The following is a 288358-nucleotide window of genomic DNA, read 5'->3' as shown; positions in this document are numbered from 1 at the left end:
CCCTATGTACCAATACAGTGTTTTTTACTTTCTGCTATAATACATATCCAAAAAAAAAAATATATATATATATTGACTGGTTTGCGCAAAAGTTATCGCGTCTACAAACTACGGGATAGATTTAGGGACATTTTGATTTTTATTGTTTTACCAGTAATGGCGCCGATCTGCGATTTTTAGCGGGACTGCGACATTGCGGCGGACACATCTGACCCCAAATGACACTTTTTTTGGGGACCGGTGACACCAATACAGTGATCAGTGCTATAAAAATGCACTGATCAAAGTAAAAATGACACTGGCAGGGAAGGGGTTAACACTAGGGCACGTCGGTTCGCACAGGAGAGCCAACCTGCCGCAGTATATCTGCGCGAGCTGGTCGGCACGTGGTTAATGTACTTCTTTTGCAAGAATAAAACAGCTTTCCATTAATTCCACGCACGCTTACCTCACTCTCTTCGTGGCTGTTTAAAAACACGTATCCACTACTTCTGCCTTACTTCCTGGACAGACTTTAGGGCATGACACAGGAAGGAGCTGACCAGCTGACCTCATTAGCACACACCCTCTACCCTCAGCTGGTCAACCCCTTCCTGTGTCGTGACCTATATTCTGACCAGGAAGTAAGGCAGAAGTAATGAAGAAGTGTTTTGAACAGCCATGAAGAGTGTGTAGAATAAATGGAAATCTGTTTTATTTTTGCCAAAAGAAGTACATTAATGCTATATAGGTATATAGTGGAGCTGGAATTTAGAAAAATAAAGCAAAAATTTAAAGCAAACTTCTCCATCCATTCATGTCACTTGAATCGGACACAAAGATGCAAAGGATCCTTTTTGAATGCGGACCGCGGCTGCGCCCCCCCCCAAAGCTGTGTGAACCGGCTCCATTGAGAGGCGGTCGTCCGCGCCTGTCATGTGAATTGGATGTGGGGGAAACCCACATTCACTTCGCACATGTGCGAAACCCAGCCTGAGTGTTTGCTGCCGCCGTTGCAACTCCCCACATGCAGGGGAAGCCAGGATTTTGTTGAAATCTCGGGACGGTCCCGCAGAATCCGGGACAGGTGGGATGTAGTACATGACCACCTTGTGATATATAAGTACTACTGCAGCCTATATTTATGTTTCATCATTTCGCGTGGTCCATTCTTCTGTCAGGTTACATCGATAGTTCCGCACCCACAGAATTATACCTCACATCAAATACAGACAATAAAAAATAAATAAAGCGAAAAACAACAAATTGATAGAGTTTTAATATTTATAAATGTGAAACTAAAGAATGAAAAAAATAACATTGAAATACAAACATATGAGGCTCAATTCACAAAGCTTCAACACATGTAGAAGAATTGTCATTTTAGCCATGCACGGGATATTTTGGAGAAGTGATATGGATGTGAGGCTGGAATTACGGGGGAAATGTTTTCATCGACCGCCTTTGTAATAGACATGTGCACTGACAAAAAATTTGTTTGTTATCGTTTCATTCATTTTTTAATTTTTTTTTCGTTTTTCGGGTCGTTCGTTACGATTGAAATTTGTTATTTTGAATAAATTTGAAAAATTTGAAAATCTGTAAATAAGCAAGAAAATTAAAAAATCTGAACAGAAAGAATATCCGAAATTGAGAACGAAAATCCAAAAATAAGAAAGAAAATCCAAAAATTCGAAAAATCCGAATAACTAACTAATAATAACTATTAAATTACAAGTATTGAAATTTCCTTTCAGATTTGGCTGTTAGTGAACGTAACGAATACGAATTTATCCGAAGTTACAAATTATTCGAAGTTACGAATTATCTGACATAACGAATGCCGTTTCTAAACAGATGGAAAGTAACAAATTAATAATAAAATGTTTTTTTTATTTATTTTTATTAATTTGTTACGTTCCATTTGTTTAGATGCACCATCCGTTATTTCGGATAATCCGTAACTTCGGATAAATTCGTATTCATTCCGTTCACTATCCAAAGTTACGAATTATCCGAAATAACGAATGCTGCATCTAAACAAATGGAATGTAACAAAATAATAATACTAAATAATAATAATATTAGCAAAAAAGTTTTATTATCATTATTTATTTTTCTTTATTCGTTACATTCCATTCGTTTAGATGCGGCATTAGTGATTTCGGATAATTCGTAACTTCGGATAGTTACGTATTATCCAAAGTAATGAATGCCGCATCTAAACGAATGGAACGTAAGGAATTAATAATAATAAATAATAAAAAGTTTACATTAATATTATTATTTGGTATTATTATTTTGTTACATTCCATTTGTTTAGATGCAGCATTCAATATTTCGGATAATAATTCGGATAATAATAATAATAATATCAGAAAAATTTGCAAAAAAAGTTTTATTATTATTATTTATTTTTCTTAATTCGTTACATTCCATTCGTATAGATGCGGAATTGGTGATTTCGGATAATCCGTAACTTTGGATAAATTCGTATTCATTACATTCACTGTCCAAAGTTATGAATTATCCGAAATAACGAATGCCGCATCTAAACAAATGGAATGTAATAAAATAATAATACTAAATAATAATAATATTAGCAAAAAAGTTTTATTATCATTATTTATTTTTCTTTATTCGTTACATTCCATTCGTTTAGATGCGGCATTCGTGATTTCGGATATTTCGTAACTTCAGATAGTTACGTATTATCCGAAGTAACGAATGCCGCATCTAAACGAATGGGACGTAAGGAATTAATAATAATAAAAAGTTTACATTAATATTATTATTTGGTATTATTATTTTGTTACATTCCATTTGCAAAAAAAGTTTTATTATTATTATTTCTTTTTCTTTATTCGTTACATTCCATTCGTATAGATGCGGAATTCGTGATTTCGGATAATCCGTAACTTCAGATAAATTCGTATTCATTCCGTTCACTGTCCAAAGTTACGAATTATCCGAAATAACGAATGCTGCATCTAAACAAATTGAATGTAACAAAATAATAACACTAAATAATAATATTAGCAAAAAAAGTTTTATTATTATTATTTATTTTTCTTAATTCGTTACATTCCATTCGTATAGATACAGAATTCATGATTTTCGGATAATTCGTAACTTTGGATAAATTTGTATTATCCGAAGTAACGAATGCCGCATCTAATCGAATGAAATGGAAGGAATTAATAATAATAATAAAAAGTTTACATTAATATTATTATTTGGTATCATTATTTTGTTACATTCCATTTGTTTAGATGCAGCATTCAATATTTCGGATAATTCGTAACTTTGGATAGTGAACGTAATGAATACGAATTTATCCGAAGTTACGAATTATCTGAAATCATGAATGCTGCATCTAAACGAATGGAATGTAACGAATTAAGAATAATAAGTAATAATAATAAAAAGTTTTTGTTAATATCGTTATTATTATTTAGTATAATTATTTTGTTACATTCCATTTGTTTACATGCAGCATTCGTTAATTTGGATAATTCATAACTTCAGGTAGTGAGTGTAAAAAATACAAATTTATCCGAAGTTACGAATTATCCGAAATACAGAATGGCGCATCTAAACAAATGGAACGTAACAAATTAATAATAATAAATAAAACATTTTTATTATTATTTTTAATTTGTTACGTTCCATTCGTTTAGAAACGGCATTCGTTATATTGGATAGTTCATAACTTCGGATAATTTGTAACTTCGGATAACTTCGTATTCGTTACGTTCACTAACAACCAAATTCAAAAGGAAATTCCAATACCTATAATTTAATAGTTAGTAATAGTTATTATTAGTTGGTTATTATTTCAGATTTAAGAGTTTTCAAATTTTTGGCTTTTTTTTTTCTTATTTTCGGATTTTCGTTCTTTTGAATTCTCCGATTTTAGAATTTCCGAATCTTGGAATTTCCGATTTTTTTTTTCAAATTTTTTTTTTTTCGGAATTCCAATATTTTTTTTTAGAATATATATCTGAATGAACAAATTTGTCAGATTTTGGTCGAAAAACAAATTCGGGATGAAACAAATTGCACATGTCTACTTTGTAATAAGCCCTTCACTTACCAAGGATGGAAGGGTGGAAATCCTGATTGGATGTTAGGGTTCGGGACATTTGAGCAGTGGTCCACATTCTGCATTCAGTAGGCAAGGTGCAGTTTCTGCAGATTTGGAATACCAGGCAGACCGCGTTCCCGTCATTGTTCCTGCATTTCATTGCCGATGTATTGCCGCCATTGCTAATGCAATCCCCTTTGTTGCCCATGTATTGCCAGTGTGTCTTTGCGAATGTGGGAGCAGATCAGTCCTGTTTTCTATAAGAACTTTATTACTATAATTACATACTTGCCAAAAGTCCCGGATTTGCTGGGATAGTCCTGATTTTTAGTCGCCTGTTCCTTGAAGGTTTCATCCCGGATTTGCTGGGATAGTCCTGATTTTTGGTCGCCTGTTCCTTGAAGGCTTCATCCCGGATTTGCTGGGATAGTCCTGATTTTTGGTCACCTGTTTCTTGAAGGCTTCGTCCCGGATTTGCTGGGATAGTCCTGATTTTTGGTCGCCTGTTTCTTGAAGGCTTCATCCCAGATTTGCTGGGATAGTCCTGATTTTTGGTCGCCTGCTTCTTCAAGGCTTCATCCCGGATTTGCTGGGATAGTCCTGATTTTTGGTCGCCTGCTCCTTGAAGGCTTCATCCCGGATTTACTGGGATAGTCCTGATTTTTGGTCGCCTGTTTCTTGAAGGCTTCATCCCGGATTTGCTGGGATAGCCCTGATTTTTGGTCACCTGTTTCTTGAAGGCTTCATCCCGGATTTGCTGGGATAGTCCTGATTTTTGGTCACCTGTTTCTTGAAGGCTTCATCCCGGATTTGCTGGGATAGTCCTGATTTTTGGTCGCCTGCTCCTTGAAGGCTTCATCCCGGATTTGTTGGGATGGTCCTGATTTTTAGTCGCCTGCTCCTTGAAGGCTTCATCCCGGATTTGCTGGGATAGTCCTGATTTTTGGTCGCCTGCTCCTTGAAGGCTTCATCCCAGATTTGTTGGGATAGTCCTGATTTTTAGTTGCCCGTCTCTTGAAGGCTTCATCACGGATTCTGTCCCGAGATGCCAGTATGAAGCCCAAGACTGTCACTACCTTTACTACTATACTTACCACTTATAAGTATATAAACTACACCCCCAGACACACGACTGTCTTCAGTTAGCTTGCGGTGATGTGATTGTACCACTTGGGCCATTCCCCCAAAAAATCGGAGGCTTGTGGGGTTAAAATTATTCCCTGGAGGCCCTATATCATAGAGTTCTTGGGTCTGCATGAGTAGGGCGACCACTCGGCATGCTGCATTTTTATTTTAAAGCATGCAGAATGGAAAAACAAGAGTGGGAATATGGTAAATGTGGTAGAGGGGGATGGGAGGAACCTATAGGAGGAACATCTCACCGTTTGGAGTCTCCAAGAAATAGAAGAAGCCAACAGAAGACTCAGCCTAATAAGCTCCACCCATAAATGAAACATGACTTTTGCCAGGATGTTCCCCATTACATAATCATTTTTTTACCCCCCAGCTCTTCTATGGACTGAACCGTTCCACCAGATAAAAGCCATCGTACATTTGACGAAACGCGTCAAGGGATTTCTTCTCTCAGATTAAATTTATGAGATCTGTACAACATCTATCACAGTCTGAAAATTGTTCGGATGCTCTGAGCTGTGTCTTGTCATGTGTGTAAGAAGTGTGTGCTTCTTAGTGAAACATTTCCCGCACTCTGTACATAAATAGGGACGGTCACCTGAGTGAACCTTCTGGTGAGAAACCAGGTTTTCTTTGGTAGTGAAACTTTTCCCGCACGCTGAACATGAAAAAGGACGCTCGTCTGAGTGAATTTGTTGGTGTCTAACAAGACCTCCTTTCATGGTGAAACATTTCCCGCACGTCGAACATGAATAAGGACGCTCACCTGAGTGAATTCTCTGATGGATAACAAAGTTTCCTTTCCGAGTGAAAGATTTGCCGCACTCTGAGCATGAATACGGACACTCACTTGCGTGATTCCTCTGGTGTATACTAAGCTGTTCTTTTGCGGAAAAACATTTTCCACACTCCGAACATGAATAGGGACGCTCACCTCTGTGATGTCTTTCGTGTTTACGAAGGTTTCCTTGTTCAGAAAAACATTTTCCACACTCTAAGCAGGAAAAGGGACGCTCACCCGTGTGAACTCTCTGGTGTTTATGAAGGTTTCCCTGGTCAGAAAAAGATTTTCCACACTCTGAACAGGAAAAGGGACGTTCACCTGTATGACTCCTCTGATGGTTACGAAGGGATGCTTTTTTAATAAAACATTTCCCGCACTCTGTACAGAAAAAGGGACGCTCTCCCGTGTGAATTTTCTGATGTTTTTGAAGGCTTCCTTGGTCAGTAAAACATTTTCCGCACTCTGAACAGGAAAAGGGACGCTCACCGGTGTGAATTCTCAGGTGTACAACAAGGTTTTCTTTATTAGAAAAACTTTTTCCACACTCTTGACATGAAGGACGCACAATCTTGTGAGATCTCTGGTGTTTAAGAAGTGATTTTTTCTTAGTGAAAGATTTCCCGCACACCAAACAGGACAACAAGATCCCTCCTGTGTGAGCTCCCTCATGGCTTGAAGAGGATTTCTGGGGATCGGATGGATCTGTTGCTCTGTCAGCATTGTGAGAATTTAGATGGACATCTGAAGCCATAGTATGGGATTGAGGAGAAGGTTCCTCAGGATTAGAAGGATTCATTGATCTTAGATGGTCATCTGAGGTCATAGTATGGGATTTCTCAGAAGGTTCCTCAGGATTAGAAGGATCCATTGATCTTAAGTGGACATCTGAAGTCATAGGATGGGATTTATCAGAAGGTTCCTCAGGATTAGAAGGATCCATTGATCTTAGATGGACATCTGAAGTCATAGGATGGGATTTCTCAGAAGGTTCCTCAGGATTAGAAGGATCCATTGATCTTAGATGGACATCTGAAGTCATAGGATGGGATTTCTCAGAAGGTTCCTCAGGATTAGAAGGACACATTGATCTTAGATGGTCATCTGAAGTCATAGTATGGGATTTCTCAGAAGGTTCCTCAGGATTAGAAGGATCCATTGATCTTAAGTGGACATCTGAAGTCATAGGATGGGATTTATCAGAAGGTTCCTCAGGATTAGAAGGATCCATTGATCTTAGGTGGACATCTGAAGTCATAGGATGGGATTTCTCAGAAGGTTCCTCAGGATTAGAAGGATCCATTGATCTTAAGTGGACATCTGAAGTCATAGTATGGGATTTATCAGAAGGTTCCTCAGGATTAGAAGGATCCATTGATCTTAGATGGACATCTGAAGTCATAGTATGGGATTTCTCAGAAGGTTCCTCAGGATTAGAAGGATCCATTGATCTTAGATGGACATCTGAAGTCATAGTATGGGATTTCTCAGAAGGTTCCTCAGGATTAGAAGGATCCATTGATCTTAGATGGACATCTGAAGTCATAGTATGGGATTTCTCAGAAGGTTCCTCAGGATTAGAAGGATCCATTGATCTTAGATGGACATCTGAAGTCATAGTATGAGATTTCTCAGAAGGTTCCTCAGGATTAGAAGGATCCATTGATCTTAGATGGTCATCTGAAGTCATAGTATGGGATTTATCAGAAGGTTCCTCGGGATTAGAAGGATCTATTGATACTGTGCAATGTCACTATCTTCTACAGTACAATCTGAAGATATAATAGGACGTCTCTCCAATGTGTTTGTCCATCTGCTGAAAAACACATTTTTAATATATGTTATGTTATTTTTTATACACCTTGTATTCAGAAGTCATGTCTATTATTCAACACTTTCCCAGAGCTCTGCCATTAACCTTTTACTATAACAGAACACAATGTACATGTATATAAACCAGATTAGATGATACACCCGAACCATACTTGGTCACAGTATTAATGAGATTGTTATAATGAAGAATAGTGATGGACCTTCCTTCACCTCATTTCCTGAAAACATGAGAGCCTACTGAAGAACGAGGATATACAGTTCTTACGATGTACAGTATTAGAGAAAGGGGAGAGAAGGGCAATTTCCACTTCTGACATCACCAAAGAGATGGATATAATATTTAGTATATAACATGTTCCACAAAACTGTCAGTGGACGTACTACAATGGATGGTCAGAGACAGAGGACATGCTATAGAAGATTGTCAGAGAGAGAAAACGCTACAAGAGTGAAAAGAAAATGCACAATGTTGTATTGAGGAATGGAGATGGACCTTTCATATGGTGTACAGTATCTCCTCCTCATTTGTTGGGAACATGACATTATATTGAGGAATGGAGATGGACCTTTCATATGGTGTACAGTATCTCCTCCTCATTTGTTGGGAACATGACGTTATGTTGAGGAATGGAGATGGACCTTTCATATGGTGTACAGTATCTCCTCCTCATTTGTTGGGAACATGACGTTATATTGAGGAATGGAGATGGACCTTTCATATGGTGTACAGTATCTCCTCCTCATTTGTTGGGAACGTGACGTTATATTGAGGAATGGAGATGGACCTTTCATATGGTGTACAGTATCTCCTCCTCATTTGTTGGGAACATGACGTTATATTGAGGAATGGAGATGGACCTTTCATATGGTGTACAGTATCTCCTCCTCATTTGTTGGGAACATGACGTTATATTGAGGAATGGAGATGGACCTTTCATATGATGTACAGTATCTCCTCCTCATTTGTTGGGAACATGACGTTATATTGAGGAATGGAGATGGACCTTTCATATGGTGTACAGTATCTCCTCCTCATTTGTTGGGAACATGACGTTATATTGAGGAATGGAGATGGACCTTTCATATGGTGTACAGTATCTCCTCCTCATTTGTTGGGAACATGACATTATATTGAGGAATGGAGATGGACCTTTCATATGGTGTACAGTATCTCCTCCTCATTTGTTGGGAACATGACGTTATGTTGAGGAATGGAGATGGACCTTTCATATGGTGTACAGTATCTCCTCCTCATTTGTTGGGAACATGACGTTATATTGAGGAATGGAGATGGACCTTTCATATGGTGTACAGTATCTCCTCCTCATTTGTTGGGAACATGACGTTATATTGAGGAATGGAGATGGACCTTTCATATGGTGTACAGTATCTCCTCCTCATTTGTTGGGAACATGACGTTATATTGAGGAATGGAGATGGACCTTTCATATGGTGTACAGTATCTCCTCCTCATTTGTTGGGAACATGACGTTATATTGAGGAATGGAGAAGGACCTTTCATATGGTGTACAGTATCTGCTCCTCATTTGTTGGGAACACGACGTTATATTGAGGAATGGAGATGGACCTTTCATATGGTGTACAGTATCTCCTCCTCATTTGTTGGGAATATGACGTTATATTGAGGAATGGAGATGGACCTTTCATATGGTGTACAGTATCTCCTCCTCATTTGTTGGGAACATGACGTTATATTGAGGAATAGGGATGAGCCGATCACCCCCCGGTTCGGTTCGCACCAGAACTTTCGAACGGACCCCAAATTTGTACGAACTTTAGAACCCCATTGACGTCTATGGGACTCGAACGTTCGAAATTAAAAGTGCTAATTTTAACGGCTAATATGCAAGATAGTGTCCTAAAAAGGGTTTGGGGACCTGGCGCCTGCCCCAGGGGACATGGGTCAATGCCTAAAATGTTTTGAAAAATGTCCGTTTTGGCGGGAGCACTGATTTCAATGATGATTAAAGTGAGAAAAAAAGTGAAATATTCCTTTCAATATGGTGCCTGGGGGGTGTCTGTAGTATGCCTGTGAAGTGCCACGTGTTTCCCGTGTTTAGAACAGTCCCTGCACAAAATGACATTAAACAGAAATAACATCATTGAAAGCTGCTTGCGGTTTTAATGTTATATCTGGTTCCTGCAATATGGTTGGTGTACAGTATCTCCTCCTCATTTGTTGGGAAAATGACGTTATATTGAGGAATGGAGATGGACCTTTCATATGGTGTACAGTATCTCCTCCTTATTTGTTGGGAACATGACGTTATATTGAAGAATGGAGATGGACCTTTCATATGATGTACAGTATCTCCTCCTCATTTGTTGGGAACATGACGTTATATTGAGGAGTGGAGATGGACCTTTCATATGGTGTACAGTATCTCCTCCTCATTTGTTGGGAACATGACGTTATATTGAGGAATGGAGATGGACCTTTCATATGGTGTACAGTATCTCCTCCTCATTTGTTGGGAACATGACGTTATATTGAGGAATGGAGATGGACCTTTCATATGGTGTACAGTATCTCCTCCTCATTTGTTGGGAACATGACGTTATATTGAGGAATGGAGATGGACCTTTCATATGGTGTACAGTATCTCCTCCTCATTTGTTGGGAACATGACGTTATATTGAGGAATGGAGATGGACCTTTCATATGGTGTACAGTATCTCCTCCTCATTTGTTGGGAACATGACGTTATATTGAGGAATGGAGATGGACCTTTCATATGGTGTACAGTATCTCCTCCTCATTTGTTGGGAACATGACGATATATTGAGGAATGGAGATGAACCTTTCTTTTACAAAAGTTTTATTAACAAATAAAACATAACAAGAATATCCAAATGGTTGCTGGTTACAATAGATATCCATAAAAGAGAGGAGAAAAAAAAATAAAATTCCCAACAGCGGAATATTACATGTTTAGCATGGTGTACAGCAACATGAGTACTAGAAAACGATGCAAAACAAACGCACCCAGAATGAACAATCACATATAAGTAAATCAAAAGGACGTTAATGAAAATATAGTGCAATCTGTCGGGTTTGACTATTACCGACCATCATAACCAGCAAGACAAATGTGGGTCCTTCCCAACCTAAGTCGAAGGAAGGAAAGCACATATAGACAAGAGAAAAGAAGAAGTAGGTTAGAAGCAAAAGTCAGAAGGAGGGTAGAGAAGATGGATAGGAAAGACCAAAAGAAAAAGAGGGGAGAGAGTCCGTTCCACTAAGGGAGGGGGGGGGGGGCGCGCACAGAGCCCTTAGATTGACATCAAGCGACTATCAAACCTGGAGGTCGGGTTACAAGATATCCAGGGACTCCAGGTTCTAAGAAATTTATTGTGTGTGTCAGAGGTTAAAGACGTTAGTTTCTCGTTAACCATGATGTCATTCATGCGATTCTTAACTGCTTCAAAACTGAGTACAGGAGTTTTCCAAGAGCGGGCAATGGTCAATTTTGTTGCATTAAAAAGATGTTGGGCTAATTGGCGCTCTGAGCAAAGAAGCTCTTGGATAGGTTTACAAAGCAGGGCTTCATATGGATCTCTTTTCAGGTTGGTATGAAACATATTTCGTAGCAGCGCGTAGACCTTAACCCAGAGTCTACAAACTTTTGGGCATGTCCACCAAATATGTGCCATAGACCCAGTTATCGGGCAGCCCCTAAAACAATGAGGAGAATAAGAGGGGATAAATCTCGCTAGTCTGTCGGGCGTATAATACCACCTATAAAAAACTTTATATGCATTTTCAAGAATAAGGACATTCCTTGAACTTTTCATGAGAGTTAATGTCATAGTCTGCCAGTCCTCCGGGTCCAGCCGCCTCGCTAGGTCCTTCTCCCATTGGAGATGATATTTTCTTACGGGGGGTTTGCTGATAGAAATGATAGAAGAGTATAGTAGGGATATAGTCCCCGGGGAGTGAGGAGTAGCCCTGCATATCTTTTCAAAGGAGGTCAGAGTGTACGGAGTAGGCTGGGCCCGAAGGAGTTGCTGGAAAAAGTGCTTAATTTGTAGGTAACTATAATGTTCCCGCAAGGGAATGTCATGGGAGGAACGAAGCGTTTCAAAGGAGATCATTTTCACGGGGGTAAGCAGTGAATAAACATCTGTAAAGCCCCTATCCGCCCACCAAGAAAACTGACCCGGATTGTCGCAACTAGGGGGGAACATTGGGCAGTGCGCAAGACGTAGTAAAGGCAAATGGGGGATATAAGATTCGCTGAATATTTTATCGAGTCCCAGAGGCGTAGCGAATGGACCATACACGGTCCAAGCCCCTTTGGGCGCTTCGCGGGAGGAAGCCATGGTATGGACGAGATGGGTGTAGGGTGTGAGTCAACCAGGTCAATAGTGGCCCACAGTGGCATTTGGTAGTTATCGTGGAGGCGAGTGATTGGGGCTATATTCGCCGCCAGATAATACGCCCGAAGATTAGGGACCGACAGGCCCCCCTCAATCCATCTGGCGTATAATGTCTGTTTTTTAATTCGAGGACGAGAGGACCCCCATATAAATTTCAGAAGCTTACGCTGATAGATTCGCAGTATGTGGGGGGCAATTGGGATGGGCAGAACCCTAAAAAAATATAATAACTTAGGGAGATAGGTCATACGGACCGCTGTAATTCTGCCAAACCAGGAGATCGGGCAGTGGGACCAGCAGGACAGCAATGCATCTAGTTTGCGGAAAAGAGAAGGAAAATTGGCCTGGTACAAACCGTCATACTTAGGGGTGATATGAATTCCCAGATAGGGTAATGAAGGAAGCCATTGAAAAGGGAAATTTGCTTTTATAGAGGATAATTCTAGAGATGAGAGATTTACCGACATAGCTTTGGACTTAGTAGGGTTAACTCTTAGACCCGAAAGGGACGCAAAAGTCTCCAAGAGAGAAAACAAGTTAGGTAGGGAAAGTCTGGGTGAAGTCAAAGTCAACAGAATATCATCCGCAAATAGCGAAATTTTATGTGGAAAACCCGCCACTTCGATGCCCTTGATGTCAGGATGTGAACGGATCGACTCCGCTAGAGGTTCCATGGCCAAAACAAATAATAGGGGCGAAAGTGGGCAGCCCTGACGAGTGCCCCTTCGAATAGGGAATTTGGGTGATTCAAACCCATAGTATTTAATTTTGGCTTGGGGGGCGTCGTAGAGTGCTGCCAACCAACGCAGAAATGAAGCTCCAAAGCCAAAATGGCGGAGCACGGTCATAAGATACGGCCAGGATAGCGTGTCAAAAGCTTTGTTCACATCTAGCGACAAAAGCATAGAATGTAATGATCGGCTATGGGCAATATGCTGCAGTTGAATAATTCTCCGGATCGCATCCCCAGCCTGTCGCATCGGAACAAAGCCTACTTGGTGCTTTTTAATTAGGCGGGGAAGGAAAGAATTAAGACGATTAGCTAATATTTTTGTAAGAATTTTCATGTCTATATTAATTAGGGAAATAGGACGGAAGTTCGCCCAGGAGGTATGGTCACGATCAGGCTTCGGTAACATCACTATATTAGCTGTGAGCAATTCCGGGGAAAGGTTCTGCCCATTCTTAACGGAGTTGTACATTGCCGTCAATGGGGCTGCCACCACATCAACTAGCTTCCTATAGTAAAGGGCCGTAAAGCCATCCGGGCCAGGGCGCTTCCCAATTTTTAGATCTTTAATACATTGCCTAACCTCGGATTCACGAATATCACGGTCCATAAGGTCTTTCTGGGCACTTGTTAAGGAGGGGAGTGTAATTCGCTGGAGAAATTCTGTCCTATCTTGCTCCGATCCAGAGTCCTGGGCGGAGTACAGAACAGAAAGTATATGGCGGAACTCATCCAGTATACGCACCGGGTTACTCGTGAGTTGGTTATGTCTAGTGCGCAAAGCTATAGGAGCTGGTTTAGAATCAAATGTCCGTAATCTCCTAGCCAGCATCGCAGTGGGTTTATTTGCTCTGACGTACCAGCGTTGATGAGACCAGCGCAAGGTGCGTTCAGCTTGATCAGTCAGACAAAGGTCTAATTCCATGCGAGCCTGGTCCAGGAGCTTACGGTTAGCACGGGAAGGGGTAGTTTTAAAAATAACAGAAGCAGAGTCCAGGCGGGACTCCAATTGCTTCTGCAACTTTTGTCTTTCTTTCTTGCGTTTCGACGCTAACTGGATAATACGGCCCCTTAGGACAGCTTTGTAGGCTTCCCATAGGGTCACTGGGGAAGAAACCGAGGCAGAGATAAGGCGAAAGTACTCAATTGACGCTTCCGTTAAGCTGTCCTGAATATCTCTTAAGGATAATAACGAGTCATTCATGACCCAGGGGGAAGGTTGCGGATTATGCATTAAAGACCGACAAACTACTAACAGGGGATCATGGTCTGTCCAGGGAGCTGCTAAGATAGATACCGACTCCACTAAAGGAAGATGTTTTCTATACATGATGACATGATCAATTCTGGAGTGTGAATGGTGCGGATGGGAATAGTAGGTATAATCCCTGCTTGATGGATGGCATTCTCGCCAGAGGTCTACTAAATCATGGGAGCGTAAAGAACGGGAAAACGCTTTAGCTGCCGAGGAGGGGGCCAGCTTGTCCGAAGGACATTTATCTAAGGTTGGATTTAGGGCGACATTGGAATCTCCCGCTAGCAATAGGGTCCCTCTCTGGTGCAATGTCAACAGAGCACAGATATGGGAGAGGAAAGGGCCTGGGTTAGAGTTGGGGGCATAATAAGTCAAAATAGTAACCTCGGTGTCCTGAATATTCCCTAAAAGCAGGAGGTATCTACCAGCGGGGGTCGGCTATCTGTCTATCACAGCGAAACGGGACTGTCTTACGAAAAGCAATCAAAACTCCCCGTTGCTTGGTCTGACCATTGGCCTGAAATACTTGGGGATATTGGGAATCAAAATATTTAGGACAGGAGGTAGAGGAAAAGTGAGTTTCCTGCAAACATGCTATGTCAATACGTTGTTTTCTAAGGTATTTAAATATTTTAACCCGTTTCTGTGGCGAGTTCATACCTTGCACATTCAGAGACAGCCAATGTAATGTCATTTTGCGTATGGAAAAGGAGGCTTATTATATGCTCTGTGCGCAACCCCCCTGGACTCTGGGGGAAGAGGAAAAAGAACAGGAATAGGAAAGCCCAGGAGGGCCAGGAAGGAACGATAGAAGAAGAGAGAAAACAGAGACAGGATAGAGCCGAGAGGAGCTCGGAAAAGAGATATAAAGTGAAGCAATAATGCCATTAAGCGTGGACCGGTGGGTCCACCTAAAGATCGGCGGTTGGGCGGGACCATGATCCCACGCAAGTACCGACGCAGGGGGGGGCGCAGTGGTCCACCAGGCCCACCCGGCATATCTAAAAAAAAGTTATGAATAAAACAAACATGAGCACCAAAAAAAATATCACAAGACGTGTTATTTTGTCAGACACAAACAGTTGAGACTAAAACCAAGCCTAGCAAACAAAAATAAAACAGTGCAATAATCATGAACTCCGGTAGTAGTTACATGAACCCCGTGACAATGAACCCGTCAGGAGAACCAATAGGAACCCGGGGAGGTGACCGCCATCCGAAGACGGAGGTGACCTCAACCCCTAGTTTGCATCCATCAGTCGTATTACATTGATAAACTGTAAAGTGGTCCCTTGCACCTAAATGATGACAACCAGTGGGCCCCGGAGGAACCCGGGGAAAGCCCACACCGCACAACAAAAACAAAACAAAAAAATAAAAATAAAAAAAATTTAAATAGAAGGGGTCTACCCCTCGTCCAAGGGTACAGTACAAATAACATGCCCTCACAGAATCGCTCCTGGAGCATAGGGCAAGATAGGTAATAACCGCATCTCCAAATTGAATTGGAAGTAAAATGTAGAGAAAAATAATAGTAAACTAAATTACGATGCAACAAAAACACAAAAAAAAATCTGTTCACAGTGCCGAGCAGAGGGATGACCTGGTCATAGGCAGAACAAACGTCATCCTGTAGGGACATCCTGGTAGCGTTGGGCCTGAAGCGATCCCAGGGCCTTGGATCCCTGCAGAGAAGCCTGTGAGGAAGTGCGGGGGGGGGGGGGGGGGTGCGGGAGGACGATACAGGTGGGTTACTCTGAGATGGAGGGAGATCCAACTGTAAGTCTTGGAAGTGGCGTTTCAGGTCGGACACAGAGGAAGCGTGAACTTGGTGTCCTCGATAAGGACAACTTAAAGGGGAATCCCCATCTATACTTTATGCCTTGGTTTTGCAGAATCAGTAGGTAAGGTTTTAAAGCCCTTCTTTTGGCAATCGTAACTGGAGACAGATCCATAAACAGCTGAAGGGAAAGATTCTGGAAGCTAAGGTCTTGACGTTCTCTCGCTGCCTGCAGGAGCCTTTCTTTTGTGCGATAGTAATGCAACTTAATAATGACATCCCTGGGGGGGCCTTCTGTAGGTTTTGGGGCCAAGACCGATGAATGCGGTCAAACTCCAGCCGGTCGACAGGAATCTCCGGGGCCAACTCTTGGAAAAAGGCCGTGGCCGTACCTTGCAGATCTGTAATGGCCTCAGGAATCCCACGGATTCTCAAATTATCCCTGCGGGCTCTATTTTCAGAGTCCTCCAGCTTATCCCGCAGTCCCTCCAGCTCACCAGTCAGTCTATCAATTTCCTCCTCATGGCCCTCTAGCACTGTTGTGGTTAAGTCCATTCTCTGCTCAAGCTGGTTGGTATCTCTTTAAGACCTCGCATGAGGTCAGAGGAAAGTTTCCGTGAGGCTACTTTTCATCTCTCACTATGGACCTGAACCTGGTTAGCATGTCCTCTAAAGTCTGTTGATCAGGGCTTACCAGATCCGAGGGATACTGTAGCAGACTGTCAGTGGGCGACGCAGGTGCTGCTGCGGAGAGCCTCGTGGTGTCATCTGGCTCGGGAGGCTCAGGCGCCATCTTGCCCTTCCCTGCAGCTGGTAGCATCTTATGCTGTTTAGGGGTTTTCTGCCTGCCCTTCTGCGAGCGGTGCATTCCCGCGGGAGCCCGCCGGTGTCCGGTGCCTGAGACGCTGATCGTCGGGTGCCTGACACGTAGTGGTGCTGTGCTAGCCGGGTGTAGAACGGCCGGTGGCACGGAGCGCTGAGATCAAGCGGCCATCTCGGCGATCGCGCGCATGCGCCCCCGGAGATGAACCTTTCATATGGTGTACAGTATCTCCTCCTCATTAGTCGGGAACATGACGTTATATTGAGGAATGGAGATGGACCTTTCATATGGTGTACAGTATCTTCTCCTCATTTTGTTGGGGACATGACGTTATATTGAGGAATGGAGATGGACCTTTCATATGGTGTACAGTATCCCCTCCTCATTTGTTGGGAACATGACGTTATATTGAGGAATGGAGATGGACCTTTCATATGGTGTACAGTATCTCCTCCTCATTTGTTGGGAACCTTATGTTAAATTATGTCTATTTCATCTGTAGGGTCCAGTGGTCCATAGGTCTCCCCCAAATGCAGCTATCCTGTCTATAAACCAGAGGCTCTGGATGGACAGTTGGATAAATGGCTCTATATTTAGGATGTATCCGGTCTATAAACCAGAGGCTCTGGATGGACAGTTGGATAAATGGTTCTATATTTAGGATGTATCCGGTCTATAAACCAGAGCCTCTGGATGGACAGTTGGATAAATGGTTCTATATTTAGGCTGTATCCGGTCTATAAACCAGAGGCTCTGGAAGGACAGTTGGATAAATGGCTCTATATTTAGGCTGTATCCTGTCTATAAACCAGAGGCTCTGGATGGACAGTTGGATAAATGGCTCTATATTTAGGATGTATCCGGTCTATAAACCAGAGGCTCTGGATGGACAGTTGGATAAATGGTTCTATATTTAGTATGTATCCGGTCTATAAACCAGAGGCTCTGGATGGACAGTTGGATAAATGGTTCTATATTTAGGATGTATCTGCACACATATTATAAAATAACTCCAATATACAGGATGTGATATGTCTGTAGTAGTAGAAGATGGAGATAAAAGACGTCACAGTGACTATGGAGGAAGAGGACGGAACATGACGGGGGGGGTTACTGGGTGTAAATATAAAATAAGATCTTATTACCTCCTCTGCTGCCAGTTCCAGCAATTTCTCCTCTCTAGCTCATTCTTCTCTCTCTCCAACAACTTCCCGTCTTTCCCTTATATAACGCCTTGTCTTACATCACTTCCTGTCCTAACATCACTTCCCGTTTAAGCATTCCCCATGCAGTAAGTGATATCGCCATCTCGTGGTGATTTTAATAACTGCAGCCAATGTTAAAAACGTTAGTACACACACACACAACATATTTCCAGATTAGGCTGTATCGAGTTTATTGGTATCACATATGTCAGGCCAAAAAATCGTGTGTGCTTGTAAAATTACGAAAATTTATGATACACAAAAATTTTAATGCAACACTTTAAATGCCTTTCCAGGTCATCAGTTTAGAACCATCAAACATTATGTATTCTTCATCTTCAACAGGAACATTATTACATTGTGCGGTCCTTGTAGCATGTCTCAGTGAGGGGATGCTGTACAGTCTGTGCCTTATGAAAAGAGATCCACTTTCTAATATCTCTCTGTCCATTTGCTCTCCTAAAAGGATTATCCAAGAATGCCTTGTAATGTGCAGGTCACACTTGATGACCTCATCACAAAGTGCAGAGGTCATAGCTGCCATAATTGATAAGGGCATAACAAACACACCACATCAAAGGTCAGCAGATATAGTAAGTGAGTAAACAGGTAGGCTGGTTATCACATCACTATATTATAAAGAAAAAAAAAAATTTGCTCTTTTTGAAGGCCTTGATCTTTAACCCCATGGACCTTTTGTAAGAAAAACAATATCTCTATCTGATTTGTTGGGAACATGACGTTATATTGAGGAATGGAGATGGACCTTTCATATGGTGTACAGTATCTCCTCCTCATTTGTTGGGAACATGACGTTATATTGAGGAATGGAGATGGACCTTTCATATGGTGTACAGTATCTCCTCCTCATTTGTTGGGAACATGACGTTATATTGAGGAATGGAGATAGACCTTTCATATGGTGTACAGTATCTCCTCCTCATTTGTTGGGAATATGACGTTATATTGAGGAATGGAGATGGACCTTTCATATGGTGTACAGTATCTCCTCCTCATTTGTTGGGAACATGACGTTATATTGAGGAATGGAGATGGACCTTTCATATGGTGTACAGTATCTCCTCCTCATTTGTTGGGAACATGACGTTATATTGAGGAATAGACATGTGCGATTCGTTTCGTAAGAATCTCAAATTCGTACAAATTTCCCAAAATTCGTACGTTCGGAAGGATCCGAAATACGAATTGCCATGCGTCCGAATTCTGTACGCAATACGAACTTTTGTTTACGAATTTCGGATCAGTTGTCGTTGCATGGACGACTCAGTCATTATGCTTATTATGAGGGGCTCCCACCATCCCTGTGCTATGCTGACTTCCTCCTGGGGCTGCTTATTATGAGGGGCTCCCACCATCCCTGTGCTGTGCTGACTTCCTCCTGGGGCTGTACCTCTGCTGTGCATATTATGAGGGGCTCCCACCATCCCTGTGCTGTGCTGACTTCCTCCTGGGGCTGTACCTCTGCTCATTATGAGGGGTTTTCACCATTCCTGTGCTGTACTGACATACTGAGCACAGCAGGGGTACATCCCCAGGAGGAAGTCAGCACAGCACAGGGATGGTGGGAGCCCCTCATAATATGCACAGCAGAGGTACAGCTCCAGGAGGAAGTCAGCACAGCACAGGGATGGTGGAAGCCCCTCATAATAAGAAGCCCCAGGAGGAAGTCAGCATAGCACAGGGATGGTGGGAGCCCCTCATAGTTAGCAGCCCCAGGAGGAAGTCAGCATAGCACAGGGATGGTGGGAGCCCCTCATAGTAAGCAGCCCCAGGAGAAAGTCAGCATAGCACAGGGATGGTGGGAGCCCCTCATAGTAAGCAGCCCCAGGAGGAAGTCAGCATAGCACAGGGATGGTGGGAGCCCCTCATAGTAAGCAGCCCCAGGAGGAAGTCAGCATAGCACAGGGATGGTGGGAGCCCCTCATAGTAAGCAGCCCCAGGAGGAAGTCAGCATAGCACAGGGATGGTGGGAGCCCCTCATAGTAAGCAGCCCCAGGAGGAAGTCAGCAAAGCACAGGGATGGTGGGAGCCCCTCATAATAAGCAGCCCCAGGAGGAGCAGGCGAAAACTGGACCAGCGGTGCATGGCAGACAATCCGCTTCTCTCTTTCTCATCTAATGAAAATTCGTATTTCGGATAGGAAATTCTTCAACGGAATTTCGTATTTCGGATAAAAACCAAACTTCCATCAGCATCGACTGTCATATTGAGGTATATTTTTGCCTTTAAATTCATCGTAACGAACGTTCATACAAATTAATGAACCTAACGACAATTCGTATTTCGTACGAAACGAAACGAAATTTCGGACACGAAATACGAATTAATTTTAATACGAACCGTAATGGAACAGAACGAAACAAATTTATTGACGGCGCCCATGTCTGGAATGGAGATGGACCTTTCATATGGTGTACAGTATCTCCTCCTCATTTGTTGGCAACATGACGTTATATTGAGGAATGGAGATGGACCTTTCATATGGTGTACAGTATCTCCTCCTCATTTGTTGGGAACATGACGTTATATTGAGGAATGGAGATGGACCTTTCATATGGTGTACAGTATCTCCTCCTCATTTGTTGGGAACATGATGGTATATTGAGGAATGGAGATGGACCTTTCATATGGTGTACAGTATCTCCTCCTCATTTGTTGGGAACATGACGTTATATTGAGGAATGGAGATGGACCTTTCATATGGTGTACAGTATCTCCTCCTCATTTGTTGGGAACATGACGTTATATTGAGGAATGGAGATGGACCTTTCATATGGTGTACAGTATCTCCTCCTCATTTGTTGGGAACATGACGTTATATTGAGGAATGGAGATGGACCTTTCATATGGTGTACAGTATCTCCACCTCATTTGTTGGGAACATGACGTTATATTGAGGAATGGAGATGGACCTTTCATATGGTGTACAGTATCTCCTCCTCATTTGTTGGGAACATGACGTTATATTGAGGAATGGAGATGGACCTTTCATATGGTGTACAGTATCTCCTCCTCATTTGTTGGGAACATGACGTTATATTGAGGAATGGAGATGGACCTTTGATATGGTGTACAGTATCTCCACCTCATTTGTTGGGAACATGACGTTATATTGAGGAATGGACCTCATTCCTTCCAACTTTTGAAGTTGAGAATGAGGGACACTTCAGATCATCTGCCGTAGTGTCCCATAGCAAAAAGTGGGGGTGGTCAAATACTAGTTGGTGTTGGTAAATTATGATGACTGGGAGGGGACAATAATCAGGCTTCCCCTGGGTTACCCAACTGCTACAAACAAACCAAAGAAAATTACAAGCTCAGCTTACTGACCGGTCTAAAACCAAATTATCCTGTCTAACAATTTGCACGAAAACAGGGGTTTCGTTTGCACATATTTGTAAATGCATGCGTAAGCCGCAGAGCCATTTCACGGCACCCCAGTATTATCTGCCACCCTAACTCTAAATTTTGAGAGCCTCTACAGTGGAAGCACATGCATTATAATGGAGAGGCAAAGGGCGGGTGAGCTTGGAGGGAGCCCACCCCTCCTTAAATGGTACACTGGCCACCCACCATATAGCACAATGGCAGTGAAGGTGTCCAGTGCGTCCCCTCACCAGTATTCCAACAGTACAAAGAAATGCCCACTGACCCCAAATATAACTGGCCTTTACAGCAAGGAGCACATGGAAGGGCGAAGCATACTGGTTGACTAGTTAATTTGGTTGGTTGCAGGTTGGTCGGTAAGTTGAACTGGGAGTTTTCTTTTGGTTTTGTTTGACATGTGTCACCCTTCCATGTGCTTCTGCTGCAAGGCCAGTTATAGGTGGGGGGGGGGGGGCAGTGGCCATTTGTTTGTCCTCAACCGCTACCCCTTTAGCTGAAGAGGCAGCACCAGGGGGTGTAGACATGCCGTGGCCATGATGCTTTTCTTCTCAGCTGCGGCATGAATTATACCCTCTGCTGAACACAACCTGCTACCCGTGAATAGTGCTGCTCTGCCAGCGCCCCACAACTGCGTGCAATGCATGTGGTTGCTGCATGCTAGTTTCGGGGTTGAAGAGGTTAAAGCGGGCAGTGAGGAGGCAATGCAACAACTCCTTATTACCTGATAAATGTTCTCTAAAGAGCAATCCAAATGCTGATCGCCCTTCAGAGACCAAAGTGGGAGCAAACCCTTCTTTATTTCTTTTTTTAAATCATTTTTTCTTACAGTTTTTAGAATTTTATTTACTTTATTTTTTTATTTTTAACAGAGCTTTGGTGAAATATCAAGGCTCTAAACAGGCGCCCGATATCTCACTTTTGAGATATTCCCAAGTCCCTTTTCTCTGCAGCCTTAGCTGCGCAGGACAGTGAATGAATAGGAAGTGCTCTGAGAGGCTTCCGATTCATTTACAAACCGAAGCATAGGACACACCCTTTACTATGCTTCAGTTATGAATAAACACAGCAGCGATCAGCACCCATCGCTCGCTGTGTTCATTCCGGCAAGCAAGGGGCCAGTAAATATAACATATTTTCCAGCCTCCCACTCTCCATCCTCAACCCTCGGTGCCCTTGCAGCACCTGACAGCCAGCGGGAGAGAGTTCTTTGCCATGAGGTGCCATGTTGAAACTTCTAGTGACCAGTATGAGAGAGTGAGAGCGATAACAACAAATTTAACACACCTGCTCCCCATTCACACCGGAGACCTAGTAAACACTAACGAGTCACATGACACCGGAGAGGGAAAATGGCTAATTGGAGCCCCTAGTTGGACATTTTCACTTTGTGGTGTACTCACTTTTGTTGCCAGCGGTTTAGACATTAATGGCTGTGTGTTGCGTGATTTTGAGGGGACAGCAAATTTACACTGTTATAGAGAGGGGGCGAAAGTCATCAGTCCTGCAGGGGCCAACACACAGGAGAACTAGGAGAGTGCCAGGCACACAGGAGGTGTCAGAAATTAGGGTGGAGGGGGGTCGAGGAAGGTGCTGGGTGCATTCCCAACTGTCCCAGCACAGCCGGCTTCTCCTCCCCTCCCACCAACTGTGCTGTCCCATGGAATCCGGGACCGTTGGGAGACACATTAGCACCACCTTGCGATATATAAAATACTGCAGCCTACATTTTGTTTCACCTTTTTACCAGCTTCTTTGTGGTTCATTCTTCTCCTGGGTTACATCGTTGATTCCACACACAGATTATACTTCACATCAAATCCAAACACACACACACACACACACATAAAAAACATAAAAATAAAAACATTTTGTTGAAATCCCGGGACAGTCCCGCAGAATCCGGCACAGTTGGGATGTCGGACGTGACCACCTTGTGATATATAAATACTGCAGGCTTTATTATGTTTCATCGTTTCACGTGGTCCATTCTTCTATCAGGTTACATCGATGATTACTCACACAGATTATAGCTCACATCAAATCCAGACAATAAAAAAAAAAAACGAAAAACAACAAATTGATAGAATTGTAATATTTATAAATGTAAAACTAAAGAATGAAAAAAAAAAAAACTGAACATTAAAATACAACATATGATGCCGCGTAAACACGATTGGAATTCCGGCACAGAAAAAGTCAGAGGAGAGCTTTTCATCGGAAAATGCGACCGTGTGTATGCTCCATCGAAATTTAGCTGTCCGAATTTCCACCAGCCAAAAATTGAGAGCATGTTCTCAATTTTCCCGACGGAAAAACTATCTATCGGTAATTCCGATCGTGTGTATGCAATTCCGACACGCCAAAAATCACGCATGCTCAGATTCAACTACGAGACGGAAGCTATTGGCTACTAGCTATTGAACTTCCTTTTTCTAGTCCCGTCGTACACGTTGTACGTCACCGCGTTATAAACGATCGTAATTTGATGTGACCGTGTGTAGGCAAGACAGCTTGAGCCGAATTCCGTGGGGAAAACCATCAGAGATTTTTCCAACGAGAATTCCGATCGTGTATACACGGCCTGAGGCTTAATTCACAAAGCTTTATTACATGTAGAAGGGTCGGCTTTGTAGCCATGTGACTGTACTCATCTCATTGGAGTTTTTTTATGGATATATTTATTACATTACTACCAAAGCAACAATAAAATCAGAACTAAACCCATCGATTGGAATCGCGGGGGGGTTGTGCCCACGATTTCAAAATTGAGTGGCAATCGCTACAAAAATACAAAATGCAAAATACGCTCAATGGCATGAAAATCGCCCATACGAAATTGTAAGCGGTAACCCGAGTTCCCACTACTGGAAGTATGAATGGGGTCTAATGGTATATATAAAAAAAATAATTGCCTTCCTGGCATGCCAGGAACGCAAAGGCACCATTCACACTTGGCGATTTGGAATCGCAGGGGTGGGGGGAGGTAAGCGCCGCAATTTTTTGCCCACGATTCCAGATCGCGTGGCAATTGCTCCAAAACACGAGGTGCGCGCTCGGGTGCCATTCATTCTAAAGGGCACCCAAAGCACGATGTGATTTTGATATGACTGTCTCGCGGCAACGCGCCCGCTTTTAAGAACCGCGCCAAGCTTGTGGCCCAAAAACGAGCAGGAGTTTCTATATACATAGGGCAGCCTATTAGTTTCAATGCATGACATTCAGAAGGGTGAGGAAATTCGCCCGCACAAAATTCCAAGCGGGAAGGCGAGTTCCCGCTACGCGGCGCGTGAACGGGGTCTATTGGTTTAAAAAAAACAGTTACGGTACATTCCCGGCATGCCAAGGCCCCATTCACATTTGGCAATTTGGAGTCACGGGGGGGTTGGAATCGCCGCAATTTTTTTTGCCCACGATTCCAGAACCCCGTTGCGATCGCTGCATAACACACGTTATGAGTACGTTTGAGTGTCATTTTTTCTAAATTCTAACGCTTGGTGTGCGCCAAAATGCGCCTTTAAAAATCACGTGAAGCTCGTCGCCCCCCAAAAAAAAAAAAAAACGAGCGGGAGCTTCTTTTGGGTGAGAAACACGCATAGGGTAGCCCATTCACTTCCACGCATGACGCGAAAATTCGCCCCAAACAAAATTGCGAGGGGGAATGCGAGTTCCCCGCTACGTGAAGTGTGCCTAACTGTCAGATTTTGCTTGTGCTCTCATCCAAACTGTCAAACCATCCAAACGGCGGTTGCAGACCAAACAGAGACCAAGATGGCGGCTTCTTTGGATGAAAACGATAGGAGCGTTTAGTTCCGCTTTAAATACCCGATGAGCATGCTCACTTCCGATAGAGAACAGAGCTTACTGGGGCATGCCTGGTTTTTCACATTAATCTGCCACCACCCTCCGTTTTTTTTTGTAGTCCTCTACATTTACCGCCATCATTGTGATGGAAAAGTCAAGTGTTCGTACATTTTGTTCAGGTGTTCTTTTTTTTTTTATTGAACTTTGAAGGTTCATTTTCTAACTTATAAAACTTTAATTACGTGGAACTCCATTAATGTTTTTTACTTACAATGCTGTGAAAAAAAAAAAAACAATTGCCCCCCCTAAACCTAATAACTAGTTGCGCCACCCTTGGCGGCAACAACTGCAATCAAGCGTTTTTTTGCAATAACTGCCAATGAGTCCTTCACATCGCTGTGGAGCAATTTTTAGCCCACTCTTCCTTGCAGAATTGTTTTCATTCAGCCACATTGGAGGGGTTTTCCCCCAGCATGAACGGCCTGTGTAAGGTCACGATGCAGCATCTCAATTGGATTTAAGTCCGGGCTTTGACTAGGACAGTGACAGCAGGACGATGACCCGAAACACAACAGCAAGTCCACCTCCAAATGGTTCCAAACAAAGCAAAATTTAGGTTTTGGATTGTCCTAGTCCAGTGATGGCGAACCTTGGCACTCCAGAAGTTTTGGAACTACATTTCCCATGATGCTCATGCACTCTGTAGTGTAGCTGAGCATCATGGGTAATGTAGTTCCAAAACATCTGGGGTGCCAAGGTTCGCCATCACTGGACTAGGAAAATCCAAAACCTAAATTTTGCTTTGTTTGGAACCATTTGGAGGTGGACTTGCTGTTGTGTTTTCGGGTCATCGTCCTGCTGCATAACCCAAGTGCACTTGAGCTTGAGGTCACGAACTGATGGGCCGGACATTTTCCCTTAGGATTTTCTGGTAGAGCTCAGAATCCGTGGTTCCATCAATTATGGTAAGTGGTCCAGGTCCTGAAGCTGCAAAGCAGCCTCCAGACCATCACGCTACCACCACCATGCCTGACTCTTGGTATGATGTTCTTCTTATGAAATGCTGTATTCGTTTTATGCCAGATGTAACGGGACGCACACCTTCCAAAATGTTTCGTCCACAGAATATGTGCCTAAAAGTCTTGGGGATAATCAAGATGTTTTTTTTTGGTAAATGTGAGATGAGCCTTTGTGTTCTTTTTTTGGATCAGCGGTGGCTTTGGCCTTGGAACTCTCCCAATGGACGCCATTTTTGCCCAGTCTCTATCTTATTGTTGGATCATGAACGACAGACCTTACCCTGAGGCAAGCGAGGCCTGCAGTTCTTTAGATGTTGTTTTGGGTTCTTTTATGACCCTCCCGGAGGAGTCGTCGTCACGCTGTTGGAGCCTTTTTTCGTTGGCCGGCCACTCCTGGGAAGGTTCACCACTGGTTCCACGTTATCTCCGTTTGTGGATAATGGCTCTCCCCCGTGGTTCACTGGAGTCCGAAAGCCTTATGCCCCGTACACACGAGCGGATTTTCGACATCAAAGGTCCGACGGAACAATTCCGGCAGATCATTCGATCGTGTGTGGGCTGCAGCGGACTTTAGATTTGTAAAAAATCCGACAGACTTTAGAAATGGAACATGTTTCACATTTTCCCGCCGGAACTCCGCCGGACCCAGTTCCTACCGAGAAATCCGCTCGTGTGTATGCTAGTCCGACGGACAAAAAACGACGCGAGGGCAGCTATTGGCTACTGGCTATGAACTTCCTTATTCTAGTCCGGTCGTACGTCATCACGTTCGAATCCGTCGGACTTTGCTGTGATTGTGTGTGGCCAAGTCCGTTCATTCGGGAAAGTCCATCAGAATTCTGTCAGAACTCCGTCGAAAGTCTGTCGGACCTAGTCCCTCGAAAAGTCCGTGGCATAAGAAATGGCTTTGTAATCCTTTCCAGACTGATACATGCCAATGGCATGTATTCATCTGTTCTTGAATTTCTATAGGTCACGGCATGATCTGTTGCTTTTTGAGATCTTTTAGCGTGCTTCACTTTGCCAGACAGCTTCTATTTAAGTGATTTTTTTTTTTTTTGATTCAACAGGTCTGGCAGTAATCAGCCCTGGGTGTGGCAAGTGATATTTAAATCAGCTTTCCAGAAAAATTATGGTTAATCACAGTTCGTTCACGATTCAGCATGGGAGGGGGCAATTACTTTTTCACATAGGGCCAGGTGGGTTTAAACAGCTTTTTTTCCCTTAATATATGAAATAATAATTAAAAAACGACATTTTGAAATTTACTCTGGTTATCTTTGTGTAATATTAAAATTTGTTTGGTGATCTGAATCATTTAAGTGTGAGAAATATGCAAAAAAATTAAAATAAACCAGGAAGGGGGCAAATACTTTTTCACAGCACCCCATCCCCCCACACACACAGACACCAATCTACCCATCAATTTGCTTTTGACAAATGTGAAGCTTATAGGGCTACAAGTGTTCCCTGGTTGGCTTATGTCCTTGAAATCCTGGCTCTGTGTACCGGTGTAGCCTACTATGAGGAGCTACCACACTGCATGCTGAATTTTTATTTTATAGTTGCAATAAAAAAAAAAATTATTTGGAGATCCCACAAAGTGGTTGGGAGCCGGGAAATCTTGGATGGATCCATCTCTGGATGGATAGTTGGATAAATGGCTCTATATTTAGGATGCATCTGGTCTATAAACCAGAGGCTCTGGATGGACAGTTGGATAAATGGCTCTAGATTTGGGATGTATCCGGTCTATAAACCAGAGGCTCTGGATGGTCAGTTGGATAAATGGTTCTATATTTAGGATGTATCCGGTCTATAAACCAGAGGCTCTGGATGGTCAGTTGGATAAATGGTTCTATATTTAGGAGGTATCCGGTCTATAAACCAGAGGCTCTGGATGGACAGTTGGATAAATGGTTCTATATTTAGGAGGTATCCGGTCTATAAACCAGAGGCTCTGGATGGACAGTTGGATAAATGGTTCTATATTTAGGAGGTATCCGGTCTATAAACCAGAGGCTCTGGATGGTCAGTTGGATAAATGGTTCTATATTTAGGAGGTATCCGGTCTATAAACCAGAGGCTCTGGATGGTCAGTTGGATAAATGGTTCTATATTTAGGATGTATCCGGTCTATAAACCAGAGGCTCTGGATGGTCAGTTGGATAAATGGTTCTATATTTAGGATGTATCCGGTCTATAAACCAGAGGCTCTGGATGGTCAGTTGGATAAATGGTTCTATATTTAGGATGTATCCGGTCTATAAACCAGAGGCTCTGGATGGTCAGTTGGATAAATAGTTCTATATTTAGGATGTATCCGGTCTATAAACCAGAGGCTCTGGATGGACAGTTGGATAAATGGCTCTATATTTAGGATGTATCCGGTCTATAAACCAGAGGCTCTGGATGGACAGTTGGATAAATGGCTCTATATTTAGGATGTATCCGGTCTATAAACCAGAGGCTCTGGATGGTCAGTTGGATAAATGGTTCTATATTTAGGATGTATCCGGTCTATAAACCAGAGGCTCTGGATGGTCAGTTGGATAAATGGTTCTATATTTAGGATGTATCCGGTCTATAAACCAGAGGCTCTGGATGGACAGTTGGATAAATGGTTCTATATTTAGGATGTATCCGGTCTATAAACCAGAGGCTCTGGATGGTCAGTTGGATAAATGGCTCTATAAACATGGAGATCCTGCAAAGTGGTTGGGAGCCGGGAAATCTTGAAGGCACGAAGAACCTCCAAGAAGCAGGAGCAGCAGATGCTTAATAAGCTCCACCTATAAAGACAGCATAAGTTTTTTCCAGGATGTACTCGATTATGTGATCTGTAAAACATTTATCACAGTCTGAAAGTTACACAGTTATATAGCTGAGGTCGAATAAAGACACAAGTCCATCAAGTCCAACCCATGTGAGTTGCTCAGATTCTCTGATTTTGGAAAACAATGGAAAAACAAGGAGTGGGAATACCGTAACGTGGCGGCGGAACCCAAATCAGGCTCATCCCACCGTTTGGAGTCTCCAAGAAACAGAAGAAGCCAGCAGAAGACTCATCCTGATAAACTCCACCTACATATAAAACATGGACTTTTCCCAGGATGTACCCCGTTAAAAACACCTTCATTATCCTCCAGGCGTTCTATGAACTGAACATTTCCACCCGATAAAAGCCATCGTACATTTGACGAAACGCGCCAACAGGCGTCTTCTCTCCGATTAGACTTAAGTGATCTGTACAACATTTACCACAGTCTGAAAGTTGTTGGGATTCTCTGATTTTGTTTTATTTTAAAGCATGCAAAATGGAAAAAAACAAAACAAAACAAGAGTGGAAATGTCAAAAAGTGGTGGAGGAACCTTTAGGAGGCTCATCTCACCACTTGGAGTATCCAAGAAACAGAAGAAGCCTACAGAAGACTCAGGCTGATAAGCTTCACCTCTAAATGAAACATGACTTTTGCCAGGATTTCCCCCATTATATAATAATTTTTTATCCTCCAGGTGTTCTATGGACTGAACAGTTCCACCCGATAAAAGCCACCGTACATTTGACGAAACGCGTCAAGGGATTTCTTCTCTCTGATTAGACTTATGAGATCTGTACAACATTTATCACAGTCTGAAAGTTGTTTGGATGCTCTGAGCTGTGTCTTGTCATGTGCGCGAGAAGGGATTGCTTCACAGTGAAACATTTCCCGCACTCTGAGCATAAATAAGGACGCTCGCCCGAGTGAGTTTTCCGGTGAGTAGCAAGTTTTCCTTTCGTAGCGAAACATTTCCCGCACTCTGAACATGAATAAGGACGCTCGCCTGAGTGACTCTTCTGGTGTTTCGCAAGGTCTCCTCTCCGAGCGAAACATTTTCCGCACTCTAAACATAAAAAAGGACGCTCGCCCGAGTGAATTTTTTGGTGAGCAACAAGAGTTTCCTTTGCGGTGAAGCATTTCCCGCACTCTGAACATGAAAAGGGACGCTCGCCCGTATGAATTCTCTGGTGTCTGAAAAGGCCTCCTTTTCTGTTGAAACCTTTCCCGCAGTCTGAACAGGAATAAGGGCGCTCGCCTGAGTGGTTTCTCTGATGAGTAACAAGTTGTGGTTTATAATAGAAAGATTTCCCGCACTCTGAACATGAAAAAGGACGCTCGCCTGAGTGAGTTCTCTGGTGTATACAAAGAAGTTCTTTCCTGGAAAAACTTTTTCCACACTCCGAACATGAATAGGGACTCTCACCGGTGTGATTTCTTTCATGTCTACGAAGGTTTCCTTGATCAGAAAAACATTTTCCGCACTCGAAGCAGGAAAAGGGGCGCTCACCCGTATGAGTTCTCTGGTGTCTAACAAGGTATCCTTGGTCAGAAAAACATTTTCCGCATTCCAAACAGGAAAAGGGACGCTCGCCTGTATGAGTTCTCTGGTGGTTACGCAGGCATCCTTTACTGGAAAAACATTTCCCGCATTCTGTACATAAAAAGGGACGCACACCCGTATGAATTTTCAGATGTTTCTGAAGGCTTCCTTTTTCAGAAAAACGTTTTCCACACTCCGAACAGGAAAAGGGACGCTCACCCGTGTGAATTCTCTGGTGTACAACAAGGTTTTCTTTATTAGAAAAACTTTTTCCACACTCTGGACACGAAGGACGCTCAATCTTGTGAGATTTCTGGTGTTTAAGAAGTCCATTTTTCTTAGTGAATGTTTTCCCGCACACCAAACATGACAATGAGCTCCCTCCTGTGTGAGCTCCCTCGTGGTGTGAAGAGGGTTTCTGGGGATCGGATGGACCTGTTGATCTGTCAGCACTGTGAGAACTTAGATGGACATCTGAGATCATAGTATGGGATTTCTCAGAAGATTCCTCAGAATTACAAGGATCCATTGATCTAAGATGGACATCTGAAATCATAGTATGGGATTTATCAGAAGGTTCCTCGGAAATAGAAGGATCCATTGATCTTAGATGGACATCTGAAGTCATAGTATGGGATTTCTCAGAAGGTTCCTCGGAAATAGAAGGATCCATTGATCTTAGATGGACCTCTGAGGTCATAGTATGGGATAGATGGAGATCTGAGGTCATAGTATGGGATTTATCAGAAGGTTCCTTAGGATTAGAAGGACACATTGATCTTAGATGGTCATCTGGGGTCATAGTATGGGATTTATAAGAAGATTCTTCAGGATTTGAAGGATCCATTGATCTTAGATGGACACCTGAAATCATAGTATGGGATTTATCAGAAGATTCCTCGGAAATAGAAGGATCCATTGAACTTAGATGGACATCTGAAGTCATAGTATGGGTTTTATCAGAAGATTCCTCAGGATTAGAAGGACACATTGATCTTAGATGGTCATCTGAAGTCATAGTATGGGATTTATCAGAAGATTCCTCAGGATTAGAAGGATCTATTGAACTTAGATGGACATCTGAGGTCAAAATATGGGATTTATCAGAAGATTCCTCAGGATTTGAAGGACACATTGATCGTAGATGGACATCTGAAATCATAGTATGGGATTTATCAGAAGATTCCTCAGGATTAGAAGGATCCATTGATCTCAGATGGACATCTGAAGTCATAGTATGGGGTTTATCAGAAGATTCCTCAGGATTAGAAGGATCCATTGATCGTAGATGGTCATCTGAGGTCATAGTATGGGATTTATCAGAAGGTTCCTCAGGATTAGAAGGACACATTGACCTCAGATGGTCATCTGAGGTCAAAGTATGGGATTTATAAGAAGATTCTTCAGGATTAGAAGGATCCATTGAACTTAGATGGTCATCTGAGGTCAAAATATGGGATTTCTCAGAAGGTTCCTCAGGATTAGAAGGATCCATTGATCTTAGATGGACATCTGAGGTCAAAATATGGGATTTCTCAGAAGGTTCCTCAGGATTTGAAGGACACATTGATCGTAGATGGACATCTGAAGTCATAGTATGGGATTTATCAGAAGATTCCTCGGAATTAGAAAGATCCACTGATCTTAGATGGTCCTTGTATGAAATGTATCAGAGTCAGGATTAGACGGATGCATTCTTCTTGCCAACCAGTAAAATGTTCCTTTTGGAGAATATTATACAATGTCACTATCTTCTGCAGTACAGTCTGGAGATATAATAAGACTTCTCTCCGTGCATGTCCATCTGCTGAAAAACAATTTCAATATATGTTACGTTCCTTTTTATACACCTTGTAATCAGAAGTCACGTCTATCATTCAACACTTTCCCAGAGCTCTGCCATTGAATTGGGTACAATCATAACAGCAAACAACGACTATAAACCAGATCAGATGATGCACCCAACCCATACTAGGTGACACTAGATGTACATTGAGGACATTGTTATAATGAAGAATAGTGATGATGGACCTTCCTTCACCTCATTTCCTGAAAACACGACAACATACTGAAGAAAGAAAATATACAGTTCATATGATGTACACTATTAGAGGAAGAATCACCAAAGATATGCACATAATATTTAGCATGCTCCAGAAAACTGTCAATGGATGGTCAGAGACAGTGAACGTGCTCTAGGACAGTATATCTCAACTTTTTTTGCAGTTACAGCGCCCATTAAAATTCTGCACCCCATTCTAAAATGTAAAAAAACAAACAGTTTTACAAAATGCAGCAACATCCACACCCAACATTAGACGTGATTTATTCTTTCAAAGCACAGTTGGATAAATGGTTCTATATTTAGGATGTATCCGGTCTATAAACCAGAGGCTCTGGATGGACAGTTGGATAAATGGTTCTATATTTAGGATGTATCCGGTCTATAAACCAGAGGATCTGGGTGGACAGTTGGATAAATGGTTCTATATTTAGGATGTATCTGGACACATATTATAATATAACTCCAATATATAGGATGTGATATGTCTGTAGTAGTGGATGTTGGAGATAAAAGACATCACAGTGACTATGGAGGAAGAGGACGGACATGACAGGGGGGGGTTACTGGGTGTAAATATAAAATAAGATCTTAATACCTCCTCTGTGTAATCCGGCGATGTCTCCTCTCCACCTCGTTCGTCTCTCCCTCTCTCTCTCAGAACTTCCTCTTTACCTTTATATATCGTCTTGCCTTTGTCTTACATCACTTCCTCTTCCTACATTACATCACTTCCTATCTGTGTGTTCCATGTGCAGTAAGTGATATCGCCATCTTGTGGTGGTTTTGATAACTGCATCCTGCGTTATGTTTGAGTATTTTTCCCTCTGCCCTGTAGCTCATTCTTCGGTTATATTTCATACATTATGACACACGGACATTATACTTCACTTAAAACTTAATCAATAATAAAGCATTTCTATTTTACGTCCTCTGCTGGCCCCTGAAGTGTTTTTTTTCTGTAGAGCACTTTTTTCTCTTTTCCTACATACATTAAAATCTCTGTTTTTGGCTATAATATACCCCTTCAGTATAAAATGACGATACCCTGAATTATCAGTAGGCGATGTTATAAATGCCTTTGTGGGTCCATCAGTTTAGAGTTATCCAGAAATGACATATCTAAAATTATTCCTCTAATGCCGCGATCGGAAATTCCTCTACACGTGATCGGAGATTCTGCCAGCAAAAGACCGATGTGAGCTTTTGGTCGGAAAATGAGACCGTGTGTACTCTCCATCAGACTTTTGCTGGCCAAAATTCCCGCCAGCAAAAGATTGAGAGCAGGTTCTCTATTTTTCGGTCGGAAAAAGTTTTGATCGGAAATTCCAATCGTCTGTACCAATTCCGGCGCGCAAAATTCCTACGCATGCTCGGCAACAATTCGACGTATGCTCGGAAGCATTGAACTTAATTTTCTCGCCTCGTCGTAGTTTTTGTTGTAGGTCACCGCGTTCTTGATGGTTGAAAGTTCAGAGAACGTTTTGTGTGACTCGTGTGTATGCAAGCCAAGCTTGAGCGGAATTCCGTCGGAAAAACCATCCAAGATTTTTCCGCCGGAAAATCCGCTTGTGTGTACGGGGCATTACTGTGATGTCTGCAATGATACCCAATATGTGTAGTGCAGTTGTTGACTACATACACATGCGCTCTTGATGTTCATGTTTAACCACTTCAGCCCCGGAAGATTTGGCTTCTCGAAGACCAGGCCATTTTTTTGCGATTTGGAACTGCGTCGCTTTAACTGACAATTGCAGACTCCTGTGTAGACATGAGCGTTCCATCAGACCCCCGTGGAGACATCAGGAGTTTATCAGGCCCGTCGCTTTAACTGACAATTACGCAGTCGTGCCACGCTGTACCCAAACAAAATTGATGACCGCCAGCCACAAGCATCGACACCCCCACAATGCAGTGGGCGCGTGTGCGCCTGCTATCCCCCTTGAAGGAGCCGGTGTACAGCTACGACGGTTCGCAGGACTGTGCCAACCTGCCGCAGTATGATTGCAGCTGGTCGGCAAGTGGTTAATTATGTGGGTGGGGCTATGGAGGTGAACACATTTTTTCTTTTACTTTTTTTTTTTAACTTTATTGCTATCACATTATCTCTAATAAGGCTTCATGTGATAGCACTGGGCCTATGACAGGTTCTCTTTATGGAGACATCAGACTCCTATGCAGACAGCAGGGGTCCATCAGACTCCTGTGAAGACATCAGGGTTCCATTAGACTCCTATGGAGACATCAGGGGCCCATCAGTCTCCTGTGGAGACTTCAGGGGTCCATCAGATTACTGTGGAGACTTCAGGGGTCCATCAGATTACTGTGGACACTTCAGGGGTCCATCAGATTCCTGTGGAGACTTCAGGGGTCCATCAGATTCCTGTGGAGACTTCAGGGGTCCATCAGACTCCTGTGGAGACATGAGGGTTCCATCAAACCCCTGTGCAGACATCAAGGGTCCACCAGACTCCTGTGGAGACACCAGGGGCCCATCAGACTCATGTGGAGACATCAGAAGTTCATCAGATTCCTGTGGAGACATCAGGAGTCCATCAGACCCCCATGGAGACATCAGAGGTTCATCAGACACCTGTGGAGATATCAGGGTTAAATCAGATTTATTTATATAATATTCATTTAATTTAATATATATATATATTTTTTTTTTACTTTATTGCTCACGTGATCTCTAATAAGCCCCTATGTGATAGCACTGGGCAGGTGACAGGTTCTCTTTATGGAGACATAAGGGTTCCATTAGACTCCTATGGAGACATCAGGGCTCCATCAGACTCCTGTGGAGACATCAGGGGTCCAGCAGACTCCTGTGGAGACATCTGGGTTCCATCAGACTCCTATGGAGACATCAGGGGTCCAACAGACCCATGTGGAGACATCAGGAGTCCATCAGAACCCCATGGAGACATCAGAGGTCCATCAGACTGCTGTAGAGATGTCAGGGTTCAATCCAATTTTTTTTATTTAATATTCACTTAATTGAATATTTTTACTTTATTGCTGTCACATTATCTCTAATAAGCCCCCATGTGATAGCACTGGGCAGGGGACAGGTTCTCTTTATGGAGACATTGGGGTTCCATTAGACTCCTATGGAGACATCATGGATACATCAGACTCCTGTGGAGACATCAGGGTTCCATCAGACTCCTGTGGAGACATCAGGGTTCCATCAGACTCCTGTGGAGACATCAGGGTTCCATCAGACTCCTGTGCAGACATCAGGGTTCCATCAGACTCCTGTGCAGACATCAGGGTTCCATCAGACTCCTGTAGAGACATCAGGGTTCCATCAGACTCCTGTGCAGACATCAGGGGTCCATCAGACTCCTGTGAAGACATCAGGGTTCTATTAGACTCCTCTGGAGACATCGGGGACCCATCAGTCTCCTGTGGAGACTTCAGGGGTACATCAAACTCCTGTGGAGACATGAGGGTTCCATCAGACTCCTGTGCAGACATCAAGGGTCCACCAGACTCCTGTGGAGACATCTGGGTTCCATCAGACTCCTATGGAGACATCTGGGTTCTATCAGACTCCTGTGGAGACATCAGGAGTTCATAAGACTCCTATGGAAACATCATGGGTCCAATAGACTCCTGTGGAGATATCAGGGTTCATTCAGATTTTTAAATTGAATATTCAGTTAATATTTTTTTTTTACTTTATTGCTATCACATTATCTCTAATAAGCTCCCATGTGATAGCACTGGGCAGGTGACAGGTTCTCTTTAGGGAGACATCAGGGTTCCATTAGACCCCTATGGAGACATCATGGATCCATCAGACGCCTGTGGAGACATCAGGGTTCCATCAGACTCCTGTGCAGACATCAGGGTTCCATCAGACTCTTGTGCAGACATCAGGGGTCCATCAGACTCCTGTGAAGACATCAGGGTTCTATTAGACTCCTATGGAGACATCGGGGACCCATCAGTCTCCTGTGGAGACTTCAGGGGTCCATAAGACTCCTGTGGAGACTTCAGGAGTCCATCAGACTCCTGTGGAGACATGAGGGTTCCATCAGACTCCCGTGCAGACATCAAGGGTCCACCAGACTCCTGTGGAGACACCAAGGGTCCATCAGACTCCTGTGGAGACATCTGGGTGCCATCAGACTCCTATGGAGACATCAGGGGTCTAACAGACACTTGTGGAGACATCAGGGTTCTATCAGACTCCTGTGGAGACATCAGGAGTTCATCAGACTCCTATGGAAACATCAGGGGTCCAACAGACTCCTGTGGATATATCAGGGTTCATTCAGATTTTTTAATTTAATATTCATTTAATTTAATATATATTTTTTTACTTTATTGCTATCACATTATCTCTAATAAGCTCCCATGTGATAGCACTGAGCAGGTGACAGGTTCTCTTTAGGGAGACATCAGGGTTCCATTAGACCCCTATGGAGACATCATGGATCCATCAGACGCCTGTGCAGACATCAGGGTTCCATCAGACGCTTGTGCAGACATCAGGGGTCCATCAGACTCCTGTGAAGACATCAGGGTTCTATTAGACTCCTATGGAGACATCGGGGACCCATCAGTCTCCTGTGGAGACTTCAGGGGTCCATCAGACTCCTGTGCAGACATCAGGGTTCCATCAGACTCCTGTGCAGACATCAAGGGTCCACAAGACTCCTGTGGAGACACCAGGGGTCCATCAGACTCCTGTGGAGACATCTGGGTTCCATCAGACTCCTATGGAGACATCAGGGGTCTAACAGACCCCTGTGGAGACATCAGGGTTCTATCAGACTCCTGTGGAGACATCAGGAGTTCATCAGACTCCTGTGAAGATATCAGGGGTCCATCAGACTCCTCTGGAGACATCAGGAGTCCAGCAGACTCCTGTGTAGACATGAGGGTTCCATCAGACTCCTGTGCAGACATCAGGGGTCCATCAGGCCCCCGTGGAGACATCAGGAGTTTATCAGACCCCGTGGAGACATCAGAGGTCCATCAGACAACCGTGGAGACATCAGAGGTCCATCAGACTTCCGTGGAGACAGCAGGAGTTTATCAGAACTCCGTGGAGACATCAGAGGTCCATCAGACCGCTGTGGAGACATGAGGGTTCCATCAGACCCCTGAGCAGACATCAGAGGTCCATCAGACCCTTGTGGAGACATCAGGGTGCCATCAGACTTTTTTTATTTAATATTCATTTAATTCAATATTTATTTAATATTTAGTTTTTCTTTATTGCTATCACATTGTCTCTAATAAGCCCCCATGTGATAGCACTGGGCAGGTGACAGGTTCTCTTTATGGAGACATCAGGGTTACATTAGAATCCTGTTGTCTTCCCTGCCTTTGGTCCCAGCCAACCCAACCCAAGAATGTGCTCATTTACCTGTGCCTCTGGCTTTCGAGCCAGGATTATGACTGCTCTGATTTGGAAGTTCACACTTCTGCGGAGGACATCGGCAGATGGTTGCTCAATGATCTCCCCCCTCTCGCTCGCCTTCTTAAAGTTGGCTGTTGTGGTCCAACAAGCACAATGCTCCCCCGCTCTAGGTCAGACCACCTACCGGCCAGCCCCAAATCCATGCAATAGGGGGCTGGTCCGGCCGCACACTGATGCACAGAAACTCAACAAAAACTTTATTGAAGACATCATAAAATGACCACATCGCAGCAACTCAGGGATCTGCGTCCAAGCCAGTGCCCCTACAAGATACCCTTTTCTGGCACTGAGCTTTTGGGACTGCAGGTTTTTGTTGAAGTTCTGGGACAGTCCTGCTGAATTCGGGACAGTTGGGAGGTATGACATCACCACCTTGTGATATAGAGTATAATGGTAGATAGAATATTGCCCCAAAATGGAACCAGTGTGTGGTCAGCACCCATGCTTCCAAGTGGATTCTTCGGGAAGGTTGATATTCATTGATCGCGACCTCGAGGGGTCCAATTCTTCTATTAGGTTACATCGATGATTACACACAAAGATCATACCTCGCTTTAACAATTCAAAAATAAGCAAAGAAACGAAAATCCGATAGACTTTTAATGTTTATAAAAATGTGAAACTGACGAATGAAAAAAGAACTGAACATTGAAACAGAACATATGAGGCAGAATTCACAAAGCTTCAACACACGTGGAAGAGTCGGGATTTTTGCCATGTGACTGTACTCATTTCATTGGACGGTTTATGGATATTTTTTTTTTTAATTATTACTAAAGTAACAATTAAACACCTGGAAAAGTATGCACACTGCTGATAGAGAAGAGCGCCTACTGGGCATGCGCAGTAATCCGCCACCATCGTCCTTTCTTTGTAGTCCTCTACATTTTCCGCCGTCATTGTGATGGAAAAAAATAAAGACACGCACGTCCGTACATTTTGTTCAGATCTTTCTTATTGAACTTTGCAGGTGAATTTTCTACTTATAGGATGTCAAATACAGGTAACTCCACCCACTGACAGCGTTCGTACACGTAGAGGAGGATTTCGGAGATGTAATATGGATGTGAGGCTGGAACTACGGGGAGGGGGGAACGTGAGCTCCATTGTCCTTCCTGTAGTTCTCTTTAACCACTTGCCTACTGGACACTCCCACCCCCTTTTTGCCCAGGCCAATGTTTGGCTTTCATTGCTGTCGCACTTTGAAATGCAATTGCGCAGTCGTGCAACGCTGTATCTATATGACATTTTTTCACACAATAGAGCTTTCTTTTGGCGGTATTTAATCACCACCGGGGTTATTTTATTTTACCAAAAATGTGAAAAATAAAACGTTTTTTTTTTTAGTCTCTGTTACAAAATTTTGCAAATTGGTCATTTTTGTCCTTCACTGATGTGCAGTTGATGAGGCGGCACTGATGGACAATAACAGGCAGCACCGATGAGGCGGCACCGATGGGCAATAACAGACAGCTCCGATGAGGCGGCACTGATGGGCAATAACAGGCAGCACCGATGAAGTGGCACTGATGGGCAATAACAAGCAGCACAGATGAGGCGGCACTGATGGGCAATAATAGGCAGCACCGATGAGGCGGCACTGATGGGCAAAAGTAGGCAGCACCGATGAGGCGGCACTGATGGGCAATAATAGGCAGCACCGATGAGGTTGAACTGTGGGCAATAACAGGTAGCACCGATGAGGCGGCACTGATGGGCAATAATAGGCAGCAACGATGAGGCGGCACTGATGGGCAATAATAGGCAGCACCCATGAGGTGGCACTGATGGACAATAATAGGCAGCACCGATGAGGCAGCACTGATGGACAATAATAGGCAGCACTGATGAGGTTGCACTGATGGACAATAATAGGCAGCACCGATGAGGCGGCACTGATGGACAATAACAGGCAGCACCGATGAGGTGGCACTGATGGGCAATAACAGGCAGCACCGATGAGGTGGCACTGATGGACAATAATAAGCAGCAGTGATGATGCGGCACTGATGGGCAATAATAGGCGGCACTGATGGGCAATAATAGGCAGCACCTATGAGGCGGCACTGATGGGCAATAAACAGGCAGCACCGATGAGGCGGCACTGATGGGCAATAAACAGGCAGCACCAATGAGGCGGCACTGATGGACAATAACAGGCAGCACCGATGAGGTGGCACTGATGGACAATAATAGGCAGCACCGATGAGGCGGCACTGATGGGCAATAATAGGCAGCACCGATGAGGCGGCACTGATGGGCAATAATAGGCAGCACCGATGAGGCGGCACTGAGGCAGCAACACTGATGGTCACTAATAAGGCAGCACTGACGGAACTGGACAAAAGTGAAGAGAAGGGAAACCAAACTGATAAGAGGCATGGAGGAGCTCAGCTATGAGGAAAGATTAGAGGGACTGAATGTATTCCCCCTTTTCAAGTGGAGAGTAAAGGGGGGATATGATCTCCATGTACACATACATAAGGGGTCCACATAGTGAACTTGGTGTTGAGTTCTTCACTTTACGGTCATCACAGAGGACAAGGGGGCACTCTTTACGTCTGGAGGAAAAGAGATTTCATCTCCAAATACGGAAAGGTTTCTTCACAGTAAGAGCTGTGAAAATGTGGAATAGACTCCCTGCAGATCTGGATCTGCCCAGCTCAGTAGATTGCTGTAAGAAGGGCCTGGATTCTTTCCTAAGTGTACAGAATATAATTGAGTACTGACATTTATAGGTAAAGTTGATCCGGGGAAAATCTGATTGCCTCTCGGGGGATCAGGAAGGAATTTTTTCCCACGCTGTAGCGAATTGGATCATGGCTCTGCTGGGGTTTTTCGCCTTCCTCTGGATCAACTGTAGTATAGGATTGTGTATACGGGATTGCATATATTTTTTTTCTTGGTTGAACTAGATGGACTTGTTTTTTTTCAACCTGACTAACTATATAACTGATGGGCACTGATGAGGCAGCACTGATGGGTACTGATAAGATAGTACTGATGGGCACTAATAGGCAGCACTGATAAGCTGCACTGATGAGGCGGCACTAATAGGCAGCACTGATAGGCTGCACTGACGAGGCAGCACTGCGGGGCACTAATAGGCAGCACTGATGAGGTGGCACTGATGGGTTACTGATGAAGCTGCACTGATAGGTGGCACCGATGGGCACTGTTGAGGCCCTATACATACATTTGACGAAACGCGTCAGAGGTCTCTTCTCTCCGATTAGACTTATGTGATCTGTACAACATCTATCACAGTCTGAAAGTTGTTCGGATGCTCTGAGCTGTGTCTTGTCATGTGTGCAAGAAGGGAGGGTTTAGCAGTGAAACATTTCCCGCACTCCGTACATAAATAGGGACGCTCACCTGAGTGACTTTTCTGGTGTCTAACAAGGTGTCCTTTTACGGTGAAACATTTCCTGCACGTTGAACATGATTAAGGACACGCCCCTGAGTGAATTCTCTGGTGTTGATCAAGGCCTTCTTTGGCGGCGAAAAATTTCCCGCACTCTGAGCATGCATAAGGGCTCTCTCCTGAGTAAATTCTCTGGTGTTTAACAAGGGTTACCTTGGCAGTGAAACATTTCCCGCACTCTGAACATGAATAAGGACGTTCGCCTGAGTGAATTCCCTGGTGTACAAGAAGGGGTTCTTTACTGAAAAAAACTTTTTCCACACTCCGAACATGAATAGGGACGCTCACCAGTGTGTTTTCTTTCGCGCTTACGAAGGTTTCCTTGGTCTGAAAAACATCTCTGGTGTGCAGTAAGTTTTTGTTTCTGAAGAAAACATTTTCCACACTCTGAACATGAATGGGGACGTTCACCGGTGTGAATTCTTTGGTGTTTCCAAAGGCTGCCTTTTTCAGAAAACATTTTCCGCACTCTGAACAGCAAAAGGGACCCTCACCAGTGTGAATCCTCTGGTGTACAATGACTTATAATAATTTTCAGAATAACATTTCCCGCACTCGGAACATGAATAAGAACGCTTAATCTTGTGAGATTTCTGGTGTTTTTTTCTTAGCGAATGTTTTCCCGCACACCAAACATGACAATGGGCTCCCTCCTGTGTGAGCTCCCTTGTGGCTTGGGGAGGATTTCTGGGGATTGGATGGATCTGTTAGCATTGTAAGAACTTAGATGGACATCTGAAGTCATAGTATGGGATTTAGCAGAAGGTTCCTCAGGATTAGAAGGATCCATTGCCCCCCTCCTTTCACGTCCAAGTGTGAAAGGAGGGGGGGCAGTGTGATAAGAGGAGGGGGGCCGTGTGACAAGAGGGGGTAGTATGACAAAGTGGGCAATATGACAGGAGGGCAGCTGTGTGATAAAGAGGAAGGCAAGTATGACGGGGGCAGTGTGAAAGGGTGGCAGTATGACAAGAGAAGGGTACCTGAGAAGTGTGACAGGAGGGGGCAGTGTGACAGTGTGAAAGGAGGGGGGGCAATGTGACAAGAGGGGGACAGTGTGACAGCAGGAGGGGGAAGTATAATGTGGGAGATTAGAGGGGGGGAAGTGTAGGAGTATGACAGGGGAGAGGGTAGTGTGACAAGGGCAGTATGACAGGAGGAGAAGTGTAACTGGCAAGTGTGAAAGTAGGGGGGCAATGTGACAAGAGGTGGCAGTATGACAAAGGGGACAAAATGACAGGAGGGGAGCTGTGTGATAGAACACATTGGGGTCCATAAGACTTCTATGGAGGCATTAGGACTCCTATGGAGACATTAGGGGTCCATGTAGTGAGGACAGTATGTACTGGGGGCATAATGTACTGGGGGCGGAATGTGGTGGAGGCGGAATGTGGTGGGGGCGGAATGTGCTGGGGGAAGAATGGAAAAAAAATAAAATAAACTGAATATTGAAATAGAACATATGAGGCCTAATTCACAAAGCTTTAGTACAAGTAGAAAGGTCGGGATTTACCCATGCAACTTTGTTGAAATATGGGGACAGTCCCGTGGAATTCGGGACGGTTGGGAGGTAGAACATCACCACCTTGTTATATATAAATAAATGATTGTTTCATCATTTTACAAGCTTCTTAGAAGTCCATTCTTCTCATATGTTACATCCATGATTAAACACACAGATCCAGACAATAAAAAAATATAACAAAATAACAAAAATTTGATAGAGTTTTTTATATTTATGAAAGTGAAACTAAAGAATGAAAAAAATAAAATAAACTGAATATTGAAATAGAACATATGAGGTCTAATTCACAAAGCTTTAGTACAAGTCAAAGGGTCGGGATTTACCCATGCAACTTTGTTGAAATATGGGGACAGTCCCGTGGAATTCGGGACGGTTGGGAGGTAGAACATCACCACCTTGCGATATATATATAAATGATTGTTTCATTACGAGCTTCTTAGAAGTCCATTCTTCTCATATGTTACATCCATGATTAAACACACAGATCCAGACAATAAAAAAATATAACAAAATAACAACAATTTGATAGAGTTTTTTATATTTATGAAAGTGAAACTAAAGAATGAAAAAAATAAAATAAACTGAATATTGAAATAGAACATATGAGGTCTAATTCACAAAGCTTTAGTACAAGTCAAAGGGTTGGGATTTACCCATGCAACTTTGTTGAAATATGGGGACAGTCCCGTGGAATTCGGGACGGTTGGGAGGTAGAACATCACCACCTTGTGATATATAAATAAATGATTGTTTCATCATTTTACAAGCTTCTTAGTGGTCCAGACTCCATTCAAAGCTTTCATATAAGTAGAAGGGTCGGGATTTTAGCCATGCGACTGTACTCATTTCATTGGATTGTTTATAAAGTAAAAAAAAAAAATATATATCTATAAAGTAACAATTAATCACCTGAGAAGCACAATCACTACTGATACAGAAGAGCGCCTACCGGGCATGCTCAGTAATCTGCCACCATCTTTCTTCCTCTACATTTACCGCCGTCGTTGCGATGAAAAAATCAAGTCCCACACACGTCTGTACGTTTTTTGTTCAGATCTTTCATATTGAACTTTGCAAGCTCATTTTCAGCATATAGAATGTTAAATACAGGTAACTCCGCCCACTTAGAGCGTTCGTACATGTAGAGGATTATTTTTGGAGATGTAATATGGATGTGAGGCTGGAATTTCCTGTGTTTCTCTTTTATTAGATTTATAAGACTGATATTTTCTTTATTATACAAGGGACTCATTTCTTCATTACAGATTATGTCGCAGTTATAGGAGGCTAATCCCACCCGCAGTCTCCGAGAAACAGAAGAAGCCTAATAATCTCCGCCTATAAATGAAACATGACTTTTGCCAGAATGTCCCCCATTATATAATCACTTTTTCTCCTTCAGGTGTTCTTTGGACTGAACAGTTCCACCTGATAAATTCCAATGTACATTTGACGAAACGCGTCAGCAGGAGTATTCTCTCTTCGTTTAGACTTATGTGATCTGTACAACATCTACCACAGTCTGAAAGTTGTTCGGATTCTCTGAGCTGTGCCTTGTCATGTGTGCAAGAAGGGAGTGTCTCTGAGCGTAACATTTCCCACACTCCATACATAAATAAGGACGCTCGCCTGAGTGAGTTCTCTGGTGAGCAACAAGGTTTCCTTTTACTGTGAAACATTTCCTGCAGGCTGAACAAGAATAAGGACGCTCACCCGTATGAACTCTCTGGTGTTTAACAAGGTCTCCTTTTATGGCGAAACATTTCCCGCACTCTGAACATGAATAAGGACGCACACCTGAGTGAATTCTCTGGTGTTTGACAAGGGTTTCCCTGGCAGTGAAACATTTCCAGCACTCTGAACATGAATAAGGACGTTCGCCTGAGTGAATTCTCTGGTGTACAAGAAGGGGTTCTTTATGGTTAAAACTTTTTCCACACTCCGAGCATGAATAGGGAAACTCACCAGTGTGTTTTCTTTCGTGTTTACGAAGGTTTCCTTGTTCAGAAAAACATTTTCCGCACACTGAACATGAAAAGGGACGTTCACCTGTATGAATTCTCTGGTGTTTATGAAGGTTTCCTTGGTCAGAAAAACGTTTTCCGCACTCTGAACAGCAAAAGGGACACTCACCAGTGTGAGTTCTCTGGTGTGCAAGAAGTTTTTGTTTCTTAGGAAAACGTTTTCCACACTCTGAACAGGAATGGGGACGTTCACCGGTGTGAATTCTTTGGTGTTTCCGAAGGCTGCCTTTTTCAGAAAAACATTTTCCGCACTCTGAACAGCAAAAGGGACGCTCACCAGTGTGAATCCTCTGGTGTACAACAAGGCTTCCTTTCCTAGAATAACATTTCCCGCACTCGGAACATGAATAAGAATGCTTAATCTTGTGAGATTTCTGGTGTTTAAGAAGCACTTTTTTCTTAGCAAATGTTTTCCCGCACACCAAACATGACAATGAGCTCCCTCTTGTGTGAGCTCCCTCGTGGCTTGAAGAGGATTTCTGGGGACTGGATGGATCTGTGGATCTGTTAGCATTGTAAGAACTTAGATGGTTATCTGAAGTCATAGTATGGGATTTATCAGAAGGTTCTTCAGGATTAGAAGGATCCATTGATCTTAGATGGACATCTGAAGTCATAGTATGGGATTTATCAGAAGATTCCTCAGGATTAGAAGAATCCATTGATCCTAGATGGACATCTGAAGTTATAGCATGGGATTTATGAGAAGGTTCCTCAGGATTAGAGGGATCCATTGATCTTAGATGGACATCTGAAGTCATTGTATGGGATTTATGAGAAGGTTCCTCAGGATTAGAGGGATCCGTTGATCTTAGATGGACATATGAAGTCATAGTATGGGATTTATGAGAAGGTTCCTCAGGATTAGAAGGATCCATTGATCTTAGATGATCATCTGAAGTCATAGTATGGGATTTATCAGAAGATTCCTCAGGATTAGAAGGATCCATTGATCTTAGATGGACATCTGAAGTCATAGTATGGGATTTATCAGAAGGTTCCTCAGGATTAGAAGGATCTATTGATCCTAGATGGACATCTGAAGTCATAGCATGGGATTTATGGGAAGGTTCCTCAGAATTAGAAGAATCTATTGATCCTAGATGGACATCTGAAGTCATAGTATGGGATTTATGAGAAGGTTCCTCAGAATTAGAAGAATCTATTGATTCGAGATGGACATCTGAAGTCATAGTATGGGATTTATGAGAAGGTTCCTCAGAATTAGAAGGATCTATTGATCCTAGATGGACATCTGAAGTCATAGTATGGAAAATATGAGAAGGTTCCTCAGGATTAGAAGGATCCATTGATCCTAGATGGACATCTGAAGTCATAGTATGGGATTTATGAGAAGGTTCCTCAGAATTAGAAGGATCCATTGATCCTAGATGGACATCTGAAGTCATAGTATGGGATTTATGAGAAGGTTCCTCAGGTTTAGGAGGATCCATTGATCTTAGATGATCATCTGAAGTCATAGTATGGAATTTATTAGATTCCTCAGGATTAGAAGGATCCATTGATCTTAGATTATAATCTGAAGTCATAGTATGGGATTTATCAGGAGAATCCTCGGGATTAGAAGATCTATTGATGTTGCCAACCAGTAGAATGTTACTTTTAGAGAACGTTGTGCAATATCTTCCGCAGTACAGCCTAGACATATAATAAGACGTCTCGCCAATGTATTTAAAATCTAAAAATACAGTCCATCTGCAAAAAAAAAATATATATATGTTACGTTATTGATTTTATACGCCATGTATTCAGCAGTCATGTCTATCATTCAATACTCTCCCAGAGCTCTGCCATTAAATTGGGGACAATCATAACAGCAAACAACGACTATAAACCAGATCAGATGATACACCTAAGCCATTCTAGGTGACAGTGGATGTGCATTGAGGACATTGTTATAATGAAGAATAGCGATGGACTTTCCTTCACCTTTTTTCGTGATACATGACAACTTACTAAAGAACGAGGATATACAGCTCATGTGATGTACAGCATTGGGGGAAGGGGGGAGTCTCGAATTTGACTTCTGACATCACCAAAGAGCCGCACAGAATATTTCGTGTATAACGTGTTCCATAAAACGGTCAGCGGACGCACTACGATGGATGGTCTAAATCAGTGAACATGCTCTAGGACAGCATCTCTCAACCTTTTCTGCAATCATAACGTCCTTTACAATTCTGCACAATTTCGAAGCATCCCATTCTAAAAAATAAAACTAACAGTTTTACAAAACGCAGAAATGTCCGCACACGTAGGACACCAAACATTAGACGTGATTTATTCTTTCAAAGCACAGTTGGATAAATGGCTCTATATTTAGGATGTATCCGGTCTATAAAACAGAGGCTCTGGATGGACAGTTGGATAAATGGCTCTATATTTAGGATGTATCCGGTCTATAAACCAGAGGCTCTGGATGGACAGTTGGATAAATGGTTCTATATTTAGGATGTATCTTGCCTATAAACCAGAGGCTCTGGATGGACAGTTGGATAAATGGTTCTATATTTAGGATGTATCCGGTCTATAAACCAGAGGCTCTGGATGGACAGTTGGATAAATGGTCCTATATTTAGGATGTGTCTGGTCTATAAACCAGAGGCTCTGGATGGACAGTTGGATAAATGGTTCTATATTTAGGATGTATCTGGTCTATAAACCAGAGGCTCTGGATGGACAGTTGGATAAATGGCTCTATATTTAGGATGTATCCGGTCTATAAACCAGAGGCTCTGGATGGACAGTTGGATAAATGGTTCTATATTTAGGATGTATCCGGTCTATAAACCAGAGGCTCTGGATGGACAGTTGGATAAATGGTTCTATATTTAGGATGTGTCTGGTCTATAAACCAGAGGCTCTGGATGGACAGTTGGATAAATGGTTCTATATTTAGGGTGTATCTGGACACATAATATAATATAACTCCAATATACAGGATGTGATATGTCTGTAATAGTGAATGTTGGAGATAAAAGAGGTCACTGTGACTATGGAGGAAGAGGACGGACATGACGGGGGGGGTTACTGGGTATATATATATAAAATAAGATCTTATTACCTCCTCTGTGTAATCCGGTGATGTCTCCTCTCCACCTCGTTCTTCTCTTTCCTGAAACTTTCTTTACCTGATAAAATGCTGTCTTTGATCATTTCCTGTTCCTACCTTACATCACTTCCTGTCTTTTTTTACATCACTTCCTGTCTTTTTTTACATCACTTCCTGTCTGTGCATTCCACGTGCAGTAAGTGATATCTCCATCTTGTGGTGATTTTAATAACTGCATCCTACATTATATGTTGGTATTTTGCCCTCTGCCCTGTAGCTCATTCTTCGGTTATATTTCATACATTATAATACACACACATTATACTTCACCTAAAACTGAAACAGTAATAAAGAATTTGTGTCACTATTTTTATGCCCTCTGCAGGCTTCTGGTCAGAGGCATAAGTAGAACATTCAGGGCCCCGGTGCAAGAAACCATGGGGGATCCCCCAACCGTGGCAGAGGCCCTTCAATCAAATCCCGGGGACCTTTCGACTGATCCTGGGGTCCTTTACTCTAATCAGGGGGCCCACAGCAGATCCCTGTTCTATAACGGACTCCCTTCCTGCCGCCTTGAGGCCCCCCCCCAAGGTGGCTGAACGCAAGGGTCCATCTCCATCCTGAAAGCAACCCCCGCAGTAGCTGTCAGGAGAGGAGAAGGAGGGGGCAGTGTGATAGGAAGGGGACAGTGTGACAGGAGGGGGGCAGAATGACAAAGGGGACAATATGACAGGAGGGGATATTCGTGATAAAGAGGAAGGTAAATATAACGGGGGCAGTGTGAAAGCAGGGTGGCAGTATGAGAAGAGAAGTGTACCTGAGAAGTGTGACAGAAGAGGGTCAGTGTGACAGTGTGAAAGTAGGGGGGCAGTGTGATAAGAGGGGGGCAGTTTGATAAGAGTGGGTAGTGTGACAGGAGGGGGCAGCATGACAGGAGGAAGGCAGTGTGACAGAAGCGGGTCAGTGTGACAGTGTGAAAGGAGGGGGACAGTTTGATAAGAGGGGGTAGTGTGACAGGAGGCGGCAGCATGACAGGAGGAGGGCAGTGTGACAGAAGCGGGTCAGTGTGACAGTGTGAAAGGAGGGGGACAGTTTGATAAGAGGGGTTAGTGTGACAGGAGGGGGGGGGCAGTGTGACAAGAGAAGGGTACCTGGGAAGTGTGAAAGGTGCGGGGCAGTGTGACAGAAGAGGGTCAGCGTGATATGAGGGGGGCTGTTTGATAAGAGGGGGCAGTGTGACAGGAGGGGGGGCAGTGTGACAAGAGAAGGGTACCTGCAAAGTGTGAAAGGAGCGGGGCAGTGTGACAGAAGAGGGTCAGCGTGATATGAGGGGGGCTGTTTGATAAGAGGGGGCAGTGTGACAGGAGGGGCACAGTGTTATAAGAGTGGGGGCAGTATGACAGGGGCACAGTAACAGGAGGGGGAGGGGGAAGTATGATGTGGGGAAGCAGTGTGTTTAGAGGGGGGCAGTGTGACAAGAGGGTAGGAGTATGACAGGGGGAGGTATGACAGGAGGGAAATGTGATGGGGGGCAGTATGACAGGAGGGTATTACAGTAGGACACACAGTATACTCATTCAGGTGCCAGGCACTGATGTGGCAGAGAATATACTTTCTAAGCTACCACCCAGCACCAGGGTGAATAGGAGGGGCTGCGGGGGTGGCATATAGTGGAACCTGCAGCCTCTGAATGCCCGCTTCTCCTCCTCTCCCTCCCACAGGCATTCAACGGCTGCAGGAGCAAAGTGCAGGGCATCGGTTCTCCTATACAGTATGCTGCCCCCACTGCCCCTCTCATCAAGGTGTAGACAAATCTGACAGGGGAGCCTCACGGGCCCCCTGAAGCATCGGACCAGGTTGCAATTGAGACCCCTGCAATCCTTATAGTTGGAGCAATGAGGGTGCACCGTTTTTTGTTTGTTTTTTTAGTTTTGTATTTTACTTAACTTTGCTATCACATCATCTCTAACAAGCCCCCATGTGATAACAAAGGGCAGATGACAGGTTCTCTTTATGGAAACATCAGGGGTATATATGACTCCTATGGAGACACTGGGGTCCATAAGACTTCTATGGAGAGATTCAGGAGTCCATTGGACTCCTATGGAGACATCAGGAGTCTATCGGACTCCTATGGAGACATTAGGGGTCCACCAGACTCCTATGGAGACATTAGGGGTCCATCAGATTCCTATGGAGACATTAGGGGTCCATCAGATTCCTATGGAGACATTAGGGGTCCATCAGATTCCTATGGAGATATTAGGGGTCCATCAGATTCCTATGGAGATATTAGGGGTCCATCAGACTCCCTCTGGAGACATCAGGTGTCCGTTAGACTTCTTTGGAGACATCTGGAGTCCAGTGGACTCCTATGGAGACATCGGGGGTCCATCAGACTCCTGTGGAGACATCAGGGGTCCATTTAACTCCTATTGAGACTTCAGGAGACTATTACACTCCTATTGTCTACCCTGCCCTTTGCTCCAGTTGTCACAACCCAAGAGTGGGGTCAATTACCTGTGCTTCTGGCTTTCCAGACAGGATTTTGACAACTCTGAACCTTTAATACTCAGAGCGCTATGCCTCTGGCTTGCACTTCTGCAGAGAACGGGGGATGGATGTTCTATGATCTTCTCCTATTCATCATCCTAAAGTTACTCTTATCAGTGCCTTGGAACCACAAAGTGGAAGTGCTAGAGAATAGATCTAGCAGTGAGAGTCACGTAAAAGTGATCGGGTGGCCCTACAGCTTCATAGATAACTTTTACAGTAAAGTCCACAGCCCACTTGTTCTCGTCCTTGACTGCAGGTCCGAAATGTTGTTGAAATCTGGGGACAGTCCCGTGGAAATTGGGACGGTTGGGAGGTAGAACATCACCACCTTGTGATATATGAATAAATGATTGTTTCATCATTTTACGAGCTTCTTAGAGGTCCATTCTTCTCATATGTAACATATATATATATATATATATATATATATATATATATATATATATATATAAAAAATATGATTAAACACACAGATCCAGACAATAAAACAAATAACAACAATTTGATAGAGTTTAAATATTTATAAAAGTGAACCAAAGAATGAGAAAAAATAAAATAAACTGAATATTGAAATAGAACATATGAGGCCTAATTCACAACGCTTTAATACAAGTAGAAGGGTCGGGATTTTAGCCATGCGACTGTACTCATTTCATTGGATTGTTTATAAAGTAAAAAAATATCTCTATGAAGTAGCAATTAAACACCTGAAAAGCACACTCACTTCTGGTACAGACGAGCGCCTACTGGGCATGCTCAGTAATCTGCCACCACCTTTCTTTCTTTGTAGTCCTCTACATTTACCGCCGTCATAGTGATGGAAAAATCAATCACACACGTCCTTACATTTTTTGTCCAAATGTTTTTTATTGAACTTTACATGTTAATTTTCAGCATATAGCATGTTATGTAGCACCCTCTACTTAGGTAGGTGCTAGAATGGGATTTTTGTTTGAAGAGTGGGTAAATTTAGGCAGGCCTGGCTATTTTTGTTTGTGTGGGCCGGGAGTGGCTCAGAGCGGCAGTTGGTGACTCACAGGCAGAGTCACTAAGAACTCCCTCTTTCTTTTAAAGGACTCTAGGAGGAGAGGAGAGGTGGAGGTGCCTGGGGTGTTCTAAGGAGCCCTGACCAATCCCCAATTTGGATTGGCGGGAGGGGCAGGCCTCCTTAAATACCCAGGGTCAGCCCAGATGGCGAGGAGTTGTCAGGTAGAAGAACTGGAGACAGAGTACTAGGCTGTCGGGGCCTTGGAGGGAGCTCCCCAGTCTGGGGGGGGGGGGGTGACCTTGGGACTGGGCTTGGGTGCAGGACAGGGCTTTTTAAGAAAATGTGAAGGTTCTGGACTGCAGACACAGGAGGAGCAAAGAGGGCAGCAGGAGCTAGTACTGTACTGCCGGGCAAGTCTTCAGGAGGGAGGGCTGGTAAGTGACATGAACAGTCGGGAGGAGTGGGGAGGCACGCCTGTGAGAACTGGGAGCATGCAGTCTGGGATGGGTGCAGAGCCAGTGGAGAGAACTGTGGTGTCATGGGCACTGGAGTCAGGCAGCTGCAGCCAGAATCATCCCTTTATTCCAGGACACACATTAATAACACGGGTTCTGGGGCTGATTAAGGTGGTAATTGAACTCACTTGGTGCCTTATCTCCATTAAGTCAGCCTCAGAACCTGTGTAATTCATATGTGTCCTGGATTAAAGGGATGAGGTGGCAACCCTAGCCAGAAGGGCTGGCAGGGCATGAAGAGGGCTGACTGAGAGCAGTAGTCCGTCTGTAGGGCAGCTAGCACTATAGACTTTCTAATTTCTTGCTACACTATAGGGACATGCAGTCCCTGCCTGCAAAGGGCAGTTGCTGAGGCCTGGCATGCTCAGTAATCCGCCACCATCTTCCTTTCTTTGATGTCCTCTACATTTACCGCCATCATTGTGATGTCCGTACATTTTGTTCAGATGTTTCTTATTGAACTTTGCATGTAAATTTTTTAAGGGCAGTGCTTCAAATACACATAACTCCGCCCACTTACAGCGTTCATTCATGTGGATGGTGATTTCGGAGATGTAATATGGATGTGAGGGTAGAACTACGGGAGGTAAACGTGAGCTCCATTGTGCTTCCTGTGTTTCTCTTCTATTATCTCTGATATTATCTGTAGCGGCGGCTCCTGAAGAGCACATGCTATGCGTTTTTTCTAAAATTAAAGTTGCCTAAACTGCAGTTTGGTTTGGGTGTAGTTATCTAAATTGGGCCTCAGCATCAGTCTGACTGGACTGTGAGATGTTCAGCCTGGCCACCGGGGGCACTGTCTCTTCTGGCAGGCATGGAACTGTGGTCTGGTCAGGCGTTTAAGTTACTCTCTCTCGGAGCCCGCCCAGTGGGAGTTGCGCTCTCGCTGTGCTTCTGGGAGAGGGTACATAAGATGCGGATGTCACGTGGTTCGGGGGTTCCGGTCCAAGTATAATGTGCTGATTACATGGTCCTGGTCCTCCTGACCAGCCCCCAGGAAGGCAATGGCCTGGGGGTGCGGATCCACCCGACTTTAATGTCTTGGAGCTGGCTAGCCCATGGCAGGGAAACTAAGGAGGATTCTAAGGTGGTTGGGTGCCGTCTCCGGTTCAGGAGAGACCCAGTGTACTTCGAGCATTCCAGGGGAGGACTCTTTAGAAGAATACCACGTACGGGTTGGAAGGGCAGAAGTAACCGAGAGAATCCGGTCTTGTGGATATCGCCAGGCAGGCTGAAAGATCCAGATATCCTACAAGTGCTTCAAGTTTAGTTTCCCTACATGTTCTGCAACAACGTCAGTGGCAAAGACTTTGTTCCTGAGTAAGTATCAAGTTGGCTGCTAGGCCTTGTGAGAGAGGGACCAACTTGAGTGATCATCCAGCTGCGAATGGCTATTCTCGGGGAGGAAGTCAAAATAAGCAAGTTCTTCAACGTTTTTGGACTTTGACACTAAGAGTACCTGAACTTCCCTTTTCCAACCCTCTGATCCCAAGTTGAAAGACTGTTCAATTGTCTGAGTTTTGCAAATAAAATCTATTCAAGTGGATCTATTGTCAGTCTCAAGTTACTGGGCCATCTACCATGGGACGTCCCCTAGACGTGCAACCAGGAGAACGGAGGGTTAGTCCTACATATCTTTATTATACAACAAACTAATTTCTTCATTACAGATTGTGTCGCAGTTATAGGAGGCTCATCCCACCATTTGGAGTCTCCAAGAAACAGAAGAGGCCTACAGAAGACTCGGCCTAATAAGCTCCGCCTATAAATGAAACATGCCTTTTGCCATGATGTCCCCCATTATATAATAATTTTTTGTCCTCCAGGTGTTCTATTGACTGAACATTTCCCCCTATAAAAGCCAGCGTGCATCTCCAGATGTTCTATGGACTGAACATTTCCCCCTATAAAAGCCATCATGCATTTGACGAAACGCGTCATCAGGCGTCTTCTCTCCGATTAGACTTATGTGATATGTACAACATTTATCACAGTTTGAAAGTTGTTCGGATGGTCCGAGCTGTATCTTGTCACGTGCGCCAGATAGGAGTGATAAATAGGGACGCTCTCCCATGTGAGTTCGCAGATGAGAAGCAAGGGCTCCTTTGGTAGCGAAACATTTCCCAGACGCTGAACATGAATAAGGGCGCTCACCTGAGTGAATTTTCTGGTGAGAAATTATATAATCATTTTTTGTCCTCCAGGTGTTCTATGGACTGAACAGTTCCACCCTATAAAAGCCGACGTACATTTGACGAAACGCGCCAGAGATAAATGGTTCTATATTTAGGATGTATACGGTCTATAAACCAGAGGCTCTGGATGGACAGTTGGATAAATGGTTCTATATTTAGGATGTATCCGGTCTATAAACCAGAGGCTCTGGATGGACAGTTGGATAAATGGTTCTATATTTAGGATGTATCCTGTCTATAAACCAGAGGCTCTGGATGCATAGTTGTCAACAGTCCCGATTTTCAAAATTTCACCAGTCTGGATGTCACAAGGGCACCAGATGTAAGGAGGGGCTCCACTGATGGAGACACAGATGTGAGGAAGGTACCTCTGATGGGGCACCTGATGTAAGGGGGGACTCTGTTTGGGACACCTGATGGCATCTGGTGGCAGGCAACATGGCTAGTGACGCGCTCAGAGCTCCCACTGATTCTGCATTAGGGTGAGTTGAATGATTTAATTTTATATTACAATGTAATAATATAAATAATGCACTTCAATCATCCTGAAACCATAACAATCATGGCGCTTGGATGATTGAAGCACTAACACCAGGTATTTGGATTATCTTTATCTGCTGATTGTCAAAATTGACAATACATAAAAAAATTCTCAATAGATAATGTTTTAAATGTCTTGATTGTCTGCAAATGAGGGACCTAGACTTATTCCTCTCTTTCTGATGTCTGTGATGATACCTAATATGTGTAGACAAATTGCTGTTGCATCCTGCGCTCATGTTTATGCACACTTGGGTGCCCTAATTTTTTTATTTTATTTTACATTAAGTTACTTTGCTATCACATTATTTCTAACAAGCCCCCATTTGCAGGGGCAAGTGACAGGTTCTCTTTATGGAGACATCAGAAGTATATAAGACTCCTGTGGAGACATCAGGGTCCATTAAACTTCTATGGAGACATCAGGGGGTTCATCAGACTCCTGTGGAGACATCAGGGGGTCCATCAAACTCCCGTGGAGGCATCAGGGGTCCATCAGACTCCTGTGAAGACATTGGGGGTCCATCAGACGCCTGTGGAGATATCAGGGGTCCATTAGACACATGTGGATACATCAGGGGTCCAGCAGACTCATGTTGATACATCAGGGGGCCATCAGACTCCTGTGGAGACATCAGGGGTCCATCAGACTCCTATGGAGACATCAGATGGCCATCAGACCCCTATGTAGACATCAGGAGTCCACCAGACTCCTGTGAAGACATCGGGGGTCCATCAGACTCCTGTGGAGATATCAGGGGTCCATCAGACTCATGTGGATACATCAGAGGTCCATCAGACTCCTTTGGAGATATCAGGGGTCCATCAGACTCTTCGTCTTCCCTGCCCTCTACCCCAGCCGACCCCGAATCCAGGATTTTGACAGCTCTGAACTTGAAATACTCTATATATTTATAGTACTCATAAGAACTATGCTTATGGCTTGCACTTCTGCGGAGGTGATCGGGTGATGGATGCTCCATGATCTCCTCCCGCTACCTATTCCTAAAGTTACTCCCATTAGAGCCCAGGAACTACAAAGGAGAAGCGCTGGAGTATGGGACAGCAGTGAGACTCACGTGAAAATAATCAAGTGGCCCTACAGCTACATAGTAGACATGTGTGCCGTAAATACATTTGTTTTGTTTCGTTCAGTTCCATTTCGTATTAGCCGTTAATTTCGGATTTTCGTAATTCGTGTCCGAAATTCAATTTGGATTCGTAACGAAATACGAATTTTCATTAGGTTTCGTTAACTTTTCGTAAAACAATTACGAACGTTCATTATGATGACTTTATCCTGACGATTGGCTCCCACCATCCCTGTGCTGACTTCCTGGGTTTTTAACTTCATCGTAACGAGTAATCGTAATTAATGAACATTCTTATTTTGTCCGATTCTGAATCTTCCATTGACTACCAGTACCAGTCTCTCCCACTCCCATATTAAAAAAAAGGTTATTTTCACAAGGCAAGTTCTGACCAGTGGTCTATTCTCATGACCCAGTAACCCAGTGGATCGTCGAATGGAAAGCTCTCCATGTCTGTCCTGGTCCCTATTTCATCTTTACCACCATATGATGCCGACACTGCCAAAGGAATGTGGAAGCTGACAGCCCTGGGTGCCGATGTCTAAAAAAAAAAATTTGAAATGCATCACTTAGCCGGTCCCCCTTTTCCATCGCTCCTCCTTTGACCCACAGAAGCCTCCAAACTACCTTTTCCACAAGACTGTAACCTACCAGAGTCTGGAAAGGTCTTACATAAACTCCTCTTTAAGGTTTCCTCAAGATATTTCATCCCGGGCTCCCTCTACAAGGGCAGGATGAGTTCTGAGACTTTGCCCTTGTTCCGGTGGTCAAGGAGGTTTGCCAACCAATAGTGAGCCTTCTCTTTGATGCCACAAATCCTTTCGCAGGCTTTGAAGAACGAGTGAGCCCATGCACCGCAAGTTTGTGGAGGCATGAAAAGCAGAGTCCTCGGAGGTCACTGAGGATTAGAGTACCTAGAACTGCCTCCTCCCAGCCACGTACTACTCCCAAGGTTTCTGGGGACTGAAAACCATGTCTTAAAAGGTTTGATGTATGTCTTCCTCTGCTTCTATGCCCCAAAAGTATCAGAATCCTCCTCCTTTCATGTGTTTTGTGGCGACACAAGAATGGAAGAAGCAGGTCTTGAGAGGAAGGCAAGTCCTCCTTTTCCTCCCGCTGCTCTGCCTTGAGTGCCCTGTCCATAATGCCATGCAGAGTATGCTCCAGCAGGCTCACAACAGGGCTTGTGTCACTGATGCATGCATTGTCACGGGTCACCAGCCTTGTCGCCTCTTCAAATGGCGACAGTACAGTGCATGCATCCTTCACCAGCAGCCATTGGCATGGGGAAAAAAGCTGAGTTTCTTGCGCCATACTCACACAGCTACTCGTTGATGGCCCTCTGTTGCACGTGCAGCTGCTGAATAGTGTAGTTCCACCTGGAGGACATGTCACAAATCAGGCGGTTTAAGGGGAGGTGGAATTCCCACTGAATTTCAGCCAGCCGAACACTGGCTGTGTATGACTGCCTGAAATGGCTACAGACTCTTCTGGCCTACCGATTCTGGGTACCTGTTTAACCACTTCCAGACCACCACACCCCGATATACAACCTAACTTTGAAGAGGAATATTGTTGTTATGGCAGCATCTAGCTGCCATAACCCAGATATCCTCTTAATCAACCGGTGGGCTGGTTTCCGATAATAGTGGTTTCTGCAGCGGATTCGCCATGAGACCACTTTTAACGGTGGCGGGAGAGGGCCACCCCTCCCACCGAGCTCCGGTGCCCTCCGCCGCTTACCGGAGCCATCTCCTCTGCGGTATGGAGATGAGTAAGGGGAAGATGACCATCCATCTCCATACCATTACAGGGCGGAAGCGACGTCAAAACATCACTTCAGCCTTTAGCTCTAAAAGGGCCATTTAAAAAAATTTTTTATTAAATGACAAAATTTTTTTATATATATATTTTTATAATTGCATTTTAGTGTAAATATGAGGTGTGAGGTCTTTTTGACCCCCAAGATCTCATATTTAAGAGGACCTGTCATGCTTTTTTTCTATTACAAGGGATATTTACATTTCTTGTAATAGGAATAAAAGTGACACCATTTTTTTTTCTTAAAAGAACAGTGTAAAAATCTAAAATAAAAGGTAAAATAAATAAGATTTTTTTTTTTTCTAAATGCGCCCCTTCCCGCCGAACTCGCGTGCAGAAGCGAACGCATACGTGAGTAGCGCCCGCATAGGAAAACGTTGTTCAAGCCCCACATGTGAGGTATTGCCGCGATCGGTAGAGCGAGAGCAATAATTATAGCCCTAGGTCTCCTCTGTAACTCAAAACATGCAACCTGTAGATTTTTTTTTTAAAACTTCGCCCATGGAGTTTTTCAAGGGTAAAAGTTTGTCGCCATTCTACGAGCACAATTTTGAAGCGTGACATGTTGGGTATCAATTTACTCGGCGTAACATTATCTTTCACAATATAAAAAAAAAATTGGGCTAACTTTACTGTTTTCTTATGATTTAATTTTAAAAAAGTGTATTTTTTTCCAAAAAAAGAGCGCTTGCAAGACCGCTGCGCAAATGCGGTGTGACAGAAAGTATTGCAATGACCACCATTTTATTCTCTAGAGTGTTAGAAAAAAAATGTATGTTTGGGGGTTTTAAGTAATTTTCTAGCAAAAAAAAAACAAAACAGTTTTTAACTAACAAATTTCAAAAAGTCTCAGTCCAAGCCTTTGTTAAAATCCCGGGACAGTCCCGTGGTCTCCGGGACGGTTGGGAGGTATGACATCACCAACTTGTGATTTATAAATAACTTGCTGTTTCAACATTTTACCGGCTTCGTCGTGGCCCATTCTTCTCATATGTGACATCCATGATTACACACACAGATAGAAGCAATAAAAGTTTTAATATTTATAAAAAAAAAAAAATGTTTGGGGGTTTTAAAGTGCAAGTAAACCCATCGATTTTAACAGTTAAAAATAAAGGTATGCCGGGAATGCTAACTGCACATTGGCTGTGCTCTCAGCCAAACTATCAAACCATCCAATGGCTAGGGTCATAACAAATCACATGTGCAGCACCATAGCAGTTGAAGATTAAACAGAGGCAAAGATGGCCGTTTCCTTGGCTGAAAATGAAAGGGGAGTTTACTTCCACTTGAAGTAATTTTCTAGCGAAAAAAAAAAAAATTTAAATTGTAAATAACAAATTTCAAAAAGAGGCTGGGTCTGAACCTTTGTTGAAATCCGGAGACAGTCCCGTGGTCTCCGGGACGGTTGGGAGGTATGACAGCACCACCTTGTGATATATATATAACTTACCATTTCAACATTTTACCAGCTTCGTCGTGGCCCATTCTTCTCATATGTGACATCCATGATTACACATACAGATCCAAACAATAAAAGTTTTAATATTTATAAATGTGAAAGCAAAAAGTAATTAAAAAAACGAAAATATAACATATTAGGCCTAATTCACAAAGCTTTAATACAGGTAGAAGTATTGGGATTCTAGCCATGGCTCAGGGCTGGGCTCAGCCCTTCCTTTTCTGAGCTGGCCGCTCATCTGTCGGCTAATTGCCAGCTCCCATCTCTCCAAAGTTACTCAGCTGTTGATGATATCCTGCTCGTCAGTCCAGCCTACTTAAGCAGTCCAGCTCAGAGGATCTCTGCCTTCACCTTATGCCAGCCATACACAGTTCGAATTTCGAAGGAATTTTCTTTCAAAAAATCGTATCTAATGCCACGTACACACGACCTGACTTTCTGGCAGACTAGGTCCGACGGCCTTCCCGACGGACTTTCGCCGGACTTTCTGAACGAACGGACTTGGCCACACACGAACGGACTAAGTCCGTTCGAAAGTCTGTTCGGTTCGAATGTGATGACGTAAGACGGGACTAAACAAGAAAGTTCAATAGCCAGTAGCCAATAGCTTCCCTTGCATCATATTTAGTCCGTTGGACCAGCACACAGACGAACGGTTTTCCCGATCTAAGCCCGTCAGAATGGAGTCCGTCGGATAGATTTGCAACATGTCCTATTTCTAGGTCCATCTGATTTTTTATTTTTTTCCCAAAAAACTACCGGACTAGCCCACACACACGATCGGATTGTCCGACGGACTAATCCCTTCGGACCTAATCTGCCCAGTCCAGTCGTGTGTTCGAGGCATAAGAATTTTCGTACTTATTTTGCACCGTTAGTGGGCTGCAGCAATGCCCGATTTTCGTGCGGCAATCAAATTTGAGGAATCGGACAAATTTTTGGAAAAACTAACGATTTTCGAATCAATCATGGGAGAATCGTGCGAGAAATGTAATAATAAAAAAAAAAAAATGTGCAAATTACGTAGAGAAACGAAGATCCCCAGCCACAGAAATTATTTGCTACGTGAGGTGAGATTGAAGGCTTGGTCGGTCGAATTTTTCGAAAATCAATGGTGGCGCCATCGGATCACAAGAAAAATACGAACTTTCTGATTTTGAAAATAAAATTAGTTCGAAATTCGGGCCATGTATGGCTTGCTTTAGTCAACATCACAGAGTCGCTCTCCTGCATGCCTGTTAAAAGGCTTGCTTGGTTGACATCCGTTCTGGCTCCAGATCCTGCTTGCTGTTTTTCTACGCTCATCTCCGGCTACCTGAATACTGGCTTGGCTGACTATCCATTCCGGGTTCCTGAACTCTGGCTATGTTTTGACTACGTTTGTTCTATTTATCTTCCTTTCTTTGTTGTCCTCTACATTTACCACCGCCATAGTAATGGAAAAAAAATCAAGTCACACATGTCCATTGGCGCCAACGTTTCTTATTGATAGGTTTATTTTCTAGGTATAGAACGTCAAACACACGCAACTCCGCCCACTTACAGCGTTCATACATGTAGAGGATTATTTCGATGATGTAATATGGATGTGAGGCTGGAACTAGATTTATAAGACTGATATCATCTTTATTATACAACGGACCCATTCCTTTATTATCGCATGCAGATTATATCTCAGTTATAGGAGGGACATCCCACCATTTGGAGTCACCAAGAAGCAGAAGAAGACAAAAGAAGACTCATCCTGATAAGCTCCGCCTATAAATAAAACATGACTTTTGGCAGGATGTCCCCCATTAGATAATAATTTTTTATCCTCCAGGTGTTTCATGGACTGAACAGTTCCACCCGATAAAGACCATCGTACATTTGACGAAACGCGTCAGCAGGCGTCTTCTCTCCGATTAGACTTATGTGATCTGTACGACATCTATCACTGTCTGAAAGTTGTTTGGATGCTCTGAGCTGTGTACTTTCATGTGTGCGAGAAGGGAGTGTTTCTGAGCGTAACATTTCCCGCACTCCGTACATAAATAGGGACGCTCACCTGAGTGAATTCTCTGGTGAGAAAGAAGTCTTTCTTTGATAGGGAAACATTTCCCGCACTCTGAACATGAATAAGGGCGCTCATCAGTGTGCAGTTTCTGGTGTCTAACAAAAGATCCTTTTTTGGTGAAACGTTTCCCGCACGCTGAACATGAATAAGGACGATCCCCTGAGTGAATTCTCTGGTGATTAACATGGGCTTCTTTGGTGGCAAAACATTTCCCGCACTCTGAACATGAATAAGGACGCTCACCGGTGTGAATTCTCTGGTGTCTAACAAGGCCTCCTTTTTGGCTGAAAGATTTCCCGCACTCTGCACATGAATAAGGGCGCTCACCTGAGTGAATTTTCTGGTGAGAAACAAGGACTTCTTTGACAGTGAAACATTTCCCGCACTCTGAACATGAATAAGGGCGCTCACCTGAGTGGATTTTCTGGTGTTTAACCATGAGTTCATTGGTGATGAAACGTTTCCCGCACACTGAACATGAATAAGCACTCTCACCTGAGTGAATTCTCTGGTGAGCAACAAGTTCTCCTTTATGAACGAAAGATTTCCCACACTGTGAACATGCAGAGTGAATTCTCTGGTGTACAAGAAGGTATTCTTTCCTGGAAAACCTTTTTCCGCACTCTGAACATGAATGGGGACGCTCCCCAGTGTGTTGTCTTTCATGTTTACGAAGGTTTCCTTGTTCGGAAAAGCATTTTCCGCATTGTGAACACGCAAAGGGGCGCTCACCCGTATGCACTCTCTGGTGTTTAGAAAGGTTTCCTTGGTCAGAAAAACATTTTCCACACTCTGAACAGCAAAAGGGACGCTCACCTGTGTGAATTCTCTGGTGTATATCAAGTTTCTGTTTGTTAGAAAAGCATTTTCCGCACTCCAAACATGAATAAGGACGAAAGCCAGTGTGGCTTTTTTGGTGTTCCAGAAGTTTTCCTTTTTCGGAAAAACATTTTCCACACTCTGAACAGAAAAAGGGACGGACACCCGTATGAATTCTCTGGTGTCTAACAAGGTTATGTTTGTAAGGAAAACATTTTCCACACTCTGAGCAGGAAAAGGGGTGCTCACCCGTGTGCATTCTCTGGTGCACAACAAGTCTAGATTTCTTAGGGAAATATTTTCCACACTCCAAGCATGGATAAGGACGTTCAACCTTGTGAGATTTCCGGTGTGCTAGAAGTGCACTTTTCTTAGTGAATGATTTCCCGCACACCAGGCATGACAATGAGCTCCCTCCTGTGTGAGCTACTTCATGGTTTGGAGACTGTTTCTGGGGATCGGATGGACCTGTTGATCTGTTAGCACTGTGAGAACTTAGATGGACATCTGAAGTCATAGTATGGGATTTATGAGAAGATTCCTCAGGATTTGAAGGATCCATTGATCTTAGATGGACATCTGAAGTCATAGTATGGGATTTATCAGAAGGTTCCTCAGGATTAGAAGGATCCAATGATCTTAGATGGTCATCTGAAGTCATAGTATGGGATGTATCAGAAGGTTCCTCAGGATTAGAAGGATCCATTGATCTTAGATGGACATCTGATGTCATAGTATGGGTTTTATCAGAAGATTCCTCAGGATTAGAAGGATCCATTGATCTTAGATGGACATCTGAAGCCATAGTATGGGATTTATCAGAAGGTTCCTCAGGATTAGAAGGATCCATTGATCTTAGATGGCCATCTGATGTCATAGTATGGGTTTTATTAGAAGATTCCTCAGGATTAGAAGGATCCATTGATCTTAGATGGACATCTGATGTCATAGTATGGGATTTATCAGAAGGTTCCTCAGGATTAGAAGGATCCATTGATCTTAGATGGACATCTGAAGTCATAGTATGGGATTTATCAGAAGGTTCCTCAGGATTAGAAGGATCCATTGATCTTAGATGGACATTTGAAGTCATAGTATGAGATTTATCAGAAGATTCCTCAGGATTAGAAGGATCCATTGATCTTAGATGGTCATCTGAAGTCATAGTATGGGATTTATCAGAAGGTTCCTCAGGATTAGAAGGATCCATTGATCTTAGATGGACATCTGAAGTCATAGTATGGACTTTATCAGAAGATTCCTCAGGATTAGAAGGATCCAATGATCTTAGATGGTCATCTGAGGTCATAGTATGGGATTTATCAGACGATTCCTCAGGATTAGAAGGATCCATTGATCTTGGATGGACATCTGAAGTCATAGTATGGGATTTATCAGACGATTCCTCAGGATTAGAAGGATCCATTGATCTTAGATGGTCATCTGAAGTCATAGTATGGGATTTATCAGAAGGTTCCTCAGGATTAGAGGGATCCATTGATCTTAGATGGACATCTGAAGTCATAGTATGGGATTTATCAGACGATTCCTCAGGATTAGAAGGATCCATTGATCTTAGATGGTCATCTGAAGTCATAGTATGGGATTTATCAGAAGGTTCCTCAGGATTAGAAGGATCCATTGATCTTAGATGGACATCTGAAGTCATAGTATGGACTTTATCAGAAGATTCCTCAGGATTAGAAGGATCCAATGATCTTAGATGGTCATCTGAGGTCATAGTATGGGATTTATCAGACGATTCCTCAGGATTAGAAGGATCCATTGATCTTGGATGGACATCTGAAGTCATAGTATGGGATTTATCAGACGATTCCTCAGGATTAGAAGGATCCATTGATCTTAGATGGTCATCTGAAGTCATAGTATGGGATTTATCAGAAGGTTCCTCAGGATTAGAAGGATCCATTGATCTTAGATGGACATCTGAAGTCATAGTATGGGATTTATCAGAAGATTCCTCATGATTAGAAGGATCCATTGATCTTGGATGGACATCTGAAGTCATAGTATGGGCTTTATCAGAAGGTTCCTCAGGATTAGAAGGATCCATTGATCTTAGATGGACATCTGAAGTCATAGTATGGGATTTATCAGATGATTCCTCAGGATTAGAAGGATCCATTGATCTTAGATGGTCATCTGAAGTCATAGTATGGGATTTATCAGAAGGTTCCTCAGGATTAGAAGGATCCATTGATCTTAGATGGACATCTGAAGTCATAGTATGGGATTTATCAGAAGATTCCTCATGATTAGAAGGATCCATTGATCTTGGATGGACATCTGAAGTCATAGTATGGGCTTTATCAGAAGGTTCCTCAGGATTAGAAGGATCCATTGATCTTAGATGGTCATCTGAAGTCATAGTATGGGATTTATCAGAAGATTGCTCATGATTAGAAGGATCCATTGATCTTGGATGGACATCTGAAGTCATAGTATGGGATTTATCAGACGATTCCTCAGGATTAGAAAGATCCATTGATCTTAGATGGACATCTGAAGTCATAGTATGGACTTTATCAGAAGATTCCTCATGATTAGGAGGATCCATTAATCTTGGATGGACATCTGAAGTCATAGTATGGACTTTATCAGAAGATTCCTCAGGATTAGAAGGATCCAATGATCTTAGATGGTCATCTGAGGTCATAGTATGGGATTTATCAGACGATTCCTCAGGATTAGAAGGATCCATTGATCTTGGATGGACATCTGAAGTCATAGTATGGGATTTATGAGAAGATGACTCAGGATTAGAAGGATCCATTGATGTTGCCAACTAGTAAAATGCTCGTTTTGGAGAAGATTGTATAATCTTCCGTAGTATAATCTGGAGATAAAATAAGTCGTCTCTCTGATGCATTTACATTCCATACGTACTGTCCATCTGCTGAAAAAACAATTTTTAATATATGTTATGTTCATTTTAACACACCTTGTATTCAGAAGTCACGTCTATCATTCAACTGCTGTGCAGAGGAAGAAAGGAACCAAGTGTGTGCAGGTGGGAGGCTAGAGAAGTGGGAGCTGTATATAGGAAGCTGTATACAAGAGTCTGTAAACAGGAAGTGGTTGTTCAACTCAAGTGGGCATACCATAATCTCCTATCCCCATCCAAGTTGTTAACCCCCTAATGAACAACAAAAACAAAGCTCCGATCTGCTCTCTGACTCGGTGTGCCTGGCTATGCAGGAATGGGGGATCCCTAACTTCCACAACTCCCACGGGCATAGTGCTACATGCATTAAGGGCATTGTTATAAAGGAGAATGGATTGATGGACCTTCCTTCACCGCATTTCATGAAAACATGACAACCCGCTGAAGAACGAAGATATACAGTTCATAAGATGTAAAGCAGTGGGGGGAGTCTCAAGTTCAACCTCCACCATCACCATAGAAATGCAAAGAACACTATTATTATATTCTCTATAATTAGGATGTATCCAGTCTTAAAACAAGAGGATCTGGATGGACAGTTGGATAAATGGTTCTATATTTAGGATGTATCCAATCTATAAACCAGAGGCTCTGGATGGACAGTTGGATAAATGGTTCTATATTTAGTATGTATCCAGTCTATAAACCAGAGGCTCTGGATGGACAGCTGGATAAACGGTTCTATATTTAGGATGTATCCGGTCTATAAACCAGAGGCTCTGGATGGACAGTTGGATAAATGGCTCTATATTTAGGATGTATCCAGTCTATAAACCAGAGGCTCTGGATGGACAGTTGGATAAATGGTCCTATATTTAGGATGTATCCGGTCTATAAACCAGAGGCTCTGGATGGACAGCTGGATAAATGGTTCTATATTTAGGATGTATCCGGTCTATAAACCAGAGGCTCTGGATGGACAGTCGGATAAACGGTTCTATATTTAGGATGTATCCAGTCTATAAACCAGAGGCTCTGGATAGACAGCTGGATAAACGGTTCTATATTTAGGATGTATCCGGTCTATAAACCAGAGGCTCTGGATGGACAGTTGGATAAACGGCTCTATATTTAGGATGTATCCGGTCTATAAACCAGAGGCTCTGGATGGAAAGTTGGATAAATGGTTCTATATTTAGGATGTATCTGGTCTATAAACCAGAGGCTCTGGATGGACAGTTGGATAAATGGTTCTATATTTAGGATGTATCCGGTCTATAAACCAGAGGCTCTGGATGGAAAGTTGGATAAATGGCTCTATATTTAGGATGTATCTGGACACATATTATAAAATATCTCCAATATACAGGATGTGATATGTCTGTAGTAGTGGATTTGGAGATAAATGACATCACAGTGACTATGGAGGAAGAGGACGGACATGACGGGGGGGTTACTGGGTGTAAATATAAAATAAGATCTTATTACCTTCTCTGTGTGATCCAGCAATGTCTCCTCTCCACCTCGTACTTCTCTCTCCCAGAACTTCCTGTCTTTACCTTATATACCGTCTTATCTTTGACTTTCGTCATTTCCTGTTCCTACTTTACATCACTTCCTGTCTATGCGCTCTACGTGCAGTAAGTGGTATCGCCATCTTGTGGTGATTTTATTAACTGCATTCTCTTTTATGTTTTTATATTTTGCCCTATGTAGCTCATTCTTCAGTTGTATTTCATACATTACGACACAAACACACATTATACGTCACCTAAAACTGAAACAATAATAAATAATTGGTGTCTCTATTTTTAGTCCCTCTGCAGACACATGATGTGTTTTGGCCCTACAGATATTTTTTTTTCCACGTTATCTTGGAAGAGGCCTTGTAGAATAAGAAGATGGCGGTTGAAAATTGTTATTTTGCACATTATTTGCTTAACTGTTTATTAGATCGATATTTTCAGTAAGGAATACACCAAACAAGATTTTAGAGCACACAATCACAAACATAATTCCTGATTTGTCTGTAAAAAATAATAATTATAAAACAAGTCAAATAAGTCAAACAAGTCAGCACTAAAAACCGTGTGCGTCTGTTAACTGGCAAAAATTCACAATACGTAAAATGTTGTCTACAAATGAGGGACCTAGAATTATTCCTCTCACTCTGATGTCTGTGATGATACCTCATATGTGTAGCCCAATTACTGTTAACTACACATGCACACCATGTGCTGGTGTTTGTGCACACGTGTGCGGTTGGGGCGATGAGGGAGCGCAAATTTTTAGTTTTACTTGGCTATCACATTATCACCAACAAGCCTCCATGTGCAGGGGCAGGTGACAGGTTCTCTTTATGGAGACATCAGAGGTATATAAGACTTCTGTGGAGACATCGGGGTGCATTACATTTCTATGGAGAAATCAGGGGTCTATTAGACTCCAACAGAGACATCAGGGGTCCATCAGACTCCCCTGGAGACATCAGCGGGTCCATCAGACTCCTGTGGAGACATCAGGGGTCCACCAGACTTTTGTGGAGACATCAGGGGTCCATCGGACTCTTGTGGAGACATCAGGGGTCCATCTGACTCTTGTGGAGACATCAGGAGTCCATCAGACTCTTGTGGAGACATCAGGGGTCCATCAGACTCTTGTGGAGACATCAGGGCTCCATGGGACTCTTGTGGAGATATCAGGGGTCCATCAGAGTCTTATGTAGATATCAGGGGTCCATCAGACACCTATGAAGACAGCAGGGGTCCAGCAGACTCCTGTAGAGGCATCAAGGGTCCATCAGACTCCGGTAGAGACATCAGAGTTCCATTAGACACCTATGCAGACACCAGGGGTCCATCAGACTCCCCTGGAGACATCATTGGGTCTATCAGACTCCCATAGAGACATTAGGGGTCCATCATATTCCCATGGAGACAGCAGCGGTCTACCAGACTACTGTGGAGGCATCAGGGGTCCATCAGACTCCCATGGAGACATTAGGGGTCCATCATATTCCCATGGAGACAGCAGGGGTCCATCAGACTCCTGTGGAGACATCAGGAGTCCATCAGTCTCCTGTGGAGACCGCAGGGGTCTACCAGACTCCTGTGGAGACAGCAGGGGTCTACCAGACTCCTGTGGAGGCATCAGGGGTCCATCAGACTCTTGTGGAGGCATCAGGGGTCCATCAGACTCCTGTGGAGACATCAGGGTTCCATTAGACTCCTATGCAGACACCAGGGGTCCATCAGACTCCCCTAGAGACATCAGCCTGTCCATCAGACTCAAATGGAGACATTAGGAGTCCATCAGACTCTTGTAGAGGCATCAGGGGTCCATCAGACTCCTATGCAGACATCAGCAGGTCCATCAGACTCCCCTAGAGACATCAACGGGTCCATCAGACTCTCCTAGAGACATCAGCGGGTCCATCAGACTCAAATGGAGACATTAGGGGTCCATCAGACTCGAATGGAGACATCAGGGGTCCATCAGACTCTTGTGGAGGCATCAGGGGTCCATCAGACTCCTATGCAGACATCAGCAGGTCCATCAGACTCTCCTAGAGACATCAGCGGGTCCATCAGACTCAAATGGAGACATTAGGGGTCCATCAGACTCGAATGGAGACATCAGGGGTCCATCAGACTCTTGTGGAGGCATCAGGGGTCCATCAGACTTCTATGCAGACATCAGCAGGTCCATCAGACTCCCATGGAGACATCAGCAGGTCCATCAGACTCCCATGGAGACATTAGGGGTTAGGGCCGGTTCACACAGCGAGGCGCGGCGAGGCGTCTCCGACTTACCTCGCCGCGACCTGCGGGGACCTCAGCGGCGACTTGCAGAGGACTTCTGTATAGAAGTCAATGCAAGTCGCCCCCCCGAAGTCGCCCAGAAGTAGTACAGGAACCTTTTTTCTGAGTCGGAGCGACTCGAGTCGCTCCTCTCAGAACGGTTCCATTGTACAGAACGGGGGCGACTTGCCGGAGCGAGGCGAGGCGAGCCGTGTCGCCTCGCATCGCCTCGCTGTGTGAACCGGCCCTTAAGGGAAATGTGAGCGTCATTGTGATTCCTGTGTTTCTCTTTTATAGGATATATAAGACTGATGTCTTCTTCAATATACAATGGACTTGTTTATTTATTATTATTTTTATTTTTTTCCACTAACCTCACAATTATTGTAATTTGACAAATTAGGTGTTGTTTTGTTTTTCTTTTCGGTTTATGTTTTTTGCTTTGTAGATCGAATACATCTATATATGACCTTGCCGATAGATGCTGTTCACGTGTGTACCTCTGTAACTAATATGCTGTTTGTACTGGTTAACAGCTATGAAAGTTTTTTTTAACCACTAAAAGGACCAGGCCTGTGCAATCAATTAAGGTTTTACAAAGAAAACAACCCCATGGAATCTGATTGGTTTCTGTGCCGAGATGCACCAGATTTTGCACTCTCCAGTTTTAGTAAATGAACCCCCCAATGTGTGAAATATAACCGAAAAGTGAGCAAGAGGGCAGAGGGCAAAATCTTACAACATAAAGTAGAATGCAGCTATTGAGGTCACCACAAGATGGCGGTATCAATTACTGTGAGTGGAACGCTCAGACAGGAAGTGATGTAAAGTAGGAACAGGAAGTGATTTAAAATAGGAACAGGAAGTGATGTAAAACAGGAACAGGAAATGATGTAAGGTGAAAACGAACACATTATCTAAGGGAAAAGACAGGAAGTCCCGGGTGACAGAAGAACGAGGTGGAGAGGAGACATCACCGGATTACACAGAGGAGGTAATAAGATCTTATTTTATATATATACCCAGTAACCCCCCCGTCATGTCCGTCCTCTTCCTCCATAGTCACTGTGATGTAATTTATCTCTAACATTCACTATTACAGACATATCACATCCTGTATATTGGAGTTATTTTATATGTGTCCAGATACATCCTAAATATAGAACCATTTATCCAACTGTCCATCCAGAGCCTCTGGTTTATAGACCGGATACATCCTAAATATAGAACCATTTATCCAACTGTCCATCCAGAGCCTCTGGTTTATAGACCAGATACATCCTAAATATAGAGCCATTTATCCAACTGTCCATCCAGAGCCTCTGGTTTATAGACCGGATACATCCTAAATATAGAGCCATTCATCCAACTGTCCATCCAGAGCCTCTGGTTTATAGACCAGATACATCCTAAATATAGAAACATTTATCCAAATCACATGACAGACAAAGACCACCATCAAGTGAATGTAAAGATATTACGGAAATTGTAACTGAATGCTCTGCACACTAATATACACTTTTTTTTCTATATTTTATGAATTTTGAAATTCTTGCAATATACGTTCAAGCTGACAACTGTATCAAAATAATTCCTCTCTGGATTGTTTAATTGTGTACAGGATAAAGGAAGTAGTGAAGAGGAAATCTACCTTTAGAAGGACACAAGGGTCTCAACAAGGACGTCATGATGGACAATCAGCCGCCCCTCACATCACCGGGTAAGAGGAGACTTTATTGTAAAGGAGAGAGCAGTACGGAGGCTCCACCTAGATCCCCCATCATCTGATAAACACATAGAAACAATGTATTCAGTCAGTGTGTGTGTTTCCTACAGATGGATCCAGTAATGGGAACCCACCAGAGAGATGTCCCCGTCCTCTGTATTCCCGGGATTCCACACAGGAAGGTCACACCATCCCCCACCATCATCAGGTAGGTGAGGAACAATTATTGGTAGTTATGATTTATACACAATCCTATTTGTTACAATGATTTTTTTTTTATATATTCAGAGTGGAAACATCGGGGATAATATTGATGTTAAAGAAGAGTATAAAGAGGAGGATGAGGAGTATGGAGTGATGAAGGAGCGTTCAGGAGGACACAAGGATGTCATAATTGAGTCTCCTAGTAGCAGGAACCCACCAGAGAGATGTCACCGTCCTCTGCATTCCCAGAATTCCACACAGGAAGGTCACACCATCCCCCACCATCATCAGGTAGGTGGAATTGAAGTATCTACAGCCTCAAAATGAGTCCAAACTGTATGAGATCATCATCTCCGAGGTCTTTGGATTTTACTGCTTTTTGTTTTGAGGGTGTTCATTTTTTACCAATTTCATGATTTTAGGATAAGGAATATATAAATATGAAAGCTGAGATGAAGAAGGAAGAAGAAGAGACGTATGTGACGGGTGATCAGCGATGTACAGAGGAGGACGAGGTTATGGATACCATTAAAAAGGAGGAATCTTCTCTGTATATCAGCTCAGGTGAGGAATGAGCAGAAACTGATCACATTTTACTTCTACAAGTTTCAGGCCACAAATGTCGGTATAATCCAAAGCCATCCTTCTTGAGAACCAGTTGGCAATCCAAAGTGTTGACTTGGCAAGATCCACATTCAGTTTAACTCTCCAAGAAGTCTCAGACTCAAAGTCCAATATAGTTCATTATAGTCTGGCACAACACAAGGGATGTTTTTCTCGGCCTTTCCACTTGTAAAGACAATGACATTCTAAGACTGACTCTCGAGAAGTAGAATAAAATTAGAGGACTGTACTATTTATAGTAGTGACACAATGATGGGGTGGATTCTGAGGGTAGGTTTGCCACCTGTCCGGGATTCACCCTGGACAGTCCGGGTTTTGAATCATGTGCCACGTTTTTCAGCCTGGGCTGTGGCTCCCCAGAATTTCCACGTGTTCTTTCCACTCTGGTAGCATTTGCGCTCTCATAGTATAGCATATTCACTATCTCTGACCATATTCTGTAGCAGATCCACAATCTCTGAAAGTTTTCTTTAGTAATAATTGATCCAAACATGCATCCCTTTAGTGATATCAGAAGACGCCCCCCCCCCCCCCCCACTGCTGTCCATCATATGAACGGTATATCTTCGTTCTTCAGTATATTGCCATTGTTTCATGAAATTAGGTAAGGGAAGGTCCATCACTATTCTGAACCATAACAATGTCATCAACACACAACTACCGTTGCCTCAATACAAGGAGTTAAAAAAAAAAAACATAATGTATTTTAAAAATGTCATTCCAACAGATGGACAGTATTTTTCAAAGGCCAATCCATTGGAGGAACATCCTATTACATCTCCAGGTTGCACTGCAGAAGATGGTGACATTGCACAACACCCTCCAAAAGTTCTTTACTGGGTGGTAAAACCAATGGATCCTTCTAATCCTGAGGCATCTTCTGGCAAATCCCGTACTATGACTTCAGATGTCCATCTAAGATCAGTGGATCCTTCTAAACTGGATGAATATTCTGATAAATTCCATACTGTGACTTCAGATGTCCATCTAAGATCAATGGATCCTCCTAATCCTGAGGAACCTTCTGATCAATCCTATACTATGACTTCAGATGTCCATCTACGATCAATGGGTCCTTCTAAATCTGAGGAACCTTCTGATCAATCCTATACTATGACTTCAGATGTCCATCTACGATCAATGGATCCTTCTAAATCTGAGGAACCTTCTGATCAATCCTATACTATGACTTCAAACGGATCAACAGATTCATCTAATCTCCAGAAATCTTCAAGTCATGAGGGAGCTGACACAGGAGGGAGTTCATTGTCATGTTTGGTGTGCGGAAAACTGTTCACTAAGCCAAGAGCACTTCAAGCACACCAGAAAGCTCACAAGGCTAGGCCTCCAAACTTATGTTTAGACTGTGGAAAGTTGTTTGCTAACAAACAGAGACTTGTTGTACACCAGAGAATGCACACGGGTGAGCGTCCCTTTCCCTGCACAGAGTGCGGGAGAAGTTTTTCTGAGAAACAAAACCTTCTTATACACCAGAGAATTCACACTGGCGAGCGCCCCTTTTGCTGTTCAGAGTGCGGAAAAACTTTTTCTGAGAAAGGAAGCCTTCACAAACACCAAAGAATTCACACTGGCGAGCGACCCTATACATGTTCCGACTGCGGGAAATGTTTTTCGGTTAAAAAATGTCTGCTTACACACCAGAGAATTCATACAGGCGAGCGCCCCTTTTCTTGTCCGGAGTGCGGAAAAAGTTTTTCTGACTATGGAAACCTTCGTAAACACCAGAGAATTCATACCGGCGAGCGTCCCTTTTCATGCTTGCAGTGCGGAAAGTGTTTTGCTGAACAAGGGAACCTTCGACAACACGAAAAGAAATCACACTCGTGAGCGTTCATTTTCATGTTCGGAGTGTAGGAAATGTTTTTTTTTTCCAAGAAAGAACCTCTTTTTATACACCAGAGAATTCCCCCAGGTGATCGTCCTTATTTATGTTCCATAAAAAACTTCGGTACCAAATGTACGGACACGTGACTTGATTTTTTTAATCACAATGATGGCGGTAAAATATAGAGGACTACAAGGAAAAGAAGATGGTGGCAGACTAATGTGGGCACTACGCATGCCCGGGTGGGGGCTCTTTTCTATCGGCAGTGAGCATGCTTGTCAGGTTTTTATTGCTACTTTAGAAATAATGTAAAAAAATAAATCCATGAAAAACTCCAATGAAAAGAGTTCTGCCAATTGGCTAAAATACCGACCCTTCTACTTGTAATAAAGATTTGTGATTGAGTCTAATATTCTGTATTTCAATGTTATTTATTTATATTCTTACATTTACCATTTATAAATAATAAAACAATATCAAATTATTGTTTTTCTTTAAAAAAAAATTATTGTGTGAATTTGATGTGAGGTAATCATCGATATAACCCTTATAGAAGAATAGACCACAAAGCAGCCGGCAAAATGATGAAACATAATGTAGATTGCAGCATTTACTGTATATATCACAAGGTGGTGATGTTATCCCTCCCAACCGTCCCGGATTCTGCTGATCTGTCCATGGATAGCAACAAAATTCCACATCCCCTAAGTCTCGGAAGCCCAGAGCCGCAACAGGCTCAGGAACTTGGCTACAATAATGTATCACTCAGGGGTGCCCTGCCTGCTTTGACCTGCTTCCTGTGATTGACCTTTTGCTGTGCCTGGCTTTATGATCCAGTATTCACCTGAAGGACCAGCTGCCCTCATCTTCTGGTTTCTATCCGCAGAAGTCCCACTTCTACAGCTCTACTTATCTCCAGAACAGCTGACAATACCTGCTTCTTTGGACTCAGCATTCCCTGTTTACCATCCTCAGGGGGGGTGGAGCACTTAGCCACAAGAAGAGCCCTCTTGTCATTTTGACCTCAAGACCAGGTATGTGGCAACATTTTGTGTCCCCAAAAAATGAGGAGGAGATACTGTACACCATATGAAAGGTCCATCTCCATTCCTCAATATAACGTCATATTCCCAACAAATGAGGAGGAGATACTGTACACCATATGAAAGGTCCATCTCCATTCCTCAATATAACGTCATGTTCCCAACAAATGAGGAGGAGATACTGTACACCATATGAAAGGTCCATCTCCATTCCTCAATATAACGTCATATTCCCAACAAATGAGGAGGAGATACTGTACACCATATGAAAGGTCCATCTCCATTCCTCAATATAACGTCATATTCCCAACAAATGAGGAGGAGATACTGTACACCATATGAAAGGTCCATCTCCATTCCTCAATATAACGTCATGTTCCCAACAAATGAGGAGGAGATACTGTACACCATATGAAAGGTCCATCTCCATTCCTCAATATAACATCATGTTCCCAACAAATGAGGAGGAGATACTGTACATCATATGAAAGGTCCATCTCCATTCCTCAATATAATGTCATGTTCCCAACAAATGAGGAGGAGATACTGTACACCATATGAAAGGTCCATCTCCATTCTTCAATATAATGTCATGTTCCCAACAAATGAGGAGGAGATACTGTACACCATATGAAAGGTCCATCTCCATTCCTCAATATAATGTCATGTTCCCAACAAATGAGGAGGAGATACTGTACATCATATGAAAGGTCCATCTCCATTCCTCAATATAATGTCATGTTCCCAACAAATGAGGAGGAGATACTGTACACCATATGAAAGGTCCATCTCCATTCCTCAATATAACATCATGTTCCCAACAAATGAGGAGGAGATACTGTACATCATATGAAAGGTCCATCTCCATTCCTCAATATAACGTCATATTCCCAACAAATGAGGAGGAGATACTGTACACCATATGAAAGGTCCATCTCCATTCCTCAATATAACGTCATGTTCCCAACAAATGAGGAGGAGATACTGTACACCATATGAAAGGTCCATCTCCATTCCTCAATATAACGTCATGTTCCCAACAAATGAGGAGGAGATACTGTACACCATATGAAAGGTTCATCTCCATTCCTCAATATAACGTCATGTTCCCAACAAATGAGGAGGAGATACTGTACACCATATGAAAGGTCCATCTCCATTCCTCAATATAACGTCATGTTCCCAACAAATGAGGAGGAGATACTGTACACCATATGAAAGGTCCAGCTCCATTCCTCAATATAACGTCATGTTCCCAACAAATGAGGAGGAGATACTGTACACCATTTGACAGATCTATAGCGATATGCACCTAGGACTTCCAAAAGATCAAATTATAATTTTTAATGTAGTGATTTGATAATCACCCTGTATTTTGTACCTTGAAGTACAAAATATACAAATAACGCACCTAAAAACAATGGATAGGACCCATGGTACATATAGATTTGCTAGTTTTTGGAACACACAAAGACTAACCGTGGAGTCGCATTGGGAAGTGTGATCACCAAAGATCCCAACATGTTTCGGAAAAAAAAGGGGGGGAGGGAGGGCTTCCTCAGGGGTTAAACAGAAGCAAACTGTTCTATGTCTATTAAAAAGAAAGATTTTTTTAAGTATATAAACAATATGAGAAAATATGTAGATATGTATAATACAGTGATTAATGTAACATAACAGAGCGTATCAAATCATTGAAAGAAAACAGTAATCACAATTTCAATGTCCTTTTGAATTGTAGTGCACAACCCTCATTACAGATAGGTGGGACCTCGGGCCTCAAGGGCCGTTGTGTTGCACAATGGTGCTATTAAAGACCAAAGGGATGGGGCTAGACAGGATACTTGTCCAGCCTCTATGTTGGTAAGAAGAGGGAAAGATCCCTGTGTTAGAACATTCACAGTTTGGTATAGGTGAGTAGGCTGGGGTATGTAGTGTCTCTACCGTCAAGCAGTGTAACAAGGATCGCCCACAGAAATAGGGAAACACCAATCTGGTACAGAAAAAAGCTATACACATGTAGGTTTGTGTACACATCTAATGGTAAACATATATGTCTATCAATTGTATCATATAATACACACTAAGGCTCTAAGACGGCTGAAATAGGGGAATGAGGGGTGGACTATATGTGAAAAATAGAGCGTAACGGTATGGAGTAAAAGATATAAAAAGGGAATATAAGTATTATAAATATAGAACCATTTATCCAACTGTCCATCCAGAGCCTCTGGTTTATAGACCGGATACATCCTAAATATAGAACCATTTATCCAACTGTCCATCCAGAGCCTCTGGTTTATAGACCGGATACATCCTAAATATAGAACCATTTATCCAACTGTCCATCCAGAGCCTCTGGTTTATAGACCGGATACATCCTAAATATAGAACCATTTATCCAACTGTCCATCCAGAGCCTCTGGTTTATAGACCGGATACATCCTAAATATAAAACCATTTATCCAACTGTCCATCCAGAGCCTCTGGTTTATAGACCGGATACAGCCTAAATATAGAACCATTTATCCAACTGTCCATCCAGAGCCTCTGGTTTATAGACCGGATACATCCTAAATATAGAACCATTTATCCAACTGTCCATCCAGAGCCTCTGGTTTATAGACCGGATACATCCTAAATATAGAACCATTTATCCAACTGTCCATCCAGAGCCTCTGGTTTATAGACCGGATACATCCTAAATATAAAACCATTTATCCAACTGTCCATCCAGAGCCTCTGGTTTATAGACCGGATACAGCCTAAATATAGAACCATTTATCCAACTGTCCATCCAGAGCCTCTGGTTTATAGACCGGATACAGCCTAAATATAGAACCATTTATCCAACTGTCCATCCAGAGCCTCTGGTTTATAGACCGGATACATCCTAAATATAGAACCATTTATCCAACTGTCCATCCAGAGCCTCTGGTTTATAGACCGGATACATCCTAAATATAGAACCATTTATCCAACTGTCCATCCAGAGCCTCTGGTTTATAGACCGGATATATAGAGACAATTAACCCAGCTGTCCATCCAGAGCCTCTGGTTTATAGACCGGATACATCCTAAATATAGAACCATTTATCCAACTGTCCATCCAGAGCCTCTGGTTTATAGACCGGATACATCCTAAATATAAAACCATTTATCCAACTGTCCATCCAGAGCCTCTGGTTTATAGACCGGATACATCCTAAATATAGAGCCATTTATCCAACTGTCCATCCAGAGCCTCTGGTTTATAGACCGGATCCATCCTAAATATAGAGCCATTTATCCAACTGTCCCTCCAGAGCCTCTGGTTTATAGACCGGATACAGCCTAAATATAGAACCATTTATCCAACTGTCCATCCAGAGCCTCTGGTTTATAGACCGGATACATCCTAAATATAGAACCATTTATCCAACTGTCCATCCAGAGCCTCTGGTTTATAGACCGGATACATCCTAAATATAGAACCATTTATCCAACTGTCCATCCAGAGCCTCTGGTTTATAGACCGGATACATCCTAAATATAGAACCATTTATCCAACTGTCCATCCAGAGCCTCTGGTTTATAGACCGGATACATCCTAAATATAGAACCATTTATCCAACTGTCCATCCAGAGCCTCTGGTTTATAGACCGGATACATCCTAAATATAAAACCATTTATCCAACTGTCCATCCAGAGCCTCTGGTTTATAGACCGGATACATCCTAAATATAGAGCCATTTATCCAACTGTCCATCCAGAGCCTCTGGTTTATAGACCGGATCCATCCTAAATATAGAGCCATTTATCCAACTGTCCCTCCAGAGCCTCTGGTTTATAGACCGGATACAGCCTAAATATAGAACCATTTATCCAACTGTCCATCCAGAGCCTCTGGTTTATAGACCGGATACATCCTAAATATAGAACCATTTATCCAACTGTCCATCCAGAGCCTCTGGTTTATAGACCGGATACATCCTAAATATAGAACCATTTATCCAACTGTCCATCCAGAGCCTCTGGTTTATAGACCGGATACATCCTAAATATAGAACCATTTATCCAACTGTCCATCCAGAGCCTCTGGTTTATAGACCGGATACAGCCTAAATATAGAACCATTTATCCAACTGTCCATCCAGAGCCTCTGGTTTATAGACCGGATACAGCCTAAATATAGAACCATTTATCCAACTGTCCATCCAGAGCCTCTGGTTTATAGACCGGATACAGCCTAAATATAGAACCATTTATCCAACTGTCCATCCAGAGCCTCTGGTTTATAGACCGGATACATCCTAAATATAGAACCATTTATCCAACTGTCCATCCAGAGCCTCTGGTTTATAGACCGGATACATCCTAAATATAGAACCATTTATCCAACTGTCCATCCAGAGCCTCTGGTTTATAGACCGGATATATAGAACCATTTACCCAAACTGTCCATCCAGAACCTCTGGTTTATAGACCGGATACATCCTAAATATAGAACCATTTATCCAACTGTCCATCCAGAGCCTCTGGTTTATAGACCAGATACATCATAAATATAGAACCATTTATCCAACTGTCCATCCAGAGCCCCTGGTTTATAGACCGGATACATCCTAAATATAGAACCATTTATCAAACTGTCCATCCAGAGCCTCTGGTTTATAGACCGGATACATCCTAAATATAGAACCATTTATCCAACTGTCCATCCAGAGCCTCTGGTTTATAGACCGGATACATCCTAAATATAGAACCATTTATCCAACTCTACATCCAGAGCCTCTGGTGGAATAATGTGATAATTGTCGTCTTCTCTACACATAATTATAAATGAAAACGTATTTATCTCAATGCTCATAAACAGCCACCATCTGTCTCCGGAGGGGGGTCTCCGTCACTTACTGGAAGGCAATTGCGTCCTTTCCCGGGGATGCCCAGTGAAGGGAAGATGGCCGCCTGCTCAGCTCCATAGCATTTACTGGCAGAAGCGACGTCAAACGTCACTTCTGCCCAATGTTCTTAAAGGAGAAAAATTATTATTCTTTTTTTTTTCAAATGATATATATATATTTTTATTGCATTTTAGTGTAAATATGATATCTGGTCATGTATATCTTTTTTCTGTGCCAGATCAGTGTTTCCTTATTTCTCTGGGTGATCCTTGTGAGCTTTGGTACACTGCTTGACGGTGGAGACACTACATACCCCAGCCTACTCACCTATACCAAACTGTGAATGTTCTAACAGGGGGGTATTTCCCTCTTCTTACCAACATAGAGGCTGGACAAATATCCCGTCTAGCCCCATCCCTTTGGTCTTTAATAGCACCATTGTGCAACACAATGGCTCTTAAGGGCCAAGGTCCCACCTCTCTGTAATGAGGGTTGTGCACTACAATTTAAAAGGACATTGAAATTGTGAGTACTCTTTTCGTTCAGTGATTTGATGTGCTCTGTTATGTTACATTAATCACTGTATTATACATATCTACATATTTTCTTATATTGTTTATATACTTTAAAAAAATCTTTCTTTTTAATCAACATAGAGCAGTTTGCTTCTGTTTAACCCCTGAGGAAGTCCCCGTGTTTTTTCCGAAATGTGTTGGGATCTTTGGTGATCACACTTCCCAATGCGACTCCACGGTTAGAGTCTTTGTGTGTTCCAAAAACTAGCAACTCTATATGTACCACGTGTCCTATCCATTGTTTTTAGGTGCGCTATTTGTATATTGTATATTTTGTACTTCATTAAAACTTGTATCTTTTTTACACTTTGGTATTTTTTTTTAGCTATCCCTATACTCTTTACCCCTACCTGCACAATCCCTAGGGCATTCCTCTCCACATATTTGTACTTATGGGATGTGGTAGGGTGTTTTTTGGGATTAACTCTCAGGTGACTTCTTTTCTATCATATATAATTGATGTTGGAGATAAAAGACATCACGGTGACTATGGAGGAAGAGGACGGACATGATGGGGGGTTACTGGGCGTAAACATAAAATAATATCTTTATTACCTCCTCTGTGTTCTCCAGCGATGTCTCCTCTCCACCTCTGTTCTTCTGAATGAACTTCCTGTTTTTTCCCTTATATATCGCCTTGTCTTTTTCTTATATCACCTCCTGTCTTTTTTTTCTCACATTACTTCCTTTCTTTTTCTTACATCACTCCTGTCTTTTTCTTATATCACTTCCTGTCTTTTTTTTCCTCACATCACTTTCTGTCTTTTTCTTACATCACTTGTCTTTTTCTCTCATTACTTCCTGTCCTTATCTTACATCACTTCCTGTCTTTTTTGTCTCACATCACTTCCTGTCTTTTTCTTATACCACTTCTTGTCTTTTTTTTTCTCACTTCACTTCCTGTCTTTTTCTTATATCACTTCCTGTCTTTTTTTCACACATCACTTCCTGTCTTTTTCTTACATCACTTCCTGTCTTTTTCCTACATGACTTCCTGTCTTTTTCTCACATCACTTCCTGTATTTTTCTTACATCACTTCCTGTCTGAGCATTCCCACGTGCAATAAGTGATATCGCCATCTTGTGGTGTTTTTAATAACGGCATTCTACATTATGTGTTAAGAATTTTGCCCTCTGCCCGGTAGGTCGTCCTTCAGTTATATTTCATACGTTGTAACACACGCACACATTATACTTCAGCTAAAACTAAATCAATCATAAAATATTTTATCTCTTTATTTATGTCCCCTGCAGGCCCCTGATATGTTTTGGTTTGAGAGCATTGTTTTTTTTTATCTTTCATACACTCATTAAAATCTAATTTTCTTTTTTTTTTATCCATAATTTTTTTTTTTTTTTATCGAAAGAGAACATAACAATTAAGATTGTTGCAAATGGTACATTTTCTTTTTTAATCACTTCATCTTTTTATTATTATTTTTTCATACAGACAATAACTAAAACAACAAAGAACATACAACCCCGGCACATAATAAAAACACAATGAAAAAAAAAAATCTTAATTTTTGGTTAGAAATATATTTGCATTTAGATAATGCTCTCTGTCTCACCTCTACTCTTCTATGGAGACATCAGGGCTCTGTTGGACTCCTATTGTCCTTCCTGCCCTTTGCTCCAGCTGACCCAACCCAAGAGTTTACTGCCCTTTGCTCCAGCTGACCCAATCCAAGAGTTTCCTGCCCTTTGCTCCAGCTGACCCAATCCAAGAGTTTCCTAACCTTTGCTCCAGCTGACCCAACCCAAGAGTTTCCTGCCCTTTGCTCCAGCTGACCCAATCCAAGAGTTTCCTGCCCTTTGCTCCAGCTGACCCAATCCAAGAGTTTCCTGCCCTTTGCTCCAGCTGACCCAATCCAAGAGTTTCCTGCCCTTTGCTCCAGCTGACCCAATCCAAGAGTTTCCTGCCCTTTGCTCCAGCTGACCCAATCCAAGAGTTTCCTAACCTTTGCTCCAGCTGACCCAACCCAAGAGTTTCCTGCCCTTTTCTCCAGCTGACCCAACCCAAGAGTTTCCTGCCCTTTGCTCCAGCTGACCCAACCCAAGAGTTTCCTGCCCTTTGCTCCAGCTGACCCAACCCAAGAGTTTCCTGCCCTTTGCTCCAGCTGACCCAATCCAAGAGTTTCCTAACCTTTGCTCCAGCTGACCCAACCCAAGAGTTTCCTGCCCTTTGCTCCAGCTGACCCAACCCAAGAGTTTCCTGCCCTTTGCTCCAGCTGACCCAACCCAAGAGTTTCCTGCCCTTTGCTCCAGCTGACCCAACCCAAAGAGTTTCCTGCCCTTTGCTCCAGCTGACCCAACCCAAGAGTTTCCTGCCCTTTGCTCCAGCTAACACAATCCAAGAGTTTCCTGCCCTTTGCTCCAGCTGACCCAACCCAAGAGCGTTGATAGCTTTGATCCAGAAGTGGTCAGAGCTAAGTTAGAGAAACGCCAAGGTGGAGCTGTTGGTGGGCAGCTTTGCCTCTACCTTTGGTCAAAGCGCTTCCTGGATGACCATATTTCCATACTTCCTGGAGCACCTTGTCTAGTGGTGGATTCATTACAGTAGCATCATCGGCACTTGGAACCCAACGACATGAAGTTCATGTGATGTCACCTGAAGCCCTGAGGGTGCGACTCTTCTGGTTCACACTTCTACTGAGGAGATCGATGGGATGGATGTGCTCCATGATCTTCTCCTGCTCCCCATCTTAAATTTATTTACTGTGGTCCTGGGTCCCCATGGGAGTCCAGGGACCACAAAAGGGAAGTGCCATAGAATGGGACAGCAGCGAGAATCATGTAAAATCAATCAGGTGGCCATACAGCTACAGAGATAAAGCCCGGAGTCTGGAACCCGGGACCACAACAACTAACTTTAAAATGGATAACGGGAGAAGATCATGGAACATCCATCCCTTGAATCTCTATTATGTGCCAGTCCTTTCACTCAGTTGAGTCTTTTGAATAACTGGTGCAGTCCCAAATGGGACAATGTGTTAGTTAGCATAATAATGTACATGGTATTGTATTTGAATGTCCATGTATAGAATAGTAGGAATGAGTAACCTCCAGTAAACCATGAAACTTTATGGGTTCTTCAAACAGGAACATTTTTGCAGTCCTTGTAGCATGTTTTGGTGCGGGGATGCCATATTCACTTTCTGTGAAAAGAGATTGACTTTCTTATATCTCTCTGTCCATGTTCTCTACAAAAGGGTTTACCAAAGAATGCCATGTAATAAGCAGGTCACACTTAATGACCTTATCACGAAGTGCAGAGGGCACAGCAGCCATAATGGAAAAGGGCATAACCCACATACTGCATCACAGGTCAGTTAATACATTTAGTAAGTAAAGACAGGGTGGTTATCAAATCACAGCATTATAATGAAAAATTATAATTTGATCTTTTGGAAGGCCTAGATGCAGATCGCTATAGATCTGTAAAATGGTGTACAGTATCTCCTCCTCATTTGTTGGGAACATGACGTTATACTAAGGAATGGAGATGGACCTTTCATATGGTGTACAGTATCTCCTCATTTGTTGAGAACATGACGTTATATTGAGGAATGGAGGTGGACCTTTCATATGGTGTACAGTATCTCCTCCTCATTTGTTGGGAACATGACGTTATATTGAGGAATGGAGGTGGACCTTTCATATGGTGTACAGTATCTCCTCCTCATTTGTTGGGAACATGACATTATATTGAGGAATGGAGATGGACCTTTCATATGGTGTACAGTATCTCCTCCTCATTTGTTGGGAACATGATGTTATATTGAGGAATGAAGATGGACCTTTCATATGGTGTACAGTATCTCCTCCTCATTTGTTGGGAACAAGACGTTATCTTGAGGAATGGAGATGGACCTTTCATATGATGTACAGTATCTCCTCCTCATTTGTTGGGAACATGACGTTATATTGAGGAATGGAGATGGACCTTTCATATGGTGTACAGTATCTCCTCCTCATTTGTTGGGAACATGACGTTATATTGAGGAATGGAGATGGACCTTTCATATGGTGTACAGTATCTCCTCCTCATTTGTTGGGAACATGACATTATATTGAGGAATGGAGATGGACCTTTCATATGGTGTACAGTATCTCCTCCTCATTTGTTGGGAACATGACGTTATATTGAGGAATGGAGATGGACCTTTCATATGGTGTACAGTATCTCCTCCTCATTTGTTGGGAACATGACGTTATATTGAGGAATGGAGATGGACCTTTCATATGGTGTACAGTATCTCCTCCTCATTTGTTGGGAACATGACATTATATTGAGGAATGGAGGTGGACCTTTCATATGGTGTACAGTATCTCCTCCTCATTTGTTGGGAACATGACATTATATTGAGGAATGGAGATGGACCTTTCATATGGTGTACAGTATCTCCTCCTCATTTGTTGGGAACATGATGTTATATTGAGGAATGAAGATGGACCTTTCATATGGTGTACAGTATCTCCTCCTCATTTGTTGGGAACATGACGTTATATTGAGGAATGGAGATGAACCTTTCATATGGTGTACAGTATCTCCTCCTCATTTGTTGGGAACATGACATTATATTGAGGAATGGAGATGGACCTTTCATATGGTGTACAGTATCTCCTCCTCATTTGTTGGGAACATGACGTTATATTGAGGAATGGAGATGGACCTTTCATATGGTGTACAGTATCTCCTCCTCATTTGTTGGGAACATGACGTTATATTGAGGAATGAAGATGGACCTTTCATATGGTGTACAGTATCTCCTCCTCATTTGTTGGGAACATGACGTTATATTGAGGAATGGAGATGGACCTTTGATATGGTGTACAGTATCTCCACCTCATTTGTTGGGAACATGACGTTATAATGAGGAATGGAGATGGACCTTTCATATGGTGTACAGTATCTCCTCCTCATTTGTTGGGAACATGACGTTATAATGAGGAATGGAGATGGACCTTTCATATGATGTACAGTATCTCCTCCTCATTTGTTAGGAACATGACATTATATTGAGGAATGGAGATGGACCTTTGATATGGTGTACAGTATCTCCACCTCATTTGTTGGGAACATGACGTTATATTGAGGAATGGAGATGGACCTTTCATATGGTGTACAGTATCTCCTCCTCATTTGTTGGGAACATGACGTTATATTGAGGAATGGAGATGGACCTTTCATATGGTGTACAGTATCTCCACCTCATTTGTTGGGAACATGACGTTATATTGAGGAATGGAGATGGACCTTTCATATGGTGTACAGTATCTCCTCCTCATTTGTTGGGGACACAACAGGTTGCCACATACCTGGTCTTGAGGTCAAAATGACAAGAGGGCTCTTCTTGTGGCTAAGGGCTCCACCCCCCTGAGGATGGTAAACAGGGGATGCCGAGTCCAAAGAAGCAGGTATTGTCAACTGTTCTGGAGACAAGTAGTGCTGTAGAAGTGGGACTTCTGCGGATAGAAACCAGAACATGAGGGCAGCTGGTCCTTCAGGTTAATACTGGATCATAAAGCCAGGCACAGCAAATGCTCGATCACAGGAAGCAGGTAAAAGTAGGCAGGGCACCCCTGAGTGATACATTATTGTAGCCAAGTTCCTGAGCCCATTGCGGCTCTGGGCTTCCGAGACTTTGGGAAGCTGGAATTTTGTTGATATCCATGGACAATCCAGCAGAATCCGGGATGGTTGGGAGGTATAACTTCACCACCTTGTGATATATACAGTAAATGCTGCAATCTACATTATGTTTTATCATTTTGCCGGCTGCTTTGTGGTCTATTCTTCTGTAAGGGTTATATCGATGATTACCTCACTCCAACTTCACACAATAAAATGTTTTTTAAGAAAAACAATAATTTGATAGAGTTTTATTATTTATAAATGGTAAATTTAAGAATGTAAAAAAATAAAAAATAACATTGAAATACAACATATTAGACTCAATCACAAATCTTTATTACAAGTAGAAGGGTCGGTATTTTAGCCAATTGGCCGAATTAATTTCATTGGAGTTTTTCACGGATTTATTTTTTTACATTATTTCTAAAGTAACAATTAAAAACCTGACAAGCATGCTCACTGCTGATAGAAAAGAGCCCCCCACCCGGGCATGCGTAGTGCCCACATTAGCCCACCACCATCTTCTTTTCTTTGTAGTCCTCTATATTTTACCGCCATCATTGTGATGAAAAAATCAAGTCACGTGTCCGTACATTTGGTAGCGAAGTTTCTTATGGAACATAAATAAGGACAATCTGAATTCTCTAATACTTTTTTCCACACTCCAAACATGAAAATGAACGCTCACGAGTGTGATTTCTTTTCGTGTTTTCGAAGGTTCCCTTGTTCAGCAAAACATTTTCCGCACTGCAAGCAAGAAAAGGGACGCTCGCCGGTATGAATTCTCTGGTGTTTGCGAAGGTTTCCATAGTCAGAAAAATGTTTTCCGCACTCCGGACAAGAAAAGGGGCGCTCGCCTGTATGAATTCTCTGGTGTGTAAGCAGTAATTTTTTAACAGAAAAACATTTCCCGCAATCGGAACACGTATAGGGTCGCTCGCCGGTGTGACTTCTTTGGTGTTTGTGAAGGCTTCCTTTCTCAGAAAAGGTTTTTCCGCACTCCGAACAGCAAAAGGGGCGCTCGCCAGTGTGAATTCTCTGGTGTATAAGAAGGTTTTGTTTCTCAGAAAAACTTCTCCCGCACTCTGTGCAGGGAAAGGGACGCTCACCCGTGTGCATTCTCTGGTGTACAACAAGTCTCTGCTTCTTAGCAAACAACTTTCCACAGTCTAAACATAAGTATGGAGGCCTAGCCTTGTGAGCTTTCTGGTGTGCTTGAAGTGCTCTTGGCTTGGCGAACAGTTTCCCACACACCAAACATGACAATGAGCTCTCTCCTGTTTGAGCTCCCTCATGGCTTGAAGAAGATTTATGGAGATTGGATGGATCTGTTGATCCGTCAGCACTGTGAGAACTTCGATGGATGTTTGAAGTCATAGTATAGGATTGAGCAGAAGGTTCCTCAGGTTTAGAAGGATCCATTGGTCTTAGATGGACATCTGAAGTCATAGTATGGGATTGATCAGAAGGTTCCTCAGGATTAGAAGGATCCATTGATCTTAGATGGACATCTGAAGTCATAGTATGGGGTTTACCAGAAGATGCCTTAGGATTAGAAGGATCCCTTGGTTTTACCACCCAGTAATGAACTTTTGGAGGGTGTTGTGCAATGTCACCATCTTCTGCAGTGCAACCTGGAGATGTAATAGGATGTTTCTCCAATGGATTGGCCTTTGAAAAATACTGTCCATCTGTTGGAATGAAATTTTTAAAATACGTTATGTTTTTTTTTTTTTTTTTAACTCCTTGTATTGAGGCAACGGTAGTTGTGTGTTGATGACATTGTTATTGTTCAGAATAGTGATGGACCTTCCCTTACCTAATTTCATGAAACAATGGCAATATACTGCAGAACGAAGATATACCGTTCATATGATGGACAGCAGTGTGGGGGGGGGGGGGGGGGGGGCGTCTTCTGATATCACTAAAGGGTTGCATGTTTGGTTCAATTATTACTAAAGAAAACTTTCAGAGATTGTGGATCTGCTACAGCATATGGTCAGAGATAGTGAACATGCTACACTACGAGAGCGCAAATGCTTCAAGAGTGGAAAGAACACGTGGAAATTCTGGGGAGCCACAGCCCAGGCTGAATAACGTGGCACATGATTCAAAACGCGGACTGTCCGGGTGAATCCCGGACAGGTGGCAAACCTACCCTCATAATCCACTCCGTCAGTGTGTCACTACTATAAATAGTACAGTTCTCTAATTTTATTCTACTTCTCGAAAGTCAGTCTTAGAATGTCATTGTCTTTACACTTGGAAAGGGCGAGAAAAACATCCCTTGTGTTGTGCCAGACTATAATGAACTATATTGGACTTTGAGTCTGAGACTTCTTAAAGAGTTATACTGCCTGCAGATCCTTCCAAGTCAATGCTTGGATGCCAACTGGTTCTCAAGAAGGATGGCTTTGGATTATAGCGACATTTGTGGCCTCAAACTTGTAGAAGTAAAATGTGATCAGTTTCTGCTCATTCCTCACCTGAGCTGATATACAGAGAAGATTCCTCCTTTTTAATGGTGTCCATAACCTCGTCCTCCTCTGTACATCGCTGATCACCCGTCACACACGTCTCTTCTTCTTCCGTCTTCATCTCAGCTTTCATATTCATGAATTCCTTATCCTAAAATCATGAGATTGGTAAAAAGGAACACCCTCAAAACAAAAGCACTAAAATCCAAAGACCTCGGAGATGATGATCTCATACAGTTTGGACTCATTTTGAGGCTGTAGATACTTCAATTCCACCTACCTGATGATGGTGGGGGATGGTGTGACCTTCCTGTGTGGAATTCTGGGAATGCAGAGGACGGGGACATCTCTCTGGTGGGTTCCTGGTATTAGGCGACTCCATTGTGACATCCTTGTGTCCTCCTGAACGCTCCTTCATCACTCCATACTCCTCATCCTCCTCTTTATACTCTTCTTTAACATCAATATTATTATCCCCGATGTTTCCACTCTGAATATATAAAAAAAATAAAAAATCATTGTAACAAACATGATAGTGTATAAATCATAACTACCAATAATTGTTCCTCATCTACCTGATGATGGTGGGGGATGGTGAGACCTTCCTGTGTGGGATCCCGGGAATACAGAGTACGGGGACATCTCTCTGGTGGGTTTCTGTAGCTGGATGACTCCACCATGGTGTCCTGGTACAGATCTTTGTGTCCTTTTGGAAACTCCTCCATCACCCCATCCTCATCATCCTCCTCTTTTATCTCTTCTTTAACCTCAACTTTAGAATCTCTCAGGTATTCACTCTGAATATATAATAAAAATGACATCAATGGTAACAATGCAGATAATGTACAGATCCTAATGATACTATCAGTGATTGTTCCTCATCTACCTGATGATGGTGGGGGATGGTGTGACCTTCCTGTGTAGAATCCCGGGAATACAGAGGACGGGGACATCTCTCTGGTGGGTTCCCATTACTGGATCCATCTGTAGGAAACACACACACTGACTGAATACATTGTTTCTATGTGTTTATCAGATGATGGGGGATCTAGGTGGAGCCTCCGTACTGCTCTCTCCTTTACAATAAAGTCTCCTCTTACCCGGTGATGTGAGGGGCGGCTGATTGTCCATCATGATGTCCTTGTAGAGATCCTTGTGTCCTTCTAAAGGTGGATCATGGGGCTGGCAGATATTCTTCAGCTGGGCAGATTTCCTCTTCACTACTTCCTGTATCCTGTACACAATTAAACAATCCAGAGAGGAATTATTTTGATAAAGTTGTCAGCTTGAACATGTATTGCAAGATTTTCAAAATTCCTGAAATATAGAAAAAAAAGTGTATATTGGTGTGCAGAGCATTCAGTTACAATTTCCGTAATATATTTACATTCACTTGACGGTGGTCCTTATCTATGTGGTCATGTGATTTGTATAAATGGTTCTATATTTAGGATGTATCCGGTCTATAAACCAGAGGCTCTGGATGGACAGTTGGATAAATGGTTCTATATTTAGGATGTATCCGGTCTATAAACCAGAGGCTCTGGATGGACATTTGGATAAATGCTTCTATATTTAGGATGTATCTGGACACATATTATAATATAACTCCAATATACAGGATGTGATATGTCTGTAGTAGTGAATGTTGGAGATAAAAGACGTCACAGTGACTATGGAGGAAGAGGACGGACATGACGGGGGGATTACTGGGTGTAAATAGAAAATAAGATCTTATTACCTCCTCTGTGTAATCCAGCGACGTTTTCTCTGCACCTCATTCTTTTCTTTTCAAGAACTTCTTGTCTTTCCCTTGTATAACATCTTGTTTTCACTGTACATCACTTCCTTTTCCTGTTTTACATCACTTCCTGTTTTACATCACTTCCTGTCTGAACAATCCACTTGCAGTAATTGATACCGCCATCTTGTGGTGATTTCAATAACTGCATTCTACGTTATGTTCAAAGATTTTGCCCTCTGCCCTGTAGCTTATTTTTCGGTTATATTTCACACATTGGGGGGTTCATTTACTAAAACTGGAGAGTGCAAAATCTGGTGCAGCTCGGCATAGAAACCAATCAGCTTCCATGGGGTTTTTTTTTTTTTTTGTCAAACCTTAATTGAATAAGCTGAAGTTAGAATCTGACTGGTTACCATGTTTAGCTTGCACCAGATTCGGCAGTCTTCAGTTTTAGTAAATCTCCCCATTATGACACACACACATTAGACTTCATTTACAACTGTATCCAGGGCTGGACTGGGACAGAAATTTGGCCCAGGACTTCATCCAGACCGGCCCACTTACATTTTGAGTGTCCCATCAGCACTCCCTTACATCAGAGTGTCCCATTACCAGCCCCCTTAAAACAGAGTGTCCCATCACCAGCCCCCTTACATCAGAGTGTCCCATCACCAGCCCCCTTAAAACAGAGTGTCCCATCACCAGCCCCCTTAAAACAGAGTGTCCCATCACCAGCCCCCTTACATCAGAGTGTCCCATCACCAGAACCCTTAAAACAGAGTGTCCCATCACCAGCCCCCTTACATCAGAGTGTCCCATCACCAGCCCCCTTACAACAGAGTGTCCCATCAGCACCCCCTTACATCAGAGTGTCCCATCACCAGCCCCCTTACAACAGAGTGTCCCATCAGCACCCCCTTACATCAGAGTGTCCCATTACCAGCCCCCTTACATCAGAGTGTCCCAATACCAGCCCCCTTACATCAGAGTGTCCCATCAGCACCATCTTACGTCACAATGTCCCATGGGCAGCCCCCTTACATCAGAGTGTCCCATCAGCAGCCCCTTTACATCAGAGTGTCCCATCAGCAGCCCCTTTACATCAGAGTGTCCCATCACCAGCCCCCTTACATCAGAGTGGCCCACTGAGCCATCGGCCCACCGGGAAACTCCCGGTAGTCCCAATGGCCAGTACATGCCTGACTGTATCTATAATAAAATATTTTAGCTCTATTTCTACTGAGGTCTGTTGGCTCTACAGCGATTTGTTGGGTTTTTTTTTGGGGGGGGGGGCTTTCTTGTTTTTTTGTTTTTGTTTTTTTTTCACACTTTTAAAATCTGAAATTTGGCCTGGAAATATATGAAATATAATATAAAATAATGATAATATCAAATATGAATTTCCCCAGATTATTGTTTTCTGAAAGCAGTGGTCCTGTAGAATACAATGGTGGTTGTAATTGTTTATGTTGCATGACTGTTTATCTATATTTTCAGCAAAAAATCTCTCCTTTTTTTTTAACTAAAAGATGAGGTTTTGTGAATAAATCTACACTCACCGGCCACTTTATTAGGTCCCGTCCCCGGGTTAGACCCCCTTTTGCCTTCATTCTTCTTGGCATAGATTCAACAAGGTGTTGGAAACGTTCCTCAGAGATTTTGCTCCATAGTGACATGATAACATCACACAGTTGCTGCAGATTTGTCGGCTACCCATCCATGATGCCAATTTCCCATTCCACCACATCACAAAGGTGCTCCATTGGATGAAGATCTGGTGAGTGTGGAAGTCACTGGATCTGGTGAGTGTGGAGGTCACTGGATCTGGTGAGTGTGGAGGTCACTGGATCTGGTGAGTGTGGAGGTCACTGGATCTGGTGAGTGTGGAGGCCACTGGAGGACAGGGACCTCATTGTCCAGTGGTGAGATGATTGGAGCTTTGTGACATGGTGCATTATCCTGTTGGAAGGAGACATCAGAAGATGGAGGACACTGTAGTCATAAAGGGATGGACATGGTCAGCAACAATAGTCAGGTAGGCCGTTGTGATTAAACAATGCTCAATTGGTACTAACGGGCCCAAAGTGTGCCAAGAAAATATCCCCCCACACCATTACACCACCAGCCCGGACCGGTGATACAAGGCAGGATGGATCCGATGCGCCAAATTCTGACCCCACCATCTGAACGTTTGAGCTGAAATCCAGACTCATCAGACCAGGCAACGTTTTTCCAATCTTCTATTGTCCAATTTTGGTGATCCAGTGCCAATTGTAGCCTCATTTTTCTGTTCTTAGCTGACAGAATTGGCACCCCGGTGTGGTCTTCTGGTGCTGTAGCCCATCTGCTTCAAGGTTGGATGTTATGTGCGTTCAGAAATGGTATTCTGCATATCTTGGAGTGGTTATTTGAGTTACTGTCGCCTTTCTATCATCTGGAACCAGTCTGCCCATTCTCTTCTGACCTCAACAAGGCATTTTCCTCCACACAACTGCCGCTTACTGGATATCTTCTCTTTTTCCCACCATTCTCTGTAAACCCCCGAGAGAGATGGTTGTGCCTGAAAACCCCAGAAATATTCAGACCAGCCCGTCTGGCACCACGTACAAAGTCACTTAAATCCCTCTTCTTGCCCATTCTGATGCTCGGTTTGAACTTCAGTAAGTTGACTCCATCACGTGTAGAAGCCTAAATGCATTGAGTTGCTGCCACCATGTGATTGGCTGATTAGCAATTTGTGTTAACGAGCAATTGAACCGGTGTACCTAATAAAGTGACCGGTGAGTGTACTGTATATCACATGTGCTAGGCCTAAAAACTACGTGCCCAAAAAAATGTTAAGAGATGACAGTACCCAAAATTATCATTTAGCAATATCTTAAAGTGGTTCTAAAGCCTTAAGGTTTTTCACCATTCTATGCATTAGGGTAAGAAAAACCTTCTCTGATCCAAGCATAAATATTCTCCTCTGATCCCCCCCTCCCAGTACAAATCCTTTCCCCCTTCGAGCAGAAATTACACCTCACAGATCAAATCCCCCCCCTTCTAAAAGAATACCCCCAATCATCCCCTTCGGATAAAAATCCTCTACATCTTCTCCCAACCAAATCCCCCCTCCCAGCACAAATCCTCTTCCCAACCCCCCCCCCCAGAAGAAATAAGCCCCCCAGCACAGATTGTATCATATTATACCATCCCCCATTCTGCATCACTCCCTACACTGAGTGTGGCTTAATGCCAGGGGGTTGTCCTTCCTCCTGGGCTCATCAGTCCTTCTTGCTGAGCTTCCCTGGGTCACGAGACGTGTCAGAGCCGAGGGGGAGCCTAGAGGAAATTTCTCTCAGCTCTGGCCGTGCATCACTGTGACAGGCAGCTGGGGGGTAGAGATGCCATAAAATGGATGATTGTGGTGTTAGGGGCATGGGGCACCCTTCAGGAGATGCAGGGGCACATAGTCTGGGTGCTGGGGGCTCCAGCCCACCCCTGAGAGTCTCTTGTTGGGCTGCAGGATTTTGTTGAAATCTGGAGACAGTCCCACAGAATATGGGACAGTTGGAAGGTGCGACGTGGCTGGGGAGGTATGGCCGGCAGGGAGAGAAGACAGTTGACATAAAATGGGTCATCATGGCGTTGAGGATCTAGGGCACCTGGGGCACCCTGCAGTTGATGAAGGGCTCATAACCTGGGTGGCGGGTGTCTGCGTGCCCCTTCGAGGTACATTATTGTACGGGCCCTCTGATGCCTACTGTAATAAAGTGTACTGTATTTGTACTGTCTACCCTCAAGTTGGATGATTGTGGTGTTAGAGGCATGGGACACCCTTCAGGAGATGCAGGGGCACATAATCTGGGTGCCGGGGGCTCCAGCCCACCCCTGAGAGGCTGTTGTTGGGCTGCAGGATTTTGTTGAAATCTGGAGACAATCCCACAGAATATGGGACAGTTGGAAGGTGCGACGTGGCTGGGGAGGTATGGCCGGCAGGGAGAGAAGACAGTTGATATAAAATGGGTCACCATGGTGTTGAGGACTTAGGGCACCTGGGGCTCCCTACAGGAGATGAAGGGCCCATAACCTGGGTGCCGGGGTGTCTGCGTGCCCCTGCGAGGTACATTATTGTACGGGCCCTCTGATGCCTACTGTAATAAAGTGTACTGTATTTGTACTGTCTACCCTCAAGTTGGATGATTGTGGTGTTAGGGGCATGGGGCACCCTTCAGGAGATGCAGGGGTACATAATCTGGGTGCCGGGGGCTCCAGTCCAACCTTGAGAGGCTGTTTTTGGGCTGCAGGATTTTGTTGAAATCTGGAGACAGTCCCACAGAATATGGGACAGTTGGAAGGGGAGTTATGGCCAGCAGGGAGAGAAGACAGTTGATATAAAATGGGTCATCATGGCGTTGAGGACCTGGGGCAGCCTGCAGGAGATGAAGGGCACATAACCTGGGTGTTGCATACCCCTCAGAGGCACATTATTGTTTCCTACTGTAATAAAGTGTATTGTATTTGTACTGTCTACCCTCAAGTTGCAAAGCGCTGCATAAACTGTTGGCGCTATATAAATCCTGTATAATAATAATAATATATTGGAGACAAGTCCCTGGTTTTGCCAAAATCTGGAGACAGTCTCGCAGAATAAGGGACAGTTATAATGTATGACATGGCCAGGGAGGTTTGACCGGTGGGGAGAGATGTCGGTTGATATAAAATGGACGATTATGGCGTTGAGGACCTGGGGCACCCTGCAGGAGATGAAGGGCACGTTCCCTGGTGCCGGGGTGTCTGCGTGCCCCTAAGAGGTACATTATTGATGCAAAGTGCCTGAACTTGTTTGTTGGACTTCAGGATTTTGTTGAAATCTGAAGACAGTCCCGCAAAATACAGGACAGTTGGAAGGCATGACATGGCCGGGGAGGTATGGCCAGCTGGGAGAGATGTTGGTTGACACAGAATGGGTGATCGTGGTGTTGAGGACCTTGGGGTACCCTGCAGGAGATAAAAGGCACATAACCTGGGTGCCCGGATGCCTGCGTGCCCCTGCAATGTACATTATTGGAGCCAAGTGCCTGAACTTTACCTGAGACTATAGGACTCTGAGATTTTGTTGAAATTCACATGTAGTCCCCTGCAATCTGGGATGGTTGGGAGGTATGACATCACCACTATCACCTCATCACCACTATGTGATAAATACAGTATCTCACAAAAGTGAGTACACCCCTCGCATTTTTGTAAATATTTTCTTCTATCTTTTCATGTGGCAACACTGAAGAAATGACACTTGTCTACAATGTAAAGTAGTGAGTGTACAGCTTGTAGAACAGCGTAAATTTGCCGTCCCCTCAAAATAACTCAACACACAGCCATTAATGTCTAAACCGCTGGTAACAAAAGTCAGTACACCCCTAAGTGAAAAATGTCCAAATTGGGCGCAAAGTGTCAATATTTTGTGTGGCCGCCATTATTTTCCAGCACTGCCTTAACCCTCTTGGGCATGGAGCTCACCAGAGCTTCACAGGTCACCACTGGAGTCCTCTTCCCCTCCTCCATGATGACATCACAGAGCTGGTGGATGTTGGAGACCTTGCGCTCCTCCACCTTCCGTTTGAGGATGTCCCACAGATGATCAATAGGGTTTATGTCTGGAGACATGCTTGGCCAGTCCATCACCTTTACCCTCAGCTTCTTTAACAAGGCAGTGGTCGTCTTGGAGGTGTGTTTGGGTGGTTATCATGTTGGAATACTGCCCTGCGGCCCAGTCTCCGAATGGAGGGGATCATGCTCTGCTTCAGTACGTCACAGTACATGTTGGTATTCATGTGAGTACACCCCCTAAGTGAAAATTTCCAAATTGGGCCAAATTTGTCATTTTCTCTCCCCCGGTGTCATGTGACTCATTAGTGTTACAAGGTCTCAGGTGTGAATGGGGAGCAGGTGTGTTAAGTTCGGTGTTATCGCTCTCACTCTCTCATACTGGTCGCTGGAAATTCAACATGGCACCCCATGGCAAAGAAGTCTCTGAGGATCTGAAAAACAAAAAAAATAATTTTTCTACATAAAGATGGCCAAGGCCAGTGATGGCGAACCTTGGCACCCTCAGATGTTTTGGAACTACATTTCCCATGATCCTCATGCACTGTGCGGTGTAGTTGAGCATCATGGGAAATGTAGTTCCAAAACATCTGGGGGTGCCAAGGTTCACCATCACTGGCCTAGGCTATAAGAAGATTGCCAAGACCCTGAAACTGAGCTGCAGCATGGTGGCCGAGACCATACAGCGGTTTAACAGGATATATTCCACTCAGAAGGGGAGATGAAGGGCATATAACCTGGGAAATTATTAACATACAATAACAGTTACATTCAACAAACACAACATAAGATCACAAAATTGAATGGAACAAGACATAATAAAAAGATCAATATCAGCAATTCAAACCGAGTAAAACTGCATTAAAATTATACGCTAATAAACCATCCATATTTTTAAACACGATACATTCTTTCACACACTTTTTCAATACTTTATTGAATAAACCCTCCATATTTTTACTATACAACATTATATAAATAACAACGATTAAAAAAAAAAAAATTACAGAAAATCAAACTACCAAAATGAAGATAGCACACCACTTTTTTATAGCATTGCCCCGAAAAAAATAATACCTACATTACCCCAAAAAATAACTAAAATACTATAAAAATTACATAAAAATCCGGATCATCGTGATCCATTTTTCTATTAGGATATATCGACGACTAGTCACACAGCTTATACCTGAAATCACATCTACACAATACAAAAATTAAAAAAAAAATTAAAAATAACAATTTGATAGAATTTTAATATTTATAGAATGAAAAACAATGCGAACATTGAAATACAACATATGAGGCTCAATTCACATAGCTTTAGTACAAGTAGAAGAACCGTTATTTTAAGCCATGTGACCGGAATTTTCAAATCTCATTGGACTTTTTTATTCATTTATTTATACATTATTCCTAGAAAATAAAAAAATGACAGAAAATCAAACTACCAAAATGAAGATAGCACACCACTTTTTTATAGCATTGCCCCCCAAAAAATAATACCTACATTACCCAAAAAGTTACGAAAATACTATAAAAATGACATAAAAATCCGGATCATCGTGGTCCATTTTGCCTATTAGGATATATCGATGACTAGTCACTAGTGATGGCCGAACGGTTCGCCCGGCGGTCGTTTCGTGGCGAATTTTGGCTGTTCGCGGTCCGCCCATTCAGCTGACTATTGGCGCCGTTTGCCCGGCGGACTTCCGTGTTTACTGTGTAAAAGAACTTTGACCTATGATGACACATCCATCATGGGGTACAGGACAGCCAATTGAGACATTACAGCACATGGACACTTGGACATTCCCCCTAACCTATAAATACACCCGATCGGGCAGCCATTTTACATTCTTTCTTCTGTCACTATAGGGAGAGGTTGCTGTGTGGAGCAGGGAGAGATTGCAGTGACCCAAATCGCTGGCTATTTGGTACACAAAAGTTCTTTTCAGAACTGGTATAGGTGTTAGGTGTAGTTCAGGATAGGCAGTGCTGTGCTAGTGATTGTTGCAGCAGCCTGAGTGTCTTTTGTCAGTTTAGAGAAAGGGACAGGACGGTGTGTGCTGCAGGGACAGTCAGTTTAATCATTAGCTGTTACTATCAGGTCCACAAAAGTGCTATTCCAGTTATTGTTCCAGTAGCCTCTGTTTTGTCAGTTTATATAGGGACAGGCAGGAAGCAGTGTGTGAAGCAGTGAGGGTCAGTTTAATCAGTAGCTGTTACTATTAGTTCCACAAAGGTTCTTTTCAGGACTGGTATCAGTGGTATGGTAATAGGCTTGTACACGTATAATATTCTTTCTTCCAAATATAGAAAGAATATTATACTTGACTGCTGCCCTTCTGCTGCAGTTTGCTAATCATTCACACACAACCTAATTGTTCCACAAAGGTCCTTATAAGGACTGGTAATAACCTGGTGTAGGGTGCTATAGTACATAGGGTTGAGTGAGGTACAGTCTGCTATTCTATAAGGACTGGTATAGATCCACAATACATAGGGTTGAGGTTTACTACTGCTGACCGCTGCCCTATACTGCAGCAGTCCTTCATCAGTATAGGGACTGACGTACAGTCTGCTAATCAGTCACACACAACCTACTTGTTCCACAAAGGTCCTTATAAGGACTGGTAATAACCTGGTGTAGGGTGCTATAGTACATAGGGTTGAGTGAGGTACAGTCTGCTATTCTATAAGGACTGGTATAGGTCCACAATACATAGGGTTGAGGTGCACTACTGCTGACCGCTGCCCTATACTGCAGCAGTCCTTCATCGGTATAGGGACTGAGAGTTTTGTCACAGGGTCATTTAAAAAATGACAGGCAGAGGAAGAGGCAGGCCTTTCCGCAGGGCTGGTATACAGGGGTGGGTCATATTTCTACTGGGACTGCTTATTATGAGGGGCTCCCACCATCCCTGTGCTGTGCTGACTTCCTCCTGGGCCTGCTTATTATGAGGGGCTCCCACCATCCCTGTGCTGACTTCCTCCTGGGGCTGTACCTCTGCTGTGCATATTATGAGGGGCTCCCACCATCCCTGTGCTATGCTCATTATGAGGGGCTCCCACCAACCCCGTGCTATGCTCATTATGAGGGGCTCCCACCATCCCTGTGCTATGCTCATTATAAGGGGCTCCCACCATCCCTGTGCTATGCTCATTATTAGGGGCTCCCACCATAACCTAAGGCCGACCTGTACTGAATTCCCAAAAATGGTACCCCAGGACATCAAATTTTAGCATTGGTTCCTATGTGAAAACTGGCCATGTGCTGTGCTGACATCCTCCTGGGGATGCTTATTATGAGGGGCTCCCACCATCCCTGTGCTGTGCTGACTTACTCCTGCGGCTGTACCTCTGCTGTGCATATTATGAGGGGCTCCCACCATCCCTGTGCTATGCTCATTATGAGGGGCTCCCACCATCCCTGTGCTATGCTGACTTCCTCCTGGGGCTGCTTACGGTGCAGGTGTGAGTGCTGTATATCACGGTGCTGATGTCAGTACTCTCTATCACGGTGCTGCTGTCAGTGCTGTATATCACAGTGCTGGTGTTAGTGCTTTATGTCACGCTGCTGATGTCAGTGCTCTCTATCACGGTGCTGCTGTCAGTGCTGTATATCACGGTGCTGGTGTTAGTGCTTTATGTCACGCTGCTGATGTCAGTGCTCTCTATCACGGTGCTGTCGTCAGATGACTCTATCAGGGTGCAGGTGTCATTGCTGTATGTCACGCTGCTGGTGATCATCTCCTGCACCCTCTTCTTTGCCTACCCTGGTCCCTGACCTTCCCTCTCCTCCATTGCCTTCATGCGCTCCACTGTCCTGAATTGTCACAACAATTTCCCATATAAAAAAAGAATGCTTGTAGTTGTCGATCCCAGATTCACCTCATACATGTGTTATGTCATTGGCCATGTGGTGGGACTATGTTTGCACAGCTAATAATTATTTTGTGGCTGCAAATTTGACCTGTAGGTTTGCGAAGTTCGCCTCCCATTGAAGTCAATGGGGCCCGCCGCAAACGTTCCGGTTCGGCTGCGTTCGCGAAATGTCCCATCAGAAGTTCGTCCATCACTACTAGTCACACAAATTATACCTGAAATCACATCTACACAATACAAAAAAAACAAAAAAAAAAAACGAAAAATAACAATTTGATAGAATTTAAATAAAAAATAGAATGAAAAACAAAGCGGACATTAAAATACAACATATGAGGCTCAATTCACAAAGCTTTAGTACAAGTAGAAGAACCGTTATTTTTAGCCATGTGACCGGAATTTTCAAATCTCATTGGACTTTTTTATTCATTTATTTGTACATTATTTCTAGAAAAGAAACAATAAATAATAAAAAAAAAACTAACAAGCACGCTCAATGCTCATAGAGAATTGTGCCTACCGAGCAAGCGCGGCGTCCACATTAATCCGCCGCCATCTTCCTTTCTTTGTAGTCCTCAACATTTAGACTTATGTTATCCGTAAAAAAATATATATATTTTTACCGCAGTCTGAACCTTGTTAAGATGTTCAAGTAGGGAGCGTTTCTTAATAAAAACAATTCCCGCATTCTGTACATAAATAGGGACGCATATCTTTTTTTCATGTCTACGAAGGTTTGTCAGAAAAACACTTCCCGCCCTCAAATGGCGACAAGGCTCTCACCCGTATGATTCCTCTTAATGTGTTTACCAAGGCTTCCATTTGAATGAAAACATTTTCCGCACTCTGGACAGCAAAAGGGACGCGCGCCAGTGTGAATTCTCTGGTGGTTAAGAAAGATTTCGTTTTTATAAAAAGATTTTCCACACTCTGAACAGCAAAAGGGACGCACGCCCGTGTGAATTCTCTGATGCATACGTAAGCAGCCTTGGCCAGAAAAACATTTTCCGCACTCTGAACAGGTAAAAGGACGCTCCCCTGTGTGACTTCTCTGGTGTATAACAAGGCTTCCTTTGCTAGTATAGGATTTTCCACACTCCGAACATGAATAAGGAGGCTCGGTCTTGTGAGATTTCTGGTGTTTAAGAAGTGATTTTTTATTAGTGAATGTTTTCCCGCACACCAAACATAACAATGAGCTCCCTCCTGTGTGAGCTTCCTCATGGTTTGAAGATGATTTCTGGGGATTGGATGGATCAGTTGATCTGTCAGCACTGTGAGAACTTAGATGGACATCTGAAGTCATAGTATGGGATTGATCAGAAGGTTCCTCAGGATAAGAAGGATCCATTGGTCTTAGATGGACATCTGAAGTCATAGAATGATCAGAAGATTCCATTGTTCTTATCAACCAGCAAAGTGTTACTTTTGGAGGTAATTGTGCAAAGTCACTATCTTCCGCATTGCAACCTGGAGATGTAATAGGATGTCTTTCCAATGTATTTGTCTTTGAAAAACACTGTTCATCTGTTGGAATGACATTTTTAAACATGTTATATTTGTTTTTATACACCTTGTATTCTGGCAACAGTATGTGGGCATTGATGACATTGTTATGGTGAAAAATAGTGGTGGACCTTCCTTCACCTTACCTGTTGGGAACATGACGTTATATTGAGGAATAGAGATGGACCTTCCATATGGTGTACAGTATCTCCTCCTCATTTGTTGGGAACATGACGTTATATTGAGGAATGGAGATGGACCTTTCATATGGTGTACAGTATCTCCTCCTCATTTGTTGGGAACATGATGTTATATTGAGGAATGGAGATGGACCTTCCATATGGTGTACAGTATCTCCTCCTCATTTGTTGGGAACATGATGTTATATTGAGGAATGGAGATGGACCTTCCATATGGTGTACAGTATCTCCTCCTCATTTGTTGGGAACATGACATTATATTGAGGAATGGAGATGGACCTTTCATATGGTGTACAGTATCTCCTCCTCATTTGTTGGGAACATGACGTTATATTGAGGAATAGAGATGGACCTTCCATATGGTGTACAGTATCTCCTCCTCATTTGTTGGGAACATGACGTTATATTGAGGAATGGAGATGGACCTTTCATATGGTGTACAGTATCTCCTCCTCATTTGTTGGGAACATGACGTTCTATTGAGGAATGGAGATGGACCTTTCATATGGTGTACAGTATCTCCTCCTCATTTGTTGGGAACATGATGTTATATTGAGGAATGGAGATGGACCTTTCATATGGTGTACAGTATCTCCTCCTTATTTGTTGGGAACATGACGTTATATTGAGGAATGGAGATGGACCTTTCATATGGTGTACAGTATCTCCTCCTCATTTGTTGGGAACATGACGTTATATTGAGGAATGGAGATGGACCTTTCATATGGTGTACAGTATCTCCTCCTCATTTGTTGGGAACATGATGTTATATTGAGGAATGGAGATGGACCTTTCATATGGTGTACAGTATCTCCTCCTTATTTGTTGGGAACATGACGTTATATTGAGGAATGGAGATGGACCTTTCATATGGTGTACAGTATCTCCTCCTCATTTGTTGGGAACATGACGTTATATTGAGGAATGGAGATGGACCTTTCATATGGTGTACAGTATCTCCTCCTCATTTGTTGGGAACATGACGTTATATTGAGGAATGGAGATGGACCTTTCATATGGTGTACAGTATCTCCTCCTCATTTGTTGGGAACATGACGTTCTATTGAGGAATGGAGATGGACCTTTCATATGGTGTACAGTATCTCCTCCTCATTTGTTGGGAACATGACGTTCTATTGAGGAATGGAGATGGACCTTTCATATGGTGTACAGTATCTCCTCCTCATTTGTTGGGAACATGACGTTCTATTGAGGAATGGAGATGGACCTTTCATATGATGTACAGTATCTCCTCCTCATTTGTTGGGAACATGACGTTCTATTGAGGAATGAAGATGGACCTTTCATATGGTGTACAGTATCTCCTCCTCATTTGTTGGGAACATGACATTATATTGAGGAATGGAGATGGACCTTTCATATGGTGTACAGTATCTCCTCCTCATTTGTTGGGAACATGACATTATATTGAGGAATGGAGATGGACCTTTCATATGGTGTACAGTATCTCCTCCTCATTTGTTGGGAACATGACGTTATATTGAGGAATGGAGATGGACCTTTCATATGGTGTACAGTATCTCCTCCTCATTTGTTGGGAACATGACGTTCTATTGAGGAATGGAGATGGACCTTTCATATGGTGTACAGTATCTCCTCCTCATTTGTTGGGAACATGACGTTCTATTGAGGAATGAAGATGGACCTTTCATATGGTGTACAGTATCTCCTCCTCATTTGTTGGGAACATGACGTTATATTGAGGAATGGAGATGGACCTTTCATATGATGTACAGTATCTCCTCCTCATTTGTTGGGAACATGATGTTATATTGAGGAATGGAGATGGACCTTTCATATGGTGTACAGTATCTCCTCCTCATGTGTTAGGAACATGACGTTATGTTGAGGAATGGAGATGGACCTTTCATATGCAGTGCTTCCACCACATTTGTTGGTAGGGGGAGGTGAATATTTCATACGATGTACAACAGGGATGAGATTCAAGCTTGCAATAATGCAGGCTTTGCTCCCAACTCTAGTCATTCATTGGTATACAAAATATGCAAACCAAACTGCCAGAGTTGGTCTGTTCGCCCACCCTCTAGCTCTGGTCATTCAATTGGTGGGCAATATTGCTATTGGTTCCTAGGATGGTGTACAATATTCCCACCTAATTTTTTGAATCATGATGTGAGGAAAGATATGTGCCTGCAAACAGGGGCAGAGTGATCCATCGGACAGTCGGGCACTGCCCGAGGGCCCCGGGGTAGTAGGGGCTCGATCATGGAGAGTCCAGGTCCGGTGGTAGGGAGCGGGCAGCAAAGGCCTCGGAACACAGGCAGGGTGACAGCTCCCAGCTCTGAATACCATCTCCACTCCCGAGTGAGCGGCCTCACAGATGGAGGCCACAGGAAGTGCGAGCAGTAAGGGCGGCCCGGAGGATAGGCTCACAGGGGGCCTGAAAGACGAGGACATGCAAAAGACACTGGGACAGTCCAGCTATCACACTAAATGGATCCACTGGAAGGAGCGCAGCATAGCACCGCCATCCTCACCAGAATGAGAATGGGCCCTGCCTGTTGATGGTCATGAATGTCCTACTGCTAGCAGGTAGGTACTGTGCATTGCACACACCTACCTGCAGACATGGACTGGGACAGGGGGACACAGGAGGGAGGGACTGCAGACACCCCACTCCCTCTCTCACCCCCTCTATCCATCGCCTCCTTTCTCTGTCACCCCCCTTTCACCTCTCTCCCATCCTCTTTCTCACACTTCTCTCTTTCTAACCCCCTCTCTCTCTCACCCCCTCTCCCTCTGTTTCGACTCTCTCTCTCTCATCCCTTTATTCCCCCCATCTTTCTCCCTCTCACCCCTCTCTCTGACCCCATTTTACCCCTCCCTCACCCCTCAGACCTCTCTCTCAACCCCCCTGCCACCCACTCTTTGTCTCTCACCCCCGCCTTCCCTCTCCTCCCCTCTTCCCCTCCCTCTCTCTCATCCCTCTCCTTCTCACCCCCCCGTCACCCCTCTCTCCCTCACCCCTCACCACCCTGTCTCTCCCCTTCCCTCACCCCGCTCTCTCACCCCCTTCTTTCCCCCCTCTCTCTCTCATCCCCCTCTCTCTCTGACCCCCCTTTTACCCCTCTCCCACCCCCTTTGTCTCTCAACCCCCATCCATTCTCACCCCCCCTTTCCCTCCCCTCCCCCTTTTCACTCCCTATATCTCATCCCTCTCCTTCTCACCCCCTCCCCCTCTCTCTATCCTTCCTCTCTCCCCTCCCTCTTTCCACCCTCTCTCTCTCACCCCCCTCCCACCCTGTCTCTCTGTTGTCCCTCTCTCTCACCCCCTCTCTTTCTTTCTAACCCCCTCTTTCTCTCATCCTCTTTCCCATCCCCTTCTCTCTCTCTTGTCCCCCTCTTTTGCTCTCTCCCCCTCTAACCCCCACTCTCTCATTCCCTTTCTCTCCCCCCCACCCTCTCACCCTTCCCCATCCTCTTCTCTATATCTATCTCTCCTGCCCCCTTCTCTTTCTCACCCCTTTCTCTCTCTTGCCCCCCCCCCATCTCTCCCCCACCCCCGTTCTGTGACAAACGCATTTAATGTGGGTAGTGCAATATGTAGGTGGGGTTTAAGTGTGGGCGGAGACACAGGGGGCCCCATGATCTTCTTTTGCCTGGGGGTCCCATGAGTTGTTAGTCTGCCTCTGCCTGCGTATAATTGTAAAACGAATGCAGAAAAACAAAATAATAATAAACAAACATGGAATACTGGGTGATAATGTACGGACATCGATGTCTTGGTTATTGTGAGGAATGGAGGTGGACCTTCCTTCACACTGTTTGTTGGAAATATCACATTATAGAAATGGACCTTTGTCATGTTGGTCCAGCAGTAAGTGTTTTCTTCCACAACAACCTATTATTTGATAGTTTTGTGTATTTGATATGTTCCTCTGGTTCCACCCAGTCTTTGTTTCACTACCAGTTAGTACGGCCCTCTAAAAAATTCTACTTTTCTAGAGTTAGGCTTAGAATGCCATTGTCTTTACACTTGGAAAAGGCCGAGAAAAACATCCCTTGTATTGTGTCAGTCTATAATGGAGTATATTGGAATTTGCTGCTGAGACTTCTTGGATAGTAAAACTGCCCGTGGATCTTGTTAAGTCAGCACTTGGGTGCGAACTGGTTCTAAAGAAGCACGGATTTGGATTTTAGCGGCATTTGGGGCCTAAAAACTTGTAAAAGTGAAACGTTAACAATTTCTGCTCATTACTCACTTGAGCCGATATCTGGAGAAGATTCCTCATCTTTAATGGTATCCATATCCTTGTTCTCCTTCCTACATTGCTGATCACCCATCACACACGTCTCTTCTTCTTCCTTCTTCACCTCAACTTTTATATCAATGAGTTCCTCACCCTAAAACCACCAAACGATAACAAGGAACATCCTCAAAACATGAGCACTAATACCCGGAGACCTCAGAGATGATTACCTCATACAATTTAGAATCATTTTTAAGTCTCGGAAACTGCAACTCCACCTACCTGATGGTGGTGAGGGATGATGTGACCTAAGTACAAATATCCAGAGACCTCAAAGATGATTATCTCATACAATCATGGAATCATTTTTAAGCCGTATATACTCTACCTTCTCCTACCTGATGATGGTGAGGGATGGTGTGATCTTCCTGTGTGGAATACAGAGGACAGGGGCATCTCTCTGGTGGGTTTCCGTAGTTGGATGACTCCACCATGGTGTCCTGGTACTGCTTCTTGGGTCCTTTTCGAAACTCTGTCTCCTTCAGAACCCCATCCTCATCATCCTCCTCTTTTATCTCTTCTTTAATATTGAGCTGTGTGGAATGCCGGGAATACAGAGGACGGGGACATCTCTCTGGTGGGTTTCTGTAGCTGGATGACTCCACCATGGTGTCCTGGTACAGATCTTTGTGTTCTTTATGAAACTCCTCCATCACCCCATCCTCATCATCCTCATCTTTTATCTCTTCTTTAACCTCAACTTTAGAATCTCTCAGGTTTCCACTCTGAATATATAATAAAAATGACATCAATGGTAACAATGCAGATAATGTACAGATCCTAATGATACTATCAGTGATTGTTCCTCATCTACCTGATGATCACAGGCTTGTGTGGCTGATTGAACATCACACTTTAACAGACATGAAGGGGTTAAAAACCACCTCTAGACAATCTACATTCCCTTCAGTTAGGAACCTAAACTCCACCTACCTGATGATGGTGAGGGATGGTGTGATCTACCTGTGTGGAATCCCGGGAATACAGAGGACGGGGACATCTCTCTGGTGGGTTCCCATTACTGGATCCATCTGTAGGAAACACACACACTGACTGAATACATTGTTTCTATGTGTTTATCAGATGATGGGGGATCTAGGTGGAGCCTCCGTACTGCTCTCTCCTTTACAATAAAGTCTCCTCTTACCCGGTGATGTGAGGGGCGGCTGATTGTCCATCATGACGTCCTTGTAGAGATCCTTGTGTCCTTCTGAAGATGGATCATGGGTATGGTAGCTGTTTTTCAACTGATGTTCTCTTCACTACTTCATTTTTCTTGTATAATACAATTAAATTATCACTAAGTACATTCCCAGAATCCTCCTCACCTACTTGGTCAGGTTTAATACCCTCCAGCTGTGTTTGCCTGCCCCATATTGGCACTACTTTATGTCCATTATAGGCTGTAAACAGATATGTATTCGCATTTTGAGCAGATTCAGGGCTGGCCAGAGAGGGACTACTTTGATGCAGATGGCCAATTTGAACACCATTTTTGAACACATTGTAAGAATTACAAAATTCCCAAAATATAGAAAAATGTAAGAGTGTAAAGCAGTGTGCAGAGCATTCATCTAGAATTTTTTGTAATATTCTTTCATTCACTTGACTGTGGTCCTTATTTATGTAATTTGATCTATGTGGTCTATAAATCAGAGGCTCTGGATGGACAGTTGGATAAATGGTTCTATATTTAGGATGTATCCGGTCTATAAATCAGAGGCTCTGGATGGACAGTTGGATAAATGGTTCTATATTTAGGATGTATCCGGTCTATAAACCAGAGGCTCTGGATGGACAGTTGGATAAATGGTTCTATATTTAGGATGTATCCGGTCTATAAACCAGAGGCTCTGGATGGACAGTTGGATAAATGGTTCTATATTTAGGATGTATCTGGTCTATAAACCAGAGGCTCTGGGTGGACAGTTGGATAAATGGTTCTATATTTAGGATGTATCTGGACACATATTATAAATGAACTCCAATATACAGGATGTGATATGTCTGTAGTAGTGAATGTTGGAGATAAAAGACCTCACAGTGACTATGGAGGAAGAGGACGGACATGACGGGGGGGTTACTGGGTGTAAATATAAAATAATATCTTATTACCTCCTCCAGTGATGTCTCCTCTCATCCTCGTTCTTCTCTTTCCCAGATGCTCCTGTCTATCCCTTATATAACGTCTTGTTTTTGTCTTACATCATTTCCCGTTCCCACTTTACATCACTTCCTGTCTGTGCGTTCCACGCGTGTTTATTTATATCGCCATCTTGTGGTGATTTTAACAACTGCATCTTACGTTGCATTGTAAGATTTTGCCCTCTGCCCTGTAGCTCCTTCTTCGGTTATAATTCTTACATTATGACACACGTAGATTATACTTCAGCTAAATCAATAATAAAATATTTTATCTCTATTTGTACATCCTCTACACAGGATACTGACATCAATACAGCAATGTATTATTTTTTATTTTTTTTCATATTTTATCCACACTTTTAAAATCTGAATTTCAGGCTGGAAATATTTAAAATAATAATAATAAGAAGAAATAATAATAACATCAAATATGAGTTCCCCCCAAGGTTATTCTATGTTTTCTGAAAGCAATTGCGCTCTAGAATACAATGGTGGCGGGTGCGAATTTTTATGTTGCACGGCTATTCGTCAATCTATATTTTTGTAGCACTGACCCCCGAAGGAGCTGCTGGTTTTATTGGGCTTACCATTACCTTCTTGACCTTGTGTGCGTCTAGGGGTTTCCCATGGTAAATGGCCCAAAGAATTGTAGAAACTGACGCTGGATCCACTTTCTGGAACATTTATTTGAAAACAATAGACAAACAGTCTCTCAATGAAGGGTAGAGGGTTGGGTACGAAGTTCAGGTACTCTTGAAACTGCAAAAACTAGTAAGACACTCACTATAGAAATCCAGAGAATTACCTTCCACAACTGGATTCTCAAAGCTACCGGATAGACCTCCTCTCACTAGGCCTCTAGTCTCTGCCACAGACTCGGATGTAGAACACATGTGAATAAAGTCTCCGCCATAGACTTGAATGTAGAATACTTAAATGTAACTGAAGGACGTAGATAATTTAGAGAGCTATCATACGGTACCAGTATCTTGCAGCCGGTCCGGCGATACCCTATGAGTGTAGATCCACTTAGTGTCCTTTCAACTGAGCCTCCAGGCTCTTCCCGAGAAACCAGCCTTATGCATGGCCTTCTCCCAAAGAATCCTCCCCTGGGTGCTTCTCCAGGTGCTGGCCCTGTCCACAGATGAGAAAGCACCAGACCACCTTTGAATCCTCCTCTCAGTTAAGTTGCCTCGGGCTAGCCAACCCCGAGACTTGAAGTTGGATGGATCCGCACCCCAGGCCATGAGGGCCATGGGGGCTGGTCAGGAGGACCAGGACCAAGCAGACAGAAGAATCTTCTGGACCGGAACCCAGAAGCACGTGATGTCAGTATCGTAAATACCCTCTCCCAGAATGCACAGCAGGATGACACTCCCACTGGGCTGGTTGTGAGAAAGAATGGCATTCAATATGCATAGCTAAACTGCGTTGTTACACCTGCCAGCGGTGACAGCGACACCTATGGCCAAGGAGAACCCAGCGCAATCCAGCTAAATTGGTACCGAAACCATAATTTGGTATAATTAACCCTAAAACCCGACTGGGGTTTTAGAAACCTTAAATAGAAAAAAACACATATCGCATGCTCTTCAGGAACCGGCGCTACATACTCCCCCCCTCCCATTTAGACGATGTCCTCATCGTCTGGGAAAGAAAGGAAAAAACTTCCAATCCTAGAAAAATCGAAGTACCTGAACTTTAAGGTTGGAATGGGGAAGGGAAGGAAAAAAACAAAGAGCATTGAGCAAGTAAAATGTTTAACAGTAATCACAGGCAGGTTACATGTTATGCTCTTCAGGAGCCGGCGCTACATTTAAAAAAAAAAAAAAAAAATACACTAAAATGAATTTTAGTGCACACACAAAATAGAATGCCTGTTTTTGATGAAATAAAAGATGAGGTTCTGTTAAATAAATATATGCCAAATGTGTCGGGTCTAAAAACGACATGTGCCCATGAAAAGGTGAAAAATTACGGTACCCAAAATGATCATTTGGTGATGCCTTAAATGCCCTTTAAGTTATCAGTTTAGAGTTAACTGCAAATGAGGGACCTTGAACCTGGACGCAGTCAGTTGGGTTCAGGCTCAAACATCTGTCCCAAACTGCAAGCAGCTACATGCGAACCACAGCGGCTTCTGCCAGCCCACCACTTCATTACACCTCTTAGAAAATACCTGGGAGTGTTTGCTTTTCAGAATGGGATCACTTTATGGGGTTTTCTGCTGTCCTGGTGCTCCAGGACCTCCAAAAATGTGATAGGTAGTGGAGAATTTAGATGCGCAATTTATAGTATGCCTGAATATGAAGGTGCTCCTTGGATTTTGGAGCCCTCTGGTATGCCTGAATATGAAGGTACTCCTTGGATTTTGGAGCCCTCTGGTATGCCTGAATATGAAGGTGCTCCTTGGATTTTGGAGCCCTCTGGTATGCCTGAATATGAAGGTGCTCCTTGGATTTTGGAGCCCTATGTGCGGCTAGGCTGTGAAAAAATCTCACACACGTGGTATTAAGATACTCAGGAGTAGCATAATATGTTTTCGGGTGTAATTCTAAAGCCCCGTACACACGAGAGGACTTATGTCCGACAGACTTCCGAAGGAGGACTGCCGGAGTTCTGCCGGAGTTCCGACAGAGTTCTGACAGACTTTTCGACTGAGCGGACTTGGCCACACACAATCACACTAAACTCCGACGGATTCGAACGTGATGACGTACGACTGGACTTGAATAAGGAAGTTCATAGCCAGTAGCCAATAGCTGCCCTAGCGTCGGTTTTAGTCCGTCGGAATAGCATACAGACGAGCGAAATTTTCGGAGGGACCGGGTCCGGCGGAAAAATTTGAAGCATGTTCCATATTCTAAAGTCCGCCAGAATTTTGCGAATCAAAAGTCCGTTGCAGCCCACACACGATTGAATAGTCTGACGGAATCATTCCGTCGGACTTTGGATGTTCAAAAGTCCGCTCGTGTGTACGCGGCATAAGTATGCCTATGATGTATGTGAGAAATATCCAATTAATTGACAACTTTGTGTAAAAAAAATAATAATTTAGATCTTTTCTTCATTTCCTAAACCTTGTGGCAAAAAATGACATTTTCTAAAGACTAACTGTGCCTTTCATAAAATACCTTGGAGTGTTTGCTTTCCAAAATGGGGTCATTTTGTGAGTGTTTCTGCTGTCCTGGTGCTCCAGGGCCACCAAAAATGTGATAGGCAGTCAGGAAATTTGATGCATACTTTATACTCCTTAAGTTCCCAAAGGTGCTCCTTGGATGTTGGGCCCCTCTATGCATCTAGACTGTGAAAAGTCTCACACATTTGGTATCTCCATATTCGGTAGGGGTAGCAGAATGTGTTTTGGGATATAATTATATCTGTGCCTATGATGTGTGTGAGAAGTAACTTTTGTGTAACTCTGTGTGTGCTTTGTTACCAAGCTATTGTCCCACCACCTAGAGCGTGGCTGTGTGTACAGAACCTTGTTTGTTTTCATTTTTTAGAAAAGTAATATAAAAGACATCCATCAGTCTGGGTATTGCATTATTTCTGAGAAACAAGAACTTTGTATGGAACTCTTCTGTGCAATTGGTAAATGTGGGGTCCCCAGAGTCCGATATGTCATGAAATCCTGGTCAAGCCAGGTTGGGCTGCATTTAAGAGCTTCTAGATGGAAAATAGCTAGTGAAGGACCATCTCAGAGAGTGGAACCCTGAAGGCCCCATGGTAAAGGATTCCAGTGAGCCAATGGGCACCATTTACTGCCAAGCTCAGGAGGGTTAAAAATGTATACAAGCCACCCTGCTACTTACATAGTTAGTAAGGTTGAATAAAGACACCAGTCCATCCAGTTCAACCTGAGTGAGTGTCTACAATTGTCCCTATCCCTGTACATTGCACACTCACATCAGTCCCTACCCTCACGAAGCCCACAATCCAAGGTCCCCATTCATATACTAGGGCCAATTTTGGACAGAAGCCAATTAACCTACCTGCATGTCTTTGGATTGTGGGAGGAAACCGGAGTAAACCCACGCAAGCACAGGGAGAATATGCAAACTCCAGGCAGGTAGTGTCATGGTTGGGATACGAACCAGCGACCCTGTTTACTCCTAGGCAAGAGTGCTACTTAACATCACATACCTGACAACTTTAGAACTTGAGACTGAAGGACATCTACACACTGCTTCTCTTTTCTCTGGCAGGGTGGGATCCCCTTTTCCTTGCAGAGATCAGGAGTACAAAAGAGTGCAGGATTCAGGGGTTTGTAACACACAGGGTAGGTGTCAAGAGGAGCGAAATTCCCCCTGCAAGCAAAATTCTCCCCCCGCTCTACCCATTCAGCAAAAAACCCTTCTCTCCCCCCCCCTTCAAAAAAAAATCCAGCACAAATACTTGTCCCCCCCCCCCAAAGCTCCCCACATTCTCCCAGAACAAGTTAAGTCACCCCTTCTAGCACAACCCCCCTACCCAAATCCCTTCTCTAGTACATCTCCTCCTCACCAAACCTCCCCCCTCAAAGCATAAATATTCTCCTCCTATTCCCCCTCCCAGCACAAATCCTTTTCCCCTTCCAGCACAAACCCCTTTACCTAAATTGGCCTTCCAGTACAAATCTTCTATTCCCCCCAATCACTCCTCGCAGATCAAATTCCCCCTTCTAACACTATCCCCCCCCAATTATCCCCTTCGGATAAAAACCCTTTCCCCCCACCCCAAATTCACCCTACCAACATGACCTTTATTATTATTCCATCTCCTCTTCTGCATCACTCCCTATACTAAGTGTGGCTCAACGCCAGGGGGTAGCCCTTCTTCCTGGGCTCAGGAGTCGTTCTTCCTGAACTTCCCTGGGTCATGAGACACATCAGAGCTTAGGAGAAGCCTGAAGGAAACTTCCCTTTGGCTTTGGCCGTGTATCATTGTTACAGATAGCTGGCGGGGAGATATGCCATAGAATAGATAATCATGGGGTCAGGGACCCGGGGGCACCCTTCAGGAGATGCAGGGGCACATAATCTCAGCACACCCCTAAAAGGTACATTATTGATGCCAAGTGCCTGAAATTGTTGTTGGACCGCAGGGTTTTGTTGAAATCTGGAGACAGTCCTGCAGTAAAAGAGGACAGTTGGAAGGTATGACATGGCCGGGAAGGTATGGCCGGCGGGGAGAGACGCCGGTTGATATAGAATGGATGATGATGGTGTTGAGAACCCTCCTGGAGATGAAGGACATATCATATGGGTGACCCTGCGAGGTACATTATTGGAGCCAAATGCCTGAATTTGTTACGGCACCGGGATCTTGGACTGCAGGACTCCGGGATTTTGTTGAAATCCATAGACAGTCCCTTGTGATCCGGGACGGTTGGGAGGTATGACATCACCACCTTGTGATACTGTATATACAGTAAATAATGCAGCCTACATTATGTTTCATCATTTGCACCGTGGTCCATTCTTCTATTAGTATACAATCGATGATTACACACACAGATTATACCTCACATCACATCCACACAATACAAAAAATAAAACGAAAAAAAAAAAAACAATTTCATCGAGTTTTAATATTTACAGAATTTACGTGAACATTGAAACACAACATATGAGGCTTAATTCACAAAGCTTTAATACAAGTAGAAGGGTCGTTATTTTAGCCATGTGACTAGAACTTTCAAAACCCATTGGACTTTTTTTTTTATTCATCTTTTATACATTATTCATAGAAAAGTAACAATAAAATATTTAACAACCACGCTCACTGCTTATAGAGAAATGTGCCCGTGCATGCGCGGTGCCCACAATAATTCACCGCCATCTTCCTTTCTTTGTAGTCCTCTACATTTGGACTTATGTGATCCGTAAAACATTTACTGCGGTCTGAAAGTTTTAAAGTTTTTTTTTTCCACGCACTCTGTACATAAATAGGGACGCTCACCTCAAAAGTATTGGTACGCCGGCCTTTACACACACATGAACTTTAATGGCATCCCAGTCTTAGTCTGTAGGGTTCAGTATTGAGTTGGCCCACCCTTTGCAGCTATAACAGCTTCACCTCTTCTGGGAAGGCCGTCCACAAGGTTTAGGAGTGTGTCTATGGGAATGTTTGACCCTTCTTCCAGAAGTGCATCTGATGTTGGAGGAGAAGCCCTGGCTCGCAGTCTCTGCTCTAATTCATCCCAAATGTGTTCTATCAGGTCAGGACTCTGTACAGGCCAGTCAAGTTCCTCCACCCCAAACTCCCTCATCCACGTCTTTATGGAGGGGCCATCCCCAAACTGTTCCCACAAAGTTGGGAGCTTGAAATTGTTCAAAATGTCTTGGTACACCTTAAGAGTTCCCTTCACTGGAACTAAGGGGCCAACCCCTAAAAAAACAACCCCCACACCATAATCCCCTCTCCACCAAATGACTTCGACCAGTGCACAAAGCAAGGTCCATAAAGACATGGATGAGCGAGTTTGGGGTGGAGGAACTTGACTGGCCTGACCTCAATCCAGTAGAACACCTTTGTGTTAAAGATTGAAGGGGTTGTAAAGGTTCGTTTTTTATTTTCTACATAGGTTCCTCTAAGCTAGTGCATTGTTGGTTCACTTACCTTTTCCTTTGATTTCCCTTCTAAATGTTTTTTTTCTTTGTCTGAATATCTCACTTCCTGTTTCTCCTCAGTAAACTTCTCACCATCATCCGAGTGGTGGTTAGTCAGCCAGAACAGCTTACTGAGGAGGAACAGGAAGTGAGAAATTCAGACAAGAAAACAAAGAAAAAAAACATTTATAAGGGAAATCGAAGGAAAAGGTAAGTGAACCAACAATGCACTAGCTTAAAGGAACCTATTTAGAAAATAAAAAACGAACCTTTACAACCCCTTTGAGTTGGCCCACCCTTTGCAGCTATAACAGCTTCAGCTTTTCTGGGAAGGCCGTCCACAAGGTTTAGGAGTGTCTATGGGAATGTTTGACCATTCTTCCAGAAGCGCATTTGTGAGGTCAGGTACTGATGTTGGACAAGAAGGCCTGGCTCGCAGTCTCCGCTCTCAATCACCACAAAGATCTTCTGGCGGGTTGAGGTCAGGACTCTGTGGAGGCGAGTCAAGTTCCTCCACCCCAAACTCGCTCATCCATGTCTCAATGGACCTTGCTTTGTACACTGGTGCGCAGTCATGTTGGAACAGGAAGGGGCCATCCCCAAACTGTTCCCACAAAGTTGGGAGGATGAAAGTGTCCAAAATGTCTTGGTATGCTGACGCCTTTAGAGTTCCCTTCACTGGAACTAAGGGGCCAAACCCAACCCCTGAAAAACAACCCCCCCACCATAATCCCCCCTCCACCAAATGGTTTGGACCAGTGCACAAAGCAAGGTCCATAAAGACATGGATGAGCGAGTTTGGGTCGGAGGAACAACTTTCTAAGAACAGTTTGGGGACGGTTCCCTTCCTGTTCCAACATGACTGCACACCAGTGCACAAAGCAAGGTCCATAAAGACATGGATGAGCGAGTTTGGGGTGGAGGAACTTGACTGTCCTGACCTCAACCTGAGTGGAGTGGAGACTGCGAGCCAGGCCTTATAATCCAACATCAGTGCCTGACCTCACAAATGCGTTTCTGGAAGAATGGTCAAACATTCCCATAGACCAGTGATTCTCAACCAGGGTTCCTCCAGAGGTTGCTAGGGGTTCCATCATCATTGGGCCATTTCTGCCTCTCAGATAAGTTCCCACCGACACCATTGATCTTTTTAGCTCTCTGTAAGGCGCTAATTCTTCCCCATGACCACAAGTGTAAGGAGCATTCTTCCCACCGATCACTCTAATGTATGATGAGTTTTAGATTTCTAATTTTTAGCAGGGGGTTCCCCAAGACCGGAGAACTATTTCAAGGGTTCCTCTGTGTTGAAAAGGTTGAGAAAGGCTGCCATAGACACATCTCCTAAACCTTGTGGACGGCCTTCCCAGAAGAGTTGAAGATGTTATAGCTGTAAAGGGCGGGGCCAACTCAATATTGAACCCTACGGAACTAAGACTGGGATGCCATTAAAGTTCATGTGCATGTAAAGGCAGGTGTCCCAATACTTTTGGTAATACAGTGTATGCTCACATAAGTGGCTTTTCTGGTGGGTAGCAAGTTCTCCCGTGAAAGATTTCTCGCACTCTGAACATGAATAAGGACGCTCACCTGAGGGAATTCTCTGGTGTCTATACACCAACGGAAGGGAAGGGGGTTCTTCCTCAGAAAAATAATTTTCCACACTCCGAACATACATACGGCCAGATCACGAGTGTAATCTTTTTTCGTGTCGACGAAGGTTGGTCTGATCAGAAAAACATTTTCCGCACTCCGAACAGATAAAGGAGCGTTCACCAATATGATCTTTCTTAATGTGTTTGCTAAGGCTTCCCTTATCATAAAAACATTTCCCGCACTCCGGACAGCCAAAGGGACGCTCGCCCGTGTGAGTTCTCTGGTGTATAACGAGGGTGTCCTTTCTCGTAAAGCGGTTTCCGCACTCCGAGCAGGAAAAGGGGCGCTCGACGGTGTGAACTCTCCTGTGTTTAGGAAGGCTTCTTTGGTCAGACAAACCGATATGATCTCTCCTAACGTGTCTACTAAGCTTTCCTTTGTCATGAAAACATTTTCCGCACTCAGTACAGCTAAAGGGACGCTCGTCAGTGTGAATTCTCTTGTGTACAACGAGGGTTTCTTTTCTAGAAAAACACTTTCCGCACCGCGAACAGGAAAAGGGACGGTCTTCCGCGTCAACTCTCTGGGGTACCTGAACGTGGCTTTGGTCAGGAACATCAATGTGAGTTTTCTTGATGTGTTTACGAAGGCTTCCTTTATCGTGAAAACATTTCCCGCACTCCGGGCAGCCAAAGGGACGCTCACCCGTGTGAATTCTCTGGTGGTTAACAAAGCTTTGTTTCTTAGAAAAACACTTTCCGCACTCCGAACAGGAAAAGGGGCGCTCATCGGTGTCAACTCTCTGGTGTCCTTGAACCTGGCTTTGGTCGGGAACACCGCTATGAGATTTCTTAACGTGTTTACTGAGGCTTCCTTTGTCGTGAAAACATTTTCCGCACTCCGCGCAGCCAAAGGGACGCACGCCCGTGTGAATCCTCTGGTGTACAACGAGGCTTTCTTTTTTCGAAAAACTATTTCCGCACTCCGAACAGGTAAAGGGACGCTCCCCCGTGTGAACTCTCTGGTGGATACGAAGGCGCCTTTGGTCGGTAAAACCTTTTCCGCACTCCGAACAAGGCAGGAGACGCTCGCCAGAGTGAATTCTCTGGTGTTTGACCAGGCCTCCTTTGTCAGAAAAACATTTTCCGCACTCCGAACAGCAGAAGGGACGCTCGCCGGTGTGAACTCTCTGGTGGGCAAGAAGGTGCGGCTTCTCATAAAAGCATTTTTCGCACTCGGAACAGGAAAAGGGACGCACGCCCGTGTGAATTCTCTGGTGTGTAGCAAGGCTTTGACTCTTATGAAAACATTTTCCGCACACCGAGCAGGAAAATGGACGCTCCCCCGTGTGAATCCTCAGGTGTGCAATAAGGCTTTGTTTCCTAGTAAAACCCTTTCCACACTCCGAACATGAATAAGGACGCTCACCAGTGTGACATATCTGGTGTTTCTCAAGTCCTTTTTTGTTAGCTAATGTTTTTCCGCACACCAAACATGACCATGAGCTCCCTCCCGTGTGAGCTCCCTCATGGGGATCGGAGGGATCTGTTGGTCTGTTAGCACAGTGAGAACTTAGGTGGACATCTGAAGTCATAGTATGGGATTGATGAGAAGGTTCCTTAGGATTAGAAGGATACGTTGGTCTTAGATGGACATCTGAAGTCATAGTATGGGATTTATGAGAAGATTCCTCGGGATGAGAAAGATACGTTGGTCTTAGATGGACATCTGAAGTCATAGTATGGGATTTATGAGAAGATTCCTCGGGATGAGAAAGATATGTTGGTCTTAGATGGACATCTGAGGTCATCGTATGGGATTGCTTAGAAGATCCCTCAGGATTAGAAGGATCCATTGGATTTATCAACCAGAGAAGTGTTACATTTGGAGAAGATTGTGAAGTGCCGCCATCTTTTGCAGTGCAACCTGGAGCTATAACAAGACGTCTCTCCAATGTATTGATATTTGAAAAACAACGTCCATCTGTTGGAAGGAAATTTTGAAATAGGTTATGTTAGTTTTTATACACCTTGTAATGATATGGACCTTTTCGTTAAATGACAACCAATTGTAAAACGAATGAAGAAAACCAAAACATTGAATGAATTGGGCAAAATAAGGAAACCAGCCATGGCACACTGGGCGATATCGTATGGACATTGATGTCTTGGCTATTGTGAGGAACGGAGGTGGACCTTCCTTCAAACTCTTTGTTGGAAATATCACATTATACTGAAGAATGGAAAAATGGAACTTTGTCATGTTGGTCCAGCAGTAAAGCCCCGTACACACGAGCGGACTTTTCAACATCCAAAGTCTGACGGAATGATTCCGGCAGACTATTCGATCGTGTGTGGGCTGCAGCGGACTTTTGATTTGCAAAAGTCTGACAGACTTTAGAAATGGAACATGCTTCAAATTTTTCTGCCAGAACTCTGCCGGACCCAGAAATCCGCTCGTGTGTGTGCTAGTCTGATGGACTAAAACCGACGCTAGGGCAGCTATTGGCTACTGGCTATGAACTTCCTTATTCTAGTCCAGTCATACGTCATCACGTTCGAATCCGTCGGACTTTGGTGTGATTGTGCGTGGCCAAGTCCGTTCATTCGGAAAGTCCGTCAGAACTCCGTTAGAACTCCGTTAGAACTCCGTCGAAAGTTTGCCGGACTTAAGTCCTGTCGTGTGTACGCGGCATAACTGTTCGCTTCCACAACCGTCTAAAATTGGATGTTTTGTGTATTTAATATGTTCCTTTGATTCCACCCCATCTTTGTTTTCACTACCAGTTAAGTACAGCCTTCTAATTATTGCTACCTCTGTAGAAGTTTGGCTTATGCCCCGTACACACAGTCGTATTTTCCGACGGAAAATGTTCGATTGGAGCTTGTCGTCGGAAATTTCCGACCGTGCGTAGGCTCCATCGGACATTTTCCGACACACAAAATTTGAGATCTGGCTCTCAAATTTTTCCCGAACAACAAAATCCGTTGTGGTAAATTCCGATCTCGTGTGTACACAATTTCCGACGCACAAAGTTCCACGCATGCTCGGAATCAAGCAGAAGAACCGCACCGGCTATTGAACTTCGTTTTTCTCGGCTCGTCGTACGCGCTGTACGTCGCCGCGTTGTTGCCGATCGGAAATTTTTGACAACATTTGTGTGACCGTGTGTAGGCAAGACAAGTTTGAGCCAACATCCGTCGGAAATAAAATCAGTGGATTTTGTTGTCTGAATGTCCGATCGTGTGTACGCGGCATTAGAATGTCTTTACACTTGGAAAGGCCAAGAGAAACGGCCTTTGTATTGTGCCAGAGTGAAGTATGTTGGAATTTGCTTCTCAGACTTCTTGGAGAGTTAAAGTTCCTGTGGCTCCTATTAAGTCGACAATTGGGTGCTAACTGGTTCTAAAGAATCATGGCCTTGGATTTTGGCAACATTTGTGGCCTTAAACTGGTAAAAGTGAAATTTTAACAGTTTCTGGTCATCACTCACCTGAGTGGAATTCTGGAGAAGATTCCTCCACTTTAATGGTATCCATAACCTCGTCCTCCTTCCTACATTGCTGATCACCCGTCACATACGTCTCTTCTTCTTCCTTCTTCACCTCAACTTTTATATTAAGGGGTTCCTCACCCTAAAACCACAAAACGATAACAAGGAACAACCTCAAAACATGAGCACTAATACCCAGAGACCTCAGAGATGACTACCTCATACAATTTAGAATAATTTTTAAGTCGCGGAAAGTGCAACTCCACCTACCTGATGATGGTAGGGGATGATGTGACCTTCCTTTGTGGAATACCAGGAATACGGAGGGCGGGGACTTATCTCTGGTGGGTTCCCATTACTGGATCCATCTGTAGGAAACACACACACTGACTGAATACATTGTTTCTATGTGTTTATCAGATGATGGGGGATCTAGGTGGAGCCTCCGTACTGCTCTCTCCTTTACAATAAAGTCTCCTCTTACCCGGTGATGTGAGGGGCGGCTGATTCTCCTTCATGATATGGAAAGATTCCTCCTCTTTAATTGGCATCATCATTGGCATCATCATGGAACCCTCTACCATTGAGTGATCGCCGGTCACACATGTTTCTTCTTTTTCTGTTTTAATCTCAACTTTTACAGATCTCAGATTTTCACCCTAAACCAAGGAGATGGTTGGCAAATATAAGGTTTAGTGATGCAAGACCACAGATAAAATATTTTGTAGGGTTCACAAACTGTATTGTATAGTTGAGTCACATTCATGTTCTAGATGTTCCAACCAACCTTATAACGGCGTGCGTAGTTGTGATCTTCATGTGTGGATTTCCGGGAATACAGAGGACGGGGACATCTCCCTGGTGGGTTCCCATTACTGGATCCATCTGTAGGAAACACACACACTGACTGAATACATTGTTTCTATGTGTTTATCAGATGATGGGGGATCTAGGTGGAGCCTCCGTACTGCTCTCTCCTTTACAATAAAGTCTCCTCTTACCCGGTGATGTGAGGGGCGGCTGATTGTCCATCATGACGTCCTTGTAGAGATCCTTGTGTCCTTCTAAAGATGGATCATGGGATGGGCAGATTTTTTTTCAGCTGCCCAGATTTCCTCTTCAATACTTCCTTTATCCTGTGCACAATTAAATAATCCAGAGAGGGATTACTTTAATGCAGCTGGTCAGCTTGAACACGTATTGCAAGAATTAAAAAATCTAGAAATATGTAAGAGTGTATAGAAGTGTGCAGAGCATTCACTTACAATTTCTGTAATATCCTTTCATTCACTTGACAGTGGTCCTTATCTAGAAGGTCATGTAATTTGGATACATAGTTCTATATTTAGGATGTATCCAGTCTATAAACCAGAGGCTCTGGATGGACAGTTGGATAAATGGCTCTATATTTAGGATGTATCCGGTCTATAAACCAGAGGCTCTGGATGGACAGTTGGATAAATGGCTCTATATTTAGGATGTATCCGGTCTATAAACCAGAGGCTCTGGATGGACAGTTGGATAAATGGTTCTATATTTAGGATGTATCCGGTCTATAAACCAGAGGCTCTGGATGGACAGTTGGATAAATGGTTCTATATTTAGGATGTATCGGGACTAAGGATGAGCTCCGGCGTGTTCACAAACTCCATGTGCAGAGCCCGCCAGGAAGTCGGCGCAGTGCTGCGCTAATCACAGGCAGTGAGACCTTGCCCCAATGCGCGGCTGCAGAGATCGGGCAATGTCTCACTGCCTGTGATTAGCGCAGCGCTGCACCGACTTCCTGGCGGGCTCTGCACGTGGAGCATGCGAACACGCCTGAGTTCATTCCTGATCTGGACACATGTTTTAGAATAACTCCAATATATAGGATGTGATATGTCTGTAGTAGTGAATGTTGGAGATAATATCTTATTACCTGCTCTATGTAATCCAGCGATGTCTCCACCTTGTTCTTCTCACCGAGAAATTCCTGTCTTTGCTTTATAGTACGTCTTGTTTTCACCTTACATCATTTCCTGTTCCTATTTTACATCACTTCCTGTTCCTATTTTACATCATTTCCTGTCTGAGCATTCCACACGGTAAGTGATATATCACCATCTTGTGGTGATTTTAATAACTGCATGCTACACTTTATTATTTTGCTTTCTGCCTCAGAGTTTATTCTTCATTTATATTTCATAGCTTATGACACACGCACATTATACTGCTCTAGAGAATTTTTTTAGCAATGGAAATGGACCTTTCATATGATGTTCAGTATCTCCTTGTCATTTGTTGAGACCATGACATTATATTGAGGAATGGAGATGGCCCTTTCATATGGTGTACAGTATCTCCACCTCATTTGTTGGGAACATGACGTTATATTGAGGAATGGAGATGGACCTTTCATATGGTGTACAGTATCTCCACCTCATTTGTTGGGAACATGACGTTATATTGAGGAATGGAGATGGACCTTTCATATGATGTACAGTATCTCCTCCTCATTTGTTGGGGACATGACGTTATATTGAGGAATGGAGATGGACCTTTCATATGATGTACAGTATCTCCTCCTCATTTGTTGGGAACATGACGTCATATTGAGGAATGGAGATGGTCCTTTCATATGGTGTACAGTATCTCCACCTCATTTGTTGGGAACATGACGTTATATTGAGGAATGGAGATGGACCTTTCATATGATGTACAGTATCTCCACCTCATTTGTTGGGAACATGACGTTATATTGAGGAATGGAGATGGACCTTTCATATGGTGTACAGTATCTCCTCCTCATTTGTTGGGGACATGACGTTATATTGAGGAATGGAGATGGACCTTTCATATGGTGTACAGTATCTCCTCCTCATTTGTTGGGAACATGACGTTATATTGAGGAATGGAGATGGATCTTTCATATGGTGTACAGTATCTCCACCTCATTTGTTGGGAACATGACGTTATATTGAGGAATGGAGATGGACCTTTCATATGATGTACAGTATCTCCTCCTCATTTGTTGGGAACATGACGTCATATTGAGGAATGGAGATGGACCTTTCATATGATGTACAGTATCTCCTCCTCATTTGTTGGGAACATGACGTTATATTGAGGAATGGAGATGGACCTTTCATATGGTGTACAGTATCTCCTCCTCATTTGTTGGGAACATGACATTATATTGAGGAATGGAGAAGGACTTTTCATATGGTGTACAGTATCTCCTCCTCATTTGTTGTGAACCTGACGTTATATTGAGGAATGGAGATGGACCTTTCATATGGTGTACAGTATCTCCTCCTCATTTGTTGGGAACATGGCGTTATATTGAGGAATGGAGATGGACCTTTCATATGGTGTACAGTATCTCCTCCTCATTTGTAGGGAACATGACGTTATATTGAGGAATGGAGATGGACCTTTCATATGGTGTACAGTATCTCCTCCTCATTTGTTGGGAACATGACGTTATATTGAGGAATGGAGATGGACCTTTCATATGGTGTACAGTATCTCCTCCTCTTTTGTTGGGAACATGACGTTATATTGAGGAATGGAGATGGTCCTTTCATATGGTGTACAGTATCTCCTCATTTGTTGGAAACATGACATTATATTGAGGAATGGAGATTGATCTTTCATATAGTCATCTCTACATTCAGAAGCTTAGAAAGATGGTCGGATGAGGGTAAGACAAGGCAAGATGTGGGGCATACCTTGCTAGGGGATACCTGGACGTCATCCCAGTAGGACACAGATCTGTATGTAAACAAATTTGTGAAACTCTGTTTGTGTCGTTACCAAGCTAGTGTGCCACCAGCTGGGAAGTGGCCGAACGTACACAACTTTGTTTAAATTATTTAGTAAAGTAATATAAAAGATATGCATCATTCTGGATATTGCATTATTCTTGAGTAATGAGAACTTCCCATGGAACTTTCCTGTGAATATCGTAAATGTGGGTTCCCTAGCAGTGGATGCAGTGCAATATGTAATGGGATCCTGATCAAGCCAGGTTGGGTTGCCTTTAGGGGCTTCTAGATAGGAAAGAGCTAGCCAAGGTCAATCCAAGGAGTAAAACCATCCACTGCTGAGCTTGAGAGGGTTTAAACTGATACAAGTCGCCCTGCTACATAACATCACAACAGGGGCATAGATGGGGGGGCATAAGGGGTGTTAAAATCCCCTAGAGGCAAAAATCACATGCATGGTGTCCCTGCTCTGCAGCCGCACATGGCACCAGCGACAGGCAGTGCAGCCGCAGCATTGTGGTACACCACCAGGCCAGCCTGTTGGGCTGAGGCCAACAGGTCTAACACCAGGCAGCACACTGAGCACTGCGGGAGACGGCAGTGTGTGTAGTCCCAACCACTGCTCTTTGCACCCTCAATTCTAGTTGGCTTGCATTTCCACTTCTCACCTTGGACATGGGGGGCTTTGCCTGGGCTCTGGAGCGCAGAGTGCTTGTTCGAGGTGTGATGGAACTGCATCCAACACTCCGCTTGAGTGCTTCTGTCAGTATACTGCTTCCTCCAGTTTGAACATAGATATCAGATATTATAGCCCTCTATTGCAACCAAGAACTAGGCCAGAGTTGTTTGGCTGCAAAACTGGAACTTTTATTGAAAAAACTCCCACAGAATATATACCCTACAACAAGAGGGCATCCCCCCTCCTGATCGTATTACCCTAACAATACAAACTGTACACAGGAATATAATTACAACAATAAACATATACTATAAACATTACGTTAGGTAAACAACTAACCGCCAGGAGAATCAGAGATCTCATTCCAGGTCAGACTTGCCGGAATCAAGCTCAAAGTACAATAAACATTATTACAAGTATAAACACATCCCTCAGTAATAGTTTGCTAGCTGACAACAGGTGTGTTAATTAGCACAATTAACAATGGGTCAAAGACCCTTCAGACTAGTAGACAACAGGAGACCCAGGGCTTTCCAGATCTTATTAACCAGTATTCCTTTCCCATACATCTGTCCACTGAGTTCCAAGCTTGCAGAGACCATCATGGCCTCCTTAATAATGTCCTTTTGTATTACATAACAGAACATCTTCCTAAATGCTTGTAGCTCCCTAAAATGCCAGGGCCCATAGTCGGTAGGAAAGAGGATAGCATTCAGCCCCTCCAAAAGCCTCTGTCGCGGGTGAGTCTATCACATTTCTCCCCCATCAAAACTTGACTAACAATGTCCCAGACCTCCACCTGGCCTGGACATGAGTTTTTCGGGCAGAGTGAACTCACAATCTGAATGATCTCCATTCTTGGCTGCAAGGAATAGTTGTCATCAGTAGGTGTGGGGCAGAGGTCAATGACTCTCTGTCCAGCTGCCAGCGCTTCACCTGGGTGTCTTTTAACATTCTGGGGCTCAGTCTGCTGCTGGGGAGAGGGACCGATCACCCCAGCTCCCTGAAGCTGTAGAGACACTGTAGGTGCTAGGCAGAGATTAGATGCGTAATTTAAACCATGGCTGAATATGAAGGTGCTCCTTGGATTTTGGAGCCCTCTGTGTGGCTAGGCTGTAAAAAAAGTCTCACACGTGTGGTATAACGATATTCAGGAGGAGTAGCAGAATATTTTGGGTGTAATTCTAAGTATGCCTATGATGTGTGTGACAATTATCTTATTAATTTACAACTTTGTGTAAAAAATTAATTTTGATCTTCTTTTCTACATTTCCAAAACCTTGTGGCAAAACATTACATTTTCTCAAGGCTAGCTATGCCTTTCAAAAAAATACCTTGAAGTTTTTAAATTCCAAAATGTAATTTTTGTGGGTGTTTCTGCTGTCCTGGTGTCAGGTCACCTTGAGGCGAGGTGACAGGTGCACACCGTAGTGATCCGGAGTGCACCGCAAGGTTGTGGACCCTACGGCTGACTGTTGCAGACGGGGGACAGATCCCACTGGGGATAGAGCGTGAGATTCCCTGGGGCGCGGAGTCTAAGAGCCAGCAGGTGTTCACCAGAGCCTCCAGTGGTGAGGATGGACTTGGCTGCAACTGGCTCCAGGTCGCGACCCCCAGGGTCCCCCAGCTCACACCCACAGTAGGCAACAGGAGGATAGGGATGGTGAGGGACAAAGCCAAGGTCGGGGCCAGAAGCAGACAAGGATAGTCGGGTACACGCCAAAAGGTCAGGGTCACAGGCAAGCAGGGATAGTCAAGACACGCCAAAGTCGGTAACGGAAACCAGTAGCAGAGCACACGGCAGGAAACAGGACGCTGATACACAATGGATACACAATGGTTGATCAGCACTGAGGCCTGCAGTGCACAGGTTAATATAGGGCTCCCTGATAGGGCTTGGAGTGGAGCCATGCTTAGAGGAGAGGTTATAAAAAAAACCCAGGTGGAAGTGGCTGGCTTCTTAGTCTGAAGACATGGGGGAAGGTAAGCAAACACAGGAAGATCACTGCATAACCATGACACCTGGTTCTCCAGGGCCTCCAAAAATGTGATAGGTATTCTGGAAATTAGACGCGTACATTATGCACCTTAAATTCCCAAAGGTGCTCCTTGGATGTTGGGCCCCTCTATGCATCTAGGCTGTGAAAAAGCCTCACACATTTGGTATCTCCATACTCAGAAGGGGTAACAGAACGTGTTTTGAGGTGTAATTATTTGTGTGCCTGCGTGTGGGGTCCCCAGAGTTTGGCATGTCATGAAATCCGGGTCAAGCCAGATTAGGCTGCCTATAAGAGCTTCTAGATGAAAAAAAACTTGTAAAGGGCCATCCCAAGGAGTGGAAGGTCCCATGGTAAAGGATTCCAGTGAGCCATGCGGCACCACCCCCTGCCACGCTCAGGAGGGTTAAAAATATATACAAGCCATCCCACTACATAACATCACATACCTACCAACTTTAGAACTTGAGACTGAAGGACATCTCAGGGAGAAAATGACCAAATGTGCGCCACAGAATAAAATTGGTGTGGCAAAATTGAACTAAATATTAGATGTGGCTTAATGGTCCTATTAGAAATGACATATAAACACAACCTGGGAAGAATACAAAATTCACCCACTGTAGACACTGTCCCACCCTCTCTACACCCTGCTACTCTTTTCCCCTGCAGGGTGGGGTCTCCTTTTCCTTGCAGAGATCAGGAGTACAAAAGAGTGCAGGAGTCAGGGGTGTGTAACACACAGTGTAGGTGTTAAGGGGGGTAAAATTCACCCTGCAAGCAATATTCTTCCCACGCTTTACCCCTTCAGCAAAAATACCTTCTCCCCCTTCCAAAAAAATCCAGCACAAATCTTTGTCCATCTCAAATTCCCCCCCAAAATATTATGTCCTCCCTTCTCGCACAACCCCCCACCCCCAATCCCTTCTCTAGTACACATCCTCTTCCTCCCAAAACCTTCCCCCTCAAAGCATATATATTCTCATCCTAGTCCCCCTCCCAGCACAAACCCCTCTACCCAAATTGGCCTTCCAGTACAAATCTTCTTTTTTCCTCCAATCACTCCTCCCAGCACAAATGTCCCCTTTTTAGCACTACCCCCCCCCCCCAATTATCCCATTTGGAGCGCTACATGATTCAGAATTTGCCACAGCCTACGGCCTCCTAACTAATCCCCCCCCACCCCCACTGATCCCATCAACACCCCAGCATTGCCACTGATCACACCCTCCTCCCCCTAGGAATGCCACTGATCCCAGCAGTCCTAGGATCCCTAGGAGTTTTCTGTCTATTGCTGGGTCCCCTCACCTTCCCAGTCCATGGTGTGTAGGCAGTGAGGAGATGATGTGCTGTAACCTTTAGCAACCATTCAGTGAGCAGTAATGACGTGCATTAACCTCTTGCAACCAATTATTGAGCGGTAAGGATATGCAGTAGCCTCTAGCAACCAGTGAGCAGTAATAATTTGCAGTAACCTCTAGTAACTAATCAGTGAGCAGTAATAATGTGCAGTAACCTCTAGTAACTAATCAGTGAGCAGTAATAATGTGCAGTAACCTGTAGTAACTAATCAGTGAGCAGTAATAATGTGCAGTAACCTGTAGTAACTAATCAGTGAGCAGTAATAATGTGCAGTAACCTCTAGTAACTAATCAGTGAGCAGTAATAATGTGCAGTAACCTGTAGTAACTAATCAGTGAGCAGTAATAATGTGCAGTAACCTCTAGCAATCAATAAGCGAGCAGTATTGTTGTACAATAATCTCTAGTAACCAATCAACAAGCAGACGTCATGTGCTGTAACCTCTAGCAAATAACCAGTGAGCCATAATGTGTGCTGTAACCTCTAGCAGCCAGTCAGTGAGCGGTAATGATACACTGTAACCTCTGGCAACGAATCACAATCGCTGCCTGATCTGATTCAGTAAACTGTAATTTTTTGTATGTCTCAGAGCAGGTGGAGAACAAAATTGCATGGGGGGCAAGAAAATGTTTGCCCAGGGTCCAATCAATATTAAAGATGACCCTGCCCTCCCCTGTGAACAAATCTCATACCCCCCCCCCCAACAAAAATCATATTGCTCCATCCCCTCTTCTGCATTACTCCCTACACTGAGTGTGGCTTAATGGCAGGGGGTAGCCCTTCTTCCTGAGGTCAGGAGTCCTTCTTCCTGAACTTCCCTGGGTTGTGAGACACATCAGAGCTGAGGAGAAGCCTGAAGGAAGCTTCCCTCGGCTTTGACCATGTATCATTGTGACAGGCAGCTGGCGGGGAGAGGTGCCGTAGAATGGATGATCATGGGATTAGGGACCCGGGGGCACCCTGTAGGAGATGAAGGGCACATACCTAGGTGTCGGGTTTCTGCGTGCCCCTGCAAAAGTAGATTATTAGAGCCAAGTGCCTGAACTAGTTGTTGTACTGCAGAGTTTTGTTGAAATCTGGAAACAGTCCCACAGAATATTGGACAGTTGGAGGATATGACATGGCCGGGGAGGTATTGACGGCAGGGAGAGATGTTGGTTAATATCAAATGGGTGGTGATGGTGTTGAGGACGTGGGGCACCCTGCAGGAGATGAAGATCATATCATATGGGTGCTGGGTGCCCCTGCGAGGTACATTATTGGAGCCAAATGCCTGAATTTGTTACAGCACCGGGATCTTGGACTGCAGGACTCCGGGATTTTGTTGAAATCCATGGACAGTCCCTTGTAATATGGGACGGTTGGGAGGTATGACATCCTCACCTTGTGATATATACAGTAAATAATGCAGGCTACATTACGTTTCATCCATTCTTCTATTAGGATACATCGATGATTACACCCACACAGATTATACCTCACATCACATCCACACAATACAAAAATAAAAAGGAAAAACTATAATTTGATAGAGCTTTAATATTTACAGAATGAAAAACAACGTGAACATTGAAACACAATATATGATGCTCAATTTACAAAGCTTTAATACAAGTAGAAGGGTCGTTATTTTAGCCATGTGACTGGAATTTTCAAAACCCATTGGACTTTTTTAGTCATCTTTTATATATTATTTCTAGAAAAATAACAACAATAAAATACTTAACAACCACGCTCACTGCTTGAGAAATGTGCTGAGCATGCACGGTGCCCACAATAATCCGCCGCCATCTTCCTTTGTAGTCCTCTACATTTGGACTTATGTGACCCGTAAAACATTTACTGCAGTCTGAAAGTTGTTTGGATGCTCTGAGTTGTGTCTCGTCATGTGTGCAAGAAGGGAGTGTTTCTTATGCCCCGTACACACGACGGGATTTTCCCGATGGAAAAAGTGTGATAGGACCTTGTTGTCGGAAATTCCGACCGTGCGTAGGCTCCATCACACATTTTCCATAGGAATTTCCATCCCGCAAAATTTTGAGATCTGGTTCTCAAATTTTCCGACAACAAAATCCGTTGGCGGAAATTCCGATCACGTGTACACAATTCAAGCAGAATTGTGCCGCACTGGCTATTGAACTTCCATTTTTCTCGGCCCTTCCTACGTGTTGTACGTCACCGCGTTCTTGACGAATTTCCGACCAACTTTGTGTGACCGTGTGTATGGAAGACAAGTTTGGTCAGGGTGACGCCAGCTCTGGCGGGAATTTGCTCTTCTTCGCCATGCCTTGAGGGTATATAAGGCGCCTGCGTGTGAATGCCCCTGATGACGTTAGCTGTGACGAAACGGCCGTAGGGACATTTGCGCATACACGCATTGCGTTTGCGCAAATCGCTTTTTTGGATACTAGCAGAGATTTGTGGAAAGATATCATCTCGGATTTCGTTTGTGGAAACTCCTTTGGTGGACTATTTCATCCATGAACTGTTTTTGTGTTTAGCTGCACTTCTTTTCTATCTAAGTCTGAGCCAACATCCGTCGGAAAAAATCCCATGGATTTCGTTGTCGGACAACAAAATCCGTTGACGGAAATTTCGATCACGTGTACACAATTCAAGCAGAATTGTGCCGCACTGGCTTTTGAACTTCCATTTTTCTCGGCCCTTCCTACGCGTTGTACGTCACCGCGTTCTTGATGAATTTCCGACCAACTTTGTGTGACCGTGTGTATGCAAGACAAGTTTGGTCAGGGTGACGCCAGCTCTGGCGGGAATTGCATTCTGCGCCCTGCCCATTAAGCTCTGAGTATCGCGCACAGTAACCTATGGATGCTCTTCTTCGCCATGCCGTGAGGGTATATAAGGCGCCTGCGTGTGCATGCCCCGGATGACGTTAGCTGTGACGAAACGGCCGTAGGGTTGTTGCGCATACACGCATTGCGTTTGCGCAAATCGCTTTTTTGGATACCAGCAGAGATTTGTGGAAAGATATCATCTCGGATTAGGTTTGTGGAAACTCCTTTGGTGGACTATTTCATCCATGAACTGTTTTTGTGTTTAGCTGCACTTCTTTCCTATCTAAGTTTGAGCCAACATCCGTCGGAAAAAAATCCCATGGATTTTGTTGTCGGAAAGTCCTACCGTGTGTACAGGGCATAAGTCCGTAGGGTTCATATATTGAGTTGGCCCCACCCTTTTGCAGCCATAACAGCTTCAACTCTTCTGGGAAGGCCGTCCACAAGGTTTAGGAGCGTGTCTATGGGGATGTCTATGGTTGGTACCTGTGGGTGGCGTTTTTTGGCCTCATCGATTCCAATGATGGGAATCATAGGGGATGAAAAAGGAAAGCACCAACATCTTTTGAGAGCTAGAGCATACCCCAGGTACCAGGTAACACATAGAGAAAAGAGAAAGTTGTTTTCTGATAAAGACCAAGCCTGGGCATGGTTTCCTTCATGGACAGGATGGGGAATAGAAATAATGAAGAGATTGAATAGCTACTCCAAAATTTGATGAAATTTTGGAAAATAATTCTGTAGACATCAAACTGTTAAGTATTGAACGACTAGATATGCACAAAGTAGCTATCGAAATCCAGTGCTGCACATGGATTTGTAATACCAGTATTGAAGTTCCGGATTATTATGAAATAATTGATAAACACCCGAAAGGAGACGTCAAACCTCCAAGCCGAAGCGAGAGAAATTGCCAAAGATGGGTGGAACCCCTTTAAAAGGGACTAGGAAGTTTGGGTGATTTTTTTTCTTTTTTGGTTGCATTTTCTCTTGGTTCCGACAGGCAGGAATTTTAAAAGTGTTAATGTGCCTGGTTTTTATCCCCCTTATATATTGTTCAAGCTTATTTAATACATCTGTAATTATACAACGCAACGAAATGACCCCACACGGAAAACATTGACTTGATAATTAAATAAAATGTATTAAATTTCAATATGAACTCTTTCTCCTCTTTCAATCCCCTCTTATATCACTTTTGTGATATAAGAGGGGATTGAAAGAGGAGAAAGAGTTAACATGACTAAAACTTTAATATAGCTGACAGAGGAATCTCTCTTATTTTAGGGTCTTGTTTGTCACGATGACCACAGGATAGATATGGTCTGGTAAGAACTGGTTTTGAAATGTTTTCTTCAGACAAAATCAGAACATCAGCATTAACTAGTTTGAATTATGTCTGAGAAGCTATATGTTTGTATAGGAATTATGTGTCATGTGATGAACTCTGTCCTCCCTCCCTCCCTCCTTTCTCTTTAAGTTGTGCAATATTCTTTGTCCACAATTTGCATAAAGATGCGATTCTTACCATTAAAAGCAAGCATTCATTGAACGACTCTCTTGTCTGCATTGGATGCTTCCGGGAGCTCCGAAAGAATTCTACTGATTGTCCAGATCTAAGCTGATTTAACCCCTTCAGTAACAAGTTCTCCTTTCAGAGCGAAAATTTCCCCGCACTCTCAACATGAATAAGGACTCTTACCTGAGGGAATTCTCTGGTTTATAGGAAGGGGGGGGGGGGGTTCCTTCTCGGAAAAATATTTTCCGCACTTCGCACAGAAATATGGCCTGGTCACAAGTGTAATCTTTCTTCATGTCTACGAAGGTCTTTCATAAAAAAAAAAAAATTAAAAATTTTCCGCACTCTTAACAGGAAAAGGAGCGTTTGCCAATATGATGTTTCTTAATGTGTTTGCCAAGGCTTCCCTTATTATTAAAACATTTTCCGCACTCCCGACAGTCAAAGGGTCTCTCGCCCGTGTGAATTCTCTGGTGTATAACGAGGGAGAATTTTCTAGTAAAACAATTTCCGCACTCTGAACAGGAAAAGGGACGCTCGACAGTGTGAGCTCTCTCGTGTTTAGTAAGGCTTCTTTGGTCAGGAAAACCGATATGATCTTTCTTAATGTGTCTACCAAGGTTTCGTTTATCATGAAAACATTTTCCGCACTCCGGACAGCCAAAGGGACGCTCGTCCGTGTGAATTCTCTGGTGTACAACGAGGGAGCCTTTTCTAGAAAAACTAGTTCCGCACTCTGAACAGGAAAAGGGACGCTCGACAGTGTGAGCTCTCTCGTGATTAGTAAGGCTTCTTTGGTCAGCTAAACCGAAATGATCTTTATTAATGTGTCTACCAAGGTTTCGTTTATCATGAAAACGTTTTCCGCACTCCGGACAGCCAAAGAGACGCTCGTCTGTGTGAATTCTCTGGTGTACAACGAGGGAGTCTTTTCTAGAAAAACACTTTCCGCACTCTGAACAGGAAAAGGGACGCTCGACAGTGTGAGCTCTCTCGTGTTTAGTAAGGCTTCTTTGGTCAGCTAAACCGATATGATCTTTATTAATGTGTCTACCAAGGTTTCGGTTATCAATAAAACATTTTCCGCACTCCGGACAGCTAAAGGGACGCTCACCCGTGTGAACTCTCTGGTGTCTAACAAGGGTGCTTTTTCTAGTAAAACATTTTCCGCACTCTGAACAGGAAAGGGAGCGTTCAAGACTATGAATGTTCCTAATGTGTTTACTAAGGCTTACCTCATCGGGAAAACATTTTTCGCACTTCGGACAGCTAAAGGGACACTCACCCGTGTGAATTTTCTGGTGGTTAACAAAGGTTTCTTTCTTAGAAAAACATTTTCCGCACTCCAAACAGGAAAAAGGACGCTCATCGGTGTGAATTCTCTGGTGTACAATGAGGGTTTCTTTTCTAGAAAAACACTTTCCGCACTCCGAACAGGAAAAAGGGCGCTCATCAGTGTGAACTCTCTGGTGTATATGAATGTGGCTTTGGTCAGGAAAACCAATATGAGTTTTCTTAATGTGTTCACCAAGGCTTCCTTTGTCATGAAAACAGGTTCCGCACTCTGGACAGCTAAAGGGACGCTCACCAGTGTGAATTCCCTGGTGTATAACAAGGCTTTCCTTGTCAGAAAAACAATTTCCGCACTCTGAACAGGAAAATGGACGCTCCTCCGTGTGAATCCTCAGGTGTGCAATAAGGCTTTGTTTCCTAGTAAAACACTTTCCACACTCCGAACATGAATAAGGACGCTCACCAGTGTGACATATCTGGCGTTTCTCAAGTCCTTTTTTATTAGCTAATGTTTTTCCACACACCAAAAATGACCATGAGCTCCCTCCTGTGTGAGCTCCCTCATGGGGATCGGATGGATCTGTTGGTCTGTCACAGTGAGAACTTAGATGGACATCTGAGGTCATAGTATGGGATTTATGAGAAGATCCCTCAGAATTAGAAGGATCCATTGATCTTAGATGGAAATCTGAAGTCATAGTATGGGATTTATGAGAAGATCCCTGAGGATTAGAAGGATCCTTTGCTCGTAGATGGACATCTGAAGTCATAGTATGGTATTTATGAGAAGATCCCTGAGGATTAGAAGGATCCTTTGCTCGTAGATGGACATCTGAAGTCATAGTATGGAATTTAAGAGAAGATCCCTCAGGATTAGAAGAATCCATTGACTTTAGATGGACATCTGAAGTGATAGTATGGTATTGCTTGGAAGATTCCCCAGGATTAGAAGGATCCATTGATCTTAGATGGACATCTGAGGTCATCGTATGGGATTTATCAGAAGATCCCTCAGGATTAGAAGGATCCATCGTTCTTATCAACCAGAGAAGTGTTACTTTTGGAGAAGAAGATTGTGAAGTGCCGCCATCTTTTGCAGTACAACCTGGAGGTATAACAAGACTTCTCTCCAATGTATTGATATTTGAAAAACAACGTCCATCTGTTGGAATGAAATTTTGAAATAGGTTATGTTAGTTTTTATACACCTTGTAATGATATGGACCTTTTCATTAAATGACAACCAATTGTAAAACGAATGAAGAAAACCAAAACATTGAATGAATTGGGCAAAATAAGGAAACCAGCCATGGCACACTGGGCGATATCGGACGGACATTGATGTCTTGGCTATTGTGGGGAACGGAGGTGGACCTTCCTCCAAACTCTTTGTTGGAAATATCACATTATACTGAAGAATGGAAAATGGAACTTTGTCATGTTGGTCCAACAGTAAGTGTTCGCTTCCTCAACCGTCTGAAATTGGATGTTTTGTGTATTTGATATGTTCCTTTGATCCCACCCCATCTTTGTTTCATTACCAGTTAGTACAGCCCTCTACTTATTGCTACCTCTGTAGAGTTTGGCTTAGAATAACTTTACACTTGAAAAGGGCCAAGAGAGAAACATCCTTTGTATTGTGCCAGAGTGAAGTACAGTATCTCACAAAAGTAAGTACACCCCTCCCATTTTTCGTAAACCTTTTCTTCTCTCTTTTCATGTGACAACACTGAAGAAATGACACTTGTCTACAATGTAAAGTAGTGAGTGTACAGCTTGTATAACACTTCAACAATTGTACAACAATTCTTTTTTTTTTAAGATCCTCAGCAAGTTCTTTGCCACGAGGTGCCATGTTGTTGAACTTCCAGTGACCAGTATGAGAGAGTGAGAGCGATAACACCAACATTTAACACACCTGCTCCCCATTCACACCTGAGACCTTGTAACTAACTAACGAGACACATGGGAGGGAAAATGGCTAATTGGGCCCGATTTGGACATTTTCACTTAGGGGGTGTATTCACTTTTGTTGCCAGCGGTTTAGACATTAATGGCCGTGTGTTGAGTTATTTTGAGGGGACAGAAAATTGACGCTGTTATACAAGCTGTACACTCACTACTTTACATTGAAGACAAGTGTCATTTCTTCAGTGTTGTCACATGAAAAGAGAGAAGAAAAGATTTACAAAAATGTGAGGGGAATTTGCTTCTGGGACTTCTTGGAGAGTTAAACTGCCTGAAGCTCTTTTTAAGTCAACAATTGGGTGCTAACTGGTTCTAAAGAATCATGGCCTTGGATTTTAGAGACATTTGTGGCCTTAAACTGGTAAAAGTGAAAATTTGAACAGTTTCTGGTCCTCACTCACCTGAGTGGAATTCTGGAGAAGATTCCTCCACTTTAATGGTATCCATAACCTCGTCCTCCTTCCTACATTGCTGACCACCCGTCACATACGTCTCTTCTTCTTCTTCCTTCTTCACCTCAACTTTTATATTAAGGGGTTCCTCACCCTAAAACCACAAAACGATAACAAGGAACAACCTCAAAACATGAGCACTAATACCCGGAGACCTCAGAGATGATTACTTCATACAATTTAGAATAATTTTTAAGTCGTGGAAACTGCAACTCCACCTACCTGATGATGAGGGATGATGTGACCTTCCTTTGTGGAATACCAGGAATACGGAGGACGGGGACTTATCTCTGGTGGGTTTCTGTAGCTGGATGACTCCTCCATGGTGTCCTGGTACAGATCTTTGTGTCCTTCTGGAACCTCCTCCATCACCCCATCCTCATCATCCTCCTCTTTTATCTCTTCTTTAACCTCAACTTTAGGATCTCTCAGGTTTCCACTCTGAATATATAATAAAAATGACATCAATGGTAACAATGCAGATAATGTACAGATCCTAATGATACTATCAGTGATTGTTCCTCATCTACCTGATGATGATGGTGGGGGATGGTGTGACCTTCCTGTGTGGAATCCCAGGAATACAGAGGACGGGGACATCTCTCTGGTGGGTTCCCATTACTGGATCCATCTGTAGGAAACACACACACTGACTGAATACATTGTTTCTATGTGTTTATCAGATGATGGGGGATCTAGGTGGAGCCTCCGTACTGCTCTCTCCTTTACAATAAAGTCTCCTCTTACCCGGTGATGTGAGGGGCGGCTGATTCTCCTTCATGATATGGAAAGATTCCTCCTCTTTAATTGGCATCATCATGGAACCCTCTACCATGGAGTGATCGCCGGTCACACATGTTTCTTCTTCTTCTGTTTTAATCTCAACTTTTACAGATCTCAGATTGTCACCCTAAACCAAGGAAATGGTTGGCAAATATAAGGTTTAGTGATGCAAGACCACAAATAAAATATTGTGTAGGGTTCACAAACTGTATTGTATAGTTGAGTCACATTCATGTTCTAGATGTTCCAACCAACCTTATAACAGCGTGCGTAGTTGTGATCTTCCTGTGTGGAATACAGAGGACGGGGACATCTCTCTGGTGGGTTCCCATTACTGGATCCATCTGTAGGAAACACACACACTGACTGAATACATTGTTTCTATGTGTTTATCAGATGATGGGGGATCTAGGTGGAGCCTCCGTACTGCTCTCTCCTTTACAATAAAGTCTCCTCTTACCCGGTGATGTGAGGGGCGGCTGATTGTCCATCATGACGTCCTTGTAGAGGTCCTTGTGTCCTTCTAAAGATGGATCATGGGATGGGCAGATTTTTTCTTCAATACTTCCTTTATCCTACGTACAATTAAATAATCCAAAGAGGGATTACTTTAATGCAGTTGGTCATCTTGAACATGTATTGCAAGATTTCCAAAATCTAGAAATATGTAAGAGTGTATATAATATAATATAATATCCTTTCATTCACTTGACAGTGGTCCTTATCTAGAAGGTCGTGAGATCTGGATAAATGGCTCTATATTTAGGATGTATCTGGTCTATAAACCAGAGGCTCTGGATGGACAGTTGGATAAATGGCTCTATATTTAGGATGTATCCGGTCTATAAACCAGAGGCTCTGGATGGACAGTTGGATAAATGGTTCTATATTTAGGATGTATCCGTTCTATTAACCAGAGGCTCTGGATGGACAGTTGGATAAATGGTTCTATATTTAGGATGTATCCGGTCTATAAACCAGAGGCTCTGGATGGACAGTTGGATAAATGGCTCTATATTTAGGATATATTTAGGACATATCATATGCTGTATATTGGAGTTATTTTATAATATGTGTCCAATATACAGGATGTGATATGTCTATAGTAGTGGATGTTGGAAATGAAAGACGTCACAGTGACTATGGAGGAAGCAGCAGGGACCCGTGCACTGTGGGCCCCCCATCCATGCGCCTGGACCCTTTCAGGATGCCGGACGCATGGATTCCTATGGTGGAGGGCGGGAGGGGGTGGTACTTTTTGAAGCACCTGATTAGAGCCAGAGGCTATAATAGGCTTCAAAATAGGGTGGGCTTGGGGTGCAGAGAGTGCGCCCTGATCCCACCCAATTGTGTGACAATAGCGAATTCATTTTCACACTAACCTTCCTCCCCGCCAATCAGGAGGCAGGGAGTCAGACCTGTGGGCACAGTGGCTGTATATGATGGGCACAAGTGGCTGCATCTGCATTTGATGGGGCATAAGTGGCTGCATATGACGGGGCACAAGTGGCTGCATATGACGGGGCATAAGTGGCTGCATTTGATAGGGGGAGTTTCAGTATTTTTCAGTTTGTTTCTGCCCCCCCAAAAACTTTGAGCACCAGCCGCCACTGGGAGGAAGAGGACGGACATGACGGGGGGTTACTGGGTGTAAATATAAAATAATATATTTTTACCTCCTCTGTGTAATCTAGCGATGTCTCCTCTCAACCTCGTTCTTCTCTCCCAGAAATTCCTGTCTTACCCTTATATCAGGGCTTGTTTTCACCTTGCATAATTTCCTGTTCCTACTTTACATCACTTCCTGTTCCTACTTTACATCACTTCCTGTTCCTACTTTACACCACTTCCTCTCTGAGAATTCCATGCGCAGTAAGTGATATCGCCATCTTGTGGTGATTTTAATAGCTGCGTGCTATGTTACATTTTATTATTTTGCTTTCTGCCTCGTAGCTTATTCATCGTTTATATTTCATAGCTTATGACACAGACACATTATACTGCTCTAGAGAATTTCTTTAGGAATGGAGATGTTAGGAACATGACGTTATATTGAGGAATGGAGATGGACCTTTCATATGGTGTACAGTATCTCCTCCTCATTTGTTGGGAACATGACGTTATATTGAGGAATGGAGATGGACCTTTCATATGGTGTACAGTATCTCCTCCTCATTTGTTGGGAACATGACGTCATATTGAGGAATGGAGATGGACCTTTCAATATGGTGTACAGTATCTCCTCCTCATTTGTTGAGAACATGACGTTATATTGAGGAATGGAGATGGACCTTTCATATGGTGTACAGTATCTCCTCCTCATTTGTTGAGAACATGACGTTATATTGAGGAATGGAGATGGACCTTTCATATGGTGTACAGTATCTCCTCCTCATTTGTTGGGAACATGACGTTATATTGAGGAATGGAGATGGACCTTTCATATGGTGTACAGTATCTCCTCCTCATTTGTTGGGAACATGACGTTATATTGAGGAATGGAGATGGACCTTTCATATGGTGTACAGTATCTCCTCCTCATTTGTAGGGAACATGACGTTATATTGAGGAATGGAGATGGACCTTTCATATGGTGTACAGTATCTCCTCCTCATTTGTTGGGAACATGACGTTATATTGAGGAATGGAGATGGACCTTTCATATGGTGTACAGTATCTCCTCCTCATTTGTTGAGAACATGACGTTATATTGAGGAATGGAGATGGACCTTTCATATGATGTACAGTATCTCCACCTCATTTGTTGGGAACATGACCTTATATTGAGGAATGGAGATGGACCTTTCATATGGTGTACAGTATCTCCTCCTCATTTGTTGGGAACATGACGTTATATTGATGAATGGAGATGGACCTTTCATATGGTGTACAGTATCTCCTCCTCATTTGTTGGGAACATGACGTTATATTGAGGAATGGAGATGGACCTTTCATATGGTGTACAGTATCTCCTCCTCATTTGTTGGGAACATGACGTTATATTGATGAATGGAGATGGACCTTTCATATGGTGTACAGTATCTGCTCCTCATTTGTTGGGAACATGACGTTATATTGAGGAATGGAGATGGACCTTTCATATGGTGTACAGTATCTGCTCCTCATTTGTTGGGAACATGACGTTATATTGAGGAATGGAGATGGACCTTTCATATGGTGTACAGTATCTGCTCCTCATTTGTTGGGAACATGACGTTATATTGAGGAATGGAGATGGACCTTTCATATGGAGTACAGTATCTCCTCCTCATTTGTTGGGAACATGACGTTATATTGAGGAATGGAGATGGACCTTTCATATGGAGTACAGTATCTCCTCCTCATTTGTTGGGAACATGACGTTATATTGAGGAATGGAGATGAACCTTTCATATGGTGTACAGTATCTCCTCCTCATTTGTTGGGAACATGACGTTATATTGAGGAATGGAGACGGACCTTTCATATGGTGTACAGTATCTCCTCCTCATTTGTTGGGAACATGACGTCATATTGAGGAATGGAGATGGACCTTTCATATGGTGTACAGTATCTCCTCCTCATTTGTTGGGAACATGACGTTATATTGAGGAATGAAGATGGATCTTTCATTTGATAATTTTTCCATTCAGAAGCTGAGAAAGATGGTTGGATGAGGGTAAGACAAGTTAAGAAGGGGGGCATACCTTAAACTAGGGGATATCTGGACTTCATCCTAGTAGTAGAATTTTGAGTAACTCTGTTTGCGCTATTACCAAGCTATTGTGCCACCACCTGGGAAGTGGCCAAATCTACAGAGCTTTGAATTATTCAGTAAAGTAATATAAAAGCTATGTATCATTCCAGACATTGCAATATTCTTGAGTAACAAGAACTCCCCATGGATCCTTCCTGTGCGTTTCTTAAATGTGGGTTCCCTAGCAGGGGATTCAGTCGGATATGTCATGGGATCCTGGTCATGTCCAGGTTGTGCTGGCTTTAGGGGCTCCTAGATAGGAAAGAGCTAGTGAAGGGCAATATAAACCCTAAAGTCCCTATCATAAACGATTCTACTGAACCACTGAGCACCGTCCACTGCCGAGCTGGAGAGGGTTAAAATTGATACAAGTCGCTGTGCTACATAACATCACAAACCTCTCAACTTTAGAATTTGAACAGGATGTACATCTCATGGAGAAGGTTAACCAAAATGCGCCACTGAAAAACGTTGGTGTGATAAATTACACTAAATATTGTGTGTGGCTTATTCATCTAATGACAAAGAAAACATAACCTGGAAGGTATAACAAATTAATTGCACCCATTCTACGCACTGTGCCGCCCTCTCTACGCATTGCTTCTCAATTCTCCTGCAGGGTGGGATCCCCTTTTCCCTGCACAGAGGGGTCAGGAGTACAAAAGAGTGCAGGAGCCAGGGGTGTGTAACACACAGTGTAAGGGTCAAGAGAGTGCAAAATTCCCCCCCCACAAGCAATATTCTACCCACTTTACCCTTGTGACGATAATCCCCTTTCCCACCTTCCAGCACTAATTCCTCCTCCCCCTATTTCCCCCCCCCCCCTCCCAAATAACTCCCTCTGGCACAAATCCCCCCACCCCATCCTTCTGCTAGTACAAATCCCCCTTCCTCACCAAATTTCCCCCTCCAAGCACAAATCTTTTCCTCCAATCCCCCAACCAGCACATATTTTCTTCCCCTTCCAGCACAGACCCCCTCAACCAAAATTGGCCTTCCAACAGAAACCTGTTTCCTGCAATCACCACTCACAGCATATTATCCCCTTCTATCACAATCTCCCTGCATAAATCCTCCTTAAATCCCACCTCCCTGCATAAATCCTCCTTACACTCCCTCCCATCTACCACCATCCTTTTAGAACATATCATGCCCCCCAAATTGCTCCCGAGCACAAATGCTCTTTTCCATCCCTCCGCCCACATCACTCCCTTCACCGAGTATGGCTCAGAGCCAGGGGCGAGTCCTTCTTCCTTGGATCATGAGTACGGGGCTTCCCTGGTGTCACAAACCAAAGAAGAGTCCAGAGCAGAGGTCTCCAAACTATGGCCCTCCAGTTATTCAGGAACTTCAATTCCCATCGTGCCTAGTCGTGTCTGTGAATGTCAGATTTCTACAATCCCTCATGGGACATGTAGTTCTGCAACAGCTGGAGGGCAGTTTGGAGATCCCTCGTCTAGAGGAAGATTCTCTTAGCGCTGACCCTGTAACATTGTAACTACAGCTGGTGGGAAAGATGCTGGTTGCCATACAATGGGTGATCATGGTTTCAGGGACCCAGTGCACCATGCAGGAGATTCAGGGCACATAATCTAGGTGCCAATGCATCCCTGTGAGGTTGCTTTTTGGAGCCAAGGGTTTTTTTTCCAGGCAAAGAGTTCTGGGATGGCAGGACTCTGGGATTTCGTTAAATTTCAAGGACAGTCACGTAGAATCCGAGAAGGTTGGGAAGTATGACAACACAACCTTGTGATCTATAATCAATATGTTTCATCATTTTGCCCCCTGTGTCAAGAGCAGGGATGGCCAGATCGGTGTAGCTATACTTAGGAGATGGAGTAGATAGGAGATGCAGGAAAGAGATATGAAGGAGAAACCAGGACTGGGTTCGGGAACAAGAGGAGCAGATTAGAGGAAGTAGGGCAGAGATACCAGGGTGCCTTGACGAGGCTCTGTGGCTTACGCAAGCATTTGCAAATGTGTGCAGACTAAACCTCTGCTTTTAACGCATACTGTTATGCCCTGTACACATGACCGGTTTTGCCGTCGGAATAAACTCTGAAGGTTTTTCCGACGGAGTTCCGAAGAAATTCCGCTCAAGCTGTCTTGCATAAACACGGTCACACCAAAGTCCAACCGCCAAGAACGTACAACACGTCTGACGGAACTAGAAAACGGAAGTTCAATAGCCAGTTTTTGGTGCGTCAGAACAGCATACAGATGAGCGTTTTTTCCGATAGTATTGTTTTCCGTCTGAAAAATATAGAACATGTTCTCTATCTAAGGCTGTCTGAATTTTCGACGGAAAATGTCCGATAGGGCATACACACGGTCAGAATATACGATAAAGAACTCCCATCGGCCGCTTTCTACTGGAAATTCCGCTCGTGTGTACGCGGCATTAGACAGGTTATTTGGTTGTCTGCGGGCTGGTCGCTAAGTTAAGCTTGCTTTTTTCCTTGGCCTTGTTTACACAGAATGAAACGTCAGGAGTAAGATCAGGGTCAGGATCAGAAGGGATAAATGGCACACAGCCTCCATCAGCAGAGCAAAACACTGGAGTGAGAAGTACTAGTAGGGGGGAACCTAAATACCCTACCAGCAGCCAGTATCAGGTGGAAACGGATTACTGGGATCTGCCGTCTTCTGGAAGACACAGAAACTACAACCTTCCGCTCTGGAAAGCACAGTGCCACCAGCAGGTGATCCAGGTGTCAGGGCTGGGCTTCTGCTTTTGTTAGCAGCTCTCTTATCAGTGCTCAAGGCTGCTAAGCTCTCGATTAATTATCAGCTACTCATTGTCTCCACAGCAAATCACCTGGTTACCATTACCTGCCTCATTATTCCAGTCCCTTTATGCTATTTAGACTGCCATGCTCATTCCCTCCGTGCCCTCGTGTGGTCAATATCTCCAGTGTGGCTCTGCTGTGTTCCTGGTATGACTTGGCCTGGCTGACATCTTTTCTGATTCCTGGTCCAGATTTTTTTGGCTTCTGACAACGCTGACTCCTGGCTTCCTGATCCCGGCTCGTCTGATTACCCACTCTGGCTTCCAAACCCTGGCTTCTGTTTTTGACTATGTTCCTGAACAGTGAGGCCCGGAATAGGAGAGCAGGGACTAATGGAGGGCTGGGCATGACTAATGTGACAGGGAGTGAGAAAGGGTTTGTCAGAATCTAGGGGGAGGCCGAGATGCTGAGAGGGCTCCCCTTGCGGCCGAGTGCAGCACAACCCTGAAGATGTGCCCACAGTAGCACAGGTTGCCTGGTAGCAGCAGCAGATGAAGGAGCTGAGTAAACAAGTCCCCGGAGGCAACTGTGCAAGGAAGTTCAGGAGAGAGATAACAGAAGTCCAATAGCAGGGTCAAGGCCAGGCCGAGGGTCAAACACGGAAGATCAGTCCTGAGGTCGGAGCAACGGGTCCTGAGCTGAAGACCGGAGAGCAGGAGCCAAGCCAAGCCGAGGTTGGGTGCAGGGAGCAGACAAGGGACGTCGGGTACAAGCCAGAGGTAGGAGCCAGGAGAACAACAGAAGCAGGTCAAACAAGCCGGGTCGGTACACAGGAGATCAGACAGCAGGAATCACGGACACAGGTACACAGGAGAAGCTGACGATAATCCAGCGATGCGGCACTGTCAGGTGAACGTTTAAATAAGCAAGGTGCCTAGGTCACGTCGTGTGCGCGCCATAGCGTTCGCACGCCTACGACGTGTAACGTTATGCGTTCGTATCACACCGCGTACTCGCACTCGATCAGACGCAACGTCGGGCGTTTGTCTAGGAACCGCATTGCGCCTCCGTGTGCGCTGACGCGCGTTAACACGAACGTACCTCGCGAGGTTGCGCCTATTTCCCTGACAGTGCCTCCCCCCAAGGGGCAGCCTCCGGATGCCTAAACGAGCCCATTTTTCGGGATGACGGCTGCGAAACCTGTGTATAAGCCTAGGAGCATGTACATAACTTGCAGGTTCCCAAGAATTCTCTTCAGCAGAATACCCCTTCCACTTAATTAGAAACTGAATTGTCCTACCTCTCCGACGACAGTCAAGGATAGACTCAACTTCGAATTCAGTTTCATCACCAACCTGAACCGGAGGCGGGGGCACTTCTTCTCTCCCTGAAAAAGGACTGAAGATGACACGTTTAAGAAGAGAAACATGAAACAAAACACAGGATGGATTCTGAAAGATTTAGGCAAAACAAGTTTGAATGCTACAGGGTTAATTTCACGTTTAATCTCAAAAGCACCCAGGAATTTAGGTCCCAACTTCCGGGATGGACATGACAGTTTAAGATTCGCTGCTGAGAGCCACACTTTGTCCCCTATCTTAAAGGTAGGGTTAACTCTCTTCCTTTTGTCATAATGTCTCTTTTACTCTTCCTGAGCCTTCTTCATGGTATCCTGAAGCATTTGATAATTTGCTTGAATGAGGTTTACTCTATCTTGAACTGCCGGGACGGTGGATTCAGGAATGGTATTAGGTAAAAATGAAGGATGGAATCCGTAATTTGCCCAAAAAGGTGATTGGCTGGTAGAGGCGTGCACTGAGTTGTTATAAGCAAATTCCGCACAAGGTAGCAAGGAGACCCAATCATCCTGGGAAAAAGAACAGAAGCATCGTAAATATTGTTCAAGCGTCTGGTTGGTTCTTTCAGTTTGACCGTTACTCTGTGGATGATAGGCCGAGGATAAACATATTCTAATTGACAGTAACTTACAGAGCTCTTTCCAAAACCTGGAGGTAAACTGTACCCCTCTATCCGATACAATGCTGTCAGGTACTCCATGTAATCGGACAATTTCTTTTATAAAAGTTTTTGCTGTATCCAAGGCAGAGGGGGTCCCTTTCATCGGCAAAAAATGTGCCATCTTGGATAAACGGTCCACCACCACCAAGATGGTCGTATACTCTTCTGAGAGAGGTAACTCCTCAATGAAATCCATGGAGATTTCTTTCCAAGGCTTTTCCGGGACTGGCAGCGGCCTTAACAGGCCCCAGGATCTGGCGTTAGACCCTTTGTTACGCTGGCAGGTTGTACAGGAGTCAACGTACTTTTTACAGTCTGATCTTAGGGTAGGCCACCATAAGGACCGCTGCACAAGGTCAATTGTCTTCTGGACTCCAAAGTGGCCAGCTAGTTGATGGTCATGAAAGGTCTTTAATACGAGTAACCTGGCTTGCTGGGGAACAAAAATCTTACCCTGATGCCATAGAAGCCCTTCTTGGCTTCTCAGGGAAGAAACTTCAGTTTCCATACACTGGCTAGAGGCCTGCACAATTGAAGCTCTTAGATCCGGTTGGATTAGTAGGAAATTTTGGGGAGACAAAATTGTACTGGGTGGGATTCCTTCCGGGGTATCTGGGAACATTCGGGACAAAGCATCTGCTTTGCCATTCTTTGATCCTGGGCGATAGGTTACATGGAAATTGAACCTCGAGAAGAATAAAGCCCATCGGGCCTGTCGGGGTCTTAGACGTTTGGCCGTGCGGAGGTATTCTACGTTTTTATGATCGGTAAAAACCAGAATGGGGTGAGCGGCACCCTCCAGGAGATACCTCCACTCTTCGAGGGCGGTTTTGATTGCCAGAAGTTCCCGATCCCCTACATCGTAGTTTTTCTCCGGGGAGCTCATTTTTCGTGAGAAAAAAGCTACGGGATGCAGTAATGCCTTGGGGCCTTGACGTTGGGATAGAATCGCCCCTGTGGCCACCTCTGAGGCGTCAACTTCCAGCACGTAGGGTAAGGCGGGATCTGGATGCTGCAGAATTGGTGCCGTAGTGAAGAGGGTCTTGAGCTGGTCAAAGGCGGACTGCGCTGCTGAGGACCAATGGAACTTGGTATGTTGACGAGTGGTCTGAGTAATGGGTGCTACAATGGTGGAGAAGTTCCTTATGAATCTTCGGTAGAAGTTTGCAAACCCAATAAATCTCTGAACACCCTTCTTGTCAGAAGGAGCGGGCCAGTCTAGGATAGACTTCACCTTCTGGGGGTCCATGGTAATTCCACCTGTGGTGATGATGAGTCCCAAGAATTGAATGGATTCTTTTTCAAAATCGCACTTCTTGGCCTTGACGAATAATCCATGTGTCCTAAGGATACATAATACTTTCTTAACGTGTATTCTGTGAAGTTCCAGAGTGGTCGAAAAAATAAGAATGTCGTCAAGATAAGCGACAACAAAGTGGTCTAAATGCTCCCGGAAGATGTCGTTAATGAAGTGCTGAAAGGTTGCCGGGGCATTGCACAATCCGAAAGGCATGACTAAATATTCAAAATGCCCAAATCTCGTTCTGAATGCCGTCTTCCACTCGTCCCCCTCCCGGATACGGACAAGGTTGTAAGCTCCACGTAAATCAAGTTTGGTGAAAATACGTGAAGTGTGGAATCTTTGGAAAAGTTCGGGGATGAGCGGAAGTGGGTAGCGGTTCTTAAGGGTGATATTATTTAATTCCCTGTAGTCCACACATGGTCTTAAAGTCTTGTCCTTCTTTTCTACGAAGAAGATGCCTGCACCAGCAGGGGATGAAGAGGGACGAATGAATCCTTTTGCCATGTTCTCGTCTATATATTGTCTCAGGGCCTCAAGTTCAGTTTCAGAAAGAGGAAATATCCGGCCAAAGGGAATGGGAGCTCCCGGTAATAACTCGATGGGGTAATCATAGGGGCGATGTGGAGGTAAGATATCTGCCTTCTTCTTGTCTAACACATCTTTGAATTCCTGGTAAGCTGCTGGTATGTTAGGAACTGGACTGGGTATGGGTTGTACGGTCAAACAACTGGACAAGTCTCTAGATTCGGAATCCAGACAATGTTGCTGGCAGTAGGCGGAAGTAAAGGATATCTCCTTCTTGAGCCAATCAATCCGAGGGTTGTGTGCCTGCAGCCATGGAATTCCTAGGATGACGGGAAACATAGGGGAACACAGGACATCAAACTTAAGAAATTCCCGATGACCCGAATCTGTGGTCGTTAGGATGGGTATTGTCTCCCTGGTGACATGGCCAGAGCTAGGTAAGGAGCCATCGGCCAGACGGACAGTCAATCTTTGTTTCTTGAGAAGAAGTGGAAGAGCAAGACTCTTAGCTAGGGTTAAATCCAGAAAACAGCTACAGGCCCCGGAATCAAGTATTGCCTGTAGATGAACTCCTTTGCCTGCCACCATCAACGTGACAGGAAGGGTGATATGGGCCGAAGCTGGCTTCGTTACTTGGAGGTGAAAAGGAGTACAGAGAATTGGTTTACTTGGTCTTGTGGGGCAGTTGTTTATGAAATGTCCTGATTCCCCACAATAGAAATAAAGGTGTGCCTGTCGGCGACGAAGTCTTTCTTCAGAGGTTAAGGAGGGATGGAACAGGCCATTCGGAACAGAATTTGCCATCGGGCAGACCGAAGGTGGAGCCTGGATAGGATAAAGAGTCCGAGCGCATTCAGACTGGCGTTCCCGTAGACGCCTATCAAGCTGGATAGTAAGTTGGATAAGATCCTCAAGTGTTGGGGGAACCTCTAATCTGGCTAGCTCGTCTTTGAGGACTTCAGACAACCCCACCCGGTATTGATATTTTAGAGCCGATTCATTCCAGCCGGAATCTGTAGACCATGTACGGAACTCCACTGTGTAGTCCTCTGCAGGCCGCTCACCCTGGCGAAGGGAGTACAAAGTTGCTTCAGCTGTTGTTGTCCGTAAGGGGTCATCATATAGGCGTGCCATAGCTTGGAAAAACTGGTCCAAAGTATTAATGAAAGGGCTGCATTGCTCCAGTAGGCCATGGGCCCACGTCTGGGGATCGTCCCTCAATAGGGAAATGGTAAAACCCACTTTGGTCATTTCAGAAGCAAAAGTCTGAGGTTGCAGGGAGAAGTATAAATAACATGAGTTCTTGAAAGATCTAAATTTTTTTCGGTCCCCATGAAAGCACTCTGGGGCTGGAACTCGTGGCTCTGGAGAGGTTGCGATTATGGTAGCAGAACCTTGGCCGGAGGGGATGGGCGACTCAGGAGAGTGCTGCAGATGTTTCTTGAGCCAGAGATACCTTTCTTGGAGTTCCTCAATAGCTGGGGTAAGGGCCATGACGTCCTGTAGAATGGCCTCCATTGGGGAATCACCTCTGTCGGCCTCTGACATGGCTGGATTATACTGTCAGAATCTAGGGGGAGGCCGAGATGCTGAGAGGGCTCCCCTTGCGGCCGAGTGCAGCACAACCCTGAAGATGACACAGGGATGCAGTGCCCACAGTAGCACAGGTTGCCTGGTAGCAGCAGCAGATGAAGGAGCTGAGTAAACAAGTCCCCGGAGGCAACTGTGCAAGGAAGTTCAGGAGAGAGATAACAGAAGTCCAATAGCAGGGTCAAGGCCAGGCTGAGGGTCAAACACGGAAGATCAGTCCTGAGGTCGGAGCAACGGGTCCTGAGCTGAAGACCGGAGAGCAGGAGCCAAGCCAAGCCGAGGTCGGGTGCAGTTAGCAGACAAGGGACGTCGGGTACAAGCCAGAGGTAGGAGCCAGGAGAACAACAGAAGCAGGTCAAACAAGCCGAGTCGGTACACAGGAGATCAGACAGCAGGAATCATGGACACAGGTACACAGGAGAAGCTGACGATAATCCAGCGATGCGGCACTGTCAGGTGAACTTTTAAATAGGCAAGGTGCCTAGGTCATGTCGTGTGCGCGCCATAGCGTTCGTACGCCTACGATGTGTAACGTTATGCGTTCATATCACACCGCGTACTCGCACTCGATCAGACGCAACGTCGGGCGTTCGTCTAGGAACCACATTGCGCCTCCGTGTGCGCTGACGCGCGTTAACACGAACGTACCTCGCGAGGTTGCGCCTATTTCCCTGACAGGGTTAAGTTGGAGCGGAGATAGAGTGGAGGAGAGCAAGCAGGGGCGGTGTTGGGCTAGGAGGAGGAGCTGATATAAATAGGAGGCATGGCTAAGGAACGGGAGCAGAGGGGGCAGAACAGAGAGGAAGAAGTTTAGAGAGGAAGCTGTTAGGACTGCGCACGCTGGTTTTTCCCGGGCCTATACTGCAGCGTTGTATGGCGGCCTTATCTTTTGCAGCAGCGATGGCGGACATCAACAGGCTATTAGTGGACTTGCGCACAGCAGCGGCCACGAAGGGATCCGAGTGGGGGGCGGCGGGGGGGACTGACATCTCCCACGCGCTAGGAGGGAGGGGTTTTCTGAGGGTTTCCGGATTCCCTGCTCGTTGACGGTGATTCCCCCGATGGCGCGGAATTTTAAGTCAGCTTTATTGAACCCGGGGGTGGTCAGAGAAGCTTTGGGGCGCATGGGCGTCCCCTTCTCCGAGAAGCCTCTACCTGAGCTTGTCGTGTCCCCGTTGGGGGTTGTACCCAAAAAGGAGTTTTGGCTGATCCATCACCTTTCGTTTCCGAAAGGTGGGTCGGTGAATGATGCCATTGACCCAGAGGCTTGTTCGGTTTCGTACACTTCATTTGATGCGACAGTAGGATGGGTCAGACACTATGGTCATGGGGCGCTCATGGCAAAGTCGGACATTGAGTCGGCGTTTTGGCTGTTGCCGGTGCACCCGGAGAGTTTTCACTTCTTGGGTTGTTACTGGCGGGAGCAATTTTATGTGGATCAATGTTTGCCCATTGGCTGTTCCATCTCCTGCGCCCTGTTTGAACTGTTTAGCTCGTTCTTGGAATGGGTGGTGAGAGATGTGTCTGGTTTGGACTCGGTAATTCATTATCTGGACAACTTCCTGGTGGTGGGTCCCCCGTCCAGCAACGTGTGTGCGATCCTCTTGGCTACGTTGCAGCACGTTGCAGAGCGGTTTGGGGTCCTGCTGTCGGCAGAGAAGACGGAGGGCCCGACGATTGTGATTAGTTTCTTGGGGATTGAGATTGATACCATTGCGATGGAGTGCAGATTGCCAAGGGACAAGGTGGACGGGCTTAAAGTGGACATCCGGGAATTAATGGGGCTACGGAAGGTGCAATTTCGGAAGTTACAATCGGTCTTGGGCAAGTTGAACTTTGCGTGCCGCATTATCCTGATGGGCAGGATTTTTTGCCGACGGCTGTCGGAGACCACGGCGGGAGTGCAGGTCGTTTTATCTGACTCACAAGGGAACTGAAGGAAGATCTGAGAGTGTGGGCTACGTTCCTGGCTACGTACAACGGACGATCGTTTTGGATGGCGGGGCCGGTGAGTAACGGCGACTTGGAACTGTTCACTGATGCGGCGGGATCGACTGGGTTTGGGGCATTTTTCCGAGGCCACTGGAGTGTGGAAGCCTGGCCGGAATCCTGGGTGGGCGCAGGCTTTACAAAGAATCTGGTCCTCTTGGAATTGTTTCCGGTGGTGGTGGCCATGGAAATCTGGGGATCCGCGTGTCAGAATTTGAAGATCAGATTGAATTGTGACAACATGGGGGTGGTTCAGGCGATTAACCGCATTTCCGCGTCGTCCCGACCGGTGATTCTGTTGTTGCATCATTTGGTTCTGAGATGTTTACAGCTAAACATTTTCTTGTATGCGGTACACATCCCGGGCATTGATAATAATCTGTCTGACTCCTTATCTCGGTTCCAGTGGCAGAGGTTCAGGAGTTGGCACCGGCCGCGGAGATGGACGGGACACCTTGCCCAGCTTGGCTTTGGGAGATTGCGTTGGAGTCGCCGCGGGATGGATCAGGAGGTCGGTGAGCGGATCCATGTGGGCTGCATATACCAAGGTTTGGGGGGAATGGCTGGGTTTTACACGGCTGGCGTGCGCCGAGCTGGGGGCTTCAGAATGGGGTTTGTTGGTGCTGTATTTTGTCACAAGACAGATGGAGAAGAAAGGGTCAGTTTCGGCTATCGAGCGGAAGCTAATGGCCTTGGTCTTCTGGTTTAAATTAAAGGGGGAGCGTGATTTTACTAAGGACTTTTGGGTGCGTCAGGCGATGAAAGGGTATAGGAAATGTTACCGTCAGCAGGACACGCAAAGACCGGTGTCTTTTTCGGTTTTGATCCAGATTTGCGATCAGTTGGGCGCGGTGTGCGTTTCCGCATACGAGGTGTTACTGTTTAGGGTGGCTTTTTCGGTGGCGTTTTTTTTTTTTGGAGCTTTTTTCGAGTGGGCGAACTGGTCAGCCCGGCAAAACGGGTTGCCGGGGGGGGGGGCTGTCAATGCAGGATGTGTCTGTGGGGGAAGATAGGTTGGTACAAAACTGACCAAGCGGGCAGAGGGGTGGATGTACAGCTGTTCACTTTTCCGGGGTCTCTCTGGTTTGTCCTGTATAGGTGGTCCGGGAGTTTAATGGGGTACGCCTAAGGGGGATGGGACCTTGGTTGTTACATCAGGATGGGTCGTTCCTGTCACTATTTCAATTTGTGGCTGTTTTTCGAAAATGCCTCGAGGCCGCGGGACTTAGGAGTTCACAGTTTGCCTCACACTCCTTTCGCATCGGGGCGGCTACTGAAGCCGCTAGGTGTGGGCTGGATGAGGCGGCGGTGAAGAGGATTGGGAGATGGGAGTCACGACGGTTTAGGTCCATATGTGCATCCGCACTTGCTGTAGACTGGTGTTTATAAAAAATTAAAATAAAAAAAAAGAACACAATGGTAAACCATGGGGAGATACGAGGGGATTATATGTTACGGGTGTTGCTTTGGTTATGTCATTACAGATGGAGGTCAAACATGCCTCGTCTGGATTCTTGGGCATTCATACGTCTTTTGGGGAGCCAGGAGAGCGGATTTCAGGCCAGACGGCAGGCAATTGGGGATTCCCCCGGAGGGAGGCGTGTATTCGATGGTTGGGCATTACCGTGATGGGTTGGAGTAGGGTGGTACCGGAGGCTCAGCAATACACTGGTATTGATTGGCCACCAGATGTGTTGGTCATTCATGCCGGAGGGAATGATTTGGGGGCTTTCACGCCGGAGAGAATGATTTGGGGGTTAGAACCACGAGGGATCTTATCGCGGACGTGAAAGGCAAAGACTTTTCCGGGAATAATACTGGTGTGGTCTGATATAGTTGCTCGGACGTCGTGGCGGATGGCTCGTTCAGGTTCTTCGCGTCAACAAAGCACGGATAAAAGTCAACAAAGTTGTGGGGAGATTTTTTTTTAAGCGTAATGGAGGTTTGCTTATTCGACACATGGAGTTGGAGAAGGATGTGGGTCTGTACCTGAGAGGGGGATGGGGTACACCTTTCAGCAGTGGGGATTGACTTATGGGCTTTGGGCCTTCACGACGGGATTCAGAGGGCCCTGAGGGTGTGGAGGGGCCCTTAAGGCTAAGGTGTCAATCTTTGCGGGCTGTGGCGGGGGTCTTTTGGTCTTTGATGGTGGCAAGTGAACTGATGTAAAAGAATGGTGGGGGGGGGGCTCATAGGTGGTATGTGCTCCCCCCCCCCCTTTTTGGTGTATCCCAGCGGAAGGGTAGGCTGGCATAAGGAAATGGTTGCACTGCGGGAAGGGGGTTGTCTCCGGGCTGATAAAACGGCCAGAGGCCGGTTATGGTAAAGTTGGTCCCGCAGTGTACTGGTGGAAATGTGTTTAAGTGGAAAGGTAACAAAATCGGGTGCTGTCAAAGACCAATTGACCGGGAGAAAACTCAGGTTACATCGATGATTTCACACACAAATTATACTTCACATCAAATCCAGACAAAACACAAATAAAATGAAAAACAACGAAAAAAAGAAGAAAAAAACAAAAAAACTGAACAATGAAAAACACGACATACGAGGCTGAATTCACAAAGCTTTAACAAAGCAGATGCGGAAATTTGCTATTTCGGATAATTTGTAACTTTGTATAAATTTGTATTCCTTACGCTCACTAACAGCCAAATTTGAAAGGAAATTCCAATACCTAGAATTTAATAGTTAGTTATAGTCAAGTTATTAATTAATGATTATTTCAGATTTTAGAATTTTCGGGTTTTCAAATTTCCGTTTTTTTTTTTTTTAATTTCCATTTTTTTTTTTTAACCACTTGCTTACTGGGCACCTAACCCTCCCCCGCCCCGCCCCCCCCCTTCCTGCCCAGACCAATTTTCAGCTTTGAGCTCTGTCACTCTTTGAATGACAATTGTGCGGTTATACAACACTGTACCCAAATAAAAATTTTATAATTTTTTTTTCCACAAATAGGGCTTTCTTTTGGTGGTATTTAATCACCTCTGGGTTTTTTATTTTTTGTTTAAAAAACTAAGAAAGACCGAATTATAAAAAAATAAAAAATTAATTTTGCAAACAGGTAATTTTTCTCCTTCATTGATGTACGCTGATTAAGTTGCACTGATAAGGTGACACTGATGGGCACGGATAAGGCGGCACCGATGGGCACTAATGGGCATCACTGATAGGTGGCATTGGTGGGCGGCACTGATGAGCACTGAGAGGTGGCACTGAAGGGAATTAATAGGTGGCAATGAAAAGCACTAATAGCTGGCACTGATGTGGGGAAGTGATGGGCACTAATTGGTGGCAGTGATGGGCACTGGTAGGTGGCAATATTGGGCAGCACTGATAGGTGTCATTGGTGGGCACTGAAGGGCATTGATAGGTGACACTGAAGGGCACTAATGGGTGGCAGTGATGGGCACTGATTGGCACCACTGGTGGGCATTAATTGGTGGCACTGATTTCTAGCACTTATGTACTGGTGGACACTGGTGGGCACTGGCAGGTCTGGACCGATGTCCCTTCAACAGAAGCCGGTGATCGGCTTTTTTTTTTCTCCTTGCACTGTCAGCGTGAGGAGAAAATAAAACTGATTACCGATCTTCTGTTTACATCACGTGATCAGCTGTCATTGGCTGACAGCTGATCACGTGGTAAGGGGCTGGGATCGGATCTGTGATCACCTGAGTCTCATTGCCTCTGGGTGATCACAGCGCGTGCCGCACGTGCCCTGCAGGGGGCCGTGGAGAGCCTGGGTGGCATCTATAGACGTACTCCAGGCAAAGCAGATCCGAGCCGTAGCCGTCATTCAGCTATAGCGCGGATCGGAAAGGGGTTCATTTCCGGGGTTTTTTCCGGACTTTTCTAATTTACGTATTTTTTTTTTTTCTAATTTACGCATATTTGGAAAAGTTCATCAAATAGGTTTTCGTTAATTCGGATATTTCCCAAATTAAAAAAAAAAAATTGTCAAAGTTCGTAAAAAAAAAAAAAAAAAAATTAAAACCTCAAGAGCACACTCACTGCTAATATAGAACCTAGGGCCTACTGCGCACATGCACAGCACCCCAACATCCGTCCACCACCATCTTCCTTTCTTTTATTTTTTTCAAAAAGTTTTTTTTTCGAAAAGTTTTTATTGAGATAAATAAAAAAAAAACGTAAAAAATAATAATAGCGTTTGTAAGAACATATTACAGAGTAACCATCTTCCATTCTTTGTAGTCCTCTATATATATATATATATATATATATATATATATATATATATATATACCTCCATCATTGTGGTGGAAAAAAAATCAAGTCACCCACGTCTGTACATTTTGCGCCAAAAGTTTCTTATTGAACGGTTCAGGTTTATTTTCTTGGTATAAAACCTCAAATACAGGTAACTCCGCCCATTTACAGTGTTCATTCCTGTAGAGGATGATTTCGGAGACGTAATATGGCTGGAACTACGGGAGGGAAATGTGTGCTCCATTGTGCTCTATTGTGCTCCATTGTGCTCCATTGTACTCCATTGTGCTCCATTGTACTCCATTGTGCTCCATTGTGCTCCATTGTACTCCATTGTACTCCATTGTACTCCATTGTGCTCCATTGTGCTCTATTGTGCTCCATTGTGCTCCATTGTGCTCCATTGTGCTCCATTGTACTCCATTGTGCTCCATTGTACTCCATTGTGCTCCATTGTACTCCATTGTGCTCCATTGTACTCCATTGTGCTCCATTGTACTCCATTGTGCTCCATTGTGCTCCATTGTACTCTCTTGTTATTCAATTTATAAGACTGATATTATCTTTATTATACAGCGGACTCGTTTCCTCATTACAGATTATGTCGCAGTTAGAGGAGGCTCATCCCACCGTTTGGAGTCTCCGAGAAAACAACAGAAGAAGCCTACAGAAATCTCCTCCTAAAAGCTCCACCTGTAAATAAAACCAGGAATTTGGCCAGGATTCACCCCATTATAAACTCTTTTTTTATTATATTTTATTATAATATTTTATAATATTTTTATTATATGGTTGGTCATCGGTGTTCCTTATTCTGATGTCTACGAAGGCTTGTCTGGTCGCAATAGCCTTTTCCGCATTCCAAACAGGAAAAGGGTCGCTCTCCCGTATGAACTCCCTGGTGCTTAAGAAGGAACCCTTGGTCTGAAAAACATTTTCCGCACTCGGAACAGGAAAAGGGACGCTCGCCCGTGTGAGTTCTCTGGTGCTTGTGGAGGCATCTTTTACTAGAAAGAGACTTCCCGCACTCTAAACAGTCATAGGGGCGCTCCCCCGTATGAGTCCTCTCGTGTTTCCGAAGGCTTCCCTTTTCAGAAAAAGACTTTCCGCACTCCGAGCAGCTGAAGGGGCGCTCGCCCGTGTGAATCCTCTGGTGTATAACGAGGTTTTCTTTCGTGGAAAAACATTTTCCGCACTCCGAGCAAGAAAAGGGGCGCACGCCCGTATGTATTCTCTGGTGTTTCGCGAGGTTTTGTTTCGTGGGAAAGCCTTTTCCGCACTCGGAACAGGAATAAGGAAGTTCGCTCGCGTGTGTTTTCTGGTGTTTGTGAAGGTTTCGTTTTTCGGAAAAACATTTCCCGCACTCTGGGCAAGGAAAGGGACGCTCACCGGTGTGAGTTCGAAGGTGTATACGGAGGTGTTGTTTCTCATAAAAACATTTTCCGCACTCGGAGCAGGAAAAGGGACGCTCGCCAGTGTGTGTTCGCTGGTGTATACGAAGGTTTTGTTTTTTAGCGAAACTTTTTCCGCACTCTGAACATGAATAAGAACTCTCAGGCTTGTGAGGTTTCTTTTGGTTAACAAGTGCATTTTGCTTAGTGAATGGTTTCCCACACACCAAACATGACAGGGAGCTCCCTCCTGTGTGAGCGCCCTCATGGGTTGAAGAGCATTTCTGGGGATTGGATGGATCTGTTGATCTGTAAATACTGTGAGAACTTAGATGGACATGTGAAGTCATAGTATGGGATTTATCAGAAGGTTCCTCAGGATTAGAAGGATCCATTAAATTTAGGTGGACATCTGAGGTCATAGTATGGGATTTATCAGAAGATTCCTCAGGTTTAGAAGGATCCATTGATCTTGGATAGATACCTGAAGTCATAGTATGGGATTTATCAGAAGGTTCCTCAGAATGAGAAGGATCCATTGATCTTAAATGGACATCTGAAGTCATAGTATGGGACTTATTAGAAGGATCCATGGATCTTAGGTGGACATCTGAAGCCATAGGATGGGATTTATCAGAAGGTTCCTCAGGATTAGAAGGATCCATTGATCTGACCAAATAGTAAAATGTTACTTTTGTAGGAGATTTTGCACCACTACCCGGAGACGTAATATGACTTCTCTCCAATGTATTGATCTCTGAACGATACCGTCCATCTGTTGGAAGGAAATTATAAAAATATATTATGTTTGTTTTTATACACCTTGTAGTCTGGAGACATATATATATATATCAGTTCAACATAAACTTTCTCAGAGCTCTGGAACTGAATGGAGAACAATCCTAACAGCAAACTATAAATACAAACCAGACCAGATGGTACAACCCAAATCATACTAGGCAACATTATTTGTGCACAATTATATCGTTATGATGAAATAAACCTTTCACATGGAGTACAGTATCTCCTCCTCATTTGTTGGGAACATGACGTTATATTGAGGAATGGAGATGGACCTTTCATATGGTGTACAGTATCTCCTCCTCATTTGTTGGGAACATGACGTTATATTGAGGAATGGAGATGGACCTTTCATATGGTGTACAGTATCTCCTCCTCATTTGTTGGGAACATGACGTTATATTGGGGAATGGAGATGGACCTTTCATATGGTGTACAGTATCTCCTCCTCATTTGTTGGGAACATGACGTTATATTGAGGAATGGAGATGGACCTTTCATATGGTGTACAGTATCTCCTCCTCATTTGTTGGGAACATGACGTCATGTTGAGGAATGGAGATGGACCTTTCATATGGTGTACAGTATCTCCTCCTCATTTGTTGGGAACATGACGCTATATTGAGGAATGGAGATGGATCTTTCATATGGTGTACAGTATCTCCTCCTCATTTGTTGGGAACATGACGTCATGTTGAGGAATGGAGATGGACCTTTCATATGGTGTACAGTATCTCCTCCTCATTTGTTGGGAACATGACGTTATATTGAGGAATGGAGATGGACCTTTCATATGGTGTACAGTATCTCCTCCTCATTTGTTGGGAACATGACGTTATATTGAGGAATGGAGATGGACCTTTCATATGGTGTACAGTATCTCCTCCTCATTTGTTGGGAACATGACGTTATATTGAGGAATGGAGATGGACCTTTCATATGGTGTACAGTATCTCCTCCTCATTTGTTGGGAACATGACGTTATATTGAGGAATGGAGATGGACCTTTCATATGGTGTACAGTATCTCCTCCTCATTTGTTGGGAACATGACGTTATATTGAGGAATGGAGATGGACCTTTCATATGGTGTACAGTATCTCCTCCTCATTTGTTGGGAACATGACGTCATGTTGAGGAATGGAGATGGACCTTTCATATGGTGTACAGTATCTCCTCCTCATTTGTTGGGAACATGACGCTATATTGAGGAATGGAGATGGATCTTTCATATGGTGTACAGTATCTCCTCCTCATTTGTTGGGAACATGACGTCATGTTGAGGAATGGAGATGGACCTTTCATATGGTAGACAGTGCTTCCACCGCAGTTGTTGGCAACATGAGGTTGTATGGAAGTATGGAGGAGACCCTTTTATATGGTGTACAATAGGGATGAGGTTCAGGTTTGGGGCAATGCAGGCTTTGCTTCAAACTCTAGTCCTTCATGGTTTACTTTACAAAATAAGCAAACCAAGCAGCCAGATTTGTCACGTTCGCCTGCCCTCTGGCTCTGGTCACTTACTTGGTGGTGATATTGCTATTGCCACTGAATGACAACTTGACACTGGGTAGGGCAATAAGCATCATTGGATCCTAGGACACTGGGATGGTGTGCAATATATCCCCACCTAATTTTTGAATCACAACACTGAGGAATGACATGGACCTTTTCATGAAATAGCAAACAATTGGTAAAACGAAAGCAGAAAATCAAAACAGTTAAAAAAATAAATAAATAAATTATTGACAAAATAAGCAAACCAACCATGGCACACTGGGTGATTTCATATGGACATTGGTGTCTTGGTTATTGAAAGGAATGGAAATAGACCTTCCTTCAAACTCTTTGTTGGAATGATTACATTATACAGAAGAATGAAAATAGACCTTTGTCATGTTGGTCCAGCAGTAAATGTTTGCTTCCAGTTACACTGACTCTGGATCTTGTTCCGTCAGCACATGGGTGCGAACTGGTTCTCAAGAAGCATGGCTTTGAATTATAGCGGCATTTGTGGAAAAATAAAGTAAAATGTGATCAGTTTCTGCTCATTACTCACTTGAGCCGATAATCAGAGAAGATTCCTCCTTTTCCTTCTTCATACTCTGCTGATCACCCATCACAACACACGTCTCCTCTTCTTCCTCCTTCACCTCGGCTTTTATATCAATGAGTTCCTCACCCTAAAACCACAAAATGATAAAAAGGAACATCCTCAGCTGAGCACTAATCCCCGGAGATGATGATCTCATACAATTTGGAGTCATTTTTCAGGTCGTAGATGCTCCAACGCCACCTACCTGATGATGGTGGGGGATGGTGTGATCTTCCTGTGTGGAATTCTGGGAATACAGAGGACGGGGACATCTCTCTGGTGGGTTCCTGATATTAGGCGGCTCCAGCATATCCTTGTGTCCTTTTGAAAACTCCTCCATCACTCCATACTCCTCATCCTCCTCTTTATACTCTTCTTTAACATCAATATTATCATCCCCGAGGTTTCCACTCTGAATATGTATTAAAAAACACACTGTAAAAAACATAATTGTTTAAAAATATTCACAAGGGATTGTTCCTCATCTACCTGATGATGGTGGGGGATGGTGTGATCTTTCTGTATGGAATCCCGGGAATACAGAGGACGGGGACATCTCTCTGGTGGGCTCCAATTACTGGATCCATCTATCTGATGATGGTGGGGGATGGTGTGACCTTCCTGTGTGGAATCCCGGGAATACAGAGGACGGGGACATCTCTCTGGTGGGTTCCCATTACTGGATCCATCTGTAGGAAACACACACACTGACTGAATACATTGTTTCTATGTGTTTATCAGATGATGGGGGATCTAGGTGGAGCCTCCGTACTGCTCTCTCCTTTACAATAAAGTCTCCTCTTACCCGGTGATGTGAGGGGCGGCTGATTCTCCATCATGACGTCCTTGTAGAGATCCTTGTGTCCTTCTAAAGATGGATCATGGGATTGGTAGCTGTTTTTCAAGTGCTCAGATTTCCTCTTCACTACTTCATTTATCCTATGCAAAATTAAATTATCACTAAGTACATTCCCAGAATCCTCCTCACCTACCTGGTCAGGTTTAATACCCTCCAGCTGTGTCTGTCCGCCCCATACTGGTACTATTTCATGTCCATTAAAGTATGCAGTAAACAGATATGTGTTTGTATTTTGAGTAGAGTCGGGACTGGCCAGAGAGGGATTCATTTGATGCAGTTGGTCAGCTTGAACACGTATTACAAGATTAACCACTTGCCGACCGCCGCACGCCGATGTACGTCGGCAGAATGGCACGGGCAGGCATAAGCACATACATGTACGTGATTTGCCTCCCGCGGGTCGGGGGCCCGATCGGGCCCCCGCCCGGTGCCTGCGGCGGTCGGTTTTCGTTCGGGAGCGATCCCGGACGAGGGGACGGCCATTCATTCATGGCCACCCCCTCGCGATCGCTCCCGACGAATGGAAATCCCCGGTGACATCACTTCCTCTCCTGTAATGTAAACACAGGAGAGGAAGTGATGTATTCTCTCCTCCGTGTCGGTATTTTTCGTTCCGACACGGAGGAGAGCGGATCAGTGAGTTGCACCAACACATCCCACACACAGTAGAACATGCCAGGCACACTCACACCCCCCCTTTACCCCCCGATCACCCCCCCAATTACCCCTGCCCCCCAGTCACAGTGACACCAATGTCATTTTATTTTTTTTTTTTTATTTTTTTGCATTGGTGTCATTTGTGACTGTAATAACTGTTAGGGCAGTTAGGGTTAGCCCCCTTTAGTTCTAATGTACCCCCCTAACCCCCCCAATAAAGGTTTAACCCCGTGATCACCCCCCGTCGCCAGTGTCACTAAGGCTGGGTTCACATTGCAGCGGTTTATGAGAACGAATGTGATTCGCACCGCACTGCAGTGCAAATCACATCCGATCTCTGTGCGATTCGAGTTCAGCCATTCGCCGCACCCGCCGCACCCGCCACACCCGCCGCACCCGCCGCAAATTCGCACGGGACCCTTTTTTTGGCCCGCAGCAGAATCGGATCGCATGGGTGTTCACACCATGCGATCCGAGTTTGCAGATCGCACTGCGATATGCGAACTGATCTGGGGGTGTCAGTAACATTTCACTGACACTCCCAGCAGTTCGCATAGGGCAGTGTGAACTGCCGCCGGGAGGCATGCGATGCGGGAACCCGCCGCGGATTCGCGGCGTTTCCGCATCGCTCCAGTGTGAACCCAGCCTAATAAGCGATCATTTTTCTGATCGCCATATTAGTGTCACAGGTGACGCTAGTTAGGCAGGTAGGTATTTAGGTTCGCCGCAGCTTTTTATAGCGCTAGGGACCCCCATATACTACCGCATAAAGCCCCCTGATTGCCCCCTAGTTAACCCTTTCACCAGTGATCACCATATAACTGTTACAGGTGACGCTGGTTGGTTAGTTATTTTTTTATAGTTTCAGGGCACCCGCCATTTATTACCTAATAAAGGTTTAACCCCCTGATCACCCGGCAGGTGTCATTTGTGACTAATAACTGTTAGGGCAGTTAGGGTTAGCCCCCTTTAGTTCTAAGGTACCCCCCTAACCCCCCCAATAAAGGTTTAACCCCGTGATCACCCCCCGTCGCCAGTGTCACTAAGGCTGGGTTCACATTGCAGCGGTTTATGAGAACGGATGTGATTCGCACCGCACTGCAGTGCAAATCACATCCGATCTCTGTGCGATTCGAGTTCAGCTATACAGATAGTATGGCTGAATTCGTGTCGCACCCGCCGCACCCGCCGCAAACTCGCACGGGACCCTTTTTTTGGTCCGCAGCAGAATCGGATCGCATGGGTGTTCACACCATGCGATCCAAGTTTGCAGATCGCACTGCGATATGCGAACTGATCTGGGGGTGTCATTAACATTTCACTGACACTCCCAGCAGTTCGCATAGGGCAGTGTGAACTGCCGCCGGGAGGCATGCGATGCGGGAACCCGCCGCGCATTCGTGGCGTTCCCGCATCGCTCCAGTGTGAACCCAGCCTAATAAGCGATCGTTTTTCTGATCGCTGTATTAGTGTCACAGGTGACGCTAGTTAGGCAGGTAGGTATTTAGGTTCGCCGCAGCTTTTTATAGCGCCAGGGACCCCCATATACTACCGCATAAAGCCCCCTGATTGCCCCCTAGTTAACCCTTTCACCAGTGATCACCATATAACTGTTACAGGTGACGCTGGTTGGTTAGTTATTTTTTTATAGTTTCAGGGCACCCGCCATTTATTACCTAGTCTCACTAGTGTACCCCTAAATTTAGGGGTGTCTACTTTCTAAAATGGGGTCATTTGGGGGGGGGGGTTTGTGCCATCTTGGCATTTTATGGCCTTCAAAACTGTAACGCCCTTAGAAAGCCTGAAGGCGGTGCTTGGTTTTTGGGGCCCCGTACGCGGCTAGGCTCCCAAAAAGTCCCACATATGTGGTATCCCCGTACTCAGGAGAAGCAGCAGAATTTATTTTGGGGTGTCATTTCACATATGCCCATGGCATGCGTGAGCAATATATCATTTAGTGACAACTTTGTGAAAAAAAAAAAAAGTTTGTAATTTTCCCGCAACTTGTGGCAAAATATAAAATATTCCATGGACTCAACATGCCTCTCAGCAAATAGCTTGGGGTGTCTACTTTCTAAAATGGGGTCATTTGTGGGGGTTTTGTGCCATCTTGGCATTTTATGGCCTTCAAAACTGTAATAGGTAGTGAGAAGTGAACTCAAAAAATTACGCCCTTAGAAAGCCTGAAGGCGGTGCTTGGTTTTTGGGGCCCCGTACGCGGCTAGGCTCCCAAAAAGTCCCACATATGTGGTATCCCCGTACTCAGGAGAAGCAGCAGAATTTATTTTGGGGTGTCATTTCACATATGCCCATGGCATGCGTGAGCAATATATCATTTAGTGACAACTTTGTGAAAAAAAAAAAAAAAAAAAAAAAAGTTTGTAATTTTCCCGCAACTTGTGGCAAAATATAAAATATTCCATGGACTCAACATGCCTCTCAGCAAATAGCTTGGGGTGTCTACTTTCTAAAATGGGGTCATTTGTGGGGGTTTTGTGCCATCTTGGCATTTTATGGCCTTCAAAACTGTAATAGGTAGTGAGGCGTGAAATCAAAAATTTACGCCCTTAGAAAGCCTGAAGGCGGTGCTTGGTTTTCGGGGCCCTGTACGCGGCTAGGCTCCCAAAAAGTCCCACATATGTGGTATCCCCGTACTCAGGAGAAGCAGCAGAATTTATTTTGGGGTGTCATTTCACATACGCCCATAGCATGTGTGAGCAATATATCATTTAGTGACAACTTTGTGTAAAAAAAAAAAAAAAATTTTTTTTTTGTCATTATTCAATCGCTTGAGGCAAAAAAATAAAATATTCAATGGGCTCAACATGCCTCTTATCAATTTCCTTAGGGGGTCTACTTTCCAAAATGGGGTCATTTGGGGGGGTTTTGTACTGCCCTGTCATTTTAGCACCTCAAGAAATGAGATAGGCAGTCGTAAACTAAAAGCTGCGTAAATTCCAGAAAACGTACCTTAGTTTGTAGATGTGACAACTTTTGCGCAAACCAATAAATATACAATTATTGACTTTTTTTTTACCAAAGACATGTGGCTGAATACATTTTGGCCTAAATGTATGACTAAAATTGAGTTTATTGGATTTTTCTAATAACAAAAAGTAGAAAATATCATTTTTTTTCAAAATTTGCGGTCTTTTTACGTTTATATCGCAAAAAATAAAAATCGCAGAGGCAATCAAATACCATCAAAAGAAAGCTCTATTTGTAGGAAGAAAAGGACGCAAATTTTGTTTGGGTACAACATTGCATGACCGCGCAATTACCAGTTAAAGCAGCGCAGTGCCAAAGTGTAAAAAGACCTCTGGTCATTTACCAGCAAAATGGTCCGGTCTGAAGGTGGTTAAAAAATTCACAAAATATAGAAATATTTAAACGTGTATAACAGTGTGCAGAGCATTCATCTAGAATTTTCATAATATACTTTCATTCACTTGACATTGGTCGGTATCTATTCTTATCTATGTGGTCATTTGATCTATCCGGTCTATAAACCAGAGGCTCTGGATGGACAGTTGGATAAATAGTTCTATATTTAGGATGTATCCGGTCTATAAACCAGAGGCTCTGGATGGACAGTTGGATAGATGGTTCTATATTTAGGATGTATCCGGTCTGTAAACCAGAGGCTCTGGATGGACAGTTGGATAAATGGCTCTATATTTAGGATGTATCTGGACACATATTATAATATAACTCCAATATACAGGATGTGATATGTCTGTAGTAGTGGATGTTGGAGATAAAAGATGTCACAGTGACTATGGAGGAAGAGGACGGACATGACAGGGGGGGGGGGTTACCGGGTGTAAATAGAAAATAATATCTTATTACCTCCTCTGTGTAATCCAGCGACATCTCCTTCTTCACCTCGTTCGTCTCTCTTAGAACTTCCTGTTTTTCCTTTTATATCGCCTTGTCTTTTTCTTACATCACTTCCTGTTTCTACTTTACATCACTTCCTGTCTGAGTATTCCACGCGTAATAAGTGATATCGCCATCTTGTGGTGGTTTTAATAACTGCATCCTACGTTATGTCTTAATATTTTGTCGTCTGTAGCTCATTCTTCAGTTTTATTGCACACATTACGACACACGCACATCATAGTTTAGTTAAAACTGAATCAATAAAGGGATTTTATCTGTATTTTTACATGCTCTGCAGGCTCCTGATGTGTTTTGGCTCTAGAGCTTTTTTTTTCATTTCTTTTTTTCTTTGCCACTTTTAAAATCTGCATTTTGGACTAGAAATATTAAAAATGTAATATAAAATAATAATAATAATATAATATTAAAAATATAAATTCCTCCAGATTATTATATGTTTTCTGAAAGCAGAGGTCCTCTAAAATACAATGGTGGGTGAATTGTTTTATGTTGCATGGTTGCCGCAGATTAGAGTTAACTGCATTATATTATATACGTTATATTGAGGAATGGAGATGGATCTTTCATATGGTGTACAGTATCTCCTCCTCATTTGTTGGGAACATGACGTTATATTGAGGAATGGAGATGGACCTTTTATATGATGTACAGTATCTCCTCCTCATTTGTTGGGAACATGACATTATATTGAGGAATGGAGATGGACCTTTCATATGGTGTACAGTATCTCCTCCTCATTTGTTGGGAACATGACGTTATATTGAGGAATGGAGATGGACCTTTCATATGGTGTACAGTATCTCCTCCTCATTTGTTGGGAACATGACGTTATATTGAGGAATGGAGATGGACCTTTCATATGATGTACAGTATCTCCTCCTCATTTGTTGGGAACATGACGTTATATTGAGGAATGGAGATGGATCTTTCATATGGTGTACAGTATCTCCTCCTCATTTGTTGGGAACGTGATGTTATATTGAGGAATGGAGATGGACCTTTCATATGGTGTACAGTATCTCCTCCTCATTTGTTGGGAACATGACATTATATTGAGGAATGGAGATGGACCTTTCATATGGTGTACATTATCTCCTCCTCATTTGTTGGGAACATGACGTTATATTGAGGAATGGAGATGGACCTTTCATATGGTGTACAGTATCTCCACCTCATTTGTTGGGAACATGACATTATATTGAGGAATGGAGATGGACCTGTCACGTACCTAGTAGTTGAGCCTGGAATGCAGGGAGCGGCCCCTCGTATCCCCTGGCTAATGAACCCCTGGAGATGGAGACAGGTATTCAAAAGTTCAGGGGGCACAAGTGCCTGGCGGATGGAGACCGGTCCGGATAAGCAGCAGGGCACCGACAGCGAGTAGGTAGAGCTGATGGTACTTGACTGTAGCAGGCAGGCACAAGTGGATAGACTGGCGGGCAGGTGGACGTCAGGAAATACAGGAACCCCAACGGGTAAGCAGGAACAGCAGGGTCAGGTGCAGGCCGGGTCAGCAGGGATCGATCAGCAAGGTACAAGAGGATGAGGCAGAGACGTGGTCAGACAAGCAGAGGTCGTAGGCAGGCAGCAACGGATCAGGGTCAAGGAACAAGCCGGGTATCAGGAACCAAAGTAACGGGTACAGGTACAGAAAGCAAGGTCACGGACACGCTGTAGACTGGACAGCACGGATGGGATGGAGCAAGTGCCTTAAGAAGACCTTAGGGCGCCAAAACGGTCGTACGACGGGTCAGTGTGCCCCCGCGAGTAGACGTGCGCCCGTTCGTGACCCCACGTGTGTGCGTGCGCTCGTTCATGTTGACGCGAGTGCGTTCGCTTTAGCGCGCGTCAAGGGAAAACGACGGGTTCTCCACGACAGGCTTCTACGGGTAAGTCTCCTGTGTACGGCCGAAACACCAGGGTGATCGTGACAGGACCTTTCATATGGTGTACAGTATCTCCCCCTCATTTGTTGGGAACATGACATTATATTGAGGAATGGAGATGGATCTTTCATATGGTGTACAGTATCTCCTCCTCATTTGTTGGGAACATGACGTTATATTGAGGAATGGAGATGGACCTTTCATATGGTGTACAGTATCTCCTCCTCATTTGTTGGGAACATGACGTTATATTGAGGAATGGAGATGGACCTTTCATATGATGTACAGTATCTCCACCTCATTTGTTGGGAACATGACATTATATTGAGGAATGGAGATGGATCTTTCATATGGTGTACAGTATCTCCTCCTCATTTGTTGGGAACATGACGTTATATTGAGGAATGGAGATGGACCTTTCATATGGTGTACAATATCTCCTCCTCATTTGTTGGGAACATGATGTTATATTGAGGAATGGAGATGGATCTTTCATATGGTGTACAGTATCTCCTCCTCATTTGTTGGGAACGTGATGTTATATTGAGGAATGGAGATGGACCTTTCATATGGTGTACAGTATCTCCCCCTCATTTGTTGGGAACATGACATTATATTGAGGAATGGAGATGGACCTTTCATATGATGTACAGTATCTCCACCTCATTTGTTGGGAACATGACATTATATTGAGGAATAGAGATGGACCTTTCCTATGGGGTACAGTATCTCCTCCTCATTTGTTGGGAACATGATGTTATATTGAGGAATGGAGATGGACCTTTCATATGGTGTACAGTATCTCCTCCTCATTTGTTGGGAACGTGATGTTATATTGAGGAATGGAGATGGACCTTTCATATGGTGTACAGTATCTCCTCATCATTTGTTGGGAACGTGACGTTATATTGAGGAATGGAGATGGCCCTTTCGGTGTACAGTATCTCCTCCTCATTTGTTGGGAACATGACGTTATATTGAGGAATGGAGATGGACCTTTCATATGGTGTACAGTATCCCCTCCTCTTCTTTTGGGAAAATGTCAGCTGTTGTAGAATGGTTTATTGTGGTGGGGGTACCCGGGACGGTTGGGAGATATGACATCACCACCTCGTGATATATAAATTCTGCAGCCTAAAATATGCTTCATCATTTTGCCCTCTGACTCGTGGTCCATTCTACTATCAGGTTACATCGATGATTCCACGCACAGATTATACCTCACATCAAAGAAAAAAAATATTTATAGAATGAGAAACAAACTGATCAATGACAACATACAGTCAGGTCCATAAATATTGGGACATCGACACAATTCTAATCTTTTTGGCTCTATACACCGCCACAATGGATTTGAAATGAAACAAACAAGATGTGCTTTAACTGCAGAATTTCAGCTTTAATTTGAGGGTATTTACATCCAAATCAGGTGAACGGTGTAGGAATTACAACAGTTTGTATATGTGCCTCCCACTTTTTAAGGGACCAAAAGTAATGGGACAATTGGCTGCTCAGCTGTTCCATGGCCAGGTGTGTGTTATTCCCTCACTATCCCATTTACAAGGAGCAGATAAAAGGTCCAGAGTTAATTTCAAGTGTGCCATTTGCATTTGGAATCTGTTGCCGTCAACTCTCAATATGAGATCCAAAGAGCTGGTACTATCAGTGAAGCAAGCCATCATTAGGCCGAAAAAACAAAACAAACCCATCAGAGAGATAGCAAAAACATTAGGTGTGGCCAAATCAACTGTTTGGAACATCCTTAAAAAGAAAGAACGCATTGGTGAGCTCAGCAACACCAAAAGACCCGGAAGACCACGAAAAACAACTGTGGTGGATGACCGAAGAATTCTTTCCCTGGTGAAGAAAACACCCTTCACAACAGTTGGCCAGATCCAGAACACTCTCCAGGAGGTAGGTGTATGTGTGTCAAAGTCAACAATAAAGAGAAGACTTCACCAGAGTGAATACAGAGGGTTCACCACAAGATGTAAACCATTGGTGAGCCTCAAAAACAGGAAGGCCAGATTAGAGTTTGCCAAACAACATCTAAAAAAAAGCCTTCACAGTTCTGGAACAACATCCTATGGACAGATGAGACCAACATCAACTTGTACCAGAGAGATGGGAAGAGAAGAGTATGGAGAAGGAAAGGAACTGCTCATGATCCAAAGCATACCACCTCATCAGTGAAGCATGATGGTGGTAGTGTCATGGCGTGGGCATGTATGGCTGCAAATGGAACTGGTTCTCTTGTATTTATTGATGATGTGACTGCTGATAAAAGCAGCAGGATGAATTCTGAAGTGTTTCGGGCAATATTATCTGCTCATACTCAGCAAAATGCTTCAGAACTCATTGGACGGCGCTTCACAGTGCAGATGGACAATGACCCGAAGCATACTGTGAAAGCAACCAAAGAGTTTTTTTTAAGGTAAAGAAGTGGAATGTTATGCAATGGCCAAGTCAATCACCTGACCTGAATCCGATTGAGCATCCATTGTCACTTGCTGAAGACAAAACTGAATTGAAAATGCCCCAAGAACAAGCAGGAACTGAAGACGGTTGCAGTAGAGGCCTGGCAGAGCATCACCAGGGATGAAGCCCAGCGTCTGGTGATGTCTATGAGTTCCAGACTTCAGGCTGGAATTGACTGTAAAGGATTTGCAACCAAATATTAAAAAGTGAAAGTTTGATGGATGATTGTTAATCTGTCCCATTACTTTTGGTTCCTTAAAAAGTGGGAGGCACATATACAAACTGTTGTAATTCCTACACCGTTCACCTGATTTGCATGTAAATACCTTCAAATTAAAGCTGAAAGTCTGTAGTTAAAGCACATCTTGTTCGTTTCATTTCAAATCCATTGTGGCGGTGTATAGAGCCAAAAAGATTAGAATTGTGGCGATGTCCCAATATTTATGGACCTGACTGTATGATGCTGAATTCACAAAGCTTTAATACAAGTGGAAGGATTGTTACTTTAGCCATGTGAATGGAGTTTTCAAATCTCGTTGGAATTTTTTACATTTTTTTTTTACACTATTACTAGCAAAGTAACAATTAAATACCTGACAAGCTGAGAATTGTGCCTACCAAGCATGCGTGGTATCCACATTAATCCGCCACCATCTTCCTTTCTTTGTAGTTCTCTACATTTAGACTTATGTTATGCGTAAAATTGATATCATAGTTTGAAAGTTGTGTGTGCAAGAAGGGAGTGTTTCTGAGTGAAACATTTCCCGCACTCTCTACAAAAATAAGGATCCATATTTAGACCATTTTTCTGGTGAGTAACGAGTTCCCTTTTCTGAGTGAAACATTTGCCACACTGAACATGAATAGGGATGCTGACCTGAGTGAATTTTCTGGCGAGAAACAAGGGTTTCTCTCAGGAAAGATTTCACCTGCTGGTGGCGCTGCCAGACCTTTGGCTTGCAGTACTGGTGTCCACCAGCGGGTGTCTCCTGGCAGTCTGGAACTGTCATGAAAGGTTTCACCTGCTGGTGGCACTTTCTGAACCTTGGGCCACAGTACTGATGTCCACCAGCGGGTGTCTCCTGGCAGTCTGGAACTGTCATGAAAGGTTTCACCTGCTGGTGGCACTTTTTGAACCTTGGGCCACAGTACTGATGTCCACCAGCAGGTGTCTCCTGGCAGTCTGGAACTGTCATAAAAGGTTTCACCTGCTGGTGGCAGTTTTTGAACCTTGGGCCACAGTACTGATGTCCACCAGCAGGTGTCTCCTGGCAGTCTGGAACTGTCCGGAAAGCTTTCACCTGCTGGTGACGCTGTCAGACCTTTGGCTTGCAGTACTGGTGTCCACCAGCGGGTGTCTACAGGCAGGCTGGAACTGTCCTGAAAGATTTTACCTGCTGGTGGCACTTTCTGAACCTTGGGCCACAGTACTGATGTCCACCAGCGGGTGTCTCCTGGCAGTCTGGAACTGCCAGGAAAGCTTTCACCTGCTGGTGACGCTGTCAGACCTTTGGCTTGCAGTACTGGTGTCCACCAGCAGGTGTCTACAGGCAGGCTGGAACTGTCATGAAAGATTTTACCTGCTGGTGGCACTTTCTGATGCTCGGGCCGCAGTACTGATGTCCACCAGCGTGTGTCTCCTGACAGTCTGGAACTGTCAGGAAAGGTTTCACCTGCTGGTGGCACTGCCTGATCCTTAGGCCGCAGTACTGATGTCCACCAGCAGGTGTCTCCTGGCAGCCTGGAACTGTCAGGAAAGGTTTCACCTGCTGGTGGCACTGTCTGATCCGTGGGCTGCAGTACCGATGTCCACCAGCGGGTGTCTCCTGGCAGTGTGGAGCCGACATTATCTCCTGTGATCAGGCATCACCTGAGGCTGATTGCAGGAGATGTGTATTAATACCCAGCAAGCACTCACACACTTACCTTGGTATTGTCCTTGAGCCCTGACCTGCACCTGCGATCCTCTGTACCTGAAACCTGAACCCTGCACCTGTACCTGAACCTGGAACCTGAACCTGTCCCTCCTGTGACCCTGTTACCTTTACCCTTGCCCTGCAGCCTGATCTGTCCACCTTCTCCCTGTCCTGTTTGCTCCTTACCCCCATCTACTGATCTCCCTTTGATGACCCTGGCCTGGCTACGTTTATGATTCTGGTATTCCCCATCTATTGCATATACCTGTTGACTGTTGTTATTTGTGAGTCTCTGTCCGGTAGTTGGTTTGTTGTGCACTGTGTTGTATTGCAGGTGTTTGTATCTATATTCACTTACCTTAAATAAATTACATTATCTCACTTTACATACGTTTGGTTTCCTCTGTTGTTGTCCACACAGTTCTGGTCACACCTGATTCATGACAGTTTCTTTGCTAGTGAAACATTTCCCGCACTATGAACATGAATGAGGATGCTCACCTGTGTGGCTTTTCTGGTTGAGAACAAGTTCTCCTATCCAAGATCAAAGATTTTCCAAACTCTGTACATGAATAAGGACTCCCACCCCTGTGAATTCTCTGGTGTCTAAGAAGGGCTCCTTTTTTTTGTTGAAACATTTCCCGTACACTGAACATGTATAAGGATGCTTACATGAGGGAATTCTCTGATGTTTAAGACCTGCTCTGACGCTGGTCCTCTGTGCTGTATCTGCATCTCTCGCAACCTCCTTCCGAATTACACTTCCATGGAGGCTGGTATCTGTACCACTCCTGGTATCCGGATCTTGGATCCAGATGGAGGTTTGTATGTCCCAGACTGCAGGAAGCATTCCTGTCAGGGACATGGCGGTCACAGTACTGGCAATGCCGCCCTGAACACTCATGGACACCCACGGAGAGTCCTAAGACTTGCACGAGCGCGTTTAGCGCATCAGCAAGCATTGGCGCATGCCAGTGTGCATCGGCGCATACTGGTGGGCATCAGTGCGCATTGGCGCATGTCGGTTCTTATCAATGCGCATCGACGCAGGCGTATGCGCAATACTGCACGCTGCGCGACGGCGCACAACTGGCGTGACTAATGCTGGCGCCAGTGGCCCTATTTAAGACAGCTGGCAACTACAGGACCTTGCTGGATTATCTCCTCAGCTGCCTTGTGTACCTTGACCTTGCTTCCTGATATGAGATTCCCATTCTGACCCGGCTTGCCTTCGACCTTGCTTCCTGATCTCATAGTCTGACCCTTGGCCTGTTCCTGGACTCGGCTTCTGCTTCCTGATCTCCCGGCTTGACCTTTGGCTTGTATCTGGACCCTGCCTGTGTTTGACCTTGGCTCGCCCCTGTGTATTCTTTGGACTGATCTATCTGTGCCTGGCTCCTGGTTTCTCTGTTCATCTGAACACAGCAAGTTCAGCTCCGCCCTGCTCCATCCATCCCGTGAACGGCCGAGCTCATCGAACTATTAGCAAGCACCCGGCCACCCGTGCTTCTTCGGGCACCGCGCTTCCTGTTCCCAACTTCAGGAGCGCGCTGCACCTAGCTGCAAGGGGAGACCTCTTAGCATCTCGATCTCCATACTTGCACCTGACAATTCCACTGCTTGCCACGAATGTAACGGAACGTCCCACCCTCCGCTTGAGTGCTTTTGTCATATACCGCTTCCTCCAGTCTGAATGTAGATATTATATATTATAGCCGCATATTACAATCAAGAACTAGGCATGACTTGTTTGGCGGCAAAGCTGGAACGCTTTATTTGAACAAGAATACAGGCTTTTATACACTTGAGAAGGAGGTTCCCCAATCCTGATCATATTACCCTAACAATACAAACTGTAACCAGAAACATAAATTAACATGAGCTAATTAACTAGTCATTTAACCAGCCTAGGTGAGTCAGAGGTTTGACCTTTCAGGTCAGACTTGCCATCTTCTAGCTCAGAAGACACAATACACATTATCATAAGTATAAACACAGGACACCTTCAGACAATAGCAGACCTACTTACAATAAACACAATATGACAGAGGGCCCCAGACAGGTGGCTTGCTGATGACATCAGAATCTGCTATGAGTCCCAAGTTGGCAGAGACCACCATGGCCATTTTAATAATGTCCTTTTGCATTACATAACAGAACATCTTCCTAAATGTTTGTAGCGCCCTCAAATGCCAGAGCCCATAGTCAGCAGGCAATAGGCTAGCATCCAGTCCCCTCCAAAAGCCCCTGTCCCGGGTGAGTCTATCACAAGGGGTTCTTTCTTGGAAAAATATTTTCGACACTTAAATACGTCATCAGTGTGACTTTTTTTTGTGTCTATGATGGTTTGCCTGGTCAGAAAAGCCTTTTCCGCTCTCACCCGTATGACTTCTCAGGTGTTTACGAAAGCTTTCTTTTTTTTTAGAAAAACATTTTCCACACTCTGAACAGGAAAAGGGACCCTCACGCCTATGTATTTTCTGGTGTTTCAGAAAGTGTCCCTTTAAAAGAAAACATTTCCCGCACTCTGAACAGCAAAAGGGACGCTCACCCGTGTGAATTCTGTGGTGTTTCAGCAAGTTTCCTTTTTCAGAAAAACATTTTCCGCAGTCGGAACAGGAAAAGGGACGCTCGCCGGTGTGTGTTCTCTGGTGTTTCATCAGATTTCCACTTTCAGAAAAACCTTTTCCGCAGTCCGGACAGGAAAAGGGACGCTCACCAGTATGTGTTCTCTGGTGTTTCAGCAAGTTTCCTTTATCGGAAAAACATTTTCCGCACTCTGAACAGCAAAAGGGACGCTCACCGGTGTGACTTCTCTGGTGTATAACAAGGTTTCTTTTGTGAGAATAACATTTTCCACACTCCGAACATGAATAAGGACGCTCAAACTCTTGAATTTTCTGGTGTTTAAGAAGTTCTTTTTTCTCAGTGAATGATTTTATGCACACCAAACATGACAATGAGCTCCCTTTAGTGTGAACTCCCTCATGGTTTGAAGAGGATTTTCGGGGATGTGATGGATCTGTTGATCTGTCAGCCATGTGAGAACTTAGATGGACATGTGAAGTCATAGTATGGGATTTATCAAAAGATTCCTCAAGTTTCAAAGGATCCCTTGATCTTAGATGGACATGTGAAGTCATAGTATGGGATTTATTATCAGAAGATTCCTCAAGTTTCAAAGGATCCGTTGATCTTAGATGGACATGTGAAGTCATAGTATGGGATTTCTCAGAAGATTCCTCAAGTTTCAAAGGATCTGTTGATCTTAGATGGACATCTGAAGTCATAGTATGGGATTTATTATCAGAAGATTCCTCAAGTTTCGAAGGATCCGTTGATCTTAGATGGACATCTGAGGTCATAGTATGGGATTTATCAGATTTCTCAGGATTAGAACGATTCATTGGTCTTACCAACCAGTAAAATGTTACTTTTCTGGGGGATTGTGCAATGTTACCATCTCCTGCAGTGCAACCTGGAGATGTCATAAGACGTTGCTCACATGTATTGGTCTCTGAATGATACCGTCCATCTGTTGGAAGGAAATTTTTTACTATATTATTTTTGTTTTTATACACCTTGCATTCAGGAGGCATATATATCAGTTCAGCATTCTAAACTTTCCCAGAGCTCTGGTACTCAATAGGATGCAATCATAACAGCAAATTGTCAATACAAACCTGACTAGACGGTACACCCAAACCATACTAAGGCAACAGTATGTGTGCATTATGGACGTTGTTATGGTGAAACAAACCTTTCATATGGTGTACAGTATCTCCAGCTCATTTGTTGGGAGCATGACGTTATATTGAGGAATGGAGATGGACCTTTCATATGGTGTACAGTATCTCCTCCTCATTTGTTGGGAACATGATGTTATATTGAGGAATGGAGATGGACCCTTCATATGGTGTACAGTATCTCCTCCTCATTTGTTAGGAACATGACGTTATATTGAGGAATGGAGATGGACCTTTCATATGGTGTACAGTATCTCCTCCTCATTTGTTGGGAACATGACGTTATATTGAGGAATGGAGATGGACCTTTCATATGGTGTACAGTATCTCCTCCTCATTTGTTAGGAACATGACGTTATATTGAGGAATGGAGATGGACCCTTCATATGGTGTACAGTATCTCCTCCTCATTTGTTGGGAACATGACGTTATATTTAGGGATGGAGATGGACCTTTCATATGATGTACAGTATCTCCTCCTCATTTGTTGGGAACATGACGTTATATTGAGGAATGGAGGTGGACCTTTCATATGGTGTACAGTATCTCCTCCTCATTTGTTGGGAACATGACGTTATATTGAGAAATGGAGATGGACCTTTCATATGGTGTACAGTATCTCCTCCTCATTTGTTGGGAACATGACGTTATATTGAGGAATGGAGATGGACCTTTCATATGGTGTACAGTATCTCCTCCTCATTTGTTGGGAACATGACGTTATATTGAGGAATGGAGATGGACCTTTCATATGATGTACAGTATCTCCTCCTCATTTGTTGGGAACATGACATTATATTGAGGAATGGAGATGGACCTTTCATATGGTGTACAGTATCTCCTCCTCATTTGTTGGGAACATGACGTTATATTGAGGAATGGAGATGGACCTTTCATATGGTGTACAGTATCTCCTCCTCATTTGTTGGGAACATGACGTTATATTGAGGAATGGAGATGGACCTTTCATATGGTGTACAGTATCTCCTCCTCATTTGTTGGGAACATGACGTTATATTGAGGAATGGAGATGGACCTTTCATATGGTGTACAGTATCTCCTCCTCATTTGTCCGAAACATGACGTTATATTGAGGAATAAAGATGGACCTCTTATATGGTATGCAGTGCTTTTACCACAGTAGTTGGTAATATGAGGTTGTGTGTAAGAATGGAGAACCTTTCATATGGTGCAAAGCAGAGATGAGGTTCAAGTTTTGGGCAATGCATGCTTTGCTTTAAAATCTAGTCCTTCATGGTTTACAAAATAAGCAAAACAAGCGGCCAGATTTATATGTTCGGCTGCCACTGAATGACAACTTCTCGCTGGTCAGGCCATAAGCGTTATTGGTTTCTAGGACACTAGGATGGTGTACAATATCCCCACCTATTTTTTGGATCATAATGTGAGGAATGACATGGACCATATCATGAAAAAGCAATCAATTGTAAAAATAATGCAGAAAACCAAAATATTTAATAAAATGGACAAAATGAGCAAACCAACCATGGCACACTGTGTGATAGTGTACGGACATTGAAGTCTTCCTTATTAAAAGGAATGGAGGTGGACCTTCCTTCAAGCTCTTTGTTGGAAATATCACATTATACTGAAGAATGGCAATGGGCCTTTGTAATGTTGATCCACAGTAAGTGTATGCTTCCAGTTAAACTGCCTTTGGATCTTGGTAAGTCAGCACGGGGGTGCGAACTGGTTCTCAAGAAGGATGGCTTTGAATTATAGAGACATTTGTGGCCTTAACCTTTAAAAGTAACATGTGAATGGTTTCTGCTCATTACTCACTTGCGCTAATATTCAGAGAAGATTCTTCCCCTTTATTGGGATTCCTATCTTCATCCTTCATACTCTGTTGATCACCCATCACATACATCTCTTCTTCTTCCTCCTTCACCTCAGCTTTAATATCAATGAGTTCCTCACTCTAAATCCACAAAATGATAAAAAATAAATATTCTAAAAACATGAGCACTAATACGCAGAGACCTCAGAGATGAATAGCTCATACATTTTTGAATAATTACAATTTTTAAGTCGTGGATTCTCCAACTCCACCTACCTGATGATGGTGGGGGATGGTGTGACCTTCCTGTGTGGAATACAGAGGACGGGGACATCTCTCTGGTGGGTTCCCATTACTGGATCCATCTGTAGGAAACACACACACTGACTGAATACATTGTTTCTATGTGTTTATCAGATGATGGGGGATCTAGGTGGAGCCTCCGTACTGCTCTCTCCTTTACAATAAAGTCTCCTCTTACCCGGTGATGTGAGGGGCGGCTGATTGTCCATCATGACGTCCTTGTAGAGATCCTTGTGTCCTTCTCAAGATGGTTCATGGGATCAGCATCTGTTCTTCAACTGCTCAGATTTCCTCTTCACTACTTCATTAATCCTGTGCACAATTAAATTATCACTACCGTATATACTCGAGTATAGGCCGACCCGAATATAAGCCGAGGCCCCCAATTTACCCCCAAAAAAACTGGCAAACTTATTGACTCGTGTATAAGCCGAGGGTGAGACATGCCTGTCCATCCCTGTGTGTGTGTCCGTCCATCCCTGTGTGTCCGTCCATCCCTGTGTGTCCGTCCATCCCTGTGTGTCCGTCCATCCCTGTGTGTCCGTCCATCCATCCCTGTGTGTGTGTGTGTCCATCCATCCATCCATCCCTGTGTGTGTGTGTGTCCATCCATCCATCCATCCCTGTGTGTGTGTGTCTCCATCCATCCATCCATCCCTGTGTGTGTGTGTGTCTCCATCCATCCATCCCTGTGTGTGTGTGTCTCCATCCATCCATCCCTGTGTGTGTGTGTATCCATCCATCCCTGTGTGTGTGTGTCCATGTGTGTGTGTCCAGCCTACCTGTGTCCCGAGCCTCCGTCCCGTGCCTTGCCTCCGTCCCGTGCCGTGCCTTGCCTCCTTGCCTCCGTCCCGTGCCGTGCCTTGCCTCCGTCCCGTCCCGTGCCGTGCCTTGCCTTGCCTCCGTCCCGTGCCTTGCCAGGATCGCCGCTCTTCGTCGGCGCCTCTGCGGCCATTCTAAAATTCAAAAGCCGCGCCTCCGCCTTCGCCTGTGATAGGCGGAACACTGAATTTCCCAGCAGCCTGTGTTCCGCCTATCACGGACATCGTCTCATCCTCGTCCGTAGTATGAGGATGAGCGGATGTCCGTGATAGGTGGAACACTGACTGCTGGGAAATTGAGTGTTCCGCCTATCACAGGCGGAGGCGCGGCTTTCGAATTGTAGTATGTCCGCCGTCTGTCTGCTCGATACGCTGATCGAGCAGTCAGACGGCGATGACTCGAGTATAAGCCGAGGGGGGCACTTTCAGCCTCAAAAAAGAGGCTGAAAATCTCGGCTTATACTCGAGTATATACGGTAAGTACATTCCCAGAATCCTCCTCACCTACCTGGTCAGGTTAAATACCCTCCAGCTTTATCTGTCTGCCTCATATTGGCACAATTTTATGTCCATTAAAGTATTCTGCAAGCAGATATGTATTTGCATTTTGTGTAGAGTTGGGACCTGCCAGAGAGGGATTACTTTGATGCAGTTGGCCAGTTTGAACACATATTGCAAGAATTCCAAAATATAGAAATATTTAAGCGTGTATAGCAGTGTGCAGAGCATTCCTCTACAATTTTCATAATAGCCTTACATTCACCTCACAGTGGTCCTTATCTATGTGGTCATGTGATCTATAAACCAGAGGTTGTGGATGGACAGTTGGATAAATGGTTCTATATTTAGGATGTATCTGAACACATATTATAAAATAACTCCAATATACAGGATGTGATATGTCTGTAGTAGTGGATGTTGGAGATAAAAGACGTCACAGTGACTATGGAGGAAGAGGACGGATATGACGAGGGGAGGGGGGGTTACTGGGTGTAAATATAAAATAAGATCTTATTACCTCCTCTGTGTAATCCAGTGATGTCTCCTCTCATCCTTGTTCTTCTATCCCTCAGAACTTCCTGTGTTTACCTTATATAAACGCCTTGTCTTTTTCTTACATCACTTCCTTTTCCTACTCTACATCACTTCCTGTTTGAGCCTTCAACACACAGTAAGTGATATTGCCATCTTGTGGTGGTTTTAATAACTGCATCCTACGTTATGTTTTGAGAGATGGATGAGGGAGGGAGATGGGCCTTTCATATGGTGTACAGTATCTCCTCCTCATTTGTTGGGAACATGACGTTATATTGAGGAATGGAGATGGACCTTTCATATGATGTACAGTATCTCCTCCTCATTTGTTGGGAACATGACGTTATATTGAGGAATGGAGATGGACCTTTCATATGATGTACAGTATCTCCTCCTCATTTGTTGGGAACATGACGTTATATTGAGGAATGGAGATGGACCTTTCATATGGTGTACAGTATCTCCTCCTCATTTGTTGGGAACATGACGTTATATTGAGGAATGGAGATGGACCTTTCATATGGTGTACAGTATCTCCTCCTCATTTGTTGGGAACATGACGTTATATTGAGGAATGGAGATGGACCTTTCATATGGTGTACAGTATCTCCTCCTCATTTGTTGGGACCATGACATTATATCGAGTAATTGAGATGGACCTTTCATATGCTCTCCTCTCCACCCAGAAGCTGAGAAAGATGGTAGTATGAGGGTAAGACAAGGTAAGACGGGGGACACCTGGACTTTATCCCAGTGGGCCAGGCCACAGGTCTGTCTCTCTAAAGACTTTTGTGTATCTCTGTTTATGCAATGTTATCAGGCTATTTTGCTACCAACTGGGGAGTGGCCGAATGTACAGAACCTTATTTGGTTGAATTATTTAGTTAAGTGATTAAAAAAAATATTTCATTAGTCTGGACATTTCATTATTCTTGATTAAAGAGGGTAGAATGGAGCGCTGGCAGGAGCAACTGGTGAAATAAAAAAATAAGTAGTAGTAATAGATAAAACAAGGGTGGTGGAAGTCCAGTTAGTCCATTTTCCTCTCTGAATCCAGACCTATGTTAAAGGTTCTGGTTGAAGGTAGGAGCGGCAGCCGGCTCAGAAGAGCAGAAGTAACTCTATAATAACAAGAGAAGAGGGGAGAAAGAGCAGCGCCGCTCTAAGCATAATAAATACGTTTAAAAAAGAGCTTTAATATGATTAAAAACACACTCACATACTGGCATTTGGGTGAAAAGTTTGTACTCTCAGCTGTGCTGGATGCTCCCTCGGTTTCCTGGCTGGGATAGCAGTGACTATGAAACAGTCCCCGGCCACTGCAGTGGTGTCTGTAGCTCCAAGGCTGATGGTTCATGTGGTCAAGCCAGGTTTGACTGCCTTTAGAGGGTTCTAGATGGGAAAGAACTAGCAGAGGGCCATCCCAAGGGTGGAACCCTGAAGGCCCATGTTAAAGGATTCCCATGAGCCATAGCGCACCATCCACTACTGAGCTTGAGACAGTTAGAAATGTATACCAGCTGCCCTGCTACCTAACATCACAAACCTCCCAACTTTAGAACTTGAGAATAAAAGGACATCTCAGGGATACATGACCTAAGTGTGTCAGGGGAAGAAGTCGGTGTGGTTAAATCATGTTAAATATTAGATGTGGTTTAATTATCGGATTAGAAATGACAACCTGGAAAGTATACCAAATTCACCCACTGTACACAGTGTCCTGCCCTCTATACACAAGGCTTCTCATTTATCCTGCATGGTGGGGTCCCCTTTTCCCTACAGAGAGGGGTCAGGGGTACAAAACAAAAAGAGTGCAAGAGTCAGCTGTGTGTAAAACACAACGTTGGGGTCCAGAGGGGCAAAATTCCCCTTGCAAGCAATATTCTCCCCATTTCACCCTTTTAGCAAAAATCCCCCTCAATCCCTCTTATAGTAGAAAACTTTTCACTCCAACCAGTCGACCCCCCCCCCCAAAAAAAAATCCTCCTTCTAGCACAAATCCCCTCCCCCCAAATACCTCTTCTAGTATGAATCCTCTTCCTTCCCAAACTCCCCCTCTGAACACAAATCTTCTCCATTCCCCTTCTCAACACAAATATTCTTCCCTTTACAGCATAAACCCCCTACCCAAATTGGCCTTCCACTACAAATCTATTTCTCCCCCCATTAACACCCGTTCCAGCACAAATTCCCCCCTCTAACACAATCCCCCCAATTATCCCCTTCTGGTACAAAATGCTCTCCATCTCCTCCCCCAAATCACCTCTCCCAGCACAAAAATCACTGGCGCACGAGACATTAGTCAGGAGGACCTAAATACCCTATCAGCAGCCAGCATCAGATGGAAACTGATTACTGAGATCTGCTGGAAGACACCCGCTGGTAGACACAGGAACTGCAACCTTCCACTCTGGGAAGCACAGCACCACCAGCAGATGATCCAGGTCCTGACACCCTGCCTCATGGTTCATGCTTCTATTAGGGTACATCGATGATTGCACACACAGATTATACCTCACATCAAATCCAAACAATACAAAAAATAAAAAGAAAAACAACAGATTGATAGAGCTTTAATATTTATAAATGTGAAACTATAGGATAGACAACAAACTGAACATTGAAATACAACATGAGGCCCAATTCACAAAGCTTTAATACATAGGGTCATTATTTTAGCCATGTGGCTGGAAGTTTAAAACCTCATTGGACTTTTTTTATTCATTTGTTTTTTTTAATTTTTATTATTACTCGTAAAATAACAAATACCCAACAAGCACGGTCAATGCTGATGGAGAATAGCGCATAGTACTTACAACAGTCCTTACTTTGTAGTCCTCTACGGCAGCGGTCATCAACCCTGTCCTCAGGGCCCAATAGCGGGCCAGGTTTTATCAGACGAAAAACAAGCTCTGGACTGCCGCACTCTTCTGAAGAGTGCGGCAGTCCAGAGCTTTTTTTTTGTCTGTTGTTAGTGGTAATAGCCAGCACCTGTGGCTTCCCAGACGAAGAGACAGTTTACAGCGTACATGTTTCATAGTTTCATAGTTTCATAGTTAGTAAGGTTGAATAAAGACACCAGTCCATCCAGTTCAACCTGAGTGAGTGTCTACAATAGACCCCATCCCTGTACATTGCACACTCACATTGGTCCCTACCCTCAAGGCGCCCACATTCCAAGGTCCCCATTCATATACTAGGGCCAATTTTGGACAGAAGCCAATTAACCTACCTGCATGTCTTTGGATTGTGGGAGGAAACCGGAGTACCCGGAGGAAACCCACGCAGGCACAGGGAGAACATGTAAACTCCAGGCAGGTAGTGTCGTGGTTGAGATTTGAACCAGCGAACCTTCTTACTGCTAGGTGAGAGTGCCAACCACTACACCACTGTGCCGTGTGCTCCTGGAGCGGTGAGATCCCTTCTCCTTCAGGCCAAGTTTTATGTTTTACCTTGGGGGAGATGCAGACTAGAATACTGCAATCTCTGAGCAGCAAATGATATCATCTGTGATGTATTTCAATTATCTTGCAAACCTGGCCTGTTAGTGGGCCCTGAGGACAGGGTTGATGACCACTGCTCTATGGTTACCGCCATCATTGTGATGGAAAAGCCAAGTCCTACATGTCCATACAGCTTTCATACATTTAGAGGATTATTTTGGAGATGTAATATGGATGTGAGGCTGGAACTACGGGGGGACGTGAGCTCCATTGTGCTTCCTGTATTTCTCTTTTATTAGATTTATAAGTTTGATATTATCTTCAATATACAACGGACTCATTTCTTTCTTATCACATGCAGATGCAGCCTTTATATTCGGTGACTCCCACCATTTGGAGTTTTCGAGAAACAGAAAAGAAGCAAACAGAAGACTCATCCTAATAAGCTCCGCCTATAAATAAAAACAGGACTATTGCCATGATGTACCCCATTATGAACTCTTTTTTTTTATCCTCCAGGTGTTCTATGGACTGAGCAGTTCCACCAGATAAAAGCCATCGTACATTTGACGAAACGCGTCAGCAGGCCTCTTCTCTCCGATTAGACTTATGTGATCTGTACAACATTTACCACAGACTGAAAGTTGTTCGGATGCTCTGGGGTGTGTCTTTTCAGGAATTTTCAGAGAAACAGAAGAAGCCAACAGAAGACTCATCCTAAAAAGCTCCACCTATAAATAAAAACAGGACTTTTGCCAGGATGTACCCCATTATAAAAAAAATTTTTTATCCTCCAGGTGTTCTATGGACTGAACAGTTCCACCCGATAAAAGCCATCGTACATTTGACGAAACGTGACACAGGCATCTTCTCTCTGATTAGACTTATGTGACCTGTACAACATTTACCACAGACTGAAAGTTGTTCGGATGCTCTGGGGTGTGTCTTTTCAGGAATTTTCCGAGAAACAGAAGAAGCCAACAGAAGATTCATCCAAAAAAGCTCCATCTATAAATAAAAACAGGACTATTGCCAGGATGTACCCCATTATAAACTCATTTGTTTATCCTCCAGGTGTTCTATGGACTGAACAGTTCCACCCCATAAAAGCCATCATACATTTGACAAAACGTGACACAGGCATCTTCTCTCTGATTAGACTTATGTGACCTGTACAACATTTACCACAGACTGAAAGTTGTTCGGATGCTCTGGGGTGTGTCTTTTCAGGAATTTTCTAGGAAACAGAAGAAGCCAACAGAAGATTCATCCAAAAAAGCTCCATCTATAAATAAAAACAGGACTATTGCCAGGATGTACCCGATTATAAACTCATTTGTTTATCCTCAAGGTGTTCTATGGACTGAACAGTTCCATCTGATAAAAGCCACCGTACATTTGACGAAACGCGACACAGGCGTCTTCTATCTGATTAGACTTACAGTATGTGATCTGTATAACATTTACCACAGTCTGAAAGTTTTTCGGATGCTCTGGGCTGTGTCTTTTCAGGAATTTTCAGAGAAACAGAAGAAGCCAACAGAAGACTCATCCTAAAAAGCTCCATCTATAAATAAAAACAGGACTTTTGCCAGGATGTACCCCATTATAAACTCATTTGTTTATCCTCCAGGTGTTCTATGGACTGAACAGTTCCAACCGATAAAAGCCACCGTACATTTGACGAAACGCGACACAGGCGTCTTCTATCTGATTAGACTTATGTGATCTGTACAACATTTACCACAGTCTGAAAGTTTTTGGGATGCTCTGGGCTGTGTCTTTTCAGGAATTTTCAGAGAAACAGAAGAAGCCGACAGAAGACTCATCCAAAAAAGCTCCATCTATAAATAAAAACAGGACTATTGCCATGATGTACCCCATTATAAACTCTTTTTTTTATCCTCCAGGTGTTCTATGGGCTCAACAGTTCCACCAGATAAAAGCCATCGTACATTTGACGAAACGCATCAGCAGGCCTCTTCTCTCCGATTAGACTTATGTGATCTGTACAACATTTACCACAGACTGAAAGTTGTTCGGATGCTCTGGGGTGTGTCTTTTCAGGAATTTTCAGAGAAACAGAAGAAGCCGACAGAAGATTCATCCAAAAAAGCTCCATCTATAAATAAAAACAGGACTATTGCCAGGATGTAACCCATTATAAACAAATTTTTTTATCCTCCAGGTGTTCTATGGACTGAACAGTTCCATCTGATAAAAGCCACCGTACATTTGACAAAACGCGACACAGGCGTCTTCTATCTGATTAGACTTACAGTATGTGATCTGTACAACATTTACCACAGTCTGAAAGTTTTTGGGATGCTCTGGGCTGTGTCTTTTCAGGAATTTTCAGAGAAACAGAAGAAGCCGACAGAAGACTCATCCAAAAAAGCTCCATCTATAAATAAAAACAGGACTATTGCCATGATGTACCCCATTATAAACTCTTTTTTTTATCCTCCAGGTGTTCTATGGGCTCAACAGTTCCACCAGATAAAAGCCATCGTACATTTGACGAAACGCATCAGCAGGCCTCTTCTCTCCGATTAGACTTATGTGATCTGTACAACATTTACCACAGACTGAAAGTTGTTCGGATGCTCTGGGGTGTGTCTTTTCAGGAATTTTCAGAGAAACAGAAGAAGCCGACAGAAGATTCATCCAAAAAAGCTCCATCTATAAATAAAAACAGGACTATTGCCAGGATGTAACCCATTATAAACAAATTTTTTTATCCTCCAGGTGTTCTATGGACTGAACAGTTCCATCTGATAAAAGCCACCGTACATTTGACAAAACGCGACACAGGCGTCTTCTATCTGATTAGACTTACAGTATGTGATCTGTACAACATTTACCACAGTCTGAAAGTTTTTCGGATGCTCTGGGCTGTGTCTTTTCAGGAATTTTCAGAGAAACAGAAGAAGCCAACAGAAGATTCATCCAAAAAAGCTCCACCTATAAATAAAAACAGGACTTTTGCCAGGATGTACCCCATTATAAACTCATTTTTTATGCTCCAGGTGTTCTATGGCATGCAGGAAACATTTTCCGCACACTGAACATGAACAAGAATGCTTACCTGAAGGAATTCTCTGGCGTATAACAAAGATTTTTTCTTGGAAAAATATTTTCCACACTTTGAACATAAATATGGACGGTTCAGCAGCATCCTTTTTTTTGGTGTCTCCGAAGGTTTGTTTGGTCACAATACTTTTTTCCGCACTTCAAACAGGAAAAGGGACGCTCACCTGTATGAACTCTCTGGTGTTTAAGAAGGTATCCTTGGTCCGAAAAACATTTTCCGCACTCTACACAGGAAAAAGGACGCTCGCCCGTATGAATTCTCTGGTGTGTGCGAAGGTTTCCTTTACTGGAAAGAGATTTACCGCACTCTGAACAGGTAAAGAGACGCTCACCCGTATGAGTTCTCTGGTGTTTGCGAAGGGTTCCTTTTTCAGAAAAACTTTTTCCGCACTCTAAACAGCAAAAGGGGCGCTCACCAGTGTGAATCCTCTGGTGTATAACCAGGTTTTCTTTCTTAGAAAAAACCTTACCGCACTCCGGACAGGAAAAGGGATCCTCGCCATGAATTCTCCGGTGATCGCGAAAGGTTCTTTGGTTAGAAAAACATTTTCCGCACTCTGAACAGGAAAAGCGGCGGTCACCCGAATGAATTCTCTCGTGTTTGCGAAGGCATCCTTTATTCGAAAAAAATTTCCCGCATTCTGAACAGGAAAAGGGACGCTCACCCGTGTGCATTCTCTGATGTGTAAGAAGGAGGTGTTTCTCATTAAAACATTTTCCACACTCTGAACAGGAAAAGGGACGCTCACTTGAGTGACTTCTCTGGTGTTTAAGAAGTCTTTGTTTCTTAGGGAAACATTTTCCGCACTCCGAACAAGAATAAGGACGCTCGGCCTTGTGAGACTTCAGGTGGTTAGCAAGTGCGGTTTTCCTAGTGAATGATTTCCCACACACTAAACATGGCAGTGAGCTCCCACCTATGTGAGCTCCCTTACGGCTTGAAGAGGATTTCTGGGGATCGGCTGGATTTGTTGATCTAGCAGCACTGTGAGAACTTAGATGGACATCTGAAGTCAAAGTTTGGGATTTCTCAGAAGGTTCCTCAGGATTAGAAGGATCCATTGATCTTAGATGGACATTTGAAGTCATAGTATGGAATTTATGAGAAGATTCCTCAGGATTAGAAGGATTCAATGATCTTAGATGGACACCTGAAGTCAAAGTTTGGGATTTATGAGAAGGTTCCTCAGGATTAGAAGGATCCATTGATCTTAGATGGACATCTGAAGTCATAGTATGGGATTTATCAGAAGGTTCCTCAGGAATAGAAGGATCCATTGATCTTAGATGGACATCTGAAGTCATAGTATGGAATTTATGAGAAGGTTCCTCAGGATTAGAAGGATTCAATGATCTTAGATGGACATCTGAGGTCATAGTATGGAATTTATGAGAAGATTCCTCAGGAATGGAAGGAACAATTGATTTTAGCTGAAGATCTGAGGGCATAGTATGGGATTTATCAGAAGATTCCTCAGGATGAGAATGGTTCAATGGTTTTACCAACCAGTAAAATGTTACTTTTGTAGGAGATTCTGTAATGTCGCTGTCTTCTGCAGTGCCACCCGGAGATGTAGTAAGATAACTCTCACATGTATTGCTGTTCGAAAAATAGTGTCCATCTATTGGAAGGAAATTTTTAAATATGTTACGTTTGTTTTTCTACTCCTTGTATTCAAAATTCATATACAGTGCCTTGAAAAAGTATTCACACCCCTTAAAATTTTCCACATTTTGTCATGTTACAACCAAAAAAACGTAAATGTATTTTATTGGGATTTTATGTGATAGACCAACACAAAGTGGCACATAATTGTGAAGTGGAAGGAAAATGATAAATGGTTTTCAACATTTTTTACAAATAAATCTGTGAAAAGGGGGGGGGGCATTTGTATTCAGCCCCTTTTACTCTGATACCCCTAACTAAAATCTAGTGGAACCAATTTCCTTCAGAAGTCATCTAATTACTAAATAGAGTCCACCTGTGAGTAATTTAATCTCAGTATAAATACAGCTGTTCTGTGAAGCCCTCAGAGGTTTAGAACCTTAGTGAACAAGCAACATCATGAAGTCCAAGGAACACACCAGACATGCCAGGGATAAAGTTGTGGAGAAGTTTAAAGCAGGATTATGTTATAAAAATATATCTATACATTATATCCTGTACATATGGTGTACAGTATTTCCTCCTCATTTGTTGGGAACATGACGTTATATTGAGGAATGGAGATGGACCTTTCATATGGTGTACAGTATCTCCTCCTCATTTGTTGGGAACATGACATTATATTGAGGAATGGAGATGGACCTTTCATATGGTGTACAGTATTTCCTCCTCATTTGTTGGGAACATGACGTTATATTGAGGAATGGAGATGGACCTTTCATATGGTGTACAGTATCTCCTCCTCATTTGTTGGGAACATGACGTTATATTGAGGAATGGAGATGGACCTTTCATATGGTGTACAGTATCTCCTCCTCATTTGTTGGGAACATGACGTTATATTGAGGAATGGAGATGGACCTTTCATATGGTGTACAGTATCTCCTCCTCATTTGTTGGGAACATGACATTATATTGAGGAATGGAGATGGACCTTTCATATGGTGTACAGTATCTCCTCCTCATTTGTTGGGAACATGACATTATATTGAGGAATGGAGATGGACCTTTCATATGGTGTACAGTATCTCCTCCTCATTTGTTGGGAACATGACGTTATATTGAGGAATGGAGATGGACCTTTCATATGGTGTACAGTATCTCCTCCTCATTTGTTGGGAACATGACGTTATATTGAGGAATGGAGATGGACCTTTCATATGATGTACAGTATCTCCTCCTCATTTGTTGGGAACATGACGTTATATTGAGGAATGGAGATGGACCTTTCATATGGTGTACAGTATCTCCTCCTCATTTGTTGGGAACATGACATTATATTGAGGAATGGAGATGGACCTTTCATATGGTGTACAGTATCTCCTCCTCATTTGTTGGGAACATGACGTTATATTGAGGAATGGAGATGGACCTTTCATATGTTGTACAGTATCTCCTCTCATTTGTTGGGAACATGACGATATATTGAGGAATGGAGATGGACCTTTCATATGGTGTACAGTATCTCCTCCTCATTTGTTGGGAACCTGACGTTATATTGAGGAATGGAGATGGACCTTTCATATGGTGTACAGTATCTCCTCCTCATTTGTTGGGAACATGACGTTATATTGAGGAATGGAGATGGACCTTTCATATGGTGTACAGTATCTCCTCCTCATTTGTTGGGAACATGACGTTATAATGAGGAATGGAGATGGTCCTTTCATATGGTGTACAGTATCTTCTCCTCATTTGTTGGGAACATGACGTTATATTGAGGAATGGAGATGGACCTTTCATATGGTGTACAGTATCTCCTCTCATTTGTTGGGAACATGACGATATATTGAGGAATGGAGATGGACCTTTCATATGGTGTACAGTATCTCCTCCTCATTTGTTGGGAACATGACGTTATATTGAGGAATGGAGATGGACCTTTCATATGGTGTACAGTATCTCCTCCTCATTTGTTGGGAACATGACGTTATATTGAGGAATGGAGATGGACCTTTCATATGGTGTACAGTATCTCCTCCTCATTTGTTGGGAACATGACGTTATATTGAGGAATGGAGATGGACCTTTCATATGGTGTACAGTATCTCCTCCTCATTTGTTGGGAACATGACGTTATATTGAGGAATGGAGATGGACCTTTCATATGGTGTACAGTATCTCCTCCTCATTTGTTGGGAACATGACGTTATATTGAGGAATGGAGATGGACCTTTCATATGGTGTACAGTGCTTCTACCGCAGCTGTTGGTAACATGAGGTTGTGTGGCAGAATGGAGGAGAACCTTTAATATGGTGTACAGTAGGGATAATGTTCAAGTTTGGGGCAATGCAGGCTTTGTTTCCAACTCTAGTTTTTGATGTTTACAAAATAGGCAAACCAATCAGCCAAATTTGGACTGTTCACCTGCCTTCTGGCTCTGGTCATTCGGTTGGTGGTGATATTGCTATTGCAACTGAATGACTACTTCACGTTGAGCAGGTCATAAGCATCATTGGTTCCTAGAAGACTAGGAAGGTGTACAATATCCCCACCTCATTTTTGGATCATAATGTGTGGAATGAAATGTACGTTAGTTGTTGTGAAACTAATGCAGAAGAACAAAACATTTAATAAAATGGACAAAATAAGCAAACCAGTCATGGCACACTGAAATAGTGTAGGACATTGATGTCTTCGTTATTGTGAGGAATGGAGGTGGAACTTCCTTCAAACTCTTTCTTGGAAATATCACATTATACTGAAGAATGGAAATTAACTTTTGCCATGTTCGTCCAGCAGTAAGTGTTTGCTTTCAGTTAAACTGTCTATAATTATTGCTGAGTCAACACTTGGGTGCTAACAGGTTCTCAAGAAGCATAGCTTTGGATTATAGCAACGTAAGTGGACTTCGACAGAAAAAGTTAAAATGTAATCAAGTTTCTGCTCATTACTCACTTGAGCTGATATACAGAGAAGATTCCTCCTCTTTATTGGGACTCAAAACCTTGTCCTCCTTCATACATTGCTGAGCACCCATCACATACATCTCCTCTTCTTCCTTCTTCACCTCGACTTTTATATCAACCAGTTCTTCACCCTAAAACCACAAAATGATAAAAATGGTCATCCTCAAACCATAAGCACAAAAATCCAGAGACCTCATAGATGATTATCTCATGCAGTCTGGAATTCGCAGTCGCAGATGCTCCAACTCCACCTACCTGATGATGGTGGGGGATGGTGTGACCTTCCTGTGTGGAATACAGAGGACGGGGACATCTCTCTGGTGGGTTCCCATTACTGGACCCATCTGTAGGAAACACACACACTGACTGAATACATTGTTTCTATGTGTTTATCAGATGATGGGGGATCTAGGTGGAGCCTCCGTACTGCTCTCTCCTTTACAATAAAGTCTCCTCTTACCCGGTGATGTGAGGGGCGGCTGATTGTCCATCATGATGTCCTTGTAGAGATCCTTGTGTCCTTCTAAAGATGGATCATGGGATTGGCTGTCTGTTTTTCAACTGCTCAGATTTCCTCTTCACTACTTTGTTTATCCTGTGGACAATTAAATTATCACTAGGTACATTCCCAGAATCCTCCTCACCTCTCCGGTCAGGTCTGTGTTATATTAATAGAGATAAGAGTGATGTCATGTGACCTCCCAGAATCCTCCTCACTTCTCCGGTCAGGTCTGTGTTTTATTAATAGAGATAAGAGTGATGTCATGTGACCTCCCAGAATCCTCCTCACCTCTCCGGTCAGGTCTGTGTTTTATTAATAGAGATAAGAGTGATGTCATGTGACCTCCCAGAATCCTCCTCACTTCTCCGGTCAGGTCTGTGTTATATTAATAGAGATAAGAGTGATGTCATGTGACCTCCCAGAATCCTCCTCACCTCTCCGGTCAGGTCTGTGTTTTATTAATAGAGATAAGAGTGATGTCATGTGACCTCCCAGAATCCTCCTCACCTCTCAGGTCAGGTCTGTGTTATATTAATAGAGATAAGAGTGATGTCATGTGACCTCCCAGAATCCTCCTCACTTCTCCGGTCAGGTTAAATACCCTTCAACTGTGCCACGTCTGCCCCATATGGTCACTATAATTTAGCATGCAGTAAGCAGAAACGTATTTGCATTTTGAGTAGAGTCGGGACTGGCCAGAGAGGGATTACTTTGATGCAGTTGGTCAGTTTGAACACGTATTGCAAGAATTGGAAAAGTGTGCAGAGCATTCATCTAAAATCTCCGTAATATCTTTTCATTCACTTGACAGCAGTCCTTATCTATGTGGTCATGTGATTTGGATAAATGGCTCTACAAACCAGAGGCTCTGGATGAACAGTTGGATAAATGACTCTATATTTAGGATGTATCCGGTCTATAAACCAGAGGCTCTGGATGGACAGTTGGATAAATGGCTCTGTATTTAGGATGTATCCGGTCTATAAACCAGAGGCTCTTGATGGACAGTTGGATAAATGACTCTATATTTAGGATATATCCGGTCTATAAACCAGAGGCTCTGGATGGACAGTTGGATAAATGGTTCTATATTTAGGATGTATCCGGTCTATAAACCAGAGGCTCTGGATGGACAGTTGGATAAATAGTTCTATATTTAGGATGTATCCGGTCTATAAACCAGAGGCTCTGGATGGACAGTTGGATAAATGGTTCTATATTTAGGATGTATCCGGTCTATAAACCAGAGGTTCTGGATGGACAGTTGGATAAATGGTTCTATATTTATGATGTATCCGGTCTATAAACCAGAGACTCTGGATGGACAGTTGGATAAATGGTTCTATATTTATGATGTATCCGGTCTATAAACCAGAGGCTCTGGATGGACAGTTGGATAAATGGTTCTATATTTAGGATGTATCCGGTCTATGAACCAGAGGCTCTGGATGAACAGTTGGATAAATGGTTCTATATTTAAGATGTATCCGGTCTATAAACCAGAGGTTCTGGATGGACAGTTGGATAAATGGTTCTATATTTAGGATGTATCCGGTCTATAAACCAGAGGCTCTGGATGGACAGTTAGATAAATGGTTCTATATTTAGGATGTATCCGGTCTATAAACCAGAGGCTCTGGATGGACAGTTAGATAAATGGTTCTATATTTAGGATGTATCCGGTCTATAAACCAGAGGCTCTGGATGGACAGTTAGATAAATGGTTCTATATTTAGGATGTATCCGGTCTATAAACCAGAGGCTCTGGATGGACAGTTGGATAAATGGTTCTATATTTAGGATGTATCTGGACACATATTATAAAATATATCCAATATACAGGATGTGATATGTCTGTAGTAGTGGATGTTGGAGATAAAAGACATCACAGTGACTATGGAGGAAGAGGACGGACATGACGGGGGGGGGGTTACTGAGTGTAAATATAAAATAATATCTTATCACCTCCTCGGTGTAATCCAGTGATGTCTCCTCTCCACCTTGTTCTTTTCTCTCCTAGAATTTCATTTGTTTACCTTACAGAACTCCTTGTCTTTTTCTGACATCACTTCCTGTTCCTAATCTTCATCACTTCCTGTCTGAGCGTTCTACGCGCAGTAATTGCTACCGCCATCTTGTGGTGATTTTAATAACTGCATCCCACGTTATGTTGTATTATTATGCCCCCACTGCCCTGTAGCTCATTCTTCTGTCATATTTCATACATTATGAGACACGCACATCATTGTTTAGTTAAAACTGAATCCTTAATAAGTATTTTATCTTTATTTTTATGTGCTCTATAGGCTACTGATGTGTATTTTGTCTCTAAAGCATTTTTTTTTATTTTTTTTGCGTGCACATTTTAGTTACAGCAGGAAAAAAACAAAAAAAACTATATAATGTAAATGTAAAATAAAATAAAATCATGTAAAATAATGATATGATATAAGAATTCCCCCTGAGTCTTGCATGTTTTCTGAAAGCACAGGCCCTCTACAATACAACGGCGGTAGTTGTAATTCTTTATGTTGCACGACGTATGTTTAGCAAGCTAATTTTCAGAAAAAAATAAATACATTAAAATGAATTTAAAAGAATTCAAAATTTCTAGTGTTAAGTTCAAATGAGAGACACAGAAATATTAATTGCACTCCAAGATTCGTAATGATATCTACCATGTGTGGTGAAATTGCTGTTTACATGCACATGCGCATTTGATGTTTACTTGTGTGCTTGACAAGGGGCATTTCAATTTCCTTTTTTACATTTATTTAAGTTATCATTTTTTTTTTTTCCTTTTAAGTTTTTATTTTTAATTGTAAATGTATTTTTAACTGCATTGCTAATACAAAGGAGCTAACGGGCTAACAAACCCCGTATGTGATAGGATTGGGTAGGTGACTCCTTTTGGAGACAGCAGTGGCCTGTTGAGCCCCTAACGTGTCCCTTGCCCTCGGCTCCAGCAGACCAAGCATGGGAGTGTGCTCAATCAGCGTTGCTTTGCACCCGACTGTTGTCAGGATTTTGATAGTTCTGGAACATGTTCATGGTTCACATTTCTAGAGAGGAGATCGGGAAACTGACGTTCCTCCATCTCTTCCCACTCACCATTCAAAAGTTGTTTGTAGTAGTTCCTGGGTCTCCAGATCTGGGGAAGATATGAGGGGCAGGTGATTGGGTGGCTCTACATTAAAGCCAGAGTCTGGCAAAAAAAAAAAAAGAAAAAAGGTCACAGCTGCTGCTACTGCAGTCATGAGCTTGTTTCAACCTCTTCACTCTTTGGATGTGCCAGACACGTTCAAAGAGGCAATATAATTTGGTAGCAGTATCTCCTCCTCATTTGTTGGGAACATGACGTTATATTGAGGAATGGAGATGGACCTTTCATATGATGTACAGTATTTCCTCCTCATTTGTTGGGAACATGACGTTATGTTGAGGAATGGAGATGGACCTTTCATATGGTGTACAGTATCTCCTCCTCATTTGTTGGGAACATGACGTTATATTGAGGAATGGAGATGGACCTTTCATATGGTGTACAGTATCTCCTCCTCATTTGTTGGGAACATGACGTTATATTGAGGAATGGAGATGGACCTTTCATATGGTGTACAGTATCTCCTCCTCATTTGTTGGGAACATGACGTTATATTGAGGAATTGAGATGGACCTTTCATATGGTGTACAGTATCTCCTCCTCATTTGTTGGGAACATGACGTTATATTGAAGAATGGAGATGGACCTTTCATATGGTGTACAGTATCTCCTCCTCATTTGTTGGGAACATGACGTTATATTGAGGAATGGAGATGGACCTTTCATATGGTGTACAGTATCTCCTCCTCATTTGTTGGGAACATGACGTTATATTGAGGAATGGAGATGGACCTTTCATATGGTGTACAGTATCTCCTCCTTATTTGTTGGGATCATGACGTTATATTGAGGAATGGAGTTGGGCAAATAGTTCAGGCCAAGCAAAAGATTAGCCCAAACATCGCCTGTTCACCCTGCCGAACGTAATGCAATGCCCAATTCTAAGCCCGGATCGGGCAAAGCTTTGCCCAATCAGAACGCAGTGAATAGCTGGCTGTTAGAGAGTGCGGTCGGCTCATATAAGGGTCTGGTTTGGATTATGAGGGGACCCCACGCCGTTTTTGTTTTAAATTTTGGCATGGGGTCCCCCCCAAAATCCATACCAGATGCTTATATGAGCATGTAGCCTGGCAGGTCTGGAAAGGGTGGGGGGGGGGCGAGGAGATGAACCCTTCATATGATATAAATATCTCCTCCTCATTTGTCAGGAACATGACATTATGGTGTGTGTTCTCTGGCGGCAGAGCAAAATACTGGAGTGAGAGGCACTAGTAGGGGAGGGCCTACAGTAAATACCCTACCAGCAGCCAGCATCAGGTGGAAACTGATTACTGGGATCTGATGGCTGCCGGGAGACACCCGCTGCTAGACAAAGGAACTACAATCTTCCGCCCCAGAAAGCGCAGCGCCCTCCAGTAGGTGATCCAGGTCTTAATACTCTGCCTTGTGGTCCATTCTCCCATTAGATAACATTGATGATTGCACACACAGATTATACCTCACATCAAACCGAGACAATGCAAAAAATCAACGACAGGATGATAGAGTTTTATTATTTATAAATGTGAAACTATAGCATGGAAAACATAACCGAACATTGAAACACAACATACGAGACTGAATTCACAAAGCTTTAATGCACGTAGAAGGATCGTCATTTTAGCCATGTGGCTGGAGTTTTCAAATGTCATTGGACTTTTTACGAGTATTACGTATTTTTTTAATTATTACTAATAAAACAACAAATACCTGACAAACATGCTTACTGCTGATAGCGTTAATCCCCTGGTGTATAACAAGGGCTCCTTTTTTGTCTAAACATTTCCCACACGCTCAACATGAACCAGGATGTTCACTTGAGGGAATTCTCTGTATACAGTATAAGAAGCGGTTCTTTCTTGGAAAAAAAGTATTCGAACTTAAATACGGACGGTCATCAGTGTTCTTTTTTTTGGTGTCTCCGAAGGTTTGTCTGGTCACAATACCCTTTTCCGCACTCCAAACAGGAAAATGGACGCTCACCCGTATGAATCCTCTGGTGTTTAAGAAGGTAGCCTTGGTCAGAAAAACATTTTCCGCACTCCGAACAGGAAAAGGGACGCTCGCCCGTATGAATTCTCTGGTGTGTGCGAAGGGTTCCTTTACTAGAAAGAGATTTCCCGCACTCTGAACAGATGAAGAGGCGCTCACCCGTATGAGTTTTCTGGTGTTTGTGAAGGCTGCCTTTTTCAGAAAAACATTTTCCGCACTCTAAACAGCAAAAGGGACGCTCACCAGTGTGAATCCTCTGGTGTATAACCAGGTTTACTTTGTTAGAAAAAAAACGTCCACACTCCGTACAGGAAAAGGAGTTCCCACCATGAATTTTCCGGTGGTCACGCAAGGATCCTTGGTCAGAAAAACCCTTTCCGCACTTTGAACAGGAAAAACAATGCTCACCCCTATGAAGTTTCTCGTGTTTACGAAGGCATCCTTTATTAGAAAAGCATTTTTCGCATTGTGAACAGGAAAAAGGACGCTCCCCTGTGTGGACTCTCTGGTGTATTAGAAGATGTGGTTTCTCATAAAAACATTTTTCGCACTCCGAACAGGAAAAGGGACGCAGACCTGTATGAGTTCTCTGGTGTATAAGAAGGTGTTGTTTCTCATAAAAACATTTTCCGCACTCCGAACAGGAAAATGGACGCTTACCTGTGTGTATTCTCTGGTGCCTAAGAAGTCCTTGTTTTGTAGAAAAACATTTCCCGCACTCTGAACATGAATAAGGACGCTCAGCCTTGTGAGATTTCTGGTGGTTAAGAAGTGCTATTTCATGAGTGAATGTTTTCTCGCACACCAAACATGGGAATGAGCTCCCTCCTGTGTGAGCTTCCTCGTGGCTTGAAGAGGATTCCTGGGGATTGGATGGATCTGCTGATCTGTCAGCATTGTGAGAACTTAGATGGACATCTGAAGTCATAGTATGGGGTTTCTCAGAAGGTTCCTCAGGATTAGAAGGATCCATTGGTCTTAGATGGCCATCTGAGGTCATAGTATGGGATTTATCAGAAGAAGCTTCAGGGTGAGAACGATTCATTGGTCTTACCAACCAGTAAAGTGTCACTTTTGTAGGAGATTGTGCAACGTCACCATCTTCTGCAGTGCAAACTGGAGATTTAATAAGACGTCTCTCACATGAGTTGATCTTTGAAGAATACTGTCCATCTGTTTGAAGGAATTTTTTAAATACGTTATGTTTGGTTTTATACACCGTGTATTCCGGAGTCATATATATCAGTTCAGCATTTACAACTTTCCCAGAGCTCTGCCATTGAATTGCGTACAATCTTAACAGGAAACTATTAATACAAACCAGACCAGATCTTACACCCAAACCATATTAGGCAACAGTATGTGTGCATTGAGGACATTATTATGGTAAAACAAACCTTTCATATGGTGTACAGTATCTCCTCCTCATTTGTTGGGAACATGACGTTATATTGAGGAATGGAGATGGACCTTTCATATGATGTACAGTATCTCCTCCTCATTTGTTGGGAACATGACGTTATACTGAGGAATGGAGATGGACCTTTCATATGATGTACAGTATCTCCTCCTCATTTGTTGGGAACATGACGTTATATTGAGGAATGGAGATGGACCTTTCATATGATGTACAGTATCTCCTCCTCATTTGTTGGGAACATGACGTTTTACTGAGGAATGGAGATGGACCTTTCATATGATGTACAGTATCTCCTCCTCATTTGTTGGGAACATGACGTTATATTGAGGAATGGAGATGGACCTTTCATATGATGTACAGTATCTCCTCCTCATTTGTTGGGAACATGACATTATATTGAGGAATGGAGATGGACCTTTCATATGATGTACAATATCTCCTCCTCATTTGTTGGGAACATGACGTTATATTGAGGAATGGAGATGGACCTTTCATATGGTGTACAGTATCTCCTCCTCATGTGTTGGGAACATGACGTTATATTGAGGAATGGAGATGGACCTTTCATATGGTGTACAGTATCTCCTCCTCATGTGTTGGGAACATGACGTTATATTGAGGAATGGAGATGGACCTCTCATATGGTGTACAGTATCTCCTCCTCATTTGTTGGGAACATGACGTTATATTGAGGGATGGAGATGGACCTTCCATATGATGTACAGTATCTCCTCCTCATTTGTTGGGGACATGACGTTATATTGAGGAATGGAGATGGACCTTTCATATGGTGTACAGTATCTCCTCCTCATTTGTTGGGAACATGACGTTATATTGAGGAATGGAGATGGACCTTTCATATGGTGTACAGTATCTCCTCCTCATTTGTTGGGAACATGACATTATATTGAGGAATGAAGATGGACCTTTCATATGGTGTACAGTATCTCCTCCTCATTTGTTAGGAACAAGATGTTTTATGCAGAAATGGAGGTGGACCTTTCTTTTTTTTTCAAGTTTTTGTTGGAAATATGACATTATCGAAGCAGGGGTCTCCAAACTTTCTAATCAAATGGCCAGTTTACTGTCCTTCAGGCTTTAGAGGGGCCGAACTGTGCCCATTGGGAATAAACAATGCCCGATCTTTGATATTAGGTGGAAAAATAGTTGGTGTCAGTGAAATGGCTAGTGCATCATTTTTGTTGTTCATGGAAGGAATTATGCCCCATTGTTGGTGTCAGCGGCTGGAAAAATGCCTAAAGGGCCGGATAAAGTAAAGCAAAGGGCTGCAGCCGACCCCAGGGCCACAGTTTGGAGAGCACTGTACTAAAGAATGGAAACAGACCTTTGCAATGTTGGACCAATAGGAAGTGTTTGCTCCTAGTTAAACTGCCTGTGGATCTTGTGAAGTCAGCACTGGGGTGGTAATTGGTTCTAAAGAAGCATGGCTTTTGTTTATAGTGACATTTGTGGCCTACAACTGTAGAAGTAAAGTGTGATCAGTTTCTGATTATTATTTACCTGAGCCGATATACATAGAAGGATCCTCCTCTTTAATGGGATCCATAACCTCGTCCTCCTTCACAGATTGCTGATCACCCATCACATACGTCTCTTCTTCTTCCTTCTTCACCTCAACTTTTATATCAACCAGTTCTTCACCCTAAAACCACAAAATGATAAAAATTACCATCCTCAAAGCATGAGCACTAATACATGGAGACCTCAAACATGATGATCTCATACAGTATGGAATCATTTTTAAGTAGTAGATGCTCCAACTCCACCTACCTGATGATGGTGGGGGATGGTGTGACCTTCCTGTGTGGAATCCCGGGAATACAGAGGACGGGGACATCTCTCTGGTGGGTTCCGATTACTGGATCCATCTGTAGGAAACACACACACTGACTGAATACATTGTTTCTATGTGTTTATCAGATGATGGGGGATCTAGGTGGAGCCTCCGTACTGCTCTCTCCTTTACAATAAAGTCTCCTCTTACCCGGTGATGTGAGGGGCGGCTGATTGTCCATCATGACGTCCTTGTAGAGATCCTTGTGTCCTTCTAAAGATGGATCATGGGGCTGGCAGCTGTTTTTCAATTGCTCAGATGTTCTCTTCACTACTTCATTAATCCTGTGCACAATTAAATTATCACTAAGTACATTCCCAGAATTATCCTCACCTCTGAGGTCACATGACATCACTCTTATCTCTTTTAATAAATCATAGACCTGACTTTCGATATTAGAGATGTATCCAGTCTATAAACCAGAGGCTCTGGATGGACAGTTGGATAAATGGTTCTATATTTAGGAGGTATCCGGTCTATAAACCAGAGGCTCTGGATGGACAGTTGGATAAATGGTTCTATATTTAGGAGGTATCCGGTCTATAAACCAGAGGCTCTGGATGGACAGTTGGATAAATGGTTCTAGATTTAGGATGTATCTGGTCTATAAACCAGAGGCTCTGGATGGACAGTTGGATAAATGGTTCTATATTTAGGAGGTATCCGGTCTATAAACCAGAGGCTCTGGATGGACAGTTGGATAAATGGTTCTATATTTAGGAGGTATCCGGTCTATAAACCAGAGGCTCTGGATGGACAGTTGGATAAATGGTTCTAGATTTAGGATGTATCTGGTCTATAAACCAGAGGCTCTGGATGGACAGTTGGATAAATGACTCTATATTTAGGATGTATCTGGACACATTTTAAAAAACTCTAATATACAGGATGTGATACGTCTGTAGTAGTGAGTGTTGGAGATAAATGACGTCACAGTGACTATGGAGGAAGAGGACGGACATGATGGGGGGGTTACTGGGTGTAAATATAAAATAATATCTTATTACCTCCTCTGTGTAATCCAGTGATGTCTCCTCTACACCTCGTTCTTCTAAAACTTCCTCTAAATTACCCTATAAAACACCATTTATTTGTCCTACATCATTTCCTGTTTCTACTTTATGTCACTTCCTGTCCTTACTTACATCACTTCCTGTGTAAGCGGTCCGCTCGTTTTAAGTGATATCGGCATCTTGTGGTGGTTTTAATAACTGCATCCTATATTATGTTTTAATATTTCGCTCTCTGTAGGGAATTCTTCGGTTATATTTCATATATTATGACACACACACATCATATTTCAGTTCAAACTTAAAGCGGGGTTCCACCCTAAAGTGGAACCTCCACTGATCGGATCCCTCCCCCCTCCGGTGTCACAATTGGCACCTTTCAGGGGGGAGGGGGGTGGAGATACCTGTCAAAGACAGGTATTTACACCCACTTCCGGGCATAGACTCCCGTGGGAGTCTACGCCATTTCCTGTCCTGCCGCGCTGTCTGCTGGGACACACACGGGTCTCAGAGACAGCGCGGAGAATTCCTATTGCGCTGCGCGACTCGCGCATGCGCAGTAGGGAACCGGGAAGTGAAGCCTTCCTGATTCCCTCACCTAGAATGGTGGCGGCAGCAGCCGAGAGCCGAGCAATCGATCGGCCTCGGCTGCCGGCATCGCTGGAACCCGGGACAGGTGAGTGTCCATTTATTAAAAGTCAGCAGCTGCAGTATTTATAGCTGCTGGCTTTTAATATTTTTTTTTTTGGTGGAATCCCTCTTTAATTAAAAATAAACATGTTTTCTCTATCTTTATGCCCTGTGCTGGATACTGATGGTGTTTATGCTCTACAGCAACTTTTAAAAATGTTTTAAAAACATTACCCCCCCCCCCCCAAAGAATTATATTTTCTGAAGAAAGATATGGTAGTTACAATTGTTTTTGGAGTGATGGGTGCTTTTAGTTTTTTTACATTTATTTTGTTACCATTATTTGTGTACTCTTTATTTTTAATGTAACTTTATTACAAGGAGGCTAACAGTATACCATCATTTGGGGCAACGTGAACATTTTGTGGTGTTTTAGGAAATACACTCATATATATATATATATATATATATATATATATATATATATATATATATATATATATACATACAGTACAGTGTACAGTATCTCCTCCTCATTTGTTGGGAACGTGACGTTATATTGGGGAATGGAGATGGACCTTTCATATGGTGTACAGTATCTCCTCCTCATTTGTTGGGAACATGACGTTATATTGAGGAATGGAGATGGACCTTTCATATGGTGTACAGTATCTCCTCCTCATTTGTTGGGAACATGACGTTATATTGGGGAATGGAGATGGACCTTTCATATGGTGTACAGTATCTCCTCCTCATTTGTTGGGAACATGACGTTATATTGGGGAATGGAGATGGACCTTTCATATGGTGTACAGTATCTCCTCCTCATTTGTTGGGAACATGACGTTATATTGGGGAATGGAGATGGACCTTTCATATGGTGTACAGTATCTCCTCCTCATTTGTTGGGAACATGACGTTATATTGGGGAATGGAGATGGACCTTTCATATGGTGTACAGTATCTCCTCCTCATTTGTTGGGAACCTGACATTATATTGAGGAATGGAGATGGATCTTTCATATGGTGTACAGTATCTCCTCCTCATTTGTTGGGAACATGACGTTATATTGAGGAATGGAGATGGACCTTTCATATGGTGTACAGTATCTCCTCCTCATTTGTTGGGAACATGACGTTATATTGAGGAATGGAGATGGACCTTTCATATGGTGTACAGTATCTCCTCCTCATTTGTTGGGAACATGACGTTATATTGGGGAATGGAGATGGACCTTTCATATGGTGTACAGTATCTCCTCCTCATTTGTTGGGAACATGACGTTATATTGAGGAATGGAGATGGACCTTTCATATGGTGTACAGTATCTCCTCCTCATTTGTTGGGAACGTGACGTTATATTGGGGAATGGAGATGGACCTTTCATATGGTGTACAGTATCTCCTCCTCATTTGTTGGGAACATGACGTTATATTGAGGAATGGAGATGGACCTTTCATATGGTGTACAGTATCTCCTCCTCATTTGTTGGGAACATGACGTTATATTGAGGAATGGAGATGGACCTTTCATATGGTGTACAGTATCTCCTCCTCATTGGTTGGGAACATGACGTTATATTGAGGAATGGAGATGGACCTTTCATATGGTGTACAGTATCTCCTCCTCATTTGTTGGGAACGTAGCGTTATATTGGGGAATGGAGATGGACCTTTCATATGGTGTACAGTATCTCCTCCTCATTTGTTGGGAACATGACGTTATATTGAGGAATGGAGATGGACCTTTCATATGGTGTACAGTATCTCCTCCTCATTTGTTGGGAACATGACGTTATATTGAGGAATGGAGATGGACCTTTCATATGGTGTACAGTATCTCCTCCTCATTTGTTGGGAACATGACGTTATGGCATGTGGTCTCTGGCAGCAGAGCAAAATACTGGAGTGAGAGGCACTAGTAGGGGAGGACCTACATTAACCACTTACAGACCGGACCATTTTGCTGGTCAAAGACCAGACCACTTTTTGTGATTCGGCACTGCGTCGCTTTAACTGACAATTGCGCGGTCATGCGACGTGGCTCCCAAACAAAATTTACGTCCTTTTTTTTTACTTTTTGTCATAATAAATATCCCCCAAAAATATATAAAAAAACATTTTTTTCCCTCAGTTTAGGCCGATACGTATTCTTCTACATATTTTTCGTAAAAAAAAATCGCAATAAGCGATTATTGATTGGTTTGCGCAAAAGTTGTAGCGTTTACAAAATAGGGGATAGTTTTATGGCATTTTTATTAATAATTTTTTTTTTTTGTACTAGTAATTGCGGCGATCAGCGATTTTTATTGTGACTGCGACATTGCGGAGGACACATCGGAAATTTTTGACACATTTTTGGGACCATTGTTAGTTATACAGCAATCAGTGCTATATAAATGCAGTGATTCCTGTGTAAATGACACTGGCAGTGAAGGGGGTTAACAAGTGGGTGGCAGTGTAGGGGTTAAGTGTTCCTAGGGGTGTGATACTAACTGTTGGGGGCTGGGCTTTCATTTAGTGAACACTGATCTCTGCTCCAATCACATGGAGCAGAGATCAGCGTCACTAGTTGCTAGGCAGAATGGGGAAATGCTGTTTACAACGGCATTTCCTCCATTCAGCCGTCCCGTGAGACGATCGCGGGTATGCCTGCGGCGATCGAGTCCGCGGGACCCGCGACCGGACTCACGGCGGTCCCGACCGGCTGCGGCGCGCGATGGCAGGGCGGCATTGAAGATTGGACGTACCTGTACGCCAATATGCCTACCCGTGCCATTCTACCGACGTACATCGGCGTGCGCTGGTCGGGAATCGGTTAAATACCCTACCAGCAGCCAGCATCAGATGGAAACAATTTACTGGGATCTAATGGCTGCTGGAAGACACACGCTGGTAGACAAAGGAACGACAATCTTCCACTCTAGAAAGCACAGAGCCACCAGTAGATGATCTAGGTCTTGACACCTTGCCTTGCGGTCCATTCTCCCATTAGATAACATTGATGATTGCACTCACAGATTATACCTCACATCGAATCGAAACAATGCAAAAATCAACGACAGATTGATAGAGTTTTATTATTTATAAATTTGAAACTATAGAATGGAAAACAAACTGATAGGTGGTTCTCATGCATGCCCAGTAGGCACTGAGTTAATCCCCTGGTGCATAACAAGGGCTCCTTTTTCATCGAAAAATTTCCCACACGCTCAACATGAACCAGGATGTTCACCTGAGGGAATTCTCTGTATACAGTATAAGAAGCGGTTCTTTCTTGGAAAAATGTTTTCCACATTTCGAACATAAATATGGACGGTCATCAGTGTTCTTTTTTTTGGTGTCTCCGAAGGTTTGTCTGGTCACAATACCCTTTTCCGCACTCCGGACAGGAAAATGGACGCTCACCCGTATGAATTCTCTGGTGTTTAAGAAGGTAGCCTTGGTCAGAAAAACATTTCCTGCACTCCGAACAGGAAAAGGGACGCTCGCCCGTATGAATTCTCTGGTGTGTGCGAAGGGTTTCTTTACTAGAAAGAGATTTCCCGCACTCTGAACAGATGAAGAGGCGCTCACCCGTATGAGTTCTCTGGTGTTTGTGAAGGCTCCCTTTTTCAGAAAAACATTTTCCGCACTCTAAACAGCAAAAGGGACGCTCACCAGTGTGAATCCTCTGGTGCACAACCAGGTTTACTTTATTAGAAAAAAAACGTCCACACTCCGTACAGGAAAAGGGATTCGCACCATGAATTTTCCGGTGATCACGCAAAGATCCTTGGTCAGAAAAAAACTTTCCGCACTTTGAACAGGAAAAACGATGCTCACCCCTGTGAAGTTTCTCGTGTTTACGAAGGTATCCTTTATTAGAAAAACATTTTTCGCATTGTGAACAGGAAAAAGGACGCTCCCCGGTGTGAACTCTCTGGTGTATTAGAAGATGCGATTTATCATAAAAACATTTTTCGCACTCCGAACAGGAAAAGGGACGCAGACCTGTATGAGTTCTCCGGTGCCTAAGAAGTCCTTGTTTCTCATGAAAACATTTTCCGCACTCCGAACAGGAAAAAGAACGTTCCCCTGTATGAAGTCTCTGGTGTATTAGAAGGTGTGGTTTATCATAAAAACATTTTTCGCACTCCGAACAGGAAAAGGGACGCAGACCTGTATGAGTTCTCCGGTGTCTAAGAAGTCCTTGTTTCTCATAAAAACATTTTCCGCACTCCGAACAGGAAAAAGGACGCTTACCTGTGTGTATTCTCTGGTGCCTAAGAAGTCTATGTTTCGTAGGAAAACATTTCCCGCACTCAGAACATGAATAAGGACGCTCAGCTTTGTGAGATTTCTGGTGGTTAAGAAGTGCTATTGCATGAGTGAATGGATCCTCAGGATTAGAAGGATTCTTTAGTCTTAGATGGACATCTGAAGTCATAGTATGGGATTTATCAGACGATTCCTCAGGATTAGAAGGATCCATTGATCTTAGATGGACCTCTGAGGTCATAGTATGGGATTTATCAGAAGGTTCTTCAGGATTAGAAGGATCCATTGATCTTAGATGGACATCTGAAGACATAGTATGGGATTTATCAGAAGATTCCTCAGGATTAGAAGGATCCCTTGGTTTTACAAACCAGTAAAGAACTTTTGGAGGGTGTTGTGCAACGTCACCATCTTCTGCAGTGCAAACTGGAGATTTAATAAAACGTCTCTCACATGAGTTGATCTTTGAAGAATACTGTCCATCTGTTTGAAGGAATTTTTTAAATACGTTATGTTTGGTTTTATACACCGTGTATTCCGGAGTCATATATATCAGTTCAGCATTCACAACTTTCCCAGAGCTCTGCCATTGAATTGCGTACAATCTTAACAGGAAACTATTAATACAAACCAGACCAGATGTTACACCCAAACCATATTAGTCAACAGTATGTGCATTGAGGAAATTATTATGGTGAAACAAACCTTTCATATGGTGTACAGTATCTCCTCCTCATTTGTTGGGAACATGACGTTATATTGAGGAATGAAGATGGACCTTTCAAATGGTGTACAGCATCTCCTCCTCATTTGTTGAGAACATGACGTTATATTGAGGGATGGAGATGGACCTTTCATATGGTGTACAGTATCTCCTCCTCATTTGTTGGGAACATGACGTTATATTGAGGAATGGAGATGGACCTTTCATATGGTGTACAGTATCTCCTCCTCATTTGTTGGGAACATGACGTTATATTGAGGAATGGAGATGGACCTTTCATATGATGTACAGTATCTCCTCCTCATTTGTTGGGAACATGACGTTATATTGAGGAATGGAGATGGACCTTTCATATGGTGTACAGTATCTCCTCCTCATTTGTTGGGAACATGACGTTATATTGAGGAATGGAGATGGACCTTTCATATGGTGTACAGTATCTCCTCCTCATTTGTTGGGAACATGACGTTATATTGAGGAATGGAGATGGACCTTTCATATGGTGTACAGTATCTCCTCCTCATTTGTTGGGAACATGACATTATATTGAGGAATGGAGATGGACCTTTCATATGGTGTACAGTATCTCCTCCTCTTTTGTTGGGCACATGACCTTATTTTAAGGAACCGAGGTCGACCTTTCATATGGTGTCCAGTATCTCCACCTCATTTGTTGTGCACATGACCTTATTTTGAGGAACCAAGGTCGACCTTTCATATGGTGTCCAGTATCTCCTCCTTATTTGTTGGGAACATGACGTTATATTGGGGAATGGAGATGAACCTTTCATATGGTGTACAGTATCTCCTCCTCATTTGTTGGGAACATGACGTTATATTGAGAAATGGAGATGGACCTTTCATATGGTGTACAGTATCTCCTCCTCATTTGTTGGGAACATGACGTTATATTGAGGAATGGAGATGGACCTTTCATATGGTGTACAGTATCTCCTCCTCATTTGTTGGGAACATGACGTTATATTGAGGAATGGAGATGGACCTTTCATATGGTGTACAGTATCTCCTCCTCATTTGTTGGGAACATGACGTTATATTGAGGAATGGAGATGGACCTTTCATATGGTGTACAGTATCTCCACCTCATTTGTTGGGAACATGACGTTATATTGAGGAATGGAGATGGACCTTTCATATGGTGTACAGTATCTCCTCCTCATTTGTTGGGAACATGACGTTATATTGAGGAATGGAGATGGACCTTTCATATGGTGTACAGTATCTCCTCCTCATTTGTGAGGAACATGACGTTATATTGAGGAATGGAGGTGGACCTTCCTTCAAAGTCTTTGTTGGAAATAGGACATTATTAAAGCAGGGGTCTTCAAACTTTCTAATCAAAGGGCAAGTTTACTGTCCTTCAGGCTTTAGAGGGGCCAAACTGTGCTGGTGTTGGTGTTAGTGACAGGAAAAATGCCTCAAGGGCAGGATAAAGGAAAGCAAAGGGCTGCAGCCGACCCCGGGGCCACAGTTTGTAGAGCACTGTACTAAAGAATGGAAACAGACCTTTGCAATGTTGGACCAATAGGAAGTGTTTGCTTCCAGTTAAACTGCCTGTGGATCTTGTGAAGTCAGCACTGGGGTGGTAATTGGTTCTAAAGAAGCATGGCTTTTGTTTATAGTGACATTTGTGGCCTACAACTGTAGAAGTAAAATGTGATCAGTTTCTGATTATTATTTACCTGAGCCGATATACATAGAAGGATCCTCCTCTTTAATGGGATCCATAACCTCGTCCTCCTTCATACATTGCTGATCACCCATCACATACGTCTCCTCTTCTTCCTTCTTCACCTCAACTTTTATATCAACCAGTTCTTCACCCTAAAACCACAAAATGATAAAAATGACCATCCTCAAAACATGAGCACTAATACATGGAGACCTCAAACATGATGATCTCATACAGTATGGAATCATTTTTAAGTAGTAGACGCTCCAACTCCACCTACCTGATGATGGTGGGGGATGGTGTGATCTTCCTGTGAGGAATCCCGGGAATACAGAGGACGGGGACATCTCTCTGGTGGGTTCCCATTACTGGATCCATCTGTAGGAAACACACACACTGACTGAATACATTGTTTCTATGTGTTTATCAGATGATGGGGGATCTAGGTGGAGCCTCCGTACTGCTCTCTCCTTTACAATAAAGTCTCCTCTTACCCGGTGATGTGAGGGGCGGCTGATTGTCCATCATGACGTCCTTGTAGAGATCCTTGTGTCCTTCTGAAGATGGATCATGGGATTGACAGCCTTTTTTTCAGTTGCTCAGATGTTCTCTTGCTCTGGATGGACAGTTGGATAAATGGCTCTATATTTAGGATGTATCCGGTCTATAAACCAGAGGCTCTGGATGGACAGTTGGATAAATGGCTCTATATTTAGGATGTATCCGGTCTATAAACCAGAGGCTCTGGATGGACAGTTGGATAAATGGTTCTATATTTAGGATGTATCCGGTCTATAAACCAGAGGCTCTGGATGGACAGTTGGATAAATGGCTCTATATTTAGGATGTATCTGCACACATATTATAAAATAACTCCAATATACAGGATGTGATATGCAGGGGTCAAGTCCTGGGAAAAAAGTGTGGGAACTCCCACCCAAGATCCACTCCCCCCCACCAAAAAAAAAAAAAAAATGATACGCTCATATGCACAAACGCTTCAAAAGTGGTATTTTTCATCCAATTTTCGTATTGTGTGTATGAAGCTCTTAACTGTTAGTACATTAAAAAAAACAATTCTCAATAAACATAAATACGGTAATTCTCTGAATAATCAGCATTCATTCAATTGTGCTTCCATGCAAATGTGAACATCGTGTTCTGATCTTTATTGGGGAATTTTATTTTGTATATAGAGTATTTATGTGGTGAGTTTACACTTTTCATTGAACAGAGTTTGAATAACACAGGGTTAAACGGAAAGGTCATAAATTAACTGCACATTATCTGGACAGAATGCTTGGGGAGATAGTAATGTGTTCCTGCTTAGGAGATGTATGTTAGCTTGGGGGGGCTGCAAACTCTGCAGGGCTCCAACACACACTCGCTGTTATTCCAACCTAAGCTATTTCCACATAAACTTCCCTCCTGGCATTAAACTTTGCCAGGTATTGTGCTCAGCTTACCACCCCAAACTGATATTCCTCCCTCAGCTCACCTCTCTCCCTGCATGTCCTGTGAGCAGAATAGCTGTGCTCCTCCTCTGGGTTCTCTCATCATATGGCACTGAAGATAGAGGAGGGGGAGATTCAGCGGGACACACAGAGCAAGTATGCAGGACAAGGGGGGGAGGATGAGGAGACAGAAAATCAGGAGGGGCCGGCGGGGAGGAGCGCATCACAAGAGGTCTGATTAAATACAATCTCTTAGCAGCAGGGACCTGATCTACCCGTCAGCTAGCTGTGATTGACAGGTAGATCGAAGCGGAAGCTGTCATGGGGCCCCCTACTGGCAATGCCTGAATGGTCAGGTGTGCGGCACTTACTATTGTGAGCTGTGTCGGTGGCTGCTGGTGTAGCACCTGCCATACAGCTTGCATACTTCAAAGTCTTGCAGGACACGGCTGCTAATGGGAACTGAGTTCCTGTTGTGGAAAGAGTACAGGAACTCAGTTCCCGTGAGTTCCCGCAGGACTTGAGCCCTGGTGATATGTCTGTAGTAGTGGATGTTGGAGATAAAAGACATCACGGTGACTATGGAGGAAGAGGACGGATATGACGGGGAGTTACTGGGTGTAAATATAAAATAATATCTTATTACCTCCTCTGTGTAATCCAGTGATGTCTCCTCTCCACCTCGTTCTTCTCTCTCCCAAAACTTCCTCTAAATTACCTTCTAAAACGCCATTTTTTTTGTCCTACATCATTTCCTGTTTCTACTTTATGTCACTTCCTGTCCTTACTTACATCACTTCCTGTGTAAGCGGTAAGCTCGTTTTAAGTGATATCGCCATCTTGTGGTGGTTTTAATAACTGCATCCTACATTATATTTTAATATTTCGCCCTCTGTAGCTCATTCTTTGGTTATATTTCCTATATTATGACACACACACACACATTATACTTCTGTTCAAACTTAATTAATGATAAACATGTTTTTCTCTGTCTTTATGCCCTGTGCTGGATACTGATGGTGTTTTTGCTCTACAGCAACTTTGCACATATGTTAAAACCTGAATGTTGGCTCAAAATATATTGATCCTCATAATGAAAGCCCCCCTCCCCCCACCAGGATTATATTTTCCCAACGGCAAAGGCTCTGTAGAAGAAAAAGATGGCAGTTACAATTTTTTTTTGGAGTGACGGGTGCTTTTAGTTTTTAGACATTTATCTTGTTACCGTAATTTGTGTACTCTTTATTTTTAATGTAACTTTATTGCTATTACAAGGAGGCTAACAGTATACCATCATTTGGGGCAAAGTTAACTTTTTGTGGTCTTCTTTTAGGAAATACACTCATATATATATATTTATATATATATATATACAGTGCCTTGCAAATTTATTGGCCTTTTACCTATTTTGTTACATTACAGCCTTTAGTTCAATGTTTTTTTTTAATCTGAATTATATGTGATGGATCAGAACACAATAGTCTAAGCTGGGGAAGTAAAATTAGAAAAATATAAACATAAAACTATTTTTTCAAAAATAAAAAACTGATAATTGGCATGTACGTATGTATTCACCCCCTTTGTTATGGAGCCCATAAAAAGCTCTGGTGGAACCAATTACCTTCAGATCACATAATTAGTGAAATGACGTCCACCTGTGTGCAATCTAAGTGTCACATGATCTGTCATTACATATACACACCTTTCTGAAAGGCCCCAGAGGCTGCAACACCTAAGCAAGAGGTACCACTAACCAAACACTGCCATGAAGACCAAGGAACTCCCCAAACAAGTAAGGGACAATGTTGTTGAGAAGTACAAGTCAGGGTTGGGTTATAAAAAAAAATATCCAAATCTTTGATGATCCCTAGGAGCTCCATCAAATCTATCATAACCAAAAATGGAAAGAACATGGCACAACAGCAAACCTGCCAAGAGACGCCCGCACACCGAAACTCACGGCCCGGGCAAGGAGGGCATTAATCAGAGAGGCGGCACAGAGACCTAAGGTAACCCTGGAGGAGCTGCAGAGTTCCACAGCAGAGACCGGAGTATCTGTACATAGGACGACAATAAGCCGTACGCTCCATAGAGTTGGGTTTTATGGCAGAGTGGCCAGAAGAAAGACATTACTTTCATAAAAAAAACAAAATGGCGCGTTTTTGAGTTTGAGAAAAGCCATGTGGGAGACTCCCAAAATGTATGGAGGAAGGTGATCTGGTCTGATGTATGGAGGAAGGTGCTCTGGTCTGATGAGACTAAAATTTTACTTTTTGTCCATCAAAGAAAACGCTATGTCTGGCACAAACCCAACACATCACATCACCCAAAGAACACCATCATCCCCACTGTGAAACATGGTGGTGGCAGCATCATGCTGTGGGGATGTTTTTCAGCAGTCAGGACTGGGAAACTGGTCAGAGTTGAAGGAAAGATGGATGGATATATATATATGTATATATATATATATATATATATATATATACACACACACACACATATATATATATATATATATATATATATATATATATATATATATATGTGTGTGTGTGTGTGTGTGTGTGTATATATATATATATATATATATATATATATATATATATATATATATTTATGGTTGGAGCCCTCCGCTGTAAGAGATATGAAAGAACACATAAACACGTCACAAGACTAACAACATAAAATAGACCTGAATTGTGCCCTTGGTCTGCTGTAAGGTAAGCCCTGGTGAGCTGGGCGGTGAGCCCTGCTCTGCTGGGCGATATGCCAAGAGAAGGCCGCATACCTTAAGAAAGTAAATGGATGTTTCTGTAGAGAAACGTGTTTTAAGTGAAGTACTCTAAGAAGGGAAATGGGTGGGTGGGTACCTTGCACTGGAACCGACACAGACCGTTGTGGGTGGTCTGATTATATACCCTCCGGGCTCCTCCCATAATTACGGGCCACCATACTGGCCCTCTTATTTATGGTTGGAGCCCTCCGCTGTAAGAGATATGAAAGAACACATAAACACGTCACAAGACTAACAACATAAAATAGACCTGAATTGTGCCCTTGGTCTGCTGTAAGGTAAGCCCTGGTGAGCTGGGCGGTGAGCCCTGCTCTGCTGGGCGATATGCCAAGAGAAGGCCGCAAAAGATTTGGTGTAGGGAGGTAATTATTAATTTATGTACAGCAAGACACTACTGGGCAAAGTTTCTGAAGGCTCAGGACATTTCCACTTGTGGATTGGAGATGTATCGAGTAAAGCAGGTGGATTCCCGCCTGCCCATCTTTGATCGCGTGGACTGGGACCCCGTTTCGTGAGGCTGCTGATGCTGCTCCAATGCGAAAGAATGTCCAAGAAAATGACCAAGGTCCTGGCCTAATGTGCTCAAAAGGAACCTGACGTGACTAATGAACTAGTTGCTGCCTGGGGTACTAATCGAGAACGGTAGTAATGGGCTGTCCTGCGAGGGATCAAACATATGGGCCAAAAATTGATCTAGGATGGACACGGGGCACCAGGCTTTGAGAGTTTGGAAAGGTTTTAGGTCAACCCCTGGACCGGACTATTGTGTTTTGGACACGCTGAGGAGCAAGATGAAGTCTGATGGCGTGTGAGGTGGTGTCTATGTAACACTTTACAACTGGGATGGTGACAGTATTCACTGGGGCGTAAGAAGCTGTAGAAAGCCAGGTAGATGGCTGCTTGAAGGACCAGGCTGCATTTAGCCAAAAGGGGAATGTGACAGGATGAAAGACATGTCTCGGAATATGGCGCTGGTGACGGGTAGCCGTTTGATACTGATTTGGGGTCATTGCCTGTGAATACCACACAACATGGTCTTGACCGTATGGGCGGCGAACAAGACGGTTTGTTAGGATCTCATAAGGGGATAAAATACTGGATGTCAGCTGAGTGGGATCTAAGGTATTGTGTGACAATGCCAACTGTGTGCGGTGGCATAATATGAAGACCGGGATGTGATGGAGAACTCTTGGTATTGCTCTGGGGTTTGAGGCTAGTAACCTGACATAGAACCTCTAGGCTGCCCGGTAGGCCTTCAGGGTGTTGTGAGATAGTGAAAGATTAATAAGGCAGGTAGCGTCGTGAAAGTGTTGTTTGAATCCGAGGTTAGCTACGACCAGTGTGGGATAAGAGACATGGTCGGGTCGGTTCCAGGTTCCTGCAAAAAATAACGAAGCAAAGTTAACGGGTAGTGCGTCGGCGAGATTATTACATTTGTCTGGGATGTGGACGCATAGGACGTTAGATTGGTGCTGTGGGGATAGTGGCACCAGCCTGCACAGGAAGGCCACGATGGCCAGCTACTAGGACCTCCTTTATTGGTTTATTGGCTTGGTTGTCTGTGGCGAACGCCACTGTTTGTCCTGCCCAGTTGTTGCACCAGACTTGAGCTGCTGCGACAATGGGGTAGAGGTCGAACAAAGAGGAGGACTAACTGAACCCAGGAATCAAGAGGATTTCTGACGGCCATGGCCCTATAAACCCAATTTGACCAAAATTGAGGCGAGGACCTGTGGAGGCTGCGGTGACCATGACTACCTGAGATGAAGAGAGAGATGCTGAAGGAATACACATTGGCATGCCATTCCAATTTGTGAGAAATTCGACTCTCATGGGCAGATCTGCTATAGCTGGCACATCTTAATTTAAGGATTTAGTCAGGGTCTTTGCCTGGAAGAGAAACACTAAAAGATGGGAGGTAAAAGATCCCCTTGAGTCTGGCTGCTGCCTTGGCTGAAAATGAGCAGTGATAGTCAAAGGATGGGCACCCTGCGTACTTGTGACCTGCTGCGTGCAGATACAGGTCCAATTCTACCCTCCTGTTGGGGTTGCTCTGCCTAGCATGTCTCTGACTGTCCCCAAGGCCCGCACAAACTCTGTGACAGTGAGCTTGCGATTAAGTAAAGGGTCTCTGGTCTTCAGGATGACGGAGACATCTCCCTGCGAATATGATTTGTTCTAGGCCAAGTTGTGTACTGCTATGAGGAGGGATGCTAAGTTAACGTCGTTGTCATCCAAGATGTCCTCCTAGATGCCCTGCTAGGACAAGGTGTGCAGGGAAGACAATGGTGCATCTGTAAGTGAAGGTACGGGAATGACGGTGGTGACTGGAGCTGGTAGGGGCATGGCTGGGCGTACCTCCAGGGCTGTCACTCTGCTTGGACTTCAGGGACTGCTGCTGACAGTGTGGTTACCCAGGAGTGCAGCTGAGTAGTCGCAAAGAAGATAGACTGAAGTGGTGCCTGGAAGGGCTGCCACTGGTGGTGGAAACAGTAGCCTAAAGGCTTGGTTTCCTGGCTGCAGCAGGGTAGGATTTACTCCCGTGACACCGTTCTGTTATGAGTTTATATTTTTTTTTTATTTTTTTTTTTGTTTTTTTGTTTTTTGTTTTGTTTATTTGTTTTTTATTGGTCCAAGCTCTTGTGAGACTAAACCGCCGCTTGCTGAGCCCGTAAAGGGTGATGGCAGGGCTGAGGCAAAGTCCTCACTGTCTGCCTGCGACATGGCATCAACTAAAAGCAAGGGGGGGTATGTTTGAGGTAAGTTGCAAAGGTAGGAGCGGATAGTTGCGTTGGGTAGATAAGATGAAAGGCGGAAGGAAACAAGAAGAATAGGATAAGGAACGACAGCCATAGTGACAGTTGGTTTGCGCTCGAGCGCTGTTGAGTGTGACTTTAGAAAACTCAAAAGAATGCGTAACAACCGAGGTGAGCCAGGAGGTGACTGGCTAGGTAACCGATAGCTCGGGTGTCAGTCTGTGCTCGGCACAGACTAATGAACCAGAGCGCCCCATGGCGGACTGGGGTGGGTAGCTGAAGTCTGGTATACTAAGTAGGAATGTTGCGATCTGTAGTTAATTGACGTGGGTTCGGTCTACTAATGCTTGCACTGCCAGCAAGTATGGAGATTAGGCGACCTTGTCTGCGTATTGAAGGCTTGTGCTTCGAAAACAGAGTGAAGTGCACAGAAGTATGTGACAGTTGCTAACGCCTCAGGAGCAGGTCAAATTCTGTATGTGAAGTAAAAATATGTAGTGAAAGAGTGTTTAAGAGAAAGGGGGAATCCCATTGAACTACACACCTGACTTTATGCCCTAGTTGTGAAGTCGACTGGTTGGTGGTCGAGAACTGAGTTGACCGGGAGCCTGTAGTAAGGTGACATGAGAATTTCCTTTTGACGATGGGGATTGCAAAGAGCTGTTTGGGGCAAAGCTGGCCCCCTGGTGAAGATGCAAGCCCTCGACAATGGGTTTTTTTTTTTTTTTTTTTTTTTTTTTTGGGAGATACTGTCCAAACCTGGTGCAGGGTGGACTAACTGGTGTTCTAACTGGCCTAAAAGGGGAAAGCGACAGAGAAAACGATGAGCAGCCATGTTGCTACTGGAGACGATGAGTGGCAGTTTGAGCCATTCGCTGAAATGCTTGCAGCGATTGCAAGGAAGCGGCCTTATTTGAATTATAAATTGAATTATGAGGTGAGAATGAATGAATGAATGAATGAGGTGAACAGCTGTGTTGCTACTGGAGACGATGAGTGGCCGTATTAAGCTATTGCAGAGATGCTTGCAGCGATTTGCAAGAAAGCAGCTTTATTTGAATCTATAAATTTAATTATAAGTGTGTAGGAATGAGGAGAGCAGCCGTTTTTCTACTAGAGATGAGATTTGAAAGGTGAAAGCAATGTTTTGCGGATTTATAAGTGTGTAGGTATGAGGTGAACAGCAGTGTTGCTACTGGAGACGATTGGCAGTTTTGAGCCAAATGCAGAAAGACTTGCAGCGATTGCAAGAACGCAGCTTTGTTGAAAGGCGAAAGAAAGGTTATAGAGGAAATGTGATTATGTAGGAATGACCGTGCGCAATACTGAGCAAATTGGTGGAGAGAATTGTGTACGATCATGTATGATAGACTGAGAAGGTCAAATGTAAGTACTGCTGAATTCGTACAGTCGATGTGACTAGTTTGAACTGGGCTATAGCTATGGAATAGTCTGCGAAAGATTCGACTCAAATGAGTCGGTGATGCAACAGGATTCGGCTTGGTTGTTAGAGTTGCGTTTGGCAAGGACTGGAATCGTTGCGCCGACGCTGCGACTAAACTCGAATCCTCCGTAGATGCGACTGAGAGGCTCGTATATGGGATCCGACCGTATCGCTGAGGATATGGCTGGGTTCGGATTGATTGAATTGTGATGGTGGTTGAAGGGGCTGGGGATTGTCAATGATCCGAAACATAGAAGCGAAGTTGCGACTAGATTCGAAACGGCCGTAGATGCGAGGTGACTATAGGGCTCGTATGACAGATCTGCCCGTGTTGCAGATGATATGGCTGGGTTTGAATCGACTAAATGGTGATGGCGGTTGAAGGGGCTTGTGACTGCCAAGGATCCGAAACATAGAAGCGAAGTTGCGACTAGATTTCAAATCGGCCGTAGATATGAGGTGACTACGGGGCTCGTATAACAGATCTGACCGTATTGCCGATGATATGGCTGGGTTCGAATCAACTAAATGGTGATGACGGTTGAAGGGGCTTGTGATTGCCGAGGATCCGAAACATAGAAGCGAAGTTGCGACTAGATTTCAAATCGGCCGTAGATGCGAGGTGAGTAAGGGGCTTGAATGTCGGATTTGACCGCATCGACCGTGAAGTGATCGGCTCGAGTAAACCCGCGTTGGGTAGAAAGGATGAAATACATGAAAGATGACATAGACTTACGGTGGCGTAAGTGCGACTTTGCAAAACGAACATAAGGTAACTATTGGAGTTTAGAAGAGCGGTAACAACAAAGTCCTACCTGCCACAGCGAGTGTGTAGCGGTCCGAGCGTGGGACAATCAATGAAGATATACGACCGATCTCGAAGGTACAACTACGTGGACATGCAGTGAGTTGGCAGAGTCAGCCTCTGCAATGCATTGGACACGAATCAGCTCAAAAATGTATGAGATGAATCTGATATAAATTGGCAGTAAGGAGTATCTGATACGAATTGGTTGTAGAGTGTATGCCCTTCCTTACTGTGAAACCAAACACCTATCAACCACCCATCCCCCCAGGCTAGTCAAGTGCAGGTAAGACATCAGGTGGGTTTAATTACACCTCAATCAGCCACAGAAACCCATACAAACAATACCTGTTTATCTCAAAAAAGGATGAGAACAGTGAATTTTATAACCAGTGAAGCCTATGGCGAGTGATAACGAGGAACAACTGATAGCGACTCGGCTGTGCCGAACAACGTCGGGACATGAGTGTCAACAACTCAGAGGTAGGTTTTGCAAAAGGGGTGCAGGATAGTAAGGATGATAAGCCGCAAGTTTGCACATGATATGAAAAGATTCGGATACTACTTATCTGCGACCATGAGCGGGAACCGCCGACGAAGACCACGAATGAAGAAGCCGAAGTGCACCTACGATTGGACACACAGATAGACGACCGTGAGGGAGCTGAGAAGAGTCAGCCCCTTGATGTGCAGTACCTTGCACTGGAACCGACACAGACCGTTGTGGGTGGTCTGATTATATACCCTCCGGGCTCCTCCCATAATTACGGGCCACCATACTGGCCCTCTTATATATACACACACACACACACACACACACACACATATAGATAGATAGATAGATAGATAGATAGATAGATAGATAGATATTCCTGTATTTTCTATTCAATTTTATTCTATTATTCTTGTCTTCAAATTCAGTTTCTTTTCGAGTCTCATTCAAATTCAATTCGATTCGAATTTGAAAACCAGAATAGAATAAAATTGAATAAAAAAATAAATAAAGGAATTTTATAGAAAAGAATAGAAAATAATTGAATAGAGTAAAACAGAACAGAATATAATAAAATAGAATAGAAAACAAAAAGGAAAAGAAAGGAATAGAATAGAAAATAATAGCAATAATAGAATAGAAAATAGACAAGAATAGAAAAAAAAATAGGATTTAAAATAATAGAATAGAAAAAAAAATTTAATAAAATATCAATAATTATCTTCTGAAATTCGAATTTCAAATAGAATTAATTTGAATATGAGTCGAATGGAATAAAATAGAAAAGAAAATAAAAGGAATAGAACAGAATAAAAAAATAATAGAATAGAATAGAAAAAAAATAGAATATAAACATCTTTTGAAATATATCATTTCAAGCAGAATACATTTTAATTTGAATAAAATAGATTAGAATATAATAGAAAAGAAGTAAAAAGAATAGAATAGAAAGAAAAAATCAATAGAATAAAATAGAAATATAACCATCTTCCGAAATACAGATATCAAATAAAATAAAATAAATTTGAATAGAATAGAATGACTTAGAATTGAAAATAAAAGAAAAGAGTAGAATACAAAAAAATCAATAGAATAGAATAAAATAGAAAGAATACAATCGGCTTCTAAAATTTCAAATAGAATAAATAATAAATAAATAAATGCCAATTCGAAATTCGGAAAAATTTGAATCGAATTTGAAAATGAATAAATGTAACTAAACAGGTCCTGAAAAGGAATTTAACTAAACAAAATTAAATGGTGAATCAAAACCAAAAAAATATTTTCATTCCGCACATGTCTAGCCACTTGAGATCCGCGCTATAGTCAAATGACGGCTACAGCGCGGATCTCCTTTTCCGGGACTACGTCTATTGACGTCGTCCCGTGCACGAGCGGCCTGCGCGCCCCCTGAGGGGCGCGCGCGGCGCGCTCTGTGATCGGCGAGTCTACGAGACTCGCCTGATCACCGATCCGTGCAAGGGGTCGATCCCGACCCCTTATCACGTGATCAGCTGTCAGCCAATCATCAGTCCCGATCATGGCCAGCCCTGCTAGTGCCCACCTGCCCCCTGCCAGTGCCCACCTGCCCCCTGCAAGTGCCACATTAAAAAAAGTAAGTGCCCCCCATCAGTGCCACCCAGCAGTGCCCATAGTGCCACCCAGCAGTGCCCACAGTGCCACCCAGCAGTGCCCACAGTGCCACCCAGCAGTGCCCACAATCTGCCTTAACAAAGGTGCTGCACCCCAGTGCCACATATCCGTGCCCATCAGTGTCATCTACCAGTGCCCAGCAGTGCCGCCCATCAGTGCCCAGCAGTGCCACCTATCAGAGCCACCTATCAGTGCCCATCAGTCCCATCTATCAGTGGTACCTATCAGTGCCCATCCGTGCCACCCATCCGTGCCACCCATCCATGCCACCCATCTGTGCCACCCATCTATGCCATCTTATGTGCCCATCTTTGCCCATCAGTGCCGCCTTATCTGTGCCTATTTGTGCCACCTTAACTATGCCTATCAGTGCCCACCAGTGCAGCCTATCAGTGCCCACCAATGCAGCCTATCAGTGCCCACCAATGCAGCCCATCAGTGCCCACCAGTGCAGCCTATCAGTGCCGCCTCATCAGCGCACTTCAATGAAGGAGAAAAATGACCCGTTTGCAAAATTTTATAACAAACTATTAAACATGATTTTTTTTTTGCATCTTTTTTTGTTTGTTTAGCAAAAAATAAAACTCCGAGCTGTGATTAAATACCACCAAAAGAAAGCTCTATTTGTGGGAAAAAAATGATAAAAATTTCATTTGGGTACAGTGTTGTATGACCGCGCAATTGTCATTCAAAGTGCATCAGCGCTGAAAGCTGAAAATTGCTCTGGGACTGAGGGGGGTTTAAGTGCCCAGTAAGCAAGTGGTTAAAGAACACAGTCCTGTGAATACGGATGGCAGAGGAGAGACTGTAGGGAGGTGGCTGTGAGGTGCTGCACGTGCTTTCACCTGTGACTACTGCGGACCGTCCACCGTATGTGATGGACTGTGTGTGTCACGTGACTCTGGAATGTCCGTCCGTGTGATGTGACTGTCTTGCCATTCCCTGAACAACACCAATAAAGTGCAGCAAATTGATTTATTGTGTGGACAATCCTTCTTCGGGATATACAGTGCCTTGAAAAAATATTCATACCCCTTGAAATTTTCCACACTTTGTCATGTTACAGCCAAAGACGAAATGTATTTTATTGGGATTTTATGTGATAGACCAACACAAATTGGCACATAAGTGTGAAGTGGAAGGAAAATGATAAATGGTTTTCAAAAATAAATACAATGTAACACAGGATGTAGGGACTAACCCTTGTTTTTATTAAAATAAATCAATACATCCCGACTACTGCAAGAGAACCTATTATAATTATGTGAGAAAAAAACAAGTGAACTGCAGACTGTATTTTTACATTATACTTTGCATCTGCTAAGGCACATTGTAAAAAAAAACAAAAAAATAATAAATAGACCGAGTTCACTACAGAGTGAGGAACGGAGATGGAGCTTTCATATGGTGTACAGTATCTCCTCCTCATTTGTTGGGAACATGACATTATATTGAGGAGTGGAGATGGACCTTTCATATGGTGTACAGTATCTCCTCCTCATTTGTTGGGAACATGACGTTATATTGAGGAATGGAGATGGACCTTTCATATGATGTACAGTATCTCCTCCTCATTTGTTGGGAACATGACATTATATTGAGGAGTGGAGATGGACCTTTCATATGGTGTACAGTATCTCCTCCTCATTTGTTGGGAACATGACATTATATTGAGGAGTGGAGATGGACCTTTCATATGGTGTACAGTATCTCCTCCTCATTTGTTGGGAACATGACATTATATTGAGGAATGGAGATGGACCTTTCATATGGTGTACAGTATCTCCTCCTCATTTGTTGGGAACATGACGTTATATTGAGGAATGGAGATGGACCTTTCATATGGTGTACAGTATCTCCTCCTCATTTGTTGGGAACATGACGTTATATTGAGGAATGGAGATGGACCTTTCATATGGTGTACAGTATCTCCTCCTCATTTGTTGGGAACATGACATCATAGTGAGGAATGGAGATGAACCTTTCATATGGTGTACAGTATCTCCTCCTCATTTGTTGGGAATATGACATCATAGTGAGGAATGGAGATGGACCTTTCATATGGTGTACAGTATCTCCTCCTCATTTGTTGGGAACATGACGTTATATTGAGGAATGGAGATGGACCTTTCATGTGGTGTACAGTATCTCCTCCTCATTTGTTGGGAACATGACGTTATATTGAGGGATGGAGATGGACCTTTCATATGATGTACAGTATCTCCTCCTCATTTGTTGGGAACATGACATTATATTGAGGAGTGGAGATGGACCTTTCATATGGTGTACAGTATCTCCTCCTCATTTGTTGGGAACATGACGCTATATTGAGGAATGGAGATGGACCTTTCATATGGTGTACAGTATCTCCTCCTCATTTGTTGGGAACATGACATTATATTGAGGGATGGAGATGGACCTTTCATATGATGTACAGTATCTCCTCCTCATTTGTTGGGAACATGACGTTATATTGAGGAGTGGAGATGGACCTTTCATATGGTGTACAGTATCTCCTCCTCATTTGTTGGGAACATGACATTATATTGAGGAATGGAGATGGACCTTTCATATGGTGTACAGTATCTCCTCCTCATTTGTTGGGAACATGACGTTATATTGAGGAGTGGAGATGGACCTTTCATATGGTGTACAGTATCTCCTCCTCATTTGTTGGGAACATGACGTTATATTGAGGGATGGAGATGGACCTTTCATATGGTGTACAGTATCTCCTCCTCATTTGTTGGGAACATGACGTTATATTGAGGAATGGAGATGGACCTTTCATATGGTGTACAGTATCTCCTCCTCATTTGTTGGGAACATGACGTTATATTGGGGAATGGAGATGGACCTTTCATATGGTGTACAGTATCTCCTCCTCATTTGTTGGGAACATGACGTTATATTGAGGGATGGAGATGGACCTTTCATATGGTGTACAGTATCTCCTCCTCATTTGTTGGGAACATGACGTTATATTGAGGAACGGAGATGGACCTTTCATATGATGTACAGTATCTCCTCCTCATTTGTTGGGAACATGACGTTATATTGAGGGATGGAGATGGACCTTTCATATGGTCTACAGAATCCCCGTCCCCCATTTGTTGTTTGCTTAAGATTGTGATTAACATACAAAGCCTTTTTTCCAGACTTCAAACAAAGGTGGGACTGGTATATATTGGGGTTCTACCATGTTTGACGAGTTGGTTGGTTTCTGCCTCCCAAACCTGCAAAGAGACATGCAAAGCTTTTGATAAGAGATATGACCTCCCCTTCCAAATGAGTTCAGGTATTTCCACTGAAGGGTAATTTATCTTTTGTTGGCGAAAATGCAAGATGAGGAGTGGGAACACCTAGGAGTCCTATGAAATATAAAGAGGTGACTTAAGGTGACATATCTCTTCACGCAACACCTTAAACTGTATCTTTCCGATAAAACTGCTCTAGGAAAATAATAACTTAGCCCACAAAAGGTTGACTAACATTTGCTGCAGCGGTTATGCGTTCTCTGGTGTTTAGTGAGATGTTCTTTCCTTGTGAAACATTTCCCGCACTCTGAGCAGGGAAAGGGCCTCTCACCAGTGTGGATCTTCTGATGAGTTGTCAGGGTTTTTTTGTGTGAAAAACGACTGCTGCACTCGGAGCAGGCAAAGGGCTTTTCACCGGTGTGAACTCTCTGGTGCTCCGCTAGCTGCCACTTGGTACGGAATGACTTGTCGCACTCCAGGCAGGAGAAGACCTGCTCGCCGGTGTGACCGCTTTGGTGTAGGAGGAGTTTGGATTTGGATTTGAAAGACTTCTGGCACTCTGGACAAGAAAAAGAATGTTGGCTTCCGTGCCTTTTCTGATGCGTTATAAGGTGCGCCTTCAGGGTGGAGCTTTTCCCGAAGGTTTTCCCGCACTCTGAGCAGGAAAAAGGACGCTCACCGGTGTGACTTCTCTGGTGGATAAGGAGGTTTCCCTTCCGCGAGAAAGATTTTCCGCACTCTGAACATGGAAAAGGACGTTCACCCGTGTGGCTTCTCTGGTGGACAAGAAGGTGTGCTTTCCGTGAAAAGCATTTGTCACATTCCGAGCAGGGAAAGATCTCCTGACCTGTGTGAACCCTCCGATGTACTCGAAGTTCATATTTTGTTTTAAACGATTTGCCGCACTCCGAGCAGGACAGGGAATTCTGATCCAAGTGAAGTTTCCGATGCTGAGTAAGAGAAGATGTTTGGCTGAAGCATTTGCCACAGTCCGGACAAGAGAAAGGACGTTCCCCGGTGTGAGTCTGCTGGTGACCGATGAGGGCACTCTTCAATGTAAAACCTTCCCCGCACTCCTCACATGAATATGGATTCTCCCCTTTGTGTGTCTTCCTATGGGAATAATGTCCATCTGCTGGAAGCAAATTTTTGTGATTTAATATTATAAGTATGTATATTTGTAATCTAAATTCACAAGTCGTGTATCCTGGTCTTCCATGAAGCTCTGCAATGGAATTGTGAATAGTCATAATACCAATTAAAAAATTTGTTGGGAACATGACATTATATTGAGGAATGGAGATGGACCTTTCATATGGTGTACAGTATCTCCTCCTCATTTGTTGGGAACATGACGTTATATTGAGGAATGGGGATGGACCTTTCATATGATGTACAGTATCTCCTCCTCATTTGTTGGGAACATGACGTTATATTGAGGAATGGGGATGGACCTTTCATATGATGTACAGTATCTCCTCCTCATTTGTTGGGAACATGACGTTATATTGAGGAATGGAGATGGACCTTTCATATGGTGTACAGTATCTCCTCCTCATTTGTTGGGAACATGACGTTATATTGAGGAATGGAGATGGACCTTTCATATGGTGTACAGTATCTCCTCCTCATTTGTTGGGAACATGACGTTATATTGAGGAATGGAGATGGACCTTTCATATGGTGTACAGTATCTCCTCCTCATTTGTTGGGAACATGAGGTTATATTGAGGAATGGAGATGGACCTTTCATATGGTGTACAGTATCTCCTCCTCATTTGTTGGGAACATGACATTATATTGAGGAATGGAGATGGACCTTTCATATGGTGTACAGTATCTCCTCCTCATTTGTTGGGAACATGACGTTATATTGAGGAATGGAGATGGACCTTTCATATGGTGTACAGTATCTCCTCCTCATTTGTTGGGAACATGACGTCATATTGAGGAATGGAGATGGACCTTTCATATGGTGTACAGTATCTCCTCCTCATTTGTTGGGAACATGATGTTATATTGAGGAATGGAGATGGACCTTTCATATGGTGTACAGTATCTCCTCCTCATTTGTTGGGAACATGACGTTATATTGAGGAATGGAGATGGACCTTTCATATGATGTACAGTATCTCCTCCTCATTTGTTGGAAACATGACGTTATATTGAGGAATGGAGATGGACCTTTCATATGGTGTACAGTATCTCCTCCTCATTTGTTGGGAACATGACGTTATATTGAGGAATGGAGATGAACCTTTCATATGGTGTACAGTATCTCCTCCTCATTTGTTGGGAACATGACGTTATATTGAGGAATGGAGATGAACCTTTCATATGGTGTACAGTATCTCCACCTCATTTGTTGGGAACATGACGTTATATTGAGGAACGGAGATGGACCTTTCATATGATGTACAGTATCTCCTCCTCATTTGTTGGGAACATGACGTTATATTGAGGGATGGAGATGGACCTTTCATATGGTCTACAGAATCCCCGTCCCCCATTTGTTGTTTGCTTAAGATTGTGATTAACATACGAAGCCTTTTTTCCAGACTTCAAACAAAGGTGGGACTGGTATATATTGGGGTTCTACCATGTTTGACGAGTTGGTTGGTTTCTGCCTCCCAAACCTGCAAAGAGACATGCAAAGCTTTTGATAAGAGATATGACCTCCCCTTCCAAATGAGTTCAGGTATTTCCACTGAAGGGTAATTTATCTTTTGTTGGCGAAAATGCAAGATGAGGAGTGGGAACACCTAGGAGTCCTATGAAATATAAAGAGGTGACTTAAGGTGACATATCTCTTCACGCAACACCTTAAACTGTATCTTTCCGATAAAACTGCTCTAGGAAAATAATAACTTAGCCCACAAAAGGTTGACTAACATTTGCTTCAGCGGTTATGCGTTCTCTGGTGTTTAGTGAGATGTTCTTTCCTTGTGAAACATTTCCCGCACTCTGAGCAGGGAAAGGGCCTCTCACCAGTGTGGATCTTCTGATGAGTTGTCAGGGTTTTTTTGTGTGAAAAACGACTGCTGCACTCGGAGCAGGCAAAGGGCTTTTCACCGGTGTGAACTCTCTGGTGCTCCGCTAGCTGCCACTTGGTACGGAATGACTTGTCGCACTCCAGGCAGGAGAAGACCTGCTCGCCGGTGTGGCCGCTTTGGTGTAGGAGGAGTTTGGATTTGGATTTGAAAGACTTCTGGCACTCTGGACAAGAAAAAGAATGTTGGCTTCCGTGCCTTTTCTGATGCGTTATAAGGTGCGCCTTCAGGGTGGAGCTTTTCCCGAAGGTTTTCCCGCACTCTGAGCAGGAAAAAGGACGCTCACCGGTGTGACTTCTCTGGTGGATAAGGAGGTTTCCCTTCCGCGAGAAAGATTTTCCGCACTCTGAACATGGAAAAGGACGTTCACCCGTGTGGCTTCTCTGGTGGACAAGAAGGTGTGCTTTCCGTGAAAAGCATTTGTCACATTCCGAGCAGGGAAAGATCTCCTGACCTGTGTGAACCCTCCGATGTACTCGAAGTTCATATTTTGTTTTAAACGATTTGCCGCACTCCGAGCAGGACAGGGAATTCTGATCCAAGTGAAGTTTCCGATGCTGAGTAAGAGAAGATGTTTGGCTGAAGCATTTGCCACAGTCCGGACAAGAGAAAGGACGTTCCCCGGTGTGAGTCTGCTGGTGACCGATGAGGGCACTCTTCAATGTAAAACCTTCCCCGCACTCCTCACATGAATATGGATTCTCCCCTTTGTGTGTCTTCCTATGGGAATAATGTCCATCTGCTGGAAGCAAATTTTTGTGATTTAATATTATAAGTATGTATATTTGTAATCTAAATTCACAAGTCGTGTATCCTGGTCTTCCATGAAGCTCTGCAATGGAATTGTGAATAGTCATAATACCAATTAAAAAATTTGTTGGGAACATGACATTATATTGAGGAATGGAGATGGACCTTTCATATGGTGTACAGTATCTCCTCCTCATTTGTTGGGAACATGACGTTATATTGAGGAATGGGGATGGACCTTTCATATGATGTACAGTATCTCCTCCTCATTTGTTGGGAACATGACGTTATATTGAGGAATGGGGATGGACCTTTCATATGATGTACAGTATCTCCTCCTCATTTGTTGGGAACATGACGTTATATTGAGGAATGGAGATGGACCTTTCATATGGTGTACAGTATCTCCTCCTCATTTGTTGGGAACATGACGTTATATTGAGGAATGGAGATGGACCTTTCATATGGTGTACAGTATCTCCTCCTCATTTGTTGGGAACATGACGTTATATTGAGGAATGGAGATGGACCTTTCATATGGTGTACAGTATCTCCTCCTCATTTGTTGGGAACATGAGGTTATATTGAGGAATGGAGATGGACCTTTCATATGGTGTACAGTATCTCCTCCTCATTTGTTGGGAACATGAGGTTATATTGAGGAATGGAGATGGACCTTTCATATGGTGTACAGTATCTCCTCCTCATTTGTTGGGAACATGACATTATATTGAGGAATGGAGATGGACCTTTCATATGATGTACAGTGTCTCCTCCTCATTTGTTGGGAACATGACATTATATTGAGGAATGGAGATGGACCTTTCATATGGTGTACAGTATCTCCTCCTCATTTGTTGGTAACATGACGTTATATTGAGGAATGGAGATGGACCTTTCATATGGTGTACAGTATCTCCTCCTCATTTGTTGGGAACATGACGTCATATTGAGGAATGGAGATGGACCTTTCATATGGTGTACAGTATCTCCTCCTCATTTGTTGGGAACATGATGTTATATTGAGGAATGGAGATGGACCTTTCATATGGTGTACAGTATCTCCTCCTCATTTGTTGGGAACATGACGTTATATTGAGGAATGGAGATGGACCTTTCATATGGTGTACAGTATCTCCTCCTCATTTGTTGGGAACATGACGTTATATTGAGGAATGGAGATGGACCTTTCATATGATGTACAGTATCTCCTCCTCATTTGTTGGAAACATGACGTTATATTGAGGAATGGAGATGGACCTTTCATATGGTGTACAGTATCTCCTCCTCATTTGTTGGGAACATGACGTCATATTGAGGAATGGAGATGGACCTTTCATATGGTGTACAGTATCTCCTCCTCATTTGTTGGGAACATGACGTTATATTGAGGAATGGAGATGAACCTTTCATATGGTGTACAGTATCTCCTCCTCATTTGTTGGGAACATGACGTTATATTGAGGAATGGAGATGGACCTTTCATATGATGTACAGTATCTCCTCCTCATTTGTTGGAAACATGACGTTATATTGAGGAATGGAGATGGACCTTTCATATGGTGTACAGTATCTCCTCCTCATTTGTTGGGAACATGACGTTATATTGAGGAATGGAGATGAACCTTTCATATGGTGTACAGTATCTCCTCCTCATTTGTTGGGAACATGACGTTATATTGAGGAATGGAGATGGACCTTTCATATGGTGTACAGTATCTCCTCCTCATTTGTTGGGAACATGACATTATATTGAGGAATGGAGATGGACCTTTCATATGATGTACAGTATCTCCTCCTCATTTGTTGGGAACATGACGTTATATTGAGGGATGGAGATGGACCTTTCATATGGTCTACAGAATCCCCGTCCCCCATTTGTTGTTTGCTTAAGATTGTGATTAACATACGAAGCCTTTTTTCCAGACTTCAAACAAAGGTGGGACTGGTATATATTGGGGTTCTACCATGTTTGACGAGTTGGTTGGTTTCTGCCTCCCAAACCTGCAAAGAGACATGCAAAGCTTTTGATAAGAGATATGACCTCCCCTTCCAAATGAGTTCAGGTATTTCCACTGAAGGGTAATTTATCTTTTGTTGGCGAAAATGCAAGATGAGGAGTGGGAACACCTAGGAGTCCTATGAAATATAAAGAGGTGACTTAAGGTGACATATCTCTTCACGCAACACCTTAAACTGTATCTTTCCGATAAAACTGCTCTAGGAAAATAATAACTTAGCCCACAAAAGGTTGACTAACATTTGCTTCAGCGGTTATGCGTTCTCTGGTGTTTAGTGAGATGTTCTTTCCTTGTGAAACATTTCCCGCACTCTGAGCAGGGAAAGGGCCTCTCTCCAGTGTGGATCTTCTGATGAGTTGTCAGGGTTTTTTTGTGTGAAAAACGACTGCTGCACTCGGAGCAGGCAAAGGGCTTTTCACCGGTGTGAACTCTCTGGTGCTCAGCTAGCTGCCACTTGGTACGGAATGACTTGTCGCACTCCAGGCAGGAGAAGACCTGCTCGCCGGTGTGACCGCTTTGGTGTAGGAGGAGTTTGGATTTGGATTTGAAAGACTTCTGGCACTCTGGACAAGAAAAAGAATGTTGGCTTCCATGCCTTTTCTGATGCGTTATAAGGTGCGCCTTCAGGGTGGAGCTTTTCCCGAAGGTTTTCCCGCACTCTGAGCAGGAAAAAGGACGCTCACCGGTGTGACTTCTCTGGTGGATAAGGAGGTTTCCTTTCCGCGAGAAAGATTTTCCGCACTCTGAACATGGAAAAGGACGTTCACCCGTGTGGCTTCTCTGGTGGACAAGAAGGTGTGCTTTCCGTGAAAAGCATTTGTCACATTCCGAGCAGGGAAAGATCTCCTGACCTGTGTGAACCCTCCGATGTACTCGAAGTTCATATTTTGTTTTAAACGATTTGCCGCACTCCGAGCAGGACAAGGAATTCTGATCCAAGTGAAGTTTCCGATGCTGAGTAAGAGAAGATGTTTGACTGAAGCATTTGCCACAGTCCGGACAAGAGAAAGGACGTTCCCCGGTGTGAGTCTGCTGGTGACCGATGAGGGCACTCTTCAATGTAAAACCTTCCCCGCACTCCTCACATGAATATGGATTCTGCCCTTTGTGTGTCTTCCTATGGGAATAATGTCCATCTGCTAGAAGCAAATTTTTGTGATTTAATATTATAAGTATGTATATTTGTAATCTAAATTCACAAGTCGTGTATCCTGGTCTTCCATGAAGCTCTGCAATGGAATTGTGAATAGTCATAATACCAATTAAAAAATTTGTTGGGAACATGACATTATATTGAGGAATGGAGATGGACCTTTCATATGGTGTACAGTATCTCCTCCTCATTTGTTGGGAACATGACGTTATATTGAGGAATGGAGATGGACCTTTCATATGGTGTACAGTATCTCCTCCTCATTTGTTGGGAACATGACGTTATATTGAGGAATGGAGATGGACCTTTCATATGGTGTACAGTATCTCCTCCTCATTTGTTGGGAACATGACGTTATATTGAGGAATGGAGATGGACCTTTCATATGGTGTACAGTATCTCCTCCTCATTTGTTGGGAACATGACGTTATATTGAGGAATGGAGATGGACCTTTCATATGGTGTACAGTATCTCCTCCTCATTTGTTGGGAACATGACGTTATATTGAGGAATGGAGATGGACCTTTCATATGGTGTACAGTATCTCCTCCTCATTTGTTGGGAACATGACATTATATTGAGGAATGGAGATGGACCTTTCATATGGTGTACAGTATCTCCTCCTCATTTGTTGGGAACATGACGTTATATTGAGGAATGGAGATGGACCTTTCATATGGTGTACAGTATCTCCTCCTCATTTGTTGGGAACATGACGTTATATTGAGGAATGGAGATGGGCCTTTCATATGGTGTACAGTATCTCCTCCTCATTTGTTGGGAACATGACATTATATTGAGGAATGGAGATGGACCTTTCATATGGTGTACAGTATCTCCTCCTCATTTGTTGGATACATGACGTTATATTGAGGAATGGAGATGGACCTTTCATATGGTGTACAGTATCTCCTCCTCATTTGTTGGGAACATGACGTTATATTGAGGAATGGAGATGGACCTTTCATATGGTGTACAGTATCTCCTCCTCATTTGTTGGTAACATGACGTTATATTGAGGAATGGAGATGGACCTTTCATATGGTGTACAGTATCTCCTCCTCATTTGTTGGGAACATGACATTATATTGAGGAATGGAGATGGACCTTTCATATGGTGTACAGTATCTCCTCCTCATTTGTTGGGAACATGACGTTATATTGAGGAATGGAGATGGACCTTTCATATGGTGTACAGTATCTCCTCCTCATTTGTTGGGAACATGACGTTATATTGAGGAATGGAGATGGACCTTTCATATGGTGTACAGTATCTCCTCCTCATTTGTTGGGAACATGACGTTATATTGAGGAATGGAGATGGACCTTTCATATGGTGTACAGTATCTCCTCCTCATTTGTTGGATACATGACGTTATATTGAGGAATGGAGATGGACCTTTCATATGGTGTACAGTATCTCCTCCTCATTTGTTGGGAACATGACGTTATATTGAGGAATGGAGATGGACCTTTCATATGGTGTACAGTATCTCCTCCTCATTTGTGGGGAACATGACGTTATATTGAGGAATGGAGATGGACCTTTCATATGGTGTACAGTATCTCCTCCTCATTTGTTGGGAACATGACATTATATTGAGGAATGGAGATGGACCTTTCATATGGTGTACAGTATCTCCTCCTCATTTGTTGGGAACATGATGTTATATTGGGGAATAGAGATGGACCTTTCATATGGTGTACAGTATCTCCTCCTCATTTGTTGGGAACATGACGTTATATTGAGGAATGGAGATGGACCTTTCATATGGTGTACAGTATCTTCTCCTCATTTGTTGGGAACATGACGTTATATTGAGGAATGGAGATGGACCTTTCATATGGTGTACAGTATCTCCTCCTCATTTGTTGGGAACATGATGTTATATTGAGGAATGGAGATGGACCTTTCATATGGTGTACAGTATCTCCTCCTCATTTGTTGGGAACATGACGTTATATTGAGGAATGGAGATGGACCTTTCATATGGTGTACAGTATCTCCTCCTCATTTGTTGGGAACATGACGTTATATTGAGGAATGGAGATGGACCTTACATATGGTTTACAGTATCATTTGTCCTCTGTAATATGCCAGGATATAATAAATTATGTTGAAATCTGCTTCTGAGTTTCTCAGAGGAGTTAAACTGCTTGTTGATCTCAATTTGGTGCTTACTGGGTCTCAGGAAGTATGTCTTTTGATGAAAGCAACATTTGAAAAAGAACAGATGAGTTGAACAAATGAAGACCGCTGAAGTCTATTATGCATAAGGATGATGTTATGTTTAAAAATTTAATTTGGATTTCTGCTTTGCAGGTCTACCATTTTAAATCCCATCTCATTTTACTTGAGGCTCTGAAGATCTCCATTGTTTTCTATTTCCATACTTTCAATTTATAGAAGTAAATGTAAAAGGTTTCCACTCATTATATACCTGAACTGATATCTACATAAGATTCCTCCTCTTTGATTGTCACCATAACCACATCATCCTCTGTACCCTGCTGAGTACCCATCGCATACGTCTCCTCTTCTTCCTTCTTCACCTCAACTTTTATATCCATCAGTTCTTCACTCTAAAACCACATAATAAAATAGCAACATCCTCAAATCACAATCTTGAATATCCGAAGACTACAGAGATGAATATTTCATACAGTTTGGAATCCTTTTAAAGCTGGCAGTGCTCCAGCTTCGCCTACCTGATGATGGTGGGGGATGGTGTGATCTTCCTGTGTGGAATCCCGGGAATACAGAGGACGGGGACATCTCTCTGGTGAGTTTTTGCTGATAGATGGCTCCACCCCAACGACCTTGTAGAAATCCTCATGTCCTTCCGAACACTCCTTAATCACACCATACTCCTCATCCTCTTCTTTATACTCTTCTTTAGCAAGAATATTATATTCTCTGAGGTTGCCATTCTAAATAGTTCAAAGACATTCATTATAACAAACATGCTTGCGTATGAATCCTAACTTCCGGTGATTGTTCCTCACCTACCTGATGATGGTGGGGGATGGTGTGACCTTCCTGTGTGGGATCCCGGGAATTCAGAGGATGAAGACATCTCTCTGGTGGGTTCCCATTACTGGATCCATCTGTAGGAAACACACACACTGACTGAATACATTGTTTCTATGTGTTTATCAGATGATGGGGGATCTAGGTGGAGCCTCCGTACTGCTCTCTCCTTTACAATAAAGTCTCCTCTTACCCGGTGATGTGAGGGGCGGCTGATTGTCCATCATGACGTCCTTGTAGAGATCCTTGTGTCCTTCTAAATACTCCCACTCCTCCATGGAGAAATAGACAGTGACATCCTGACACCTTATAGGAACCTGACACACACAATGACACATTCAACATATTACCGACACGGTGTGCATCATCATCTGCTGGAGATAAAAGACGTCACAGTGACTATAGAGGAAGAGGACGGACATGACGGGGGTTACTGGGTCTATATAGAAAATAAGGTCTTATTACCTCCTCTACTGCCAGGTCCAACAATGTCTCCTCTTTACTTCCTCCGAACTCACCTCTCACCCCGAACTTCCTGTCTGTACCTGACATCACTTCCTTTCTGCACCTGACATCACTTCCTGTTTTTTTTTTGCGTTCCACTGACAATACGCGAGGTCGCCGCCTTGAGTTGAATATATATACCGCAGTCTACATTCCATTTTTTTTTCCATCCTGCCTCGTGGTCCATTCTTTCATTAAGTTACATCGATGATTACACACACGCACACACACACACACACGCAGGTTATCCCTCACATCAAATCCAGAAAACGGAAAATAAAATAAAAACAACAATTCCATAAGAGTTTTCATCTTTTTAAATGCGAAAATCACTATACAGCATACAAGTCTTAATTCATAAAGCTTCATTACAAGTAGAATGATCGATATTTTAGCAATGTGACTGGAATATTCAATTCTTATTGAATATTTTTTTATGCATATCGTTTTGTTTTTTTTATTTTTTTATTTTTTTTGAGGTTATACAAGTATGTGTAGCGCTAACCCCCGAAGGAACTGCTGGTTTTTTTTGGGCTTACCGTTACCTTCCATTCTCCTTTTTGCACGTCTAGGGGATGTCCCGAGGTAGGTGGCCCAGTAGCTTGAGACTGACAATAGATCCACTTGAATGGATTTTATTTGTAAAACTCAAACCATTGAACAGTCTTTCAACTTGGAATCAGAGGGTTGGAAAGGAAGTTCAGGTACTCTCAGTGTCAAAGTCCAAAAAACGTTTAAGAACTTGCTTACTTTGACTGCATCCAGAGAACAGCCAATCGCAGCTGGATGATCACGCAGGTTGGACAGTCCCTCTCTCACAAGGCCTAGCAGCCAACAAGGTGCTTACTCAGGAACAAAGTCCTTGTCACAGACGTTGTTGTAGAACATGTAGGGAAACTAAGCTGTAGAACACTTGTAGGATACCTGGATCTTTCAGCCCGCTTGGCGATATCCACAAGACCGGATTCTCTCGGTTACTTCAGCCCTTCCAGGCTCTTGTTAAGAAAACCAACCAATACGTGGTGTTCTTCTAAAGAGTCCTCCCCTGAAATGTTTGAAGTACACTCCCGAACCGGAGACGGCACCCAACCACCTCAAAATCCTCCTTTAGATTCCTTGCCCTGGGCTAGCAGCCCCGAGGCACCAAAGTCGGGGTGGATCCGCACCCCAGGCCATCGCCTTCCTGGGGGCTGGTCAGGAGGACCAGGATCCTGAAGTCAGTACATCATACTGGACCGGAACCCCGAACCACGTGACGTCCGCATCTTAAATACCCTCTCCCAGAGGGCACAGCGAGAGGACCACACCCACTGACCTGGTTCCGAAAAAGAGTAACTTAAGCACCTGACCAGACTATCGTTCCACGCCTACCACCAGAGACAGCGCCCCCAGTGGAACATCTCACAGTCCAGTCAGACTAATGCAGAGGTCCAATTTAGACAAATAAACCCAAACCAAACTGCAGTTTAGGTAACGTTTAGTTTTGAAAAAACGCATAGTGCGACAGCTCTCCTCCCACCATACACACTACATTCTCTGATAGCTCTCCTCCACCATCCACACTACATTCTCTGACAGATCTCCTCCACCATCCACACTACATTCTCCGACAGATCTCCTCCACCATCCACACTACATTCTCCAACAGATCTCCTCCACCATCCACACTACATTCTCCGACAGCTCTCCTCCACCATCCACACTACATTCTCCGACAGATCTCCTCCACCATCCACACTACATTCTCCGACAGATCTCCTCCACCATCCACACTACATTCTCCGACAGACCTCCTCCACAATCCACACTACATTCCCTGACAGATCTCCTCCACCATCCACACTACATTCTCCGACAGCTCTCCTCCACCATCCACACTACATTCTCCGACAGATCTCCTCCACCATCCACACTACATTCTCCGACAGATCTCCTCCCACCATCCACACTACATTCTCCGACAGCTCTCCTCCACCATCCACACTACATTCTCCGACAGATCTCCTCCCACCATCCACACTACATTCTCCGACAGCTCTCCTCCACCATCCACACTACATTCTCCGACAGATCTCCTCCACCATCCACACTACATTCTCCGACAGCTCTCCTCCACCATCCACACTACATTCTCCGACAGATCTCCTCCACCATCCACACTACATTCTCCGACAGATCTCCTCCACCATCCACACTACATTCTCCGACAGCTCTCCTCCACCATCCACACTACATTCTCCGACAGATCTCCTCCACCATCCACACTACATTCTCCGACAGATCTCCTCCACCATCCACACTACATTCTCCGACAGATCTCCTCCACCATCCACACTACATTCTCCAACAGATCTCCTCCCACCATCCACACTACATTCTCCAACAGTTCTCCTCCACCATCCACACTACATTCTCCGACAGCTCTCCTCCACCATCCACACTACATTCTCCGACAGCTCTCCTCCACCATCCACACTACATTCTCCGACAGATCTCCTCCACCATCCACACTACATTCTCCGACAGATCTCCTCCACCATCCACACTACATTCCCCGACAGATCTCCTCCCACCATCCACACTACATTCTCCGACAGATCTCCTCCACCATCCACACTACATTCTCCGACAGATCTCCTCCACTATCTACACTACATTCTCCGACAGATCTCCTCCACCATCCACACTACATTCCCTGACAGATCTCCTCCCACCATCCACACTACATTCTCCGACAGCTCTCCTCCACCATCCACACTACATTCTCCGACAGCTCTCCTCCACCATCCACACTACATTCTCCGACAGATCTCCTCCACCATCCACACTACATTCTCCGACAGATCTCCTCCACCATCCACACTACATTCTCCGACAGATCTCCTCCACCATCCACACTACATTCTCCGACAGATCTCCTCCACCATCCACACTACATTCTCCGACAGATCTCCTCCACCATCCACACTACATTCTCCGACAGATCTCCTCCACAATCCACACTACATTCCCTGACAGATCTCCTCCACCATCCACACTACATTCTCCGACAGATCTCCTCCACCATCCACACTACATTCTCCGACAGCTCTCCTCCACCATCCACACTACATTCTCCGACAGATCTCCTCCACCATCCACACTACATTCTCCGACAGATCTCCTCCCACCATCCACACTACATTCTCCGACAGTTCTCCTCCACCATCCACACTACATTCTCCGACAGCTCTCCTCCACCATCCACACTACATTCTCCGACAGCTCTCCTCCACCATCCACACTACATTCTCCGACAGATCTCCTCCACCATCCATACTACATTCTCCGACAGATCTCCTCCCACCATCCACACTACATTCTCCAACAGTTCTCCTCCACCATCCACACTACATTCTCCGACAGCTCTCCTCCACCATCCACACTACATTCTCCGACAGATCTCCTCCTCCATCCACACTACATTCTCCGACAGCTCTCCTCCACCATCCACACTACATTCTCCGACAGATTTCCTCCACCATCCACACTACATTCTCCGACAGATCTCCTCCCCCATCCACACTACATTCTCCGACAGATCTCCTCCCACCATCCACACTACATTCTCCGACAGATCTCCTCCACCATCCACACTACATTCTCCGACAGCTCTCCTCCACCATCCACACTACATTCTCCGACAGCTCTCCTCCACCATCCACACTACATTCTCCGACAGACCTCCTCCCACCATCCACACTACATTCTCCGACAGATCTCCTCCCACCATCCACACTACATTCTCCAACAGTTCTCCTCCACCGTCCACACTACATTCTCCGACAGCTCTCCTCCACCATCCACACTACATTCTCCGACAGATCTCCTCCACCATCCACACTACATTCTCCGACAGATCTCCTCCCACCATCCACACTACATTCTCCAACAGTTCTCCTCCACCATCCACACTACATTCTCCGACAGCTCTCCTCCACCATCCACACTACATTCTCCGACAGATCTCCTCCTCCATCCACACTACATTCTCCGACAGCTCTCCTCCACCATCCACACTACATTCTCCGACAGATCTCCTCCACCATCCACACTACATTCTCCGACAGATCTCCTCCACCATCCACACTACATTCTCCGACAGATCTCCTCCCACCATCCACACTACATTCACCTACAGATCTCCTCCCACCATCCACACTACATTCTCCGACAGATCTCCTCCACCATCCACACTACATTCTCCGACAGATCTCCTCCACCATCCACAATACATTCACCTACAGATCTTCTCCCACCATCCACACTACATTCTCCGACAGATCTCCTCCACCATCCACACTACATTCTCCGACAGATCTCCTCCCACCATCCACACTACATTCACCTACAGATCTCCTCCCACCATCCACACTAGATTCTCCGACAGATCTCCTCCACCATCCACACTACATTCTCCGACAGATCTCCTCCACCATCCACACTACATTCTCCAACAGCTCTCCTCCACCATCCACACTACATTCTCCGACAGATCTCCTCCCACCATCCACACTACATTCACCTACAGATCTCCTCCCACCATCCACACTACATTCTCCGACAGATCTCCTCCACCATCCACACTACATTCTCCGACAGATCTCCTCCCACCATCCACACTACATTCTCCGACAGATCTCCTCCCACCATCCACACTACATTCTCCGACAGATCTCCTCCACCATCCACACTACATTCTCCGACAGATCTCCTCCACCATCCACACTACATTCTCCAACAGCTCTCCTCCACCATCCACACTACATTCTCCGACAGCTCTCCTCCACCATCCACACTACATTCTCCGACAGATCTCCTCCACCATCCACACTACATTCTCCGACAGATCTCCTCCCACCATCCACACTACATTCACCTACAGATCTCCTCCCACCATCCACACTACATTCTCCGACAGATCTCCTCCACCATCCACACTACATTCTCCGACAGATCTCCTCCACCATCCACAATACATTCTCCAACAGCTCTCCTCCACCATCCACACTACATTCTCCGACAGCTCTCCTCCACCATCCACACTACATTCTCCGACAGATCTCCTCCCACCATCCACACTACATTCTCCGACAGATCTCCCCTCCACCATCCACACTACATTCTCCGACAGCTCTCCTCCACCATCCACACTACATTCTCCGACAGCTCTCCTCCACCATCCACACTACATTCTCCAGCAGATCTCCTCCACCATCCACACTACATTCTCCGACAGATCTCCTCCACCATCCACACTACATTCTCTGACAGATCTCCTCCACCATCCACACTACATTCTCCAACAGCTCTCCTCCACCATCCACACTACATTCTCCGACAGCTCTCCTCCACCATCCACACTACATTCTCCGACAGATCTCCTCCACCATCCACACTACATTCTCCGACAGATCTCCTCCCACCATCCACACTACATTCACCTACAGATCTCCTCCCACCATCCACACTACATTCTCCGACAGATCTCCTCCACCATCCACACTACATTCTCCGACAGATCTCCTCCACCATCCACAATACATTCTCCAACAGCTCTCCTCCACCATCCACACTACATTCTCCGACAGCTCTCCTCCACCATCCACACTACATTCTCCGACAGATCTCCTCCCACCATCCACACTACATTCTCCGACAGATCTCCCCTCCACCATCCACACTACATTCTCCGACAGCTCTCCTCCACCATCCACACTACATTCTCCAGCAGATCTCCTCCACCATCCACACTACATTCTCCGACAGATCTCCTCCACCATCCACACTACATTCTCTGACAGATCTCCTCCACCATCCACACTACATTCTCCGACAGATCTCCTCCACCATCCACACTACATTCTCCGACAGATCTCCTCCCACCATCCACACTACATTCACCTACAGATCTCCTCCCACCATCCACACTACATTCTCCGACAGATCTCCTCCACCATCCACACTACATTCTCCGACAGATCTCCTCCACCATCCACAATACATTCTCCAACAGCTCTCCTCCACCATCCACACTACATTCTCCGACAGCTCTCCTCCACCATCCACACTACATTCTCCGACAGATCTCCTCCCACCATCCACACTACATTCTCCGACAGATCTCCCCTCCACCATCCACACTACATTCTCCGACAGCTCTCCTCCACCATCCACACTACATTCTCCGACAGCTCTCCTCCACCATCCACACTACATTCTCCAGCAGATCTCCTCCACCATCCACACTACATTCTCCGACAGATCTCCTCCACCATCCACACTACATTCTCTGACAGATCTCCTCCACCATCCACACTACATTCTCCAACAGCTCTCCTCCACCATCCACACTACATTCTCCGACAGCTCTCCTCCACCATCCACACTACATTCTCCGACAGATCTCCTCCACCATCCACACTACATTCTCCGACAGATCTCCTCCCACCATCCACACTACATTCACCTACAGATCTCCTCCCACCATCCACACTACATTCTCCGACAGATCTCCTCCACCATCCACACTACATTCTCCGACAGATCTCCTCCACCATCCACAATACATTCTCCAACAGCTCTCCTCCACCATCCACACTACATTCTCCGACAGCTCTCCTCCACCATCCACACTACATTCTCCGACAGATCTCCTCCCACCATCCACACTACATTCTCCGACAGATCTCCCCTCCACCATCCACACTACATTCTCCGACAGCTCTCCTCCACCATCCACACTACATTCTCCGACAGCTCTCCTCCACCATCCACACTACATTCTCTAGCAGATCTCCTCCATCATCCACACTACATTCTCCGACAGATCTCCTCCACCATCCACACTACATTCTCCGACAGATCTCCTCCACCATCCACACTACATTCTCCGACAGATCTCCTCCACCATCCACACTACATTCTCCGACAGATCTCCTCCCACCATCCACACTACATTCTCCGACAGCTCTCCTCCACCATCCACACTACATTCTCCGACAGCTGAAGTAAACCGGCTTGGACAAAATACAGTGATAGATGGATAAGATTTATTGTCATTGCTATTAAAATTTACAAAGATACTTCAAAAAAGGTAACTCCTCTCAATTTTTTGAAAAAAAGACACATTTCAGAAACATACACAGTTCCATAGCTCCGCTCTGGCCTCTCTTCTACGGGGGATAATTTGGGTGCTGGTCACTATAGTTCGTCTCCGCTCTCCATTGAAAATGTGAAAGAATATCAGCCACACTGCGCTTAGTTCCTCTTACAGTGTTTTTCAATAGTCAATGAAATGACTGCATACAGCATTGTCTCCTCCCCAAGATCCAAGCTTTCTCGACGCGTTTCACCTATCCTAACTTGCTCCCAAGACAGCAAAAAAAAAGATTTATTGTAAAAAAAAAAAAAAAACGTTACAATCAAGCACGTAACCCCCCCCTAAAAAAATGGAATGTCCCCGCCCCCCACATACATGCATGTACAAATGTAAAAACACACGCATTAGGGTGCCTATGCATGAAAATGTTGATTGCGATACACACGTCACATATCGCCACGCACGCTACGAGAGAAATAAATTTAGCACTCGAGTTCCCCCTGAAATGCTAGACGACCTTGTACGTTTTTTTTTTACAGTGTCCCCTATGGAAAGTATAGGGTATTACGTTTATCTCCATTTTACGAGTGCACACAATCGTTGGCTATTTATTTACTCATTTTTACTAATTTTTGTTACAACATACCAAAAAAAAAAAAAAAAATCGTGGTAATTTATTGCATGTGTGTAAGATTTAACTTTAGTGTATTTTTATACAAAAATGTGGTGTTTTCTAGACTTTGGCGCTTATAACGTTAAAAAAAAATAAAAAAAATGGAAGTACCGCTATCTTATTCTCTAGGGTGTCTGTTTCAGAAAATTTATGGATTGGGGGGGGGGGGGGGGGGTGTTTATGCAATCCCCGGGCATATAAAAAAATTTTTTTTAATTTATGAAAAAAAAAAAAGGAAAATGGGCTCCGGCGGCAAAAGGGTTACTGAGCTCATATTAATGTAGTACCACACGGAAATTCAACATTCCCACTAAAAGTCCCTCATTAGGAAGACATTGATTTTATCTTTATTGGAAAATAGATTTATAAATCACTGTGATAAAATTGCTGCTTATCATGTCAATTAAGCCGGCACATTTATGTAGTCCCTTCTATAGAAAAAAAAAAAAATAAATAAATAAATACAATTTAAAAAAAAAAAAAAAAAAAAAAAAATCGCAAAAAATAAATATTATAATAACTTTTTAAAATGTATACATCGGGGCATGTATTAGGGCATATAGGGCATATACATATATATATATATATATATATATATATATATATATATATATATATATATATATATTATATATATATATATATATGTGTGTATATTTTTTTTCTAACACCCTAGAGAATAAAATGGCAGCCGTTGCGATAATTTCTGTCACGCCGTATTTGCGCAGCGGTCTTACAAGCGCACTTTTTTGGGGAAAAAATACGCACAATATTTTTTGAATTAAAAAAAAATAAGACAACAGTAAAGTTAGCCCAATTTTATATATATATATATATATATATATATATATATATATATATATATATATATATATTGTGAAAGATAATGTTACGGCGCGTTAAATCTACCGTTCGTGGCGATACCTCACATGTGTGGTTTGAACACCGTTTTCATATGTGGGCGCTGCTCACGTATGCGTTCGCTTTTCGGCTGGGCGGAAAGGGACGGGGCGCATTTAAAAAAAAATGTATTTATTTTTTTCTTATTTATTTTACCTTTTACATTTTATTTTTACACTGTTCTTTTTTTTATTTATTTTTTTAAAGTGCCACTTTTATTCCTATTACCAGGAATGTAAACATCCCTTCTAATAGAAAAAAAGCATGACAGGTCCTCTTAAATAATATGAGATCTGGGGGGGTCAAAGAGATCTCACATCTCATATTTACACTAAAATACAATAAAAAATAAAAAATGTTGTTTAAAAAAAAATTCAAAAATAAAAAGTCTCTTTAAGAGCTATGGGCGGAAGTGACGCTTTGACTTCACTTCCGCCCTGCAATGGTATGGAGACGGGTGGGTGCCATCTTTCCTCTTTCGCGTCTCCATACCTAATAGGGAGAGGACGCGATCGCCTCTGCTGGCAGCTCCGGTAAGCGGCGGAGGGCACCGGAGCACGGCGGGAAGGAGGGGCCCCTCTCCTGCGACCGATAAAGGTGATCTCGCGCTGAATCCGCCACAGAGACCACTTTTATCTTAAACCGGACCTCCTGCTGAAGAAGAGGATACCGGGGTTATGGTAGCTAGCTGCTGCCAGAACAACGATATCTTTCTTCAAATTATCAAAGTATAACGACTGCGGGTGGTCCGTAAGTTGTTAAAAGTATCCAAAAAATTACCGACGAGTTTCGTCAAGTCCAGGGCTTGCCTGATAAACTGCTGACAAGGTCTGCACTTGTAGTTCGCACTGGGGAAAATACAGTTCACTTCTGGTTTGTTCACATTGTGAGCTTGTTTGTCAGCCAAGCCCTGATAAAAAGAGTGCTCCTGGACCTCCGAAATGCGTCGGCTAATTTTTTAGGTTGTACCCCTCAACTGTATCTGGACCCTTTAACAGTTGCGACAAGGTCTGGGCTTGTCATTTACACTGGGGAAAATACCATTGTAGGTCCAGTTCACTTGTTCACTTAGTTGTCAGTTAAGCCCTCATGCTCCTGGACTGCTGAAATGCGTTGAATACTTTCTGGATTCACTTCTGGTTTGCTCATATTGTTGTCAGTCAAGCACCCTGTTTCATCAGGGATTGACTGACAACAATGTGAACAACCAGAGTGAACTGGACCTACCATGCTATTTTCCCCCAGTGTGAATTACAAGCACAGACCTTGTCAGCCACCCTGATGAAGCGGGTGCTCCTGGACTGTTGAAACAAGTTGGCTACTTTTTGGATTGTACCCCTCGACACTTTATGGAATAGAGTTGTATCTGGAGATATTAGCATTAGTGAAAAGTTATGTGCTTGTAATTCACCATGGGAAAAATGCCATTTTAGGTCCAGTTCACTTATGGTTTGTTCAGCTAGTTGTCAGTTAAGCCCTGATGAAGGGGCATGCTCCTGGACTGCTGAAACCCATTGAATACTTTCTGGATTCTCTTATGGTTTGTTCACATTGTTGTCAGTCAAGCACCCCGTTTCATCAGGGATTGACTAACAACAATGTGAACAAACTAGAAGTGAACTGGACCTACAATGGTATTTTCCCCCAGAGTGAATTACAAGCACAGACCTTGTCGGCCACCCTGATGAAGCGGGTGCTCCTGGACTGTCGAAACACGTTGGCTACTTTTTGGATTGTACCCCTCGACCCTTTATGGAATAAAGTTGTATCTTAAGATATTAGCATTGGTGAAAAGGTCTGTGCTTGTAACTCACAATGGGAAAAATGCCATTGTAGGTCCAGTTCACTTCTGAATTGTTTGCATTAGTTGACAGTCAAGCCCTGATGAAGGGGCATGCTCCTGGACTGCTGAAACACGTTGAATACTTTCTGGATTCACTTCTGGTTTGTTCACATTGTTGTCAGTCAAGCACCCCGTTTCATCAGGGATTGACTGACAACAATGTGAACAAACCAGAAGTGAACTGGACCTACAATGGTATTTTCCCCCAGCGCGAATTACAAGCACGGACCTTGTCAGCCACCCTGATGAAGCGGGTGCTCCTGGACTGTCGAAAAACATTGGCTACTTTTTGGATTGTACCACTGGACACATTATGGAATAAAGTTGTATCTGGAGATATTAGCATTCGGGAAAAGGTCTGTGCTTGTAATTCCCAATGGGAAAAATACCATTGCAAGTCCAGCTCCCTTCTGATTTGTTCACATTTGTTGACAGTCAAGCCCTGATGAAGCGGGTGCTCCTGGACTTTCGAAACACGTCGGCTACTTTTTGGATTGTACCCCTCGACCCTTTATGTAATAAAGTTGTATCTGGAGATATTAGCATTCGGGAAAAGGTCTGTGCTTGTAATTCACACTGGGGAAAAATACCATTGTAGGTCCAGTTCACTTCTGATTTGTTTGCATTTGTTGTCAGTCAAGCGCTGATGAAGGGGCATGCTCCTGGACTGTCGAAACAGGTTGGCTACTTTTTGGATTGTACCCCTCGACCCTTTATGGAATAAAGTTGTATCTGGAGATATTAGCATTGGGGACAAGGTTTGTGCTTGTAATTCACACTGGGGAAAAATACCATTGTAGGTCCAGTCCACTTCTGATTTGTTCACATTGTTGTCAATCAAGCCCTGATGAAGGGGCATGTTCCGGAACTGCCGAAACACGTCGGCTACCTTTTGGATTGTACCCCTCGACCCTTTATGGAATAAAGTTGTATCTGGAGATATTAGCATTCGGGAAAAGGTCTGTGCTTGTAATTCACACTGGGAAAAAATACCATTGTAGGTCCAGTCCACTTCTGATTTGTTCACATTGTTGTCAATCAAGCCCTGATGAAGGGGCATGTTCCGGAACTGCCGAAACACGTTGGCTACTTCTTGGATTGTACCCCTTGACCCTTTATGGAATAAAGTTGTATCTGGACCTATTAGCACTGGGGACAAGGTCTGTGCTTGTAATTCACACTGGGGAAAAATACCATTGTAGGTCCTGTCGACTTCCAATTTGTTCACATTATTGTCAGTCAAGCCCTCATGAAGGGGAGTGCTCCTGGACCTCCGAAAAGGCATCGGATGCTTTTCGGGTTGTATCCTTGACTTCCAATGGAATAAAGTTGTATCTGGACCTCTAAGCAGTGGTGTGGTGCATCAATGTCAATTCTCGTTACATCACTCTACAAGCCAAGGAGACTCTGGAGAACCTTTGGGGTGTAGAAGCCACCAGCCCAGGAATCAGATAATTTACACCAACATCAATATGTAAAGATAACAATACAAGAAAGATAACCTTACGGGTCCAGTGCTTTCTTTCTACTTTCCTCAACTAAGTCAGGTAAGGGCTTTGTCTCTGCCGATGGGAGGAGAAGGCGTGGGTTACGTGTCTCCCTCTCTCTGCTGACGGGAGGAGGGTAATGAGTCGATGTAGGTTACATGTTTCCCTCTCGATTTGCTTCATCTCAGGCCCAAAGTGGGATACTGTTCCTTATAATAATTATCCTTGACTGGTAACAATCCTAAATCAACGTCCTTGGTCCCTGAATTAATTTTTATACCTCTGTTCCGACATCTGTTCAGGTATTTGCATTTGAAGGGTAATATATCTTATAAGCTTAGACTTTATCAGCTTGTCGGTCAAGTCCTGATGAAGGGGGTGCTCCCTGCTGAAACGCGTTGGATACTTTTTGGATTGTACCGACATCTGTTCAGGTATTTGTATTGAAGGGTAATATATCTTATGCTTGTGGAGAAGACAAGGAATGGAAACACCCAAGGAGCCCCCCAGAACTATAAAAAAAATGGCATTTTTCCCACTGTAAATTGCAAGCACAGACCTTGTTGGCAGCTTGTTAGTCAAGTCCTGATGAATGGGAGTGCTCCTGGACCGCCGAAACGCATCTCATACTTTCTGGATTTACTTGGGGTTTGTTCACATTGTGATCAGTTAAGCACTCCCTTCACCAGGGCTTGACTGACAACAATGTGAAGAAACCAGAAGTGAACGGGACCCACAGTGGTATTTTTCCCACAAGTTCAGACTTTGCCAAGTCCTGATGAAGGAGGGTACTCCCTCCTGAAACACGTCGGATATACTTTTTGGTTTGTACTGACATCTGTTCAGGTATTTGCATTGAAGGGTAATTCATGTTATGTTGGGGAGAATGCAAGGCAATGAAGGAGATCACCCAGGGAGTCCCCAAGAAATTTAAAAAGATGACTCAATCCATCACACCACCCCATGGACTGGAATATAAATTTTAAACCTCTGTTCTGACATCTGTTCAGGTATTTGCATTGAAGGGTAATATATCTTAGGTTTGTGGAGAAGACAAGGAATGGAAATACCCAAGGAACCCCCAAGAACTATAAAAAAAAGACTGGCATTTTTCCACTGTAGAGGAAAGCACAGACCTTGTCGGCAGCTTGTCAGTCAAGTCCTGATGAAGGGGAGTGCTCCTGGACCGCCGAAACTCGTCTCATACCTTCCAAATTCACTTCTGGCTTGCTCACATTGTGGTCAGTCAAGCACCCCCTTTCACCAGGGCTTGACTGACAACAATGTGAAGAAACCAGAAGTGAACGGGACCCACAGTGGTATTTTTCCCACAAGTTCAGACTTTGCCATCAGCTTGTCGGTAAAGTCCTGATGAATGGGGTGCTCCCTGTCGAAACACGTCAGATACTTTTTGGATTGTACCGACATCAGATCAGGTATTTGCATTGAAGGGTAATTTATGTTATGAGGGGAGAATGCAAGGCAAGGAATGAGATCACCCAGGGAGTCCCCAAGAAATGTACAAAGATGACTCAATGCATCACAACTCTCCATGGACTGAAATATAAATTTGAAACCTCTACAAAAAAAAAATGACTGGCATTTTTCACACTGTAAATTACAAGCACAGACCTTGTCAGCAGCTTGTTTGTCAGTCAAGTCCTGATGAATGGGAGTGCTCCTGGACCGCCGAAACGCATTTCATACTTTCTGGATTTACTTCTGGTTTGTTGACATTGTGGTCAGTCAAGCACCCCCTTCACCAGGGCTTGACTGACAACAATGTGAAGAAACCAGAAGTGAATGGGACCCACCGTGGTATTTTTCCCCAGTGTGAATCACAAGCTCAGACTTTGTCATCAGCTTGTCAGTCAAGTCCTGATGAAGGGAGTGCTTCCTGCCGAAACGCATCAGTGACTTTTTGGATTGTACCAACATCTATTCGGGTAATTGTATTGAAGGGTAATATAGCTTATGCTGGGGAGAAGACAAGGAATGGAAACACCCAAGGAGCCCCACGAACTACAAAAAAAAAAAGACTGGCATTTACCCACTGTAAATTACAAGCACAAGCCTTGTCCTGATGAAGGGGAGTGCTCCTGGACTGCCGAAACTCGTCTCATACCTTCCGAATTCACTTCTTGTTTGCTCAAATTGTGGTCAGTCAAGCACCCCCTTTCACCAGGGCTTGACTGACAACAATGTGAAGAAACCAGAGGTGAACGGGACCCACAGTGGTATTTTCCCACAAGTTCAGACTTTGCCATCAGCTTGTCGGTCAAGTCCTGATGAAGGGAGTGCTCCCTGTCGAAACACGTCAAATATACTTTTTGGACTGTACCGACATCTGTTCAGGTATTTGCATTGAAGGGTAATTTATGTTATGTTGGAGATAACGCAAGGCAAGGAATGAGATCACCTAGGGAGTCCCCAAGAAATATAAAAAGATGACTCAATCCATCACACCACCCGATGGACTGGAATATAAAATTGAAACATCTGTTCCGACATCTGTTCAGGTATTTGCATTGAAGGGTAATATATCTTAGGTTTGTGGAGAAGACAAGGAATGGAAACACCCAAGGAGCCCCCAATAACTATAAAAAAAATGACTGCCATTTTTCCCACTGTAGATTAAAAGCACAGACCTTGTTGGCAGCTTGTTTGTCAGTCAAGTCCTGATGAAGGGGAGTGCTCCTGGACCGCCGAAATGCACCTCATACCTTCCAAATTCACTTCTGGTTTGCGCACATTGTGGTCAGTCAAACATCCCACTGTAGATTAAAAGCACAGACCTTGTCGGCAGCTTGTTTGTCAGTCAAGTCCTATGAAGGGGAGTGCTCCTGGACCGCCGAAACGCACCTCATACCTTCCAAATTCACTTCTGGTTTGCTCACATTGTGGTCAGTCAAACACCCCCTTTCACCAGGGCTTGACTGACAACAATGTGAAGAAACCAGAAGTGAACGACACCCACAGTATTTTTCCCACAGATTCAGACTTTGCCATGAGCTTGTCGGTCAAGTCCTGATGAAGGAGGTGCTCCCTGCTGAAACATGTCAGAGATACTTTTTGGATTGTACCAACATCTGTTCAGGTATTTGCATTGAACGGTAATTCATGTTATGTTGGGGAGAATGCAAGGCAAGGAATGAGATCACCCAGGGAGTCCCCAAGAACTATAAAAAGATGACTCAATCCATCACACCACCCCATGGACTGGAATATAAATTTGAAACCTCTGTTCCGACATCCGTTCAGGTATTTGCATTGAAGGGTAATATATCTTAGGTTTGTGGAGAAGACAAGTAATGGAAACACCCAAGGAGCCCCCAAGAACTATCAAAAAGAAACCAGAAGTGAACGAGACCCACAGTATTTTTCCCACAAGTTCAGACTTTGCCATAAGCTTGTCGGTCAAGTCCTGATGAAGGAGGTGCTCCCTGCCGAAACACGTCGGATATACTTTTTGGATTGTACTGAAATCTGTTCAGGTATTTGCATTGGGGGGTAATTCATGTTATGTTGGGGAGAATGCAAGGCAAGGAATGAGATCACAGAGGGAGTCCCCAAGAACTATAAAAAGATGACTCAATCCATCACACCACCCAATGGACTGAAATATAAATTTGAAACCTCTGTTCCGACATCCGTTCAGGTATTTGCATTGAAGGGTAATATATCTTAGGTTTGTGGAGAAGACAAGTAATGGAAACACCCAAGGAGCCCCCAAGAACTATAAAAAAAGACACCAGAAGTGAACGAGACCCACTGTATTTTTCCCACAAGTTCAGACTTTGCCATGAGCTTGTCGGTCAAGTCCTGATGAAGGAGGTGCTCCCTGCCGAAACACGTCGGATATACTTTTTGGATTGTACCAAAATCTGTTCAGGTATTTGCATTGAAGGGTAATTCATGTTATGTTGGAGAGAATGCAAGGCAAGGAATGAGATCACCCAGGGAGTCCCCAAGAACTATAAAAAGATGACTCAATCCATCACACCACCCCATGGACTGAAATATAAATTTTAGATGAACTGACCCTCTAAAGTTTATCTTTTGTTGATAGAACCCATCTATGAAAATAAGAGTTCAGTCTACAAAAAAGATTGGCTAAGATTTGTTTTGACGGTTGTGCGTTCTCTGGTGTTTAACTAGATGTTGTTTCCGTATGAAACATTTTCCGCACTCCAAGCAGCCGAACGGCTTCTCTCCCGCGTGGATCTTCTGATGAGACTGCAGGTTTTTCTTTTGCGCAAAAAGCTTCCCGCACTCGGAGCAGGAAAAGGGCCTTTCGCCGGTGTGGACCCGCTGGTGCGCAACAAGTTTCGACTTGCTGCAGAACAACTTCTCGCACTCCGGGCAGGAGAAGACCCGCTTGCCGGCGTGAAATTTCTGGTGTAGGACGAGCTGAGGTTCAGTCTTGAAGGACTTGGGGCACTCCAGGCAATAAAAAAAATGCTCGTCTTCGTGACTTTTCCGGTGCGCGATGAGGCTCGCCTTTAGAGTGAAGCTTTTCCCGCACTCTATGCAGGAGAAAGGGCGCTCGCCGGTGTGGCTCCTCTGGTGTATAAGAACGTATTCCTTCCGCGAGAAAGATTTTCCACACTCTAAGCAAGAAAAAGGCCGCTCCCTGGTGTGACTTCTCTGGTGTCTAAGAAGTTGGGTTTTCCGCAAGAAGGACTTCCCGCACTCTGAACATAGAAAAGGGCGTTCCCCCGTGTGACTTCTCTGATGGATAATAAGATCCGTTTTCCGTGAGAAAGATTTGCCGCAATCCGAACACAGGAAACGGCGTTCGCTCCTGTGGCTTTTCTGGTGTCTAAGAAGTTGAGCTTCCCGTAAGAAGGATTTTCCGCACTCCGAACATGGAAAAGGTTGCTCATTGGTGTGACCTCTCTGGTGTCGAAGGAGATGCGTGTTCCTCGAGAAGGATTTGCCGCAAACCGAACACGGGAAAGGACGTTCTCCCGTGTGGCTTCTCTGGTGTCTAAGAAGGTGTCCTTTCTGTGAGAAGCATTTGTCACAATCCGAACACGAAAAGATCTCCCGACCCGTGTGAACCCGCCAATGGACTTGAAGTTCATATTTTGTCTTAAACTCTTTGCCGCACTCTGAGCAGGACAACAAACCTTTATCTAAGTGAAATTTCCGATGATGCGTAAGGGATGCTTTTTGGTTAAAGCTCTTGCCACAATCTGGACAGGAAAAACGACCATCGTTGTTGTGAATCTGCTTGTGCCTGATGAAGGCACTCTTCCATGTAAAACTTTTCCCGCACTCTACACATGAATATGGATTCTCCCCTTTCTGGGTCTTCCCATGGGCATTTTGTCCATCTGCTGGAAGGAGACATTTGTCATTATAAGCATGTACATTTATAATCTCTAGTCACAATTTATGTATTCTGGTCTTCCATGGGGCTCTGGCAAAGAATTGGCAATGGAGATGGACCTTTCATATGGTGTACAGTATCTCCTCCTCATTTGTTGGGAACATGACATTATATTGAGGAATGGAGATGGACCTTTCATATGATGTACAGTATCTCCTCCTCATTTGTTGGGAACATGACGTTATATTGAGGAATGGAGATGGACCTTTCATACGGTGTACAGTATCTCCTCCTCATTTGTTGGGAACATGACATTATATTGAGGAATGAAGATGGACCTTTCATATGGTGTACAGTATCTCCTCCTCATTTGTTGGGAACATGACGTTATATTGAGGAATGGAGATGGACCTTTCATATGATGTACAGTATCTCCTCCTCATTTGTTGGGAACATGACGTTATATTGAGGAATGGAGATGGACCTTTCATACGGTGTACAGTATCTCCTCCTCATTTGTTGGGAACATGACATTATATTGAGGAATGAAGATGGACCTTTCATATGGTGTACAGTATCTCCTCCTCATTTGTTGGGAACATGACGTTATATTGAGGAATGGAGATGGACCTTTCATATGATGTACAGTATCTCCTCCTCATTTGTTGGGAACATGACGTTATATTGAGGAATGGAGATGGACCTTTCATATGGTGTACAGTATCTCCGCCTCATTTGTTGGGAACATGACATTATATTGAGGAATGGAGATGGACCTTTCATATGGTGTACAGTATCTCCGCCTCATTTGTTGGGAACATGACGTTATATTGAGGAATGGAGATGGACCTTTCATATGATGTACAGTATCTCCTCCTCATTTGTTGGGAACATGACGTTATATTGAGGAATGGAGATGGACCTTTCATATGGTGTACAGTATCTCCTCCTCATTTGTTGGGAACATGGCGTTATATTGAGGAATGGAGATGGACCTTTCATATGGTGTACAGTATCTCCTCCTCATTTGTTGGGAACATGACGTCATATTGAGGAATGGAGATGGACCTTTCATATGATGTACAGTATCTCCTCCTCATTTGTTGGGAACATGACGTCATATTGAGGAATGGAGATGGACCTTTCATACAGTGTACAGTATCTCCTCCTCATTTGTTGGGAACATGACGTTATAGTGAGGAATGGAGATGGACCTTTCATATGGTGTACAGTATCTCCTCCTCATTTGTCGGGAACATGACGTTATATTGAGGAATGGAGATGGACCTTTCATATGGTGTACAGTATCTCCTCCTCATTTGTTGGGAACATGACGTTATATTGAGGAATGGAGATGGACCTTTCATATGGTGTACAGTATCTCCTCCTCATTTGTTGGGAACATAACATTATATTGAGGAATGGAGATGGACCTTTCATATGGTGTACAGTATCTCCTCCTCATTTGTTGGGAACATGACGTCATATTGAGGAATGGAGATGGACCTTTCATATGGTGTACAGTATCTCCTCCTCATTTGTTGGGAACATGACGTTATATTGAGGAATGGAGATGGACCTTTCATACAGTGTACAGTATCTCCTCCTCATTTGTTGGGAACATGACGTTATATTGAGGAATGGAGATGGACCTTTCATATGGTGTACAGTATCTTCTCCTCATTTGTTGGGAACATGACGTTATATTGAGGAATGGAGATGGACCTTTCATATGGTGTACAGTATCTCCTCCTCATTTGTTGGGAACATGACGTTATATTGAGGAATGGAGATGGACCTTTCATACAGTGTACAGTATCTCCTCCTCATTTGTTGGGAACATGACGTTATATTGAGGAATGGAGATGGACCTTTCATATGGTGTACAGTATCTTCTCCTCATTTGTTGGGAACATGACGTTATATTGAGGAATGGAGATGGACCTTTCATATGGTGTACAGTATCTCCTCCTCATTTGTTGGGAACATGACGTTATATTGGGGAATGGAGATGGACCTTTCATATGGTGTACAGTATCTCCTCCTCATTTGTTGGGAACATGACGTTATATTGAGGAATGGAGATGGACCTTTCATATGGTGTACAGTATCTCCTCCTCATTTGTTGGGAACATGACGTTATATTGAGGAATGGAGATGGACCTTTCATATGGTATATATTTCAGTCATTTTTGTATTTTATGCTTAATCAGCTCTAGCCCCCAGATAGTGAGGTTCTATACTTTAAACTTTGTAAAATGTGAACAGTTTCTGCCCATGACTCGCCTGAACTGATATCTGGAGAAGATTCCTCCTCTTTGATTGTAACCCTTATCACATCCTCCTTCGTACTCTGCTGATCAGCCATCACATCCGTCTTCTCTTCTTCCTCCTTCACCTCAGCATTTATATCTGCCTGTTCTTCACCCTAAAACCACAAAATGATAAAAAGAAATATCCACAAAACGTGAGCACGAATACCCAGAGACCTCAAACGTGATTATCTCATGCAGGCTGGAATGTGATTGAGTTGGACTTGCTCCAAATTCATCTACCTGATGATGGTGGGGGATGGTGTAATCTTCCCGTGTGGAATCCAGAGGTTGGGGACTTCCCGGTTGTGAGTTGCTTTTATCAGATGGCTCCATCGTAATGTCCTTGTGGGGATCTCTGTGTCCTTCAGAAAGCTTCTTCATCTCACCATACGTCTCGTCTTCCACTCTAAATTTATAATAAAAGATGAATTGTAACCAACAAGCCTGTATATATGTAGCGCTACCCCCGCCAGGGCCTCTGATCTTAACTGATTATTTTGCGAACAGTGCAGAGGCCACCATTCGCCCCAAGCAACAGTCCGTTCACAATGGCTCCAATGAACAGTCTAGGGCCGAGGTCTTCATATTTTCTAAACCAAGGGCCAATTTACTTCATGCTTCAGTGGGGGCTGGACTGTGGCCAGTGGGGGTAGAAAATGCCCTAGCATTAGTGGGAGTCGTGTCCCATCGTTAGTGTCAGTGGAAAGAATATTACCCCAACGTTTGTGTCAGTGGAAGGAACAATGCCCCATCGTTGGTGTTTGAGGAAGAAATTTGGCCCCATTGTTAGAGTTAATGTAAGGAATAGTGTCACATCATTGGTGTCAGTGAAGGAAAAGTGTCCCATTGTTGGTGTCAATGTAACAGTGTCCAATCATTGGTGTCAGTGGGAAAAATGATTTCCCATTGTTGGTGTCTGTGGAAAGAAAAGTACTCCATCCTTGGTGTCCGTGGAAGAAATAGTGTCCCATTGTTGGTATCAGTGGGAGAAATAATTCCACATGGCTTCCTGGCTCCTGAAGGCACACCGAGGCTCAACAGCTAACACACTGTGCGGGGGCGCCACGTGAGTTCCCACTTGTTATTTTGAATAACGTATTTTCCTATATACTGTACTTAGTTGGCACCCTCCACTATTTGAGGCGCTGCCAGTGATATTTTTGGACCTATGGGCTTTCTAGTATAATCCTACACCCCCAGGAGCACATATATACGTCTGTGATTCTTTGCAGCTCAGCTGTATCCCTAGTGGCGCTATTCCTTGTGGCAAACCCTCACAGCTGGGGACCATGGGGCAAGTGTCATTGTAATCTAAAACCTCACAGCTGGGGACCATGGAGCAAGTCTCATAGCAATCTAAAACCTCACACCTGGGGACCATGAGACAATTCTCAGCAATCTAAAACTTCCCAGCTGGGGACCATGAGGCAAGTCTCATAGCAATCTTAAACCTCACAGCTGGGGATCATGGGGCAAGTCTTATTGCAATCTAAAACCTCAAGCTGGGGACCATGAGGCACGTCTCATAGCAATCTAAACCCTCACAGCTGGGGACCATGAGGCAAATTTGATAGCAATCTACAACCTCACAGCTGGGGACCATGAGGCAAATTTGATAGCAATCTACAACGTCACAGCTGGGGACCATGAGGCAAATCTCATAACAATCTAAAATCTCACAGCTAGGGACCATGAGGCAAGTTTCATAAGAATCTAAAACCTCACAGGTGGGGACCATGAGGCAAGTCTCATAGCAATCTACAACCTCACAGCTGGGGACCTTGGGGCAAGTCTCATAGCAATCTAAAACCTCACAGCTGGGGACCATGGAGCAAGTCTCATATCAATCTAAAACCTCACAGCTGGGGACCATGGGGCAAGTCTTATTGCTAACAAAAACCTCACAGCTGGGGACCATGAGGCAAGTCTCATAACAATATAAAACCTCACAGCTGGGGACCATGAGGCAAGTCTCATAGCAATCTACAACCTCACAGCTGGGGACCATGAGGCAAGTCTCATAGCAATCTACAACCTCACAGCTGGGGGCCATGAGGCAAGTCTCATAGCAATCTAAAACCTCACAGCTGGGGACCATGGAGCAAGTCTCAAAGCAATCTAAAACCTCACAGCTGGGGACCATGAGGCAAGTCTCATACAATCTAAAACTTCACAGCTGGGGACCATGGAGCAAGTCTCAAAGCAATCTAAAACTTCACAGCTTGGGACCATGGAGCAAGTCTCAAAGCAATCTAAAACCTCACAGCTGGGGACCATGGAGCGAGTCTCATAACAATATAAAACCTCACAGCTGGGGACCATGAGGCAAGTCTCATAGCAATCTACAACCTCACAGCTGGGGACCATGAGGCAAGTCTCATAGCAATCTACAACCTCACAGCTGGGTACCACGGGGCAAGTCTCATAGCAATCTACAACCTCACAGCTGGGGACCACGGGGCAAGTCTCATAGCAATCTAAAACCTCATAGCTGGGGACCATGAGGGAGATCTCTTTAACAGGAAATGCTCTTCTTGGTAGTTACTGTTGCTGAACAGTCAAAGGCTCCAGAGTTTAAGGTCATGGGGCAAGTTTTCTAGACATCTGGTTATTTTGTGCAACGCACAGTGATTGGTGACCAGCGCAGTTCTCCAGCACACAGTCTTAAGGTCACTACTCACAAGTTCCCAGGACACAACCTACTGAGTGAAATGGAGCATCTCAGGACCAGATCCCTGGTGTTGCGGTTCTGCAGCTAGTTCTAAGCAAAGCCCTTCTGAGGCCTCCTAAAGCAGCTGTATAGTCCATGGATTGCTTGGCAGCAGCAGCCCTGCACCTCTGGAATCCTCCTGGGGAGAATGAACCCTACTCTTCAGTGTCTCAGACTCTTTATCTCCATCCAAGCCCAGTACTAGACACTCCTCTCCAGGGATTGGCTGGAACCCGATAAATATTCAGGCTGGTTGATTTGAATCTTCCGCCCTAAGCTCTGGAAGCTTCTTTCAGAGGTGGCCCCGGGGGGGGGGGGGGGGGGGGACCAATCTCATAACTACCAGAGCTTGTTAATCATCTATCTGATGATGGTGGGGGATGGTGTGACCTTCCTGTGTGGAATCCCGGGAATACAGAGGACAGGGACCTCTCTCTGGTGGGTTCCCATTACTGGATCCATCTGTAGGAAACACACACACTGACTGAATACATTGTTTCTATGTGTTTATCAGATGATGGGGGATCTAGGTGGACCCTAAATGCATAGCTGGATGATTGGATATATAGTTAGGATGTATCCGGTCTATAAACCAGAGGCTCTGGATGGACAGTTGGATACATGGTTCTATATTTAGGATGTATCCGGTCTATAAACCAGAGGCTCTGGATGGACAGTTGGATAAATGGTTCTATATTTAGGATGTATCCGGTCTATAAACCAGAGGCTCTGGATGGACAGTTGGATAAATGGTTCAATATTTAGGATGTATCCGGTCTATAAACCAGAGGCTCTGGATGGACAGTTGGATAAATGGTTCTATATTTAGGATGTATCCGGTCTATAAACCAGAGGCTCTGGGTGGACAGTTGGATAAATGGTTCTATATTTAGGATGTATCCGTTCTATAAACCAGAGGCTCTGGATGGACAGTTGGATAAATGGCTCTATATTTAGGATGTATCCGGTCTATAAACCAGAGGCTCTGGATGGACAGTTGGATAAATGGTTCTATATTTAGGATGTATCCGGTCTATAAACCAGAGGCTCTGGGTGGACAGTTGGATAAATGGCTCTATATTTAGGATGTATCCGGTCTATAAACCAGAGGCTCTGGATGGACAGTTGAATAAATGACTCTATATTTAGGATGTATCTGGTCTATAAACCAGAGGCTCTGGATGAACAGTTGGATAAATGGTTCTATATTTAGGATGTATCCGGTCTATAAACCAGAGGTTCTGGATGGACAGTAGGATAAATGGTTCTATATTTAGGATGTATCCAGTCTATAAACCAGAGGATCTGGATGGACAGTAGGATAAATGGTTCTATATTTAGGATGTATCCGGTCTATAAACCAGAGGCTCTGGATGGACAGTTGGATAAATGGTTCTATATTTAGGATGTATCCGGTCTATAAACCAGAGGTTCTGGATGGACAGTTGAATAAATGGCTCTATATTTAGGATGTATCTAGTCTATAAACCAAAGGCTCTGGATGGACAGTTGAATAAATGGTTCTATATTTAGGATGTATCCGGTCTATAAACCAGAAGCTCTGGATGGACAGTTGAATAAATGGCTCTATATTTAGGACAGACATAACGGGGATTTACTGGGTGTAAATATAAAATAATATCTTATTACCTCCTCTACTGCAAGTTCCAGCAACGTCTTCTCTCTACTTCCAGTAGAGTCACCTCTGACCTGGAAATTCCTATTTATACCCGACCTCACTTCCTGTCTGTACCCGACATCACTTCCTGTCTTTGCGTTCCACGTAAAGTATTTGCAATCGCCACCCTGTGGCGGACTTCATTTCTGCAGCATAGGCAGTGCTTCCGTCCTATGCTTACAGTTCTGTTTAATACGCTCTTATTTTTAATTCAGAAAATGATAGCCACAACGGCTTGAAAGTGTTTTTCAATTTCCCCAAATTTTTTAAATTCTGGAAATTTTGATCTATGGAAACAATGTGTTTGCTAAATTAATATTTTACATATTAACATTTTTTTTTTTTAGAAAATGTACAGAGAAAATGTATCAAAATCCTGGTTTTGTAATATCTCTTCTATTACTTTTTTAGGTGTTACTGAACAAAAATTGAAGACAAAAAAATTCCTGTAAAGGAAGAGTTTATACTTACCCGGCACAGTGCTCCCTCCCAAAACCTTCTATCTGCTCTGGGTCTATGCTGGCTGAGGGATCTTAACATTTGATATTCTTTCGGGTGTGTTGGGTGTCTTTTTCCCCTGCCATGCTCTGTGGTTCCTCCTGCCTGCCCATGTGTCACTACCAGAACTTAGATGCCAACAAGATGCTCCCAGCTTGCCCAGTGCCTGCCAGGGTTTCTGTGTACTCCAACCGGAGCTCACGCACCAAGGCAAGCTTACCGTTTTTGACATCCTAAGAACATGCGTCAAGTGAGCCAGAACATTATACTCCATCGCCAGGGCCAGAGGATACACCCTAACTGTCCTATATAACGCAGGAGACCGGTGCTCAGGACATAAGAGCTGCACAGGCAGTGTGTTCATGGGTGGGAGGGGGCATTTCGTGGTGAGATGCCCCTGCCGTGATCCCCATCACTTTCCTGGCTGGGCATGAGGTAGAACTGCAAAAAAAAGTGGTGGCCATGGGAGTTAAACATGGGGAACATAGTGAAGCTATGAATGGGGGGGGGGTGAAGGCAGTGGAGGGGGTGTATGCAGAGGTCAGAGCTGATAAGGGGTGAGGTGTGAAGGGGGAATGCAGAGTAAGGAGCTTTTAAAAAGGACTGAAATCTGGAATGGAGATGGACTTTTCATATGGTGTACAGTATCTCCTCCTCATTTGTTGGGAACATGACGTTATATTGAGGAATGGAGATGGACCTTTCATATGGTGTACAGTATCTCCTCCTCATTTGTTGGGAACATGACGTTATATTGAGGAATGGAGATGGACCTTTCATATGGTGTACAGTATCTCCTCCTCATTTGTTGGGAACATGACGTCATATTGAGGAATGGAGATGGACCTTTCATATGGTGTACAGTATCTCCTCCTCATTTGTTGGGAACATGACGTTATATTGAGGAATGGAGATGGACCTTTCATATGGTGTCCAGTATCTCCTCCTCATTTGTTGGGAACATGACGTTATATTGAGGAATGGAGATGGACCTTTCATATGGTGTACAGTATCTCCTCCTCATTTGTTGGGAACATGACGTTATATTGAGGAATGGAGATGGATCTTTCATATGGTGTACAGTATCTCCTCCTCATTTGTTGGGAACATGACGTTATATTGAGGAATGGAGATGGATCTTTCATATGGTGTACAGTATCTCCTCATTTGTTGGATGGGGGTTCTAGGTGGACCCTCCGTACTGCTATCTCCTTTAGACAGTGATATCCTGACACCTTATAGGAACCTGACACACACAATGATACAGTCACCATCCAGACACATCCCTTGTCTGTTACTGGATAATCTCCCAGAATTCCCGGTACTGCTCACCTCTCCTGTCAGCAGCTCCATCATCTTCTTGGTGATTTCTAGAATCTTTTGTGTGTTTTGTCTTGTAGGAATCAGGGATGGAGGTGGTAGGATTCTGAAGCCTTTACGTAATGCACTCCTGAACCCTGAAGCCTTTATGTAATGAATGAATGAATGAATGAATGAAATACTTGTATAGCGCACAATGCAAACTGAATCGCCTCTAATGCAGTTCTGATGCCAACAAGATGCTCCCAGCTTGCCTAGTGCCTGCCAGGGTTTCTGTGGCACTGTCATGTAACTGATTGGAGACCTAAATGACGAGGTCTGCCTTTGTTGTACCTCCAGCTCAGATCCCACTGAAGATGGAACAGAGGGTACAAAGGTAACGGGAGAAACAGGATTGCCAGAAAGGGTTGATTGGAGTCCTTGCAGCAGGTGATGCTGTCCCTGGTTGGCTGGCATAAAATTAGGTCAGGAACAGTAACTGTGCATGAAGATCCAGTCAAAGTTAAAGGGGCACTCCACATGGGCTACCGGTTCCAGATGCAAGGCTTGTCAGAGTTCCCAGCAGGCTTGAGACAGGAACTCACTGCGGTGAGCAGAGCTGACATAGATGACAGCCAGGTAGGCATTCGAACCGAATGTGAGGACAGAGCCAGGAATAGCAGCTTGGTCACAGGAAGAGCCAAGGTCAGCAGCAGGCAGGCAGTGAGGTATAGAATCATAAGGCAGAAACGTGGCCAGGAACGGAGCCGGGGTCAGGAAATGACGACAAGGCAGAAGCAGGATCAAGGTTCAGGTCAGAGGCAAGCCAGGTCAGCAATGAGGGAACAAGCAGAGTAGTAGCAGGATGCAGGGCATAGCTGAAAGAGCAGTCAGCACATAAGCATGAGCAGAAGTCTCCTTAAATAAACTGTCTGCAGCCAACATGCACTTAGTGCGTGCCCATGCTCATGAACGCCATTCCGTGCTCGTGCACGAACACCAATGAGCATTTCTGCATGAAAACGCATGCCTGGTCACCAGTCTGCTTAGAATGCTGCACGCATGCCCATTTCTGCGAGCCAAAGGTCGGATAGGCATTCCCTGAAAGGCACATATTCCAATCAGAGCTTGTGCATCAAGCCCGGCTTACAAATGTAATCCTAAGAGCATACATCAAATGAGGCAGAGCTCAGTCATTATTCTCTACCTGCACACCGAGTAATGCACTCCTGAACCCTATGCTCAATATACTTCTGAATACTGCACTCTGTGTGTTATGCACTCCTGAACCCTTCACTTTGTGTAAGGCACTTCTGAAAACTGTACCCTGTCAGAAATGCACGCCTGAAGCCTTTACGTAATGCAGTGCTGAACCTTACACTATTTGTGCAATGCACTCCTAAGCCCTACAACCTGTGCATAAGACACAACTAAACCCTGCACCCCTGTGCATAATGCATTCCAGAACCCTGTGAGTAATGCGCTCTTAGCCCCTGTACACACGGTCGGAGATTCTGCCAACCAAATCCGGCGGATTTTGTCCGTCGGATTTTGTCCGACGGATTGTGTCCGAAACTGTTGCATACACACGGTCGGACTGAGTTGTCGAAAAATCCGATCTTTCAGAACGTGATGACGTAATTTCGTTACGATGGGACTACATTCAGGCTAGTAGCCAATAGCTTTGATGTAGGAATTTGATCTGAGCATGCGTGGCACTTGGTCCGATCAAAATTCTCTACACATGATCGGAGTATGTCCGATCGACCCAGTTGGTCGGGAAATATTTCCAACATGTTGGAAAATTGGGTCCAACGGATATTCCGACTGAATCAGTCCGATGCATACCACACACAGTCGGATTATCCGACGACACGGTCCGATAGGACACATTCCGACGGATTCTCCAACCGTGTGTACAAGGGCTTAAACCTTGTGAGTAATGCACTCCAGCATCCTGCGCCCTGTGTATAATGCGCTCCTGAACCCTGCGTGTAATGTGCTCCTGAACCCTGCGTGTAATGTGCTCCTGAACCCTGCGTGTAATGTGCTCCTGAACCCTGCACCCTGTGTGTGTAATGTGCTCCTGAACCCTGCACCCTGTGTGTGTAATGTGCTCCTGAACCCTGCACCCTGTGTGTGTAATGTGCTCCTGAACCCTGTGTAGGTAATGTGCTCCTGAACCCTGCACCCTGTGTGTAATGTGCTCCTGAACCCTGCATGTAATGTGCTCCTGAACCCTGCACCCTGTGTGTAATGTGCTCCTGAACCCTGCACCCTGTGTGTGTAATTTGCTCCTGAACCCTGCACCCTGTGTGTGTAATGTGCTCCTGAACCCTGCACCCTGTGTGTGTAATGTGCTCCTGAACCCTGCACCCTGTGTGTGTAATGTGCTCCTGAACCCTGCACCCTGTGTGTAATGTGCTCCTGAACCCTGCACCCTGTGTGTAATGTGCTCCTGAACCCTGCGTGTAATGTGCTCCTGAACCCTGCAGGTAAAGTGCTCCTGAACATATCAAACATTGCAGAGCTTATTACTAATATTCATATAAATCAGAGGGAAATCGTGGGCGCGTGTTATACGCCGATACCCCACCGATTGTGAGCTTCTCGGAGGTTTGCTGAAAGCCGCCTGAGAACGGCCGAGTGCAGCCGAAAGCCGCCGAGAGCTACCGACCGCCGCCGAGATACACAGGACATCCGCTCTGTAACAATGCAAGCCTGCAACGACACTGACAGGGCTGCAATGCAAGTCTGCAAATGACACTGACAAGGCTGCAAATGACACTGATAAGGCTGCAGATGGACACTGACAAGGCTGCATATGGACACTGACAAGGCTGCATATGGACACTGACAAGGCTGCATATGGACACTGATAAGGCTGCAGATGGACACTGATAAGGCTGCATATGGACACTGACAAGGCTGCATATGGACACTGACAAGGCTGCATATGGACACTGATAAGGCTGCAGATGGACACTGACAAGGCTGCATATGGACACTGACAAGGCTGCATATGGACACTGATAAGGTTGCAGATGGACACTGATAAGGCTGCAGATGGACACTGACAAGGCTGCAGAAGGACATTGATAAGGCTGCATTGATGGGCATTTAAATGTACGTTTTTTCCCTTAAACTTCCCTCCTAAAAGTTTTTTTCCTTAAAATTCTCTCCAAAATTTGGGGTGCGTGTTATACGCCAGCGTGTGTTATACGCCAATAAATAGGGTAATAGAACATCTGGGTGGCAGTGACCATAATATGATCTGATTTAATGTGAGCAGTAAGCAACAAATACATACGGGAAAGATAGAAACACTACACTTTACGACAGCAAATTTTAAAAAAGTCTGAGGGCTGCTCCCCAGGACTTCCTGGGAGGGAATATTGGCATTAAAGAACACAGAAGAGAAACAGAATTCTTCAAATCGACTGTATATAAACACAATGCAAAATACATTCTCATGGGAAATACGTTTATTAGGCTAAAAATAAAACCTATTCGGCTTATAGCCAAAGTGAAACAAACAAAAAAAGCTATACATAATTGGAAAAGAGGAACACTATCATTGTTTAAAAACCATCCAAGATTTTTCAGACGAAAACTCAGATCGTGTGTACGGGGCATTAAAGGTTAATTAATTAATTAATTCAAGCTCTGTTATATCTAAACCATCATTTCACATTTTTAGAGAATCTTCAATGACTGGTGTAGCACCACTGAATTGGTGGAAAGCCAATATGGTGCCTATATTTAAAATTTTAGATTGAGGAATGGAGATGGACCTTTGATACGGTGTACTGTATCTCCTCCTCATTTGTTGGGAACATGACGTTATATTGAGGGATGGAGATGGACCTTTCATATGATGTACAGTATCTCCTCCTCATTTGTTGGGAACATGACGTTATATTGAGGAATGGAGATGGACCTTTCATATGGTGTACAGTATCTCCTCCTCATTTGTTGGGAACATGACGTTATATTGAGGGATGGAGATGGACCTTTCATATGGTGTACAGTATCTCCTCCTCATTTGTTGGGAACATGACGTTATATTGAGGGATGGAGATGGACCTTTCATATGGTGTACAGTATCTCCTCCTCATTTGTTGGGAACATGACGTTATACTGAGGAATGGAGATGGACCTTTCATATGGTGTACAGTATCTTCTCCTCATTTGTTGGGAACATGACGTTATATTGAGGAATGGAGATGGACCTTTCATATGGTGTACAGTATCTTCTCCTCATTTGTTGGGAACATGACGTTATATTGAGGAATGGAGATGGACCTTTCATATGGTGTACAGTATCTCCTCCTCATTTGTTGGGAACATGGCGTTATATTGAGGGATGGAGATGGACCTTTCATATGGTGTACAGTATCTCCTCCTCATTTGTTGGGAACATGACGTTATATTGAGGAATGGAGATGGACCTTTCATATGGTGTACAGTATCTCCTCCTCATTTGTTGGGAACATGACGTTATATTGAGGAATGGAGATGGACCTTTCATATGGTGTACAGTATCTCCTCCTCATTTGTTGGGGACATGACGTTATATTGAGGAATGGAGACGGACCTTTCATATGGTGTACAGTATCTCCTCCTCATTTGTTAGGAACATGACGTTATATTGAGGGATGGAGACGGACCTTTCATATGGTGTACAGTATCTCCTCCTCATTTGTTGGGAACATGACGTTATATTGAGGAATGGAGATGGACCTTTCATATGGTGTACAGTATCTCCACCTCATTTGTTGGGAACATGACGTTATATTGAGGAACGGAGATGGACCTTTCATATGGTGAACAGTATCTCCTCCTCATTTGTTGGGAACATGACGTTATATTGAGGAATGGAGATGGACCTTTCATATGGTGTACAGTATCTCCACCTCATTTGTTGGGAACATGACGTTATATTGAGGAATGGAGATGGACCTTTCATATGGTGTACAGTATCTCCACCTCATTTGTTGGGAACATGACATTATATTGAGGAACGGAGATGGACCTTTCATATGGTGAACAGTATCTCCTCCTCATTTGTTGGGAACATGACGTTATATTGAGGAATGAAGATGGACCTTTCATATGGTGTACAGTATCTCCACCTCATTTGTTGGGAACATGACATTATATTGAGGAATGGAGATGGACCTTTCATATGGTGTACAGTATCTTCTCCTCATTTGTTGGGAACATGACGTTATATTGAGGAATGGAGATGGACCTTTCATATGGTGTACAGTATCTCCTCCTCATTTGTTGGGAACATGACATTATATTGAGGAATGGAGATGGACCTTTCATATGGTGTACAGTATCTCCTCCTCATTTGTTGTGAACATGACGTTATATTGAGGAATGGAGATGGACCTTTCATATGGTGTACAGTATCTCCTCCTCATTTGTTGGGAACATGACGTTATATTGAGGAATGAAGATGGACCTTTCATATGGTGTACAGTATCTCCACCTCATTTGTTGGGAACATGACATTATATTGAGGAATGGAGATGGACCTTTCATATGGTGTACAGTATCTCCTCCTCATTTGTTGGGAACATGACATTATATTGAGGAATGGAGATGGACCTTTCATATGGTGTACAGTATCTCCACCTCATTTATTGGGAACATGACATTATATTGAGGAATGGAGATGGACCTTTCATATGTATGAAAAAGTTCCTTTCACTTGAGCACACCCAACTTATAAGCAGTTTGTCCCCTTTCTGTTTTAAAAATGTAATGCCTGGTTCTAGGGACAGGTGGACAAAAGCCTAACAGATGGCGTAGGGACTCTTTTAATGTGACAGTGTTATATTATTTACCAGTTTGATCTTTTTTTTAGGGTAATATTCTACAGTTTTTGTAATATTCGCAATAGAAGGTTTTAGTCTATTGCAAATGGTTTCATAACATTTTGCTGCTTGCATTTTCCTTGGATATAGTCCATATGAAAACCACTGAATCGATGAGTTACAGAACTGGGGGGAAAGTCCAACATCTAACGTTAAACAGATAAGGAGTTCTATAACTTGAAGAAGGTTTGTTTCCATACTGAATAGATGAGGAGTTTCATAATTTGGAGAAGGTCGTTCTCCATACTGAACAGATGAAGAATTCCATAAATTGGAGTAGGTCCACATTAATCTTCATAAGGAACAAATGCGGAGTTTCATAGATTGGAGAAGGTCATCTCCAAATTGACAGGTGAGGAGTTTTATCATTTGGTGAAGGTCCACCTTCACGCTGAACAGATTAGGAGTTTTATCATTTGGAGATGGTCTGTCTTCATGCTGAACAGATGAGGATTTTCATCATTTAGAGAAGGTCCATCTCCATGCTGAACAAAGAAGGAATTCCATAATTTGGAATAAGTCCATCTCTATATTGAACAGATGAGGAGTTTCGTGATTTGGAAAAGGTTCATCTTTGTACTGAACAGATGGGGAGTTTCGTAATTTGGAGAAGGTCCATCTCCATACTGAACAGATGAGGAGTTTCATAATTTCACCCCCATCAAATCACTCTCTGCAGCTATTACCTTTTGTACCACCACCCCCTCCCTTTGGAATGTAAGCTCTACGAGCCGGGCCCTCCTGTACCTTTTGTATTGAACTGTACTGTAATTGTGTTGTCCCCCTATACATTGTAAAGCATTACGTAAACTGTTGGCGCTATATAAATCGTGAATAATAATAATAATTTGGGGAAGGTTAATTTCCATACTGAGTAGATGAGGAGTTTCATAATTTGGAGAAGGTCTTTCTCCATATTGATCAGATGAAGAATTCCATAAATTGGAGTAGGTCTATATTCATCTCCATACTGAACAAACGGGGAGTTTCATCATTTGGAGAAGGTCCACCTTCACGCTGAACAGATTAGAAGTTTTATCATTTGGAGATGGTCTGTCTTCATGCTGAACAGATGAGGAGTTTCATCATTTAGAGAAGGTCCATCTCCATGCTGAACAGAGAAGGAATTCCATAATTTGGAATAAGTCCATCTCTATATTGAACAGATGAGGAGTTTCGTGATTTGGAAAAGGTTCATCTCTGTACTGAACAGATGGGGAGTTTCATAATTTGGAGAAGGGGCATCTCCATACTGAACAGATGAGGAGTTCCATCATTTGGAGAAGGCCCATCTCCATATTAAACAGATGGAGAGCTTTGTAATTTAGAGAAGGGCCATCTCCATACTGAACAGATGAGGAGTTTCATAATTTGGAGAAGGTCTATCTCCATACTGAACATATTAGGAGTTGTATCATTTGCAGAAGGTCCATCTCCATACTAAACAGATGAGAAGTTTCATAATTTCACCCCCATCAAATCACTCTCTGCAGCTATTACCTTTTGTACCACCACCCCCTCCCTTTGGAATGTAAGCTCTACGAGCCAGGCCCTCCTGTACCTTTTGTATTGAACTGTACTGTAATTGTGTTTTCCCCCCTATACATTGTAAAGCGTTGCGTAAACTGTTGGCACTATATAAAAAGTGAATAATAATAATAATAATTTGGGGAAGGTTCATTTCCATACTGAGTAGATGAGGAGTTTCATAATTTGGAGAAGGTCGTTCTCCATACTGAACAGATGAAGAATTCCATAAATTGGAGTAGGTCTACATTCATCTTCATACTGAACAAACGAGGAGTTTCATCATTTGGAGAAGGTCCACCTTCACGCTGAACAGATTAGGAGTTTTATCAATTGGAGATGGTCTGTCTTCATGCTGAACAGATGAGGAGTTTCATCATTTAGGGAAGGTCCATCTCCATGCTGAACAGAGAAGGAATTCCATAATTTGGAATAAGTCCATCTCTATATTGAACAGATGAGGAGTTTCGTGATTTGGAAAAGGTTCATCTCTGTACTGAACAGATGAGGAGTTTCATCATTTGGAGAAGGTCATGTCCAAATTGAACAGATGCGGATTTTCCTAATTTGGAGAAGGACCATCTCCATACTGAACAGATGAGGAGTTTCGTAATTTGGTGAAGGTCCATCTCCATACTGAACAGATGAGGAGTTTCATAGTTTGAAGAAGACCCATCTCCATACTGATCAGATGAGGAGTTCCATCATTTGGAGAAGGTCCATCTCCATAGTGAACAGATGAGGAGTTTCCTAATTTGGAGAAGGACCATCTCCATACTGAACAGATGAGGAGTTTCATAATTTGGAGAAGGACCATCTCCATACTGAACAGATGAGGAGTTTCCTAATTTGGAGAAGGTCCATCTCCATACTGAACAGATGAGGAGTTTCATTGTTTGAAGAAGACCCATCTCCATACTGATCAGATGAGGAGTTCCATCATTTGGAGAAGGTCCATCTCCATAGTGAACAGATGAGGAGTTTCCTAATTTGGAGAAGGACCATCTCCATACTGAACAGATGAGGAGTTTCCTAATTTGGAGAAGGACCATCTCCATACTGAACAGATGAGGAGTTTCCTAATTTGGAGAAGGACCATCTCCATACTGAACAGATGGGGAGTTTCGTAATTTGGAGAAGGTCCATCTCCATACTGAACAGATGAGGAGTTTCCTAATTTGGAGAAGGACCATCTCCATACTGAACAGATGAGGAGTTTCGTAATTTGGAGAAGGTCCATCTCCATACTGAACAGATGAGGAGTTTCCTAATTTGGAGAAGGACCATCTCCATACTGAACAGATGAGGAGTTTCATCATTTGGAGAAGGTTGCTGGGGTTCCTTGGGCTGTGCTTGAATGACCTCTTATTTCGATGTTGCCTCCGTAGTTGTAGGGCAAACAGCGCTTGGCAAAACCAGCAAAGGTTCCATTCTTTTTACTAACCACCAATGTAAATGGCATTTTTTTCCCTCTTGACCCCAGTAGAATTGGTTTTATTCAAGGTTCCCCAAGTTCTGAAAATTATTTTAGTGGTTCCTCAGGTTGAGAAAGGCTGCCCTATATAATTCGAGTCATTCAGTTCTTGGCACCCAGTGGCCTATTTCAACCTGAGGTCTGTGTAACGTAATTGCTAAAATTTCCTTCAATGCTTGATTCCATACTTCTGAAAACCTTCTAACCTTGTTACTGACCCATCTGCGCCTGACTCTTCTCTTTTGATTTGCCTTGCCTGCTGCTCATCTGTATTATTGACCTCAGCCTGGACTTGTGATCACGATTTTGCCTCCTGACTTGGTACCTCATTGCCAGCATGTTGCCATCACCTGCCTGTCCCTGACCTTGAACCCGATCGTGATTCTGTAGCTGTCTGCCTGGTTGCTGCCAAAACACAACTTGTGACTTGACTCCGTACTGCAATTAGGTGGATCCCCTGTGTCTCAAAGTTCAAGTGCAGTGCTCCAGCTTTCTGGCATTTGTATCCTTCCGCTGCCCAAGCAGTCCCTGCCTCCACTACCAGGGATGCTTAGACAGGAATACCGCAAGAGGCCACCTTCGTCATCTTAAGCTCCACAGTCAGGTATGTGACATCCATCATTTGGTTGGTCTTCCAGAAACACGGCTTAACTCCTCACAAGACTGGGCTGTTTGTTTTTATGCTGAGCCTCTTGTTTAGAAGGACATGGTCCTTAGAAAAGATGGAGGGGGGTTTCCCTAGGTTAGATGTGATGTGAAAGGGAGGAAGAAAGATGATCTTGTGGTTGGAGATGTGGTTGGTGTCCCAGAAACACGGCTTGACTCCTCACAAGACTGGGCTGTTTGTATTCATGCCGATCCTCTTGTTTAGAGGGACACAGGACTTAGAAAAGATGGAGGGGGGGGGGTTTCTCTATGTTAGATGTGAAGTGAAAGTGAGGAAGAAAGATGATCTTGTGGTTGGAGATGTGGTTGGTGTCCCAGAAACACGGCTTGACTAATCACAAGACTGGGCTGTTTGTATTCATGCCGATCCTCTTGTTTAGAGGGACACAGGACTTAGAAAAGATGGAGGGGGGGGGGTTTCTCTATGTTAGATGTGAAGTGAAAGTGAGGAAGAAAGATGATCTTGTGGTTGGAGATTTGGTTGGTGTCCCAGAAACACGGCTTGACTCCTCCCAAGACTGGGCTGTTTGTATTCATGCCGATCCTCTTGTTTAGAGGGACACAGGACTTAGAAAAGATGGGAGGGGGGTTTCTCTATGTTAGATGTGAAGTGAAAGTGAGGAAGAAAGAGGATCTTGTGGTTGGAGATGTGGTTGGTGTCCCAGAAACAGGGCTTGACTCCTCACAAGACTGGGCTGTTTGTATTCATGCCGATCCTCTTGTTTAGAGGGACACGGGACGTAGAAAAGATGGAGGGGAGTTCTCTATGTTAGATGTAAATGTGAAAGTGAGGAAAAAAGAGGATCTTGTGGTTGGAGGTGGTGATGGTGCGGAGGAGGAATTACGAGAGGAATGATAGACGGGTCTATGAACTGATGGACTTATCGTTGGAGTCTACCACAGACGTCGTGAGATTCATGAGAAGGCGGAGAGTTGGCTCATTCAAAAACTACAAAAACACTCAGACAAAAGAATACAATAAAAAAAATGTTTTAATCACAATCTGAAGGCACCATTTTATCAATCACAAGGAATGATCGAGAATGGAGCAGGTCCCTACATCTGAGCTACAATATAATCATACACGTAGATGTGCTGTGGGGGGGTGTAGGACTATACCAAAAAGTCCATAAAATCCACAAATATCCATGGCAGCTCCTCAATGGGCCTGAAGGGCACTATACAGTATAAAGGAAACAACCGCAGAGGGCGCCAACTAAGTACAGTATATAGGAAACAAAGAGACTAAAGTGATTTATGCAATATATAAAATAAACCAGAGGGCATCAACTAAGTGCAGTATAGGAAAAGACTTAAAAAAAAACAAGCGGCAACTCGTAAGGTGCAAAGGGTAAGAGCATGTCATCCACCCACTACGGTTAGCTGTTGAGCCTCGGTGTGTCTTCAGAAGCCAGGAAGGAAGCAGATGTCGCTGTCAGGAGCTGAGTAGGACACCAGAAACAAAACCGGAAATCCTGGAGCCACCCAGGACAGGAAATGACGTCACACCTGGGAGGGCCGAAACGTGGGGAGCGTGGCTACAGGTTTTCCGAGCGTAACTGCTGGAAAAAGGAGGCATGTAGCCACGCCCCCCCCCCCACGTTGGGGCCCTCCCCGGTGTGTGATGTCACTTCCAGTCTTGTGCAGTCCATGCCCTCCAAGGTGTCTCCAGGGTTGCCGGTTTCCTGTCTGGTGTCCTACGCAGCTCCTGACAACGGCAACAGCTTCCTGGCTTCTGAAGACACATCGAGGCTCAACAGCGGTGGATGACATGCTCTTACCCTTATACACCCTTGTGAGTTGCCACTTGTTATTTTTAAGTCTTTTCCTATACTGCACTTAGTTGATGCCCTCTGTTTTTTTTTATATATATATATATATATATATATATATATTGCATAAATCACTTTAGTCTCATTGATTCGCCACCATGGATAATAATTTTGGACCTATGGACTTTTTAGCTTTTATTTTTTTAATAAAGGCTTTTCCTACACACTGCACTTAGTTGGCGCCCTCTGGTTTCTTTTATATATTGCAGATAACTTCAATCTCATATTTTTGGACCATTTAGCTTTTATTTAAAAAAATAAAAAAGGATTTTCCTATACACCGCACTTAGATGGAGCCCTCTGTTTTTGTTTTGTTTTTTAGACATGGCAGACATCGCATTAGTCTCATTGAGGAGCTGCCACAGATATTTTTAAACCTATGGACTTTTTAGCTTTTTTTTTTTTTTTTTTTTTTTTAATAAAGTCTTTTCTTATACACTGCACTTAATTGGCACCCTCTGGTTTCTTTTATATATTGCCGAGATCACTACAGTCTGATTGATTTGCTGCCACGGATAATTTTGGACTTATGGACTTTTTAGCTTTTATATTTAATAAAGTGGTTTCCTATACCCCGCACTAAGTTGGCGCCCTCTGGTTTCTTTTATATATTGCAGAAATCACTTCAGTCTCATTGATTTGTTGCCACGGAAATTTTTTGGCCTATGAACTTTTTAGCTTTTATTTAAAAAAATTTATGATTTTCCTATACACTGCACTTAGATGGCGCCCTCTGGTTTCTTTTATATATTGCAGAAATGACTCCAGTCTCATTGAGGAGCTGCCACAGATATTTTTGGACCTATGAACTTTTTAGCTTTTTTTTTTTTTTTTTAATAAACTATTTTCTTATACACTGCACTTAATTGGCGCCCTCTGGTTTCTTTTATATATTGCCGAGATCACTACAGTCTGATTGATTTGCTGCCACGGATAATTTTGGACTTATGGACTTTTTAGCTTTTATATTTAATAAAGTGTTTTCCTATACCCCGCACTAAGTTGGCGCCCTATGGTTTCTTTTATATATTGCCGAGATCACTACAGTCTGATTGATTTACTGCCATGGATAATTTTGGACTTAAGGCCTTTTTAGCTTTTATATTTAATAAAGTATTTTCCTATACACTGCAATTAGTTGGCACCTTTCTTTTATATACTGCAGAAATCACTTTAGTCTCATTTATTTGCTGCCATGGATATTTTTGGATCTATGGACTTTTTATTTTTAGTCTTTTCCTATACGCTGCACTTAGTTGGTGCCCTATATTTTCGTTTATATATTGCAGAGATCACTTCAGTCTCACATGTTTGGACCTATGGACTTTTTAGCTTTTCTTTTTTTTAATAAAGTCTCTTCCTATACACTGCACTTAGTTGGCGCCCTCTGGTTTATTGTATCTATTGCAGAAATCACTTCAGTCTCATTGATTTTTTTGCCATGGATATTTTTGGACCTATTGACTTTTTAGCTTTTATTTTTTTAATAAAGTCTCTTCCTATACACTGCACTTAGTTGGCGCCCTCTGGTTTCTTGTATCTATTGCAGAAATCACTTCAGTCTCATTGATTTTTTTGCCATGGATATTTTTGGACCTATTGACTTTTTAGCTTTTATTTTTTTTAAATAAAGTCTCTTCCTATACACTGCACTCAGTTGGAGCCCTCTGGTTTCTTGTATCTATTGCAGAAATCACTTCAGTCTCATTGATTTTTTGCCATGGATATTTTTGGACCTATTGACTTTTTAGCTTCTTTTTTTTTTTTTTTAATAAAGTCTCTTCCTATACACTGCACTTAGTTGGCGCCCTCTGCTGTTTCCTTGACCCCTTTTATCACTCAATTTACAAAGAATGAAATGGGTTTGAATGTATATATTTTTTTTTTCGCTCTTTTTTGCTCTCCAAGCAAAAAAGGCAGCTGCCTGTGCAGGCTCATAATATATCTGCTGTACTGAATAGGCCCTGCTGCTGTGTAGTCTGATCTTCCCTGCCCTTCATCCAAAAGAAATATCTAGCTTGTCCTAAAAAGCAGTTGGATAACAGACAAGGCTGCAAGAAAGATTAACCAAGCCATGACATGCCCCCAGTGACGGCCCATCCATAGGGGGCGAATGGGCGATGCCCCTCCTATCTATGCATCTTGCCCCCTAATCTATATATGCATGGATTTATAAGGGGAATTTTTTTTTTTTTTAAGCACATGATTAGAGCCTGAGGCTCCAATAGGCTTCAAAATAGGTACTGCACCCGAAGTCCACCCAGTAGTGAATGAATATTCGCTATTGTCCCACTGATTCTCCTCCCGGCCAATCAGGAAGCGCGACCTGAGACCCGTCACCTGATTGGCCGAAAAGGAGATCCAATAGGATTGGCCGCCAGGAGGAGGAGGGAGGAAATGCAGGGGAAGCGAGGAAGCCAGCGCCTTCAATAAGGGGTAAGTGCGGGGGGCCACAACTACTGACTGACCGACCCGGGGGGGGGGGTGAGAGAGCCGTCCATGACCCGACCGACCAGAAGGGGGGGGTGGCTATGGAGTATTGAAAAAAATACCAGCCGCCACTGCATGCCCCACCCTCCCTCCTCTAGAGGAGACAGCCAGACAGAACTTTGTGAACTCTGATGCGTTTAGTAATCTTTCTAATAAAGTTTTCCTCACAGTACGGAGATTAGAAGAGACCACGTGGGCACTAACGCGCCTTAACGGTTCTGTGGCTCTTCTGATGTCTGATGACATAAGACTTAAAGGGAAAGCATTTGCCGCAGTCGGGACAGGAATACGGCTTCTCGCCCAAGTGGGTTCGGTAATGTCTGTCTAGTAGCAACTTCTGCGAAAAGCTTTGCCCGCACTCAGAGCAAGAGTATGGCTTCTCACTCGAATGATCTTTCTGGTGCTTGGTAAGATGGCACTTCTGCGCAAAACTTTTCCCGCACTCGGGACAGGAGTACGGCCTCTCCCCCGTGTGAATTCTTTGGTGCCTGTCAAGGTGCGATTTGCTGACGAAACACTTCCCGCACTCCGAGCAGGGGAACGGCTTCTCCCCCGTGTGCATGCTCAGGTGTCTGAAAAGATGGGCCTTCTGTGAAAAACCTTTTCTGCACTCAGAACAGGAATATGGCTTCTCTCCCGTGTGAGTTTTGTTATGAATTTTAAGCTGATACAGCTCTGTAAACCGCTTCCCGCACTCAGGGCAGGAGAACGGCTTCTCCCCCGTGTGGATTTTCTGATGGGTGTAGAGGTGGGCCTTCTCCTTAAAACTTTTCCCGCACTCGGAGCAGGAATACTGCCTCACCTCCGAGTGAGATCTTAGATGTACGACCAGGTCATATCTCATCGCGTAAGATTTCCCGCACTCGGGGCAGGAAAACGGCTTCTCCCCCGAGTGACATCTTTGATGCCTGGAAAGTTTGGATTTTTGCGCAAAACGTTTCCCGCACTCGAGGCAGGAATACGGCTTCTCCCCAGTGTGGGATCTCTGATGTGTGCCAAGTTCTGATTTCGTGACAAAACATTTCCCGCACTCAGGGCAGGAAAACGGCCTCTCCCCCGTGTGGGATCTCCGATGTCTGATAAGCTTTGACGACTGTGAATAACATTTTCCGCACTGAGAGCAGGAATAGGGCTTCTCCCCCGTGTGAGATCTTTGATGTCTGACCACTAGCGATCTCGTGGTAAAACATTTCCCGCAGTCGGGGCAGGCATGTGGCTTCTCCGCCACGTGACAACTGGGATTTGCGTAGAGACCTGGTTCAAAGACCAAACTTTCCGCACATTCAGGATAGGAAAATGTCGTCTCCTGCTGAAGTTCCTCGCCGACCCTCACGGTACGAAACTCCTCGGGGTCAGAAGTATCCCACTGACCATCCACACTGTGAAGTCCACCGAAATCTCCTGTGGTTTCAATTTTACAACCTGGAAAAAAAAGTGAGACGATTATTTGAGAGTTTCTTGATATGAAAAATATGAAAATGTTATCGATAGATCACCTAAACCAGGGATTTAACCGGTTCCCGGCCAGCGCACGCCGATATACGTCGGCAGAATGGCACGGGCAGGCAAATGGGCGTACCTGTACGTCCCTTTAAATTTGCCGCCCTGCCATCGCGAGCGCACCGCCGCCGGCAGCGCTCGCGTGCCGGTCGGGACCCCCGTGATTCCGGTCGTGGGTCCCGCTTACTCGATCGCGGCAGGCATACCCGTGATCGTCTCACGGGGGCGGCTGAATGGAGAAATGCCGTTGTAAACAGCATTTCTCCATTCTGCCTAGCAACTAGTGACGCTGATCTCTGCTCCATGTGATTGGAGCAGAGATCAGTGTTCACTAAATGAAAGCCCAACCCCCCCACAACAGTTAGTAACACGCCCCTAGGAACACTTAACCCCTACACTGCCACCCACTGGTTAACCCTTTCACTGCCAGTGTCATTTACACAGGAATCACTGCATTTATATAGCAGTGATTGCTGTATAAATGGCAATGGTCCCAAAAATGTGTCAAAAATGTCCGATGTGTCCGCCACAATGTCGCAGTCACAATAAAAATCGCTGATCGCCGCCATTACTAGTAAAAAAAAATTATTAATAAAAAATGCCATAAAACTATCCCCTATTTTGTAAACTCTATAACTTTTGCGCAAACCAATCAATAATCGCTTATTGCAATTTTTTTACCAAAAATATGTAGAAGAATTCGTATCGGCCTAAACTGAGGGGAAAAAAATTGTTTTTTTTTTTATATATTTTTGGGGGATATTAAAAAATAATGCGTTTTTTTCAAAATTGTCGCTCTATTTTTGTTTATAGAGCAAAAAATAAAAACCGCAGAGGTGATCAAATACCACCAAAAGAAAGCTCTATTTGTGGGAAAAAAAGGACGTCAATTTTGTTTGGGAGCCGCGTCGCACGACCGCACAATTGTCAGTTAAAGCGACGCAGTGCCGAATCGCAAAAAGTGGTCTGGTCTTTGACCAGCAAAATGGTCCGGTCTGAAAGTGGTTAATGGGGATCAGGTAGATTCAAGTGAACAGTAGACATGTGCAATTCGTTTCGTTCTGAATTAGTTCTTTTAACGAATTTACACAAATTAGTTAATTTGGAAGTATCAGAATATAGAAAATTCGTAAATTCAAAAATATGTAAATTCAAAAATGAGAAAACTTACACAACAATTAGCAAAACACAAAACTTAGAAAAACACAACAATGAGAAAACACAATATTGAGAAAACACAACATTGAGAAAACACAACAACAATTAGAAAATACAACAACAATTAGAAAACACAACAACAATTAAAAAGACACAACAATTAGAAAAACACAACAATTAGAAAAACACAAAACTTAGAAAAACACAAAACTTAGAACACCACAACAATTAGAAAAACACAACAATTAGAAAACACAACAATTTGAAAACACAACAATTTGAAAATACAAAAATTAGTTAATTCTAAAATTCAAATATTCAAAAATCTGAAAATTCTAAAATTCGTAAATTAAAATATTCGAAAATTCAAAAATTCGTAAATTCAAAAATCTGGAAATTTGAAAATTCAAAAACTCGAAAACCCAGATCTTCAAAAATCCAGAAATTCGAAAATCTGATAATAAGAACGAAAATTCAAACGAGAATCCAAAATTCTGAAATAATCAGTAATAATAACTAGACATGTGCAAAAGGAAAAAATTTGTTTAGTTTAGTTTCGTTTTAATTCATTAATTTCATTTAGTTATATTCGTTAACTTCCTTAAATTCGTTTTCAGATTTCGTTTAGTTTTCTACCGAATTCGAAAAATCGGCCACATTCGAAAATATTTCAACCAAATTCGAAAATATTTCTACCGCATTCGAAATAATTTCAACATGATTCGACATTATTTCAACCGCATTCGAAAATATTTTGTGACCCGAATTTAGGGCCATGTATCTCGGGGTTACTTGGTGCTAAAGACTCCAAATTTGGATATGTTGTAGTGCTAGTACTATTGTGTTTGCATACCAAATTTGGAGTTTCTAGCTATAAGTGACCCCGAGATATGTGGCCCCAAATTCGGGTCACAAAATGTCATTCTCTGCTGCAGAAAAGTGCTTGACATTTTGTGACCCGAATTTGGGGCCACGTATCTCGGCATCACTTGGTGCTAGAAACTCCAAATTTGGTATGCACAATAATACCAGCACTACAACATATCCAAATTTGGAGTCTCTAGCACCAAGTAACCCCGAGATACATGGCCCTAAAATCGGGTCACAAAATATTTTCGAATGCGGTTGAAATAATGTCGAATCATGTTGAAATCATTTCGAATCGGGTAGTGAGTCGAATTTCGGCCGAATTCGGTTGAATTCGTTAGCATTGTAATTCGGTAATTCGGATGCATCCGAATGTCCGAATAATGAAAATTCGTCCGAATTTCGAATCGGAACGAAACGAAATGCACACGTCTAATAATAACTTGACTAATACTAACTATTAAACTATAGGTATTGGAATTTCCTTTCAAATTTGGCTGTTAGTGAACATAACGAGTTACGAATTTATCCGAAGTTACGAATTATCCGAAATAAGGAATGCCACATCTAAACGAATGGAATGGAACGAATTAATAATAATAAAAACGTTTTATTTTTATTATCTATATAGATGCGGCATTCGTTACTTTGCATAATTCATAACTTCGGATAAATTCGTATTTGTCAGTTAAAGGATACTGACTGAAGCAAATGAACTCATTATTCTCATTATTCTCATTATTCTCCTTCCTTGAAGGAACAGATCTCCTAAAGAGAGAACAGAGTGACCCCTGCCTACAAACAGAGCAGAGATAAGAGAAGAATATATGATGGGTCACCTGTGCCGATTTCACCAGCCTCCTCCGTATATTGCTGATCATCCCTCACATACGTCTCTTCTACTTCACCCTCAACTTTCATCTTCATCAGATCTTCACCCTAAACCAACAGAATGGCAGAAAATAACATCTGTAACATAGAAGTATTTATGATGTGAGATCACATAGAAAATATCATCTTGTAGAGTCCACACATCATCTCCACATGTCAGAGTGTTCAATCACTTTATGTTCCCGACCCTCAACTCCACCTACCTGATGATGGTGGGGGGTGGTGTGACCTTCAACTGTACCTACCTGATGATGGTGGGGGATGGGGTGACCTTCCTGTGTGGAATCCCGGGAATTCCGAGAACGAAGACGTCTCTTAGTTGGCTCCTTCCTGACATCCTTATTGAGATCCTTGTGTCCTTCAGAAATCTCCATCACCCCATACTCATCATCCTCCTCTTTAAACTCTTCTTTGATAATTATATTAAAATCCTTGAAGTTTCCATTCTAAATATATAATCAAATATTTATTGTAACAAACAAGCTTGTGCACAAATCGTAACTACCAACAATTGTTCTTCACCTACCTGATCCTGGCGAGCGGGATCCCGGGAATACGGAGGACGGGGACTTATCTCTGGTGGGTTCCCATTACTGGATCCATCTGTAGGAAACACACACACTGACTGAATACATTGTTTCTATGTGTTTATCAGATGATGGGGGATCTAGGTGGAGCCTCCGTACTGCTCTCTCCTTTACAATAAAGTCTCCTCTTACCCGGTGATGTGAGGGGCGGCTGATTGTCCATCATGACGTCCTTGTAGAGATCCTTGTGTCCTTCTAAATACTCCCACTCCTCCATGGAGAAATAGACAGTGACATCCTGACACCTTATAGGAACCTGACACACACAATGATACAGTCACCATCCAGACACATCCCTTGTCTGTTACTGGATAATGTCCCAGAATTCCCAGAATCCTCCTCACCTCTCCCGTTCAATGATCTCGTTGGTGACTTCTAGAATCTTCTTAGCGTTTCCAGGTGCCAGGCAGTGAGGTGGAAGTACCGAGATGTTAGCTGGTCACCAGACTTCACAGGAAAACTCTGTATTGAAAAACACCAACAGCAATGTCATATGACAATTTTTAAACAATCTACCGGAGGATTGGACATTATAAAGAGGACAAACTGTAGGCCAGACATAGGGGCTCTAACCCCTCGTACACCCATTATGTTTAGTGTTTATGAAGCAGTACTGAGACCAAAGGACTATAAGCTTCTACAGAAAACGGGGAGGCTTATGTTTTAGATCATACGTTGGCCTGAGACATCCACCTAGATGTAGTGGAACAAGAAGGCAGAACACCCTTCCTGGGATGCCCATATTTATCACAAGGATAGTCACGCTTCCTGACTAAAAGCTGTGGGTGAAAGATAGACAACCTCCTTGGACAACCTCCAGCCCATAGAGAGCAATCTCCTTGTCAGGACCTTGATCACCTGCAGGTGGCACTGTGGTTCTCTGGGCAGAGGGTTGTAATTCCATTATCCACCAGCAGGTGTCCCCAAACAGCTAGCAGACCCAGTAATCAGTTTCCACCTGATGCTGGCTGCTGGGAGGGTATTTAGGTCCTCTCTTACTAAGTACCTCTCACTCCAGGAATCAGCATATCAGGGATAGCCAGATCGGTGTGGCTACTCCGGGACTAGTCTATATATATATATATTAGTCTATCTATATTTGTACTACGTGGGGAGAAGCAAACGACTCCTGATGATTTGGATAGCTGAGAATTTGGCCAATATAAAAAAGGGTTTTAGACATCATATTGTCTCCCTACACTTTAAAGGAAAGCACGGTCAAGGTCCCGCACTGCTTCAGTTCTGTGGGATTGACTGCGTTTTTTCCGTCTTGGAGGGGGATCAACTCGGGTTAGGGATTTGTCCCAACGGGAAACGAGATGGATCTTCCTTTTTTAAAAAGTCTCTACCCGAGAGGGTTAAACATTGAGCTGGACCTCAAGTATTTTATTCTTAATTTTTAACCATTAGGGATCCGTGCTGTAGCCGAATTACGGCTACAGCGCGGACCTCCTTTGCCGGGACTACGAGCGGCCTGCGCGCTCTGTGATCAGCGAGTCTATGAGACTCGCCTGATCACGAATCGAAGCAAGGGGTCAATCCTGACCCCTTACCACGTGATCAGCTGTCAGCCAATGACAGCTCATTATGTGATCACAACGGAGCCGACAGCGCGAGGAGAAAAAAAAAAGCCGATCACCGGCGGCCGTGAAAGGGAGTTCAGTCCTAATCACGGCCAAGCCATCAGTGCCCACCTGCCCCCTGCCAGTGCAACATATATATAGTAAATGTGCCACCCATCAGTACCACCCCTTAGTGCCCATAGTGCCACCCATCACTGCCCACAGTACCACCTATCAGTGCCCACAATCTGCCTCAACAACAGTGCTGCACCTCATATGCCACATATCCGTGCCCATCGGGGTCATCTACCAGTGCCCAGCAGTGCTGCCCATCAGTGCCCAGCAGTGCCACCTATCAGAGCCACCTATCAGTGCCCATCAGTCCCATCTATCAGTGGTACCTATCCGTGCACATCCGTGCCACCCATCCGTGCCATCTTATCTGTGCCCATCTTTGCCCATCAGTGCCGCCTTATCTGTGCCCATCAGTGCTGCCTTATCTGTGCCCATCAGTACCGCCTTATCTGTGCCTATCAGTGCCACCCTAACTGTGCCTATCAGTGCCCACCAGTGCAGCCTATCAGTGCCCACCAGTGCCGCCTATCAGTGCCCACCAGTGCCGCCTCATCAGCGCATTTCAATGAAGGAGAAAAATGACCTGTTTGCAAAATTTTATAACAAACTATGAAACATGATTTTTTATTTATTTTTTATTTTGCATCTTTTTTGGTTTGTTTAGCAAAAAATAAAACTCCCAGCTGTAATTAAATACCACCAAAAGAAAGCTCTATTTGTGGGGAAAAAATTATAAAAATTTCATTTGGGTACAGTGTTGTATGACCGCGCAATTGTCATTCAAAGTGCATCAGCACTGAAAGCTGAAAATTGGTCTGGGCAGGAGGGGGGTTTAAGTGCCCAGTAAGCAAGTGGTTAAATGCAGATTTGAGATGAATTTAGATCATTTGGGAACATCGTTCTAAACCGACTGATTGACTTGCTATTGGACAATTTACTGATTAATTCATTCATTTTTTAGTTTTTTTGCCAATTTGCTCTGAGGAAAATATGAAGGAAAATATGAAATGATTTACAAGAGTCCTTTTACATTTGGACATTTCTGACTTGACACATTAGTGTCCCCCTTCATCTATCTAGACATGGGCGCCGTCCCAAAAAAAAATTCATTTAGTTTCGTACGAAAAAAAAAAAAATCGTATTTCGTAATTCGTGTACGAAATTCAATTCGGATTCGTACTAAATACGAAATTTCCGTTAGAATAACGAAAGTTCGTTATTAAAAAATTATCATTATGAGGGGCTCCCACCATCCCTGTGCTGTGCTTATTATGAGGGGCTCCCACCATCCCTGTGCTGTGCTGACTTCCTCCTGGGGTTTTAAACTTTTAGTTTTGTTAACTTTTTGTAAAACAAATACGAATTTTTGTTATGCATTTGGATCCGAAATTTGTAAAGGAAATTTCATATTTCGCACGGAATTCGTAGGCATAAAAATTCCGGGAAATTCGTACGAATTTTCAATTTGTACGAAAACGAATCGCACATGACTACTATCCACACAGTAATGGGAGTTTTTCATTTTATTACTAATTAAGTTTAATTAACCACTTGCAGACCGGACCATTTTGCTGGTCAAAGACCAGACCACTTTTTGCGATTCGGCACTGCGCGCCGCTTTAACCAACAATTTGCGCGGTCGTGCGACGTGGCTCCCAAACAAAATTGACGTCCTTTTTTTTCCCCACAAATAGAGCTTTCTTTTGGCTGATCACCTCCTGCGGTTTTTATTTTTTGCGCTATAAACAAAAATAGAGCGACAATTTTGAAAAAAACACATTATTTTTTACTTTTTGTTATAATAAATATCCCCCAAAAATATATAAAAAAAACATTTTTTCCCTCAGTTTAGGCCGATACGTATTCTTCTACATATTTTTGGTAAAAAAAAAAAAAATCTCAATAAGCGAATATTTATTGGTTTGCGCAAAAGTTATAGCGTTTACAAAATAGGGATAGTTTTATAGCATTTTTATTAATAATTTTTTATTATTTTTTTTCTTACTAGTAATGGCGGCGATCAGCGATTTTTATTGTGACTGCGACATTGTGGGGGACACATCGGACATTTTTGGGACCATTGTCATTTATACAGCAATCACTGCTATATAAATGCAGTGATTCCTGTGTAAATGACACTGGCAGTGAAGGGGTTAACCAGTGGGTGGCAGTGTAGGGGTTAAGTGTTCCTAGGGGTGTGTTACTAACTGTGGGGGGGTTGGGCTTTCATTTAGTGAACACTGATCTCTGCTCCAATCACATGGAGCAGAGATCAGCGTCACTAGTTGCTAGGCAGAATGGAGAAATGTTGTTTACACAGCATTTCCTCCATTCGGCCGCTCCGTGAGACGATTGCGGGGATGCCTGCGGCAATCGAGTCCGCGGGTCCCGCGACCGGACTCACGGTGGTCCCGACCAGCGCAGGAGCGCGCTGCTGGCGGCGCGCTCCCAATGGCAGGGCGGCATTGAATATTGGACGTACCTGTACGCCAATATGCCTGCCCGTGCCATTCTGTCGACGTACATCGGCGTGCGCTGGTCGGGAAGTGGTTAAATTTGGCGAGTGCGTTTTCTTAACCGCTTGCCGCCGCAGCTTTACTGTGGCAGAATGGCTCGGCTGGGCGAAACGTTGTTATCTTACGTCGATTCGCCTTTTGGCCACTAAGGGGCACCAGCAGCGCGTGCCCGGAGCCGATGTGAGTGCCCAGCGGGCGCGATGACCGATGGGCTGCCGTGATCACTCGCAACAGAGCGAGAACCGGGATCTGTGTGTGTATAAACAAACAGATCCCGGTTCTTTCAGGGGAGTAGAGAGAGATTGTTTGTTCATACTATATATGAACACCGATCTCTCTCTCCTCCTAGACAGTCCCATCCCCCCTTACAGTTAGAACACACCTAGGGAACACAGTTAAGCCCTTGATTGTCTCCTAGTGTTAACCCCTTCCCTGTCAGTGACATTTATACAGTAATCAATGCATTTTTATAGCACTGATCGCTGTATAATTGTCAATGGTCCCAAAAATGCCTGATGTGTCCGCCACAATATTGCAATAAAATCGCAGATCGCCGCCATTACTAGTAAAAAAAATAAAAAAATAAATGCCATAAATCTTTCCCCTATTTTTGTAGACGCTATAACTTTTGCGCAAACCAATCAATATACGCTAATGCCCCGTACACACGGCCGGACATTCCGACCCCAAAATCCGTCTGATTTCCCCCCCCCACGGATTTTGGCCGAAACTTGTCTTGCATACACACGGTCGCACAAAGTTGTCGGGAAAATCCGATCGTTCGGGAACGAGGTGATGTACAAAAACGTACAAAACGTACAAAAGCTTTCGTCTCCAAATTTCTCCTGGGCAAGCGTGCCACTTTGTGCGTCGGAATTCTCTACACGCGATGGGAAAAAAAAAGTCTGTTCGGATTTTGTTGTCGGACTTTTCCATCTGAAAAATTCCGACAGAAAAAAGTCTGATCGAGCCCCCACACACGCGATCGGATTTTCCGACAGCATAATCCGATCTGACTTTTTCCGTCGGAATTTCCGACTGTTTGTATGGGGCGTTATTGCGTTTGTTTTTTGTTTTTTTACCAAAAATATGTAGAAGAATACGTATCGGCCTAAACTGAGGAAAAAAGTCTGATCGAGCCCCCACACACGCGATCGGATTTTCCGACAGCATAATCCAATCTGACTTTTTCCGTCTGAATTTCCGACCGCGAGTATGGGGCGTTATTGCGTTTTTTTTTTTTTGGTCTTTTGTTTTTTTACCAAAAATATGTAGAAGAATACGTATCGGCCTAATCTAAGGGGAAAAAGTCTGATAAAGCTCTCAAACTTTTTCCGTCTGAAAAATTCCGACAGAAAAAAGTCTGATCGAGCCCACACACACGATCGGATTTTCCGACAGCATAATCCGATCTGACTTTTTCCGTGGGAATTTCCGACCGCGTGTATGGGGCGTTATTGCGTTTTTTTTTTGTTTTTTGTTTTTTTACCAAAAATATGTAGAAGAATACGTATTGGCCTAAACTGAGGAAAAATAATAATTTTTTTTTTTTTATAAAAAATGTGGGATATTTATTATAGCAAAAAGTAAAAGGTCATTGTGTTTTTTTTTTTTGCTTTTTTTCTAAATTGTCGCTCTTCGTTTGTTTATAGCGAAAAAAAAAAGAACGCAGAGGCGATCAAATACCACCAAATGAAAGCTCTATTTGTGGGGGGAAAAAAAAGGACGTTGATTTTGTTTGGGTACAGCGTCGCACGACCGCACAATTGTCAGTGAAAGCGCCGCAGCGCCGCATCACCTGGCCATGGTTATTGAGCAGCCAAGTCTTCCGGGGGCTGGAGTGGTTAAGGGGAGCGGAATCACTGTCACTAACGGTGTTGGTGGAAGAAAACCTCTTTAAGATATTTATCATAGAAGAATTATCACCGAGTCAACCACTTGAAAAGTTTATCACTGGACTTTAAATTTTATCGAAATTTCTTTCATCTATTTATTTTTTGCTATGTCTATTATTTTTTAAATTTTTTATTTTTTTTTTTATTTTTTTTATTTATTTATTTTTTTTAATTACGGTTCTCGCTATTCACATGGTGTTATTGTATATTAGTACACTGTTTGGTATTTAATTCACGATTACATTGTGATATCAGCGCCACTATTTTTTTTCATTTAAAATACCTTTATATTATTTAAGGTATAAGTGAGATTTATTTAAAAGTGAAACAGTATCCATCCGAAACAACAGAACACAGCAAATAAAAAATATAAGTGAACCAACCAACTAACTATACAATATCAAGTCAAGTCAAGTCAAGCTTTATTGTCTTTCTGCTACACGGTAGAACAAAATGTCGCACCTCACAGGGCTATGGTGCTACATACAAATTAAACATAATTATAAATATATAAGAAATAAAAACACTAAAATAAATAATAAAAAAGGAGAAAACCGCGCACATACATAAATACTATAAATAAAATTAAATATAAACACCTACGAGTGATTAGTTAATCGATTGCAATAGTAGTGAGAAAAAGTTGATCTACCCCTCTAATAAATCAAACATACCATAATTTATAAGAGGAATTATAAATAACAAGTATGAAGGGGGGTGGTTTTATGTGGCGCTAACTACCATATCACTCAATGTGTAATATCCAGATAATACAGATAATATAAATAAGAAAATATAAGAAATTAATATAATACATTCATATAGTGCCTAAAAATATTAAAACTAGTGCGACCCAGTAAAGTGCATAAAGTATCAATACCAATAGTAAAGTGCATCAAACATAATAATATAACGAAGTAGAATCAATCAATAAGTCCATGCATAAGTGCAAAAAGTGCAAATCGCATAAGCGGTATTTTTTTTTTCAAAAGACCAATCTTAAAACATTCCAATAAGTTGAAAAATCCAATGCAAAGTGCAAAAAATATATATAAAAATGTAAACAGTCCACTCAAAAACATGTGCAATCAGTTCCACAGATGATGATATCCATGCAAAGTGAATAGTGAGTGAGATATGCACCGTTCCTTAGACCTTCAGTGCTTTAAGTGCACCCCTCGTTTCCCCCCCGGCCTCTCACCCCTAGTATAGGTCCCCAAGGACCGGATCACGCTTGAGGGGGTGGTGGGTGAACAATCTTCTACCTCTTCTACAAACAACCTCTGGACCATCAGTTGTCACCTCCAATATCCGCACTCCGGTGTCATATACAAGAGAGTAAGGGGGGGCCCTCCAATGAGTAGTACAGTTAAAAAGGCTTTATTGATAAAAAAATATCCACACTTACATTAAAAGTAGAAATTCACAAACATAAACAGCGATACTTCCAGCCTCGGCCGCGGCCGGAAGTGAAGAAACAACCCCTCAACTCCTCCCTGACGCGTTGCGTCACATACCACGTGACTTTCTCAAAGGGTCCCTTGACACTTGATGCTACAAAGACTTTTAGAAATATATAGTATATGTACAGCTACATAGTTCCCAGATGTGTATAGGTTTACGATTTATTTATTGGTCCCCACGAATAAGTCTTTTTACGACGAAACGTACGCCGGGTGGAAATTCACAAACATAAACAGCGATACTTCCGGTCTCGGCCGCGGCCGGAAGTGACGAAACGACACCTCAACTCCTCCCTGACGCGTTGCGTCACATACCACGTGACTTTCTCAAAGGGTCCCTTGACACTTGATGCTACAAAGACTTTTAGAAATATATAGTATATGTACAGCTACATAGTTCCCAAATGTGTATAGGTTTACGATTTATTTATTGGTCCCCACGAATAAGTCTTTTTACGACGAAACGTACGCCGGGTGGAAATTCACAAACATAAACAGCGATACTTCCGGTCTCGGCCGCGGCCGGAAGTGACGAAACGACACCTCAACTCTTCCGTGACGCGTTGCGTCACATACCACGTGACTTTCTCAAAGGGTCCCTTTGACCTGGTGAGTGTGGCGCTGCTTAGGCCATTGGGTGATCGATTCCCTGGACCCAATGAAAGACAGGGTGCCGGCGTATCCAAATACTGCTCCAAAAGGCTAATTCATGTCATTAGAACGGATCACCACTCTCCCAATCAACCATGTAGACAAAAGTGAAAGGTGGTCTCAGACTGCGTGCGTCCACCAGAACCATGCCCTGCTGCTGACATGTTTTTCCTGCCCATCAAGGCTTAGCCAAAGTACTATGGCTAAGCCCCGGTGGACGGGGCAAAATGCATCAAGGGCATGATGCTGGCGGAGACACGCAGGCTGAAGCCACCTTCACCTTTGTCTACATGGCTGATTGGGAGAGATGTGATCCTTTCTAATGACTGAGGGCCATATGTTCGCTTATATCCACTGGAAGACAAGAAAAAAATTCATCCCACGGAAAAGCTCCTGAAGTGAAACAAATTTGACTCACATCACCAAATATTAGCCTTCCAAGTCCAATACTACGCTTTATGAGAAGTGGATGTAGAAGAGGCCTTCAGCATTGTCCAAATTCGCAAAGGGGCATCCTTTTAGAACCTGGACATTAACCACCATCTCAATGTCCATCCCTCAGAAACTGGACATCAACAACTATCGCAATGTCTATTTCTCAGAACCTGGACATCAACAACCATCGCAATGTCTATTTCTCAGAACCTGGACATCAACAACCATCGCAATGTCTATTTCTCAGAACCTGAACATCAACATCCATCGCAATGTCTATTTCTCAGAACCTGAACATCAACAACCATCGCAATATCCATCCCTTAGGACCTAGACATCAACAACCATCGCAATGTCTATTTCTCAGAACCTGAACATCAACAACCATCGCAATATCCATCCCTTAGGACCTAGACATCAACAACCATCGCAATGTCTATTCCTCAGAACCTGGACATCAACAACCATCGCAATGTCTATTTCTCAGAACCTGGACATCAACAACCATCGCAATATCCATCCCTTAGGACCTGGACATCAACAACCATCGCAATGTCAATCCCTCAGAACCTGGACATCAACAACCATCGCAATGTCAATCCCTCAGAACCTGGACATCAACAACCATCGCAATGTCAATCCCTCAGAACCTGGACATCAACAACCATCGCAATGTCAATCCCTCAGAACCTGGACATCAACAACCATCGCAATGTCTATTCCTCAGAACCTGGACATCAACAACCATCGCAATGTCTATTCCTCAGAACCTGGACATCAACAACCGTCGCAATGTCTATTCCTCAGAACCTGGACATCAACAACCGTCGCAATGTCTATTCCTCAGAACCTGGACATCAACAACCATCGCAATGTCTATTCCTCAGAACCTGGACATCAACAACCATCGCAATGTCTATTCCTCAGAACCTGGACATCAACAACCATCGCAATGTCTATTCCTCAGAACCTGGACATCAACAACCATCGCAATGTCAATCCCTCATAACCTGGACATCAACAACCATCGCAATGTCAATCCCTCATAACCTGGACATCAACAACCATCGCAATGTCAATCCCTCATAACCTGGACATCAACAACCATCGCAATGTCAATTCCTCATAACCTGGACATCAACAACCATCGCAATGTCAATCCCTCATAACCTGGACATCAACAACCATCGCAATGTCAATCCCTCATAACCTGGACATCAACAACCATCGCAATGTCAATCCCTCATAACCTGGACATCAACAACCATCGCAATGTCAATCCCTCATAACCTGGACATCAACAACCATCGCAATGTCAATCCCTCATAACCTGGACATCAACAACCATCGCAATGTCAATCCCTCATAACCTGGACATCAACAACCATCGCAATGTCAATCCCTCATAACCTGGACATCAACAACCATCGCAGTGTCAATCCCTCATAACCTGGACATCAACAACCATCGCAATGTCAATCCCTCATAACCTGGACATCAACAACCATCGCAATGTCCAATCCTCAGAACCTCAACAACCATTGCAATGTCAATCCCTCATGACCTCAACATCAACAACCATCGCAATGTCCATCCCCTAGAACCTCAACATCAACTACCATGCCATTAGAGCCAACGACTGGGAATAAAGAAGTAAGATCAGTTCTTTAAACAGCAGATCCGGATCGTCTACACAAAGGGATGTCCCTCTTTCCCAGTTTCCACAGTTGGGAGGTATAGAAAAACACCTCTCCCAACCTGAAAGGTGAACTTCAGGTTTGGACTTCAGGTGTGGGCTGAAAAAGAAGCTAGTAAAGAGTGCTGAGGTACTGGGTGTACAGGAACTCTGTTAAAGAGCCAAGAGGGCTGCAGCAGAAGTCTGAGCAGCAGTGCTGCTAAAGAGAGCCAGGTGGCTTGGTATTTTTGGTTCTACGTACATTATTGCTGTGGATAACTGAAACCCCTGTGTGGGCAACTATTTTGTTATTGGACTTTTCTTTCTTTAATAAAAGTGGGCCTACAAGCCCTTAAAACGGCATATCTGGCGTGGACTCAGCTCACTGGTAAGCTCTACCTTTAAGCTAAAATAACCCCCAAATATTACAATATGTTAAAGTCACATTATTCCAAATTAAAAAACTACTAAAATAAAGACATAAACATTAAAATCTGCTATGAGGTTAAAGGACAACTGTACCTTTATAACTTCCTCCCCCCTACCACCCGAAAAAAACCTTCATCCTCAATCCAATGGTCGTCAGTGGGCCCAGAGCCCACCAGCTCAGTGTCAGAAAGCATTCCCACCAGGTCCTCCTCATTCTGCGCACACGAGTCCAATTCGTTGCTTTTGAAAGTCGTACTCATAGTGGCCTCCATTGGTGATACCAAATACGACTCTCCTCATACCAATGAATGTGATCTTGGTGCACATATGCAAGATGAAAAAGATCCAGAAACTACACTTGTAGGTGTCCTCTAAACCCGCATCCTCTACAACTTACGCCCCATTTACACCTGTGCGATGCAACTTTTTTTTCACTATTTTTGCACGTTTGTTGGGCTACAGCATAGAGCAGCCATTTAACTTGAATGGGCTGCCCAACATACAACCAACGCGCCAGCGTAGCTCCTGCCTACTTCTTACTTGGTACTGAGCCTCGTGCATTTTTGCAATGAACATTTTAAAGCGTTTGGCCATTTAAGAATCAATGACGCTGCAAGCGCAATGTACCTTTTTACCGCGTTTTTTTTCCAGAAATGCAAAAATCACTTGGGGAGTTTTCTGCTTGAGGGGCCATTCGGTGTTAATGGCACCCCAAATGCGGCAAGCAGATTTTCCCGTGCGAAAAACAAACGAGCCAAATCATGGGATTAAAACAAAATCAAAAAAACTCAATCTACACGGGCTACCTTAGCGCATTTTTCACAGCCTAGGTGAGCCCACTGAGATAAATGTGACGGCCTTATGTGTAAAACATGAAAAAAAAAAAAGAACGCACCCAAAATGCGCATAAACGCGATCACAGAGTGAACGGGGGTCTAAAAAGTTGCATAATACGCTAGGATAGGCTGACAGAGGGAAAATGGCATTGGTCGAAATGGGGCACATCTCAAAAATGAAGGAAATGTTGCGGCCCGCTAAGTGGGGAAATGCCCTTCCCCTAAATGGGTTAACCTACATTTCCGCACTATATATGTGTGTATCATCATCCGCTGGAGATAAAAGAGGTCACAGTGACTATGGAGGAAGAGGACGGACATGACTGGGGGGTTACTGGGTGTAAATAGAGAATAATATCTTATTACCTCCTCTGCAGCCACTCCCAGCAAGGTCACATCTCTACGGCCTCCGAAACTCAGCTCTTCCCCTGAACTTCCTGTCTGTACATGGCATCACTTCCTGTCTTCCATAGAGACTTCCTGTCTGTTTTCCATAGAGACTTCCTGTCTGGGTAGACCTGAAATCGCCATCTTGTGGAGCTCACAGGAACTGCAGCCCCGAGAAACGTCTCGTAGTGTGAACACGTTCTTGTGCCCTATAGATGGGGTCATCTCCATTCCCACCAAGTGGTGATTCCTATAGTTCTATATAGATTTTGTATGCCCAGGATTTTATATACATGCTCACCGGCTACTTTATTAGTACTGGGTTGGACCCCCCTTTACCTTCAGAACTGCCTTCATTCTTTCGTGGCATAGATTCAACAAGGTGTTGGAAACATTGCTCAGAGATTTTGGTCCATAGTGACATGATGGCATCACGCAGTTGCTGCAGATTTGCCAGCTGCACATCCATGATGCAAATCAGCCATTCCACCACATCCCAAAGGTTCTCTATTGGATTGAGATCTGGTGATTGTGGAGGCCATTGGATTACAGTGACCTCATTGTTATGTTCAAGAAAGCAGTGGCGAGATGATCTGAGCTTTGTGACATGGAGCATTATCCTGCTGGAGGGAGCCATCAGAAGATGGGGTCACTGTAGTCATAAAGGGATGGACATTAGGGATGGCCTTGCGGTTCGCCCGGCGGTCGGTTTGCGGCAAATTTTGTGTTCACGATTTGCCAAACCGGCGGACTTCTGGCGCTGTTCGCGTGGCGGACATATGCGTTTACATTGTGAAAGAACTTTGACCTAT

At 43.6% G+C, this 288358-nt stretch overlaps 10 protein-coding genes and 1 pseudogene across 13 annotated transcripts; 1 reads left to right on the top strand and 10 right to left on the bottom strand.

Moving 5' to 3' along the window:
• Positions 1–29510: 29510 nt before the first annotated feature.
• On the bottom strand, positions 29511–33350 carry LOC143955602 (uncharacterized). The gene is made up of 2 exons (XM_077465686.1): positions 33259–33350; positions 29511–32405 (listed from the first exon to the last, which is right to left on the bottom strand). The coding sequence occupies exon 2, from the start codon at positions 32190–32192 to the stop codon at positions 29841–29843; it is 2352 nt and encodes a 783-aa protein (XP_077321812.1). The 5' UTR covers positions 32193–32405; positions 33259–33350; the 3' UTR covers positions 29511–29840.
• A 7973-nt stretch (positions 33351–41323) lies between these two features.
• Positions 41324–48247, bottom strand: LOC143955234 (uncharacterized; annotated as a pseudogene). Its single transcript, XR_013269788.1, has 3 exons — positions 48156–48247; positions 44608–46786; positions 41324–42034 (listed from the first exon to the last, which is right to left on the bottom strand). The product of XR_013269788.1 is annotated as an uncharacterized LOC143955234 (transcript).
• Positions 48248–59251: 11004 nt separating this feature from the next.
• LOC143955529 (uncharacterized) lies at positions 59252–231026 on the bottom strand. 2 transcript variants are annotated; one of them, XM_077465574.1, is made up of 9 exons: positions 230825–231026; positions 230553–230676; positions 230339–230436; positions 230038–230259; positions 158158–158364; positions 88189–88398; positions 87918–88059; positions 86120–87122; positions 59284–62446 (listed from the first exon to the last, which is right to left on the bottom strand). In XM_077465574.1, exons 1-9 carry the CDS (start codon positions 230909–230911, stop codon positions 61222–61224), a joined length of 3318 nt encoding a protein of 1105 aa, XP_077321700.1. In that variant the 5' UTR covers positions 230912–231026; the 3' UTR covers positions 59284–61221. The 2 variants fall into 2 exon arrangements, with proteins under 2 accessions (XP_077321699.1, XP_077321700.1); XM_077465573.1 differs by lacking the exons at positions 86120–87122; positions 87918–88059; positions 88189–88398; ... (3 more) ...; positions 230553–230676; positions 230825–231026 and adding an exon at positions 80349–80409 and having other exon boundaries at positions 59252–65103.
• On the top strand, positions 69751–73701 carry LOC143955716 (uncharacterized). The gene is given in 7 exon segments (XM_077465833.1): positions 69751–69885; positions 70513–70611; positions 70728–70825; positions 70906–71112; positions 71244–71385; positions 72173–73275; positions 73277–73701. Coding segments are annotated over 6 exon segments (1713 nt in total). The 5' UTR covers positions 69751–69885; positions 70513–70577; the 3' UTR covers positions 73406–73701.
• On the bottom strand, positions 99275–107322 carry LOC143955776 (uncharacterized). Its single transcript, XM_077465898.1, has 6 exons — positions 107243–107322; positions 106275–106402; positions 106061–106158; positions 105466–105852; positions 105080–105221; positions 99275–100656 (listed from the first exon to the last, which is right to left on the bottom strand). The coding sequence occupies exons 2-6, from the start codon at positions 106306–106308 to the stop codon at positions 99890–99892; spliced, it is 1428 nt and encodes a 475-aa protein (XP_077322024.1). The 5' UTR covers positions 106309–106402; positions 107243–107322; the 3' UTR covers positions 99275–99889.
• LOC143955589 (uncharacterized) lies at positions 113880–137761 on the bottom strand. Of its 2 annotated transcripts, none has more exons than XM_077465672.1 (7): positions 137222–137761; positions 136006–136120; positions 135801–135889; positions 135510–135672; positions 119222–119319; positions 118952–119093; positions 113880–117441 (listed from the first exon to the last, which is right to left on the bottom strand). In XM_077465672.1, the coding sequence occupies exons 2-7, from the start codon at positions 136037–136039 to the stop codon at positions 115550–115552; spliced, it is 2418 nt and encodes an 805-aa protein (XP_077321798.1). In that variant the 5' UTR covers positions 136040–136120; positions 137222–137761; the 3' UTR covers positions 113880–115549. The 2 variants fall into 2 exon arrangements, with proteins under 2 accessions (XP_077321798.1, XP_077321797.1); XM_077465671.1 differs by lacking the exons at positions 135510–135672; positions 135801–135889; positions 136006–136120; positions 137222–137761 and adding exons at positions 119436–119610; positions 119739–119836; positions 119953–120087; positions 120870–122165.
• Positions 171398–177455, bottom strand: LOC143955760 (uncharacterized). Its single transcript, XM_077465883.1, has 5 exons — positions 177341–177455; positions 175680–175813; positions 175475–175563; positions 175201–175339; positions 171398–173186 (listed from the first exon to the last, which is right to left on the bottom strand). Exons 2-5 carry the CDS (start codon positions 175711–175713, stop codon positions 171967–171969), a joined length of 1482 nt encoding a protein of 493 aa, XP_077322009.1. The 5' UTR covers positions 175714–175813; positions 177341–177455; the 3' UTR covers positions 171398–171966.
• On the bottom strand, positions 179915–208432 carry LOC143956115 (uncharacterized). Its single transcript, XM_077466249.1, is given in 8 exon segments — positions 179915–184736; positions 194002–195278; positions 197047–197188; positions 197317–197414; positions 197531–197664; positions 205708–205849; positions 205978–206075; positions 207798–208432. Coding segments are annotated over 5 exon segments (2319 nt in total). The 5' UTR covers positions 197565–197664; positions 205708–205849; positions 205978–206075; positions 207798–208432; the 3' UTR covers positions 179915–183968.
• On the bottom strand, positions 223252–226415 carry LOC143955819 (uncharacterized). Its single transcript, XM_077465940.1, has one exon. It carries the CDS (start codon positions 224396–224398, stop codon positions 223253–223255), a length of 1146 nt encoding a protein of 381 aa, XP_077322066.1. The 5' UTR covers positions 224399–226415; the 3' UTR covers position 223252.
• An 8481-nt stretch (positions 231027–239507) lies between the features above and the next one.
• On the bottom strand, positions 239508–255181 carry LOC143955758 (uncharacterized). The gene is made up of 4 exons (XM_077465880.1): positions 254918–255181; positions 250798–250963; positions 250529–250670; positions 239508–248246 (listed from the first exon to the last, which is right to left on the bottom strand). The coding sequence occupies exons 2-4, from the start codon at positions 250936–250938 to the stop codon at positions 247021–247023; spliced, it is 1509 nt and encodes a 502-aa protein (XP_077322006.1). The 5' UTR covers positions 250939–250963; positions 254918–255181; the 3' UTR covers positions 239508–247020.
• Positions 255182–268181: 13000 nt separating this feature from the next.
• LOC143955717 (uncharacterized) lies at positions 268182–287611 on the bottom strand. The gene is made up of 7 exons (XM_077465834.1): positions 287526–287611; positions 275967–276084; positions 275755–275878; positions 275562–275638; positions 275281–275481; positions 274984–275083; positions 268182–272041 (listed from the first exon to the last, which is right to left on the bottom strand). The coding sequence occupies exons 3-7, from the start codon at positions 275837–275839 to the stop codon at positions 270819–270821; spliced, it is 1686 nt and encodes a 561-aa protein (XP_077321960.1). The 5' UTR covers positions 275840–275878; positions 275967–276084; positions 287526–287611; the 3' UTR covers positions 268182–270818.
• Positions 287612–288358: the final 747 nt, after the last annotated feature.

Source organism: Lithobates pipiens, unplaced genomic scaffold (genome assembly GCF_037356315.1).
Source record: "Lithobates pipiens isolate NorthernLeopardFrog02 unplaced genomic scaffold, aLitPip1_a1.2 Scaffold_35, whole genome shotgun sequence".
NCBI classification, from domain to species: Eukaryota; Metazoa; Chordata; class Amphibia; order Anura; family Ranidae; genus Lithobates; species Lithobates pipiens.
Note: the sequence above shows the minus strand (reverse complement) of the source record. Positions and strands in the feature narration are given on the sequence as shown.

What these genes read in the sequence shown, in the direction of transcription:
- LOC143955589 (XM_077465671.1), bottom strand. Translation starts at nt 119,986, where the DNA reads ATGATGGACAATCAGCCGCCCCTCACATCACCGG. An exon ending in GCCGCCCCTCACATCACCGG is followed by an intron (nt 119,320 to 119,435) that starts GTAAGAGGAGAC and finishes TGTTTCCTACAG; the next exon opens with ATGGATCCAGTAATGGGAAC. An exon ending in TTCTCCAGAATTCCACTCAG is followed by an intron (nt 117,442 to 118,951) that starts GTGAGTGATGAC and finishes TCCTTCCAACAG; the next exon opens with ATGGACGTTGTTTTTCAAAT.
- LOC143955758 (XM_077465880.1), bottom strand. Translation starts at nt 250,938, where the DNA reads ATGAAGAAGCTTTCTGAAGGACACAGAGATCCCCACAAGGACATTACG. An exon ending in CCATCCCCCACCATCATCAG is followed by an intron (nt 250,671 to 250,797) that starts GTAGATGAATTT and finishes TTGTGGTTTTAG; the next exon opens with GGTGAAGAACAGGCAGATAT. An exon ending in TTCTCCAGATATCAGTTCAG is followed by an intron (nt 248,247 to 250,528) that starts GCGAGTCATGGG and finishes TCCTTCCAGCAG; the next exon opens with ATGGACAAAATGCCCATGGG.
- LOC143955819 (XM_077465940.1), bottom strand. Translation starts at nt 224,398, where the DNA reads ATGAAAGGTCCATCCCCATTCCTCAATATAACGTCATGTTCCCAACAA.
- LOC143955717 (XM_077465834.1), bottom strand. Translation starts at nt 275,839, where the DNA reads ATGGAGGAGTGGGAGTATTTAGAAGGACACAAGGATCTCTACAAGGAC. An exon ending in GCCGCCCCTCACATCACCGG is followed by an intron (nt 275,639 to 275,754) that starts GTAAGAGGAGAC and finishes TGTTTCCTACAG; the next exon opens with ATGGATCCAGTAATGGGAAC. An exon ending in ATCCCGCTCGCCAGGATCAG is followed by an intron (nt 275,482 to 275,561) that starts GTAGGTGAAGAA and finishes TTATATATTTAG; the next exon opens with AATGGAAACTTCAAGGATTT.
- LOC143955602 (XM_077465686.1), bottom strand. Translation starts at nt 32,192, where the DNA reads ATGACTTCAGATGTCCATCTACGATCAATGTGTCCTTCAAATCCTGAG.
- LOC143955529 (XM_077465573.1), bottom strand. Translation starts at nt 64,980, where the DNA reads ATGGATCCTTCTAATCCTGAGTCATCTTCTCATAAATCCCATACTATG.
- LOC143955760 (XM_077465883.1), bottom strand. Translation starts at nt 175,713, where the DNA reads ATGATGGACAATCAGCCGCCCCTCACATCACCGG. An exon ending in GCCGCCCCTCACATCACCGG is followed by an intron (nt 175,564 to 175,679) that starts GTAAGAGGAGAC and finishes TGTTTCCTACAG; the next exon opens with ATGGATCCAGTAATGGGAAC. An exon ending in TTCTCTGAATATTAGCGCAA is followed by an intron (nt 173,187 to 175,200) that starts GTGAGTAATGAG and finishes TCCTTCCAACAG; the next exon opens with ATGGACGGTATCATTCAGAG.
- LOC143955776 (XM_077465898.1), bottom strand. Translation starts at nt 106,308, where the DNA reads ATGATGGACAATCAGCCGCCCCTCACATCACCGG. An exon ending in CCATCCCTCACCATCATCAG is followed by an intron (nt 105,222 to 105,465) that starts GTAGGAGAAGGT and finishes TGGTGGTTTTAG; the next exon opens with GGTGAGGAACTCATTGATAT. An exon ending in TTCTCCAGATATCGGCTCAA is followed by an intron (nt 100,657 to 105,079) that starts GTGAGTAATGAG and finishes TCATTCCAACAG; the next exon opens with ATGAACAGTGTTTTTCAAAG.